The 243,793-nt window shown below is 41.9% G+C and overlaps 4 protein-coding genes across 17 annotated transcripts; 1 reads left to right on the forward strand and 3 right to left on the reverse strand.

Moving 5' to 3' along the window:
* Positions 1 to 46,555: 46,555 nt before the first annotated feature.
* Positions 46,556 to 57,750, reverse strand: TLR10 (toll like receptor 10). 2 transcript variants are annotated; one of them, XM_010338189.3, is made up of 3 exons: positions 57,692 to 57,750; positions 50,880 to 50,978; positions 46,556 to 50,001 (listed from the first exon to the last, which is right to left on the reverse strand). In XM_010338189.3, the coding sequence occupies exon 3, from the start codon at positions 49,937 to 49,939 to the stop codon at positions 47,504 to 47,506; it is 2,436 nt and encodes an 811-aa protein (XP_010336491.3). In that variant the 5' UTR covers positions 49,940 to 50,001; positions 50,880 to 50,978; positions 57,692 to 57,750; the 3' UTR covers positions 46,556 to 47,503. The 2 variants fall into 2 exon arrangements, with proteins under 2 accessions (XP_010336491.3, XP_074252106.1); XM_074396005.1 differs by lacking the exon at positions 50,880 to 50,978 and having other exon boundaries at positions 57,692 to 57,742.
* A 22,295-nt stretch (positions 57,751 to 80,045) lies between these two features.
* TLR1 (toll like receptor 1) lies at positions 80,046 to 93,622 on the reverse strand. Of its 5 annotated transcripts, none has more exons than XM_074396006.1 (4): positions 89,329 to 91,279; positions 85,082 to 85,255; positions 83,109 to 83,214; positions 80,046 to 82,667 (listed from the first exon to the last, which is right to left on the reverse strand). In XM_074396006.1, the coding sequence occupies exon 4, from the start codon at positions 82,598 to 82,600 to the stop codon at positions 80,240 to 80,242; it is 2,361 nt and encodes a 786-aa protein (XP_074252107.1). In that variant the 5' UTR covers positions 82,601 to 82,667; positions 83,109 to 83,214; positions 85,082 to 85,255; positions 89,329 to 91,279; the 3' UTR covers positions 80,046 to 80,239. The 5 variants fall into 5 exon arrangements, with proteins under 5 accessions (XP_074252107.1, XP_074252108.1, XP_074252109.1 ...); XM_074396007.1 differs by lacking the exon at positions 83,109 to 83,214 and adding an exon at positions 88,907 to 89,054; XM_074396008.1 differs by lacking the exons at positions 83,109 to 83,214; positions 89,329 to 91,279 and adding an exon at positions 92,877 to 93,622.
* Positions 93,623 to 105,059: 11,437 nt separating this feature from the next.
* TLR6 (toll like receptor 6) lies at positions 105,060 to 147,937 on the reverse strand. Of its 7 annotated transcripts, XM_074396010.1 has the most exons (3): positions 147,682 to 147,937; positions 137,328 to 137,440; positions 105,060 to 117,172 (listed from the first exon to the last, which is right to left on the reverse strand). In XM_074396010.1, exon 3 carries the CDS (start codon positions 117,106 to 117,108, stop codon positions 114,739 to 114,741), a length of 2,370 nt encoding a protein of 789 aa, XP_074252111.1. In that variant the 5' UTR covers positions 117,109 to 117,172; positions 137,328 to 137,440; positions 147,682 to 147,937; the 3' UTR covers positions 105,060 to 114,738. The 7 variants fall into 7 exon arrangements, with proteins under 7 accessions (XP_074252111.1, XP_074252112.1, XP_010336494.2 ...); XM_074396011.1 differs by lacking the exon at positions 137,328 to 137,440; XM_010338192.3 differs by lacking the exons at positions 137,328 to 137,440; positions 147,682 to 147,937 and adding an exon at positions 137,015 to 137,321.
* Positions 147,938 to 148,039: 102 nt separating this feature from the next.
* Positions 148,040 to 242,598, forward strand: FAM114A1 (family with sequence similarity 114 member A1). 3 transcript variants are annotated; one of them, XM_039468524.2, is made up of 14 exons: positions 148,040 to 148,113; positions 158,279 to 158,634; positions 173,363 to 173,450; positions 193,990 to 194,103; positions 194,230 to 194,336; positions 197,332 to 197,466; positions 204,394 to 204,546; positions 212,295 to 212,418; positions 217,515 to 217,606; positions 219,993 to 220,154; positions 221,210 to 221,349; positions 224,939 to 225,011; positions 229,705 to 229,758; positions 231,887 to 234,496. In XM_039468524.2, the coding sequence occupies exons 2-14, from the start codon at positions 158,287 to 158,289 to the stop codon at positions 231,986 to 231,988; spliced, it is 1,692 nt and encodes a 563-aa protein (XP_039324458.1). In that variant the 5' UTR covers positions 148,040 to 148,113; positions 158,279 to 158,286; the 3' UTR covers positions 231,989 to 234,496. The 3 variants fall into 3 exon arrangements, with proteins under 3 accessions (XP_039324458.1, XP_074252116.1, XP_074252117.1); XM_074396015.1 differs by lacking the exons at positions 229,705 to 229,758; positions 231,887 to 234,496 and adding an exon at positions 240,254 to 242,598; XM_074396016.1 differs by lacking the exons at positions 229,705 to 229,758; positions 231,887 to 234,496 and adding an exon at positions 227,239 to 228,222.
* Positions 242,599 to 243,793: the final 1,195 nt, after the last annotated feature.

Here is a 243,793-nt window from a genome sequence, read left to right on the forward strand (position 1 = left end):
CAATAAGCGGAGGTATTTGTGGTTAAAGAGCAAGCCCAGAAAATGTGGGCTGTGGGCGCCCCCTGCTGGAGAGCGAGGCCCAAGCACGTGGGGCTTCTAGGGCTGGGACCCTCTGAGGGTTCTTCCAGCACCTCCTCGCGGCTCAGAGGGCTGTTCTTCCCGTCCTTCCAGGACTGCCTTGCATGAGAGCAGAGCTGCTAAGGGTAATGTGGCTTAGTCTTCAAGAGGGTGGACTCTAGAGCCAGATTACTAGGGCTCAAATCCTGCCCCTGCCACTGCTGTGTAACTTTCGGCAGGTCATTAAACCTCTCTGTACCCGACCATCCTCATCTGCAAAGCAGGGATGATCGTATTAGAGCCTACCTCACAGAGTACTTACGAGACATAAACAAGGTAACATCTCAAACACTGAGGCACAAATGAGGCAACGTAGCAAAACACTTAAAATAGTGTCTGGCATGGCCAGGCGCGGTGGCTCAAGCCTGTAATCCCAGCACTTTGGGAGGCCAAGGCCGGGGGATCAGGAGGTCAGGAGATGGAGACCATCCTGGCCAACATGGTGAAATCCTATCTCGACTAAAAATACAAAAATTAGCTAGGTGTGGTGACGTGTGCCTGTAGTCCCAGACACTGGGGAGGCTGAGGCAGGAGAATCGCTTGAACGTGGGAGGCGAAGGTTGCAGTGAGCCGAGATAGTGCCACTGCACTCCAGCCTGGCAGAGTGCAGTGATAAAGCTAGACTCCGTCTCAAAAAAAAAAAAAAAAAAAAAAAAAAAAAAAAAATCTTTCTCAAAGAAAAAATGTAGGCCAAGTACAGTGGCCATGTCTGTAATCCTGGCACTTTGAGAGGCTAAGATGGGAGATCACTTGAGGCCAGAAGTTTGAGACCAGCCTGAGCAACCTAGCAAGACCACCTCTCTGGAAAAAAAAAAAAAAGTAAAACTTGACACATGCCTGTGGTCCCAGCTACTTGGGAGGCTGAGGTGTGAAGATCACTTGAATTCAGGAGTTTGCAGCTACAAACTGTGATTGCACCACATCACTGCAGCTTGGGCAACAGAGCGAAACACTGTCAATAATGTTTCAATAAATAAATAAATAAATTTTAATTAAAAAGAAAAGAAAAATAGGTAGAATAACTTTCATATCAGCCAGGTACTTTCAAAGTTTGTTGGGCCTGTTGGTTGTCTCAGATAGCAAAATCATCTATAGACTGCCTTTTGTTTTTGCTTTTGGGAAAATTTAATAAACTTTGGTTTCTGAGGTGGCAAAATGTAACCTCAATTTAACAATTTGTTTTCTAGAAAATTTGGAGATTATACATATGTCTATTCACGTGTATGCATATATCGTATGTATATATACACATATGTGTATTTATGCAAACATGTATGCATCTATATTCCATTTTAGACATTTGGCATATACTTACAAAGATACATAAACATATATATTGTGAGGGTGTTTAAGACTATATAGGCCAGGCACAGTGTCTCCCACTTGTAACCTCACACTTTGGGAGGCCAAGGCAGGTAGATTACTTAAGATCAGGAGTTTGAGACCAGGCTGGCCAACATGGTGAAACACCATCTCTACTAAAAATGCAAAAAAAATTAGCAGGACATAATGGCACGCACCTGCAGTCCCAGGTATTTGGGAGGCTGAGGCACAAAACCTGCCTGAACCTGGGAGGCAGAGGTTACAGTGAGCTGAGATCACACTACTATACTCTAGACTGAGCGGCAGAGTGAGACTGTCTAAAAAACAAAAACAACGACAAAAGACTATAAATACACATACATACAGAATGCCTTACAAATGTTTATGCCCTTTGAGTGGAACACTGGTGGTTGTGGGGAGGAAGGCACACATGGAATAGGTATCAATAGCCATAGGGTTCCCTGGGGACAATATTCTCAAGAAATTTGGAATGTCAGCAGGGCACAGTTTAGAAAGGAGGTGGTGGTGATGGTGATGGTGGTGGAGGTGGAGGTGGTGGTGGTGATGGTGATGGTGATGGTGGTGGAGGTGATGGTGATGGTGATGGTGGTTAAGGTAGTGGAGGTGGTGGTGGTGATGGTGGTGGAGGTGGTAGTGGTGGTAGAGGTGGTGGTGGTGATGGTGATGGTAGTAGAGGTGGTGGTGGTGGTGATGGTGGTGGAGGTAGTGGTGGTGGTGGTGGTGGTGGTGGTGGTGTGATGGTGGTGGTGGAGGCGATAGTGGTGGTGGTGATGATGGTGGAGATGGTGGAGGTGGTTGTGGTGGTGGTGGTGGAGGTGGAGGTGGTGGTGGTGATGGTGGTGGAGGTGATGGTGATGGTGATGGTGGTTGAGGTGGTAGAGGTGGTAGTGGTGATGGTGGTGGAGGTGGTAGTGGTGGTAGAGGTGGTGGTGGTGATGGTGATGGTGGTAAAGGTGGTGGTGGTGGTGGAGGTAGTGGTGGTGGTGTGATGGTGGTGGTGGAGGTGGTGGTGGTGGTAGTGATGGTTGTGGAGATGGTGGAGGTGGTTGTGGTGGTGGTGGTGGTGAAGGTGGAGGTGGAGGTGGTGGTGGTGATGGTGATGGTGGTGGAGGTGACGGTGATGGTGGTAGAGGTGGTGGAGGTGGTGGTGGTGATGGTGGTGGTGGTAGAGGTGGCAGTGGTGATGGTGATGGTGGTGGAGGTAGAGGTGGAGGTGGTGGTGGTGATGGTGATGGTGGTGGAGGTGGTGGTGATGGTGATGGTGGTAGAGGTTGTGGTGGTAGTGGTGATGATGGTGGTGGAGGTACTGGTGGTGGTGGTGATGGTGATGGTGGTGGTGATGGTGGTAGAGGTGGTGGTGGTGGTGGTGATGGTGGTAGAAGTGGTGATGGTGGTGGAGGTGGTGATGATGGTGGTAGAGGTGGTGGTGATGGTGTTGGTGGTGCTGTTGATAATGGTAGAGGTTGTGGTGATGGTGGTGGAGGTGGAGGTGGTGGTGGTGATGGTGGTGGTGGTAGAGGTGGCAGTGGTGATGGTGGTGGAGGGGGAGGTGGTGGTGGTGATGGTGATGGTGGTGGAGGTGGAGGTTGTGGTGATGGTGGTGGTAGAGGTTGTGGTGGTGGTGGTGGTGATGGTGGTGGAGGTGGTGGTGATGGTGATAGAGGTGGTGGTGATGGTGGTGGTGGTGGTGATGGTGGTAAAAGTGGTGGTGACGGTGGTGTAGGTGGTGATGATAGTGGTAGAGGTGGTGGTGATGGTGGTGGTGGTGCTGTTGATAGTGGTAGAGGTTGTGGTGATGGTAGTGGAGGTGGAGGTGGTGGTGGTGATGGTGGTGGTGGTGGAGGTGGAAGTGGAGGTGGTGGTGGTGATGGTGGTGGTGGTGGAGGTGGTGATGGTGGTAGAGGTGGTAGTAATGGTGGTGGAGGTGGTGGTGATGGTGGTAGAGGTGGTGGTGGTGGTGGTGGTGTTGATAGTGGTAGAGGTTGTGGTGATGGAGGTGGAGGTTGTGGTGGTGATGGTGGTAGAGGTGGTGGTAATGGTGGTGGAGGTGGTGGTGATGGTGGTAGAGGTGGTGGTGATGGTGGTGGTGGTGGTGGTGGTGTTGATAGTGGTAGAGGTTGTGGTGATGGAGGAGGAGGTGGTGGTGGTAATGGTGGTTGTGATGGTTATGGAGGTAGTGGTGATGGTGATGGTCGTGGTGATGGTGGTAGAGGTAGTGGTGGTAGTGGTGATGGTGGTGATGGTGGTAGAGGTGGTGGAGGTGGTGGTGGTGGAGGTGGTGGAGGTGGCAGTGGTGGTGGTGCTGGTGGTGTTGGTAGAGGTGGTGGTAATGGTTGTGGAGGTGGTGGTGATGGTGGTAGAGGTGGTGGTGGTGGTGGTGTTGGTAGTGGTAGAGGTTGTGGTGATGGAGGTGGAAGTGGTGGTGGTGATGGTAGAGGTGGTGGTGGTAGTGGTGATGGTAGAGGTGGAAGTGGAGGTGGAGATGGTGGTGGTAATGGTGGTTGTGATGGTGATGGAGGTGGTGGTGATGGTGGTGGTGGTGGTGGTGTTGATAGTGGTAGAGGTTGTGGTGATAGAGGTGGAGGTGGTGGTGGTAATGGTGGTTGTGATGGTGATGGAGGTGGTGGTGATGGTGATGGTGGTGGTGATGGTGGTAGAGGTGGTGGAGGTGGTGGAGGTGGTGGTGGTGGAGGTGGCGGAGGTGGCAGTGGTGGTGGTGGTGGTGATGGTGGTAGAGGTGGTGGTAATGGTGGTGGAGGTGGTGGTGATGGTGGTAGAGGTGGTGGTGATGGTGGTGGTGGTGTTGATAGTGGTAGAGGTTGTAGTGATGGAGGTGGAGGTGGTGGTGGTGATGGTAGAGGTGGAGGTGGAGGTGGAGATGGTGGTGGTAATGGTGGTTGTGATGGTGATGGAGGTGGTGGTGATGGTGATGGTGGTGGTGATGGTGGTAGAGGTGGTGGTGGTAGTGGTGATGGTGGAGGTGGTGGTGGTGGAGGTGGTGGAGGTGGTGGTGGTGGTGGTGGTGATGGTGGTGGAGGTGGTGGTGGTGGTAGCGGTGGTGGTGGTGATGGTGGTGATGGTGGTGGTGGTAAAGGTGGTGGTAGAGGTAGTGGTAGTGGTGGTGGTAGTGATGGTGGTGGAGTTGGTGATGGTAGAGATGGTGGTGGAGGTGGTAGAGGTGGCGGTGGTGATGGTGGTGATGGTGGTGGTGGTAGAGGTGGTGGTGGTGATGGTGGTGATGGTGGTGGTGATGGTGGTGGTGGTGGAGGTGGTAGTGGTGGTGATGATGGTAGAGGTGGTGGTGGTGATAATGGTGGTAGAGGTGGAGGTGGTGGTGGTGATGGTGATGATGGTAGAGGTGGAGGTAGTGGTGGTCATGGTGGTAGAGGTGGAGGTGGTGGTGGTGATGGTCATGGTGGTAGAGGTGGTGGTGGTGCTGGTGGTGATGATGGTGATGGTGGTAGAGGTGGTGGCAGTGATGACGGTGGTAGGGGTGGAGGTGGTGATGGTGATGGTGGTGGAGGTGGAGGTGGTGATGGTGATAGTGATGGAGGTGGTGGTGGTGGTGGTGGTGATGATGATGGTGAAGGTGGTAGAGGTGGTAGTGGTGGTCATATATCTGTATGATGCAGCAGGCAGTAGAAGATCCCAAAAAGTTGATTTCAAGAGTAGCTGGTGGTTGTGGTAGAACTAGCTTTGCCATTCTTTTGCCAGAAAAATCTTGTGCTTGGCATCACTACTTGTGGCACGTCTCTTCCGAGGCCTGGACTACATGCCCTCTCTGAGCCTCCATAGCACTCTGTACCACTCACTCCTACCATAGGGTCTGTCACTCTCTTCTCCGATCTCTCAGTAGAATGGAAACTTGATGAGAGTGAGGAGAGCTTTTCCTTTTCACTCCTCCATCTTCGCCCTCAGCACATTGCCTGGCACAGAGTTGGCATGCTGTAAACATTTGTTGCATGGATGAATGGATAAGCAGACAGATGGACACATGCATGAAAGAACAAACAAATGAATAAGTGAGTAAACAAATAAAAGAGAATCAGAGGGTGCGAGCCTGGAACCAGGAACTATCCCTACCTGAGGAATTCCAGAGAGCAAGAGCAAGAGCAGGGAATTTACCATCTGCTGGGGTTTGCCTCCTGGTAGAATGATGGATCAGTGGCAACAGCATTTTACCATAGCCCAAGGACATAAACCTTCCTGAGTCAGGAAGCCTCTTTTCTGAGACTGAAGAACCTCCTAGCTGAGAAGATATTTCTCCAAGGCTGCCCTAGCCAGAGGGGAAGTCATCTTGGATGAAATGACGCTATGGTAGTTAAAGAACACAATGCTACCCACACCTACTCCCTGCAGTGACGGCATCCATCTTCCTCTAGAGTTCAATGCTTACTTTGGCCTTGCGGAGTAGGCATGAGTATTCTATAAAGAAGAAGACTGCACCCAAAGACAGAGTGGCTGGCTAGTAAGCAGCAGAGCCAGAATTCAAACCAGCTCTTTTGGCTCCAGTATTCCCTGTAGCTACCTGGGAAAGCAGCACTGATGAAAAAAGGAAGAAATTCTGTTGGTTAGAGTACCGCTCACTGCTGTAGCAAACTCTGGAATTTGTAATTGCTTCAACAATAGACGTGTATTTCTCTCTCACGTAAAGTCTCGAATGGGATTCCTGGTGAGTGATGGGCCTTCTCCAAGAAGAGATTCAGGATCCTGTGCTGCTTCTATCCTGAGGTCCCATCAACCTCAACCTGTGACTTCAAGCTGCCATGCCCAACTGCCTCAAGCTGGCAACAGGGAAGAGCGTGAGGGAATGGGAGGTTTTGTGGATCCGACGCAGAAGTGGCACACATCACTTCTAATCTCCCTTTGGCTGGAACTCAATTACATGGCCAGTGCTTACCAGTGATGTAACTTCAAGGTAGGCTGCAAAATATAGAGCAGCTCTGTGCCAGGAAAAAGGCGGCAGTGAATTTGGTGAAGCTAGGCAGTCTCCACCACAACCCATATCCAACAATCAGGGCCAGCAGTGAGATTCCAGAACAGCAAAAGCCCAGCTCAGCCCTCCACTAGGGTACAGTAACCCTGTAGGCAAGAAACTGAACTTTGAAGCCCTATCTGGGGCTGCACATGTACCCCAAACCTTGTTTATTTTATCCCCTTCTTTGGGGAACTGTTCCTCTCGAACTTCAATAATGCCAATCCGAGTATCCCTAGACCCCTAGCTAGAGGTAAGCATATGGCTCAGGTTTCAGGGTTGGCATTCAGGGGTTGGTTTAGGGAAGGTCATGTGATCCAAGAAGAGCCTGTTGGCATGCTTCCCTAACCTATCAAGAAGGCTTTGCTCTTAACTGTCTGGTTACAAGGCTGCAAGAATGGAAGTGGGGAATGGTCTGACATCAAGCCTGCACCTTCAATGGAGAAAGCCAGAAGAAAGAAGACAGCCTGCAGAAAAGAGCAGAGAAAGAGAGAGAGATAGAGAAATGACAGCATTCAAGTCCCTGGATCTTTAAGGCTAGTCTACTCCTCCTCTGCCCTTTTTATTTTTGTGAGACAGAATCTTGCTCTGTGCCCAGGTTGGAGTGCAGTGGCACAATCTCAGCTCACTGAAACCTCCGCCTCCTGAGTTCAAGCAATTCTTCTACCTCACCCTCCTGAGCAGCTGGGATAACAGGTGCACACCACCATGCCAGGCTAATTTTTGTACTTTTAATAGAAACAGGATTTCATCATGTTGGTCAGGCTGGCCTCGAACTCCTGACCTCAAGTGATCCTCCCACCTTGGCCTCCCAAAGTGCTGGGATTACTGGTGAGAACAACCACAGCTGGCCACCCCTGGATTTCTGTGGTTTGATTATATAACTCAATATATTCCCTCTTTGCTTAACCTAGTTCAAGTGGAGTTTCTGTCAGTTGCAATCCTAAGATTTATGAATTAACACATCCAACATGCCAGACAGACACCAAGGCACCGACAGAGATTCTAGCAGGTAGATGGGCTTCAACAACAAATCCGTCTCAACTCCCACAATGCTTTTGTCCAGTGTTAGCTCTGCTCACATGTATTCTCTCGCTCTCTTTCTCTCTCTCTCACAACACATACAAACCCTCTTGCACACTGGGTGTCCCCCTAAAATGATCCATTGAAGTTCTAACTCCCAGTAACTCAGAATGTCACCGTCTTTGGAAAAAAAGTCCATGACAGAGGTCCTCACGTTGAAATGAGGTCATTATGGTGGCCTTAATCTGGTATGACTTATGAAAGAGAGAAATTTAGACAGAAAGACACACACACACACAGGGAAGATGATGTGAAGAGACATCATGAGGGAAATGGACAATGCCACACGAAGACGAAGGCAGAGACTGGGATGACGTGTGTACAGGCAAGGAACACCAAAAATTGCCAACAAATCACTAGAAGCTAGGGGAGAGGGCTGGAACAGAGGCTCCCTCTTAGCCAACAGAAGGAAGGAACCAACCCCACTGACACCACGATCTCCGACTTCTCGGCCTCTGAACTTAAGATAATTAATGTTTATTTCTCACCCAATTCGTGGTTCTTCATTATGGCAGCCCTAAGAAACTAATACATACACTTAGTTTACTGTCAGATAACTGGGGGACTTTGCCAGTGTTATCGATTCTAAGAAGAAAAGCAGTAGCTATTGGTCTTTGTAAGCTCTCTGGAAAGGCCTTGAGAAATTTCACTTCTCTTGTCATACTGTATATGCACAGGTAAGTGTATGTATGTGTATATAAACGCTCTGTGTGGGAAAATGAATAGAGAAGAAGATTAAGGCAGTCCAGTATACAGATGGCGTGTGTGTGTGTGTGTGTTGGACATGGGGAAGAAGGTTTCCATAATACTGGTAATACTCATTTCCATTCATTATTATCTGCTTTATGTCATATATTATTCTTTGTAAATTATTTATTTTCTTTTTTCTTTTACAAGATCCTACAACCAGCATGTCAGATACTATTCTTGGACATAATAGAGACATGATTTCGTTTAGTTCCAGTAAGGAAGAGTGTGTCTTGATTTGAAGTCAGTTCATACCTGAATTTGAATCTCAGTTCTGCTGTTCATTAGCTATCTGCCCTTAGATTACTTAACTTCCATGAGCCCTATTTTCTCTATGGCATAATAATTTTCATTGCATGGAATTTCAGCAAAATCAATGCAATAATATATGTACGTTGGATGGCCTATTGGAAGCTCCCTAACAAATGTTTGATAGGTATCATTCATCTTCTGACTCCCCCTCTATGACAGGCACTTATAATTCCCATTTCACAAATGAGGAAACCAAGTCCCACCCAGCTAGTAAGTGACAAAGAACTCAATTAGATGCCAATCTCCCCGGTAGTTCCAAAGCCACGGTCTCTCTCCTACGCCATCCTCCTTGACAAGGAAAAGTTGGAAAGGGCAGTAACTTGTCAGTACAACGCACTCGTCTTAAGTGAATTTGAGTTCTGCATCTTTGAAATTGCTTAATACAGAACATTTATAAGGACTCATTTTGTACTCAAAATGAGAAATTGTGCCGATCTCCTGAATTACAATAAAATCAAGAATTGCTTGATGTCGAAGCTGCTCGGACAAGTGAATTGTAAACTGTGCCACTTCAGTTCTAAAACAGAAATTCTCCTTCCATTTGCGGCCATCTCATAAACTATGTATGCTGCTATGCTCAGAAGCTCCAGTGATGTTGGTGACAATTGAAATGTTATTATAATTTAAAATACTTTGTTCATATCTTATGGCCATGTCATGTGAGCATTCATAATGTGAGGGTGCAGAAAAGCCTCAGAAATGGTGCATTTATTCTGCACTTTAGATGTCATAAAAAGGCTCTGCAGAAGACCAGACAGCCATTATGATATGATACGCTTATAACTCAGCAGACCGATTTCTGCAAAATATAAGAGATCACGCCGAAGAAATGAAAAGCACCATTAAAAAGCAATTATGTACCAACTGGTGTAGATTTATGTGCACCAAAAATCTACTCTTCCATACTTTAAATGTATTAATGTGGGGAAAATTGCTTTGAGTTACATAAGTTTTGAATAATGCAGTCTTCAGGAATGTATCCATTGTATAAAATAAACTCATCCTGAAGATATTATCATTTACTCCTAGGGACTAAAATACCCAAAGCCTTTAGAAACTAAATTTCTCATGATAATTTGTAAATTGATAGTTTGACTTATACATCAGTCTCTAAGGAGCTTATCATGAGTTACCTCTGGGGTCATTGTGGAAAATCAATTATCCAGTTTGTAAGCCTAGGGCCTGCCTTTGTACTGTGGCAACTTAGCCTCTGGTATGCACTAGCATGTAGCATATCTGGGTGGACCTCAGTTTTCTCTTTCCATTTTGACCAACTTGGACAAAAGTCAAAGCTTTCTGAGAGGCAAGTAGATGTACAGTGGTATGCGATACAGTTAGTAGCTACCGGTTATTGGATTTTTTTTTTTTTTTTTTGGTGTATCAGACATGATTCTAAGTACTTTATGGACATTATTTTATCTCATTGACCTAAAAATCTAAGTGCATGAACAAATGAATAATTGAAGCCACAGGAATGTTGACTAACTTGTCCAGATTATTAATTAGGATGTGGCAGAGATGATTGTTCCAAAAGCTCTGATTTGCTTTTAAATATTTCCATACTTACAGTTTGATGTCATATATATTGCTTTAAGTCATAACACACCTGGTCAATTCTTTTTTTATTTTTTATATTTAGAGACAGGGCCTCACTATGTTGCCCAGACTGGCCTGGAGCTCCTGGGTGATCCTTCTGCCTCTGCCTCCCAAGTAGCTGGGATTATAGGCAAACATCCCTGCGCCAGGCCCAAGTGTTCAATTCTAAGCAAGAATTCTAACCCAGGGGGTCATGGGGCATTCTACCGTGCCCAGGCAGCAGCAGCTATACGTGCTTCAGTTATTTGTACCTTGACCAACAGCCACTGTGTCGCCAGTCAGCAAAGGGAATGTCAGACACGGGTTTTTATTTCTGATCCTAATGACCTGTTAAATAGCATGATGGATTTTTAGAAATAGGCTCTAATTGGGACATTAAAGATATTTAAAATATGTGGCTTGGCTAAAGTATTTTAGGAATACTTGCACAGATGGAACATAATGACTTTTAACTCCTGTAGTCTTCACTGTTAAGGGCATAGCTCTGGGCTAAAGCCCTAACTGGTTCCATGTAAAGCTATGACTTAGAGGATGGCAGCTCACTCTCCACTTGGTGCCCCCTGTCAAGGTAACAGCATGGGGTTCGGTGTGTCTGTTTTGGATGAACTTTCGTGCAATGTGGTAGGTGAAGCACCTACAGTGACAGAGAGTTGGGGCTTCTTTTAGCCTTAAAGAACCAGTTGCAGACATGGCTCTGGACCTGCTTGCTAATAAATGTTTGCTAAATAAACAAGCAAATAAATAAATAAATGTAGTGGAATTATAACCCGGAAGCATAATTGTGAGGAAGGGAGTCACCAATCCTCACTTACCTCATGCAACTCTCTTCTGAGATAATAGGAGAAACCAAGAGCTTTGTCTGACCAAAGTGACTCAGGTGAGTTTCAACATGAATATTTAACCCAGAACTGTTTGTCTGTCCCCAGAAGCAGACAGCTAGTCTGCTCTAGCCTTAACCTATAGCTTAGAGCAAGACCTATGCTGAAAAAGAAAAAAGCATCATGGTTTCAACTACAGGGTCTCATGCTGTTGTCCAGGCTGGAGTGCAGTGGTGCAAGCACAGCTCACTGCAGCCTTGACCTGCCAGGCTCAAGGGAGCCTCCCATCTCAGCCTCTGAGTAGCTGTGACTACAGGTGCATGCCACCATGCTTGGCTAATTTTCTTGTATTTTATAGAGACGGGGTTTCGCCGTGTTGTTTAGGCTGGTCCTGAACTCCTGGGCTCAAGTCCACTTGACTACATTTTCTTCTTTTTTTCTTTTTCTTTTTTTGAGACGGAGTCTTACTCTGTTGCCCAGGCTGGAGTGCAGTGGCATGATCTCCACTCACTGCAACCTCCACCCTCCATGTGCATGTGATTCTCCTGCCTCAGCCTCCTAAATGGCTGGGATTACAGACATATGCCATCATGCCTGGCTAATTTTTGTATATTTAGTAGAGGTGGGGTTTCACCATGTTAGCCAGCTGCTCTCAAACTCCTGACCTCAAGTTATCTGCCTGCCTTGGCCTCCTAAAGTGTTGGGATTACTGGTGTGAGCCACTGCATCTGGCCTTTTTTTTTTTTTTTTTTTGTATTTTATAGAGATGGGGGTTTGTCATGTGTCTCAGGCTGGTCTCCACCTACCAGGCTCAAGCCTGCCTCATCCTCCCACTGTGCTGGGATTACAGGCATAAGCCACCATGCCGGCAGCTGTCAAGTGTTGAAACAATGAGTAGGTCAAACAAAAGAGGAAAACGCAAAAGTTTGGGAAATAATGGATAGCAGACTCCAAATGGGACCATCACCCCATGATATTGATCTCTCTTGGAAACGACTGGCATCGTGAGGAGAGAAAAGACTGGTCAGCTCTCGGTGCTTTCCTGTAAGCCCCGATTGCACTCACCTATTTGGGTCAACAGGTTAGAGGTGACCAATACCTTTAACTCATAGAAGTAGGCCAGACCCAGCTGAGATGTTATCAAAAGGAAGTTGGACCAGGCATGAATCACAAAGCATGGGGTCATTCTTGGAGACCGCCGTCATAGTTTGAAAACCAGAAAGCCTGTTCTCTTCAGGAAGCCATCGTGTGTGTCTGCAGAGAGGGGCATGTGCTTCCCACGGCGGGCCTCACTTGCCGGGTGTCGTGGTCCGTCTCCCTGTCCTCTGCTCCTCGGCACCCAGGTTTAGTACGGGCCTCGGCACCGCCTGGCTTCTCATCACTCCAGCCACACCCTGTGAACTGGATTGTGATGAAATTTTGGACAGAATTTCTTTACTTCTGGTTTGATGAGTAAGTTACGGAGAAAGCAACCAAACTACCGCAAACTCTGCTGGACGTGGGGGGGGGTATCTTAAATAGTCACCGAGACACAAATGCTGCCTTCCTCTGCTGCGGTGGTATTTTATGCCGATTTTGAAAGGAAGTCAACCTTCGATTTCCACAATAAACTCTTGGAATAAATAATCATGGTCATAATGTTTTATACTTTTTATACATGGCTGAATTCAAGTTACCCATGTTTTACTTAGGACGTTTTCATGTATGTGGGATTGGCCTGTAATTTTTCTTTCTTACTTACAATGTTGCTGTCAGATTTTGGTACTAAGCGAATACTGACCTCTTAATGAACTTAAGAATTATTTCATCTTTTTCTATGCTCTGAAAGAGTTTGTGTAAAATTGGTTTTCTCTTTTTTTCTTTCTTTCTCTTTCTCTCTTTCTTTTACCTTTTTTTTTTTTTTTTTGGACAGGGTCTCACTCTGTCACCCAGGCTGGAGTGAAGGGGTAAGATCTTGGCTTTCTGCAACCTCTGCTTCCCGAGCTCAAGTGATCCTTCCACCTCAGCCTCCCAAGTAGCTGGGACTATAGGAGCATGCCACCACTCCCAGCTAATATTTTTATTTTTGTACAGATGGGGTTTCACCATGTTGTCCAGGCTGGTCTCAAATTCCTGGCCTCAGGCAATCTGCCCACCTCAGCCTCTGTATTAGTCCATTTGCACACTGCTGATAAAGGCATACCCAAGTCTGGGCAATTTACAAAAGAAAAAGGGTTAATTGGACTTACAGTTCCATGTGGCTGGGGAAGCCTCAGAATCATGGCAAAAGGCAAGGAGGAGCAGGTCGTGTCTTACATGGATGGCAGCAGGCAAAGAGAAAGAGCCTGTGCAGGGAAACTCCTCTTTTTAAAACCATCAGATCTCATGAGACTTACTCACTATCATGAAAACAGCATGGAAAGACTCGTCCCCATGATTCAATTACCTCCCACGAGGTCCCTCCCACAACACATGGGAATTCGAGATGAGATTTGGGTGGGGACACAGCCTAACCATATCAGCCTCCCAAAGTGCTGGAATTACAGGCAGCAGCCACCATACCAGCTCTACAATTGGTACTATTTCTTACTTAAAATCTTCATCAGATTCTCTGGTGAAGCCATTGGGGCCTAGAGTTTCCTTCATAGGAAGGATTAAACTACAGATTCAATTTTAAAATGTATTTATTAGACTAATGAGATTTCTCATGTCCACTTTGACCGGTTATTTTTCTTTTTTTCTTTCTTACTTTTTTATTTTTTTGAAGCAGAGTCTTGCCCTGTTGCCAGGCTGGAATGATCTCAACTGACTGCAACCTCCACCTCCTGGGTTCAAGCAATTCTCCTGCTTCAACCTCATGAGTAGCTGGGACTACAGGCATGTGCCAACATACCCAGCTAATTTTTGTATTTTTTAGTAGAGACAGGGTTTTACCATGTTGACCAAGATGGTCTTGATCTCTTAACCTCATGATATGCCTGCCTCAGCCTCCCAAACTGCTGGGATTACAAGCATGAGCCACTGTGCCCAGCCAGCCAGTTGTTTTTCTAAGAATTCATCTAATTTATCTTAAAAAGTTTGGCTGTATTATTACTTATAACACCACCTTGTGACCTATTAGCATCTAAGGTGAGATATTTCTTTTTTCATTTCTAGTATTGGCGATTAGCCTTCTCTGTTTTGTTTATATCACCCTCATCAAGGCGTTACTTTTCACTTGGCTGAATTGTATATTGTTTTCTAGTTCATTTGGCTTTTAAAAAAATCTTTGTTATTTTCTTCCTTCTATTATACCTTCTTTAAGTAAACTTTTCTGTTTGTTTTCTAATTCCTTCAGGTTTATTGATTTTTCAGCTTTCCTTTTATTCTTTCTTTTATGTATATATATTATTGCACTTTAGGTTCTGGGAGTACAGATCATGCAGGATTGTTGCATAGGTACATACATGGCAATGTGGGTTGCTGACTCCATTCCCCTGTCACCTATATCTGGCATTTCTCCCCATGTTATCCCTCCCCAACCTCCCTACCCTCTGCTGTCCCTCATCTATTCCCCCTCAACAGAACCCAGTGTGTGATGTTCCCCTCCCTGTGTCCATGTGTTCTTACTGTTCAACACCCACCTATGAGTGAGAACATGCAGTGTTTGATTTTCTGTTCTTGTGTCAGTTTGCTGAGAATGATGGTTTCCAAATTCATCCATGTCCCTACAAAGGACACGAACTCATCATTTTTTATGGCTGCATAGTATTTCATGGTGTATATGTGCCACATTTTCCCTGTCCAGTCTATCATCGATGGGCATTTGGGTTGGCTCCAGGTCTTTGCTATTGTAAACAGTGCTGCAATAATAGAATGATTTATAATCCTTTGGATATATACCCAGTAATGGGATTGCTGGGTCAAATGGAATTTCTATTTCTAGGTCCTTGAGGAATCGCCACACTGTCTTCCACAATGGTTGAACTAATTTACACTTCCACCAACAGTATAAAACTGTTCCTGTTTCTCCACATCCTCTCCAGCATCTGTTGTCTCCAGATTTTTTAATGATCACCATTAAAAACTGGCATCATGCCAGCTTTCCTTTTTTTTCTAATCTAAATACTTAACATAAATAGAACACTTATGGAAATTTAAAATCCTATAATAACAACCAAATTTTGCATCTTAAGAAAATTTTAAAAGTTAAGACTGTGTCCAGCTAGATTTATTTATTTGTTATTTATTTATCTATCTATCTTAGAAACAGGGTCTTGCTATGCTGCCTAGGCTGGAGTATGATAGATATTCACAGCAGTGATCAAGCACATTGCCACCTTGAACTCCTGGGCTCAAGCAACCCTCCTGCCCCAGCCTCCCGAGTAGCCGGGACTATAGGCGTGTGCTCTGTCACCGGGGTCTAATTAGGATTAAATTAGTGCAGCTCAGTTTATATGTTATCATTACATTATTTGAATTCCATCACTCAAAAAACCCATTAAATTTGGTAAATTAAAAACATTGGGATGGGCGCAGTGGCTCATGCCTGTAATACCTGCACTTCGGGAGGCTGAGGCAGGCAGATCTCTTGAGCTCAGGAGTTCAAGACCAGCCTGGGCAACATGGTGAAACCCTGTCTCCACTAAAAATGCAAAAAACTTGCTGGACATGGTGGTGCACGCCTGTAATCCCAGCTACTCAGGAGGCTGAAGCACAAGAATTGCTTGAACCTGGAGGGCAGTAAGCTGAGATGGCACCACTGTACTCCAGCCTGGGTGGCATAGCAAGGCTCTGACTGAAAATAAGTATATAAATACAAATAAATAATAAAATAAAGCATCATTTACAGTTTTGCCCCCAGCTTCACCAGTCCCATCAAAATAACAGTGAGTCGTTTAAAAAAAAGATATTAACTCACAAGGACAAAGAGAAAAGAAAGTAGAAAGGAACAGGAAATATTTTGGAAGCTGGAGAGCATACAGGACAAGTGATTACCAGCTTAGCTGACCAAAGGAAGCTGGAGCCAATTAGGGCAGCCTGCAGCAGGATGATTTGAGACACAGAACCTCAGAAAGACTCAGGAGTTGGTGGTCCCAGGAGTGCGAGTGAGACTGAGAGCAGAAGACTGATTACAAACCTGCACAGAGGTGCATAGAGGCCCCCGGATCTGCCAACTGCTATCTCCAGTCTCAGAAGTCCAGAGCTGACCCACCAAAGAGGGTTGGTTGGCCACAGAGACTCCAGCTTCAGTGGCATCAGGGCAGGGCACCATACAGAAAACTGGGGATCAACTGGAGTTCTACCTCCTGAACTCTGGGCGCTCATCCCCTTCCTTCCATTCCAGTCTCAGAATGCTGGCAGTCAGGTTTATAATTCTCAAATCAGAAAGGATTTGAGGAAATTGACTAGATTAAGAGAAAGGGCTAAAGAAACTACAAAATGGACATTTCCCAGTGAAACATCCCAGAAAGATCACTCTAAAGGAAAGTTCATCCATTGGCAAACTCCCTACAGCCCTCAACACCACCATGTATGTGCATGCACGTGCGCACACACACACACACACACATGTACACACACACACATACACACACACTACACAACATACAATCAGCTTTTTAGTGCTTCACTTTTAAATATGGGAAAAGAGTCAAAGATGAACAAACATTTGAGAAACTTTCTAATAAGAAAACAGAGATAAAAACAAATAAGATTTTAAAAAGAGCTGAGTAGAAGCAGAAATAATTTTTTAAAAAGCAGAAGAAAATTTCAAAAAGCTATAATTGATGTGTTCAGAGGGGAAAAAATGAAGGAAATTAGAAAGTTAGATGAAAGCTCATTGAAAGACCAACATTTGAGCTCTTTGAAATTAAAACTACAGCAGCAGACACACAAAATACGGTAAAAATGTCAGAAGATAAAGTTTGGGAAAGTAAAAAGAAAAATTCAGAAATGGAAAATGTACAAAAACACCCCGTAAGAAATAGTACCAATTTTACATAAACTCTTTTAGAGTTCGGGAAAGTAAAAAAAAAAAAAAAAAAAAAAAAAAAATCAAAATCAGAGACGGTAAATATAGAAAAAATTGAAGACCTGACGAAGAACTGTAATAATTAAATAAAATGAGAGTTCCAGAAAGAGAGAACAGAGAAAATAGAAGGGTTGAAACTATTCAAAAAATAATTCAAGAAAATTCTTCAGATTAGGCATGGTGGCTTATGCCTGTAATCCCAGCACTTCGGGGCCCAAGGCTGGTATATTGCCTGAGGTCAGGAGTTCGAAACCAGCCTGGCCAACATGATGAACCAACCCCCATTCCCACTAAAAATACAAAAATGAGCCGGGCATGGTGGTGTGCACCTGTAATCCTAGCTACTCAGGAGGCTGAAACAGGAGAATCACTTGAACCCAAGAGGCGGAGGTTGTAGCGAGCCGAGATCATGCCACTGCACTCCAGCCTGGGTGACAGAGGGAGACTGTCTCAAGAGAAAAAAAGAAAAGAAAACTCTTCAGAGCTGAAAGACATGAGTTTTCATATTGCGAGGCCTCACAGAGTCTCCTGCCTAATGAGTTTATAAAGTCCCACACCAAGATACATCATCATAAAACTGGAATTCCGAGGACAAAAAGAAGATTCTAAATGCATTCAGAAAGGAAGTGGTATGCCTCATTAAAAACATAAAATATCAGACTTCCCAACGGCTGCACTGGAAGCTAGAAGAACAACACCTTTAAATTTCTAAGGAAAAATATTTTAAATTTAGAGTTCTAAAGCTAGTCCAATATCCATCATGTATGAGATTGAAAGAATTGTGCAGATACTCATGATCTGGAAGCTGCAGGAGGATGTGCTCACCCAAAATGAAAGCGTGAAATGAGAAACAGGGTGTCATGGGACCAAAAAAAAAAAAAAAGAATGCAATACAGAGGAGAACTGAAAGGAATTTTGAGGTTAAGAAAAGGAAATCGCAGGGTGACAGCTGGGCAGCAGATTTTGAGAGCAGCCAGTCCAGATTGCAGCAGGAGGAGAGAGAGCTGCAGGAAGGATCTCTTCCAAAAAAAGATTTACACTGGCAGAACATATGGAGAGATTTACATTTCTGATGCAGGCTTTGGGATGATTTCAGTAGAGGTAAAGAGTCTCCTATCCATGGGGATATGTTCTAAGACCCCCAGTGGATGCCTGAAACCACAGATAGTCTGAGCCCTACATATACTGTTTTTTTCTATAGTACAGACCTATGATAAAATTTAATTAAGCATAGTACTCTTGGGGCCATTATTAAGTAAAATAAGGGTTACTTGAACACAAGCACTGTGATACCGCAATAGTTGATCTGATAACCATGATGGCTGCTAAGTAACCAATGAGCAGGGAGCACAGATCTTGTGGATAATCCTTCTTTTTTTTTTTTTTTGAGATGGAGTCTTGCTCTGTCGCCCAGGCTGGAGTGCAGTGGTGTGATCTCGGCTCACTGCAACCTCTGCCTCCTGGCTACAAGTGATTCTCCTGTCTCAGCCTCCCGGGACTACAGGTGTGTGCCACCACAACAGGCTAGTTTTTGTATTTTTAGTAGAGACAGGGTTTCACCAAGTTGGTCAGGCTGGTCTCAAACTCTTGACCTCAGGTGATCCACCCTCCTCAACCTCCCAAAGTGTTGGAATTACAGGTGTGAACCCCGGGCCTGGCCTAAATTTTTTATTTCTTAAATTTTCCACTTAATATTTTTGGAGTTGAACATGTAACTGAAACCACAGAAAGTGAAACCACAGATAAGGGGGATTGTTGTACATTGAAAACTAAGCAAACGAGAAAAAAATGAGATGATAAACTCCAGTGAAAACAAATAATTGAAAAAGAAAGAAAATATAATCATAATATTCTATGTGGCTCAGCTATAGATATTTTTAAAATCAGAGTTATGTAAACACTAAATATTAATCTTAAAAATTTATAATAGAGATATAGTGTCAGATGGCAGGAGAGATGTTTGGGGAAAGACATGTAAATGTTGTTTTGTAACAGAACAGAATCATAATTCTTTTATAATAGAAAGACAAGAAAGAGATAATAACAAAAACTGAAAAGTCAAGTAACAACAATAATGCCAGGCACTGTTAGAAGTACTTATTTTTAACAAATTAATTCCTTTTGTTTTATTTATTTATTTATTTATTTTATATTTTTTTTAAACAGAGTCTCACTCTGTCACCCAGGTTGGAATGAAGTGGTGCAATCTTGGCTCACTGCAAACTCAGCCTCCTGGGTTCAAGCAATTCTCTGCCTCAGCCTCCTGAGTAGCTGAGATTACAGGCACACACCACCATGCCCAGTTAAGTTTTGTATTTTTAATAGAAATGGGGTTTCACCATGTTGGCCATGCTGATTTCGAACTCCTGACCTTAGGTGATCCACCCGCCTTGGCCTCCCAAAATTCTGGGATTACAGGTGTGAGCCACCATGCCCAACCTGAATTAATTTCTTGTAATGCTCACACTAATCTTATGAAGTTTTAAAATGTTTTTACTGGATGAGAATATGTAAAATAGTGACATAAGCATATAATTTAGAAATACAGGGCAAACTCCAGAAGCAACAGCTATAAAAAAGAAAGTAATTGCCTCTGTGGAGAGGAAATCAGATGGAAAAGGGCATGTAGAGGTCTGCTAGTTTTCAGTAGACACCTTGGCTAGACGCAGTGGCTTTTACCTGCAATCCCAGCACTTTGGGAGGCTGAAGTGAATGAATTGCTTGAGCCTGAGAGTTAAAGACCAGCCTGGGTAATATAACGAGACCTCAACTCTACACAAAATACAAAAATTAACCAGCCTGGTGGTATGTACCTATAGTCTTAGCTACTTAGGAGACTGAGGTGGGAGGATCACTTGAGCCTGGGTGGTAGAGGCTGCGATGAACCATGTTCATACCACTGCCCTCCGGCCTGAGTGACACAGTGAGGCTCCCAAAAAAGAAAAAAAAAAAAAAAGACGAAACATTACAATTTTTTTGTTTTGTTTTGTTTTAAGACAGAGTCTTGCTCTGTTGCCCAGGCCAGAGAGCAGTGGCACAATCTCAGCTCACTGCAACCTCCACCCACCAAGTTCAAGCCATACTCCTGCCTCAGCCACCCAAGTAGTTAGTAGCTGGGACTACAGGCATATGCCACCATGCCTGGCTAATTTTTGTATTTTTAACAGAGACAGGGTTTCACTAAGTTGACCAGGCTGGTCTCAAACTGCTGACCTCAGGTGATCTACCCACTTCAACCTCCCAAAGTGCTGGGATTACAGGTATGAGTCACTATGCTTGGCCTGAAACCATTTGACTTGTTAAACTTTGTACATATAAAACTTTGATAAACTAAAAAAATCTATTAAAACACAATTCAATAATTTATTAATCAATCAGTGATATGGTTTGGCTCTGTGGCCCCACCTAAATCTCATGTTGAATTGTAATCCCTAGTGCTGGAGGTGGTGCCTGGTAGGAGGAGACTGGATTATGTGGGGGATTGGTTTCTAATGGCTTAGCACCATCTCCCAAGTGGTCTTTCACGATAGAGTTCTCATGAGATCTGGTTGTTTAAAAGTGTGAGGCACCTTCCCCTTCTCTTTCTCTCTCCTGCCACCATGTGAATACGTGCTTGCTTCACCTTAGCCCTTCCACCATGATTGTAAGTTTCCTAAGTCTCCCTAGTCATGCCTCCTGTACAGCCTGTGGAACTGTGAGTCAATTAAACTTCTTCTTTTCATAAGCTACCCAGTCTCAGGTAGTTCTTTATAGCAGTGTAAGAACAAACTAATACAGAAAATTGATATCAGAGAAATGGGGCATTGCTGTAAAGATACCTGAAAATGTAGAAATGACTTTGGAATTGGGTAATGTGCAGAGGTTGAAACAGTTTGGAGGGCTTTGGAAGAAGACAGGAAGATGAGGGAAAGTTTAGAACTTCCTAGAGACTTATTGAATGGTTTCAATCAAAATGCTGATAGTGATATGGACAGAGATGGCCAGGCTAATAAGGTCTCAGATGGAGATGAGGAACTTATTGGGAACTGCAGTAAAGGTCACTCTTGCTATACTTTAGCAAAGAGACTGGTGGCATTGCGTCCCTGTTCTAGGGACCTGTTGAATTTTGAACTTGAGAGAGAGGATTTAGGGTATCTGGCAGAAGAAATTTCTAAGCAGCAAAGCATTCAATGTGAACTGGCTGCTCGTAACAGCATATGCTCATATTTGTGAGCAAACAGATTAGCTACAATTGGAACTTATATTTAAAAGGGAAGTAGAGCATAAAAGTTTGGAAAATTTGCAGCCTGACCATATAGTAAAAAAGAAAAACCCATTTTCTGTGGAGGATTTCAAACCTGCTGCAGAAATTTGCGTAAGAGAAGCCAAATGTTAATAGTCAAGACAATATGAAAAATGCCTCCAAGGCATTTCAGAGACAAATGCCCAGAGGACTAAGAGAGGAAGATGGTTTTGTGGGACAGGGCCCCCCTCTGTTCTGTGCAGCCTTGGGACATGGCACTTTGAATCACAGCTGCTCCAGCTCCAGTCTTGGGTTAAAGGGCCCCAGATATGTCTTGGGCCTCTGCTTCAGAGGGCAAAAACCATAAGAAGCCTTGGCAGCTTTTACATACTGTTAAGCCTGTGGGTTGCAGAGTACAACAGCTGAGGCTTGGGAACCTCCACCTGGATTTCAGAGGATGTATGAAAATGCCTGGATGTCCAGGCAGAAGTCTGCTGCATGGGTGGAGCCCTTGTGGGGAGCCTCTACGAGGGAAATGTGGAAGGACAATGTGGAATTGGAGCCCCCACACAGAGTCCCCTCTGGAGCGCTGCCTGATGGAGCTGAGAGAAGAGGGCCACCATCTTCCAGACTCCAGAATGGTAGATCCACTGACCGCTTGCACCATGTACTCAGAAAAACTGCAGGCACTCAATGCCAACCTGTGAAAGCAGCCACAGGGGCTATACCCTTCATAGCCACAGGGGCAGAGCTGCTCAAGGCCATGAGAGGCCACCCTTTGCATCAGCATGTCCTGGATGTGAGACATGGAGTCAAAGGACATTATTTTGGAGCTTTAAGATTTAATGACTGCTAAGATCTCAGACTTCCGTGGGGCCGGTAGCCCCTTTGCTTTGGCCAATTTCTCCCTTTTGGAATGGGAACATTTACTCAATGCCTATACCCTCATTGCATCTTGAAAGTAACCAACTTGTTTTTTATTTTACAGGCTGATAGGCAGAAGTGAAGTGCCTTGTCAGATGAGACTTTGGACTTGGACTTTTGAGTTAACACTGGAATGAGTTAAGACTTTAGGGGACTGTTGGGAAGGGATAATTGTGTTTTAAAATGTGAGAAGGACATGAGATTTGGGAAGAGCCAGGGGTAGAACAATACAGTTTGGCTTTGTGTCCCCACCCAAATTTCACATTGAGTTGTAATGTCTAGTGTTGAAGGTAGGGCCTGGTTGGAAGTGATTGGATCATGGAGATGGTTTCTAGTGGGTTAACATAATTCCCCTAGTGCTGTCTCATGATAGAATTCTCACGAGATCTGGTTGTTTAAAAGTATGTGGCACCTTCTCCTTCTCTCTCTCTGTCTCTCTCTCTCTCTCTCTCTCTCTGTCTCTCCCTCTTTTTCTCTCTCCTGCCACCATGTGAAGACATGCTTTCTTCCCCTTTGCCCTTCTGCCATAATTGTAAGTTTCCTGAAGCCTCCCTGAGCCATGCCTCCTGTACAGCCTGTGGAACTGTGAATCAACTAATCCTCTTTTCTTCATACATTGCTCAGTCTCAGGTAGTTCTTTATAACAGTGTGAGAACAAGCTAATACAATCAATAAATACATACTCACAATAAATCATTTTTAATTAACAAAAAAGCATGCTTGTTGTAATCATTTCTATGTGAACAACTCACAGAAAGTAGATCTTGAACATTCCTCTAGTCAGCCTAGTCTTCTGGTGATGACTTTCCCTGGCCTGCAGGTTCCCAGTTCCACCAAACTGCCATCAGTTTCCCCCCACGGAGGCTGGAGGTGTTTTGTGGCAGAGTTTGACAACCACTCTTCTTCCAAGATGTTTAGCAAGTGTGTGCACATAAATCAGATTAAAGACTCAGCCTAAACAAAAATATGAAGAATCATCCTTACAAATGCTTTTAAAACTATAAAAGCCCTGAACAATCACCATCCATTCAAACACACACTGAGAACTATGTGGTCATTTGCTCACATTTTCTGAGAAGAAATTTAATAAATAAATAGGTACAATCATAAAACTGTGTTATAACATCTAGTTTCAATTAAAACACAAAATTAACTTAACATTTACTTTGGTCAGTTTTAAGAATGATAATTCCACTGATACTTTTTGGAAAACAGTTGCTAATTAATAAATGCTGGAGAGAGTAAAACCAAGAATAATGAATGCTCAGCTCATGATTCAAACTACCCCGAAATCCTTGTTTTCATCTCATCCTAAACCATTCATGTTTTCAGGCTGACAGTTTTTCCACTGTCACTCCAGGCAAAAGCAGAAGACTCGTTAAGTTATGTTCAAAATAAATTAGCTCTCAAATAACACACGCTCCGTGTAAGAAAGAAAGGAAAGAAAGACTATCCCGAGGTAAATTCACTCCTGGTGTACATAATGAAACTTTACTCTTGAGCTCCAATGAAGTGATACAAACACCAAAAATTCTGCCAATGACCGCACAATCTGTTTATTTGTGAGAAGGTTGAGGAGAGAAAAAGAAAAGCACCAGGCCCTTAGACAAATAAGACCATATTGAAATGACCCCTTTAAAAAATATACTTTTTTTTTTTTTTTTGAGACGGAGTTTCGCTCTTGTTACCCAGGCTGGAGTGCAATGGCGCCATCTCGGCTCACCGCAACCTCCGCCTCCTGGGTTCAGGCAATTCTCCTGCCTCAGCCTCCTGAGTAGCTGGGATTACAGTATACTTTATTTTTTAAAGCAGTTTTAGGTTCACAGCAAAATCGAGTAGAAAAAAATTGATGAGAAAGTACAGGGAGTTCCCACATTTCCCCTATCCCCACCCACCACACGCACAGCCTGTCCTGTCATCAACATCCCCCACCAGTGTGGGACATGCATTGCAGTCGATGAATCTGCATTAACACATCATTGTCAACCAAATAGTACAGGTTTTCACAAGTGTATGATAACATATATTCACGATTAGAGTGTCGTATAGAAAGTCTCACTGCCCTGAAAATCCCCTGTGTGCCAGCTATTCCTCTCCTCCCTGCCTAGCCCCTGGCAGCCACTGATATTTTCACTGCCTCCATAGTTTTGCTTTTTCCAGACTGTCATATAGTTGGAATCATACAGTGTGTAGCCTTTTTCACTCAGTAATATGCATTTAAGTTTCCTCCATGTCTTTTCATGGCTGAATAGAACCTGATTTTTTTTTTTTTTTTTTTTTTTTTTTTGAGATGGAGTTTCACTCTTGTCACCCAGGCTGGAGTGCAATTGTGCATTCTCGGCTCACTGCAACCTCTACCTCTCAGGTTCAAGCAATTCTCCTGCCTCGGCCACACGAGTAGCTGGGATTATAGACACCCGCCACCATGCCCAGCTAATTTCAACTGGGTGGTGGCGGGTGCCTATAATTTTTGTATTTTTAGTAGAAATGAGGTTTCATCACATCGGCCAGGCTGGTCTTGAACTCCTGGCCTCAGGTGATCTGCCTGCCTCAACCTCCCAAAGTGCTGGGATTACAGACCTGAGCCACTGCACCCAGCATAGGACTCTGATTTTTAAAATAATCTTTTCTACTGTAGTATTGGATATTTATAAGTATTTTTGGCTTAAAACTTTAGAAAAACACAATACCCTTCCATTTATACCACAGGATAACTCTTATCTTTTCTACCTCCAAGATGGTTTCAGGAATTTGAGGGAGCCCATGGCCAACCATTCATTAATGCATTCAGTGTCTGTCATCCACCATTGTGGCGGTTATTATGGATTCATAACAAATAACCCCAGTGCTTAGTAGTGTACTCCATTTATTATGCTCAGACTCCGTGGGTCAAGACTTGGCCGTGGCACACCAAGGATACCCCGTCTCTGCTCTACAATGTCTGAGGCTTCAGCTGGAAAACTTGAGAACTGGAGGGTGGGATCAACTGAAGGCTCATTCATTCACTCATCTATCTGGTGGGTGAAGCTGGCTGTTGGCTGGGGACATCTTTCACCCTCCACATGAGCTAGTTGAAGCTTCCTCATAACCCAGTGGCTGGTTTCAGGGTTGAACACCCCTAGAGAGAGAGCAGCAGGCAGAATCCTAATTGCTTTTTGTAATGTAGCCTTGGAAGTTAAGCATTCTGCAGCATTCCAATTATTGAGACAGTCACAGAGTCAGCCCTTCCCCAGTCCTGGGTCTCGGGAGAAGAAAAATAGATTCTGCCTCATGATGGAAAATGGAAAGTTTGTGGAAAAATATGTGAAACTGGAAATATTGGCTGTTTCTATTTTTGGGAAACATAGTCACTTCTGTAGGGCGAGGACTTTGCCAGGTCCAGGGATTCACAGTGAAAAGTTATGGTTTCTGACCTCAAGATGAGAGAGGACTCATAGAGGAAGTTAACGAGCAACAACACTAATGATTTTAAGTTCTACACTACTGAATAACTGAAGTGTTTTAGAAAACAGGAAAAGCCTCATTGATATGACAGGAGACAGGGAAATACTGGGTAGAAGAGGGCGGTTCCCTGGCAAAGGCCCCATCTGCAAAAGACCTGCAGCTCTAAACAGGGACAGGCATTTCTTTTTTTGCATGCAAAAAGTTGCCTTTTTGCCCCCCCATCTCCCCCTATCCTGTACCCATATAAACCCCAAACCCCAGGATCCAGAAGCAGATGAGCAGACAAGGAGACAAGCAGACAAATGGCAGAAGGGCTCGGCAGAGAAAGAGAAAAGAGGAGGAATGTCTAACGCGGAGAGTTTGGCTGGGGGCGGTTAGAGATTAGCTGCTGGATGGCCAAACTCCAGCGGAAGATCAGCTTCCTACTCCACCTCCCTTTGGGATCCCCCTCCATCCTGCTGAGAGTCACCTCCACCATTCAAGAAAACCCCTACATTTCTCCTGCAAGTCCATGTGTGACCTGATTCTTCTAGGATGCTGGACAAGAGCTTGGGATACAGAGGCTGTCACAGTGGCCCTCTGCCTTTGCTTGTTAACACTCAAGCCATTCACAGACGGCTAGGCTAAATGAGCACATTGTAGCACGTGCCCACCTGGGCTCCTTCGCCTGCCCATCTGCATGCTCCTGCTCCTGTAAGGGGTCTGAGTGGTGGCCGTGACCGAACAGACAAGTCACACCCCTGTTGCACGTCCTGCGACGGGGGTGAGGGAACTCTCCCATTTCATCATTACCCAATTTTGGGACTCAAGAAAGGTTTCACAGGGAAATTCTTGCATAATCTCATGGAAAATCTCAAGTATTTGTGAAAATACAGTGTGGATCTGTGGGTTTCAACACAGGTCACAGGGGCCTCTTTCTCAACCTACGTGGGTTGTCGTAAGTCTTCCTCGGTCTCCTTGAGAATGACATGATGCTATGTCATTTGGAAGGCAGGAAGCTTCCACACCTTCCAAAACATGCCAATATGAGCCAAGGCAGAGACTGTGGCTCCTGCTTTGGGAGTCACCTGGAACTGTTGAGAGTTAGCAATCCCAGAACCAGGTTTGTTAGAGTTAACTGCTCAACCAGGTTGTATTGAAAATGGTCTGAAGTCAAAGATGACAGACGCAAACATGGGCTCAATTGCTCAGTGAATTTTTCCATTTCTCTTCCTCCTACTTGTTCCAGCTTCAGGGGGAACTCAGGAGAGCACCGTTTGAAAACCACCGATCTAGTTTTACACTTTCATTTTACAGGAAGAAACTGAGAGCCACAGAGATTCAAGTGACTCATCCAAGGTGACCCAACTCCTGAATTTACTGGTTGTTGTTTTTTTACACTATACAAAGCACTAAAAAACATTCATTGGAAACAGGTGAACACAAATCTAATTTGTAGTGGGGTCTGGGGGGACTATTGTCCAGTCGATTCATGAAGGAGCATTTTGGACGCCACAGAGAAAGACACGCAGGTGTCCCGACACCATTCAGGAGCAGCAGTTCCCTCTCCAATGGACTGGTGTCCCAGGAGGGACACCCCTCTCCAATGCACTGAAGCAGATTCATTTCCCTCATGGCTGTGGGAGGCGATTGAGGCTGAGTGAATGATACAGCCTTTTAATTTGTTTTTAATTGTCGTGTCCTGGTAACCCTTCCAAAGACCCTTCACGGAGAGTAGTTTTTTCACTTATTAACCGCATTCACTAGACTGGAAAAAGAATTCCCCATCTCCCAAGAACTCTCTCTCTCATTCTTCTAATTCCTTCTTTTTTTTTTTTTTCCCCCAGCACTGGGAAAGTAATGTGTGTAAAACTAGAGCCAAGTATATTGTGGTTTCAAATACAAGCCTGTTTGGAGCCGAAGCCCGTGGGATTGCTGCATTTCAGCCTCAGGGGATGGGCTGCCGTTGGCCTTAGCCTGTGTAAGGGAGGGGCTTGAATGGCCCTTTGATTCAGCCCAAATCTGGGGGTGGAGAGTGGGAAGGGGCAGGTCTGTTATTTGACACTCTCTGTTGGGCTTGGCCCGGCCTCACTCCTTGTGCAAGCCTCCCTGGAGCCTGCAGGCCCTCTCTGAGGATGCACTGACAAGGCCCTGGCTGAAATGCATAACATTCCCTGCTGCTTAGAAAGGAGACCCGCAATCCCCAGGGCTCCCAAATTCCATGTGCTTTGAGAATGATGCTCTTCATAACATTCCCCATCCACACACACACAGACACACTACACACACACACAACCCAAACATACACACACAAGCACACACACTCCACATATACTCAAACATACACATACACACACACACACACACACCCAAATATTCACACACATGCACACACTACACACACACCCAACATACACACACATTCCACACACACATACCTAAATATAAACATGCATGAACTACACGCACACTACACACACACACCCAAACATACACACACATGCACACACACTCCACACACATCCCAAACACATACACAGTCTATATACACGCCCCCAACCATATACACACACTCCACACACACACCCCAAACATACACACACGTACCCACTCCACACACATACAACTCCCAAACATACGCACATTCTACACACACACTTCACACACACCCCAAACATACACATACACACACTTCACACACACACCCAAATATACACACATATGCACACACTACGCACACACCCAAACATATAAACACATGCACACACGCACTCCACACACACACCCCAGACATACACACATACACACACTACACACATACAATCCATACACACACCCCAAAACATACACACGCATTCTACACACACCCATACACACGTATGCACACACACTACACACACACTCTATACACATATTACATACGCAATCTACACACACACTCCATACACACACTTTATACATACACACCCCAAACATAGGCACACTCTACGTATACATCCCAAGCATACACACACACTCCACATACACACACAGTCTGCACACACCTACAAACATACACATGCACACATTCCATACACGCCAAACATACATACACACTCCACACACACCCAAACATACATACACATGCACACACTCCACACATACATACTCCACACACTCCACACACACACTCCCCACATGCTCCATATGCACACACCCCAAACATACACAACACACCCATATGCACACACTCCACACACAAACCTCCAGAAACATACACATACACACACACTCAACATGCACACACACCCAAACGTACACACACATGCACACATACACACACCCAAACATACACACACACACTCCACACACATACTCCATACACACACAACATGCACACACTCTACCCATACACACTCCATACACGCACACCCAAATATACATACGCACACACCAAACATATATACACACACTTCACACACATACTCTACACACACATTCACACACACATCTACATACACATCCCAAACATATACACACACCACATATACACACACACTCCACACACACCCCAAACACACACACATACACAGACCCTAAACATCCACATCCACACACATACATCCAAACAACCACAACCACACACATACACACACACAAACACATTCACATATACAAATCACACACACATACACACACTACATGCAGACATATCCCCACACCCATACACCCCCCACACACTCTACACACACACACACTCCACATACCTCACAATACACACCCCATACACACCCTCCACACAGACACATCCTACACACTACTATGGCATTGACCAGGTGTTTGTTCACTAGCTGATTTTTAAAGTATTTAGTATCACTTTTGTCTGCATGGAAAACCTGAGAATAGACAGGCATATTATCAGAATTAGTAACAGAGCTTACCAAGAGTAAGAAGTAAACGCAGTAGCGTGGGTATAGCCCTGGATGTTGGAGAACGAGTTGGAATCCTGACTTCACCACTCATGATGGAATCTACTTAAGCTCTCTGCACTTCTTTGGACTTCAGTTTCCTCATCTATAAATAGTTATAATAATAAGAGCTCCCTCACTGGGTCATTGTGAGGTTGAATGCATGTCATTTACAAAAAAATGCCTAGAACAGTGCCTGACACATAGTGAGAGTTATATAAATGTCTGCTACTATGATAAGGTAGTATGATATTCTGAAAGGCTTTGAGATCAATATGCAAAAATTGATAGTATTCTAAACACTGCAACAAACAGTGAAAAAATATAACTTTTAAAAGATCACACTTATATAACTTGTAATAGCATAAACATAAGGTATCTTGGAATAAATCTAAGAAATGACGTGCATGATCTTAAAAAGAAAAGTATAAAATGTTATTATCACTGTAATCCCAGCACTTTGGGAGGCCAAGGCGGGTGGATCATGAGGTCAAGAGATCGAGACCATCCTGGTCAACAAGGTGAAACCCCGTCTCTACTAAAAATACAAAAATTAGCTGGGCATGGTGGTGCACGCCTGTAGTCCCAGCTAATCGGGAGGCTGAGGCAGGAGAACTGCTTGAACCCAGGAGGCAGAGGTTGCGGTGAGCCGATATCTCACAACTGCACTCCAGCCTGGGTAACAAGAGTGAAACTCCATCTCAAAAAAAAAAAAAAAATGTTATCAAATGTAATTACAGAGACTGACATAAAGGGAGAACTATTCTATGTTCTTTATGAAAATTTGATTACCTGGAACACTTTTCTTCCTCACATGTAACTCTTTAATTCAAAGTAGCTCAAAACAAAATATTGATTGTTATTTTTAGTGTATGTTGTGGAACTGGATGAGTTTGGTTTTAAACCAAGACTGGTAAATAATTAAGAAGCATGGGATCAGCATGGGATCAGAGATTGACAAATAGAACCATGAAATGGAAACAGAATGTCCAGGAAGACTTTCCTTTATTTATAGAAACTTGATAGATGGCAAAGGTGATATTGCAGGTCAGTGGAAATAGGATGAATTATTCAAAAATAATACTGGGGCAATTAATCAACCATTAGCAAAAGCTCAAAATTAGATCATAGTTTCATACCCTGGACTAAAGAGTTCAGCGTGAAAAACAAAACAAAGCTGAATATCTTCCTGATGATCCTGGGTCACAGAAGCATTTCTTTCTTTCTTTTTTCTCAATTTTTTTGAGACAGAGTCTCGCTCTGTCTCCCAGGCAGGAGTGCAGTGGCATAATCCCGACTCACTGCAACCTCTGCCTCTCGGGTTCAAATGATTCTCCTGCCTCAGCCTCCCAAGTAGCTGGGACTACAGGTGCCCGCCACCACACTCAACTGATTTTTTTTTTATTTTTAGTAGGAACAGGGTTTCACCACATTGGCCAAGATGGTCTCGATCTCTTGACCTCATGATCTACCCACTCAAGATTGGAAAGCACACATCATACAGGAAAAGACAGATAAATGTGACTATGTTCACGTTAACTCTGTTACTGTTTTATTATTTTCTGGTTCACCAGGGTAGGTCATGGTCCCAGTTTTGCACTGTCTCCGCACAGTATCATCACACAGCTACGGCCTTTGCATGGTGACTTTGCATCACCTGCCTGTAGGGTGGGTAGCATGCATCTCCACACAATTGAGTTTGAGTCTCACTGGGTGATTTGCTTTGGCCAACAGAATGTACAACAACATGCATGATGCCCAACCGATTTTTTTTTTTTTTTGAGACAGAGTCTTGCTGTCACGCAGGTTGGAGAGCAGTGATGCAATCTCCACTCACTGAAGCCTCCGCCTCCCAGGGTCAAGCAATTATCATGCCTCAGCCTCCTGAGTAGCTGAGATGACAGGCATGCGCCACTACACCTGGCTAATTTTTGTATTTTTAGTAAAGATAGGATTTCAGACTGGTCTTAAACTCCTGATTTCAAGAGATCCACCTACCTCGGCCTCCCAAAGTGCTTGGATTACAGGCATGAGTCACTGCACCCGGCCCCAACCCGAGATTTTAAATGTGCTTGTGTGGTTTTCTTTGGCCTCTTCTGTTTATCATGAGATGAGCATGCCCTGAGTAACTGCTGTCTTTGAATGTGAAATATAGACCACAGACTTAAACCAGACCTGAAGTCTGAGGCAGACCCACCGTGGTTGAACAATAGAGCTGAGTTAGAAAAATACAATTTTTTTCTCTTAACTACTGAGATTTATCTGCAATATTATCCTAGTAATAACTGAGTAGTATGTCAACTTATTAAAAAATTTTTTTTTTGGAGGGGAAAGGACATCAGGGCTCATAGAATCAATAAGAGGGTAGAGGCTTCGAAATAGGCAGGAACCAGGATATTTCTCGGGGATGGATTCCAAGACTACTAGCAAGTGTAAAAAGCAGGGTCATAAGGCGAGGGCACAACTGCTAGGATGAAATAGAATTATTTTCTGCTTCTTTGATCCTCTGGTCAAGATTCAACTACTTAGAAAGAGAGTATGCAATTGTCCTAGTTTGTGCTACCTCCACCCGTGAAGAGTACAGGTATCTTGGTCACTGTCCCAGACCACAGCCCTGGGAAGAAAGAAGGCCTCAAAAGAAAATGATGAGCCAGGCATGGTGGCTCACACCTATAATCCCAACACTTTGGGAGGCCAAGGTGGGCGGATCACTTGAGATCAGGAGTTCGAGACTAGCCTGGCCAACATGGTGAAATCTGTCTCTACTAAAAATACAAAAAGTAGTTGGGTGTGGTGACCCACACCTGTAATCCCAGCACTTTGGGAGGACGAGGCAGGTGGATCACTTGAGGTCAGGAGTTTAGGACCAGCCTGGCCAACATGGTGAAACCCTGTACGTACTAAAAATACAAAACTTAGTGGGACATGGTGGCATGCACCTGTAATCCCAGCTATTCAGGAGCCCGAGACAAGAGAATCACTTGAACTCGGGAGACGGAGGCCGCAGTGAGCCGAGATCACGCCACTGCACTCCTGCCTGGGTGACAAAGTGAGACTCCAACCACCGCCCCCTGCAAAAAAAAAAAAAAAAAAAAAGGAAATGGAGTACTTTTCAGAAGAAGAGATTGACACTAGGCAGCCAGAAACCGGAAATGGCCAGGACACATGCTGACCAAGCAGCCTTCTGATGATGCCATTTTGTCCCATGAGGACCTGCAGGAGAGAATGCCGCCAGCGTGTGCACTGGCCTGGTCACCTCAATAGCCGTATTTCTCACAGTGAACTCGCGCTCGGTCTTGAGAGAAGGCCCTCCAACTCTGTGGCTCGCCAGAACTGCCTTCCTGTGCCTGGATAGGACTTAACCCCACACGCTAGTAACTTAACCCAGGTGCTACTTCCCAAGCACTAGGTGGCTTCCCTCCAAGTCTGCTCCAAGGCCGTCACTCTTCTTGTCACACACACAGTCTAGGCGGAGCATAACGGACGTCCACGGAGCAACAGCAAACAAGTTGGTCGGTATTCAATTTGGACACCAAATTGCTTTGGAGACGAAGGTGGCTTGATGTTACATAAGCAGCTACGCAGAGCTGGGGATCATTTTGAGGGAGAAAATCACCCAAAGTAGAACTGTGTTTTAGGAAAATTAACCTTCCTAGGTTGTATAGGTTGAAGAATGAAAAGGAGGCACTGCCCACGGACTCTTTTTCTCTATAGTGTAGCTTTTTCAAGCTAGAAGAACAACTATAATACTTTCTGAAGGCAGTTTCCTTATCGGCAACTTCCCCACAATCTCCCATCCAAGGCCAAGGTAGCCTGATCCCATCAGTCATCAGAGACCAGATGAAATCAGGTGTGTTCAGGATTGTATGGTGTGCCATCTACCAAGCACTCAGGGTGTGCTTCTACACAGGGGGTTCCCAGATTGTGGACTAAGAATACCTTGGAGAGCTTTGGAGCTGTTTCACGAGACCCCAAGTCTATCTACGCCACAACCATGGTCTGAGGCTCGGTAGATAACATAATTGATATCCCTCTACTACCCTTCCCTGAATATCTATAGATGTTATTGGATGTTACTGGATTTAATTCGATGCAAATTCATTTTCAAGAGTTACTAAATTCATGGTAATAGTTTCTCCTTAGTGTAGATTTTCCTAACCAACAAATACGACAAACAGAATGACTGCCACACAGGAGTCTGCAAAACAGAGATCACTATTTTGATCTCAGGTTGTTACAAGGTTCAAATGACTATGTATGTGGAGGTGCTTAGAACAGTGCTTGGGACACAGTAAATACGCAGGAAATGCCGGGCACGGTGGCTCATACCTGTAATCCCAGCAATTTGGGAGGCTGAGGTGAGCAGATTATGAGGTCAAGAGATCAAGACCATCCTGGTCAACATGATGAAACCCTGTCTCTACTAAAAAAAAAAAAAAAAAAAAAAAAAAAAAATACAAAAATTAGCTGGCCGTGGTGGCGCACCGGTAGCCCCAGGTACTCAGGAGGCTGAGGCAAAAGAATCACTTGAACTCGGGAGGTCGAGGTTGCAGTGGGCCAAGATCGCGCCACTGCAACTGCACTCCAGCCTGGGCGACAGAGCAGGATTCTGTCTCAGATATATATATGCAGTAAATGCCAGCCATTATCATAAAGCCATCCTCATTCTTGAAAGGTGGGGCTCACTCATCTAGGTGATCTTTGAAGCCATGCTTTGTGCCTCTGAGCTTTAATGGCTTTATAAATTCTGTGAACAATCTTGTGATGTTCTTTGAGATCTGTTCCTGTCGCTGATGCAGAGGGTGCCTTAGCCTATAAGCCATTCTTCTAAGCTTGGATAGAAGGCGTCCTTGGAAGAGGGTCTCTCCAATTGACAGTGTGGCCCAGAGAGGCCGCAGTCGGAGACCTCTGCGCACTGGCACAAGGGCGGTTTGCTTCCTCCAGGGAGGAAGGAACTGATTGCTGTTCTGATCACGCCCCTCGTCCGCTGCAAAGCTCAGCGAAAAATACTAAAGTGACCGCAAGGTGGCGCTGCGACCCAAAATTTCACGCAAGGGCTCACAGTCAAAAGCCTCAGTTCCATTTTTTTGTTGATTTTTGGTTTTTGATCATATCAATTATTTTGATTATCTTTAGACATAGAAACACAAAACTTAAGAATTTTGTAGAGAACTTGAGTGACATTAAGAGTGTGTCCTCAGAGTCCAGTTTAAGAAGCACTGCTTCCCACTGGGAAGTCCTGGAGTTGCAAGAAGCACCCTGCCTTCATTACCCAAACGTGTAATGCTCAAGGCAGGGCGAGGGTCTCGGAGGTGATTTATTCCTGAAATCGGGTATTTGCAAGCTTTTCAAAGCTTTCAGAGCTATCACAATCAAAGGGCCACAAGATGGAGAAGCCACTTCTTGAAAAAATATCCTTTATTTTAGCAAAGTAATTTTTTAAAAACTTGAATAGGTTTTCGGGGAACAGATGCTGTTTGGTTACACGCATACGTTCTTTAGTTTCTGAAATGTTGGCGTCCTCATCACCCAAGCAGGGTACACTGTACCCAATTTCTAGTCTATTATTCCTCACCCCCGTCCCGCCCTTTCCCCTGAGGCCCAAAAGTCTATTGTACTATTCTTATGCCTTTGCATCCTCATAGCTTAGCTCCCATTTATAAGTGAGAACTTATCATACTTGGTTTTCCATTCCTGAGTTGTTTCACCTGGAATAATGGTCTCCGGTTTCATGCAGGTTGCGGAAAATGCCGTTTTTCGGTTCCTTTTTAAGGCCCTCTGTTCATTCTTTTAGAAAAAGAATATATGATATTTTACATATTTATGGAGTGCATGTGCTATTTTGTTATATGAATCAAATGTGTAATGATCAAGTCAGGGCATTTGGGGTCTCCATCACCCTGAGTATCATTTCTATGTGCTGGGGAACGTTTCATGTTCTCTCTTCTAGCTACTTTGAAATACACAGTACATTGTTGTTAACTTTGGTCACTTTATCTGCTATTGAACTCCCCCCCCCCCCACCAACCTCAAAAAAAAGGTTGTATTGCTTAGTTTGCTTTGAAAGCCTTCTTTCTCAAGCTTTACTGTGCATAAGATCCAGCCGGGATCTTGCTAAAGTGCAGCTTTTGAATCGGTAGGCCTGGAAGGAGCCTGAAAGTCCGCATTTCTGATGTCGCTCAGGTGAAGTGAATGCTGAATGAAGCCTGGTTTTAGCTCAAGTAGAGCTTTCAGCAATTCTCTGTTGTTGTTTCTGATTAGGGACAGGAGTGAGAATTAAGTAGGCCAGAAAAATGGCCCCTTTCTGCACCTTTAGCAGGTGAAGAGCAAGAAGAAAGACAATTCAGAAACAACCAAAGAAAACCAGGGCGGCTTTCTCTTTGCATTTCAGTCCCATGAGACTTGCACTTCTGCCCTCAGAGGGGACTGACTCAAGGTAGCTGGTGCCCTGGTGAAGGTGAGTTGTGGAGGTCAGACCTTCTCAGCAGGTTCTTTCTCTGACAAAATGCCTCCTTCCAGAATTTGTTACAGAATTTACAACACAGAAAGTGACCCGGTGCTTCTGGCTTCCCCCCAACCCAAGTTGGGGTTCCTAAGAGAGTGCATAGAAAGTCGGGATGGTGGCTGGGCACAGTGGCTCACGCCTGTAATCCCAGCACTTTGGGAGGCTGAGGCGAGAGAATCACTATTCAGGAGATCGAGACCATCCTGGCCAACATGGTGAAACCCCATCTCTACTAAAATATAAAAAAATTAGGCAGGCACGGTGGCAGGTGCCCATAGTCCCAATTACTCAGGTGACTGAGGCAGGGGAATGGTTTGATCGTCGGAGGCAGAGATTGCAGTGAGCCAAGATCGCAAGATCGCACCACTGCTCTCCAGCCTGACAACAGAACAAGACTCTGTCTCAAACAAACAAACATGAAAACAAAAACAAAAAACCGGAAAGTCAGGGTGGAAGGGGCCAAGCTTAGAATTGAAGAAGTGGAGTAACAGGAAGAGGCGCTCGGCTGGCAGTGTTACTCTTGCATACACAATGAGATTTATTTTAATCCCATGAACTTCTGCTTTCCACAGCGAGAAGACCCTGTGGGGAGCAACCGACGAAGTGAAACTGCTTCTAACCCAATGCGGGGCATCTGTAAAGTATGGACAGGCTCTCGCTTTAAGGTAGATGCATGCTGCAAAATGGGAAGTTGCATTTTTATTTTATTATTTGGATTTGGTTTAGATCTTAGATCTATGTGATTTAACAAGTATAAATCATGACGGACTTAGTACAGTGGTTGGCACATTTGATATCTCAAGAAGGGCTGAGCATGGTGGCTCATGCCTATATTCCCAACACTTTGGGAGGCTGAGGTGGGAGGATCCCTTGAGCCCAGGAGTTCATGATCAGCCTGGGCAATACAGTGAGACAAAGGTTTTTCCTTTTTAATGATCTTCATATGTCATTTTTGTTCTTCAGCCCGAAGGTGAGTTTTGAGACAGTAAAAAATTCAAAGCAAAATTCAATCTATTCCGTTTTTAATCCGTGATAATAGTTCAAGTTAAAGTTTCTTCAGCTACCTGCTTGGAAGGGCTAAGGAGGATGCTGGCTCTATGTTTTCTCTGAGGCTCTGATGATGGAGTTAATTTCCCACCTCTCCCAGGCAGCTTTAGAAGACAAACTTTCCCATCCAATTTGCAGAAAACATGGATCTGGGTGTCCTGGCTGCACCCAAACCAAGAATAACAGTTTGGCCTTTATCTGGGTGATGTTTACTCCTCTGCATCTGTGTGCATGAATTGATATGCGTAGGTGGGTGGAAGGAGGAATATTTGGGGGTCGGAAAGGAGGGATGGGATGCAATCAGGACAGTGGAAAGGATGGGGTGCTGTCTCCCTCCTTGCCCCCTTGGCCTGGTTTGGAAACCCCATGAAGGAGGAGTGAGAGCTGAAGAAATGGATTTCATGAGAAACTCGGTGAGATGGCGGATCCCAGCATCAAAGCGCTGGGATGCTGAGAGGTTGACACACAATTTTGAGGAGAGAATTACCGAACCTACTGCTAGCTCTGTGGAACCCGACATGGCTCCTGTCTCGAGGATAGTTGCATTTGGGATTACTGGGAGAAAGCACCCTTAGCATGGTCGTAACCATCATTGGGAAAGCACCTTCGTTCAGCAAGGTCAACAGTGAGAGACTCTTGCAAGGACATGCAAAGGGCCCAGGGGTAGCTGCTGCAAGCTGGAGGGGAGTAGACTACAGCAGCATGGTGAGAGGAGCTGACGGTCAGCTGTTGGCACCTGCGAGAATCTCAGGTTTGAATGGAAATACTCGTGTGCACGTTTGCAGAAGGGCAAGAGGTCCCGCCCCAGCAGGTGGGAGCAGGAATAAGAACTGGGCTTACTGATGTTGTCATGCCTTCTTTGTAGCCACAGGCTGGTGAGGACTGGCAGCATTTGGGTTACACGCATCATGATAAGAATTGCTTTTCCACAATGAGATACCGCCATCCAAGAATAGGGTCTAGTAGGAACCAGTCTGTCCATGTTACTATACATAGGAAAGAAATGAATTCTTCACGTCACAAGCTCTTGCTCTACCAGTATTGCAGAGCATCTGTGAAAGCAGGCTCTGGGCAGGGACGGTGGCTTATGCCTGTAATCCATTACTTGGGAGGCCAAGGTGGGTGGATCACCTGAGGTCAGGAGTTCAAGACCAGCCTGGCCAACATGGTGAAACCCCATCGCTACAAAAAATATAAAATGTAGCCGGGTGTGGTGGTACACACCTGTAATCCCAGTTGCTCGGGAGGCTGAGGCAGGAAAATCACTTGAACCTGGGAGGTGGATGTTGCAGTGAGTGAGACAGCATCATTGTACTCCAGCCCTGGGTGAGAGTGAGACTCTGTCACACACACACACACACACACACACACACACACACACACACACACAGAGCAGGCTCTGTCATCACAGTCTTGCATCTCTGTCACTAGCCATGAAACCTTGACTTCTGGTTGGGGACTTTATCTGTTAATAGGAATAATTATAATATTTAACCCTTATACCTACGCAATTTAAGAAGTATAACTCGTGACAGACTTAAAACAGTGGCTGGCACATTTGAAATCTCAAGAAGGGCTGCGCATGGTGGCTCATGCCTGTATTCCCAACACTTTGGGAGGCTCAGGTGGGAGGATCACTTGAGCCCAGGAGTTCAAGATCAGCCTGGACAATATAGTGAGACCCTGTCTCTACAAAAAAAATTAAGATGTGAGCAGAACATGGTGGCACGTGCACATGCCTATAGTCCCGGCTACATGGGAGGCTGAGGTGGGAGGATCATTTGAGCTGGGAGGGGTGGAGCTTGAAGTGAACTGTGGTCATGTCACTGCACCCCAGCTTCGGCAACAGAGTGAGAACTTGTCTCTAAATAAATAAATAAAGCCTTAAGAAAGGTTAGCGCCTTATATCGGTAAGTACAAGGTCAGGATGCTAACGACAGCATGATGGAAACATTTTTCCAGAAATAAAAGAGCCAGAAAGACATTGAGGGTGCAGGGGTAGTGAGTCCAGGAATCAAAGATACCGACTGCAGTGGAATATCAGAGCTAGCAAAGATTCTTTCAGCAGCTTTCTTTGGCCTGTTTTTGTTTGTTTGGTTTTGGTTTTTTTGTTTGTTTGTTTGCTTTTCCCCGGGCCAAAGTCACTGCTGTGAGGAAAGACACTTAAAGTCCTCAGGTCTAGAAGTTTCCTGGGCATGACTAAGGATCTAACTCTCTTCACAGGGAGAACACAGTCTAATAATGTGGTGCCTTAACCCATCATGACCTAAAATAAGAAAGACCTCGTCTCTTTTCCATTTTTAATAAACGTCACAGGAAGAACATTCAATAAGCTTAATATTGTGGTCTTAGCATCTGCCTGTTCCAATCTGCCAGAGCAATCCACCTTACCACTGAATTTCAACACATCATCCATTAGCACTCAAGACAAAAACTGTCCTAGGGCCAATGACTTCCTCTGAAATTGAAACAAATCATTGTACAGCTAAGAAATCAGAAGCAATACACATTCTTGCTGCATAAGCCAAGATATACTCCTTCTCAGGACTGCAGGGCCCCTATCTATAAAATAATTTGATTAAAAAATATGTTTTGGCCAGGAGCAGTGGCTCACGCCTGTGATCCCAGCACTTTGGGAGGCTGAGATGGGAAGATCATCGGAGGTCAGGAGTTCGAGACCAGCCTGGCCAACATGGCGAAACCCCATCTCTACTAAAAATACAGAAATTGTCCAGGCATGGTGGTGCACACCTGTAATCCCAGCTACTTGGGAGGCTGAGGCAGGAGAATTGCTTGAACCTGGGAGGCAGAGGTTGCAGTGAGCCAAGATTGTGCCACAGTACTCCAGCCTGGGTAATAGTGCAAGACTCCATCTCAAAAAAAAAAAAAATGTTTTGAGGCTAGGCACAGTGGCTCACATCTGTAATCTCAGCACTTTGAGAGGCCAAGGCAGGCAGATTGCTAGAGCCCAGGAGTTCAAGACCAGCCTGGGTAACATGGCAAAACCCTGTCTCTACCAAAAAATATACAAAAATTAGCTAGGAGCTGTAGTATATGCCTGTAGTCCCAGCTACTCAGGAGGCCAAGATAGGAGGATCACTGGAGCCCTGGAGGTGGAAGTTACAGAGAGCTGTGATCGCACTGCTATACCTCTGCACTGCAGGTGAGAATGAGCTCCTGTCTCAAAAGAAAAAAAAAAGGTTTTTGAAATGAATGGACTCATTTGAGGTCCAGAGTTATTAATGAGGATAGGTACAAAAGAGTCATTTGCCTATTGTTTATTTTCCAGCTGGTACCTGTGAGGATTCTTTGTAGCATCTAAGCAACATCTCTTTCTGTTCAAACCCAGGAGCCGTCTCTTCATGCATTTTATTGTCCAGTGCGCCGTTCCTGGTTAATTGTGTCTCTCACCGAGAAGAACACAGCAGCTGTGTTGTACTTAACCACAAGGCAGCTCTTCAGAGCCTGCTCGCATTACGTGGTATAGGTCTTCTTGCCTCTGCAGTTCCCTGACAGTATGTTTGTAACGCTGGTTGAATTATTCCTCGTGCCGCCACATCGTCCATCCACCCTGGCTTCCTGTGACTCTCAAAGGTTGTTACTGTGCCTCATGGATGCAAGCATTCCCCAGAGGATGCAGGGAAATGTGAGCTGGTACAGTATTCGTTTGCTGATTCTGTTGTTTACCATTCAGAATTTTATAGTATAAACATCGAACCACCCACCATCCAGCCGCATTTTCTCTTGGCCTCTTGAGCTGGTAACCACTGCATTCCTACAATGGAAGCACTTTTGATTTTGACTGAAGCCCTGCCTTCCACACACCGCCAATAGCAGGGAGGGTAGGCAAGGGGTCTGTGCACAAGGAAAGAAGAGCAGTCTCACTCCTGCAAGAAACATTCCTCCCTCATCAGGCACAGCTTAATACTGACTGGCAGGGCACCAAGTCACCACGGGAGACAAGAGAGGACGTTGATTGGAAGGCCCATTGGTGTTCAGTTTTGAAAGCCATCCTTGAAGGACTGCCTGGCACATGGCTCAGAGCATGCAGCAATGGCAACTATTGCCCTGGATGCCAGAGGCTGGGGCACAGGGAGGCACAGGGTAAAGGACACCTGCTAGCACACCTGCCACCCTCAAGACAAGAGGTGGCACCACAGTCAAAACACAGATGGACACAGGTCCACACTTGTGGCTCAGGGCCAAGGGTCAGTTCAAACCCAGGAGCTGCTGGTAGCCAAACCCTTGAAGTCATTTTGTGTTCAATGTGAGAGTCGCCCCATTCAACAAGCCAGCACCATTCTCAGGCCCAATCCTGGGGGGCCTATACTGCTTGCCAGGGCACCCACCTCAAGTGTGGACCCAATACCAGTCTCTGGCAGGACCCCATAGATGCGAATTCCAGAGTGTCTTGGGATATCCGGTTTACTCCATGTTTGGGGTAGAGGATCAGAGGTCATCTCGAAGGGGAGAAATGAAGACTGGGGACTACATGGTTCTGGGTCTGGGCTGGGGCATCCCACTTGGGGATCACTGACAGTCCAAGCTGTACCAGGCCCTCAGAAGGACTTAGAAAGTTCAAGGGAGGCCTTCTGAAGCACTGGGGCAAAGGGAGATCAGGGCTTCGTTGGTCCAGTACTAACCCATCTCCTCTAAAAAGGCTGAGACAGCAAAAGAACAGGGGCAGTGGTTGGGGTGAGGGAGCCAGGAACCCCATTAGCAGTAATTCATATAATCTGCAGACTCCAAAATAGTTAAAGGGCTGCCCACAGCAAGCCCCTGAGATCTGGCAGTTTCTAATAGGAAGAGGCAGAGAGAAGATCCATGAAGTGTGTGGGGGTGGGGATAAGAAAGAGGCCAGTGATGGCAGGTCCCAGAAAGTGTCCGCAAAAACACAGATCTGCCTCGGATGTGGTTTGGTTGTATCCCCACCCAAATCGCATCTTGAATTGTAGCTCTCAATTCCCACATGTTATGGGAAGGACTCGGTAGGAGATAATGGAATCATGGGGTGGTTTTTCCCAATGCTGTTCTCATGGTAGTGAATAACTCTCATGAGATCTGATGGTTTTATAAAGGGTTTTCCTTTTTGCTTGGCTCTCATGCCCTCTTGTCTGCCACCATGTACAACATGCCTTTCACCTCCTGCCATGATTGTGAGGCCTCTCCAGGCACATGGAACTGTGAGTCCATGAAACCTCTTTATCTTTATAAATTAACCAGTCTCAGGCATGTCTTTATCAGCAGCGTGAAAACAGACAAAATCTCTACTCTAAAAGAGTTTGCCTTCTAGTGGGGGAAGACAGGGCATCAGCAGGATAAAGAGAAAGACGTCTAGTAACTTAGAAGATGGCAAATGCTATGGAGAAATAAAAAGCAAGGAAGGTGGACAATGAGTGCCGCCATTTCCAACTGGGTCATCCAGGAAGGCTTCAATGGAAAAGGGATTAGAGCAAAGATGTGAAGGGCAGAAAGAATACTGAAATAAATGTCTTGGGGAAAATGTGAATGGATTTAGAGTCCACTCTCCTGGCTTTTCATTAGTATTTCAAAATAATTATGAGAATGTGCATGTGTTGTTAGAGTATTAACCGTTACCCTTGAGGCTGCTGGGGCACCACTAACAAGACAGATTCTGAAGACAAGCATCTCTCATCGTGAAGAGGCAGACATGGGGCCGTGTGGAGTTGTGCTGGCCAGGAGCCCCCGCCCAGCCTCCCTGATCCTAACCCTGAACACCCCTACTGGTGGCTGCATCTTTGTCCTTGGACACCTGGAACACAGTGTCGTCCGGCAGCTCAGAGCCTCCATCGGTGAAGGAGGGCAGTGTCTCAGCAGCTGGCTGTCGAATAGATGTACAGGTGTAGGCCACTTCCAGATCCAGAGCCAGGAGTTTTTCATTGTGCGTGCACCCTGGGGGGACTTCAGGATGTACCACCAGACCCACTCCCTCCCTCAAGTGGGTCCTGAAGGATCTTGTCCAGGGTTAAAAGGACCAATACCAGTAGCACGTCATGGGTCACAGCACACCAGGTGGAATCCTGAGCTCAGGGACCAGGGGATGTATCCCCAGCAGGATGCCAGTGATTAAGTTGCCTTTGAAACCTCCAGGGACTAACAGACTCCCCATTGTTCTACATCCGTTACACAGAGAACATTTTTCTGGCTCCTAGACCAGGGGTGGCTGATCGAGGAGCAGCCTCCATTGCAAGTTACTGACGGCAAAAGGATGCTTTTTTTCAGTGAGGGAATCAGATGGCAAATACAGAATGCTCTGGCCATGGAGGAAGACTGCAGAGAGCTCTGTGATTGAGAATTACAATAGAAGGAATGAGAGAATAAAAATCAAATGCAAAGCGTAAAGGCCACTTTGTTGCGGACTGGCAGGAAAAACATTAAGAGTTAAAAGACTATGACCTTGGGCTTGGATGGGTCATTTAAAATTCTAAAACCTCAATTTCCCCATTTGAAAGTGAGAATTATACTTGACAATCTCCAAATTCTCACTCACTTTAAATATGCCTAGTCTATGCTTCTCTTGAATGGTTCGTCATCATAGAAAAAGGAGTGAATTTGGAGCAACATTTGCCAAAAATTAGATGTACAATTCATTTTCCCACTAATCCGTCCGGAATTCAAGGATTGCAATTCCATTTCTGTACAGCCCTCTTTGCCACATCTACTGAGAGAATACAGACCATTCTCAACACCTCAACTGTTGATGTCCAGAAAGGACTGCCATTTACTTGTAGAGATGCTGAGAGATTGTGAAGGCCCCCTGAGGAATGCACAGACAGACTTCAGTTAAGAGTTCAGTTTCCTTGGGGTAAAAATGAAAAAAAAAAAAAAAAAAAAAAAAAAAAGCTCCAAGTTGAGAAATGGCAAGGAAATAAAAAGGAACTTGAAAGTTTGCAAGCTCCAGAGGCATTTTAAAAACATGATCGGCGTTCACGACACCAGCAGCTGTTACAGCATTCAGTCTGGGTATGCTCCCTTCTCCATCAGTGTCATGCGTCAGAACAGTGGGTCTTCATTGAAATCTGAAATTTCTTGGGTAAAAGCATATCATCAGGTTTGTAGGAGGCTCAGCGTTACTTGTATTTCAAGCCTCAAAAGCAAATAACATTCAACTCATGCAAAATTCTTTTTTTCTGATTGTAAATCATAAGAGTCAAAACCAAGCATATTAGGAAATTTTGGATAGTATCTAAGTTTCTGAGACAGAAACAGTACAATGACTTGATAGGCAAGATTTAAGGATTATCCAGCTGTGAAGTTGCTGAGAGCTCAGCTTAATGTGTTATTTTTAAAAATGTAATAGAACATATCTATTTTTTAAATGGTTTTGCTAAACCGAGGGTTCTATCATGAAATAACTAAATCCTGGTGACTTTAGGGCTAATCTTAAATTCTTTGCATGTTCCCAATTAATTAAAGGTGAATTAATTAATCAAAGGCGAGTTCATTAAATAATTAAAGGTGAGTTGATTAATTAAAGGTGAAAGTCTCATTCTGAATAATTTACTCAAAATTTACAAACCCTTATGCAGAATCAGTCTCACTCCTCCAGAAGCCAAGAATCACACTCGTAACAGTGTCCCTCCAGGAAAGGCACCCTCCCCATGCCCTGTCCCCACTCCACTCTGGTTTCCTTGGGTTTCCCCTTCTGCCAGACAGACCATGGGCTCACCAGGGAGGAGAAAGGGAGATGCTTAACACTCAGGCTGCTGGACTCTAGCTCCTCAATCCAGCTACTGGCCAAATGGTAGCACAACCTGCCTTCTAGATCGACACCCCGTCCCCTCCCTGTATTCTCAGCTTGGTCTTCTTGAGTACAATTTTTTAAATAGCCACTAGCATGAGGAATTCACAAGCTCACAAACTATAAGAAAATAAATTAGATGCAGAATCCAGTTTTAACTTGTTAGATTAGTCTCAGTAGATGGTGTGATGGCTAATACTGAGTGTCAACTTGATTGGATTGAAGGATGCAAAGTATTGTTCCTGAGTGTGTCTGTGAAGGTGTTGCCAAGGACATTAACCTGTGAGTCAGTAGAATGGGAAAGGCAGACCCACCCTCAGTCTGGGTAGGCACCATCTAATCAGCTGCCAGTGTGGCTAGAATAAAGCAGGCAGAGGAACATGACAAAACTAGACGGGCTTAGCCTCCCAGCCTACACCTTTCTCCCATGCAGCGTGCTCCCTGCCCTCAACATCACACTCCAAGTTCTTCAGCTTTAGGACTCAGACTGGCTTCCTTGCTCCTCAGCTTGCAGACAGCCTATTGTGGGACCTTGTAATTGTGTGAGCCAATACTCCTTAATAAACATAAAATAAAAATAAAATAGAGACATAAAGAGGAGTAAATATATATTTATATAAAGGGGAGCTTACATATAAAGGGGAGTTTATATAAGGGATATATATATATATCCTATTAGTTCTGTCCCACTAGAGAACCCTGAATAATACAGATGGAATGAAATTTTTAAAAGTAGATATTTTTTTCTAGGTCAAGAGCAACCAAATTTTGGCGATTTCACATGACTTGAGCTCTACTTAGGAATCCTTCAATTCTGGATTCTCTGTCTTTTTATGTGAGTTTAACCTATTCCTGCTCTTCCTGCCCAGCTTCTCAGAGTATTCCTTTAAATTCCACTACCTATCCTTAAGCCAGCTGAGTTCCCACTGAGCTCCTCTAGCCAATTCAATGTCCATTCCCTAAATGTTCATTGAGCACCTGTTCTGAACCAGGGACTGCTGCAGACACAGGGCAGGGGTAAGTCTGTCTTAGCCTTTGAGGAGTTCATAGTCTAGTGAGAAACAGAAACTTTAAAAATGGACATAATTAGGTTGATGATAGAAATATGTCCAAAGTGTGGAAGAGAATCAAGAAGCATCACGCTTAGGGGAAAGACTGAGGAAGATTTCAAAGAAGAGTCGACATGTGGATTGTGTCCTGAGGGAACTACAAGATTTCCTGAACAAACCCAAGTGGGGAAGGCATCACAGTAGGCACAGTGCAAAATCTAGGCTCTGGAACCATTGAAGAACACTGAAAGTTTTGGGGAAGGGCCAGTAGCTCCATAGGGCCCAATGATAGGATGCAAGGAGGGGCTGGGTGTGGTGGCTCACACCTGTGATCCTAGCAGTTTGGGAGTCCAAGACAGGAGGATGGTTTGAGGCCAGGAGTGCAATGCTGCAGTGAGCTATGATTATACCACTGCATTCCAGCCTGGGTGACAGAGCAAGAGCTAGTCTCTAGAAATAAAAAATAAAGAAGATGCAAGGAGATAAAAGGAGATTGGTGTCAGATCTTAAAGGAGCATGACATTCTCCTCCTGAACCATGTGTTTAAGCCATACATTATTTTTCTAACCAGGAAAGTGACATGGTGTTTGTTTCTGAAATATAATTTTGCAAAAATTATATTTCAGGAGTGCTTGTTTTCTTACTGTGACCTGTGAGACCAGAAAGAAGAATCAAGCCAAATGAGTAGGATGTGTAGTCTTTAAAAATTATCTTTATTGTTTTTTCTACTTATAAAAGAAATACAGACTCATTTTAAACAATTCAAACATTTTGGAAATATACAACATAGAAATCAAATGCTTCCTGTAATCTAACCTCCCAGACCCAAACCACTGTTACTACATCTGGTATAGATTTCTTTCTTTTTTCTTTCTTTCTTTCTTTTTCTCTCTCTTTTTTTTTTTAGACAGAGTCTCACTCTGTTGCCAGGCTAGAGCACAGTGGTGCAATCTCAGCTCACTGCAACCTCTGCCTCCTGGGTTCAAGCAATTCTCCTGCCTCAGCCTTCTGAGTAGCTGGAACTACAGGTGTGTGCCACCACGCCCGGCTAATTTTTGTAGTTTCAGTAGAGATGGGGTTTCACCATGTTGGCCAGAATGGTCTCGATCTCTTCACCTTGTGATCCGCCCACCTCAGCCTCCCAGTGTGCTGGGATTACAGGCGTGAACCACTGCACCTGGCTGGTATAGATTTCTTTACACTTTTATTTCAATGCCATTTCAATGACAAAAAAAACCACAATTATTTTCGCACCAACCTAGTAGTTTATAACACATTAATATAATTTTTCCATACCAGTAAATATAGAGCTACCTCATTCTTTGTAGTGTGATGTAATATTGTATTACATTAACATACTATAATTGATTGAATTAGACCTTATTTTGTGGACGTGAGTATGTTTTCTATTTTTCATGAATATACACAATGCTGGGATGAACACCTTTTTACATAAGCCCTTATAAACTTGTAAAGATGTTTCTATAGGATACATTCTTAGAAATCCTTCCAGAAACTGATATAAAGGTTATAGCCATTTTCTATTTTAACAAATATTGCCAAATTCCCACCATAAAGGTTGTATCAATTTATATCCCAACAATGTATGTGTTCCCCAACTTCCCCAGGGCTGTGGCATTTTATAGGCAGTCTGTTCTCATCAGAGAGACTGTAGAACCTCGAGACTCTTCATTGAACTCCGTGAATGCCTGTAGTTCACACATTTCTCTGGTGGCTGATACACGAATATTAAGAGCGGCTCGAAGGTTTGCCCAGAAAAGCCCACATTTACGCCTATCCTTGGGCCATTCCAAATATGCTTTTTTTTCCAGGAGAGCTTTCAGTTTAGGATACCTGGTGGGAATGCAGTAGAATGGAATGGGTTCCAGTAAGATAAGAATTAGACAATCAGAATTTTCATGGAAGAGATTGTGGTGGGCAAAGTAGAGTTCATAATGGCACCACTCACTCTGGACAAAGTTGGGAGACAGAACAAAGATGCTCTTGTAACTCTTCTCCATGAAGCTCACAATATTTTCACTAACACTCTTTCCAGGGTCAAAGTTTCTTTCATAAAGGCAAATCAAGATAGAACCGTCTTCTTTCTCTAGATTGGGGATCAATTCATTCTTCACCCATAGAGAATCATGTTCACCATATGCAATAAATGTATGGAATTGGACATTTCTCTTGAGTTGTTCTTGGGCTGTCTTCCTAACCCTGTGCCACGTTTGTGTGCATTGACCTAGCATCCTGAGATACCAGGGCAGATCAAAGTGGAGACAACAGAAGCCCACAACCAACCCCAGAACTAGCATGATAAGCACAATGGTGACAATCAACAGAGCTGTGTTGCAAGATAATTCAGGAAGATGAACATCTTTTAGCCGAGTCCCCCTTAGGTTTAAAGGGTATTCACAGATGTATGAATCTGACCATCCAACCATCATGCCTTCTGAATATGTTTCAAGCTGAATGAAACGTTTTAATTCACAGGTACACCAGAACGGATTTCTTCCTGCATTTAGAGTCTTAACTTTCTGACAGCTCTGAAAAAAATCCAGAGATGGGCTGAGAATTAAGTTCATTTCAATGTTCAGAATTGAGAGTCTACTGAAATGACTACACCCAGGGAGATCGGTTAGAAAATTAAATGCAATATTTAGCTCTTGTAAGGCCATTAGATGAATAGTCTCTTTAGGTACAGCTTGGATTTGGTTATTATTTAGGTCAAGTATTTGAATACTTTTGGGTAAGCACCTGAAAACAGAATCAGACAATTTATTGTATGACAGGTTCATGGTGACCACAGTTTCTGGCCATGAGCAATTTTCATCATTTTTATGTTGTAATAGATTTTGACTCAGATCCACGTGTTCCAAGGGTGTGTTGCTAGAAAAGCGACTCACTAAAGAAAGTGTCTCCAGCTTATTGCCCTTCAAAATGAGAGTTTTCAAGTGAGGCAATTGGATAGTTCTTTTAAACAACTCGTCTGTTAAGATATTATTGGCAAAATTTAAATATTGGAATTTTGTAGGATAATTAGGGAATAGCATATGTGGAATTTGTGCATTTGATATTGTCAGGTTTTCTATGTCCATTTTGGTCAAAAGCAAATAGATTTTATCCTGCTGAATGTAAGGCATTCTGTAATGCACATGCTCCAGTTTTATAGTTCTCATTACAGTATTTGAGTAGTCAAATGAATTGTGGTCAAGATAAACCTTACCACTAAAAGTCACATTTCGGATCTGAAAGTATTCCACTGATGTATGCCAAACAAATTGGAAAATAGAGAAAAGGTGGTCCCAGAGCAAATCAACTTTATTAAGTAATAGAACCGATGTCTTAGCATTTTCTAAACTCAGATTTCGTTGCATTTCATAACTTGCAAATTGGCTTTTGCCATCTATATTTGTCATTTCTAATATTTTTGAAGTCTTGATTCCATCACGCAAAAGAACCCAGAAATTTGTATTCATTGGTAAAACAATGTGCAGTTTTGTTGTGTTTAAGACGGGCAGGCTACCTTCTTCATAATGAGAAAGAGTTCTGAATCCTAAGAAGACAGTATTTAGATACAGATGAGCAATTTTCTGGAAATCTGATTTTTGTATTTTTGCCCCACTCAAACCTAGGATTTCCAGGTGTGACATGTTGCCAGCTTCCTCACAGATAGGCATGCTGTCAAAGTCATTAAAAGAAAGATCTAAATACCTGAGACCTGCCAGTGAATACCAACTTACACTCTTCAGTCTGTTATTAGACAAATCTAAATATCTTAACTCCTTGTTGAATTCAAAGATTTTGAGATTCAGTTGCTGGATTCTGTTATGGCATAGAATCAAAACTTTCAGTTTGGAGAGAGAATGAAAATCTGAACTCTGGAGTTGAAAAAGGAGGTTATAGGATAAATCCAGTGTGCTTGTGGCTGGGGTCAAGTCCGCAGGAACCTTTCTTAAAGACATGTTGGAGCAGTTGGTCATCAGCTCCCTTTCTCCTGGCAGCTCTGGAACCTCGCCCTCTGCTGTCATAACAATACTACAAAATATGTAAATGTTTTCGATGAGTCTCATTGTATTTCCAAGGATTTTACCACTGATTTCCTCCTATGGATGATGAAGATGAGCTCAAAACCCTAAAAAGACAGTATATAATGTTAGGTTTTTATTTTGTTTGTTAAATCCTGTAGGATTTTTATTTGTGAAAAAAAAAAAAAAAGCCAACAGCTGACTATATTCACGAAGAGGTTGGAATAGGGTCCTGAACTGTATGTTGTGTCTTCGACTTGATCTTAGAGCATTGGCTGATATGTCTCCAAGCTGGTTACTGTGCAATGTCTCCAATGTTGAGGCAAGCCAGGATTCTCAGAGAGAAGCAGCATAATTAAATGCAATAGAAAATTAAATGCGGCCGGGCGCGGTGGCTCACGCCTGTAACCCCAGCACTTTGGGAGGCTGAGGCGGGTGGATCACAAGGTCAGGAGATCGAGACCATCCTGGTCAACATGGTGAAACCCCGTGTCTACTAAAAATACAAAAAAATTAGCTGGGCTTGGTGGTGCGTGCTGTAATCCCAGCTACTCAGGAGGCTGAGGCAGGAGAATTGCCTGAACCCAGGAGGTGGAGGTTGCGGTGAGCTAAGATCGCACCATTGCACTCCAGCCTGGGTAACAAGAGTGAAATTCTGTCTCAAAAAAAAAAAAAAAAGAAAGAAAATTAAATGCAATATTTAGCTCTCATAAGGCCATCAAATGAATAGTATCTTTTCACTAGTAGTCTCTTTTCTCAATGAAGCTTACATTACATCTGTTTAAGAACTGCATTTTCAGGTCAGACTCAACACCCTCCCTCACATCGTTGATAACCTGAAGATTTCAAGACAACAGAAAGTAATTTGTTTTATTATACAGACGTTGTGAGCCTTTGACTTGATATCATGGAGTTATCCCTCAATTTTTGTATTTGTGGATATAGAAAGTCCCTGGAGCTAATATCTGACTTTCAACACACTTACCTATATACATGGAAGTTCCAAAACATGAAACAAACAGAATGATTCCTGTCCTTCTGCCTCTATATGTCTTCAGGTTGGTGGCAAAAGCAATCTGGATCACTGCCAAATAATAGTAATAATGTCAAAAAACAATTTTCAGATGGGACGTTTCTAGTTTCCTCACAGATAGGCATGGTTTCAAAGTCATTAAAAGAAAGATCTAGGCTGGGCGTGGTGGCTGACATCTGTAATCCCAGCACTTTGGGAGGCCAAGGCAGGCAGATCACCTGAGGTAGGGAGTTTAAGACCAGCCTGACCAACACAGAGAAACCCCATCTCTACTAAAAAATACAAAATTAGCTGGGCGTGGTGGCGTATGCTTGTTATCCCAGCTACTCAGGAGGCTGAGGCAGGAGAATCGCTTGGATCCAGGAGGCAGAAGTTCTGGGGAGTGGAGATCGCACCATTGTGAACTTCAGCCTGGGCAAAAAGAGTGAAACTCTGTCTCAAAAAAAAAAAAAAAAAAAAAAAAAGAAAGAAAAAGAGAAAGATCTAAAAGTCTGAGATCTGCCAGTGAATACCAAGCTACAGTCTTCAGTCTGTTCTTAGACAACTATAAATATCTTAACTTCCTGTTGAATTCAAAGCTCTTGATATTCAGCTGTTGAATTCTGTTATGGCATAGAATCAAAACTTTCAGGTTAGACTTCAATGTGCCAAGATGCACACTAATTGCTTCATGTATATTATCTCATTTATTTATCACTATACTCTGTGAGGGAAATACTATTACTCCCATTTGATAGATGAGGAAACCATGGATATAGAATTCTGAGGACATTGGGAAACATGTCAGGCTTCACCTGATTTGATTAGACATAACACAGAGGTAGCTGGAGAACTAAGATTTTTACAATATTCATTATTCAAGATATTTATTAAGTACCTACTCTGCCAGAAACTTTTCTAGGTACTGGGGAACAGATTTCTGTTTCTACACAGCTCACATTCTAGAGAGAGGGTAAAAAAACGGGAGACTGGAAACAAAACAATACATTTATGTGTTATGACTCACAGTTCCACATGCCTGGGGAGACCTCACAATCATGGCAGAAGGCGAATGAGGAGCAAAGTCATGTCTTATGTGGCAGCAGGCAAGAGAGCATGTGCAGGGAAATCCCCCGTTATAAAACCACCAGATCTTGTGAGACTTATTTGCTATCATGACAACAGCACGGGAAAGACCCATCTCTATGATTCAATTACTTCCCACCAGGTCCCTCCCACAACATAATCAAACCGGAAATAAAAGAGAAATCCAGATGAGAGAGAGGTAACATTCTAAGTGGCCTTATGTTTTGATTCTCCCACAACATAAATAAAAGCACTTGGCAGTTTTCCTCTGACTGAAATGAGAAAGCAGCGGATTTAGAGTCCAGGAGGGGCAAGTTCTGACATCCATTTTAAAGTGTGCTGGGGGGGAAGGACTGGGACCCAGGAGGCTGGCAGGGAAGACTCCTTGGCTTGGAACACTGCAGAGTAACTTGTGCCAGAATGTTTCCGTGGAAGTGGAGAGAAGTGGCTAGGTTCTAACTTCAAATTAGTAAACAATTCAACTCTACGTCTCCCCACACCGGGCACTCTGAAGGCACTGAGGGCAGGTGACAAGTTAGTGTGGGAGTTTTTCTGCTTCCATTTGTATGTGTCTGTTATACATTGACTCTCCACCTCCACTCCCATAGACAGACAGAGGGAGCAAAAGACACTCTCAGCAGAAAGAGGATGGGGTGGAGAGACGTCTGATGTCTCTGTGCTTGCCATGCTCCGATCATTCTCAGAGGCTGGTCAGGAACCAGGGGAGGCGATGGGCGCACCCACCCACAGGCATGCACGCAAACATGGTGGGTAACAAAGCTGGGCCAGAATCAAAACATAAGGCCACTTAGAATGTTACCTGTCTCTCATCTGGATTTCTCTTTCTCTAGAAACTTCCCAAGCAGTTTTTTTTCTTGAAGTGAAGAAGTTCCAGAAAACCTATGGAGAGTAAGGAGTGAGAGGGCCACTTCTGAGTTTTCCATTAGCTGCTCATACCAGTAAAAGAGAGAGAGCATCTTATATCGGATCTTGAGAACACATATGAGCATAGATTATTTGTGGGAACTCCCTTAACTGTACACACTTGGAGAATTCTTTTGTGAAAATGTTAATTACCCACATTGATTATATAATTTTTATATTTTGTAAACTATTGTTTCTGGTAAGTGCTCTCAAACATCTTGGAAAAAAGCAATAATTTTGGTAAGGTCACCACAATTAGATGACTTCTCAAAACACCAACTTTTAAAAACATGGTCGAATAAGATGCCTCTGGCCATATTTTTCTTTGCTCACATTTTAGTGACTCCCATAGTGTAATGTATACTAAAATATTATACTGCATTAATATGTAAATATAACACGGAGTAATTATCAGAAAAAAACAGGTGAATGTTCTGTTTAATTAACTTAGTTTCTGCTAGATTTTTGAACTGTTGCATATTTAAGAGTAAGTTTTCTACATTACCTTTAAATATTTCTAATAGAAAATCAGTTTACATGTGGCATGGAAGTGTAATTACTACTCAAATTATTGTGTTCAAAGTATCTAATGTATAATGATAAACCTTATATTTTCTTTCTGTTTTCTTAAAACTATATGTTAAATTTTAGAATATCTTAATTTCCAAGCCACTAGATGCAGAAAATAATTTTCCATGCATTCATGATCTCTTCTGAATGACCTCTTAGTAGATAGATAAACTTCATTCATTTGTTTATCAACTGTCTCCTCTCCACTCATTCCCGGGATCGCTGTCTGTCTTGTTCACTTCAGTATCCTCAGAACATAGAACAGTGCTTGACACATGGTGCATGCTCATTAACTACTTGTTGAATGCACATATGAATGAATGAATGCCTATAGGTATGAATGTCAACATTTTAATAATTAGCACAACATGATGCATAATATGCTCTCATAAGTATGCATTGAATGAAAGCATTTATGTTGTGAATTCCTGATACATGATGGTTAAAGAACCAGACGTCATGAGCCTTTGACTTGATTATCTAGATAGAGAAGAGGTGGTCCCAGAGCAAATCAACTTTATTAAGTAATAGAACCGATGTCTTAGCATTTTCTAAACTCAGATTTCGTTGCATTTCATAACTTACACATTGGCTTTTGCCATCTATATTTGTCATTTCTAATATTTTTGAAGTCTTGATTCCATCACGCAAAAGAACCCAGAAATTTGTATTCATTGGTAAAACAATGTGCAGTTTTGTTGTGTTTAAGACGGGCAGGCTACCTTCTTCATAATGAGAAAGAGTTCTGAATCCTAAGAAGACAGTATTTAGATGCAGATAAGCAATTTTCTGGAAATCTGATTTTTGTATTTTTGCCCCACTCAAACCTAGGATTTCCAGGTGTGACATGTTGCCAGCTTCCTCACAGATAGGCATGCTGTCAAAGTCATTAGAAGAAAGATCTAAATACCTGAGACCTGCCAGTGAATACCAACTTACACTCTTCAGTCCATTATTAGACAAATCTAAATATCTTAACTGCTTGTTGATTTCAAAGATTTTGAGATTCAGCTGCTGGGTTCTGTTATGGCATAGAATCAAAATTTTTGAGCAATTTTTGCTCAAATCACTTTTTGGTTTTAGGGATTGATGGGTCTGCGTTCAAGTCCAGTGTTAACCATTCATTAGCTATGTAACTTGGACCATTTATTTAACTTCTGGAAGGTTTGGTTTTGTCAACTGTAAAATGAAGCTTGTGAATAGGCATACGACAATGTATATAAATCACTTTGTACCATGCCTAGCATATCACGCTTAATAAACGGTGGCAGTGATCAGGTCAAGACTCAGGTGAGTCAAGGAAAGCATAAATGTTAAGAGGATGCCAAGGAGCTCAGTAATCAAGAAAATGTTTACATGAAATACTTTTTAAAATGAAAATTAGGCTGGGTGCGGTGGCTCCTTGTAATCCCAGCACTTTGGGAGGCCAAGGCGGGCAGATCAAGAGGTCAGGATTTCAAGACCAGCCTGACCAACCCAGTGAAACCCTGTCTCTACTGAAAATACAAAAATTAGCCAGGCATGGTGGTGTGCACCTGTAATGCCAGCTACTCAGGAGGCCAAGGCAGGAGAATTGCGTGAACCCAGGAGGTGGAGGTTGTGGTGAGCCTAGATCATGCCACTACACTCCAGCCTGGGCAACAGAGCAAGACTCCATCTCCAAAAAAAAAAAAAAAAAAAAAGAAAAAAAGAAAGGAAATTAATGCAAAAATCTATGTTGAACAAAATATCAAAATTTTTCATAAAGACAGGATCAGCGTTACTGATTCTTTCTTTTGCTTCAGGCTCCATTATGGCTTGGCAGGACCCTGGTGGTTATAATCATTAGGTTGACAAAGGTGCTTTTAATGTTATCATCTCACAGACTGCTTAATTTGTAGCAATTGACTTTAAGCTTTTAGGTCTTAGAGCCATGGCCCCTTAAGAATGTAGCAGAATCTAACCCAGCTGCTTTATCTGGAATTCTCTGGGCTGAGATGTCAGAGTTTCTGCCTCTTAACCACCTCTTCCCCCTGCCCAATACCAGAGTCTTATCTGGGACTGCAATGGAAGAGGAACTAAGTCTTTCTGAACTTCTCTTAATATGATAATTATAAAGGTCCTATCTCTCAGGCAGTACTTCCGCATTCTGACATTTTATCAGAATAACTTTTATGTAGAGACACGGCCTCACTATGTTGCCAAGGCTGGTCTTAAACTCCTGGCCTCAAGCAATCCTCCCACCTCAGTCTCTCAAACGGGTGGGATTAGAAGTGTGAGCCACTGTGCCTGGCCTCATTAAAGCAATTTTAAAAGTAGGACATAAACCCTTTTTTTTTTGAGGTTGAGTCCCACTTTGTTGCCCAGGCAGGAGTAAAGTGGCATGATCTTGGCTCACTGCAAGCTCCAGCTCCCAGGTTCAATCAACTCTCCTGCCCCAGCCTCCCGAATAGCTGGGATTACAGGCACCTCCGATCGTGCCCAGCTAATTTCTGTATTTTTAGTAGAGATGGGGTTTCATCATCTTGGCCAGGCTGGTCTTGAACTCCTGACCTCAAGTGATCCACCCGCCTCAGCCTCCCAAAGTGCTGGGATTACAGACATGAGCCACTGTGCCCAACCTAAAAGTAGGACATAAACTTTTGATGAAAGATGTCTTCTATAAATACTATGTATATATATTAATATCATATTCCTACTACTATGCTAAAAGCAGGTAAAAAACAGAATGACATTCCTTAATAAATCTTTAATAGCTTATAATTTAAAAGTCAAGTCAAAAGACATCATCAAATGACAACTAGTGTTTTGCCAAAGAATATTTAATCATCTAATTTCTCTTTTCCCAGTGATATAAAGAAATAGAAAAGAGATTAAGAACCTATTGAATGTTTAATGATCTTTGGAACCTCAGAGTAAAAATGACTTCTTTTTAGTATTTCCTATGTGTATGGAGGAGTTAAAGCCCAGAGGTAAAATAACTTGCCCAAGATGATCCAGTGAATAAGCAGAGATTTGAACCCTGACTTGTTTGGTCCCTTCTGGCTGGTAGCTAAACCCAAATGGAAGGCACCTGAAACCTTGAAATGAGGCAGCTTAGGATGTAATCACATCCTAAGGACAGAATCACCGAAGTTGAATCCATTGACCTGATCACCTGCCGTGGCGGCCACTTCTTCCCTTCCCATCCCTGCACCTCTCTCAGCAGCTTCATGCAGCTGCTATGGGACACTCTGCTAAGTGCCACGAAATTCAAGAGACTTTGCCTACATGTATATATATTCTTAGGAAATTTGTAAGTTCACAAAAATTACAAAGAATTAAAACTCAAAGTGCATGCATTCCTTTTTTTTTTTTTTTTTTTTTTTGAGACGGAGTTTCGCTCTCATTGCCCAGGCTGGAGTGCAATGGCACGATCTCGGCTCACCGCAACCTCCGCCTCCTGGGTTCAGGCAGTTCTCCTGCCTCAGCCTCCTGAGTAGCTGGAATTGCAGGCACGCACCACCACGCCCAGCTAATTTTTTGTATTTTTAGTAGACACGGGGTTTCACCATGTTGACCAGGATAGTCTCGATCTTTTGACCTCGTGATCCACCAGCCTCAGCCTCCCAAAGTGCTGGGATTACAGGCTTGAGCCACCGCGCCCGGCATGCATTCCTAATTAATAGCTCAATGTAGGTGGTCTGGGAGAAAGCGCTTCAAGAAATCAAATGCCCACAGGTGGTTAACCGTACTCTTCTTTACAGCAACCCATGGCCCTCTTTGTCCATTTCTGAAGGAAACTGAACAAGAACTGCGTTCTACAAGATCCCTCAGATCTGCCCCTACTTTTAGACAGGCAACGCAAAGGCAGAACTTTTCAACGGGATAAAGGAGCAAGAAATGCGCCTTAACTAGCCAAAGGTTTTATCCAGCAGAGGCAACATACACCATGGAGAAAAAAAGAGAGAAAACTTGCCGCAATGCCTGGGACCGTTCAATCTGGATAGAAGGACTGACCAGGTTTGATCCACAATCAGCGAAAAGAAACCCACACCCTCAAGCAGCTGCAAGAAATTTCTCAGATCCACCAATCATTAATTTAGATAAAATAATAAATACCACAAATCCAAATAACTCTACTTTCCTTTCCTCTATATTAGCTCGAATTATCTCTTTAGAAAAGACCCATGCAGCCCTTTTATCTTTTTCATGAGAGTTACAACCAACAAAGCTAAGGTTCTTACCCCGGGCGTGCACTGTCGCAGCAGAGCTGCAGGTGTGTGAATGATTCGTTGACAGGGTCAGAATTGGCTGCAGGAGCTGAACGAATCAAGTTTTTCTGCAAAGCTTAAACCCCATCCGCCCTCTACTGCATGCTAGTGGTATTGTGTGTTATGTATATTCATTATAATCTTAACACTTTTTAAAATTGCGGTAAAATACACATAACATTAAACTTACCATTTTAACCATCTTTTTATTTTTTATTTTTTTCAGACAGTGTCCCACTTTGTCACCCAGGCTGGAGTGCAGTGGTGTGATCACTGCTCACTGCAACCTCGACCTCCTGCACTCAAGCCATCCTCCCCCCTCAGCCCCACAAGTAGCTGAGACTGCAGGTGCATTCCAACTGGCCTGGCTAATTTTTTTGTATTTTTTGTAGAGACAGGGTTTCGCCATGTTGCCCAGGCTGGTCTCGAACTCCTGAGCTCACATGATCTGCCCGCTTCGGCCTCCCAAAGTGCTAGGATTACAGTGTGAGCCACTGCACCCAACGTTAACCATTTTTAAATGTAAAATTTAGTGGCGTTAAGTACATTCACACCATTGTGCAGCTACCATCACTGTCGATCTCCAGAGCTTTTTCATTACCCCAAACTGAAATTCTATGCCCATTAAACAGTAATTGCACATTTTCTCCTCCCCTCACACCCTGGAAACTACAATTCTACTTTCTGTCTCTATGAATTTGACTACTCTAGGTACCTCATGTCTGTGGAATTATACCGTATTTTTTTTTTTTGAGACTGGCTTATTTCATTGAGCATAATGTCTTCAAGGTTCATCCATATCATTCTATTATTATTACGGAGAATCAGAATCCTTCCTTTTTAAAGCTGAGCACTATTCTGTTGTGTGTACGTCTCACATCGTGTTCGTTCATTCATCCATCAATGGACATTGGGGTTGTTTTCACCTTTTGGCTTTTGTGACTAATGCTGCTATGAACATGGTGTACAAACATCTGTTTAAGTTGGTGCTTAACATCTTTTGAGTCTATACCTAGAAGTGGAATTTGTGGATCATATGACCATTCTGTTTAATTTCTTGCAGAACCACCATACTGGTTTTCTACAGCATCTTAGAGCACTTTGATGATGCCTTTCTTCAAGGTGCAGGTCAGTTATCCCTTTCATCAGTTGGAGGGGCAGTCATGTGATGATTAGCAGGAATAGGAATGGTGGCTCCATAATTTCAGCAATCTAGCAGAAAGAGGGTAGAAAGGAGTTATCTAGAGCAGGGGTCCCCAACCCCTGGGCCACAGACAGGAACTAGTTCATGGCCTATGAGGAACTGAGCCACACAGCAAGAGGTGAGTGGTGGGTAAGCAAGTGATGCTTCATCTGTATTTACGGTCACTCCCCATCGCTCAAATTACCACCTGAGCTCCACCTCCTGTCAAATGAACAGCAGCATTAGATTCTCATAGGAGCGCAAACCCTACTGTGAGCTGCATATGTGAGGGATCTAGGTTACATGCTCCTTATGAGAATCTAATGTCTGGTGATTTCTCACCATCTCCCATTACCCCAGATGGGACCATCTAGCTGCAGGAAAACAGGCTCAGGGCTTCCACTGATTCTGCATTATAGTTAGTTGTATAATTATTTTATTGTATATTATATTACAATGTAATAATAATAGAAATAAAGTAAATGTGATATGCTTGAATCATCTTGAAACCATCTCACCTCCATCTCCAAACCTGGATAAACGGTCTTCCATGAAACTGGTCTTTGGTGCCAAAAAGATTGAAGACCACTGATCTAGAGGCCTTGTCTTGAAGTGAAATGGTAAAACAAACATCGTATTTTTAAAAATGTAGATTGCAAAGTACAAATCAATTTTTAAAGCAACATTTTTGAGGTTTTTTTCATACTCGACTTAAGATTTAGGTGACTGCTGGAGATCACAAGTAAAGAAGAAAATTTCCAAATAGATTTGTCCACAGGAGGAACGATCAATTTAAACATGAATGATTATAATAGATTTCTGTCGTGCAAAATGGGGGAGTGCGTGGGTTCTTAAAATACATTTTTTTAAACTGTCATATTGGGGTTTTTTAATTAAAATGTAGTGTATATATTTCCACATACATTTTAGGGGAAAATCACAGAATAAGTAGCTGTATAAAGAAAAACAACAGCAAAACAAAACCAGCTCTGCTGCTCACCTAAACATATACAAACGTGTACATTACACAGACACGGGAAGACAGGTGTCGGGAATGTTGAAGAGGGTATTCCTAGCTTGTTGGATGAACTAAGTTCTGACATCTTTTTCAGTTCAGAAATTCTCAAACTACTCTGATCAGCACACAAACATTGTCTATTGCAGTCTCAAGGAAAAATAATCACTTGGGATTTTTGTCGTCCAAAGACATACTCTTCCTTTTCCCAGAGACCAGCATGTTTAAATACTTTATTGTCAGTAAATGGAGTTTTCTTTACGTGTTTTTACATTTGTCTACCAAAAACAAGTTGAGCCAAGTAAGGAGTTGTTGTCTGTGCCATCTAATCATTATCATTAAGCTTGCATTTACTTCCTAAGTGCAGAAAGTATTGCACACAAGATATTGGCTAATCATCACCACAAACTACTTAGAATGTATACTTTATTCCCATTCGACGGCTGAAGAAACTGCCTGAGAGAGAACAAGAAACTGGCCCAAAGTCATCATCCAGTAGAGGATGGAGCCAAGATTCAAAACTAACAGTCTGCTTCCAAAGCCTACAATTTTTTCACGACTCCGGATGCCCAAGAGATGATGTAATACTCTCTGCCTTCACCTGAGATTTCTAAAACATTTAAATCCTTATTCACAACTAGCAACTGAGAATAGTATGCTCAGAACCGTATGTGCTAATAACTTTAAGATGTAATACTTTTATTCCTTTCAAACAAACATCCCTCCCGCCCTCTACACACCTGCATGCATGTGGGCACACACACACACACACACTCACACACTCACTTCCCCTGTAATGCCTTCCTCTGATTGCAGACATGGGCCTGCTCTGATTCTGCCTTCATATGTAAGTTGCGATGAACAGAAAACCCTGGGTTACCACAAGGGGATGGAGGTTTATTTTAAAGACACTAGAAGTGGTGAGGAAACACAGCAGCCCAGCCAGACCCTGTAAAGACCTGGAGCAGTGGCTTCTGGGGACTCCCAGAGCAGCCATGGTGGTCAGACTGTCTTGTTGGGCTGCTCTCCACTTTATCTATGACTTGACTTTTCTTTGATTCTTCCTCAATCTGCTTCTCTTTCTATTACCCACTTCTCTTAATTGCTGCCTTTGCTTCTACATGTGTCTTCCTACAGCCTTTTCCCACGCTCATGGCTTATAGTCAGGGCTGAGGCTCACTCTGAGAATACTTGCCCCAAGACGGGAAATCTGATCAGATCTTTGCCTCACTATGTAAGACGGAACATCTCTATTGGGCAGAGGATTCATGACCACCTTATAGTCTGCTAGCCTATTTTATTTTTATTTTTATTTTGAGACAGTCTCACACTGTCACCCCGGCAGGAGTGTAGTGGCATGATCGCACCTCACTGCAACCTCTGCCTCCTGGGTTCAAGTGATTCTCCTGCCTCATCCTCCCAAGTAGCTGGGATTACAGGTATGTGCCATTATACTCAACTAATTCTGTATTTTTGGTAGAGATGGGGTTTGACCATGTTGGCCAGGCTGGTCTTGAACTCCTCACTTCAGGTGATCCACCAACCTTGGCCTCCCAAAGTGCTGGGATTTTAGGCATAAGCCACCGTGCCTGGCCTATTTTTGTAGTTCTTGCCTTTAAGAGGGCTGGTAAGATAGTCACATGATGTAGAGCTACTCCCGGGTGGAGGGAAGGGCCTGGCTTGCATTCTCCCTAGGGCCCTGCAGGTGGCTCAGAGTCTAGTGTGGAGCATGTGTTAGTTGGGGAAATCTCCTTTACTTTAATTACTGGTATCAGCAAGTGAAAATAGCGACAAAGGTTTTATTTTGTTTGTTTTGTTTTGTTTTTTTCCTGAATCCTATTTCTGAAAAATAAATGAAAAGTAACAAAATTCTCACATGGTTAGGAAATTTAAATAATTTGTCGTTCATTTATTACATTTGAGTATAGGGAGGGGAGAACATTTTTGTTCAAACAAATAAAACGATCCTGGCTGGATGTGGTAGCTCACGCCTATAATCCCAACACTTTGGGAGGCCAAGGCAGGTGGATCACCCGAGGTGAGACCAGCCTGGCTAACATGGTGAAACCCTGTCTCTACTAAAAATACAAAAATTAGCCAGCGTGGTGGCAAGTGCCTGTAATCCCACAGGAGGCTGAGGCAGCAGAATTGCTTGACACTAAGAGGCAGACAGAGGTTGCAGTGAGCCGAGATCATGCCATTGCACCCTGGCCTGGACAACAAGAGCAAAACTCTCTCTCTAAATAAATAAATAGAAGAAAAATAAAATAATCCTAGATATGTACTAGGAACCTAAAATATTTTGAAGAGATTTGATAACATTAAAAAGACCAAAAAAGGGTGAAATTAATCATATATTTTATATAATTCACCACATTAAAATATTATTTCACAAGTATTCAATATAAAAAATAACTAGCAAAGACATTTGACATTCTCTCTCTCTCTCTTTTTTTTAATTGTACTTTAGGTTCTGGGGTACACGTGCAGATCATGCAGGATTGTTGCATAGGTACACACATGGCAATGCAGTTTGCTGCCTCCATTCCCCCCATCACCTACATCTGGCATTGCTCCCCATGTTGTCCCTCCCCGACCTCCCCACCCACCCCCGCTGTCTCACCCTTGCCCCCCCCTCAACAGACCCCAGTGTGTGATGCTTCCCTTCCTGTGTCCATGTGTTCTCATTGTTCAACACCCACCTATGAGTGAGAACACACAGTGTTTGATTTTCTGTTCTTGTGTCAGTTTGCTGAGAACGATGGTTTCCAGATTCATCCATGTCCCTACAGAGGACACAAACTCATCACTTCTTATGGCTGCATAGTATTCCATGGTGTATATGTACCACATTTTTCTTGTCCAGTCTATTGTCGATGGGTATTTGGGTTGGTTCCAGGTCTTTGCTATTGTAAACAGTGCCACTATGTACATACATGTGCATGTATCCTTATAATAGAATGATTTATAATCCTTTGGGTATATACCTAGTAATGGGATTGCTGGGTCAAATGGAATTTCTATTTCTAGGTCCTTGAGGAATCGCCACACTGTCTTTTGCAATGGTTGAACTAATTTACGCTCCCACCAACAGTGTAAAAGTGTTCCTATTTCTCCACATCCTCTCCAGCATCTGTTGTCTCTAGATGTTTTAATGATTGCCATTCTTTTTTTTTTTTTTTTTTTTTGAGACGGAGTTTTGCTCTTGTTACCCAGACTGGAGTGCAATGGCACAATCTCGGCTCACCGCAACCTCCACCTCCTGGGTTCAAGCAATTCTCCTGCCTCAACCTCCTAAGTACCTGGGATTACAGGCATGCACCAACATGCCCAGCTAGTTTTTTGTTTTTTGTTTTTTTTTGTATTTTTAGTAGAGATGGGGTTTCACCATGTTGACCGGGATAGTCTCGATCTCTTGACCTTGTGATCCACCCACCTCAGCCTCCCAAAGTGCTGCGATTACAGGAGTGAGCCACTGCACCCGGCTTAATGATCGCCATTCTAACTGGCATGAGGTGGTATCTCAGTGTGGTTTTTATTTGCATTTCTCTAATAATCAGTGATGATAAGCACTTTTTCATATGTTTGTTGGCCTCATATATGTCTTCTTTTGAAAAATGTCTGTTCATATCCTTTGCCCACTTTTGGATGGGTTTGTTTGTTTTTCTTGTAAATATGTTTTAGTTCTTTGTAGATTCTGGATATTAGCCCTTTGTCAGATGGGTAGATTGCAAAAAATTTTTCCCATTCTGCTGGTTGCTGGTTCACTCTAATGATTGTTTCTTTTGCTGTACAGAAGCTCTGGAGTTTAATTAGGTCCCATTTGTCTATTTTGGCTTTTGTTGCCAATGCTTTTGGTGTTTTAGTCATGAAGTCCTTTCCTATGCCTATGTCCTGAATAACCATTCAGGTTTTCTTCTAGGGTTTTTAGGGTGTTAGATCTTACATTTAAGTCTTTAATCCATCTGGGGTTAATTTTAGTGTAAGGTGTCAGGAAGGGGTCCAGTTTCTGCTTTCTACACACTGCTAGCCAGTTTTCCCAACATTTATTAAACAGGGAATCATGTCCCCATTGCTTGTTTTTGTCAGGTTTGTCAAAGGTCAGATGGTTGTAGATGTGTGGCATTGCCTCCAAGGCCACCGTTCTGTTCCATTGGTCTATATCTCTGTTTTGGTACCAGTATCATGCTGTTTTGATTACTGTAGATTTGTAGTATAGTTGGAAGTCCGGTAGTGTGATGCCTCCAGCTTTGTTCTTTTTGCTTAGAATTGACTTGGCTATGTGGGCTCTCTTTTGGTTCCATATGAAGTTTAAGGCGTGTTTTTTTTTTTTTTTTCAGTTCTGTGAAGGTCAATGGTAGCTTGATGTGGATAGCGTTGAATCTATAGATTACTTTGGGCAGTATGGCCATTTTCACAGTATTGATTCTTCCTAACCATGAGCATGGAATGTTTCTCCATTTGTTTGTGTCCTCTCTTATTTCATTGAGCAGTGGTTTGTAGTTCTCCTTGAAGAGGTCCTTTATGTCCTTTGTTAGTTGTATTCCTAGGTATTTTATTCTCTTTGTAGTATTTGTGAATGGGAGTTCACTCATGATTTGGCTCTCTGTTAGTCTGTTATTGGTGTATAGAAATGCTTGTGGTTTCTGCACATTGATTTTGCATGCTGAGACTTTGCTGAAGTTGCTTATCAGTTTAAAGAGACTTTGAGCTGAGATGATAAGGTCTTCTAAATATACAATCATGTCATCTGCAAGTAGAGATGATTTGACTTCCTCTTTTCCTAATTGAATACCCTTGATTTCTTTTTCTTGCCTTATTGCTCTGGCCAGAACTTCCAATACTATATTGAATAGGAGTGGTGAGAGAGGGCATCATTATCTAATGCCAGATTTCAAAGGGAATGCTTCCAGTTTTTGCCCATTCAGTATGATGTTGGCTGTTGGTTTGTCGTACATAGCTTTTGTTCTTTTGAGATATGTTCCTTCAATACCTAGTTTATTGAGAGTTTTTAGCATAAAGGGCTGTTGAATTTTGTCAAAGGCCTTCTCTGTATCTATTGAGATAATCATGTGGTTTTTGTCTTTGGTTCAGTTTATGTGGTTGATTACACTTATAGATTTGCATGTGTTGAACCAGCCTTGCATCCCCAGAATGAAGCCTACCTGATCGTGATGATAAGCTTTTTGATGTGCTGTTGCAATCGGTTTGCCAGTATTTTATTGAAGATTTTTGCATCTATATTCATCATGGATATTGGCCTGAAGTTTTCTTTTTTTGTTGAGTCTCTGCCAGGTTTTGATATCAGGATGATGTTGGTCTCATAAAATGATTTGGGATGTATTCCCTCTTTTGGGATTGTTTTGAATAGTTTCAGAAGGAATGGTGCCAGCTCCTCTTTGTACATCTGGTAGAATTCAGCTGTGAACCTGTCTGGACCTGGACTTTTTTTGGTTAGTAGGCTGTTAATTGCTGCATCAACTTCAGCCCTTGTTATTGGTCTGTTCAAGGTTTCAACTTCTTCCTGGTTTAGGCTTGGGTAGGTGCAAGTGTCCAGAAATTTATCCATTTCTTCCAGGTTTACTAGTTTATGTGCATAGATTTGTTTGTAGTAGTCTCTGATTGTAATTTGTATTTCTGTGGAGTCAGTGGTGATATCACCTTTATCATTTTTTATTGCATCTATTTGATTCTTCACCCTTTTCTTTTTTATTAATCTGGCTAGTGGTCTGTCCATTTTGTTGATCTTTTCAAAAAACCAGCTACTGGATTTATTGATTTTTTGAAGGATTTTTGTGTGTGTGTCTATCTCCTTCAGTTCTGCTCTGTTCTTGGTTATTTCTTGTCTTCTGCTAGCTTTTGAGTTTTTTTTTTTTTTTTTTTTTTAAATCTTGCTCCTCTAGTTTTTTCAATTTTGATGATACAGTGTCAATTTTTTATCTTTCTTCACTTCTCTGATGGGTATTTATTGCTATAAATTTCTCTCTAGACATTGCTTTAAATGTGTCCCAGAGATTCTGGTATGTTGTATCTTCATTCTCATTGGTTTCAAAGAACATCTTTATTTCTGCCTTCATTTCATTGTTTATCCAGTTGACATTCAGGAGCCAGTTGTTCAGTTTCCATGAAGTTGTGTGGTTCTGAGATAGTTTCTTAATTCTGATTTCTAATTTGATTGCACTGTGGTCTGAGAGACTGTTTGCTATGATTTCCATTCTTTTGCATTTGCTGAGGAGTGATTTACTTCAAATTATGTGGTCGACTTTAGAGTAGGTAACATGTGGTGCTGAGAAAAAGGTATGTTCTGTGGGTTTGGGGGTGGAGATTTCTGTAGATGTCTATTAGGTCCACTTGGTCCAGATCTGAGTTCAAGTCCTGGATATCTTTGTTAATTTTCTGTCTCGTTGATCTTTCCAATATTGACAGTGGAGTGTTAAAAATCTCCTGCTATTACTGTGTGGTATTCTAAGTCTCTTTGCAGGTTGTTAAGAACTTGCTTTATGAATCTGGGTGCTCCTGTATTGGGTGCATATATATTTAGGATCGTTAGCTCTTCTTGTTGCATTGATCCTTTTACCCTTATGTAATGTCCTTCTTTGTCTCCTTTAATCTTTGCTGGTTTAAAGTCCATTTTATCAGAGACTTGGATTGCAACTCCTGCTTTTTTTTTTTTTTTGCTCTCCATTTGCTTGATAAATCTTCCCCCATCCATTTATTTTTAGCCTATGTGTGTCCTTGCATGTGAGATGGGTTTCCTGAATACAGCACATCAATGGGTTTTGATTTTTTATCCAATTTGCCAGTCTGTGTCTTTTGATTGGGGCCTTTAGCCCATTTACATTTAAGGTTAATTTATGTGTGAATTTGATCCTGCCATTTTGATGCTAGCTGGTTGTTTTGCCTGTTAGTTGACACATTTTCTTCATTGTGTCAATGGTCTTTACCATTTGGTACATTTTTGGAGGGGCTGGTACTGATTGTTCCTTTTCTTGATTAGTGCTTCTTTCAGGAGCTCTTGTAAGGCAGGCCTGGTGGTGATGAAATCTCTCAGCAATTGCTTGTCCATAAAGGATTTTCTTTCTCCTTCACTTATGAAGCTTAGTTTGGCTGGATATGAAATTCTAGGTTGAAAGTTCTTTTCTTTAAGGATGTTGAATATTGGTCCCCACTCTCTTCTGGCTTGTAGGGTTTCTGCTGAGTCATCTGCTGTGAGTCTGATGGGCTTCCCTTTGTGGGTAGCCTGACCTTTCTCTCTTGCTGCCCTTAGTGTTTCTTCCTTCATTTCAACCTGGTGAATCTGATGATTATGTGCCTTGGGGTTGCTCTTCTTGAGGAATATCTTTGTGGTGTTCTCTGTATTTCCTGTACTTGAATGGTGGCCTGCCTTGCTAGATTGGGGAAGTTCTCCTGGATAATATCCTGAAGAGTGTTTTCCAGCTTGGATTCATTCTCTCTGTCACATTTGGGTACACCTATCAAACATAGATTTCGTCTTTTCACATAGTCCCATATTTCTTGGAGGCTTTTTCATTTCTTTTCACTCTTTTTTCTCTATTCTTGCCTTCTTGTTTTATTTCATTGAGTTGATCTTCAGTCTCTGATATCCTTTCTTCTACTTGATCAATTCAGCTATTGAAACTTGTGTATGTTTCACGAAGTTCTCGTGCTGTGTTTTTCAGCCCCATCAAGTCATTTATATTCTTCTCTAAGCTGTTTATCCTAGTTAACATCTCATCTAACCTTTTTTCAAGGTTCTTAGTTTATTTGCATTGGGTTAGATCATGTTCTTTTAGCTATGAGAAGTTTGTTATTACCGACCTTCTGAAGCCTGTTTCTGTCAATTCATCCAATTCATTCTCCATCCGTCTTTGATCCCTAGCTGGTGAGGGGTTTTGATCCCTTGGAGGAGGAGAGGTGTCCTGGTTTTTGGTGTTTTCCTCCCTTTTGTGCTGGTTTCTTCCCATTTTAGTGGTTTTATCTACCTGTGGTCTTTGTAGTTGGTGACTTTCAGATGGGGTCTCTCACTGGATGTCCTTTTTGTTGATGTTGAAGCTATTTCTTTCTGCTTCTTAGTTTTCCTTCTAACAGTCAGGCTCCTCTGCTGCAGGACCACTGGAGGTCCACTCCAGACCCTGTTCACCTGGGGATCACCCGCAGGGGCTGCAGAACAGCAAGGGTTGCTGCAGGTTTCTTCCTCTGCTGTCCTAATCCCAGAAGGGTACCTGCCTGATGTCGGCCTGAGCTCCCCTTTATGAGGTGTCTCTTTGTGTATATGGGGGGTTGGGGAGCTTCTTAAAAAGACAGTCTGTCCCTTATAAGAGCTCAAGTGCTGTGCTGGGAGCTCCGCTGTTCCGTGCAGAGCTGCTGGGCAGGTACCTTTAAATCTGCTGCAGCTGAACTCATAACCGCCTCTTTTCCCAGGTGCTGTGTCCTAGGAAGGTCAGCTCTATTTATAAGTCCTTGTTGTGCTGCTGCCTTTTTTTATAGAGTAGTCTAGTCACAGTCTGCCAGCAGAGGCATTGCTAAGCTGCTGCAGACTCTGCCCTGTTGATGTGTGAACTGCCTCGGTCATGGCTCCTGGCAGACTGCCTTGGTAGTGTGGGATGCCCTTCCCCCCACTGAGCTGGATACTCCTGGGTCCAGCTGCGCTTGCTGTGAAACTCTCAATCCAGAGCATTTCAGATTGCTCGTTTTGTTCCCCTGGCTCCCTATCTTAGCCCCATCCCTTTCAGTTGAATGAGTGGCTCTATTTCCCAGGTTTTCTCGGTGCCAGCTGAAAAGGCAGCCCAGACTTGTGTGAATTTCTGTGCGCTGACAGGGCACCAGCTGAAACTGCAGTGCTGAAAACTCGTAGCACTTTTCAGCCAGAGAATCTCCTGGTCTATGGGCAGTGAAAACTTGTTTGGAAATGCAGTGAGCACTCACCCTCTGTGCCACTGTCGCTGGGAACAGCACTCCGGAGCTGTTCTTATTCAGCCATCTTGGATCAGTCTCCTGACATTCTCTTTTTATATTCATGTCTCTGAATCCTGGTGTATATTTTACACTTACAGCACATTTCAATTCAGGCTTGTCACATTTCAAGCATCCAATAGCCATACATGCCTAGTGGCTACCATATTGGGCAAATAGAACTAGAGCTTCAGGTGAATAAATGACAGTCCTACAATTAGCCAACAAACTTGAACTCTAATGTACCCACAAAACTTCCCCTAATGATGCCAAATATTGATATTTCTCATCTCTCATTTCGCCGTGTGCTACCCCCTGACTCCAGCCCTCACTTCCCTTTTCAACTGACCCTGCTCACTCTGGAAATGGTCCTCTTGTAAGAGCGATCACTCAGGACCTGCATCCTCAGAAATTATCTCAGAGGCTTTAAGGACAGGAAAGGAATTGTGTATATATTAGAGATGTGACGGGGAGAAAAGGAGGACAAATAAATATTAAAGAAAAATTAAAGAGAAAAAGAGAGAAATGGAAGAGAAAAGCACCAGAAAGAGACGATCAAAAGAAGAAAGCAAAAAAGAGAAAGAACGGGAAAAACAAACAGAGGAAATTCGGATGGAAAGCAAAGAACAAGAAAGAAATGGAGAGAAAAAGAAGGGATAAAATAAAATACAGGGCCAAACAAGGGAGTGGTAAAGAGAAAAGAGTACAGATGAAAAGAGGAAAGTCTGGATTTCTCATCCAGGTCTAGATACCTTTATAACTTTATTAATTAGTTGCTTAGCATTGCTCTTAGACAGAGTTTCAGGGCTTAATCATTTACCAAATATCCAAAAAGACATGTCAGCATGAGGAATTCCCCCTGGACTTCCTTGTTTGTACCACACCACATGCCACTGTTTCTTCCACTGAATATGAAAAATTATATACTGAATTATGCTTACTAAAATATATTTCAGTACATCCAGGGCTCCCCTAGAGCCAGCTTACACCAGTTCATAAAAGCCCCTTTTTAATTTTCAAGAATTTTGTGAGCCAGTTGTTAAAAAACAGTCATTATTAAAAATGAAATTATATATACCTGCATTTAAATAAACTAAATTTGGGGCCAAGTGCAGTGGCTTATGCATGTAATCCCACACTTTGGAAGGCCAAGGCAGGAGGATCCTTTGAGGCCAGGTGTTCAAGGCCAGTCTGGGCAACATAGCAAGAGCCCATCTCTACAAAAAAATTTTAAAGATGGATGAGCTAGGTGGAGTGGCATGCCCATATTCCTAGCTACTTGGGAGGCTGAGGCAAGAGGATTTCTGCAGCCCAGGAGTTCAAGGTTACAGTGAGCTATGATTGTGCCACTGCACTCCAGCATGTTATTTATGTCTACTGTATCTGTACGGTGGAAACACTTTACAACGAATGGTATACTTGCACATCTCTTTCCAACTCCACCTTCAGTGATGTCACATTGGTACCTTGAAATCAACCACAGTAGGAGTATTTACACCATAAAATTGGCAAACACTATAAATTAGTTTCGCCTAATTTTCTAGACTTATAAAAGTAATGAAGAAAACGTTAATAATTTGTCAAAGCTTTTTCTTTATTGTTTTGCCTAATTTTCTAGACTTATAAAAGTAATGAAGAAAACGTTAATAATTTGTCAAAGCTTTTTTTTTATCTGCGAATCTGTTGTTAAACATTTACCAGCACACCACTGCAGCTGGTATCATTTATATCTAATTTAAAAAAGAAAGCATTTATCCAACTCAATGGTTTATGGGTTTGTTTTGTTTTTTGAGATGGAGTCTTGCTCTGTCACTCAGGCTGGAGTGCAATGATGTGATCTTGGCTCACTACAACCTCCGCCTCCCAGGTTCAAGTGATTCTTGTGCCTTGGCCTCCCAAGTTGCTGGGATTACAGGCACATGCCACCATGCTTGGCTACTTTTTGTATTTTTAGTAGAGCTAAGATTTCACCATGTCGCCCAGCCTGGTCTTGAACCCCTGACCTCAGGTGATCCACCTGCCTCAGCCTCCCAAAGTGCTGTAATTACAGGCATGAGCCACTGCGCCTGGCCTCAATGGTTTACTTTTTAAAAGAGCAATATTTTGGCAGAGATTTAGATATGAACTCTGAGTTTTGGTTAAATCAATGTTCAGTATTTACATTATTGTGACCTATGCAATATTGGGCTTCACTAAAATCTACATTATACACTATGATTACTATCTATGATTAAACCTTTTGGTTTTCTTCTAGTTAATAATTGCCTTGCATTTTGTTTTGTTAGTTTTCAATGTTTCTATGATAATTTTCCTCATATTCCCAAATAGCTCTCAAGTAAAAAATGTAATTTAATGAAATCTATCAAATAAACAATCACCTCTCTCAAATTACCTTCTGTCATTTTGTCCCAGTATGCACCGGATTTCTGCAGAGCTGACATCCTCTCACTTCGAGTTGCTGCTACCCTGGAAAGCCATTGCTCCTCTCTCTTGTATTAGATCTCTTACTTCTTGGAATGCACAGCATCACCTTTCTTGGTTTTTATCCATTATAGTGGAACTCATCATCCAGCAGTCTCCTGAAAGAATGCATTGATAGTTTAATTTGGAGGGAGAACTTGAATGTCATGCCTCATATTTGACTGATTGCTTGGCTGGATATAAAGTTATAAGTTGCAAATAATTTTCCCACACAATTTTTGAAGGTATTGTTCTATTATCTTCTAGCTTCTAGCATTGTATTGAGAGATGTATGACCATTCTGATTTCTGATGCTTTGTATGTAACCTGGTTTCTTTTTTCTTTCTCTCTCTCTCTGGGAGCTTTTAGTATTGTTGTCCCTGGTGATCTCAAATTTCAAGAGAAAGTTCCTCGGTTTGGGTCTTTGTACTGTTCATTTTGCTGGGTACTTTTAGGAGATTCATGTCCTTCGGTGGGATTTCTCTTGTCTTATTTTTTTATAATGTCTTCACCTCATCTCTTTTTCTGATTATGGAACACCTATTAGATGGATGTGGACTTCCCAGACTCAGGCTCTTATTTCTTATTTTTTCTCTTGCGTTGGCAATTAGTCATTTTGTTCTAATTTCACAGAAATTCCTTAATACATTTTCCAATGTTTCTATTTCTTCAGGTAAGGGACTATCAAACTTTTTAAGTTCTAAGAGGTATCTGTAACTTCAAGTTGTCTTAGAGGAAAGACAAATGTTCTCATAGGTGTGCCTATATCATTACAGATGGCACTTCTGTTCCCTGGCTCTCAAGCTTGTTTGGGACCTTGTTGACTAACTTTGACAATGAATTTTTATTAAGGCTTGTCATCCACACGGGTGCATGTTTACTTGGGGAATTCAAGAAGCAACTCTGTCCTAGTAGGATGCAGTCCATCTCTCAGTTCCAGGACAGCCAAGGAGAGCAGTGCCAGCTCTAGTCCAAAGTGACAGGGAGCTACTAGAAGAAGCAGTTCAGGAGAGAATGTGAGTCAGCCAGGCAGTCCAGCTCTTTTCTGAAATCACAAGGAGGAACTGTTTTCCTGTAACCATAGGGTTGGGGACCTGAGTCATTTTACTTAAAATGAAAAGGAAGTGGTAACCCATAAAATGAGAAACCCAGGGGACACTTAGGCTGCATTAATGAAGCTGACATTTTTTTATGTTTGTTTTCTAACTGGATCCTGTTTTGAACTGGCCATGCTTATTGCCCACATATCAATGGAGACCTTAGTGCTTTTCTATTTTATTCTATTAGTTCTTGATATATATGAATTTCATCTATGATATTTGCTAGCACTTTCCTTTCAATTTCTTATTTCCCCATTTGCCATTTTCAGTTGTTTTGTCTGCCTCATTTGTTCATTTGCTTCTTTAACATGGAGCTGTTCTCAGTTTGTAAGTTTTGTCTCTTTTCTGATTTTATTTCATCTTAGAAAGCCCAGGATAATCTAGATGAAACATGACCAGCATTTCAGCTCCAGCTTCATATTTGGTGGTATAAGATAATAAGGATAAGACGAATGATGATAATGACATAATAATAACTCTAACATTTATTGAGCTTTTGCTTCATGCCAGGAACTGTTCTTTGCCATTATATGTATTAACTCATTTAATCCTCCTAGCAATAGTATGAGACAGGTATTTTCATTACTCTCATTTTACTTTTCCACAATAATAAAGCAGAGAAGGAGTACATAACCACCCAAAGTCACTGGAAGAAGGTGGAAGAAGCAAAATTCAGGCTGAGGTCTGAAATGCTCCTTTTCCCCACTGTGTCTGCCACCTCTAGAGTGAATAGCCGGGACCCTGATATAGGTCAGTTACACACACTCTACCACTGATTGCTAAAACAACTGGATGAGAGAGGTACCAGTATTATACTCATTTTGTAGATGAGAAACAGGAAGCTAGGAAAGGTTAAGGAATTCATCCATGGACAGAGGATTTGCGCCCTCTCTTTTCTCTTCTACAGAGAAATTGAGCCAGGATTTAACCCCAGCATGTCTGTTTACAAAGCCCAGCTTTAGAACCTTTATTCTCTTTTTTTTTTTTTTTTTTTTTTTTTGAGAAAAAGAATAATAAGAAAAAGAATAAAGAAGAGGAAGAAAGAGAAAGAGGAAGAGGGAGAGAGAATGGGGGTATTGCTTTGCTGCCCGGGCTAGAATGTAGTCTAAATATGGGTATGCCTATAATTGTCCCTAATAATGGAGACATGAAAGAAAATGAGGGAAGAGAGTAACAAACAAGGAGCCAACCAACATTTCGTTTAAACTTCTAAGTTGATATGATGTGGTACTGATAAGAGTGTATATTTTGTGTAAAGTGGAGAGTTCTATAAATGTTAATTACGTTTACTTGTTCCAGATCTGAGTTCAAGTCCTGGATATCGTTATTAATTTTCTGTCTCATTGATCTGTCTAATATTAATGTTGAAGTCTCCCACTATTATTGTGTGGGAGTCTAAGTCTCTTTATAAGTCTTGTGTGTCTGGGTATTCCTGTATTGGGTGCGTGTATATTTAGGACCTTTAACTCTTCTTGTTGTTGCATTAATTCTTTTATCATTATATAATGTCCTTCTTTGCTTCTTTTGATCTTTGTTGCTTTAAATACTATTTTATCAGAGGCAAAAATTGTAACTTCTGCTTTTTATTTATTTATTTTTGCTCTCTGGTTGGTTGGTAAGTCTCTCTCCATCCTTTGTTTTGAGTCTTTGTGTATCCTTGAATGTGAGATGGGTCTGGATGCAGCATACAGTTTTAGTTTTTTGTCCAAATTGCCTGTCTTTGAATTGAGGAATTTAGTCAATTTAAATTTAGAATTGATAATGATATATGTGAGTTTAATACTGTCATTTAATATTAGCTGGCTCTTTTGCCCATTAGTTGATGTAAATTCTTCATTATATTGGTGTTTTTTACTTTTTGGTATTTTTTAGAAAGGCTGATACTGTTTGTTCCTTTCTATGTGTAGTGGTTCTTTCAGAAGCTCTTGTAAAGCAGGCCTGGTGGTGATGAATTCTCTGAGTGCTTGCTTGTTCACAAAAGACTTTATTTTTCCTTCACTTATGAAGCTTAGTTTGGCTGGATGTAAAATTCTTGGTTGAAAGTTCTTTTCTTTAAGGATGTTGAATATTGGTCCCCACTCTCTTCTGGCTTGTAGGGTTTCTGCTGAGAGATCTGCTGTGAGTCTGATAGGCTTCCCTTTGTGGGTAACCTGACCTTTCTCTCTGGCTGCCCTTAGTATTTTCTCCTTCATTTCAACCCTGGTGAATCTGACGATTATGTGCCTTGGAGTTGCTCTTCTTGAGGAATATCTTTGTGGTATTCTCTGCATTACCTGGAGCTGAATATTATCCTGCCTTACTAAGTTGGGAAAATTTTCCTGAATAATGTCCTGAAGCATATTTTCCAGCTTGGATTCATTCTCTTCGTCACATTCAGGTACACCTATCAAGCGTAGATTAGGTCTTTTCACATAGTCCCATATTTCTTGGAGACTTTGCTCGTTCCTTTTTATCCTTTTTTCTCTAATCTTGTCTTCTAGTTTTATTTCATTGAGTTGGTCTTCGACCTCTGATATCCTTTCTTCTGCTTGATCAATTCGGCTGTTAAAACTCGTGCATACTTCACGTAGTTCTCGTATTGTGTTTTTCAGTTCCATCAATTCACTTATTTTCCTCTCTAAATTTTGTATTCTTGTTGACATTTCGTCAAACCTTTTTTCAAAGTTCTTAGTTTCTTTAGATTGTGTTAACATAAGTTCTTTTAATTCACAGGAGTTTCTTATTATCCACGTTTTGAAGCCTGCTTCTGTAATTGGAACACACTCGTTCTCCATCAAGCCTTGTTTCGTTGCTGATGAGGAACTGGGATCCCCTGCTGAGGGAGAGGCATTCTGATCTTGGGTATTCTCAGCCTTTTTTGGCTGTTTTCTTCCCTTCGTTGTAGATTTATCCATCTGTGGTCTTTATAATTACCGTCTTTGTAATTGGGTTTCTGAGTGGACATCCAACTTATTGATTCTCAGTGCCGAAATCTGAGCAACCCACTGCGCCGACCAAATCAGCGGCGTTAAGATGGATGGTGCCTTTCTGACTCTGCACCAAGAACCGACGCTCCGAGGCGCCGGCAAAACCGCCTCCCCGGTCACAAGAGTCGCGCTGGCGACCCGTGGGGCTCCTCCGCTGGGAATCTCCTGGTGCGTGAGCAACAAGAATTCATGTGAAGGTATGGCGTCCTCTCGTTCTTTGTGTTTTCAGTGGGAGCTGCAGTCCCGAGCTGCTAGTGATCAGCCATCTTGGATCTAGAACCTTTATTCTCTACCTTTCCACTGGAAGAGACCTATTTTTGGTCTCCTAAGCCCCATTTCCTTATTTGTTGGTTTTAAGTTTTTCAAGTACAGAAAAGTATAAAAACAAGAACAAACAGCAGTTGCAGGCAAGCAGTGATAATATTTTAATATTTCATCTAGACCATTTTTATGCATATTTTAACCTCGTTGAAATCATACTGTACATATAATTTTGTAGTATGCTTTTTATTTACGTCATAATATAAGCATAGCTCATTGTAGCCTCAAACTCTTGGGCTCAAGCGATCCTCCTGCATCAGTCTCCTGAGTTGCTAAGATTACAGAAACTGAGCCACCACACCAGGCCCAGTACATTTTTTAATTGTAGTAGAAAAACACGTAATATAAAATTTACCATCTTAATCCTATACATTATTTGAAATGGTTGTACAATATGTCACTGAACACACTTCTTCATTGTTAGAAATTTGGAGTGCTTCAAATTTTCCATGGTTGCTAATGACCCTACAGTTAATACACTTATAAATAAATATTTGTTCACATTTCAACTTATTTCCTTAAGACACATTCCTAAAAGTGGAACTGACAGATCAAAGAGTATTTTCAAATGTTACATATATATACATATATATATATGTATATATATATCTCCAAATTACTTTGCCCTCCTATTATTGCCATGTGAAATGTACATCCCACTGTAGTTTTACTAGTATCACAGGCTGATAAAATGGAACCAGGTTAGTCTCAACTTTGGTGGAGGTCCCCCAAGTGAAGTGTGAGACTAGGTAACCGGCTTTGTGACCTTTGCTAACTACTCATCTCTAGCCAATAAAGGGGCGAGACTGAGAGGAGGCATACATCAGAAGAGGATTTTGGAGACAGGTTTTGGTATATTATGAGTTTTATTTACCCTCAAGAAGGCTGGGTGGGGTGTGCTCCCTCTGACCTCGGTTCTAGGGAAAGGGCTTCAACGGTACTGCTTGGAAAGCTCGCTGTGTGAAACGTGTACCAGTCTTTAATTTATACCTGGAAATCTAAAGGTCTTGGCTAGCTACTCTAAGACTGTACTTTACAAATAATGAATCTATGTTTAGAAAGTTTAAGTAACTTGTCCAAGTTCATCCACAAATAAATGACTGAGCTGGAATTGAAACCCAGACCTAATTCAGGGCTTGTGTGTTTACCCATTCTGTAATACTTCCTCGCATTTATCTGTGAAATCTTTCTTATTTTCATTGATATTTATCCATACTTTGACCTGAATTCTTCATCTTCCAACTTTGAATTCTTTGGCAGGAGACTCCACCAAAACAATTTCAACCTCCTGCCAGCTTCCTTAAAACCACTTATGAGATCAGCTATTTATATATAGGACTAGTCTAACATCTAAACATTTTGCGTTTGTTAAATAAACTCTAAGTGACTTTATGCTCCTTTCAGAGAATTCTTTTTCAGATTTACAGGGTGTGACAAGTTGAATTGTGTCTCCAGAAATTCATATGTTGAAGTCTTGAACCCCAGAACCTTAGAATTAGACTTTCTTTGGAAATAATGTTGTCAGGAGACATACTTAGTTAAAATGAGGTCAACAGAGTGGGCCCTAATCCAATATAGTTGGTGTCTTTGTTAAAAAAAGAAAAAAAAAAAGAAAGAAAATTTCGACACAGAGACAGACAGGCATAGAGGGAAGACGATGTGAAGAGACAGAGTGAAGACAGTCATTTATGAGTTAAGAAAAGAGGCTGGGTTGTCCACAGTTGAAATGGATCATTCCTTCTCTCCTCTCAAAAAAAGCCAACCCTGCCAACACCTTGACTTTGGACTTTCAGCCTCCAGAACTATGGGAATAAATTTCAGCTGTTTGTTTAGGCCACCCAGTTTGTTAAAATAGACTTTGTTAAAAAGAACTTGAAAATGAATACACAGCTGCTTGCTGAGCAGTTGAAACTTGGTTATGAAATCTTGAAGTTCAATACAGAAAGTGCAATCATCCTAAAGAAAATGGGAAAATCCAGTTCTTACAATTTTTGCAATTTCATTACATAACAACAGTTCTCCTATTTTTAGCATACACTTAATGGTTTGAATTTCCATCCCACTATTATGCTTCAAAGACGTTTAAATAATGACTTTCCTGTAACCCCAAGCTCTAACTCCATGGTTTGACTTTCAAGATCCTTGACAATGTGATCTTAAATATAACTTTCCACACTCCTAACCTACTGTTGTTTTCATGAACCTCATGATCCAGTCCAACTGAGACACCAGTCCAAGAATAGGCCCAGGTATTCCTGCCTTTGCTGTCTTTATCATTCTGTTTAGAATGGCCTTTCCATTCTTCATCATTACACATTGAAAAATCCAAAGTTAAAGTCTTCCTTCATTGGCCGGGCGCGGTGGCTCAAGCCTGTAATCCCAGCACTTTGGGAGGCCGAGGCGGGTGGATCACAAGGTCAAGAGATCGAGACCATCCTGGTCAACATGGTGAAACCCCGTCTCTACTAAAATACAAAAAAAAAAAAAAAAGTAGCTGGGCATGGTGGCGTGTGCCTGTAATCTGAGCTACTCAGGAGGCTGAGGCAGGAGAATTGCCTGAACCCAGGAGGCGGAGGTTGCAGTGAGCCGAGATCGCGCCATTGCACTCCAGCCTGGGTAACAAGAGCGAAACTCCGTCTCAAAAAAAAAAAAAAAAAAAAAAAAAAAGTCTTCCTTCAAGACCTAATGGCAAAAAAAAAAAACCACATCATTTCCAAGAAGATTTTTTTTCACTCAGTTTAAGCAACCTCTAAACTTCCATTTTATAGCTTTGTTTCATTGATTTTTATTTTAGTTATTTGGATAGCTGTAGTGTTCTCTGATTGACTGTAAGTTTGTTAAGGCAAGAAGCTAGTAATATATGTATGTGTTATCTGGGTTCTTTCCCACTCAGAAAAGTAAAGACTGAGACGAAAGCTTTGTGTGTGCATCATTTGTAGGTTTTTTGTTGTTTGTTGCTTTTTATTTTATTTTTTTTCTAGACTCCTTGAGTTAAGGCAAGTTTATTTGTTTGGAGAGGTGATCTCAGGGCTCAAGAGTGAGGGGAATGAGAAGAGTGACCAAGGAAGGTAAAGTCAGTTCAAAAGCAAGTTGCTGAGCTGGTTACCCCTGTGGGTAAGTAAAGCTCAATGCCAACGGGGATTGTTTGAGAAAAGGTATAGATTATATCTATCTCATTTTAAAACTAAAGAATAGAAGAAAGAAGCCTTTGTATAATGCCTCCCATCCCATAGTGGTATCCCTGGCACTTTCAGGTTTGTGCATGTATTAGAATGATTGAACAGGCTTCTATAAGCATCTCGTGCAGTGGTATCAGTGAAGTCATGGGACATAAAGTGAAAGATACATGGTGTAGTTATAACAAGGTTCTCGTCAGACTACACCTGCCCAGAGCTGGCTGCCAGAGTAAAAAGGTCTACTGACAGGATGGTTGATGGGTATAAAAAGCTTCAGATATATCCATTCCTTACACTGCCCCGTCTGCTCATGCTCTACTTACATAGTTTCCCAAAGACACAGAAACTATATATAGAAGCACTAAGTATCAACTATATTCCTCCTTCTAATCAAGAGAGCAAAGATTCTTGTGCATGTTAGTTCATACAACCAGAATCTCAGCAAGATCTCCAGCCATAGAAACCAGACTCCGATTTTCCATTTGGACTGAGGTGGAACACTCTCTCGGTCTGGGCTCCCTCTGAAGCAGACCCTGAGACAAATATTCAGTGACAAGTAGTTTATCACAGATGTGATCCCATGGAATACTCATAGAGGAATAAGTAAATCAGAAAAAAATAGGAAGGAAGCCAATCAAGAATACTTTATCAAGCCATTTCTACTGTGGACAACCAGAATTTTATCCTACTAGGGAACTCAGGGAGAATGTAAAGTATACCCCAGATTTATCTCAAAAAATGAATAAGAAAGTTGGGGTATTTATCCACCAACTCTCTTTATGACATTAGTTGAAGGCTGTTTCCAAGGACAGCTTCCAGCATTTCTGAATTGCCCTTTGTGTGGGCATCATGGTAGCAGGTTCAGGGAGAACCTTCAGGCATAGAGTCTCCAGCATTATCAATGAGCAGCCATCAATAAGTTGAGTGGAATCCACCATGGAAATGAGGAAAGCATCAACAGCTGTGGAAATATGCTATATAATCCTGGCTGTACTCATAAAAGTCATGGAATTTTCCAGTATTGACCACAGCACACCAAAACACACACCACTGAAGAGAAACAGGTACTTCTCTTGACTTCACGATAAATTCAGAACTCAGTTATAGCAAAGAAACGAGTGTATCCCTTATGTGTCAGAAATTAACTGTTTAAATCAAAGTTATATCATTTTATTAATTTTTAACACCACATATAACTGGTGAACTGGGGCCTGAAAGTATGTATTTTTACCTACATCATACACTCACAATTGTGTTTACATTTGTGTTGATGCAGAATAAAGTCCTTGTTGGAACTTCCAAAAGCAGCAATATCAACAAGAGGAACATTTTTTGCTTGATGTGTAATCTATTTTTTTGCTTGCTCTGTCAGCTTAATATTAATAGCTGCCCTTAGGTTAGCCCAGAAAAGCCCATGTTTGCTCTTTTCCTTGGGCCATTCCAAGTAAGTCCTCCTGGCCATGAGCGATTTGAGCTTGTGATAGCTGGTAGGAATGGAGTACTGCGGAATGGGTTCCAGCAAGATGAGGATTAAGTTATTAGATCCTTCATGGAAGAGATTGTGATGGGCAAAATAGAGTTCATAATGGCACCACTCACTCTGCACAAAGTTGGGAGACAAGACAAAGATGGACTTGTAACTCTTCTCAATGCAGTTGATGATGTTTTCCACAATGCTCTTGCCAGGAACAAAGTTTCTCTCATGAAGGCAAATCTGCATACCTTCTTTCTCTAGGTTTGGTAATAATTCACGCTTCACCCAGAAAGAATCGTGCCCACTATATGAAATAAAAGCATGAAACTGGAGATTTCTTTGGAGTTCTTCTAAGGGTACGTTCCTGGCCCTGTGCCGGGTCTGGGTCCACTGACACACCATCCTGAGATACCAGGGCAGATCCAAGTAGATGCAGAGGGAGGTCACAGTCACAGCCAGCACCAGCATGGTGGCCCCAATAGTGACGATCAGCAGAGTTATGTTGCAGGATAATTCAGACATGTGAAAGTCCTTCAGTGGGATTCCTCTATAACTATCTGGGTAGTCACATTTATAAGAATCAGGCCAGCCCTCTACCACTTCACTTGATACCTGGCCTATATTTTTGACAAATTCTCTTAGATCACAGGTACAGTGGAATGGATTGTTACCTGCATTTACTGACCTCACCTTCTGGCAGCTCTGGAAGAAATCAGCTGATGGGTGGGAAACTGAATTGTGATCAATGATCAATACAGAAAGGCTGCTAAAGCTGCCACATCCAGGAAGGTCGGTTAAAGAATTGAAAGCAACATTGAGTTCCTGCAAAGCTTCCAGTTTTATGACTTGTTTAGGAATGCTCTTTATTTTATTGCTGTGAAGATCAAGTGCCTTGATCCTGGGAGGTAAACATCTGAAAACAGAGTCAGTAAGTATATTTGAAGACATATTTAAACTTAGTAAACTTTTAGTCCAAGAGCAATCTCCTTCATTTTCATCATAGCTTAGAGAATTCTGGCTAATATCCAATTGTTGCAGAGACTTCATCTGTTTAGTCATATGAGCTATTTTTGAAAGTTCTTTTAATTGATTCATTTGTAAAATAAGTGTCTCCAACTCAGTAAGGTGACCACAATTTTCAAAAACCGTGTCTGTTAACAGATTATTGGAAAAATCCAAATACAGGAACGGGCTAATTTTGAATGGGCAAAGCATGTGGACCATGTGTGTACCAGACACTGTTAAATTTTTGATGTTCATATTTGAAAAGATGTTGTAGATATAACTTTGTGGAAAACTGAACACATCGGTGACAACTTGATGTATTGACAAGGCCTTCAGGGAAGTGCCAGAATAATTAAAATCTCTGAAGTCCAACTGACCCTGTAGTTTCACGTTTGAAACTGAGAAATACTGTATGGCTGCATGCCAAACCAGCTGGACGATCCTAATGAAAGAATTCCAAGTTGTTTCAATGTTGTTTAAAGTAAGACTTGCTAACTTTGGATTTGTTTGAAGTTTTGCCAGAATATTTAGGAAGTAAGAACATTCGTTATCTTCCAGCACACACTTGATATTAGATAGTTCTAGATTTGCTACAGTCCTGACTGACACATCCAAAATAAAATGGAATTTTTTATTTGCGGGGAAAACAATGTGCAGGCTCTCAGTGTTAAAGTCTTGAAGGCCTTCGGGGTCTTCTTTTTCCCCATAGGGCTCTCCTAAGACCAGCAAGACCTTACTGATATTCAAATGAGCAATTGGCAGCACACTAGACTTTTCTAAGTGCGTAGCACTCAACCCCAGAAATTTCAGTTGAGACATACTGCCAAACTCTTTGCATATGGGCAGGGCCTCAAACGCATTAAATGACAGGTCCAGGTGCTTGAGGTTCACGGTAGGGTGGCAAGAAATCTCAACCAACTTGTTGTGGGACAAATCCAAGTATTCCAATTCCTGGTTGAATTTGAAAACACTGACATCAAGATACTGGATCCTATTATGAGAAATTATCAAAATCCTCAGCTTCACCAGTGATAAGATGTCAGAAGTCTGAAGCTCAGATATATAATTTTGCGATATATTTAAGACTGTTGTTTTCTGGGATAAGTCTTTGGGAATGTGGATGAGACCTTTATTTGACCTATCAACTAAAAATTCACTTTCTTCAGATAATTGTGTTCTGATATTAAGTATTAACATGAAGATAATGGCAAAATGGAAGATGCTAGTCATTTTGTAACACTAGACATTTCTAAAGGTAGAAGCTGTTCTTCAGAGCATCTTGATACAGATACAGATTCTAGAAAAAAAAATACATAAAATGATGAAATACATTACATACATTTTAAATATACATGAAATTAATCGTGGCTGACATTAAACATTTCTTTATTAGAGACTCAAAATGAAGTCTACATTCTTTTGGGTTATACAGTCTAAAATTAGGGAAGTTTTATATATATATATACACTTATTTTTTATTTAATTTTATTTATATATTATATATATACTTCCCTAGTTTTACAGTCTAAAACTAGGGAAGTATATATATATATATATATATATATATATATATATATATATACACTTATAATTATTTACATATATATATGTAAATAATTAGGCCATCTCTAATCAAATGAATTTTAATACGGATAGGGTAATAGGTTGAATGGTGGCCCACCAAAAGATATGTTTACATCTTAACCATGTCCTAATCCCCAGAAGCCAGGAACGTTACCTTCCTTGGGAAAGGGGTCTTTGCAGAGATAATAAAGTTAAGGATCTTGACATGAGGAGATCATCCCAAATTATCCAGGCGGGCCATAAATCCAATGACAAGTGTCCTTATAAGAGAAAGGCAGAGGGATATTTGACAGAGAGACAAGAGAAGAGACAACCGAGACACAGAGGAGAAGGCCACATGACAGTGGACGGAGGCAGAGACGAGTGCAGCAGCTGCAAGGCAAGGGACAGCAATAACTACCACCAGCTAGAGGAGGCTCTGGAGTGAGGGCAGCCCTGCTGACACCTTGAGTTTTGACTTCTGCTTTCCAGATCAATAAAGGAAAAGCCACCATGTTTACGGTAATTTGTTACAGCAGCCTCAGGAAACTAATACAGATGGGTTCATGGCAAGTTCTGTGGCCCCAGGTTTCCCAAAATAATTTAGAACTCCAGCTAAAGCTCAAGTGGTGTACTTTCATTCTTTGACATGCATCTCCATATGACTTTCTCGAGAGGTGTCCCAAATGCTGGAATTGGGACTGCTCTTCTATTACCCTTTCCGACCTATACACAGCTTGGGCTAACTTTGGTCTTATTCAAAAAATAATTAGATCGTGATAAAAGGTCTCTCAGGAGATCCATGTATTCATCCATTTAATTATTCAACCAATATTTATTGATCACCTCCTGGCCATGTTTTAGAAACTGGAGATAGACCCGTGAACAAGATAAAGTCCAAATTCCCAAGGAGCTTTTTACCTAGTGGGGAGACAGAAAAAAAATGAATGACCAAACTCAAGTTCCTGTAGTGATAGGTTTTATGGAGAAAAATAAAGCAGAGTAAATTGTAGTAGGTATGAGACAGTGCTTGAGGGTGTCTTTTTTTTTTTTTTTTTTTTTTTTTGAGACAGAGTCTCATTCTGTCACCCAGCCTGGAGTGCAGTGGCACAATCTCTGTTCACTGCAACCTCCGCCTCCCATGGTCAAGCAATTCTCTGCCTCAGCCTCCCCAGTAGCTGGGATTATAGGCACCCACCACCATGCCTGGCTAATTTTTGTATTTTTAGTAGAGATACTGGACCAGTATTCAAACTGCTCTAGCTCAGACACCATCTGGCCAGGCTGGACTTGAATTCCCGACCATGTGATCCACCTGCCTTGGCCTCCCAAAGTGCTGGGATTAGAAGGCATAAGCCACCAGGCCTGGCCTGGCGTGGCTATTTTGAGTGATGAATTAGAGAAGGCCTTTTTGAGATGATGACACTAGAGTAGAAATCAGAACGAACTGAATGAGTAACCTATAGGGAGATCTGGGGGAAGAGCATTTCTGGCAAAAGGCAAGTATGAAGGTCCTGAGACGAAATTGAGCTTGGCTTGTCTGAGAAGGAGTGGGAAGGTCAATGTTAGCATGGAATGAGGGAAGATGAGAGGAGTTAGAGCCAAGATCACTCAGGCTTTGACGATCATTGCGAGGAGTTGGGATCCTACTCCAAGAATGATGAGAGGGTGGCGAACACTGGAAGGTTTCGAGAAAGGGAGCTGTTTCCTCCTCTCTCTTGTTCAGAATACTTTTTTACTCATTCATCAAATATGTATGTATTCTCTATGCAGTGGTAGGCATTGTTCTAGGTTATGCCTATTGTACCAGTATTCAAACTGCTCTAGCTCAGACATAATTTTGGGGCCAGCATTCCAGTGGCATGTGAGAACAGAGGGAGCTGTGTTAGGATTAACTCTAGAGTGTGCACGCCTCACCTTCAAAGACCTTTCAGCTGGGATTACACAGCTACACAGTTCTCACAGGGAATTTACTCAAAATCCCCTAGAACTGTCAGACAAGCAAGCCATCAGTATCAGCAAAGCACCAAATTCCTCTTCACATATCCCCTCCCATATCTCAATGAGCACAGAGAACCTAAATAATTCAAAATCCCCCAATTTAGACATACAAACTTATCTGGGTTTTGGAGACTTCCTTGGACTTACCCTTTTGTAGAGGTGCCCGATATGCCTTCGTTATCCTGATTTCTTTTGCAAAGGAGCCCGATATGCCTTCGTTATCCTGATTTCTTTTGCAGAGGAGCCCGATATGCTTTCGTTATCCTGATTTCTTCTAACATGGAAGAGGGCCTGGCACCCTGACTAGTGTTCATGAAGACCCTGAGCAAGGAAGATGATGCAGACATGAAAGTTCATATTAAAAGTCAGGGTGGTGTTTTTATGACATTGATTGTATTTGACTGAAAGACCCAGAATTTCCCAACTCTTCGTCTCCAGCTTCCTGAAAGAGCTACTCACTCAAGAAGCAATACTTCAATAGATAGTATAGCTTGAATGTTTGTGCCCCATGAAATTCTTATGTTGAAATCCTAACCCCCAATGTGATGATATAGGCAGGAAAGAATTGGGAAGTAATTAGGTCATAAGGATAGAGCCTTTATGAGTCGGATTAGTACCCTTATGAAAAGGACTCCAGAGAGCTCTCTGGCTGTCTTTCTGCCATGTGAAAACACCAGAAGGTGGCATCTGCAAACCAGAAGAGGGCCCTCGCCAGAACCCAACCACATTACCACCCTGATCTCAGACTTCTCACCTCCAGAACTGTGAGAAATAAATGTCTGTTGTTTATAGGCACCCAGTCCATGGCACTTTGTTTTGGCAATCCAAATGGACTAAAATAATAGGAATAAAAAAATACCCTGGTGGAGTGCCTAATATCTCAAAACAGAGCAATCTGTTACAGGTCGAAACAAAAGTGGTCTGGCCTTATGGTCCAAGCAGGGTCCCCTGCTTATTCCTATGCCTGAATCTAGATCAGGGCTCTTTCCAACTCCCAGCCAACACCAGAGTTCATGGAAGCAGTGATCAGCATTGTCAGGCACAGTATGCAAAAGTGATCAGAGAGGTCAGGCACAGTGGCTCATGTCTGTAATCGCAGCACTTTTGGAGGCCGAGATGGGTGGATCACAAGGTCAGGAGTTTGAGACCAGCCTGGCCAACACAGTGAAACCCGTCTCTACTAAAAAAAATACAAAAAAGTAGCTGGGGGTGTTGACACACTCCAGTAATCCCAGCTACTCGAGAGGCTGAGGCAGGAGAATCACTTGAACCTGGGAGGTGGAGGTTGCAGTGAGCCAAGATTGCACCACTGCACTCCAGACTGGGCAACAGTGCAAAAAAAAAAAAAAAAAAAAAAGTGATCATAGAGACAGGGCAGACAGGACCCCCTGCACGGGTGTGAGTGCTTGCCTCACAGAACCTACCGCAAGCAAGATGAAATTGTCCTTTTTCTCTTAACAACAGCCATCGTCACAAAAAGATATAAATTTCTAAAACTGCCTGTCCCCAAGTGTTAGAGTAGGTACTTAGGCAGACATGAGCAGGGCAGGAGAAGGGCCCCCACCCAACCAGGAATACCAGGTGACCATCCGTTGATGGTCAGGCAGTTGTTAAACAGTCTCTCTAGAATAATCGTTGGTTGCAGCCGGCACCAAGGAAAGTCAGTCTCCTAATCGATAGAAAACACACCTGAAGCTGGTGGTTAGCAGCCTCCTGATAAACTCTCAGGTGTTGGGCAAGCAGGCTCGAGCACGGACACTAAGAGGCAAAATGGCGGACTTTAACTGGCATGTGACCTTCCTCTAGGAATGCTTGTCTGGGAAGGGGAAAATGTCTCCAGTGAGCATGTGCACAGCTTCAGTAAACACAGTGTGCATGCGGCCCCCTCAAGTGCTGGCAGGCCACTGCACATGCAGACAGCCCACCCCAAGGGAAGAATCAGTGGAGAAGAGACGCAAGACCCCACAAGCCTGCCAACAAATAAGCCCTAAGTCAAAGGTTAAACTAGGCACTTGGATCTCTCAAGTTGCCCGCTCAGCCCTCTTCAAAGTATACTTTACTTCCTTTCATTCCTGATATAAAACTTTTGTTTTGTCTCTTGCTCTGTCATCCAGGCTGGAAGGCATTGGCATGATCTGGAAGGAGCTGGAAGGAGCTCACTGCAACCTCCACCTTCTGGCTTTGAGTGATTCCCTTGCCTCAGCCTCCTGCATAACTGGGATTATAGGCACGTATCTACCACCATGCCCAGCTAATTTTTGTATTTTTAGTAGAGATGGGGTTTTGCCATGTTGGTCAGGCTGGTCTTGAACTCCTGACCTCATGATCTGCCCGCCTCGGCCTCCCAAAGTGCTGGGATTACAGGCATAAGCCACCATGCCCGGCCCTAAAACGTTTTAATAAACTCTCTGTAAGGAACGTAGCTATGCTTTGGTCAAGGATAGGCCAAGGTAAACATTCAGAGTAACTCAGCAAGTTTAAAGTGCAGGTGTATAACTCCACGTTATCATAGTCACGTAGATGTAACATAGAGAAGCTCACCACCATAGGCAGAACATAGGTAAGCCTCATCACTTGGCTCTAAGCCACTATTGTCTGTAAAAGGTGTAATTGCCCTACCGACACTGTACAGGCATGCTGGAGCCCAGAGAAAGAGAGAGAGACAACGCTGTCTGTCTTTGCAGATGGACAGAGGGGAGCCAGGATACAGCTCAGCTCACTCGTGCCCAGAGAGAGAAAGAGGTAAGCTGCTGATCCTGAAGGATCAGCAAGGGAGAGCCAGACGCACAGCTGTATGCGGAAGCCGCTGGACTAAGCAGCTGGGACAAGGCAGACAGTCGGAGAGAACCAGTGTAAGGAAGGTGCTGATGCAAGCTGCTGCTGAATAAAATCACCTTTCACCTGCCTACGGCCCCCTGAGTGTTCTTTCAGCTGTCTGCTCATCACCCACTCCCCTCAGACCTCAGTAAGCGCTGGAACCTGTCCCGGGCATGACACTGTCACTCTTCCTCTACAACTTGCCTCGGTCTGTCACTCTGCCTTATGCCCCTCAGACAAGTTCTTTCCACCGAGGGGGCAAGAATCAAGTTGCTACAGACCCATATGGATTGACTGCCGCTAACGCTTTCTAGTGAAAGCAGGGCTTCAGTTTTGTGTTGAGCTAAGTTAATTGAATCAAATATCTTCTGTTTGCCCAATCTCCATTTTGCCCTTTCATTTAAAGTCATTAATTTCAGGTACTCAGTTTATGAAACCATTATTATTTCTATAATTAAGAAATCAAAATGTTATACACAGGGATAACTGATTTTCTAGGATCTTAGAGTTTTATATACCAAACTTGCTAAATCAATGAAAATTAATGTCTCAGCTTCCTAGACCAAAGTATTTTTTGATCAAAATACTATATTACTACCAAAAAAAAAAAGCTGAGCAGAAAAGGATGCTTTAATTTGAAAGTATAAAATGCCTCTAGGTATGTTCCTGTCAATTTTCATTATTATGATAGGTTTAGCCTCACATTCTGTGATACAATGAATCAATACATTTAGTTTGTCTTAGTTTGGAGACTTTGGAGACATCAAATGAAGGCTTAGACTGGTCTTAATGGACAATACCCATACAATTTATCTGGCTGATTAAGTTTCGTCCCCATAAATATTTACTAAAGACCTTCTCTGCACAAGACCAGCTAGCTATTAACCACAGATTAAAAGAATCTGAGCCAGTTCAAGAACTGTTCTGCTTTGTTTCCTACGTGGTCTTGTGACCTTTTGCTTTTTTTTTTTTTTGTTATAAAAACACATATAAAACACATTTACTTTAAAGTCTTTTGACCAAATCAGGCGTAGCCTGGGAAACATCTTTAAAACCTGCAATTCTACCTGGCTAGCTCCCCACAACAGTGTTAGCGGCCTGAGAAGCAGAAGGACTAGCTAGTGGGAAGGCCCAGAGGAAAAAACTGAAACAAACCTGCCCGTAAAAGTAGAAGAGTTGAACAGCAGCATTGCGTCTGGGAGGAACTGACTTATATCTTATTTTCCTTAACATTGCAAAGAGAATATGAAAGCAGGATGGGGTGAAGAGAAATGCCGGCTGAAATCAATAACTAGCAGCTCCTCTGGAAGAAAACCAGAAGACGTTTGTGACCCAAATATTTATTTCCCAACTCAAAAATATTTCCCAACTCAAAAATATTTCTGGTAAACAAATCACATACAAGGTGTTATTGATACACAAATGCCAGTACAAACTACAGGGTAACTATGTACATATCAGAAATATAACCCACTTAGAAAAACACCCAGGACTTACACAGACTTTTGAAATTTCTGTACTTAATAACTAGCTATACAATTATTTTGTTTCACAGAATAAAATAAAATGTCGCTTACCAAGACAACCTGCTTGTCTGTTCCGTTTGGCAGTCTGTAGAAACTCAAGCACTTCCTTGGAGATTTATTTCACTGTTAACCACATTTAGTGTTCAAAACAAAATAAAACAAAAAAGCTCTTCTATGCCACCTACCGAATTCCACTGGAATTACATTACATAGTTTATTCTTAACTTATTTTCTCTTATTCATATGTAGCATAGCCTGTGGGTTAACTGATGGGCCTGTATTAAAATAGAATCATGTTTCTATGGTTCTGTATTTCGCTACAGTCAGTTTACTATTTTTTACACTGATGAAGTAAACGAGGTAGAGTTAATAATCCGCAGATCATAAGTAACTGAATTCAAAATGCCTTGGTGGCCATGCTGGCGGAAGTGTGCATCTGGGTGTGTTTTGGCTTTGTTTTTCCTCTTGCCTTTTCTTCCATCCACTATTAAAAGTGGAAGCAGCGGGGGTCAAGATTAAAGTTTTGCTGAAGCACATTCGTAAAGAGGGAAGATCACTCATGCGCTGGTTACAGTATGGATGTTAGTTATGTCTTTTTTGTCAAGTTGATTTTCAGAGAAAATTTGGTGCTGAATTTTTTTCCACTGATCTTTTCAAACTTTCTTCAAACCCTATTTTTATAAACACTAAGTGAAAAACGTGCTAAGAAGAAAAGAGATTCTTAGCAAGGGCAAATAGAGCTAAAGGATTCCAGCTGACTGCCTCTGAACTTGATCTCAACCTGTATGGTGTCCAGTCACAAACCAGACGTGGGAATGGCAAAACTACCTCCATTCCCACCCTCCAAAATCCTCACCCGTCATCAGCTTTTCTACCACACAGCCAGCAAGGCCAACTTCCCTAAACTGAGAACACTGAGATCCTTTTGGACGTGAAATGTTCTTACTGTCTCTCTCTGTTTCCCCTTACTTCAGAATTTGTTTAATAGGGGAAATGTGTTATGTCCGAAAATATTTTCTGAAACTGAAAGAATGAAACCCCCTACCTGCCATTTCCTCCCTGAAACCCATAAGTGGACAGGAGGGAGGTGTCTTTGACTAAGAATTTAGTTCCTGGCTCCCAAAGGCATTGGCTTTGTAAATCCAGACTAAGGGAGCAACGCCCAGGGGCAAGAAGTTGGCAGGGCAGTTAGGGAACTGCCTCAGCACTCTGAATTCGGTCGAAATTTCCCCGCTGACTCATCCCACCACTTGCAGCTGTGTACGTGATTACAGGTGTGTGTGTGTGTCTCTGCCCCTACTTGCCCATACCCGGGCATTTCTTTTTTAGATTCAGGGCAGTAAAAATATGCTGTCGGTGAGAAGTGATCTGTAGTTAGTCGTGTTTTCTTGTTTTTAACAAAACTTTCTTGAGATATAATTCACAAACCATAAAAAATTTCACTTGTTTAAAGTGTATAAATCAGGCCCAGGCACGGTGGTTCATCTATCTAATTCCAGCAGTTTGGGAGGCTGAGGCAGGTGGAACACCTGAGATCAGGAGTTCGAGACCAGCCTGGTCAACATGGTGAAACCCCATCTCTACTAAAAAACACAAAAATCAGCCAGGTATGGTGGCGGGCACCTGTAATCCCAGATACTCAGGAGGCTGAGGCAGGAGAATCACTTGAACCCAAGAGGTGGAGGTTGCAATGAGCCAAGACCACGCCACTGCAGTCCAGCCTGGGTGACAGAGCAAGACTCCATCTTAAAAAATAAATAAAATAAAGTGTATAATTCAGAGGCATCCACCTATCTCTTTTTCCCCCTGTTGTCCAGCAGGTCACCGCTGAACAAACACACACTCGTAATCATGTACACCCATGCCTTGGCACAGCTGAGTCTCCCAGGGAAAACGGCCATTCTCAGAGAATACAGCTTCGTTTTAAATTTTTAAAAAATGTTTTATTTAACCTAATACATTCAAAATATTATTTTACATGCAATGAATATAAAACATTATTAACGAGATATTTCATTTGTTTTCATTCTAAGTCTTCAAAATTAAGGTGCGTTTTCGACAACCGTGTCCACTAAAGCTAAGGTCCCTGGCTTGTTTCTGGACTCCAACAGATTGTGAGCTCCATCCACATGGGGGCTTCGTCGCCCCCATTGCTCTTGCATGGAGGCAACCTTGGCCCCACCGCTAGTCACTACACTGGGGAAAAGCCCACCCTGGAACACAGAGACTGGAGTTCTCTTACAGAGGCCTTTTTCTTCTCCTTCTTCTGGTAGGACAGTAGAAAGGGTCTAAGCTGTTGATCAAAATTCAAGTATTTCAAAGGCCCACTCATCTGGCACTGGGTTGCTGATCTACTTTTTCTTTGCCTGCTCCAGCTGAGATCAGATCATACCGCAGTTTGTTTCCCGGTCATTCTAACTGGGCCTTTTAGGCCTCCCATTTTTAGTTCAGCAGAATTGGCTTCTCCCTTTTCCCCTTTTCCTTTAATAACCAGTCAGACTTTATCTCTAACCTTTCCAGTTTTTCCAAAATCACCTGTAGCTTCTCCCTTATCATATACATCTCTTACCACAAAGGGGGATCAACAGGGACAGGAGAGGGCCATTCCACTCCCACAGGCCAGCTTGCAGCAACTTAATTTTCATGCCCGTTGTAAACATAGCTTTATCAAGTTTTGTAAACTGTTGGGTATAATGACCTGATACATGCTCATCAACTCCCTTAAATTGCTCTGTGTTTCCTCCAGAGAGTTCCATGCCAGGGTCTGACCTGGGAAATCTCCTTCATTTGGTCAGGCCTCTTTCACAGCCAGGGTAATCCAGTCCATAAGACTATGATTGTCCTCAACTGTTCTAGTGTTGTGCAAATACTGTCTCCGAGCAGGATGGATAGGTAATGTCACTCATTTTTCCAGCTTCACTCCCCACTAAGGAAATACTATCCCCACGTGTCCCACAGCTGCATCATCCATGAGGCTAAGCTTTCTCTTTGCAGCTATTTAAGTGTTTGCTATGCCCACTCATTCTGCCAAGGTGTACTCTGGACAGTTAAGGTTGCCTGGGAAGGCTGTCAGTTATGGCCCGGCTGCGTGTGTTGGGCTTTTGCATTCTTCTGCATGAGTGGTCTTGCTCTCAAAAGGGAAGAACAGTTATCCTTGTCCTCCAAAATAACCTCTACATCTTTATCTGACTCGCTAGTTGGTTGCCAAAGATTAGCATCCCAGTCCAGTTTGGCAAGGACAGCTCACACTTTCAGCCATCACAACTTCCTCCCTATCAGCCAAATAAAGTGGCAGGCTAGGGTTTCCCTTAGTCCTTAAGCTCTTATTCTTAGAGTTTCCGTCTCATCAAGCTCATCCGCCAAGCTGGATGCTAACACAAATGTGGAGGTTCTCATATGCTTTCCTATCACTCTTCCTCTAGCTTTTATAACGTCACCTCAACTACTACCTGTGGTCTGCGGCCACTCACACAGCTCGTAACAGTGGCAAGCTCACGTTGTCACCACTCAGTGACCCTTCTTACCACAGTGGGTCATAGAGCTTTGTACTAACAAGCCTTTGAGACCCTCTGGCATTTTCAGGGCACCCCAGTACTCACCTGGCAGTCCACAGGCATCTAGCAAACAGGCAATGTCACCCTACGTAGATGAGAAGAGCCCCCTGGCATCTCCCCTGAGGATACTTCCTTCTTCTCACCCATACATTGGTTTCCTGGCTCCTCCTGGCTGGCCAGACAGCTAACTGTTCATGAAAGGGTCATTGCTGAGTCTGTCCTGCAGACTCTGGCCGAACAACAGATGAAGAGAGTACACAGACACAGGCTTGCCTGTCAGTGCAGCTAGGGGACCCCTGCCAGAGTGAGCAGCAGACTCGATAAGCCAGCGACACTCGCATTTATTTAGTACAGAATTTAATCACACAGGCCTAGAGCAAGCACAGTGTGTGGGTAATAAACATTGTCAACCCACTAAATAGAAAGTAGTCCTGCCTGTGAATGATCAAAGGTTGGTTTTAGGACGTTTAGGATGACGTAAGTAAGCAAACTATTTAGATAAACTCCTCTGCCTTTTGCCCCAGGGTAAGAACAGCTGCCTTAAGCTCATTCTTTCCCAAAGCTTTTGCAAACCTCCTGGCATTCCAAGAACTTTTGTGTCTTTCTTATGATTCACCCTAACTGATCTCCTCCATCTCCCCCTTTTCTGTTTTTTTTGCATCAGGTATTGTTGATTGAAGAGCACAGATGTGTGCAGCAAGAGGTGTGTCAGACGCAGTGGTTGTAAGTAGTGTTCCGGCTTGGCATCCTAGAATTAGTAAATAACATGAAACAAACATGAGTATGATTGGAAACATTTTTTTCCAATCAAGGAGTGACCTGTAGTGTTACTTGCCATTAATGAAATGACCCCACTGGGGGATGTTAATCCTTTCTAGCCAAGCAGTTGAATTTATTAGAGGCTGGGAAGGGAGTGTCTGCCTAAATAACAGTCAGAAAAAAGGCAGATTTAGAAGATGGGCTTTCTAGAGTGTAGCAGGTACAGGTAGCAGGCAAAGTGAGAGAATAAAAAAGGGACAAATCATCTGGAGTGAATGGTGTTTGTGTTTGGAGCAGGATTTGCTCGGCCTCCTGAGTCATCTTCTTCAGCATCCCCCAGGTAATGTTTGGGGCTTGTGTCATCCAAGGGAGCCACATTGTCTGGGGCTGTGGGTCCTGCGGGGTCATCTCCTTCATTTCTGGTACCGGGTTGGGTCTTAGCCACGCCATGGTATGGTTTGATGTGTCATGCTGGAATCTAAAGAGGGTCTGAGGAGGTGTGAGCACAATCATATCCTCTTCCCCACGTTAGCACATCGTTTGGACCACACCATACATTACTATTCACATCTTCGCATAAAACTGCAGGTTTTATGTCTTGTTAGCAAAGTGCTTTTCTATAGCTGATTGAACTTTGTTATTTAAATTTAGGAAATTAAAGGTAAATAAGGCTTGAGCTAGTAGGATTGCAGGGTCTTTACTAATATTCCCCTTCTTTTGTTTTCTGAGCATATTTTTAAGGGTGGGGTGGGCTTGAGAGTGGACTTAATGAGGGCTATTTTAAGGTACTGCAATGAATAAATGGAGTAAGCAGAGTCATTAAATGGCATTAAAATATTAGGTATTGGGGAGTGAACTACTTTTGTAGGCATAACTACAGGAGATAAGAACTGAAGTAGTTTGTCAGCAGGAAGGGCATGCTCCATATGGCCTGCATAATCAGAGTGTGCTATCTAAAGATCTAGCAATAGAGGCAATGCTGCTTTGAATTGCTTTTTACTCAAAGGAATTCTTATGACATCAGGGTCATAACCTAGCAACAGATTGCATCATCTGTGGCCAATAGAGATGACTTTACTAACTAGCTGAATATAGGGATAGAGTGTTTTAGTTCCAGTATGTGAGCAAAAGACCCATTCTAGGAAGCGTAGCTCTGGGGTCATCTGTCCTAGTAATCCTGTTGGGGAATGTTTAGTAGGAAAAACAAACAATTGAACTGAATATTTTGGGTCTATGTGATCTAGTTGCCTCTGACAAATAGCTTGTTCTATTTCCTCAATTTCCTTTTGTGCTGCAGGGGTTAAATATCTGGCAGAACGCAGGGCTGTATTGCCCTTTAGGATAGAAAACAGGTTTTGCAACTTATCAGTAGTTATGCCCAAGGTAGGGTGAAGCCAGTTAATATTATCCAGTAATTTTTTTTTTAAGACAGAGTTTCACTCTTGTTGCCCAGGCTGGAGTGCAGTGGCACAATCTCGGCTCACCACAACCTCTGCCTCCCAGGTTCAAGCGATTGTCCTGCCTCAGCCTCCAAAGAAGCTGAGATTACAGGAGCCTGAAGTGACACCTGGCTAATTTTGTTTTTGTTTTTGTTTTTGAGACAGAATCTTGCTCTATCACCAGGCTGGAGTGCAGTGGCGCAATCTTGGCTCACTGCAAGCTCCACCTCCTGGGTTCAAGTGATTCTTCCACCTCAGCATCCTGAGTAGCTGGGACCAGAGGCACGTGCCACCATGTCCAGCTAATTTTTGTATTTTTAGTAGAGACAGGGTTTCACCATGTTGGCCAGGATGGCTTTGATCTCTTGACCTTGTGATCCACCCTCCTTGACCTCCCAAAGTGCTGGGATTACAGGTGTGAGCCACCACGCCCAGCCTAATTTTGTATTTTTTAGTAGAGACAGGGTTTTTCCATGTTGGCCAGGCTGGTCTCTAACTCCCAACCTCAGTTGATCCACCCACCTCAGCCTCCCAAAGTGCTGGGATTATAGGGATGAGCCACCGTGCCTGGCCCACCCAGTAGTTTTTGATAATAATTTAAAGCATGTAAGTTGCTAGAATTTAATTTTATCCTCTGGGGTCTTACTGACCAGGAAGTTAGTATGTATCCAAGATATTTGCAAGGAGAGGACATTTGTACTTTTTCAGGTGCTATGATTAAACCTCGTAACTGTGTATTCCTTTGGACAGAGGCATCTAAACTTAAAAGTACTGGCTCCATTGGGGCTGCTAATAAAATATCATCCATAAAAATGAATGATCTTGAAGTTAGGAAATTCTTTTCTACTGGGGAGCAAAGCCTGATTTACATGATACTGACACTTGGTAGGACCGTTCAGCATTCCTTGAGGAAGCACTTTCTAATGTAATCAGCGAGCTGGCCTTTCATTATTGATAGTTGGTATTGTAAATGCGGATTTTTATCTGTCCTGTTCTGCAAGGGGAATAGTATAAAAGCAGTCTTGGCCGGGCACGGTGGCTCAAGCCTGTAATCCCAGCACTTTGGGAGGCCTAGGCGGGTGGATCACGAGGTCAAGAGATCGAAACCATCCTGGTCAACACGGTGAAACCCCATCTCTACTAAAAATACAAAAAATTAGCTGGGCATGGTGGCGCATGCCTGTAATCCCAGCTACTGAGGAGGCTGAGGCAGGAGAATTGCCTGAACCCAGGAGGCGGAGGTTGCGGTGAGCCGAGATCGCGCCATTGCACTCCAGTCTGGGTAGCAAGAGCGAAACTCTGTCTCAAAAAAAAAAAAAAACAGTCTTTTCAGTCAATAATGACTATAGGCCAATTTTGGGGAATTGCCATAGGGGAAGGGAGCCCCTGTTGAAGGGGCCCCATAGGTTGCTGATTAGCACTAGTAGCCTGTAAGTCATGCAAAAGCCTCCATTTGCCACACTTTTGGGGAACAATGAAAATGGGCAAATTCCAAAGGCTGCTAAATGGTTCTATATGGCCAGCTTTTAATTGCTCCTCAACTAATTCATATTAGTAATTTCTCTTCCTTTAAGGTCACTGTTCTACCCAAATAGGATTTTGAGAGAGCCACGTCAGGAGTAGGAGAGGAATAACAGTGGTCATTATTAGAAAAGGGTTTGCTGTTCATATAATTCATCAAATTCTGCCCTCCCCAGGAGGTATTGACTGGCGTCTAGAGTTGTTTTAGCTAGCACTGACCAGTCCCAGGGGCTCATATGGAAGTTGTCTGCTATGGCTTCAATTAATCCTTTCGTAAATGGGCTAACAGCTTCATTTTCTCTAATGCTTTTTCTTATCTCTTTATTAGCATCAAAAGAAATGTGTTCATATACCTGATTGCCTTGTTGATCTTGCATTACCGGGCAGGTCAAGAGCTCCCCTTCTAATGCCTTTTGCCTAAGGCAGCGTCCCATAGATGTAGTGTCTCCCTTGTTGTTTTTCCAATTTGTTGTAGGAGGGGGCTTAGGGGAAACCTCTGTTTCCTCTGTGGAACTTTTACTCGGTAATGGTGGGGCTGAGGGAGGAAGACAAGGTGGTAAGGTAGGTGATGGTTCCTCTTCCTTTCCATTTTTGGGCTCTTCTGTGTAGAGCGGGACCAAAGCAACCATGACTAAGGCCCATAATGTTAGAGATGTTACTGGGACCCATTGCCTTGTGCATGATTGCATTTAAGATTTCTTCCCAGAGCTCTACATCTAGCATGCCTTCTTCTGGGAACCATGGGTTATGGGAGACAACAGTGTGCATTAGGTCCTTTAATTGAATCTGTGAAACTGAGGCTCTGCTAGCTTTAAGCAGCTGTTTCAATAATTTTATATACTGTTTCTGTTATGCTGATAACTGTTGTCCCGTGCTGATAACTGTTTTCCCATGATGAAACCCTAGCTTGAATAATTCCCTCAAACTTGGAAATTCGGAATGGGCGCCAAAGACTTACTAACTTATTGACTGCATACTCTCTTCAGCTTCATTTCTGAGGGTTCTGTCACAATCTGTTACAGCATTCCTCACACAGGGGCACCAGCTGACAACTCTGTCCTGAAGACTTGCTGAACAACAGATAAACGGAGTATGCAGACACAGGCTTGCCTGTCAGCACAGCTAGGGGACCCCTGCAAGAGTCAGCAGCAACCTTGATAAGCTGGCGATGCTCACATTTATTTAGTACAGATTCAATGACAAAGGCCTAAAGCAAACACAATTTATGGGTAATAAACATTGTCATCCCCCTGAGAAGAAAGAAATCCTACACATGAATGATCAAAGGTCAGGTCAGTTTTAGGACATGAGTAAACAAGCTATTTAGATAAACTCCTCTACATTCCCTTGTCAGCTGCCTTTTGCCCCAGGGTAAGATCAGCTGCCTTCAGCTCACTCTTTCCCAAAACTTTTGGAAAATCTCCTGGCCTTGCAAGAAGGTTTGCATCTTTCCTATAATTTTTCCCACCACCTTGACTAATCTCCTACAGGTCAGGTATGCAAAGCAGCCCCAAGTGCTGAAGGAGCCAAAAAAACTGAAGAATGAGAAACACAATTCCAGTTTGTTGGTGAAGGGTAACTTATTAAGGGAACTTACAGAAATGTGGTCTTGGGCAGCAACAAGGCTGGTAAATCGCTAAACCACTACAGGGCTTACATACCATCTGGGAAAGGGGATTCTATATCAAGGGTCCCCAACTCCTGGGCTGTGAACTGGTACTAGTCAGTGATCTGTTAGGAACCAGGCTGCACAAGTGGAGGTGAGCAGTGAGCAAGCAAGCATGACCACCTGAGCTCTGCCTCCTGTCAGATCAGCCACAGCATTAGATTCTCCTAGGAGTGCAAACCCTATTGTGAACTGCACATGCCAGAGATCTAGGTTGTGCCCTCCTTATGAGAATCTAACTAATGCCTGATGATCTGAGATGGAACAGGTTCATCCCAAAACCACCTCCCAAACCCCCATTCATGGATGGCCTATATGTGTGATAAAGTCAAGGTTGCTTGAACTAAAGTCAGGATCTATAATGAGAACACTAAGGATAGTAAATAAAGTAGGAATCAGGAGGCATTCATGGGACTGAAGCTAATCAGAAGTCAACATGGTGGATTAGCACCCAAGATGGAGCCACTTTTGTCTTGATATTATTTTACATTCCCATCAGCAAAATTTAAGAGTTTTAATTTCTTTACATCCTTGCTAACTTGGGAGGTGGAGGCAGGAGAATCACTTGAACCTGGGAGGCAGTGATTGCAGTGAGCCAAGCTCAAACCATTGCACTCCAGCCTGGGCAACAGAGTGAGACTCTGTCTCAAAAAAAAGAAAAAGTCTTCTGATTCATCAGCATGGGATATCTTTTACTGACTTTGGCCTTTAATTTTTTTTCAATGGTCTTTTATGGTTTCAGGTATATGTTTTTGTTTTTGTTTTTGTTTTTGTTTTTTGAGATGGAGTTTCACTCTTGTTACCCAGGCTGGAGTGCAATGGCGCGATCTCGGCTCACCGCAACCTCCGCCTCCTGGGTTCAGGCAATTCTCCTGCCTCAGCCTCCTGAGTAGCTGGGATTACAGGCACGTGCCACCATGCCCAGCTAATTTTTTGTATTTTTAGTAGAGATGGGGTTTCACCATGTTGACCAGGTTGGTCTCGATCTCTTGACCTTGTGATCCACCCGCCTCGGCCTCCCAAAGTGCTGGGATTACAGGCTTGAGCCACCGCACCCGGCCTTCAGGTATATGTTTTATATTTCCTTTGTTCAATTTATTTCTAAGTATATTTTGATGCATTGTTCTTCAAATTTTCAGTTTGTTCATTGCTGCTACATAGAAATATCATTGATTTTTATGTAGTGATGTGTATCTTGCCACCTTGCTGAACTTGTTTATTAATTCTAGGTTTTTTAATGGTATTATAGACTAAATGTGTGTGCTCCCCCAAAATTTATATGTTGAAATCCTAACCCTCAATGTGATAATATCAGGAAGTGGTACATTTGGGAGATAATCAAGTCTTAAGAATGAAGCCCTCATGAGTGGGACTGGTGCCCTTATAAAAAAGACCACAAAGAGCTCTTTAGTCCTTTTTCTGCTACGTGAGGCTACAACAAAAGATAGCAGTCTACAACCCAGAAAAGGGCCCTCACCAGAAGCCAACCATGCTGACACTCTGATCTCAGACCTCCAGGCTCCAGAACTATGAGAAATAAATTTATGTTGTTTATAAGCCACCCAGTTTCTAGCACTTTTTTATAACAGCCCAAATTGACTAAGACAAGTAGATTTCTAAGTATTTTCTATAAAGAAAATTATGTCATCTGCAAATAGAGGCAGTTTTACTTCTTTCCTTTCTGATATGAATTCTTAACTCCTAATTGCCCTGGCTAGTACCTCCAGTTCAATGTTGAATAGAAGTGGTGAGGGCAGGGCCAGGCACAGTGGGTCACACCTGTAATCCCAGCACTTCAGGAGGCTGAGGCTGGAGGATCACTTGAGGCCAGGAGTTCAAGATCAGCATATGCAAAATAGGGAGACTCTGTCTCTACAAAAAAATACAAAAATTAGCCAGGTATGGTGATGTGTGTCTAAACTCCCAGCTACTCAGGAGGCTGAGGTCAGGGGATTGCTTGAGTCTGGAGGTCAAGGCTTCAGTGAGCTGTAATCACTCCACTACTCTCTAGCCCAGGCGTCCCCAAACTATGGCCCGCAGGCCGCATGCGGCCCCCTGAGGCCATTTATCCAGCCCCCCCGCCGCACTTCAGGAAGGGGCACCTCTTTCATTGGTGGTCAGTGAGAGGAGCACAGTATGTGGCGGCCCTCCAATGGTCTAAGGGACAGTGAACTGACCCCCTGTGTAAAAAGTTTGGGGACGCCTGCTCTAGCCTGAGTAACAGAATGAGATCTTGTCTCAAAAACAAGTAATGAGAGCAGATATCCTTATCTTGTTTCTGATGTTAGGAGGAAAGCTTTAAGTATATGTTTTACCATTAAGTATAATGCCGTGAGTTTTTCCATAGATGCTTTTTATCAGTTGAGAAAGTCTTTTATTCCTAGCTTCCTATGTATTTTTATCATGAAGGAGTAGAGAGTATGGTTTCTTAATCAATAAGGAAGGAAACAAATGCTATGGGCACAGTCTCATAACTTGTGAGGTGCTTCTCACAGTGAGGTTAGCATCAATGTGCAGAGCAGTGATCTTCTTTTTTCTTTTTTCTCTTTTCCTCCCTACTGCCCCTACACAATCCTATAGCTTTTCTTACCCACCTGATCCTAGAACTTCAAAACTGCATCCTGTAAACTTCTTGGGAATGAGAAGTGTCATCACTTGGACATTTACCTTTTAATAAATTCTTCCTTAACAACCTTAATTTCCCAACCAAATTTTTGAAATTGCCACTGATGTATCGGTACCGGCGTAAATCTTAGGTCATGACCAGCCATCCTCAGCTCTGTCTGAGGGGAGATTTGCCCTTTCCATTTGACAAAATGTTATAAGCACCTTTGTACACAATCTTGGTCTGAATCTTTTACTGTTGCTTTAAGATCAATTTCTGGAAAAGAATGACTAGATTGAAGAATATGAGCATTGTTATGTTACAAACCACCAAATCCTCTCCATAAAGTTTGTTCCAACTTACCTGCCCTCCAAGAGTGTGCTAGAGTGGGCATTCTACACATCCTCCACAAAAATAACATTATAGCGATCTGTCAATTTGATTGATACAGAGTGATATCTCATTATTGTTTTATTTTTATTTTCTTTCATTATAAATGTCATTGGATGTTTTTTCATGTTTATTGGCAATATATATCTAGTGAATTACCTGTTCATGTCATTTACCTATTTTTCTATCAGGGTTCTGTTTGTTATGATTTAATTGTGTAATAGTCCATTCTTGCACTGCTGGAAAAAAAAAAAACCTGAGACAAGGTAATTTATAAAGCAATGAGGTTTAATTGGTTCACAGTTCTGCAGGCTATACAGGAAACACAGTGGCTTCTGATTCTGGCGAGGTCTCAGAAAACTTACAATCATGGCAAAAAGTGAACAAGAGAGCAAGAACGTGGCCAGAGCAGGAATGGGGGTGGGGGTGCTACACACTTTTAAACAACCAGATCTCATGATATGATAACTCACTTACCAGTATGAGAACAGCACCAAGGGGATGATACTAACCTATTCATGAGAACTCTACCCCCATCCAATCACCTCCCACCTGGCCCCACCTCCAACATGGGGGATTATAATTGGACATGAGATTTAGTGGGGACATAGATTCAAATCATATCATTCCACCCCTTGCCCTTCCAAATTTCATGTCCTCTCATATTGCAAAATACAATCATCCCTTCTCAGCAGTCCCCCAAAGCCTTATCTCATTCCAGCATTAATTCAAAAGAAGTCCAAAGTTTTGTCTGAGACAAAGCAAGTCCCTTCCACTTACGAGTCTGTAAAACCAGAAGCAAGTTATTTGCTCTCAAACAGTGAAGGTACAGACATTCAGGAAATACTACTGCTCCAAAAGGGAGAAATCAGCCAAAAGAATGGGGCTACAGGCCCCATGCTAGTCTGAAACCCAGCTGCCACACCACATTTTGAACACTTTACTTCTTAGAAATTTATTCTGCTAGATACCCTAAATGAGCTCTCTCAAGTTCAAAGTTCCACAGATCCCTAGGGTAGGGACACGATGTTTCCAAGTTCTTCGCTAACACTTAACAAAAGTGACCTTTGCTCCAGTTCCCAATAAGTTCCTCATTTCTATCTGAGACCTCTTCAGCCTGGACTTCATTGTTGATATCACTATCAGCATTTTGGTCACAACAATTTAACAAGTGTCCTGGAATTTCCAAATTTTCCCTCATCTTCCTGTCTTTCTGAGCTCTCCACACTCTTCCAACCTCTGCCTGTTATCCAATTCCAAAGCTGATTCCACATTTTCAGGCATTTTTATAGCAATGTTCCCCCTCCCCCAACTCCGCCTTGATGCCAATTTTCTGTGTTAGTCCATTCTTGCAATGCTGTAAAGAAACGCCTGAGACTAGCTAATTTGTAGAAAAGGAATTTAATTGTGAGACCTCAGTCACGGTGGGGTCACCATCTGAGACCTTGATTACGTTGGGGTGACCACCTGAGACACTGATCACCACCTGCAGAGGTCTGTCCTGCAGACCCTAACTTAATGACCAGATGAATGAGTGCACTCACACACACCAGAATACAGTGAATCTGAGTGGGCTAGGGATGGTTGTCAGCTGCTTTCAGAAGGCGATTGCAGCTAAACAACCACAACTCCCTGTACCTTCTCACATTTATTCAGCATAGATTTAATAACAGTTGTTCTAAGTCAACACACTTGTGGATAATTAACATAGTTAAAAGAGTGGTTTTGCCAATGATAAAAGCTTTTGGTTCCAGGGCCCAGATTAAACACCATTAACAGGTAATTTCCCTTTGACCTCACCCTGAGAGGACTATCCAACACAAAGTTTACATGAGCAAATTAGAGTAGGAACAAAGGGATGTGGGGTAAACAGGCTTAACTAGGGAAGCTTTTATTATCCGAATATTTTACCCTATAACTTAAAATTCTAACATAATGAACTGACTGCCTTCAGCTGGTTCCATTAAAACCTTTTGGCCTTCCAAAAGGTTTGAGATTATAATCTTCTAACTTTCCCCATATTTCCCTGATATTTGCCACCCATCCCAAGTGAATCATAATTGGCTCGAAGTTCCACAGACTGTACAGGAAGCATAGCGGCTTCTGTTTCTGGGGAGGCCTTGAAAAGCTTTCAATCATGGTGGAAGGCAAAGGGGGAGCAGGGTGTCTTCCACAGCAAAAACAGGAGCAAGAGAGAGAGAGTGGGGAGGTGCTACATACTTTTAAACAACCAGATCTTACAATAACTCACTCACTCAGTATCATGAGAACAGCACAAGGAAATGGTGCCAACTCATTCATGAGAACTCCGCCCCCATGATCTAATCACCTCCAACCAGGCCCCACCTCCAACACAGAGGATTGCAATTTGACATGAGATTTGGTGAGGACACAGAACCAAACCATATCAAACTGTATATTCTCTTTTATGTTACTGACATGACTTTCTGTCAGACTTTTTGAAAACATCTTCCCCTATCATTTTCCTTTGAATTTTGAGATTCTTTGAACCAATAAACACATTCATGTTTATATAAACAAATAAGTTTGGCCAGGTGCAGTCGTTCACGCCTGTAATCCCAGCACTTTAGGAGGCTGAGACGGGTGGATCACAGGTTCAGGAGTTCAAGACCAGCCTGGCCAAAATGTTGAAACCCTGTCTCTACTAAAAATACAAAAATTAGCTGGGTGTGGTGGCACACACCTGTAATCCCAGCTACTCAGGAGGCTGAGGCAGGAGAATCACTTGAACCTGGGAGGCAGGTGTTGCAGTGAGCCGAGATCGTGCCATTGCACTCCAGCCTGCGTGACAGAGTGAGACTACGTCTCAAAAAAAAAAAAAAAAAAAAAAAACAAGTAAGTTGCCCTTTTCTTTGCTATTACTGTCATTCAGCTGTGTGCTGGTAAAGCAGGTTCAAAAGAAAAGTCTGATCTATAGCATTTGCTGATATCTGCAGTGTCAATATTCCCACTATAGCTAAGGGCTAGCTACCAACTAATTTTCTTGCAAAATTTTTGAATATTTTATTTTTATGTATGTATTTATTTATTTTATTTTTTGAGAAGGAGTTACACTCTTGTTGCCCAGGCTGGAGTGCAATGTCATGATCTCGGTACACTACAACCTCCGCCTCCTGGGTTCAAGTGATTCTCCTGCCCCAGTCTCCCAAGTATCTGGGATTACAGGCATGCACCATCACACCTAGCTAATTTTGTATTTTTGGTAGAGATGGGGTTTCACTATGTTGGTCAGGCTAGTTGCAAACTCCTGACCTCAAGTGATCCACCTGCCTCAGCCTCCCGAAGTGCTGGGATAACAAGCGTGAGCCACCATGCCTGGCCCCTGAATATTTTAGAATCAGATTTTACAAATATGTACAAGCAAGCTCCAGCACACCATGGCTAGCCTGCTTTTAGATTTAGAAAGCTTTTTTTCATAACAAGATAAGATATATGTGTATGTGTCCTTCTCAAATGTATTTTTAAGTTATTTTAATTTTCAATTATCTAAGTAACAAATGTTTACTGAAGAAAAATCAAGAAATATAAATAAATTTTAAAATATTTCAATCAACAATAATCTTGCAAAATAGAGGTACACCAATGACATCTTTAAAGCAACCATGCAGTCATTTTTCTAGATATATAAACATTCTTTAGGGTCTTCGCTCCTACTGCAAATAGTGATTCAGAAAGTTTGTAACAGTTTATCTACTTACACATGCTCAAGGGCATGCACACACATATAGGTAATCTGCTTTTCCTAATTCATAATCCATCATAGATATCTTTTCATGTCAGTAATTATCCATCTATAATTTCGTCATTAATGGCTAGATAATATTCCATTTTATTTATAGGGTACTTTTTAATATTTTAGTTTATAATGTATTTTACCAGTCTTCTGTTGTTGGATATTTAAATTGCTTCCAATTTTTGCAATTAGAAACAATTCTGCAATAAGCAGCAATATTTCCTTGGGATGTGTATGAACAATTATTTTCTTAATATATATTCTACAAAGTGGACTTTTTGAACCAATAGACATAAACCCATACCATTATTCTTTGCCTTTTTTCCTATTACTATACATGAATTATCTTTTTTATTGATTATTTTACCCAAATTTAGGATACTTTTTTTTTAGATTGCTCCTCTGCCATATAATTCAATATCTTACCAACAATTTTGGTTTCTCTTCTCATCTGTTGGTTGTACTGATTACACAATAAATAAAGATGTTGACTGGAACTTTTCTTGTGACTTGGGTCCAAAACTGAAGACAAAGAAGTATTATGTACCACATTCTGTAGAAATCTGCTAACAATTGGAGCATGTCCCCCAGGACATTCTAAGAAGCAGTTAAATCAGATAGTACCATCTATAGCATCACCCTACCCTACCTTCCTCTGTCCACCTGAGAATGCTGGGGAGGGTGGCAAGAGAGTCAGCAGCACCAGGAGATGAATGTTTATGATATAAGCCTGCGAGCTCTTCTCCCTATACAAGAGATGACCTCTTTCTCAAGCCAAGTGAAAGGGGAATAACAGTAACATAACTCATAGACACTGGACAGGGAGGTCAGCCATCTCTTTCCCCAAGAGGATGCTTGTTTTGATGCAGCAATATGCAGGATCACCCTCTGAGGTTGATTCCCCTACCCCTCTGAGCAGTCTTAGAGAACGTTACATGTGACTCCTGGAGTTCAGGAGTGTAAGTTAGTAGAGGGACTGGTGTCTACTCTGTTGGAGATTTCCATTGGACCAACCCTTGCCAACTGGCAATTAGAGACTGTGGGATCAGGTATCTGGGAAAGGGGGTGTATAATTCCCTCAAACTTGGAAATTCGGAATGGGGGCAAAGGAGGGCTTCATCAGTTCCTGTGGTTCCATGTAATGGAGGCCATAGGAGAAGACCAGAGCAATAGTAAACAGCCATCTGGCCATCCTGAGCCCTTGAATGACTTTGTGGAGTAGAGATAAGTTACCTCTTGTAGACCTCTTAGCACTACTTTTTTCTATTATTTGAGAAAGAAATAAACCTGATTCTTATTTAAGCCTCTGTGTTTGAGGTCTCCGTGTTCTGCAGGTTAGCTTGTACCTTAATCAACACAACTATAGAAAAGGATATCCACCTTCTTACCACTCAACCCTGATCTCCACATCAGAAAAGCTAGATCTGGGAGAGGAATGGGCAAGAAGAGTGTATCTCAGATAAACCATGCCTACCTCCAAAATATATGCCAACGTTGAGCTACAAGCCTAGCCTGTGATATGCAGAAAGAAGTGGACTTTAGATGGAGATGGAGATTTAGAGTTTTAAACTAGATCGTAGTATCAACATCTCAAAAGAACTGAGAAGTATTAAACCTGCTCAAGATATCATTAATAAGTGATAAGGGGAGAATTTCAGAATCCAGTAGATGGAATGACTGGAGAAAAATTAAAACTACTGCACATTTGGACTAGATGAGGTTGAGATTCCTCATAACTAACTGTAATTGAAACTCTCAGAAAGTACCTGTGGTTTCAGAAATCCCCTCAGGTCTTTTACTCCCTGTAGTTTAGTCTCATTCCTTTCCAATCAAAACAGTCTCCAGAAACCTAGACAAAAATACTTCCTCTTTTCCCCATAGTTGTGGTCTCATTGTCTTTAAAACTCACTCTTCCCATTTATATCCCAGGTCTCCATCCACTCTCCTATGCTCTTACATCCATCCATTCTTTTCTCTTTGCCTATTACTCCTTTCTTTGTACCTCTGACTTTCCAACCAACTTCTTTCAGAGTCTTCACTCTTTCCAGGATAGTATTTCTTTTCTGCTGCCACACTCAACTGAGTCTCCAGGGCATCAGAGACGATCATAACAACCCCAGAGGACTGGGTTCAACAGTGTCCACCCTCCCTCCAAACATTTATGTCCATTTATTTCAGATTTATTCTGAAATATCAGTAGATGATCTCATTGGAAAAAGAGTTTTTGTAGATCTAATTAAGTTAAGGACCAAAATGTGATGCCATTGGATTAAGGAGGCCGCTAAATCCAACTAGAGTGTCCTTGTAAGAGACAGGGAAAAAAAAGAGACTCAGAGGAGAACACCACGTGAAGACACAGGCACAGATTACTGATTATTTAACCCAAATTTAGGACAGTTATTTTAGATTGCTCCTCTGCCATGTAATTCAATAGCCTACCAATAATCTTGGTTTCTCTTCTCATCTATTGGTTCTACTGATTACATATTAGAGTGTTGACTGGAACTTTTCCTATCACTTGGGTCCAAAACTAAAAACAAAGAAATATTATGTACCACATTCTATAGAAAGCTGCTAACAATTGGAGCATGTCCCCCAGGTCATTTTAAGAAGCAGTTGATGCATCTGCAAACCAAGGGACACCAAGGTTTGCCAGCAACTGCCAGAAGCTAGGAGACAGGAAAGGGATGACTTCTCCCTGAGAGCCTCTGGAAGGAACCAACCTGCCAACCTTGATTTCTGACTTGTGCCTTCCTGAACTGGAAGAAATAACTTTCTGATGTTTTAAGCCAGCCAGTTCCTGGTCATTTGTCATGGCAGCCACAGGAAACGAACACATCCAGCAACACTGCCAACTTGACACTTTCTTTGCTCACGGGGTTCTTTCACTTCCAACTTTGCACCCACCATGCCCTCCCCTTTGAAGGGTTCTCCCAGCCACATGCCCAGGACCCTCCTGATGAAGGACCTTTTAGCAAGGCTCATCCTAGCAGCCCTCCCTGGTCAATAACCTAGGTTTCTCATCCCTTTTGCTATGGTCTGAATGTTTGTGTCCCCCCAAAATTCATATGGTGAAATCCTAACCCCCAAAGGGATAATATAGTTAGCCCTTCATATCCATGGGTTCCACATCCACAGATTCAAACAACCATGGATTGAAAATATTCAATAAGTGAATAAATAAATAACAACAATACAATAATACAAAACAATAAAAATAAAAGACCATATAGTATAACAAATATTTACATAACATTTAAATTGTATTAGGTATTGTAAGAAATTTAGAGATGATTTAAGTATATGGGAGGATGTACATAGGTTATATGTAAATAGTACACTTTTTTTTTTTCCGGAGTCAGTGTCTTCCTCTATTGCCCAGGCTAGAATGCAATGGCATGATCATAGCTCACAGCAGCCTGGAATTCCTAGACTCAAGCTATCCTCCCACCTCAGCCTCCCAAGTAGCTGGAATTACAGGCATGTGCCACCATGTCCATCTAATTTTTGTATTTTTTTAATACAGAGATGGGGTTTCACTGTGATGTTGAGGCTGGAAATATGCCATTTTATATAAGGGACTTGAGCATTCACAGACTTTTGGATCCACAGGGCTCCTGGAACCAGTGTCCTGTGGATATGGAGGAACAGCTGTATTAAGAATTGGGGCTACTGGGAGACAATTAGATCATGAATGTGGAGTCTTCATGAATAGGATTAGTGCCCTCTCACATGTAAGGATACAGTGAAAAGACAAACCATCTATAAACCAGGAAATAGGCCCTCACCAGGCACCAAATCTGTCAGCTTGACCTTGGACTTTGCAGCCTCCAGAACTATAAGCAATAAATTTCCATTGTTTATAAGCTACTCAGTTTGTGGTATAGTCATGCACTTTTTCAATCAACAGCCATGGCCCTGTAAGATTATAATGGAGCTGAAAAATTCCTATGGCCTAGTAACATTGTAGTGCAATGTATTACACACATTTGTGGTGATGCTGGTGTAAACAAACATACTACACTGACAGTCATATAAAAGCATAGCACTGTAAAATTATGCACAGTTCATAATAATTGATAATGATAATAAGCAACCGTGTTACTGGTTTCCGTATCTACTGGACGGTAACTTGAATCATTAATTTAGAGTGTATTCCTACTTACTTTTTTAAATCGAACTATAAAAAGCAGGTCCTTTAGGAGGTTTTCCAGAAGAAAGCATTGTTGCCACAGGAGATGATGGCTCTACGCGTGTTATTGCCCCTGAAGATCTTCCAATGGAACAAGAGATAGAGGTAGAAGATGATGATATTGATACAGACCCTAAGTAGCCCTAGGATAATGTGTGTGTGTGTTTCAGTTTTTAATAGAAAAGTTTAAAAAGTAAAAAATAAAAATAAAAAAAATAAATAAAAAAACATAAAGATATAAAGAAGGAAAATATTTTTGTATAGCTGTAGAATGTGTTTGTGTTTTAAGCCAAGTGTTATTACTAAAGAGCCAAAAAAGTGTTGTTTTTTTTTTGTTTTTGTTTTTTTTTTGAGACAGAGTTTCGCTCTTGTTACCCAGGCTGGAGTGCAATGGCGCGATCTCAGCTCACCGCAACCTCCGCCTCCTGGGTTCAGGCAATTCTCCTGCCTCAGCCTCCTGAGTAGCTGGGATTACAGGCACGCACCACCATGCCCAGCTAATTTTTTTGTATTTTTTAGTAGAGACGGGGTTTCACCATGTTGACCAGGATGGTCTCGATCTCTTGACCTCATGATCCACCCGCCTCAGCCTCCCAAAGCGCTGGGATTACAGGCTTGAGCCACCGCGCCCAGCCTGCCAAAAAAGTTTTAAAGCAAAATGTTGATAAAGTAAAAACATTACAATAAGCTAAAAGTTAACTTATTACTAAAGAAAGAAAAATTTTTAATAAATTTTGTGTGGCCTAAATGTACAGTGTTTATAAAGTCCATAGTAGGATATAGCCATGTCCTAAGTCTACACATTCACTCACCACTCTCACTGACTCACCCAGAACAACTTCCAGTCCTGCAAGCTCCATTCATGGTAAGTGCCTGTAGTAGTCTGTTTTCACACTGCTGGGGAAGCCTCACAATCATGGAGAAGTCTCACAATCACGGTAGAAGGCAAGGAGGAGCAAGTCACATCTTAAGTGGTGGCAGGGAAGAGAGAGAACTTGTGCAGGGAAACTCCCCCTTACAAAACCATCAGATCTCATGAGACCAATTCACTATCAAGAAAAGAGCATGGGAAAGATCCACCCCCACGATTCAATCACCTCCCGCTGGGTCCCTCCCACAACACATGAGAATTTAAGATGTGATTTAGGTGGGGACACAGCCAAACCACATCAGTGCCCCATATAAAGGTATACGGTTTTTTATATTTTTTTACCATATTTTTACTGTACCCTTGATATGTTTAGATATGTTTGGATACACAAATACTTAGCATTGTGTTATAATCACCTAAAAGCAACAGGCTATAGCATAAGCCTAGGTGGGTAGTAAGCTATGTCATCTATGTCTGTGTGAGTGCACTCCATGATGTTCAACCAAAGGCTAAATCACCTAAGAACTCACATCTCAGAACTTAGTCATCTTTGCCATGCTCCATTCCTTTTAGCCTGACATCTTACTACAGGATCTATTGGTTAGTCTCATCACAGTGTTAAGAACTGAAAACGTGTTGAGGCAAACTTACCAAATTGTGGCATTGGATCAGGGCATGAGAAGGAATAGTTCAAACACGGGATGGAGGAGACACTTTATTTGCACGGATTTTTGTTTTGTTTTTTGCTTTTTTGTTTGTTTCTTTCTTTTTTGTCTTTCTGGACCCATTTTTCAACCTCCCAAAAAAGGACGACACAGAAGATGCATAACTCTCAAAACAGAAGCATCTGTTCTATCAGGCAATGGGACCCGTGGGATGAGCTGCAGGGCCACTGTGGGGCGGGCAGGTGAGGCACAGAGAAGGGCTCACCAAACCTCCAAAAAAAGCCTTTCCCTTCTCTCAATGTCCTGCTAAACCTGGAGCTGAGTTGCCCCAGCTATGTAGGGAATCCATGAGCCTCACATCACCCATGGGTACCCCGAATTCAGTGGTGACAAAGGAATGAGAGAAAGACAGATTAAGAGAAAAAGTGGGACCAGGGAGCCATCACTTTATTACTCTGGAGGAAACAGTGAAGGCCCTGAGCTCTGATCATCCACACTGTTTACTGATTACAATCACTTTGATCTATAGGGTAGGGGTGGAGTGATGGTGGAATGAATGAGTGAGCAGAAAGTGAATCAGTGGCTGGAACTGGTGTATCATTCTAACAATTGATAACATTGGTAGTTTGGGAGTTTCACAAAACAAGAACATGTGGTTATCTTTAGCTTATTATCTATGTGCAGCTGATGGAACATGGGCCTTACAAGGAGCCTACAAGCCTGGCTACGTCATAGTGATACGAAGGGGTTTTACATCCTTGAGCACAATTGTTTATGATAACAGAGCCGAGGTCACCCTGCACCGGAACATGAGGCATGGAGTGGCCTTCCTCCTCAGAGGCTTCCTGTGGCCTTCTACAGTTTGTTGTTCCTTGTTTGTGTTACTCATAACCAATTTACGTAGGCACTCCGTAAGCCCTTTCTCCTTTGCTGCTTTTCCCAACAGTCCTCCAGTGGCGGATGGGGAGGAGCAGTGTGCAAGGCGAAGATGTCCACTGCCAAGGGCAGTCGCTGCCCAGGGGGCAGATCAGGGTGGAACTGTGGCCCTGTGGACCCCCCACCCCTGCCTGCCTGGGCTTTGTAGATAAAATCCAGGACTTCACAGACATGTCCTACATGGGACCACTTCAGAGCCATTTGCTCATCCCACGAGTTTTTACTGCGCATCTACAATGTGGTGAGCAGGGTCCCCTTGGTGCTGGGAGAGGCAGGGCACAGGTGGAGAAGGCTCCCTTTCTCCTGGAGCTTATACTTTAGGGGAGAGAAAGAGAAAACAGGTAAACAACTAAGCAAGCAAGACAATTTCGGACAGTGATGTGTGCTGTGAAGAAAAGAAATGGGAAGAATGTGGAGGAATGTGACAGAGGGCGGCTGAGGGGACTCTACTTTCAGCTGCAGGGAGGCACCTCCACCAAGGGGATGTAGGTTTGAAAAAAAAAATTTAATGCTAAAATTCTATATTTTCAATATCAACAATAGCTTGTAGGAAACATTGATACCATTTAAAAAGATTTGATCATTTAGAATCTGTGGCAGTTTTTGTTGTTTGTTGTTTTTATTGTTTTTAGATTAGGCAACTGTTCATCAAATCTGTTCAATAGAGGTTGTGGAAGGATATGCTGTTTTGGGATAGAGCCTAGGGAGGAAAATGAGTGTTCTCCTGAAGAGCAAGGAAGGGCTGATGCAGACAGAAGATGACACTGATAAAATATCATTAAGGCTTATTTTGTTACAGGTATTATGAAGCCTGTTTATTTATTCATTTCTTTTAATTTTTTTGAGATGGAGTCTTGCTCTGTTGCTCAAGCTGGAATGCAGTGGCACTATCTCAGCTCACTACAGCCTCCGTCTCCCAAGTTCAAGTGATTCTCCTGCCTCAGCCTCCCGAGTAGCTGAGACTACAGGTGCATACCATCACACCCAGCTAATTTTTGTATTTTTAGTAGAGATGGAGTTTCACCATGTTCGCTGGGCTGGTCTCAAACTCCTGACCTCAAGTGATCCGCCTGCCTCAGCTTCCCACAGGGCTGGGATTACAGGTGTGATCCACTGTGCCTGGCCAAAATCAGTTTATGGAATGAGCTAAGTCCAGAAAGCAAGGGCTTCGTTATTCTCTAACCACTGCCTTACAACAAAGTTCTGTTGGCTCTCCTTCCATCATCACTCCAAGATTATGGAATCTTGGGCAGATACCATAAATTTTAGTGACAAATCTCATTTTACTCATTGCACCTCTATTTAAGGGATTAAAATGTCCAGTCCAGTCCAATTTAACAGCAGTGCCACACCTCATTCAAAATTCAGCTTGGCCTTTCTTACAGTGAATGAAGAAGGGATGTAATCGGTTTCTTTATTCTTTCTCCACTGTCTCTGTCTTCTCTATATTCTAGGTTCCCATGTCATTGCAAGGGAAGAGTGTATTACACAAAGAGGAGCGGATCTTCCTGGAGTTAACTATTGAATAAGGCAGACAGGCTAACATGTTCCTGCCTGCTAACATGGCAGAGTCCATATGCTGGCTTTTTCACAGGGCGCATCTGTGAGTTATTGGAAGGCCTTGAGCGTACCCCACATTGCACAGTTCCATGACACAGTGGCACATTATCTAGCTGACCTCTTGCAGCAGCCTCCACCCTGAACCCCTCTTCTGCCCAACCCCATGTCCTCTTACTGCTATAGTCTCCTTGCACAACATGCTGCCCTATTGGCTGATGGGATTGTCATGATGGGATCATCATGACAATGCAAGCCCAGCTACTCTTCCATAGTCAAAGCCATATGAAGAAATTCACATACTCTTACCATGCCAATATTGGAAGGGCAGGTTGCTATCACTGCTTCTCTTCTCTCATGCTGCCATTTTGGTTTGCCCAAGCCAAACTTTCACCTTCTGAATTTCCCAGGTGGGAAGCACTCATATTCATTCAACAAATATTTACCAAGCCCTTGTATTTGCCAAGCACCGTTTTTTGTGTTGCCAGTGCCCACCCCCATCCCAAACTCCAGCATTCATCAAGCTCTTCCCCCATCTGCTGCACTGAAGCTGCGTGTTCCTGTTAATCAGCAAGCTTTCAGTCTTGAAGTGGGATTCCAGGCTACCTTCTACATGCTTAGAGCCCCTCACACTTGTCTTTGCAAGAAATTCAAAGCAATCTCCCTCTTAATCTAGAACCTCCACTTAATGACTCTTTAATCACTCTTTTGACTCTAGTCTTCTAGAGATGGATAGTATGGACTGGGAGTCATTGGTCTCTTTCTGATCTTTTCATAAGCCTAGGCCAGCTGCGTCTAGTATCACGTGGGTGCATTTACTGTCTTTTGTCAGCTTTGAGGCTTTAGCCAGAATTCTGGGACAACCAGAAAAGTCCCATTCAATATCTAATTACAAATAAATTTGGCCCTGAGTTTTCTTGGGAAGTATCTAAATCCCGTCTTTCACCTCAGCAGCTTATGACTAAGTCCATATTTTCCTTTACATACCTGCACTAGTACATCATGAGAGCTCATTGGTTAATTATATATTTGTGTAGCAGGATAAAAGATTAAATAAGCTATTACACATACATGAAACAAAAGACTTTTTTATATGTCATAGGTGATCTCATTTTTCCCCCAAACCCCAAAGTTGAACAAAATAATGACGCTGACCCAGAGACCAATAGGATTCATGGGGCACTCTAAGGGCCAGAGCATATGATGCTGAAGTTGACTGTTTTCTTGCAGCCATGAAGCCAGATAAACCGTTGCTCACACAGAATCCATTTGGAAAAGGAACTGAAAAACATTTACTCAAAAGAGACTGTTTCAATTTGAAACATAATCATTAAACCAAAAGAGACTGGGCTGTCTGTCACTGGCAAGTTGAGTACCACCTCACCCCCTAGCCTAATTCCCCAGATGAAACATTATTTTTTTGTTAAGTCTTTCCTGAAGGCATGAGGATAATGGAGACGCCTCCAGACAGTTACTCAGAACTGCACTGTTCACATAATCCAAGTAAATAATGGTTTCTTAAATTGGATTTCCTTAATTTTTTTTTAAGGTTTCACCTATTGTTTTCAGTGACTAGTGTTAATTTTATGTGAAAAGCGGCTCTAATGTTAGCCCAAAAAAGCCCACGTTTACTTTTCTCCTTGGGCCATTCCAAATAAGTCCGCTGTGTCATGAGAGCCCTCAGCTTGTGGTACTTGTTGGGAATGCTGTTCTGTGGAATGGGTTCCAATAAGATGAGGATTAAGTTATTAGATCCTTCATGGAAGAGATTGTGATGGGCAAAATAGAGTTCATAATGACACCACTCGCTCTGGACAAAGTTGGGCGACAAGACAAAGATGGACTTGTAACTCTTCTCAATGCAGTTGATGATGTTTTCCACAATGCTCTTGCCAGGAACAAAGTTTCTCTCATGGAGACAAATCTGTAGACCTTCTTTCTCTAGGCAAGGTACCAATTCATTTTTCACCCAGATAGAATCGTGCCCACTATATGAAATAAAAGCATGAAACTGGAGATTTCTTTGGAGTTCTTCTAAGGGTACGTTCCTGGCCCTGCGCCGGGTCTGGGTCCACTGGCACACCATCCTGAGATACCAGGGCAGATCCAAGTAGATGCAGAGGGAGGTCATAGTCACAGCCAGCACCAGCATGGTGGCCCCAATGGTGATAATCAGCAGAGTTACGTTGCAGGATAATTCAGACATGTGAAAGTCCTTCAGTGGAATTCCTCTATAACTATCTGGGTAGTCACACTTATAAGAATCAGGCCAGCCCTCTATCACTTCACTTGATACCTGGCCTATATTTTTGACAAATTCTCTTAGATCACAGGTACAGTGGAATGGATTGTTCCCTGCATTTATTGACTTCATCTTCTGGCAGCTCTGGAAGAAATCAGCTGATGGGTGGGAAACTGAATTGTGATCAATGATCAATACAGAAAGGCTGCTAAAGCTGCCACATCCAGGAAGGTTGGTTAAAGAATTGAAAGCAACATTGAGTTCCTGCAAAGCTTCCAGTTTTACGACTTGTTTAGGAATGCTCTTTATTTTATTGCTGTGAAGATCAAGTACCTTGATCCTGGGAGGTAAACATCTGAAAACAGAGTCAGTAAGTATATTTGAAGACAAATTTAACACCACTATACTTGCAACCCAAGTGCAGTTTTCCTCATGTCTACCAGATTCCAAAGAATTCCAGCTAACATCCAATATTTCCAAAGATGGCATATCCTTAGTCATGAGACCTACTTTGAAAAGGTCTTTTAATCCATTCTTTTGTAAGATAAGTGTCTCCAATTTAACTAACGTGGAACATTTTTCAAAAATACTATCTGTGAAAACATTCTGAGTAAAGTTCAAAAACTTGAATGTGCTTGGTGCATGAGGACACAGCATGTGTATAAATGGTGTATCCGAAATGGTTAACATCATAATGTTCATCTCGGAAAACACTGTGTACAACGCTGTCTGTGAATAAAGAAAAACTTGGTTTGTGATATGTTCTATTTTCAGTGCTTTCAATGTCGTTTCAGAATAAGTAAAATATTCTTTGTGAATGCTTTCAATTATTGTTAAATTGTAAATACTGAGGTATTCCACAGGTTTGGGCCAAAGGTATTGAAAGACTCTAACCAGGCATTTCCAAGTTGTTTCCATGTGGTTGAGGGTAAAATTCAGTAAGTTTGGACCTCTGGTGAGTTCTGATAAAAAATTAATGAAAACTTGACAGTTGTCATCATTCAATTTAATATTAGTCAGTTGTAGGCACCCTAGAGTATTAGCTGATATGCTCACTTGGATAGAGAATAAACTATTTGGGTGAAAAACAAGGTGAAGTGTTTTTGCATTCAGAATTTTTAGACTTTCTGTCTCATTTTCTTTCACATAATAATTTCTTAAATCCAGAAGAATATAACTTAGATGCAAGTGAGCAACTGGCAGCAAATCTAATCTTTGTAACTTCATAGCACTCAATCCCAAGAAATTCAGTTGCGACAAGTTGCCAAATTCCTTACAGATGGGCAGGGCCTTGAAGTCATTGAATGAGAGATCTAAATGCCTGAAACTCACAATAGGATGGCAAGAGATCTTTTGCAACTGATTATGAGACAAATCCAAGTATTCCAAATCCTGATTGAACTTGAAGACACTTAAATCAAGTAGCTGGATTCTGTTATGGGAAAGTCTCAAAACTTTCAACTCTGACAGAAAGCTCATGTCAGAAACCTGAAGCTCAGATATGTAGTTCTGAGACATGTCTAAGACTCTGGTTTTCAGTGGTAGGTCTTTTGGAACATGAGTAAGGCCTCTTTTTGACTTGTCTACTGCAAATTCATTTTCGTCGGAAAACTGGATAATTATGATCATAAGGCAAACAAAACGGGAGCTTTTCACAATAGGTTCGTTGTCTTTGGTCATGATGTTGCAGTGGCTATCCTAAAGGGTTGTTATTCTTCAGAGCATCTTGATATGAGTCCAAATTCTAGAAATATAATATACACTAAGATTAACAAAGATCAGATGGCTATATTCAAACTTCCACTTACTAACCATGAAATCCAAATGATTTATTCATTCGCTAGTAGAGTCATTTCTGTCCATATAATTTTTTTTTTTTTTGAGACAGAGTCTCACTTTTGTCACCCACACTGGAGTGCAGTGGCCCAGTCTCAGCTCACTGCAACCTTTGCCTCTTGGGTTCAAGCGATTCTCCTGCCTCAGCTTTTCAATTAGCTGGGACTACAGGCATGTGTCATCACGCCGGCTATTTTTTTTTTTTTGGTATGTTTAGTGGAGACAGAGTTTCACTGTGTTAACCAGGATGGTCTCAATCTCCTCACCTCGTGATCCACCCACCTCAGCCTCCCAAAGTGCTGGGATTACAGGTGTGAGCCACCACTCCTGGCCATCCCCATAATTTAATGATATTTTTTATGACCAGCTATATAGCTTGCTCATACCAGAAGGAGCAATACAGGCCTTGTTATCAAAGAACTGCGGTTGTGTGTTTTGACCTGTCTGGTTGCTGCCTGAGGGAGTCACACTCAGGAGCTTGCCTTTGTTTTGTACCTCTTAGAATTTTCTTAGGGCTGGAGCAGCCTCCTGGGTGGTGTTTGCTGTAAACATTTAAAGGCAAATATACACCTGAGCAAGGGCTAACAGTGGGGGCAAGCAGTGGACACGCCAAAAACCCTGGGAAATATGCAAAGATATATGGGAGAAAAAAGGCTTTGGAAATCTCTGTATATACCAGGGAGTCTAGAATTTCACCAACGTGCCCAAGCCTGGATATATGCTCAGAAGAGACCTGAGAAAATCCTCAACTTTCACCCCGGGCTGATCTCTAGCTTCCATGCATGCAGAAAGTAAAGGCTAAGGTGGAGTTGTGAATCGCCTGGCTAAGCATTGAGAAAGTGCTCCAACACAGCCAATCTGCAAAGATCAGGGGAGGTTTTGGTTTTGCTTTTGGTATTTTGTTTTGTTTTTGTTTTTGCTCCAGATGTTTAAAGAAATCTCAAGTCACTAGCTGACCACTAAGCTAACTGGACAGAGAATTTAATAGCCACACATGACAGAGAATGGTCTTTATAAAAAATATTTAGAAAAGTAATTAAACAAGCAACAACAAGCCACAAGAAGCAACAATACACTCTGGGAAAGGGAAGCCAGGCACGCCTGTAATTCTGGAACTTGGGGAAGGCAAGACAGGTGGATCACTTGGGCCAGGAGTTCAAAGCCAGTCTGGGCAACATGGAGAAAACCCATCTCTACAAAAAAAAAAAAACAAAAATTAGCTGGACATGGTGGCATGTGCCTATAGTTCCAGCTACTCGGGAGACTGAGTTGGAAGGATTCTTTGGGCCTGGGGAAGTTGAGGCTGCAATGAGCCAAGATCACACCATGGTACTTCAACCTGGGTGACAGAATGAGACCCTGTCAAAAAAAAAAAAAAAAAAAAAAAAAAAAAAAAAAAAAAAAAAAACACCTTCTGGGGAAGGGGGACAGAATTTGATTTCTAGAGCTACCTCATTCTAGTGTTTAAAATGGGGGGAAAAAAAAGAATCACTAGCCCTCACATTTGCCAGTGGACTTGCTCTGGATTTTGCCCTAAAGTTACACAAACAATGCAAAAAGCAAATGGAAAGAGATTGCTGTCTTTTTGATTGTGTAACTTGGCAGTAAAGGAATCTCTAATTAATTTGCTTTAAAAAAATTAGCCATGCAAAGAAACAAGAAAGTACTATTCTTTCACAGGGAGGAAAAAATTAAAAGAACAAAGTCAGATAACTGACATTACCTGACATTAAGACTTACTACAAAGCTACAGTAATCAAGGCACTGTGGTTTTGGTGAAAGAATGTACAAATAGATCAAATGACCAGAATACAGAGTTTAGAAATAGACCCTCACAAAAATAATCAACTGCTGTTTGACAAAGGAGCAAAGGCAACTTAGTGGAGAATGGATAGTGTTTTCAAAAAATGGTGCTAGAGAAAGTAGAGCCCCACATGAAGAAGAAGGAGAAGGAGAAGAAGAAGAAGAGGAAGAGGAAAAATGAGGAGGAAGAGGAGGAGGAGGAGGAGGAGGAGGAGGAGGAAGTTAGACAAAGACCTTACAGTTTTCACAAAAATTAGCTCAAAATTAACCACAGACATAAATGTATAATGCAAACTATGAAAATTCTAGAAGATAGCATAGGGAAAAATCTAGGTGACTTTGGATTTGGTGATGACTTTTTAGATACCACATCAAAAACATAATCCAAGAAAGAAAACACTGTTAAGTTGGACTTCATTAAAGTTAAAATGTTTGCTTTGCAAAAGAAACTGCAAGAGAGTGAAAAGACAAACCACAGCCTGAGAGAAGATATTTGCAAAATACATATATGATAGGGACTTGTATCCAAAATATGCAAAGAACTTTTGAGCTCCACAGTAATAAAACAAACAACCTAATTTTTAAATGGGCACAAAAATCAAAACAGACACCTCACCAAAGAAGATCTACAAAGAGCAAATACACATACAGATAGTTATTCAACATCCTATGTCATCAGGGTATTGCAGATTAAAACAGCAATGAAATTACACTGCACTTATGAGAATGGGTAAAATCCAAAACCAACATCAATTGTTGGTAAGGATGTGGAGCAACAAGAACTCTCTTTCACTGTTGGTAGGGATGTAAAATTGTGCAGCCACTATGGAAGGCAGTTAGATAGTTCCTTATAAAACTAAGCATAGTCTTACCATATGATCCAGCAAATCACATTCCTGGGTATTTAACCAAAATAACTGAAAATTTATGTCCACATAAAAGCCTATACATAGATGTTTATAGAAGCTTTATTCTTAACTGCCAAACATTGGCAGCAACAAGATACCCCTCAATAGGTAAAAAGATGAACAAACTGGTACATTCACACAATAAAAATATTGTTCAACAATTAAAAAATGAGCTGGAGAAGCTATAAAATGGCTGAATAGAGGCACCTAGCACTCACCCCCTCTGCAAAAAACTAAAACAGTGAGCAGATAATCACATATTAAATGAGCATCTAAGAGAAAACACTGGAATTCAGCAGGGAAGTGACAGTGAACCTCTGAGGCATGGAAGAAAAGGGAAGGGAAGCAGCCAGCCTAGCTGGGACTAGTTCTGAACCAGGAGGAAGTCTCCATTCCAGGGAAAGGATAACCGAGAAATCTTCAGAGGTCCCCATTTCCACTATAGACTCCTGTAATCCTAGCCATGAGCTAGCCCCTTGGCCCTCACAGGCCCTGAAACTGTCTGGAATCTATGCAATGACATTTGTTTCACAATGGGACTTTGAATTGGGTTCCATATCACCCATGCCCTGAGATCCAAACAGCTTCAGCATAGTGTTATTTCAAGAGTCCAGCCCTCACCATACACATCCTGTTCTGGGGCCCAACAATCCTTAATCTCCATACCCCTGAAGCCCCACTGATGCTCTCCTACATCCACCTAGAGGGCTACAGTATTGTAATGCCAGCTAAACCCAGCAGTGCAGCTAGGTCCCCAGCACTCTAGCCCATGCAATGCCCTACATCCCAGGAAACAGGAAGCACAGTGCACCTCGTGGCTCTCCCTGGGACAAAGGGAGTCAAAGTATGAATTCCCCAGGGCCTAAGAGCTACCTGCCCAGGGCCACTGACAATTACAGCAACCCCACCTTCCCTAGCAGCAGGACCACCACACACCTACACATGCCTTCAAGGGGCCTGAGGACAGGTCCACCATGCGCTCCACTGCTAGTGCCTGCCTGCCACTGCCATGGCCAACACTCATCCACACATGCCACGTGGGGTCCTGCAGACTGGCTTGCCCAGCCTGCTGCTGCCACTGCTACTGCCTGTGTATGCCACTTGGGGGCCAGAGGGTTGGCCCACTTTTTCTATTGCTACAGTTGATGGCCCACAGATTGTGCAAGGGCCCAACAACCTGCCTTCCCATTTGGTCCATTACTGCCACTGCAAGTATCCAAATACATCTCCTGGAGGCTGAAGGACCTCCTTCCTGGACCCATCACCACCAGTGCCCACATACATCCCTCAGGGGCCTGAGGACCAGCAAGCCCAGTCCACTGCTGCCATCACTGGTGCTTGAATACAGGCCTGCCTGGTGTCCCCATCTGAATTCCACAAAACTTTTAACAAACAATTAATACCAATTTTTCTCAAACTATTCAAAAAAATTGAAGGAATTCCTCCTAACTCATTCTACAAAGCCAGCATTTTTCTGATACAAAAACCAGACAAGGACTGGGTGTGGTGGCTCACACCTGTAATCCCAGCACTTTGAGAGGCTGAGGCAGGCAGATCACCTAGGTTCAGGAGTTTGAGACCAGCCTGGGCAATTGAGCGAGACTCAGTCTCAAAAAAGAAAAGAAAAGAATAAAGAAAAAGAAAAGAAGTCAATAAAGCAATCCTATCTGCATAGCTACAAGACAATTACAATACCTGGGAATAAACTTAATCAAGAAGGCAAGAGGTCCCTACAACAAGAACTACAAAATACTGATGAAAGAAATTGAGAACACTAAAAAATGGAAAGACATCCCATGTTCATGGATTGGAAGAATTAATATTGTTAAAATGACTTCACTACTCAAAGCAATCTACAGATCCAATGCAATCCCTATCAAAATACCAATGATATTATTTACAGAAATATAAAAAACAATCTCAGCATTTGTATGGAAACACAAAACACCCCAAATAGCCAAATCAATACTGAGGAAAAAGGACAAAGCTGAAGACATCACACTACTTGACTTCAAAAGATACTACAAAGAAAAAGTAGCAAGGTTTTGGTAGAGAAACAGATACATAGACTAAGAAAACAGAATACAGAACTCAGAAATTAATCCACATGTTTACAGTCAATCGATTTTCAACAAAGGTGCCAACAACATATAATTGCGGAAAGGCTACTCTCTTCAATAAATGGTGCTGGCTTCACATTTGTTCATATGTATAAGAATGAAACTAGACCCCTATTTCTCACCATATACAAAAATCAACTCAAAATGGATTAAAGACTTAAATGTAAGACTTAAAAGTATAAAACTACTAGGAGAAAACAAAAGAAATGCTTTAGGATATTGGTCTAGGTAAAGATTTTATGGCTAGATTTCAAAACTACAGGCAATGAAAACATAAATAGACAAATGGGACTATATTAAACTGAAGAACTTCCACACAGCAAAAGAAACAATCAACAGAGTGAAGAGATAACAGGGTTAAATGGGTGAAAATGTTTGCAAACTAATCATTCAATAGAGACTGATAACTACAATATACAAGGAACTCAAAACAAGTCAACAGGAAAAAAAATAACCCTATGAAAAAGTAGACAAAGGATTTGAATAGACACTACTCAAAGGAAGATATACAAATGGCCAACAGGTATATGAAAAAAATTGGTCACCACAAATCATCAGGGAAGAGCAAATCAAAATCCCAATGAGATATCATCTCATTCCAGTTTAAATGGCTATCATCAAAAAGACAATAAATAACAAATCCTGGTGAGAATGAAGAGAAAAAGGAACTCATATATGCTGTTGGTGGGAATGTAAATTAGTACAGCCCTTATGGAGAACAGCATGGAGGTGTTTCAAAAAACTAAAAATAGAACAAACATACAATCCAGCAACCCCACTTTTGGATGTTTATCATAAAAAATGGAAATCAGTATATCAAAGGGATACCTGCACCTCCATGTTGATTGCAGCACTATCCACAATAGCCAAAATATGGAATCCACCTAAGTGTCCATCAACAGATGAATGAATAAAGAAAATGTGATATATATGCACAATGGACTACCATTCAGCCATTAAAAATAATTAAATCCTGTCGTTTGCAGCAATATGGACAAACGTGGAGGTCATTACATTCACAAAACAAGCCAGGGACAGAAAGACAAATATTGCATGTTCTCACTCATCTGTGGGAGCTAAAATATTCATCTCAGAAAGTTAGAGAGTAGAACAATAGTTACCAGAGACTAAGAGGTGAGTGAGGGAATGAAGAAAGGTTGATCAATGGATAAAAACATACAGTTAGATAAAAAGAATAAGTTCTGGTGTTCCATAACACAGTAGGGTGACTATAGCTAACAATAATTTATTGTATATTTCAAAACAGCTAGAAGAGAAGATCTGAAATGTTCCCCCCTCCATGCACGAAAAAAGATAAATGTTTGAGATGGTGGATATCCTAAATACCCTGCTTTGACACACTGTATGCATGTATCAAAATATTATAGTTACCCCCATAAATATGTACAATTAGTTTATGGGGAAGGAAAGATAAGAGAGAGAGAGAGAAAGAAAGAAAGCAGAAAAGAAAGAAAGAAACAAAGGAAGAAAGAAAGAAAGAAACAAAGAAACAAAGAAGGAAGGAAGAGAGGGGGGAGGGAGGGAGGAAGGGTAGGAAGGAAAGAACAGAGGAAAGAAAGGAGGGAGGGAGGGAAGGAGGGAAACAGAGAGAGAAAGAAAGAAGGAAAGACGCAGGAAGGGAGGGAAGGAGGGAGAGAGGGAGGGAGGGGAAGAAAGGAAGGAAGGGAGGGAAGGAATGAAGGAGAGAAAGAAAGAGAGGAAAGAGAGAAGAAAGAAAAAAGAAAGAGAGAGAAAGGAAAGAAGGAAGGGAAGGAAAGGAAAGGAAGGAGACATGGAAGATCCTTAAATCCATTTTGCTAGGTGAAAGAAGTCAGTCTGAAAAAGCTAAACAGTATTTTATTTCTACCATATGCTATTTTGGGAAAGGCAAAACTAAATAGACAATTTTAAAAACTGCTCTAAAACATAAAGTTTATTAATTAAAAAAAAATTAATAGAAATGGGTATTCTGCCAAAATAGCCAAATAGGAACAGCTCCAGAGCATAGTTCCCAGTGAGAGAGACACAGAAGGTGCATGATCTCTGTATTTCCAACCGAGGTACCAGGTTCACTTCAATGGGACTGGTTGGACCATGGGTGTAGCACAAGGAGGGCAAACCGAGGCAGGGAGGGGCACTGCCTCACCCGGGAAATGCAACTGATCAGAGGATCCGGGACTTACCCCTATCCTGGCACTCGGGTTTAGATATTGCACTTCTCCCATGGCCTCTGCAACTCACAGAGCAGGAGATCCCTGCTGGGCTGAAAAGTGCCACGAGTTACCTGCACGGACCTGAGCAGCAGCTCTGGAGAGCACCTCGGGTTTTCAGCACAGATCTGGGTGGACGTTTTGACTAGCACCAAGAGCACCTGCAGGACAGAGACACCCGCTCCCCAGAAAGAGGGGGAGCTGAAAGCAGGGAGGCAGGTGATATGGCTGGGCAGGTCCCACTCCCACAAAGACCAGCAAACTGAAACCCTCTCTCTTGAGTTTCCCAGCCAGCACATCAGTTCAAGCTTCACCCTGGACAATGGAGCTCAGTGGAGGGAAGGGTGTCCACCATTGCTGAGGTGGGTCTAAACCTACCTGTGTAAACAAAAGCTAGAGGAAGCCCACACAGCAGCTGGACTGAGTCCCTGACAGCCCAGCAGTGCCTCTGCAGGTAGACAAGGGACAGACTGCCTCCTTAAGTGGCTCCCTGACCCCTGTATAACTAAAAAGATGCCTCATACAGGAGAGCTCTGGCTGACACCTGGAAGGTACCCTTCTGGGACAAAGCTACCAGAGGAAAGTTCAGACAGCCATCATTGCTGTTCTGCAACCCCCACGGGTGATTCCCAGGCAAGCAAGATCTGAAGTGCACCACCAGCAGTCCTACAGCAGAGGGACCTGACTGTTAGAAGTAAAACTAAAAAACAAAAAAATAGTTTCAACATCAACAGAAAGGATGTCCACTCAGATCCCACCTGAAATCACCAACTTCAAAGATCAAAGGTAGATAAATCCACGAAGATGGGAAGAAACCAGCGCAAAAAGAATGAAACCATCAAAGACCAGAACGTCTCTCCTCCTCCAAGGGATCACAACACCTCACCAGCAAGGGAACAAAATAGAATGGAGAATGAGTTTCACTAATTGACAGAAGCAGGCTTCAGAAGGTGGGTAATAACAAACTTCTCTGAACTAAAGGAACATGTTCTAACCCAATGCAAAGAAACTAAAAACCTTGAAAAAAAGTTAGGCGAAATGCTAACTAGAATAACCAGCTTAGAGAAGAACATAAATGACTTGATGAGCTGAAAAACAGAGCAGGAGAACTTCACAAAGCATACACAAATCTCAATAGCCAAATCAATCAAGCAGAAGAAAGGATAACAAAGATTGAAGATCAACTCAATCAAATAAAATGAGAAGGCAAGATTAGAGAAAAAGCATGAAAAGAAACAAACAAAGCCTCCAAGAAATATGAGATTATGTGAAAAGACCTAATCTACGCTTGATTGGTATACCTATATGTGATGGGGAGAATGAATCCAAGTGGGAAAACACTCTTCAGGATATTATACAGGAGAACTTCCACAACTTAGCAAAGCAGGCCAACATTCAAATCCAGGAAATGCAGAGGACGCCACAAAGATATTCCTCAAAAAGAGCAACCCCAAGGCACACAATCATCAGATTCACCAGGGCTGAAATGAAGGAAAAATGCTAAGGGCAGGCAGAGCGAAAGGACAGGTCACCCACAAATTGAAGCCCATCAGACTCACAGTGGATCTCTCAGCAGAACCCCTCTAAGCCAGAAGAGAGTGGGAGCCAGTATTCAACATCCATAAAGAAAAGAACTTTCAGCCCAGAATTTCATATCCAGCCAAACTAAGCTTCATAAGTGAAGGAGAAATAAAATCATTTATGGACAAGCAATTGCTGAGAGATTTCATCACCACTAGACCTGCCTTATAAGAGCTACTGAAGGACGCACTAATCAAGGAAAGGAACAACCAGTACCATCCACTTCAAAAACGTACCAAATGGTAAAGACCAATGATGCAATCAAGAAACTGTGTCAACAAAATGGCAGGATCAAATCCACACATAACAACATTAACATTAAATATAAATGGCCTAAATACCCCAATCAAAAGACACAGACTGGCAAACTGGATTAAAAAGTCAATACCCGGCAGTGTGCTGTATTCAGGAGACCCATCTCACAAGCAAAGACACACATAGACTCAAAATAAAGGGATGGAAGAAGATTTACCAAGCAAATGGAGAGAAAAAAAAAAGCAGGGGTTGCAATCCCAGTCTCTGACAAAATGGACTTTAAACCAGCAAAGATCAAAAGAGACAAAAAGGATATTACATAATGGTAAAAGGATCAATGCAATAAAAAGAACTCATGCTCTGTAATCCCAGCACTTTGGGAGGCCAAGGCGGGCAGATGGCCTGTGATTAGATTGCTTGAGCTCTGGAGTTTGAGAACAGCCTGGGCAACATAGTGAGATCCTGTCTCTGCAAAAAAAATACAAAAATTAGCCAGGCATGATGATGCCTGCCTGTAGTCCCAGCTACTCGGGAGGCTGAAGTGGAGGATGGCTTGAGCCCAGGAGGCAGAGGTGGTTGCAGTGAGCAGGAATTAAAAAGAAAGAGAAAGAGAGAAACCATTGAAACTTTTTCGATAAATAAAGAGAAGTTCTTTTTGTCCATCTGCATTTGTGACAGATAAAATTTCTCGAGCTCTCAGCCCTCTGGGCTACTATATATGTGGTGATGACCCATCACAGTTTTTGATCAATTGTATCAAAAGACTTAGGTTGTCCATCATGGTTTGATGGTGTGGGTGGCAGCAGTTACATAAGTCATTTATTTGTGAGTATGGTTCATCTGTTCATGAGTGTTTACCATGCCACTGTCCTTAGCATATCTAAGTGTTCATACTTGCAAAAATACTTATGTCATTATTGTCTATTTTATTGCATAAAGTGACTTATAAACTATTGTCATGTTTTCGTATGTTTCATTTCAAAAATGTAAATGAATGTCTTTAAATTTATTTTTTTCAGAATCGTATTTTTAGGATTTCAATCTTCCAGGATTTCAACATTCAGGATTATGGCACTTGGGATTATGTCTTTCAGGATTCTGACCCAAACCCAACTTTCAGGATTCTGTCCCCAACCCAATTTGGCCAAGGTGACATCAAAAGAAAAGGAAGGGGAGGAAGGTGGTTGGCAGGACATTGAGGCCTGGCCAGAAGGTGGATCTGCCTACAGCGTGATGGCCAAAGCCTTGTGGAAGTTGAGGGGATCAATCCTTTTGGGAGGGCAAATTAGGATTGGAATGAGGCTACATTTATATCTTAAGGAGGAACTACCTACTCACTCCACCTTCATGGATTGGACCTGACCAAAACTAGCTATAAGTGGCCTGGCAGAAATGATATCACCATTCATGGAGGCACTGAGAAAATATAATTAACACAGGCCAAACTAGGCATTTGTGTCTTGCTGGGGTCTGATAGCAGGCACACAAGCCCACAGATCCCATGTTGGTGACTGGGAAAAGGGGTGGGACTAAAATTATTCTAAAGGGAAAGCAAGGAGACAGTCTAAGAAACTCAGACATATGCTCAGGAGTTTACTCCCTCCAGTCTCTGATCTGCACAGAAAAGCATCTGTGAGCCCCCACAGGGGGCAAAAGCCAGCATGCCTCTGTGTACCAGCATACGAGGCCACACAAATCTCCATGGCCACCCAGTTCCCACAGTGGAATGAATCCTGACCACCCATCCTCAGGACTCAATTGCCTTCCAAAGGCCCCCATCTCCTAATACCATCATGTTGGTAATTAGGTTTCAGCATATGAATTTCAGAGAGACACAAACATTCAGGCCATAGCAATGACTCATACACTGTGCTCTTTTTAATCCCAGGAATGTTTTCAGTCATAGGATCTCATTGTTGACACAATTCCTCTTACAATGGGTGAGTATTTTTCCAACCCACATTAGACCACAAGCAACAAATTTAGAGAGACAGGATTCAGCACATGATCATCTGAAAACATCAAGTTCCAACAGCTAACACACTGACAAAATGAAATAAAGTTTGTCAGGCTAAAGCTGCTGTATGGAAGAGACAACTACTTCCTCAGGGCCCAGAAGGCATCACTGCATTACAACAGATTATAAACATTGATGTTCATGACCATGATGCTGAGCAAACAAGAAAAGATTACCTGGCTAAGGCATAGAGGCAGGTGCGCAAGCCCACAGACCCCATGATCATGACTGAGACAAAGGATTGGAACTGCTAGGTGGGCTCAGAACCTTTTCAGGCTCTATTCTGCACAGGAGAGCATCTATGAGTTCCTGGGGGACAAAAGCAGGCACCAACATTTTTAAAGTAGGCCTCCGAGCTGCAGGAATAATTGAGAGTAGATTACCAAAATAAGCACTGCACATCGCTCAGTTCTATTTACAAAGGACCCACTTTTCACCATCAGGAGATATATTGGAAATAGTAAAACAGTCAAGAGATGAGTCCTTTATTTACAAAGGATCCACTTTTCATCATCAGAGGATATATTGGAAATTGTAAAACAGGCAAGAGATGAGTAGAGTTTCAATCAACCATTCTTTGGAAGAGGGAAAACTCTGAGTTGGGGAACTTTTATTACAGAACAGCATATGCTTAAAAGCTCTTTACTGACCCATATAACTTTTCCCAACTGCCCTTCAGAACACCCACTGAGACCCACATACATTTGAAAATCCACTTTGCCACTGAAAACGAAGAAACACAGAAACATAACGGCAGGATCCAGGAGCAGCTTCACTTACGAAAAAGTAACCGGAGCTGTGTTAGGGCAAACCTGCCATACTCAAGCTTTGTCTCAGGAAAACAGACTCCCTGATGAAACACTGGAAGAAATTTTTACCCTCTCTCTGTTTGTCTCTGATTCAAACACTAAGTATGAGCTTCAACTGGTACTTAATGAGTAAGTAGGCAGTACCCTTTTACCCCAATGGTACTGATATGAGTGGATCAACATACTGAGTTTTCCTTTTGTGGACTGCCATGCTCCATTCTCCCCAGACTTTACATTTAGTGATGGACACTACCAGGTAAGAGCTGGACATGGGGCAGGGAACCACTTTAGGGAGCACACTGCCTTCTGAGATGTGTAACTCAGATAATGATACTTACAGATATGGGCAGCAAGTGGAATACTGGTAGCTGTGTTCATTGGGAATTGCAATTTGTATACACAATACTCCACTAGGTCAAAGTACTAGAGAATTGGGCAATGACAGAAGAAGCTACTAATTTATACTGGTTATATGGTCAAAACAAATAGCTTACAATGAAGATATAACAGATAAGAACACTTAGGCAGCAAATAATATTGCATCAAAATTTACAAAGTAAAAAACATTACAAAACACATGGAGACATTGTGAATATAAGTATTTAGCATATTTCTCTGGGTCATTGTTAGATCAAGTAGCAAAAAATAAACATGTGGAAATTTGAATGAGTTAATTATTAAAGGATTTAATGGAGACATAAACGGTACCCTACAAAAAGAGAATATCATGTATCTAATTCTCTAGAGTTCATGGAGCATTTACTAAAATCGATAGTTTTTTAGGTCAAATACATACATCTTAAATTAAATATCCCAGAACAGAAATTGTAAAAGTCATATTTCTGACTATAAAAGAAACTTTAAAATCACACTTAAAAGTGTTCTAAGAGGCTGGGATTGGTGACTCACACCTGTAATCCCAGCACTTTGGGAGGCTGAGGTAGGTGGATCTCCTGAGGTAAGGAGTTGGCCAGCCTGGCAAACATGGTGAAACCCCATCTCTACTAAACATACAAAAAAATTTAGCGAGGCATGGTGGTACACACCAATAGTCCCAGCTACTTGGGAAGCTAAGGCAGGAGAATCACTTGAACCCGGGAGGCGGAGGTTGCAGTGAGCCAAGATTGTGCTATTGCACTCCAGCCTGGGTGACAAAACCACATTTTCAAATAAAAAAGTTAAAAATTATGATAGACAAAAGGGTGGTTTGTGTATGTTCCAGCTTTCTCTTCTTGCCTTAAATTCCTGAAATGACCAAATATTGTTAAAAATATTAATTGTTATATCTATATCTATTACAGTTGTATCTATATCAATGGATCGATCAACAGACAGATAGATCCATAACACAATATAAGGAAAGGGGACCCTTAGGGGACTGAAACTGAGAAGTCTCTGAAATCCAGAATCAGATTCACCTATGATAGAATACTGGCCTCCCAAAGATGTCTACTTTCTAATCCCCAGACTTAGTGAATATGGTATGTTACATGGCAAAGGAAAGTTAATGTTGCAGATGAAATTATAGTTGCTAATCAGCTGATCTTAAAATAGGAAGATTATCCTGAATTATTTGGATGGCCCCAGTGTAATCACAAGCATCCTTTAAAGTGGAAGAGGAAGGCAGAAGAGGATGCCAGGGTGATGTGATATGAGAAGAGCTTGGCCCACCCTTGCTGGCTCTGAAGATAAAGGAGGCGGAACATGAGTCAAGAAATGGGAGCAGCCTCTAGAAGTCTGAAAAAGCAAGTACCTGGATTTCTCTTAGAGTCTCCAGAAAGAATGCAGGCTTGCCAATCCTTGGATTTTAGCCCAACAAGATCTGTGTCAGACTCCTACCCTACAGAACTGTAAGATAATAAATGTATATTGCTTTAAGCCACGAAGTTTGTGGTAATTTGTTACAGCATCAATAGAAAATTAGTAGAGACTGGGGCCGGGTGCAGTGATTCACCTCTGTAATCCCAGCACTTTGGGAGGCCAAGGTGAGTGGATCAGCTGAGGTCAGGAGTTCAAGACCAGCCTGGCCCACATGGTGAAACCCTCTCTCCACTAAAAATTTAAAAATTAGCCAGGCGTGGTGCTGGGCACCTGTAGTCCCAGCTACTCAGGAGGAGAATCACTTGAACCCAGAAGGTGGAGGTTGCAGTGCACTGAGATTGTGCCGCTGCACTTCAGCCTGGGCCACAGAGCAAGAGTCTGTTGCAAAAAAAAAAAAAAAAAGAAGAAGAAGAAGAAGAAAGAAAAAAGGAAATTAGTAGAGACTGGTTTGATCCACAATCGCAACAAGCAGACTATGAAAATAGATCAACAGCACGTTCACAGGAAGCCTTAAACAGAGTTTGGGTTGCACAAGCAAGAAGCATGACACTGCAGAAAGCAAATGCCATAACAGAAAGGAACCAAACTCAAGATATGAAAGAAGCTAACACCCAACAAACAGAAATGAAAGAGCAGAATAGGCATTTATCATAGATTTAGAAAGAGGCAAGATTCTTCTAAAAATAGAGTAAGAATCATGGAAATTAAAGACAATGATCGAAACGGTAAACTCACTGGATGAGTTGAGTTGCAAATAGCACCACTAATGAGAAAATTAATGATAGAGGTGACCAAGAAGAATTTTCCAAAACTCAGCACAAGAGGCCAAAGAGATAGAAAACATACTAAAAGACATGGAAGACAGATCCATATCTGAATTCCCAGAGGATGGAGAGTTAAAAAAGAAATTGACTCCAAAAATCATAAGATACAAGGAGGATTATTTAGCAAAAGAAAGTAGTAAAATTTAGTGCTAAGTACCAAAAAAGTATTGATGACAAAAATCTTAATAAAAATCTTGAGCTAAAAACTGCCAATGATAACAAGTGAATTGGCTGAACGTGGACTAAGGAGGGAGAGAGTGTGCTAAAACCATGTAAGACACTTGCCTGATTGAAAGGAAGCTATAGCTGCCAATTAACTCCTGATATTGTTAGAAAAATATTCATAAGTATATATATTATACAATTAAGAGTAATTATGAGAAAATACAAATGAAAGGAATAAATTTCAGTCATTTGTAGGGAAGGGATAGAGCTCAGGATAAAGAAACTCCAATCAATCTAGCTGTGTCCTGAAGAAATAACACAATGAGTAATTAGGATGTTTCTGGAATTGTAGAAATTGTCTGTAATTAACAAGTCTGTAACAATAATTCACATGAGTAGGTAAAACAAGAAAAATAGATAAGCATCTCAAAAAGGTGAGAAATTCACTTGATAAAATTCAGTCCTCATCTTTGAATAAAAATACAACTTTAAACTAGATATTTAAAAGATACTTTGAAAACTTGATAAAGAATACCTCAGGCCAGGAGTGGTGGTTTACGCCTGTGATCCCAACACTTTGGGAGGCCAAGGCAGGTGAACAAGAGGCCAAGACCATCCTGGCTAACACAGTGAAACCCCATCTCTACTAAGAATACAAAAATTACCTGGGCATGGTGGCACACACCTGCAGTCCCAGCTACTCAGGAGGCTGAGGCAGGAGAATGGCTTGAACCCAGGAGGCCAAAGTTGCAGTAAGCCAAGATTCTACCACTACACTCCAGCCTGGTGACAGGGTGAGCCTCTGTTTCCAAAATAAAGAATACCTCAAATACCTAACTTTGATCAATATCCCACCCAAGGCATTCTTGCTAAAGTCAACATCAAGCGTGCACACATGGCTATTTCTAGAAGTTCTAGCCACTGCAATAAAGAATAAAAAATAACAGGAAGAAACGTTTAAATGAAGAAAGAGAATCATCATTATTTTCAGAAGATAAGACTGTCAATGTGGAAAACCAAACAGAAGTCACTGAAAAAGTGTTAGCACAAGTAAAAGAATATAATAAAGTGGCTGGCACAAAACAAACTATTATCATTATTATTTTCTTAAACACTTTTTTTTAAAGAGATGGGGTTTTGTTCCACTGGCCAGGCTGGAGTGCAGTGGCACAATCATAGCTTAAGGTCCTGGGCTCGTGCCATCCTCTCACCTCAGCCTCTTACGGAGCTGGGATTACAGGTACAAGCCACTGCTCCTGGTAAAAATAAATTCTATTTTGAAAAAAATCCCTCAATTATCCAAAAGTAGCAGATTATCTAATAAATTTTAGATTTACTGTATAATTAAATAGTACTATGTAGCCTTTAAAAATAACAAAAATCGAATTGCATGAAAAAATTTTCACTTCACGTAAGTGACATAAAGCAGTTTATTTAAAAAGTACCAAAGTAAATATGTACCTATGGGTGTAGAAAAATTAATAAGATACATGCCAAGATACAAACAGTGATTATCCTTGCACAGTAAGATCACAATGGAATTTTGTTTTCCTCTTAGTTTTTATCTAGATTTTTCAAACTTTCAACATTCAAAATTAAGTTGACTATATTATTTACTGAATAATTTACCAAAAAATAAATTGCCAATAAAATGAATAGTGTCCAATCTCACAAAAAATAAAACTGCATATGAAAACAAAAAAGCACATAACATCTAGATGAAACTCATGATCTTGGACTAGATCTCAGTTAGACAGACTTGCTAAAAAACATATTTATTAACGGGAGGAGGGGCAGGTTCCATGACAGCCCAGCCATTAGATGCTATTAAGAAATACATTTTAATGTTTGATAATGTTATTTGGCTATTTTAGGAAAATGTAATTTTTTTAGAGATAGAGAATAAAGCATTTAGAAATAGGTTTCCAGAATGCCTGTAATTTTTACTGTAAGATATTTAAGTATAAAAAGATAAAGGGAGTCAAAGGAGGATTCTCGTTTCTTCAAAGATTTTATAAAAGGCAAGATTTTATTTTCACCTATCAAACAGAAAAATTAAAAAATATAATATCCAGGTTGGTAGGTGGAAACTAAAATAAGAACCCTCACTTACTACTTAGGCAGAAATGAAAAATTAGTACAACCTTTCTAAAGGACAATTTGGTAATTTCTATAAAATCTTAAATATATACCTCCCTTTATTTTAGCAATTCCACTACAAGGAATTTTCCAAAGAAATAGTCAAAAATGCACACAAAAGATATGACTATAAGAATACTCATGACATAATAAAATATTGAAACAATCAGAATCTCTACTGTAGAAAATGGTTAAATCAGTTATACATAATTAAATAATATGCAGCCTCAAATATTATACTTTGAAAAAATGATAATGTTAAATGAATACAGTAATACATAATTATATATGTAGTAGGACTCTAATTTTGCAAAATATGATTAAAACATTACATACCTAAAGTCTAGAGGACAAAAAATGTGATGAAATATATCAAATGTAGTAGTTTTCTGAATCTCTGAATTACAGATGAATTTAATTTTTTTATACTTTCAAATCCTTAAAATGTCTCATTATGAACATATTTTATAATCCATAAAAGTTATCTTAAGACAATCTAAGCGTTGTCTTTATAGCTGTGTAAAAGTATTTTATATTTTATCTTTACAGAAACATGCGGGCTGGCCACAATGACTCACGCCTGTAATTCCAGCACTTTGGGAGGCCAAGGCAGGCTCACAAAGTCAAGACATTGAGACCATCCTGGCCAACGTGGTGAAATCCGGTCTCTAATAAAAATACAAAAATTAATAGGGCATGGCAGCACATGTCTGTAAATCCCAGCTACTCGGGAGCCTGAGGCAGGAGAATCACTTGAACTTCACAGGAGGCGAAGGTTGCAGTGAGCGGAGATCGCACCACTGCACTCCAGTCTCAACAGAGAGACTCAAAAAAAAAAAAAAGAAAGAAAAAAAAGAAAGAAAAAGAAAGTAAAAGAAACATGGTTGTTTTATTCGGAATATTAAAATATAAAGACAGAGAACTTTCAGATAATAGTAGATAACTGACATTCACAGATGAGGACCGACCCTGCAGGTCCGTGGCACCCAGACCCACGGTGTCTGGGTTCATGGGACTGAAATTCAGCCACCAGGTGGAAAAGCTGATCAGCTGTCCTTACAGCACCCTGCTCCAAAGACACAATATTCCTCCAGGGGCGTTCATATTCTGAGGCACTTCCTAGTGTATACACGAAATGAACAAAACAGTAACTTTTATATTTATGGGTGATAAACAGAGGAAACATGGGAAGATGAGAGTGGAAGATTAGAGAGTTCATAGTTTTTTTTTAAGAAAGTAAAAAAGATATAAACAGGTAAAAGCCGTTTATTTTTTAATTGCATCAAATGAAAAGGGTGAGGTAAAAGATGAAAAAAACTGTATTTCAGAAAAAAAAAAAGGTAGACAAGACCTAGGAAAATTAAAACTACAAAAGAAGAAGCCATCAGAAAACAGAATTAAGTGAGATAAGTAAAGGAAAGATCACATAATCAACAAATAGACAAGAGAAACATTGTTGCATTTGTCAAACTTAAGGTGAGGGACCTGGAGGAAGGCAATTGCTAGACTGTGCCAGATTCAAGGTCGGGAAGGGCTTGGTTGCGGCCACTTCCTCCATTTAATAAATGTCTATTCAGAGCCTATTTTTCTGCCAGAGTCATGCTAGGCATTAGGCACTGGGGATATAAATATGAATAGGACTGACATAATTCCTACTTTCGAAAAGCTTATGAATTAGTGACAGACAGACCAGCAAACTATCGCAGTACCAAGCGACAAGGCGGATCAAACACATGACTGCTATAAAAACATATCATATATAGGTACCATTTCAGTGGTATATATAAAATACTATTAAATGTTTCTGAAAACAATAAACTAGAGAAAGAAGAAAAGAGCACATTGACTACACCAAAGCAGAAGAAATAAATAACATGAGTTAGTTTTTTTTCTTAATTATCACGAGTGCTAGTTGTTTTCTACCTTTTCAAGACAGCTGTAAAGACACGCTTTATCTGCTTGTGAAATTCAAAGGACATTTGCAACATCTGCGAAAAGAAACCACTTCAAACCATTTTGCAAAAGGACCGGCAAAAAGGAAACATTACCTATCTCCTACACAATAGTTAGCAAACTTGCTAACTATTAGCAAGTTTGCTAACTATTTGGAAGCACCTGTGCCATAATGTGAAAAAACCACAGAAGTCTTTTTACTTACCAAGATCTCTTTTTCAGAAGAAGAGAAATAACTTGTAAATGCACGGAAACACAATGGTAAATGCTTGACAAATACAAGTCCTTAGTTTGAAATTAAGTAAAGCGATACCTTAGAAGCAGATTGGTGCCATCTGTTGGCCCATACTGGAATTACTCCTACCTATATATTTCCCTTTCACAGGTCAGGAGGTTTGTGACTTAGCAGGTTTTTCTGGGCTACAGACTAAACCAGCAATCGACTTTTCTAATTCATGTGAGTAAACAACTTACAAACATTTCAATGTGAAGACAAATATTTTTCTAAGGTAATATTTCTCTGTAAGAGTTTGCAGCCTGGATATTACATTTGTTACCCGAGTGGAAAGTTGTTTTAAACAGCCTGTTTTCTAATATCACCATATTTAACATTTCAAGAACAATTGCTATTACCATTATCAAGTGATTTTGAGCATTATTTTAGCTGGATGGGGTACTTTAAAATAAAACAAGTATAGCTCCACAATTTGGGTTTTTTTTTTTTTAATCAACTTCTAAGGAAAGTTTACTGATTGATACATATTTATGGCTACATATTTAGCCATATCTAGGAGGAATAACACCCATATTCTGATCAACATTTGGTGTTGTTAAATGCTTTAGATTTTAATTTACGAATAATAAATAACACTGATATACTGCAGGACCAATTTAAAAATCAATTTTCTAAAGACCATTTAGAAGAATTTCAGAATGACATCAACAAAGAGTGATTACCAGAAGTGTCTGGTTAAGCAGAGACTTCTGGTGGCTAGTAAAACCTTTTCCCCAGACTTCTCACCGAACTGAAGTTCTGCAAAGAACAGACGGCATCAGCGAAACAATCATTCTATAATTAATCTCACTGTCTGGCACGATCTCGTCATTATTAAAAATTAAAAATAAAAAACAAGTTAAAATCTTACAATTTGGCTAATGACAAAGTTGGACATCTCAGTAAGAATCACTTCTGCTTTCAGGAGGAAGAGAAAGGCCAGCTTCTTATGATTCATCCTTACTCATCAAACATAACAGGAAGTCTCCTCAGGCCTGGAGAGGCTCAGTGACGAGTGGATAGGTCTCTGCTCCACTGGCAAAAGGAGACAGACAGCTAGAAAACAGCAGGTATCTGTGACCCTGGGAAACCAGATTTGCGAAACAAGCCAAGGAAAGGGGCTGGGTGTGGCTTTGAGGGAATTTCAAGTAACCGTAGACTAAAATCTTAAGAAAACACACAACCTTCACTGCAGATCTGGGCACACTGACGTGTCTCTCTAGGAGACTGCATCACAACACCGACGTTCGTGAACCAGGAGACTATTCTTGTCGAGGCTGTCATAACTCAGAAATGTCTGCAAGGGGATGACAAAAACACAAAAATCAAGTAATAGGGAGGACAGCAATGACAGTTAAGCAATCAAAGAAACAGACAGTACTGGGCCGAACTCTCTACTCGGCCACTTACTGTGAGGCTTGGGACAAGTTCCTTAACCTCCATTGTTCATCCACAAAATGGGAGTACTTTTAGGAAAGATGATGAATGTAAAGGGGCTGGAGTAGTGACTGATACAGAAGAGAAGTCCTAATAGTAAGGAGTTTGGAATTCTATGTAAATCATATGCTTTTTTGTATACTGAGGCATAAAGATTTCAGGACACACTATGAAGTGAAGAAAATCAAGGTGCAGACCAGGCATGGTAGCTCATGCCTGCAATCTTAGCACTTGGGAGGCTGAGGCAGGAGGATCACCAAAGGTCAGGAGTTTCAGACCAGCCTGGCCAACATGATGAAACCCTGTCTCTACTAAAAGTAGAAAAATTAGCTGAGCATCATGGTGGGCACCTGTAATCCCAGCTACTCGAGAGGCTGAGGCAGGACAATCGGGAGGCAAAGTTTGCAGTGAGTCGACAGTGTGCCACTGCACTGCAGCCTGGGCAACAGAGCAAGACTCTGGCAAAAAAGGAAAAAGAGAAGAAAAGAGAAGGAAAGAAAGAAAATCAAGGTGCAGAACCTTAAGGCGACTATGACATCTACTGTATAAAATCTAGTCTACTACAGATTTACATAAATTATCTTCTTGCAGAAAGGAAGGAAGTAAGGAAGGAAAGAAAGAGAAAGAAAGAAAGAGGGCCGGGTGCAGTGGCTTACGCCTGTAATCCAAGCACTTTGGGAGGCTGAGGCGGGTGGATCACGAGGTCAAGAGATCGAGACCATCCTGGCCAACATGGCGAAACCCCGTCTCTACTAAAAGTAGAAAAATTAGCTGAGCATCATGGTGGGCACCTGTAATCCCAGCTACTCGAGAGGCTGAGGCAGGACAATCGGGAGGCAAAGTTTGCAGTGAGTCGACAGTGTGCCACTGCACTGCAGCCTGGGCAACAGAGCAAGACTCTGGCAAAAAAGAAAAAAGAGAAGGAAAGAAAGAAAATCAAGGTGCAGAACCTTAAGGAGAATATGACATCAATCGTATAAAATCTAGTCTACTACAGATTTACATAAATTATCTTCTTGCAGAAAGGAAGGAAGGAAGGAAAGAAAGAAAGAGAAAGAAAAGAGAAAGAAAGAAAGAAATAGGGCCGGGCGCAGTGGCTCAAGCCTGTAATCCCAGCACTTTGGGAGGCCGAGGCGGGTGGATCACGAGGTCAAGAGATCGAGACCATCCTGGCCAACATGGTGAAACCCCGTCTCTACTAAAAATACAAAAAAGTTAGCTGGGCATGGTGGCGCGTGCCTGTAATCCCAGCTACTCAGGAGCCTGAGGCAGGAGAATTGCCTGAACCCGGGAGGCGGAGGTTGTGGTGAGCTGAGATGGCGCCATTGCACTCCAGCCTGGGTAACAAGAGCGAAACTCCATCTCAAAAAAAAAAAAAAAGAAAGAAAGAAAGAAGGAAGGAAGGAAGAAAATCAAGGTGCTGAACCATAAGGAGAGTATGACATCAATTGTATAAACTCTAGTCTCTCACACATTGACATAGGTTATCTTCTTGCCAGGCATTGCCATGACTACTTTCCAAGCATTCCCTCATTAAAGTGCTATGAGATAAGTACTGTCACACCGTCTCCACTTAGCACCGAGGCAGGAGCAGCTGGGTAATGGTTCAAGCTTGCACTGCTGGTCAGTGGTGGGGCTGGGGTTCGAACCGAGGCAGTTTGGCCCCAGTGCCCATGCACTTAATCATCACACCATGCTGCCTTATAAGACACTCCGTGTCCTCCTAACATACACAGAGAGACACAGAGAGAAGCGGAGCATTTGCAAACACAGGCAGAGATTGGGGTGCTGCAGCCACAAGGCAAGGCCAGGGATGCCTGGAGCCACCAGAGGCTGGAGAGAGCATCACCGTATGAACACCCTGATTTTGAACTTCTGGCCTTCAGAACTTTGAGAGAACAAATTTCTGTTGTTATAAGCTACAAAGACTGTGATGACTTGTCATGGTAGCTACAGGAAACTTAATACAAGGGTCTACAAAGTTATGTTGATACAGGCATATGAATCTTTTTTCTCAAAGGATACATAAGAAATGTTTACCTTGGAGCAGGAGAACTAAGAGAAAGAAATTATTCGCCTTTGTGTGTGTGTGTGTGTGTGTGTGTGTGTGTGTGTGTGTGTGAGACATGGTCTTGCTCTGTTGCCCAGGCTGGAGTACAGTGGCACAGTCACAACTCACTGCAGCCTTGACTTCCCCGGCTCAGGTGATCCCTCCACCTCAGCTTCCCAAGTATCTGAGACCACAGGCACGCACCACCATGTACAGATAATTTTTATATATGTTTTTTTTACAGAGACAAGATTTTGCCATGTTGCCCAGGCTGGTCTGGAATTCCTGGGCTCAAGCAATCCTCCCACCTCAGCCTCCCAAAGAGCTGGAATTACAGGCTTGAGCCACCCTGCCCAGCCTCTTCGCCATTTTATGCTTTTTTTTCCTGTTTAAATTTTTTTTTACTATATATATTATTTTTATATGTATAACACATATATTACTTTTTTTACTATACATATTAATTTTTTAAAAATAGTGTCACAGTGGGATAAGTATCATAAACATAATCAAAGGCCAGCAAATATACTGTCCCAATACAGACACAGACAACACATTATTTTGATGATTTTTACTTTTTAAAAAATGTTATTTGTCTTTCCCCAGACAATTAATAAATAAATATTTGTGCCCACCAACAGCTTTAAAATAAGTTCTGTGATAATTATCAATATCATAAGCTACACATTCGACAGAGATAAGACTGAGATTACACACCTGTAATCTCAGCACTTTGGGAGGCTGAGGCAGGCAGATCACCTGAGGTCAAGAGTTCAAAACCAGCCTGGCCCACACGGTGAAACCATGTCTCTACTAAAAACACAAAAATTAGCTGGGCCTGGTGGTGGGTGCCTGTAGTCCCAGCTACTCAGGAGGCTGAGGCACAAGAGTCGCTTGAACCCAGGAGACAGAGGTTGCAGTGAGCTGAGATCCCACTGCACTACATCTAGCCTGGGCAACGGAGTGAGACTCATCTCAAAACAATTCTGATAATTTATATATTAAGTATTGACAGTAAACCTAAACTTCTCTGCTGAATTAAAAAAAGACAAACCATAGACTGGGAGAAGGTATCTGCAACATGTATAATCATAAAAGGGTTAATGTACAAAATACATAAAGGTTTCCTACCAATCAATTTTAAAATGACTAACAACCCCCATGGGGGAAAGTGAGCAAAGGATATCAACAGACGGATAACAGAAAAGGCAACAAAACTAACTCTAACACATGGAAAGGTATGCATCCTCATTAGAACATAGGAAAATGCAAATTAAGACAGCCAGGAGGCACTACTATACACCCCTAAAGTGGACAAAATTTAAAACATCTCATCATATCAAATGGTGGCTAGAACATGAAGAAATAGGAGCGCACATACATGTCTGGAGATTCGGATCTAAGTGATCTGGGAGGGGCTGGGCATACGTTTTACTTCGAAAGCTCTTCAGGTGAGTCCCTTCCGTTCTCATCTCATGAAGATCAGGGGACTGAGACCTACACTCTGGCCTGAGCACAGCACCCTCTAGTGGTCTACATGTTCTTGGCTGCACCCTTCACACCCCAGGGCCTGGGAGTTGGTGCAGGTGTTCTTGACTCTCATTGCTACTTCCAGATATCACTGTTCCTTCTGGCAAACCTGCTCCTTCTGGTTGAAGTCATCTTCTGAGCCCCATTGCTTCATCAAGTATTTTAGCACTACTCACTATCGAAGCCCGATACCACCCCTTTCATAATTCTAGTGATTTCAATAGCTACATAGAGACTCTTCAGTTCTCTCTTCTAATGATCTTGTCCTGCACCCCACCTCAGTCATGCATTCCCTTATTATATCCTAGTTATCGTTATTAGCAATGGCTGTACCCCCTTCATAATCTCAGTGGCCTGGATCCCACTTTCCGTCTCTTACCTCCAACTCTTTCTCTGATGTCAGTGATTCCCCAGCTTCACTGCACTGGACTGAAAGATCATGCTCCATCCTCTTAAACATTCTTCTGCAGCCACCGACTCCTCTTTCCTTGACCCAGTTTAAATCCAACTCTCCACTGGACTACACTGAGCCTGAGCGGCTGAACATAGTTGGAGAAAATACACACCCATGCTGACTGGCTTGCTTGAAATTTATGACTGGGTCCCAGCCTCAAGAGAGAACAGCAGTCCTGCTACCCTCCTCACCACGCTCCCCTAACCCCTTCGCTCTCCTGCTTTCCTCTCTCATGCCTCCTCTTGTTGCTTACCCTTCCAAAATGTCCTTCTCCTGTCTGGGTCCTCTTTATCTCTCTGACAGAATACCCAAGACTCAGTCTTAGACCACTTCTCTTCTACATCCATGCATTCTCATCTGGGTCTATAGCTTCAAAACTATCTGCTTGCTGATGTCTCCTCAATTACTAGCTCCACCCCAGACTTCCCTGAACTCCAGACTGTCATAGTCAACAGCCTATTAAATATTTGCTGAAGCATTCTTGCTGAAAACCAACATTCTCTGGTGATAATGCTTCAGTTGAACAAGGAAAATAGATGCTACCAGAAGAACATTTCCACATCTTCCCCTAAAATTCTACGAGCCTCCCCTGCACACGTTCTACCTGCACTTTCCTTGTGCTTTGGAATGAACTCTCTGTGCCAAGAGCCAGCCCCTTCCCACTGAGTACTGGATCCCCTTTCTGCTCACCTACTCAAGGAAGGCACTCTTGCAATTATCCTCCCTCTACTGCATCAATATTTTTCTGCTCCGATGTATTATTCCAATCACCTTTCTTCCCCACCCCACTCCCACCCACACCTTTTGGACAGGGTTTCACTCCTATAACCCAGGCTGGAGTGCAGTGGCACGATCTTGACTCACTGTAACTTCTGCCTCCCAGGTTCAAGGGGTTCTCATGCCTCAGCCTCCTTAGTAGCTGGGATTACAGGTGTGCACCCCCACTGCCAGCTAATTTCTGTATTTTTAGTAGAGATGAGGTTTCACCATGTTGGCCAGGCTGATCTTGAACTCCTGGCCTCAAGTGATCTGCCTGCCTCTGTCTCCCAAAGTGCTGGGATTACAGGCATGAGCGACCACACCTGGGCCCCAATCACCTTTTAAAGCAATAAATTATCCCATCTTAAAAAAAAAGAAATCCCTCCCTTTGAATCCACAACATTCCCCTCCTTGCCCCTCTATATACTAGAACTGGCAAGAGCTGTTTCCTGCCCATCTCTAATCGTTCTCCTCTCACTCTCTCAAATCCACTCCAATCAGGTTTCCTCCCTCACTAGTCAGAAGAAATAGCTCTATTCAAGGTCACTGATGACCACCTCATTGCTAAATCCATGATCAATTCTCAGTGTTTAGCTTATTCAAACTACTAGCAGCATTTAACGTAGTTGAAAGATCTCGAAAAGTTTTCTGACCTGGCTTCTTAGACCCCATACTCCCACTTCCCATTCTCCCTTCCCTGAATTTCTTGCTAACTCACTGGCATTCCTTCCCAGTCTCCTGCTGGGTCATCTTTACATCTCTGGCATGGAATGCCCACAACAGTCTTGGACCACTTTCCTAGCTCCATGCACTCTCATCCTGGTCCTTCAAAACCATCTGTTTGCTGATATCTCCTCACTTATGATCTCCAGCCCAGACTTCCTTGAACTTCAGACTCTCACATTCAATAGCCTGCTAAATACTTGCTAAACCATTATTGTTGCAAACCAAATGCTTGAATCTTTACTGTCTCTAACTCCAAACCTGCCCTTTTTGCTTCCTTCCTCATATCAATATATAATATTTCTTCTCTTCCTGTGACTCCGATTAAAATCCTTGGAGTAATTAATGACTACTTTCTCTTTTGCTCAAACTCTACATCCAACCCATGGGCCAAATTCATTAGATTTTTTTTTTTTTTTTGAAATATGTCCATAAGCGAACACTTCTCATGTCCTCCACCACTCCCAAGGTGGTCAAAGGCATCTTTGTCTATCACATGGATAACTGCAACAGCCTCCTAACTGGTATCCCAGGCTCCATCTTTTCCCCTCCCACCTTCATGTGATCCCAGTATGACTAGAGTCAGATACTAGAATCATACTCAAAAGCCGTGAGAATGCCCATGTCACTCAAAAAATAAACCAAAATGCCTACTGTGGTTTGCAAGGCACTGCTTGGTCTGCCCAGCTCTCAGGCTCCACGACGTCTGTGACCTCATGCCCTGCTCTCCCCTATTCTCGCTCTGCTCCAGCCACAGCGGCTGCCTTGCCTCTCTGTGAATGCATCATCCTTGTTCCCAAACTGCTCATGTAGTGCCCTCTGCCTGAGACTGTCTACAGATATGGTCACTGTTCATCTCTTCCTTCAAGTCTGCATTGCAATGTCGCTTTATCAGTAAGGACTTCCCTGACCACAGTTGGTCCCACCCATCATTCCCTAGACTAGACCCTAGATTCTACAGCCTGCTTTACTCTACCACCTCATATGTGATCTAGTTAGGGTCTATCTCCCTTTCTATGGAGTGTAAGTTTTTGAAGACCAGGAGTTTGCTTTGCTCTTTTTGTATTCTGAACACTACAGCAGTATTTGGTACATAGTGTATGCTTTCAGAAAAGTTGTGTTGAATAAATGGTAGACCCATAATGAAGGCCAATTCAGCAATGTCTAGTAAAGGGAAATCAGCTATTCCATTTCTAGCCTGGGATACTAGAAAATATATTGAAAATGGTAATTGTAGCATTACATGTAATTGAGTGAAACATGAAATGCATTAAAGTATATCAATGAGGGTCCCAGGTATAGTGGCTCACGCCTGTAATCCCAGCACTTTGGGAGGCCGAGGTAGGCAGATCACCTGAGGTCAGGAGTTTCAGACCAGCCTGGCCAACATGGTGAAACCCCTCCTCTATTAAAAATACAAAAATTAGCCAGGCATGGTAACAGGCGCCTGTAATCCCAACAACTTGGGAGGCTACAGCAGGAGAATTGCTTGAACCTGGGAGGTAGTGGTTGCAGTGAGCCAAGATCACACCATTGCACTCCAACCTGGGCAACAGAGCCAGACTCTGTCTCAAAAAAAAAAAAAAAAAAAAGTATCTCAATAAGGAAAATAAATTGTGGCACATTTATACAATCCTATGAAGACTTTGACATCATATGCTAGAACTACATGTATGAATATGAATGACTCTCAAAAATATAATGCAAGTTAACAAGTGAACAGGATGTTCTTAATATTCTAAAATGTTGAAAAACAACTATATATGCAATTATAGGTGAGGACACATGCAGTAAATGTGCAGAAATATGAGTGGAACGGGGCTGTGCATGCTGGCTTACACCTGGAATCCCAGCACTTTGTGAGGACTGCTTGAAGCCAGGAGTTTGAGACCAGCCTGGTCAACACAGCAAGACCATGACTCTACAAAAAATTAAAAAATCAGCTGGGTGCAGTGGCACCCTGTGGTTATAGCTCCATGTGAGACTAAGGCATGAGGATTGCTTGAGTCCAGGCGTTTGGGGCTGCACTGAGCCATGACCACACCACTGCACTCCAGCCTGGGTGGCAGAATAAGATCTTATCCCTAAAAAAAGAAAGAAAGAAATATGGGTGGGAGGGATATACAACAGCCTCAAGACAATGGCTGCCTGCAGAGATGGTGGAGAATGGAAGGGACAGGGTTTCAGACATATCTGTAACAGTGTTTTCTTTGAAAAGGAAGCTCTAAAATAAATACTGCAAAAAAGTTTTGTTAAATCTAGGTATCATCACAATATTTGCTGTATTTTTTACACAAATAAGTACTTGTCATATTATTCTTTACTTTTCTATATGTTTTAAATACTCCAGAGTTTTTTAAATGAACTGAAAATTTTTACAATGCAGAAAAGTAAAATGTCTGAAATAAAATCTGGTAGGCCTGGAAGCAGGTACACGAATAAAGGGCAAAATTTGCAGCTGGCAAAACTAAAAACAAACTTGTTGCCAGGATAGCTTGGTTTATTTTCTTTATTGGGTATGGTTTGGGTCAAAGGACAAAAGGGACTCAGCCCTTTAAAAAGGGAATGTCTGATTGGGCTGTTACTGCTCAGCAGGGCAGGGAAGGCAGGTTAGCAAAGGTGCTTGCTATCTCTGGGCGGGCAGAAGTCCGAGACACAGACGTTTGTGTATACGCTACACCAGAACACACCTGCTGCATCTGGAACGTAATTTGATAACACTCACAAAGCGAGAACTGGAAGGGATGGCGCGGAGCAATGCTCTCTATTTTACAGGTGGAAAAACTGAGGTACAGAAGCCAAGTGTTAGTTGAGGTTCAAAGTCTTGCTCAATTCAAAAAGGCTGTTGATCTCAATTTAAAGCAGTTTCTATCCACTCTCACATTAAGATAACTTTCCAGTTTTTCTATGACTTTAAAAATAACAGGCTGGGTGTGATGTAATCCGACATGTAATGTAATCCCAACACTTTGGGAGGCCGAGGTGGGCAGATCACTTGAGGTCAGGAGTTCGAGAACAGCCTGGCCAACATGGCTAAACCCCATCTCTGCTAAGAACACAAAAATTAGCCAGGCGTGGTGGCAGGTGCCTGTAATCCCAGCTACTTGGGAGGCTGAGGCAGGAGAATCGCTTGAACCCGGGAGATGGAGATGGCATCACTGCACTGCAGCCTGTGCCACAGAGCAAGACTCTGTCCCCCTAAAAAAATAAATAACAAATATTTGGTAGCTTAAAATTTATTATAAAAATTTATATTGAATATTTATAAAAATACTTAACAAAAATATTAAATAAAAAATATGGCCAGGTGTGGTGGCTCATGCCTGTAATCCCCGCACTTTGGGAGGCCAAGGTGGGTGTATCACCTGAGGTCGGGAGTTCGAGACCAGCTTGGCTAACATGGAGAAATCCTGTCTCTACTAAAAAATACAAACATTAGCCAAGCGTGGCTGTGCGTACCTGTAATCCCAGCTACTCGGAAGGCTAAGGCAGGCGAATTGCTTGAACCCAGGAGGGGGAGGTTTCAGTGAGCTGAGATCAGGCCACTGCACTCCAGCCTGTGCGACCAAGTGAGACTTCAGAAGAAGAAAGAAGAAGGAGGAGGAGGAGGAAGAGGAGGAAGAGGAGGAGGAGGAGGAGGAGGAGGAGGAAGGGGAGGAGGGAGGGGAGGGAGGAGAAGGAGGAGAAGGAGAAGGAGGAGAAATATAAGGAACGACCTAATCACCTGTCAATAGGAGAATGATTGAATGATATATAATTACGTATTACAATATCTAAGACAAGTCTTAGAAGAATGGTTGTGGTTGATATGTATTGACTAAGAAAGATGATTATAATATATAATAAATAGGGGTACATTTACAAAGTATGCCAACATCTTGCCATTTTTATAAAAAAGCAAACAAAAAGCTGTTTATGCGTACATGTATTTATATAAGCTTAGGAAAACTACAGTAGATCCACATACTATAAAAAATGGTAGTGATATTGAAGGGGAGAGGATGAGGCTATTTTTTAGTTAACTTTGAGTTTACAATTTTTTATAAAGAAGAGGAAGTAGAGTGGGAGAAAGAGGAGCAAATGTGCCTTAAATACATCGCTCAGAAAGAATCACTTTTTAAATTGTATTTCTCCGACCTTTATATGAAATACATGTACACATGTATGTTTACAACACTAGTTCATATTATACACGGCTGTGCTTCCTCCTCTCCTGAGTTCATATTAAGCCGTATTTGAGGAAGGCTTTCATATGTGGCCTTCCTTCCATGCCAACGAATTCTCATTTTTAAGGGCTACAACATATTCCATGTCTGAAAGTACTGTAGCTTACTTCACCAGTCTTACTGGGGGGACATTTAGATTGTCTCTGGCTCCCCTCCCCGCCCCGCCCCGCAGAAACAACTGCAGCAAACATCCTGTACATCCATATTTGCACATTTGACTGCCTACTTAGGACAAATGAGCAAATGTGGACTTCCTAGGCCAAAGCTAATGCATCGGAGTTTTGACCCACAGTTCCAAACTGGCCTTCTGGAAAGTGGGTTTTCGTTGTTTGTCTTAAATCTATCACACTCCCACTCACCGGGCCAGGGACTGCTGCTTAACGCAGAATCAGGAGCTCAAATTCTGGCTGAACTTGAGAGACCTCTTTGCAATGAAGCGGCGGGGGTTTTCTGAGCGCTTTTAAGAAAAGGAAAGGGATCTGGCGAACCCCGAGACCCGCCCTGGGGTGGGCAGGGGGCGAGCTCTGGCTCTCCGCGCTGGCACAGGGGTGGGACAAGCCAAGTTCCCAGGAGGCTCGCCCAGCGCGTCCCGGGTCCCCTCAGAGTGGGGGCGACCGGGCGTGCCCAACGCGGTCCCCGCGGGGCGGGGCGGGGCGGGGCGGGGCCCCCTCTCCAACCGCCCGCCCCCTGCCTGATCCCCGCCCGCCCTCCGGCCGCGTCCCCACCGGCCCTGCCGACGTGGCGGGGCGGGACCCGCCGGGCACTCCCGCGCGCACTCTGCGGCCTGAGCGGTAAGAGCCCTGGGCACCCGATCCCCATCCCCTTCTCGGCGGGCGGGCGAGCGCCGGGACCGCCACCCCGGGGGTTGGGAACACCTTACTGTGGTGCCTAGTCCGGGACCCACGAATCATGCCCTCTGCGTTAGTGAGAAACCGTGGTCAGGGAGGACCGGGCTCCGGGGTGAGGGTCCGGGGCGGCGCGGCCGAGGGCCCTGCGTGGGTGCGGGCGTGTGAGTGTGTGTGTGTGAGTGTGTGTCGCTCTGGGTCCACGCTCATGCACACACCCACACGCCCGCACTCAGGGTCTGCCCCCTCGGCCGGCGCAAACCTCCGCGGAGCCTGCCTCGATCTCCCCAAGTATCCAGTCCGGGCACCAAGCAAGTCTGGAAAAGTGCCCCCAGGGGCCCGGAGCCAAGTTAGAGGCGGGCTGCAGGGTCCCCCAGCCCGAGCACGGAGGGAGCAGGTCCCTGTAAGACAGAAGCCTCGTCCCAGGGTGCGCCTGCCCTCGGCCTGGGCTCAGGGAAGCTCAGGCCTTGACCTCCCCGCTCCCGTGGCCTCACTCCTCCCCCAGCAACCGACCGGTGCCCGGCCTGCTCTTCCAGTCCCGCCAACACTCTAAGCAGGCACCGCCTCCATTCGCAGCCCCTGGGTTGGGTCCCACTCCCTATCCCAGCTCCCCAGACGCCCTCCACCCAGTCGGCTAGCCCTCGCCCCTGCCAGCCGGTGAGTATTTCCAGGCACCTCGGACCAGGCGCCTGAAAGTCACTGCCTTTTCCTAAGTAGGAAGACATCTCTCTATGGGCTGTGAGATCATTAGCTGTGCCCTGCTGATCCCATCAGTTTCCACCCTAGACATGTTGAAGGACACAGGCAGGTGGTTTTTTAAATCAATGTCTCCTGTGACCTCCGCCAACCTGTGATAACTGAGAATGAGACGGGCTGTATCCTCAGACCCTCTTTTTGCCGTCTCTGCAGCCTAGGGGCTCCTTTCCGACCCCACCCGTGTGCCTGCGGCTCCTCCCCGCTTTCTTCCATCTAGCCTGAGCTTGGGAGAGAATCTGATCAACTTCTTACTTTGTAACCTTTAAGTGAAGGAAGGAGACGTTAGGGGTGGCTCTGAGGCACAAGTGAGGCAGTGCAGAAGGAATTTGAGGGTGGGAGGGGGCCTTCTTGAATCTGAGCGATTCAGACCGTATAAATAACCTTTTCGTTCTTTATTTGACTGGGCTTATACCGAACACTGTTTCTCTTTTATTAATCTCAAACATGATACCTTTCAATTCACTAAATATCTGAGGGACAGAAACCAAGCTAGGTGCTGTTGGTCACAGCCCTGGAGGACAGAATGGCAGAAGTAAATATTCCATAAATACAGGCAATAGAAATCTGTGCAAAATGTCAAAAACGGAGAAGAGGGAGCAGTTCATTTATTGGAAGGAGTGGAGCAGATTAAGGAAAACATCCTAATGAAAGGTAACATTAGACATTGGGTGTCTAGAGGAATAGGATCTTGCCAGGCAGCTGGAGGAAAGACAGCCCAAACAGGAACCAGCGTAAGCAAAGGCAGGGTGGTGGGAAGAGTTATGGGAAAGGGAGAAAAGACTGGTGAGGCAGGAGTGCAGGGTACTGAGAGTTACGAAGGGTGGACAGAGATTGCAGCTGGCTTACCAAGGGCTGTATGAAGGTATTCACACCTAGCGGTTTTTAAAGAGGGGAGCAAATAGGTCCAAAATGCCTGGCAGCCCACAAACACTAGACTGGATCCTGGGCACGTAGACTTGCCAAGCCTCATACAAAGTGTTACAACCTGATTAAGAGTCTCTCATCCAGAGTTTTTATGCCTGGTCCTTCGCTGACTGGCACTTTTAAAAACAAAACAAAAACGGGAGATAAGATCTCACACAGGATGTCATCAAATATTTATTCTGCCAAGTGAGGCCAGTTTTTATAAAAAACCATCCACTGTCACCACTATTTCATAAAATGAAAGGCATTTTAATACCAAGGAGAAGCACAAAGACTACACTTGCGAGATGAAGGCAGGCCTTTACATTTAATAAATTTAGATTTATGAAAAACTTGCGATCTTGTCCTCATTTTTCTCTGTCATCACAACTTGCCCCTGGTCCTGCAGGTGGGGTTTGGAAAAAAAGCATCTAGGTCAGTTTGTCCATCCCTGCTTTATAGAGGAGCAGGCGAGGAGGTGCAGCAAGAATGAGTGAGTTGTGTGCCCACAAAGAGATACGGGGACCAGAGGCCACACTTCTTGACCCCTGTGAGGCACGACTCTTTCCACCTCAGAATACCATCCCTCCCACCTCTCATTAATCCTCCACGCAGCCTCTTGTCTTGGCCTCTCAGACGCCTGTTCTGAATCACTAGAATCCATCCCTGATGCTTGGACATTTGCACATGCTCTCGTCCCACCAGGCCTGAACCACCACATCAAAGCCACTTTCAAGGTTCTCCCTTACACAGGGTCAGTCTAGTTCAGGCACATCTGTCCTTGATTTACTGTGCCGCTTTGCATCACTTTTTAACTCTTTTGGGTTGGCTCCTCAAACACATGATTCATTTCTGAAGGATAGTGCTGCTTCAATACCTTGCATAGTTCTGGGAGCATTTTAGGTGATGAATGAATTTACTCATGAAATACTAAGTTATTCCCAGCCCACAAAGGCTTCTTTATACGCCACCCTTCAGAGTTCCCTGAAGCAGCCTCCTTGTTTCTGTAGGTCGGGTCTCCCTAGCCTCCAGGCCACGAGGCATGGCTACAGTGATCAGTGTTCCTAACCATAAATCAGGAAAGGTTTCTAAGTCTGGCTTATGGGACACCCAGACAGAGATGGAAACCGTCCCAGGAAACAGTGCTTGTCATGACTGTAATCCTGGTGGACTCCAGCAGTCCTTGCTCAGAAACAGCTGTGCATTTCAAACACAGTTTCTAGTGATTTCATACAAAAGGGTACAGTCTAAAAATTAGTTACGTTTCCCCCATCATAATAGCAACCACAGTCGATAAGGTCTACCAGAACAACCAACCAAATCCCCCACCTAAAAAAAAAGATTTTTTTTTTGTTTGTTTGTTTTGATTTGGGGAAAATTAGACCTGTAAGAGGTAAGAGATAGAGATAAATTTAGATTAGAGATACACGAGATACACACACAATTAGAAACTGAATTAGGGCTGATCTTGCATTACTTTTTTTTTTTTTTTTTTTTTTTTTTTTTGAGACAGGGTCTCACTGTGTCATTCAGGCTGAGTGCAGTGGCATGATCTTGGCTCACTGCAACCTCTGCCTTCAGGTTCAAGCAATTCTCATGCATCAGCCTTCAGAGTAGCTGGGATTACAGGCACCCACCACCATGCCCAGCTAAGTTTTGTATTTTTAATAGAGACAGGGTTTCACTACACAGGCCAGGCTGATCTTGAACTCCTGACCTTGTGATCCGCCTGCCTTGGCCCCCCAAAGTGCTGGGATGTGAGCCACTGTGCCTGACCAGTGACCATTTTTTAAATTTAGCAGATGCAAAGATCTACTATTTCTAAAATTTATAAATTATACATAAATGTTTTAAACAATAATCCATAAATATTTTTTAACAATGCTCATTTAACATCTTACAGCTGAATTTCTGGGGTAGTTCTGAAGGGATAGTTCATGTTGGTTGAATGCAGAGCAGCCACAGGGAAGTTTTATTGCAGCACTTTTTGTACATTTGGGATAAACTGACCTAAGGCAATTTGGCCATCAGAGATAGGTAAGGGCTATAGGTTTCCTCCTCTGCAACTTCCCTACCAAGAGCTAAATTACCATGAATCCAAGTTCACTGACGGAATTCTGCCATAAACCCACACATGCATTAGCAACCAGGCTTAGTTAACCAGCCTGTTTTTATACGCTCAGGGAAGTCCTAGCTCACTGTCCTTTTAGGCCTGTGTTCTATAGGCAGGACACAGCTAGGCTTCTAGTCCCCTTCAGGCTTTGAAGTCCTGCACTCAGCTAAAGGCCCTAGAAAAACTCTATTCCCAAGGGTAGTCAGCTGCTGGATTCAATGCAATCTCATGTCTTGGGTATAGAAGCAGAGAAGGCACCTGTACCTTATTTCTTGCTGATACATATATCTGAGGCACCTTTCAAGTCACCAGTGAAAAATTATTTCTCATATCCCTTATGCTAATTAGCATACCCTGGAGTGCCCATCAGAGAAGACAGTAGTTGAACCCTCTAAAAAGAACTGGACACCTCATTACAGATTTTTAAATGCTTTCTAAATACTCCTGGATAATATATTCCTGAATAAGGCACTTCAGATGTTATCCAACCACCCTTAGGGTGTAAATTAAAACTAAGGGACATGCCCCTGGCAAATAGTATATGCTGAACTATTTTAGGATACTTTATGAACAAGATAACACATTGAGGACAAGGCTTGTACATTCGATTATCCATAAAGGTTTTTATTTGTCCTTGAGTGTTTACCACAGACAGGTTTATTCTGATGTTCCTGCTTATAGAAACGTGAAATAGTTTGGGGCTTCTTAATCTCCAGATTAATAAGGATTTTCAAATTATCTTACAAAGAAATAAAAAGATCAGACAACGTCTACGAGCTACTGATTTAAAAAATGAGAATAGGCCAGGCACGGTAGCTCATGCCTGTAATCCCAGCACTTTGAGAGGCCGAGGCAGGCGGATCACCTGAGGTCAGGAGTTCGAGACCAGCCTGGCCAACATGGTGAAATCCCATGTCTACTAAAAATGCAAAAATTAGCCAGGCATGGTGGCAGGCGCCTGTAATCCCAGCCACTCAGGAGGCTGAGGCAGGAGAATCGCTTGAACCCGGGAGGTAGAGGCTGCAGTGAGCCATTATCAGGCCATTGCACTCCAGCCTGGAGGACAAGAGTGAGACTTTGTCTCAAAAAAAAAAAAAAAAAGGAAAAAGAAAAAGAGAATAAAAGTGATGGTGAAGTGTCATTTATTCATGAACTCATTCTCCTCACTGTTGTGCCCCTAGGGCTCATGCAAGGATAATAAATTAAGACAGGGAAATCTTTAGGCCGTGGCAATCAAGCAGAGTCCTAGACCATGGGTAAGCAAACATTTTCAAAAACAGGCCAGATAGTAAATATTTTAGGCTTTGTGACTTTGCAGGTCACATGGTCTGTATTGCCTCGACGCAGCTCTACGAACTCTACTATTGTAGTGCCAGAGAGCCTTGACAGTTCTGTATGTAAACAAAGGGTGTGTCTCTCGTCCAATAAAATTGTATTTACCAAAACAGGCAGAGGACAAGATTTGGCCAGACTGGTTTGCCAGCCCCCTGCCCTAGGCCAGCCCTGATTCAGAGAGAGGTTTTCACAAAGATTTTGTAGACTTCCAAATGACAACAGCCTTTTTAGCAGCCCCCATCAATTTACTCACCTCCCATAAACCACCTCCCACAAACTACCCATAAGGGGTAGTTATTGTACTACCCCTTCTCTGTACAGTGGGTTTCTATCATTCTTTACGCTTTCAGCTAGGCTCGGACCCAGCTCCTCGACAGCCACAGGCAACCTTGAATAGCCTAAACTTTGTATTATCAGCTTGAGGGAAGTTTGCATTTGTTGCCATTATTACACGTTTGCATTTGTTGCCATTATTACATGTAGACTTGTTTACAGGAGTGTTATCACTGAATTCAAGGTCTGGCAGATACTTTCGTTTATACAAATATATTTTAACTCAATTAACTGGGAGGTGAAGGCAAAAAAGAAAGACAATAAGGAAATGTCAAGTCATTTGGAACCACCTGTGTAAGAGAGCTCCTGAGTGTCTCTATACAACTATTAATATAACTCAACAGGCGTATTTGTTGAGCTTCCTGCTATGTGCAAGAAACCATGTTAAGTACTATATTATGAATACAAAACAAGGCCTTTGTCTTTATAGAATTTACAAATCATAGAAAAATTGAAGCAACTCTAATCAAAGAGGAATTTAACTATTTAAGGTGAGATAAACACAAAGTGCCCTCAGGGGTTCAGAAGGAAAATGTTCAATCCAGAGGAACAAAGAATGGAGGAGGTGGTTATTTTAATTGGGCCTTCAGTGTGCAAAAGAACAACATATGGAAACCAACAGCCCCCTGAGGGTCTCTTGCGGATGTGCCAGGCAGTACACAGATCCTGACGTCTCATTTAAGGTTTTGTAGGAAACCGTGGGAGGTAAGCCTGGTGGGATCAGAGCACAGAGGTCCCTGGATACCAGGTGAAATATGTGGCCACATCTCAGGAGGGAGAGGAAGAGGGAGCTCCTGAGGATGTGTGAGCAGGAGAGCCATGTGATTAGAGCCATGAGGTGAAGGATGGGAAGTAAGGGGAAGAGCTCCAGTGAGCAGGAGAACCCAATACTGAAATAGTCAACATGAACCATAGTGAGAACCTTGCAGTGAGAACAGGGGTAAAAGAAAGCATATGGATTCTCAATAAAGAGCCTCTAGGATTTGGCCACTGGCTGAATGTAAGAAAAGAAGCAGATGGCATTGCTGACAGGGCTCTGATGTGGTTCAGTCTCAAAGTCAGACATGGATTCAATTTTCAAATGTACCGTTTACCAAAAATGTGAATTCTGAGCTTCAGTTTCCTCATCTGTAAAATGGAGCTGATAACATTGAACTCACAGGAGATAGTACATTTAAAAAGCATGGATACAGTAAGCACTCAATAAATGATAACTTGATATTATATATTGTTGAGAAGGTAAAAGTGTGGTCAATGACAGCTCTGAGTTATTGGGAAAATCTATGTGTGACATGGTATCTCACGGTTTTTATTTGCATTTCTCTAATGATTAGTGGTGTTATGCATTTTTTCATATGCTTCTTGGCCACATATGTGTTTTCTTTTGAGAAGTGTCTGTTCATGTCCTTTGCCCATTTTTTAATGGTTTTTGTTTTGTTTTGTTTTTTGTTTTTTGATTTAAGTTCCTGACAGATTCTGGATATTTGACCTTTGTCACATGCATAGTTGCAAATATTTTCTGTCATTATGTATGCTGTCCATTTACTCTGTTGATAGTTGCTTTTGCTGTGTAGAAGCTCTTTTTTTAAATTAGGTCCCACTTGTCAATTTTTGTTTTTGTTGTAATTGCTTTTGGAGTCTTCGTCATGAAATCTTTGCCAGTGCCGGCATCCAGGATAGTATTTCCTAGGTTCCTAGGTTTTCTTCTAGCTTTTTCATAGTTTTTGGTTTTACATTTAAGTCTTTAGTCCATCTTGAGTTGATTTTTGTATATGGTGTAAGGAAGGGGTCCAGTGTCAATCTTCTGCATATGGCTGGCCAGTTATCCCAGTACTACCTAATGAATAGGAGGTCCCTTCCCCATTGTTTGTTATTGTTGGCTTTGTCAAAGATCAGAGGGTTTAAGTGTGTGGCTTTATTTCAGAGTTCTCTATTCTGTTCTGTTGGCATATGTGTTTTATTTTCATGCCAATACCATGATGTTTTGGTTACTATAACCTTGTAGTATAGTTTGAAGTTGAGTAGTATGATGCAGCTAGCTTTGTTCTTTTTGCTTAGGATTGCTTTGGCTGTTTGGGCTCTTTTTTGATTCCACATGAATTTTAGAATTTTTTTTTCTAATTCTGTGAAAAACATCATTGCTAGTTTGATAGGAATAACATTGAATCTGTACATTGCTTTGGGTAGTATGGCTATTTTAACAATATCGATTCTTCCTATCCATGAGCATGGAAAGTTTTTCCACTTGTGTCATCTCTGATTTCTTTGAGCAGTGTTTCATAATTCTCGTTGTGGAGCTCTTTTATCTCCCTGGTTAGCTGTATTCCTTTTATTCTTTTTGTGGCTATTGTGAATGGAATTGCATTCTTGATTTGGTTCTCAGCTTGGACATTGTTGGTGTATAGAAATACCACTGCTTTGTGTTCATTGATTTTGTATCTTGAAACTTTGTTGAAGTTGTTGATCAGATCTAGGAGCCTTTGAGCAGAGACTATGGGATTGTCTAACTGTAGAATCATATCATCTTCAAAGATAATTTGACTTCCTCTCTTCCTATTTTATTTCTTTCTCTTGCCTGATTGCTCTGGCTAGGACTTCCAACTACTGTGTTGAATAGAAGTGGTGAGAGTGGGTATCCTCATCTTGCTCTGGTTCCTAAGGGGAATGCTTCCAGCTTTTGCCCCTTCAGTATGTTGTTAGCTGTGGATTTGTCATAAAAGACTCTTACTACTTTGAGATATGTTCCGTCAATGCTTAGTTTGTTGAGACAGGACATTTTTATCACCACCAGAAGTTCCATTGAATAGTGCTGCTCTACATGATATCAATAATTTATAAGCTTTAAAGAGTTTTGTGCTCTAACTTGGTTTCTACCTCACTTCTTACCCTTCAAGTTAATCCTTGACTAAACTAGTGTCTGGGACTTCATCAACTGGTCCCCAACAAAGCATACTGTGTGTATATAAGTCTCTTTCTCACTGTGAATTTCTGACAAAGACATTGCAAAGCTAAATACCAAGTATTTTTTTTTGATAGGCGCTCAGGTATTTTCTAGACTTATTCTTTATTTCTTTATTTATTTTTTGGAGACAGAGTCTCGCTGTGTCACCTAGGCTGGAGTACAGTGAGACAGTCTCAGCTCACTGCAACCCCCACCCTCCAGGTTCAAGTGATTCTTGTGCCTCAGCCTCCCAAGTAGCTGGGACTACAGGTGCATGCCATCATGCCAAGCTAATTTTTGTATTTTTATTAGAGATGGGGTTTCGCCATGTTGGCCTTGGCTGATCCTGGCCTCATGTGATCCGCCCACTTCAGCATCCCAAAGTGCTGGAATTCTAGATGTGAGCCACTGCACCCTCCCTTCCTGTGCTTATTCTCATTATTGCTACAAATATAATTAATAAAGCCAGATTCAATAATTTTAAAGATACAGCTAATGCTCTTAGTTCCCATAGGCACAGTCCTTCATGCCAAGTAAGAGCTCCAGGAAAGTTTAAAGATAGCCCTGTAGGTTTGTTAGCTTCCTATTGCTGCTGTGGAAATTACAACTAACTTTGTGGCTTTTGCCAACACAGACCTATTCTCTTGCAGTTCTGGAGGTCAGACGTCTGAAATCAGCGTCCATGGGCTAAAGTTAAGTTGCTGGCAGGCTGGCTCCTTCTAGAGTCTCTGAGCGGAGGATGGTTTCCTTTCCCTTTTCAGCTTCTGGTGGCCACCCATACTCCTTGGCTGTGGGCCCCTTCCTTCACCTTTGAAGTGCATCACTCCAGCCTCTGCTTCTGTCATCACATCACCTTTTCCTCTTTGTAGTCGTATCTCCCTCTGCCTCTGCCTGATAAGGACACTTGTGATTACATTTAAGGACAACTCAGATGATCTAAAATAATCCCCTCATCTCAAGATCCTTAACTTAAATCTGTAAAATCCCTTTTGTTATGTAAGATAACACTCACAGGTTCCAGGAATTGGATTATGGTTATATTGGGAACCATTCGTTATTCCAGCAGTCTGCGACCTTTTTGGCATCAGGAACTGGTTTTATGGAAGACAGTTTTTCCACAGATCAGTGAAAAGGGGTGTGAGGGAAATGGTTTGGGGATGATTCAATCACATTACATTTACTGTGCACTTTATTTCTATTATTACATTGTAATATATAATGAAATAATTATACAACTCACCATAATGTGGAATCAGTGGAAGCCCTGAGCTTGTTTCCCTGCAACTAGATGCTCCCATCTGGGGGTGATGGGACACAGTGACAGATCATCAGGCATTAGATTGTCATAAGGAGCGGGCAAGCTAGATCCCTCACATGCGCAGTTCACAATAGGGTTCACTCTCCTATGAGAATCTAGTGCCATCACTGATCTGGCAGGAGGCAGAGCTCAGGTGGTCACGCGCGTGATGGGGAGCAACTGTAAATACAGATGAAGCTGTGCTCGCTCACCCGCCACTCACCCACTGCTGTGCAGCTCAGTTCCTAACAGCCAGGGACTGATACAGGGAATAATACAGGGTTGGGGGCCCCTGCATTATTCAGTCTCCCTCAGAGTTACGTAGAGTACTGGTTAAAAAAAGTTTACTCCTACCAGATTTCTCTATCCAGGGCTTTGAAATGAAGCTTTACAATTCGATGAAAGCGTGAGATGTTTGTAATTGTGTTGACAGATATTAAAATGTCTGATGATGCTGGTGACACCTTAGCCGCTGGAGACAAAGCGGAAGTTACTGAGATGCCCAACAGTGATTCTTTACCTGAAGATGCAGAAGTGCACTGTGATTCAGCTGCAGTTTCACATGAGCCAACACCAGCTGACCCCAGAGGGGACGGTCATGAAAATGCAGCTATGCAGGCGGCAGGGGCTGATGCTGCTGGACCTTCTGTGCAGCCTCAAGATGCCAGCGCCATGGAGCCCCCTCTCAATGGAGAAGTGAGTAAGGATACACTTGCTGAGTGTATTGATTCCGTCAGCCTTGAGGCAGAAGCCGGATCCGAAATACCCCTGCAAGAACAGAATCACCCGGTAAGAATGGGTCACTTCGACCTAAGTTCATGCTTATACTGAGTGCAGAGCTAGCACCAAGCTCTGTGGGTGGGAATTGGGAGTTCAAAATGTACCGTGACACACCTCTGTCCTCAGAAATGTGTTGTATAGTGAGATTAGACGTACATGAAAATAATTTGTCATAATATTTTCATTCTGATAAATGCATTATTAACAATAACAGCCACCAATTACTGGACACAAGCTGTGTGCCAGACACTCTGCTAGCCTCTTTATATATTATGTAATTCACTTCATTAACAGTATAAAGCTGAGTGTTACTAACTCTAGCTTATAGCTGTGGCAGCCAGGCTCCAAGATGGTAGCTTGTTCTGGGCTACTTGGTTGTAAATGGAAGATATTGTAATATCAGACATCATGACTCCAGATAATTAACAAGCCTGATTCCACCCTAAACAAGTTAATGTTTCTTTAAGATCACTTTAAATCTGGTATATATTTACAAATCCGTGGTGGAGACCTTCAGCCTTCAGATCACTGTTTTATTATCATCACACACCACCTTCCAGGGGAACAGAGGTGGAACGCACTCATCACCCCTTCCCTTCAGTGCCTGCACCTATCTCTCAGGGTATGAGATAAGCCAGATCTCCCTGTTGGCACCTAGGCCACCAAGAAGACTCCCAGCAGGGTTTTCCTGGAGCCTTCACCTCCAGTCATGTGGGGCCGGGCAGGGGTGGGAGCCACCCCACATGAAAGGAGGAGACGGGCTGCTCTCCCCTTTCTGTCCGGGATGGCCTGCCTTCGAGAAGGATGGTGCAGGAGGGAGAAATTGGGATCTTACTCAGCCATGCCCACCCCTGTTTATCCTGAAGTGTGCCATCACAGATCGCACCGTTGAAGTAACTCTGCAGCATGACGTGAGGGACAGGAACTAAACAGGAAACCAGGAGCCTGGGCTTTCACCCTCCAATCTATCATAAGCTCCATTAGTTTGGGCCAGACACCCTAATGTCTCTGTGCTTCAGCTTTTTCCTCTATGAAGTGACTAATGTTTTATGACACTTGTATTCAAGATTGGGCTTCCCTTCCACCCACTTCCCTCAAGGGGTTTGACCCTCAGAACTGTCTGAGATAGGCTTCCTCAGGGGAAAGGTGCTTCCCTTCACTGGAAATGTTTTAACAAAAGCCCAACAGTCATTTTACTGGGATGTTATGGAAGAGATTTGAGGACCAGCTGGGAGTTTGGATCAGATAGGGTAAACATACACCAAATTTTGTTTATGAGTTTCAAGAAGTCACTGGTCCTTTGAAGCCATCTACAGATGCCCTAAATAATTAAGAGCCCCTACCTAGACCAGTTCTCAACTTTAGCTGAATGTTACAACCACTGGAGGAGATTTAAAATATATTGAATCCTGGGCAACGTGGCGAAACCCTGTCTCCATGAAAAATACAAAAAAATTAGCCAGGCATGCACCTGTAGTCCCTGCTACTCAGGAAGAGGCAGAAGGATCACCTAAACACAGGTGGTCAAGGCTGCAGTGAGCCAAGATCACATCATTGCACTCGAGCCTGGGCGACAAGAGCAAAAATCCGTCTCAAAAAAATAAATAATAATAGAATAGAATGGAGTGGAATGGAATATGGAATATGGAATATGGAATTGAATGGAATGAAATAAGGAATGGAATGGAATGGAATGAATGGAATATGGAATGGAATGGAATATGGAAAGGAATATGAAACAAAATGGAATGGAATGTGGAATTGAATGGAATATGGAATGAAATGGAATAGGATGGAATATGGAATGGAATATAGAACGGAATATGGAATGGAATGGAATATGAAATGGAATGGAATGTGGAATGGAATATGGAATGGAATAAAATATGGAAAGGAATATGAAATGGAATTGAATGGATTATGAAATGGAATAGTATGTGGAATGGAATGGAATATAGAATTGAATATGGGATGGAATGGAATATGGAATGAAATTTGGAATGGAATGGAATAGGGAATGGAATATGGAATAGTATGGAATATGAAATTGAATGGAATGTAGAATGAAATGGAATATAAAACACTGAATAGAATATGGAATATGGAATGGACTGGAATATGGGAGGGAATGGAATATGGAATGGAATATAGAAAGGAATAGAATATTGAATGGAGTAGGGAATGGAATGAAATGGAAAGAAATATGGGATGGAATATAGAATTGAATGGAATATGGAATGGGACGGAATATGGAATGGAACAGAATGGAATAAAGAATAGAATATGGAATGGAATGAAATGGAACGTGGAGTGGAATAAGATATGGAAAGAAATATGGAATGGAATTGAATAGGTTATGAAATGGAATGGAATATGGAATGGAATATAGAATGGAATATGGAAGGAAATGGAATATGGAATGAAATAGAATATGAAATGGAATGGAATGTGGAATGGAATATGGAATGCAATGCAATAAGGAAAGGAATCAAATATTGAATGGATATGGAATGGAATGGAATATGGAATGGAATATGGAATGGAATGGAAAATGGAATGTGTAATGGAATATGGAATGGAATTGAATGGAAAATGGAATGGAATGTGGAATGAAATATGGAAGATAATGGAATATGGAATGGAATGGAGTGGAATATGGAATGAAGTGGAATGTGGAATGGAATTGAATGGAATATGGAATAGAATAGAATATGAAATGGAATGTGGAATGAAATTGAATACTGAATTTAATGGAATGGAATACGGAAGGGAATATGGAATTGAATGGAATATGGAAAGGAATAGATATGGAATGGAATGGAATGGAATATAGAATGGTATGGAATATAGAACTTAATGGAATGGATTATAGAATGGAATGGAATATGGAATGCAATATGGAACAGAATGGAATGGAATATGGAATAGAATGGAATATGAAAGAAAATGGAATGGCATGGAATGTGGAATGAAATGGAATGGAATATGGAATGGATATGGAATAGAATGGAATATGGAAAGGAAAAGTATATTGAATGGAATATGGAAGAGAATGGAATGGAACATGCAATGGAATGGAATGGAATATGTAGTGGAATAGAGTATAAAATGGAATATGAAATGGAATGGAATGTGGAAGGGAATTGAATGGAATGTAGAATTGAATATGGAATGGAATGAAATATGGAATGGAATGTAGAATGGAATATGAAAAGGAATGGAATGGAATGGAATACTAAATGGAATAGAATGTGGAATATGGGAGGAATGGAATATGGAATAAAATTGAATATACAATGGAATATGGAATGGAATAGAACATGGAATGGAATGGAATATACAGTGGAGTATGGAATGAAATGGAAGGTGAAATGGAATGGAATGTGGAATGGAATATGGAATGTAATAAAATAGAAAATGGAATATAGAATAGAATATTGAGTGGAATGTGGAATGGAATATGCAATGTAATAAAATATGGAATGGAATATGGAATGGATTATGGAAAGACATATGTAGTAGAATAGAATACAATATGGAATAGAGTGGAATGTGGAATGGAATGATATGTGGAATGGAATGGAATATGGAATATGGAATGGAATGGTATATAGGAGGAAATGGAATATACAAAGGAATATAGAATGTAATAAAATATGAAATGGAATATGGAATGGAATCGAATGGAAAATGGAATGGAATATGCAATAGAATGGAATATGAAATGGAGTGGATATGGAATGGAATAGAATATATAGACTGGGATGGAATATGCAATGGAATGGAATACACAATGGAATATGAAATGGAAAATAGAAAGGAATATAGAATGAAAGGATATGGAATAGAATGGAATATAGAATGGAATGGATTATAGAATGGAATATGGAATGGAATGGAATGTAAAATGGAATAGAATGGAATGGAAGATGGAATAGATTATAGATTGGAATATGGAATTGAATGAAATATGGAATGGAATGAAATGGAATATGGAATGGAATATAGAATGGAATATGAAATGGAATAGATTATGGAATGGGATTAAATATGGAATGGAATGGAATATGGAATGGGATGAACTGTGGAATCGAATATGGAATAGAACGGAATGTGGAATAGAAGAGAATGGGATGGATTATAGAATGGAATATAGAATTGAATGGAACATGGAATGGAATATATTCTGAAACAGAATGGAATGGAATATGGAATAGAATGGAATGTGGAATGGGATGGAATGGACTGTGGAATGGAATGAAATATGGAATATGAAATGGAATGGAATATGGGAGGAAATGGAATATAGAATGGAAGATGAAATGGAAGGTAATATGGAAAGGAATAGAATATTGAATGGAATATGGAATGCAATGGAATATGAAATGAAATGAAATAGAATATGGAATGGAATATTCAATGGAATGGAATATGGAATTGAATGGAATATGAAAAGGAATGGAATGGAATCTGGAATGGAATGGAATATGGAAAGGAATGGAATATTGAATGGAATATGGAATGGAGTGTAATGGAATGAAATAGGGAAGGGAATGGAATATGGAATGGAATGGAATATGGAATGATGTAGAATATGGAATGGAATGGAATATGGAATGGAATGGAATATAGAATGGAATATGGAATGGAATATAGAATAGAACATGGAATGGAATGGAATATTGAAAGGAATGGAATATGGAATGGATTGGAATAGAATAAAATATGAAAGAGAATGGAACATGGCATGGCATGGAATGGAATATAGAATGAAATGGAATATGAAATTCAATGGAATATGGAATGGAATGGAATATGAAATGGAATGGAATGTGTAATTAAATATGGAATGGAATATGGAATACAATGGAATGTGGAATGGAATATGGAATGGAATGGAATTGGAATGGAATCAAGTATGGAATGGAATGGAATACTGAATTAAATGGAATATAAAATGGAATTGAATGGAATGGAATATGAAATGGCTGGAATGGAATGGCATATAGAATGGAATATGGCATGGAATGAAATGGAATCACAAATGGAATGGAATGAAATGGAATATGGAATCGAATATGGAATGGATTGGGATGGATTGGAATATGGAAAGAATGGAATATGGAATGGAGTGTAATGGAAAGGAATATGCAATGGAATGGAATATGGAATCAATGAAATTCAGAATGGAATGGAATATGGAATGGAATCGAATATGGAATGGAATGGAATGGAATGGAATTGGAATCAAATATGGAATGGAATGTGCAATGGAATAGAACGCGGAATGGAATGGAATGTGGAATGGAATACGGAATGGAATGGAATGGAGCATAATGGAAAGGAATATGCAATGGAATGGAATGGAATATGGAATGAAATGCAGTATGGAATGAGACAGAATGGTATATGAAATGAAATGGAATATGGAATGGTATGGAATATGGAATGGAATATAGAATGCAGTGCAATATGGAATGGAATAGAATGAAATAGAATATTGAATGGAATGGAATGTGGAATGGAATGGAATGTGGAATGGAATGGAATGTACAATGAATGGAATGTAGAATGGAATGGAAGATGGAACGGAAAGGAATATGGAATGGAATGGAATGAAAAATGCAATGGAATGGAATGGAATATGGGATGGAACTGAATATGGAATGGGGCGGAACCGGGCAAAGCGGAACCGAGCAAAGCGGAACCAAGAGGATCGGAACTCCACTTTCCCCACCCCCTACAACAGTGGCAGCATTTCAAGCACCTTGAAAAAGGGAGACTTTCCTAATAACGGAGCACTACAGATTTTCTGAATGCAAGTGCAAACACTGGCCACAGAGTTGGGTTGGGCCTGTGGCTCTGGATGTGTTGTGTTGGATCAGAAGCTCAGAGCGCACCAAGGCTTGGGAACAGTACCTGTGAATTTGTTCCAAGAAGGGCAAGAAAGCCAATAGGCTGGCTGAAAGGGCCTGGGGGAGAGGCTATCACTCTCACCCAGGTCATAGTTAAACCCTTCTGTGTAGGTGCAAATTTAGTCTCTTTTTAAAGATTACCAGAAAAAGGGATTCTACTATTTCTCTTAGTAATGTATCTTTTTATTAGAAGTCAACTTTATGCCAGTTTTTTATTATTGTTCACTTTTTTCTATTTTATTTACCTCCAGTTGCATACTCATAAGAAGTCATTTTGTATTAATGAAAACGACTCTTTCCCTGTTTCTCCAGAGCAGAGTGAATTCTACAAAACAAATTCTTGAATCTAAAGTTCATTACAAGGTTGTTGTTTGGATCTTGAACACAGGCCACCTCTAAGGAATGGCAGGTTCTGCAGGAAAACAGCCAAGTACAAAAGCCTATTTAATTCCGTGTACATCTATGTCTGATAAATCTTCATCACCCCTTTTAAAAAGGCTAATTTTTGTATTTTTAGTAGAGATGGGGTTTCACCATATTGGCCAGGCTGGTCTTGAACTCCTGACCTTGAGATCTGCCTGCCTTGGCCTCCCAAAGTGCTGGGATTACAGGTGTGAGCCACTGCTCCCGGCCTGTTTTGTTTTTTAAATAAATAGCTAGCAAAGAAGTTGAAGTACAATCTCACCACTACCACATTCCATAAGTGAAATCAAGTCTCAGATCACATTGCGCCACACTGACATTTTTTTAATGAAATGGTACTTAGGAGAGCTGAAAATGGTTTATGAGAACTCTTTCTCATGTAGGCTTGAGAACATCCCATTGTTTAGGTGCTTTGACGTCCACTGTGAGTGAAAGATTTACTCAAGGCAACCGCCTGGATTTCAGAGCTAAGATTTCTTCACTCATAGCTGGCATTGAGTTACCAGAATTCCCCAAAGTTGAAAGTTGGATGGAAGACCATTTACACAGTGCAAAATCCTTTGTAACACCCTCTTCATGTAAAACTAGGGGGAGTCTAAAATATACTTAGCCATCTACAAATCTTGAATACTTTTTAAATTTTTTATTTTTTATGTATTTATTTGAGATAGGGTCTCCCTCTATCGCCCAGGCTGGAATGCAGTGGTGTGATCTCGGCTCACTGCAACCTCTGCCTCCCAGATTCAAGCGATTCTCCTGCTTCAGCCACCAGAGTAGCTGGAACTATAGGCATCTACCACCATGCCATGCTAATTTTTGTATTTTAAGTAGAGATAGGGTTTTACCATGTTAGCCAGGCTGGTCTCGAACTCCTGACCTCAGGCGATACACCTGCCACAGCCTCCCAAAGTGCTGGGATTACAGATATGAACCACAGCCCCACATCCCTGCCCACCCTTCTTTTTTAAAATAGAGTCTCTCTCTGTTGCCTAGGCTGGAGTGAAGTAGCAAGATCATAGCTCACTGCAGTCTTGAACTACTGGATCCAGGTGATCCTCTTGCCTCACCCTACCAAGTAGATAGGACTACATGTGCACACCACCATACCTTGCTAATTTTTTAAATTTTTCTGTAGATATCAGGTCTTGCCATGTTGCCCAGACTGGTCTTGAACTCCTGGCCTCAAGTGATCCCCCTGCCTTGGCCTCCCAAAGTGCTGGGATTACCTGAGTGAGCCACCACGGCCAGCTCCTTGAATACCTTTGTTTTTGCCATCTAGAACCCCTTTCAGATATTCAGAATGCTAGTAAATGGTCCACCATGTTTACCAATTAAAATCCATTTTTGCAATTCAGTACGGTAATTGGCAAAGCATCAGATGTTACTAGAGATACAGATAATAGGATCTCTATAAATAGCTGCCTCCAGAGTATGGCTTTCGTGATTGCAATGCTGGCTGACCACCTGAACTGTGCATATTTTATTGGCATGCTGACAGCACTTGGATTGTAGGTTAATCTAAGAAGCACCCATAATGTCACAATATGCTTGTAGAAGCATTCTGATGTAAATAACTGAAATCGTCATACTAAAAGATGATTAAAAAAAAAAGTGAGAGTCAGAAGATAGGTCTGGACACCATCAGAATAGGACACTCTAAGGCAGATGTAAAAGTAGGTGAGTTTTGGATGCTATGGAGAGGTCAGGTAAGGAATAAAAAGACTGCAATGAGTCCATGGCTTTGACTACAGAAAGCCACTTGACCTTGAGAAGAACGATTTCGTGAGCTAGTGGACACAGGAGACTTACTGCGGAGGGAGGAGGGACAAGGGAGGTAAATACAGAAGATAAGCACACCAGGCACCAGGCTGGAGAGCAGCGGCACAATCTCAGCTCTGCCTCCTGGGTTCAAGCGATTCTCCTGCCTCCGCCTCCGGAGTAGCTGGAACTACAGGTATGTACCACCACACCCGGCTAAGTTTTGTATTTTTAGTCGAGACGAGGTTTCACCGCCTCGGCCTCCCAAAATGCTGGGATTACAGGTGTGAGCCACTGTGCCTGGCCAGGATAAGCACCTTTTTTTTTTTTTTTTTTTTTTTTGAGACGGAGTTTAGCTCTTGTTACCCAGGCTGGAGTGTGCAATGGCGCGATCTCGGCTCACCGCAACCTCTGCCTCCTGGGTTCAGGCAATTCTCCTGCCTCAGCCTCCTGAGTAGCTGGGATTACAGGCACGCGCCACCATGCCCAGCTGAATAAGCACCTTTTTTAAGAGACAAAGAAGAAAGATGTAGAGCAGACACCAGATAAGTTTGAAAGAAACATTTTGTCCATGTTGTGATTTTCATTTGTTGGCTTTAAGATAGAGAAATCATGTGCATGGTTAAATGTAATCTATCTAGAAAGCATGGATAGAAATGCAGCCTGGGTTGGGCACCAGCAATCCCTGCTACTCGGGAGGTGAAGGCAAGACAATCATGTGAACCTGAGAGGCAGAGGCTGCAGTCAGCAGAGATGATGCCATCATACTCCAGCGTGGGTGACAGAGCGAGATTCCATTTCAAAAGAAAGAAAAGAAAAGTATCCTGTACAGGGAAGCAGTCTGTAGAGAAAAAGGCTGAAAAGCCAGGAGAGAGGATAACCAACCTACCCAAACCAGCAGACGTGCCAGGGGGAAGTACTGTGGTACCTAAGAGGAAGGGAGGAAATAATTGTGAGTCGCAGAGTAGTTACTTAGCTTTGTTTTTAGATGGGTTTCTGGTGTAGGCCACTGTGTATTTTGTGCATAAAAAGAATTACTCAAATGTTTTATTGGGTTTAAAGAATTTGTGTTCCATCTGTGAGGATGACAAACTCAAAAACCCAATCCTTAGGCTTTACATGACTCTCACAAATCTCTGTTTAGAAGTCTAGCAAAATTGAACAGCCACTTTCAAGGTACTTTTGATTAATACTTGGTTTGGTCCCTTTTACCAACTTACACACCTTAAATATTTTAAACTGCATATATAATATATTCTACTTCCTTTTTAAGTACCTTATTTATTCACTTAGACAAAACCTTGCTGCATACTTAATAATTTTTATAAAGTGGCCAGGTGCTCATGCCTGTAATCCCAGCACTTTGGGAGGCCAGGCCAAGGCAGGTGGATTGCCTGAGCTCAGGAGTTTCCAAACAGCCTGGGAAATACAGTGAAACCCTGTCTCCACTAGAATACAAAACATTAGCTGGGCGTGGTGGGGTGCACCTGTAGTCCTAGCTACTTAGGAGGCTGAGGCAGGAGAATTGCTCAAACCTGGGAGGCAGAGGTTGCAGTGAGCAGAGGCAGAGGTTGCAGTGCAGTGAGCACGCCACTGCACTCCAGTCTGGGCAACAGAGAGAGACTCCGTCTCAAATAATAATAATTATTATTATGGTTATAAAGCTATTAAAATAAATTTATAGAGTTGACTTAAAGTCCTCTTAATATGCAGAAACTTGGGACGATTTCAGCTTAAAATCAGAAGTCTAATAATTCAATTATTCATTTTTAATTGATTTTCAAAAACTGTTACTCTAATGGGTTAGATTCCTTCAATATTAATAGTACAGAAAAGACCAAATATGCACAAAAATATGAAGAACGTGTCTTCAATACTTTAAACCTTTCTATATTTAATTTTTAAATCCTCCCAGAGTTGAATGACACATATTTACCAAGGAAGAAAATTAGCTGGAAAGGGCCAGGCGCGGTGGCTCAGGCCTGTAATCCCAGCACTTTGGGAGGCTGAGGTGGGCAGATCGTGAGATCAAGAGATCTAAACCATCCTGGCCAACGTGGTCAAACCGCATCTCTACTAAAAAATACAAAAATTAGCTAGGCGTCGTGGCGCATGCCGGTAGTCCCAGCTACTCGGGAGGCTGAGGCAGGAGAATTGCTTGAACCCAGGAGGTGGAGGTTGCAGTGAGCCGAGATCGCACCATTGCACTCCAGCCTGGGGCCTGGCAATAGAGCAAGACTCTGTCTCAAGAAAAAAAAGAAAAAGAAAGAAAATTAGCTGGAAATAACTGAGGCCATTTTCAATCAGATATTTTGACAGTTTCGGGCTCCAGAGCAATTTTCATCCTCCCAGATGTCATACTGACCCCCTTTTTCGAGTAGCTATGTTATGAGTTACAAAAATTAAAAAGGGTAGATCACCCTATGAGTTACAAAACTCATAGGTTTCATTGCCTGTATCCCTGGATGCAAGTTATACACAGTACCTGATTCTTGATCTGCTCAAGGAAATAGATCAACCAAGTTGCTTCTCTTCTTCACCGTTAAGATAGGTTTTCCATCTAAATGTTAAAGACCTTTGAATTTGATGGAGTTCTGAGATACTGTTTTTCTATCTAATACCTTTAAACTTGATAGCCTAAAATAAATGCATTTTCTGTTTAATGATAAAGATCTTTAAATGGGATACTAGATATGAACATCTCTTTCCTATTTCTAAACAACATTAACTTAGGCTAGGTGCAGTCACCTGTAATCCTAGCATTTCAGGAGGCCAAGATGGAAGGATCACTTGAGACCATGAGTTCAAGACCAGCCTGGGCAACATAGTGAGAGCCTGTCTCTATAAAAAACAATTTTTCAACATTAACTAGTTATGGTGGTGCAGGCCTGTAATCTCAGCTACTGAGGAGGCTGAGGCAGGAAGATTACTTGAGCCCAGGAGTTGGAGGATGCAGTGAGGTATCATCACACCACACACTCCAGCTTGGGCAACAGAGCGAGACCCTTTTCCAAAAAAATAAAAGAACTGTGAACTTGATAGAATCCTACATTCTTCTCAGGACCACACAAAGGTTTAGATGTTTAAATGATCTCCAGTTGAGTTTTGAATATCCTTCTTGATCAAGCTAAGTCTGAGTTGCTGTTATAATATAAGGTCATTTTTCTGCGAGTTTTGGGGAGTGGGAAGGCAGTTGAGATAGTTCTCATCTGATGGCTTTATTTTTTCTCTATGAATTAGGATGTGAAGTTGTCTGTTGAAGGAGGTGGGACTTACAGGGCAGGGAGAGTGAGAAAAAAGTTTTAAAATTCCTCTATTGGTAATAGGCAATCTGAGTAGCTCTATGCTGCCTGTTGTAGAGTCTCCTGATTGTGTGACATTAGGTCCATTTAAAATGGAATAAGTATTCATGCTGAGATATAATAATTCATCTTTAACATTTAGTCTATATGTTTTACATTAAATATGTGTACTTACTCATTTATTTTCCATTTGATAACAACTTTTTTTTTTTTTTTTTTTTTTTTAGACAGAGTCTCGCTCTGTCACCTAGGCTGGAGTGCAATGGCGTGATCTTGGCTCACTGCAACCTCCACCTCCCGAGTTCTTTCAATTCTCCTGCATCAGCCTCCCAAGTAGCTGGGACTACAGGCACAAGCCACCATGCCCAGCTAACTTTTTATATTTTAGTAGAGACGGGGTTTCACCATGTTTCTCAGGCTGGTCTCGAACTCCTGAGCTCAGGCAATCCACCGGCCTCAGCCTCTCAAAGTGCTGGGATTACAAACATGAGCCACTGCACCCAGCCAACAAATATTCTTTATAGCTGATCAAGAAGTCACAGTTCAATGTCAAAGGACTTTATTAATAAAGCAATTGAAGTAGTCACTTATACAGCAAAAAGCTCTAGACTCGTTTAACATTTATTTCCATTTGCTAGTCAATTACAAGCTGTCAGAGCATAATAAATATTATAAATTTGAGTCAGAAGCTGTCATCTCTAATTGTATTAACTCTTCCTAATCATAGGTAGTGATTTGTCCTGTGAAAGAATGATATTAATCACTGACTTCCATCTGTCTTCATAACAGTGTAAAATTGCCACTGGATTCCATTGCTGAAGTGAAGAAAATCAATGTAGACACCAAAAATGAAAGCAGGCAGTGATGACTCATGAATATTTCCATTCATGTTAACAAGATTCTCATTGTTTCCAGACAGAAAGAAAAAAAATGACAGCTAACTTTCAAAGCTTTCTGCTTCTTAGTCCTAAAAGTATAGTTTTTTCTTATCATTATTTCTAGCTCTCACTTACGGAGTGCTTCTTATATGCCAGGCACTATGCTCACAACTTTATGTAAATTACCTCTTTTAATCTTCACAACCACCCAGTGAGGTTCTTGGTTCTTACACTCATGGCACTTACACTACTATACTTTGCATTTTATAATAAAGAAATGAAGGTGTAAAATAACTTGAGTAATTTGTTGTCCAATACGGCAGAGCCTGGAGTCAAATCCAAGCAATTTAACTTCCATAACTTAATCTCAACTAGTACTCTACACTGATGGGTAGTATTTGAATCAGGTAGGAATGCTTTTGAGTCGAAGTAACTAAAATCCAACTTACAGTAGTTTACAAAATAGTGATTTTCTTTTCTCTCACTTCATAGAAAGAATGGAAACAGGCAGCTACTGTTGGTTTAGGAGGTCAGCAGAGCCAGGACCAGTGACTGTGATTTCTTGACCGTTCCCTTGTGGCAGCAAAAATGACTGCTTCAATTTTAAACTTCATATTTGAAAAAGAGAAGGGGAAAGAGTGGGGCCTCGCTGTAACTATTATGAAAGCAAAAACTTTTCCATTTATATATCTCATGTTTCACATGATCATCCTTATCTGCAAGGGTAGAAAACAGCAAGGAGTAGGGAGTTGGAGATGACTGACGGACCAGCTGCGGGTCAGAAGTTACGGAATCTACAGGCACTGTAGGAATTTTTTTTTTTTTTTTTTTTTTTTGAGACAGAGTTTCACTCATGTTGCCCAGGGTGGAGTGCAATGGTGTGATCTCAGCTCACTGCAACCTCTGCCTCCCGGGCTCAAGTGATTCTCCTGCTTCAGCCTCTTTTTTTTTTTTTTTTTTTTTTTTAGAAGAAAACCTAGGCAATACCATTCAGGACATAGGCATGGCAGCCTCTTGAGTAGGTGGGATTAATTCTGTATTTTTAGTAGAGAGGGGGTTTCTGCATGTTGATCAGGCTGGTCTTCAACTCCTGACCTCAGTGATCCGCCTACCTTGACCTTCCAAAGTGCTGGGATTACAGGCGTGAGCCACTGCGTCTGGCCTTATGCTGTAGGAATTTTTCACTGACTCCTACATTCTCTACCCTTCCTTCCTTCCTTCCTTCTTTCTTTCCTTCCTTCCTTCCTTCTTTCCTTCCTTTGTTCCTTCCTTGCTTTTGAGTAAAAAAGAGCTATAATTCTCCATATATGTAACTAATAGTATATCTATTCTTGCCTTGTTTTCTAGGATGTGTTCCCAGATAGAAAGAGAAAACTGGGTTCCACTACTTGGGTCAGGACTTACTGGTTGCAAGTAACAGAAACTCATGCACACCTAACTGAGAAAACGGATGCATTTCAGCCATTTATGCAATAAATATTTATTAAGCACTTACTATATTCCAAGAATTCTTCTAGGCTCTACGGGTATATCAGTGAACAAAACATTGTTTAAAAAAAGAATGAACAAGAAGATGAGCGAATCTCATAGAATCCAAAGATCGGCAAGCAGCAGGGCTGTGGGGAGGGACAGAAACCGGGGACTAAGAGGCTGTCAGGAATCCAAACAGCAGCTCTAAGCCAATCTCCATTCTGCTCACTCTGCCTTCTCTTAATTCTTAGTCTGCATGGTGGGTAGAACATGTTCACCCACACAGCCTGAGTTTTCTTCTGCTACTTATGCACACAGTTCACACTGAACCACAGTCTCAGTTCTAATTCCAAAAACCCAGGCAAAAGAATTGGAATTCACTGAAGTCAGGGACACTCTTATCCCTGTGTTATGGGGGCCATTGTGAGTGAAGCAGGCACCTCGATTCAAAGGTTTCTACCTTGCAAGCCTTCCTGTCACTGCTGCCCATCCATCTTAGGCTTATTGATGCTTTTTAGACACATTGCCTCTCATCCATGCCAAAGCACCTGCCCACTGCCCCAGAGCCTTAAAAGTTACCTCCACCTTGAAGAGCACATTTTTTAAAGCCCTGTAAAAATTGCCTGGGTTCAGGTCATTTTGAAGTTTTTCAAAGCACTCTTGTACCCTCATGAGTATCTATTTCCCATACAACCCTTTTCCTTGTCTTCTAGATAATGGGAGAGAATCAAGGCTCAGTTAACATTGAGCTCCCTTCTCCCTTCAAGCCAAGCCTTCAGAAGCCAACACCAGCACTAATAAATTTGGTTCCAAAGTACACATTGCAGTGTAGGTCAGGATATTCTTTTATGACCCTTATAAACTAATAGCCAATGAGATACGGTTGTTCATGATTCTTTTCCAAACCTCCTCTTTGTTTCAAACCAATAGATGTTTTTTCATTCAGAGATATACTGAATTGCTGACCTGTGGCTAATCTGTTTTTCTCCAGGCTGTGGATTCCCCTCCAAGTGGAGGAGGATGGGCAAGCTGGGGATCCTGGGGCAAATCCCTGCTGTCATCAGCATCTGCCACAGTAGGTAAGCATTGTATGTTGCACTGGAATAGACAAAGTCCCGAAGCCTAATAGGATAGGACGTTTTGATCCTACCATATACTAATAGAGTTTAACATTAGCCCGTGAGCAAACCATGTTTACTGCTTACTATTCTAAGTGCTTCATTTATTCCTCCAATACATTTGTTCCTCAAAATAACCCTATATGAAGGAACTGTTGTTCGCTGCACTTTACAGATAAGGAAGCTGACTTAGAGAGACTAAGACCTTGACCAAAGTCAGGGATGTCTGGGTTGCAATTCAAAAACCAAGTAGTATGGCTTTTAGCCACTGTATTTTACTGTCTTTTAAAATGCAATATATTCTTAAAGCTTTGTGTTTATCATCCCACTTGAAGTTTTTTTAATGTACAACTCATCTACTCCCAAAAAGGATTTGAAGTATCTTGAAAAAGGCATTTCATTAGCAGGATATTGAAATATAAGTAGAAAACAACGTGCTGGTGGGAGGATGTATATATTTTATATATCCCAAGGCTGATAAAGTTTTTGCAGTTGAATATTGACCTCAACTCTGAGCTTCTTGGCTGCCAGTACATTATTTATTTCTCTTTGAAAACAAAATTTTAATTTAAATAAATATATTTTTCTGGTTTAAAATTTTTAAAGGCATTTCCCGTATTTCTTCTTATATAAAGAGAAACTATGATGGACAGTGTAGTGTCTTACTGAGTGCAAATTTGTCAGGATATTTTTCATGTTACCATTTCTTATATTCTCTCTTCATGAAAACTGAAGGTATAACATCAATACGTCTAAGATAATTTAGCAAAGACATTTCATCTTGAAGGTAGAAGGTAAGGAGAAGGCAGGGGAAGCCGCAGTGAACAGAGTTTTCACATCATCCACTTCAGGTATTCCAAGGTACAGCCCATGGCCATGAGGATCTTGCCATGGGCCATGAATTGGTCGCTTAAGGCCTTCTCAGTGGACCATGACCACAGTGTTAAGGGCCAGATAGCTAACTTGATAGAGCTTAGGCTGCCTAGAAGAATGGATAGATTGCCTTCCTCTAATTCCATCTCTGTCAATGATCAGTTTTCTTAGGAAGCCTCTGGGAAGAAGTAGCAGAGGCCAAATAAATGTTGACCTCTCTGGTAAGAGCCTGGCGAGCATATTTTCTCTATTGCCTATTGAAGGGGATGGGTATGCCTTGAGTACTACATATGCAGATGACAAAATTAACCAAATTCAAGCAGAAGTGCCTGTTTTGTTTTTCTGAACAAGGCAGTATCTCTTCACAGGGGTGAGGATAAGCATCTGCAGGCATGCTCTGTCCTTGGAAAAATGTTTGAACTTTTAGTGGCTATTGAAAGGGTCTTGCCACCAGTGGCACTTAGAAGTGGCATGCTTTCTGAGCCAAAATCTAAAAAGGGGGTTCTAAAAGATTGTTTTCATGGGAATAAGTCATGGAAAAGTAAATAATATGGTCACTAAAACTATACAGCTCTTCTCGTGGCTTATATCATAAAACAGTTAAGTGTCCAGGGTGTTTCCCGTTTTAACGGTATCCAAAAACACTCTGGCTTATAATGAATTTGGTGCTTCGAGGGTTCTACTATAGATGGAGGACTTACTCTTTCACTAAACTTTTAAATATAAGCTTCTGCCACAGTAAATACAGAACTCATCTGCCCTGTCGGTAGCAGTTGCAGGTGCTCTTTGCACACACGTGCATCTGCCTGTAACTGCTCTATCCCTGGTTGGTCAGACAGTTTGCTATTGTTTCTCATTCTGTGGCTGTACCTCATTTGTTTTGGGGCTCTGTTGGATGCTCCCAAGGTTTTCTGTCCAGGGACTGACAGCTCAGCCCTTGAATTTACTGTCCAGCATCTTCTTTGGTGTCCTGTTGTAATGTGACCTTTGCACACATGCAGCTTTGGTTCCAGTGGACTGTGGGTTTTGTTACCTGGCTCACATGTAACCAGTAGGTGATGCTGACGTTACTCTTTAACAAGCAGAATGTGGCCAGGCTTGGTGGCTCACACCTGTAATCCTGGCACTTTGGGAGGCTGAGGTGGGTGGATCATTTGAGGTCAGGAGTTCAAGACCAGCCTGGCCAACATGATGAAACCCTGTCTCTACTAAAAATACAAAAGTTACTGGGCATGGTGGTGGGAGCCTGTAGTCCCAGCTACACAGGAGGCTTAGGCAGGAGAATCACGTCACTTCAACCCAGGAGGTGGAGGTTGCAGCGAGCCAAGATTGTGCCACTGCACTCCAGCCTGGGCAACAGAACAAGACTCTCTCTCAAACAAACAACAACAAAAAAGCAGGATGTGATTTTTTCATGGCAGGTTCCTTTTGACTTGATCTCATCTCATTGTCTTAATCTGCGGCCTGAGCTTATGTTTGGGGTTGCTCTCTAAGTTTCTCTGTGTCTAAGCCACCATGCAGATGATAAATACTGCATCTTGTTACCCTCACAACAGTTTATAAATTCTAGTGGTTCTCATCCGGCTCTGAGTAGTCATTGATCCAGAAGAGCCTAGAGGGATAACTTCCTGTCGGCCATCGTGATCATATTTTTCTTGGCACATGATCATTGTGCCAAGAAAAATCACATCCTGCTTTTTAAGCAGTAGAGTCAGCACCATCTACTGGTTATATTTGAGCCAAGTAGGAAAACCTGTAGTCCTTGGAGCACAGTCCACTGGAACCAAGGCTGCATATGTGCAAAAGTCAGATTACAACAGGACATCTAAGAAGACTGGATAGTAAACTCAATTGCTCCTAGGCTGCTGGATAGTAAATTCAAAGGGCAAGCTGTCAGTTCATGGACAGAAAAACTTGCCAGTTTTCCTCTAAGGTGAGTGAACTCGTGGTTTCTCTGGGAGTGTATGACATTTGCACATTCCTCATGCAATATCAGAATGAAGTTTAGTATACCCTCTTGTATCAGTTTCTATTGCTGTATAAGGAATTACCATGAAGTTAGAGGCTTAAAACAACATGCATTCATCATTTTACAATTTCCATGAGTCAAGAGTTCAGGTATGGGACAGCTGCTCAGTGTCTTACCAGGCTGAAATCAGCATGGCAGCCAGCTGTATTCTCACCTGAGGCTCACATTTGCCTGAGGCAGTCTAGCCCTGGGATTGACACCATGTTTGTACATAATGGAAGTTGTGCCTCTCTTGCCTCTCTCAATCCTAAGATAGTGGCTCAACATAGACCACAGATCAGGAAGGCACTCATAACTTTAATGTATCTGGAGGACATGTTGGTGCAGCTAGGAGGGAGCCCAGAGACGAGGCTGAGGCCAAAGCTCTGCCGGCTGCTCAGCTGGCACCTCTGCTTTGAAGACATCATCTTTTGGGGTCATTCACATTGTTGGCAGATTCAGTTTTTGAAGTTGTAGGACTGAGGTCCCTGTTTTCCTACTGGTTATTGACCAGGGGTCACTTTCAGCTCCTAGATGCTGCCCTCAGGTCCTCCTTCAAAGCTAGCAGGAAAATCTCTCTCACACTTTAAATCACTACCTTCAGGAAGGGCCCCTTCATGTTAAAGATAATCCTGATTAGTTCAGGCTCCCTAAGATGATCTCTCTTTGGAGTCACTGAAATTCAACTAATCAAGGACTTTAATTACATCTGAAAATTCCCTCATCTTTGCTGGATAGAGTAACCTAATCACAGGAGTGAAATCCCATCCTGTTTATACTCCTGCTCACACTCCAAAGGGAGTGTGTATACATCACATAGGGTATATACATCTGGGACAAGAATCTTGAGGGCCGTCTCTCAATACAGTCATGCTTTACTTAACAGTGGAAATACCTTCTGAGAAATGGGTTATTAGGTCATTTAGTCATTGTGCAAACCTCACAGGGTATACACAAGCCCACACAGCTAGGCTATGCAGTAGAGCCTATTGCTCCTAGGCTGCAAACATAGGACAGCCTATTACTGTATGAATACTGTAGGCAATTGTAACACCATGATAAGTATTTGTGTATTTAATATATCTAAACATAGAAAAGGTGCAGTAAAAATACAGCATTATATAATCTTATGGGACCACTGTCATAGATGTGACCCCGTCGTTGACCAATAGTTTGTCATGTGGTGCTTTCCACCTACCTTAATTCTCTTCTTTTCTCTGTTTGAGATCTTCGTCAGTTACACTATCAATTCCAGACTTAGTATTTTTATGGCTCTGGCTACATGCTGGAATTTTGAAAAGCAAGTGAATCTTGGCATTTTTCTATTGTTTACCTACAAAATGGCAAAGGGTACATGAGGAAGGTCATTAAAATTTTGAAATACTGATGCTCATTCTAAAAATCTCTTTGGAGAAATTTTAGAGCTATCTTTAGAAAAGCCAGTACTGAAATTGTTCATCACCATGATGAAAACCAGCAGTGGTGGTTGGGAGTTTGATGCCTGAAAGGTAACAGGGGTCATACATAGCCCACACATGGAACCAGGTTCACAGCCTAAAACAGGTTGGAATGGGGCTCAAGGATCTGCAACAGGCGGGGCGCGGTGGCTCAAGCCTGTAATCCCAGCACTTTGGGAGGCCGAGGCAGGTGGATCACAAGGTCAAGAGATCGAGACCATCCTGGTCAACATAGTGAAACCCTGTCTCTACTAAAAATACAAAAAATTAGCTGGGCATGGTGGCGCATGCCTGTAATCCCAGCTACTCCGGAGGCTGAGGCAGGAGAATTGCCTGAACCCAGGAGGCGGAGGTTGTGGTGAGCCGAGATCGCGCCATTGCACTCCAGCCTGGATAACAAGAGTGAAACTCCGTCTCAAAAAAAAAAAAAAAGAAAAAGATCTGTGACAGAGACTTTAAAGTTATGGGTGCCTTCCTGATCTGTGGTCTACATTAAGCCAATATGGCCTTACAGCATTAGCAGTTTCTTATCACCAGGCAAAGAAACTTATTAGAAAACAGATCACTCACAGTAGTAGACAAGCTCTTGAAGATTTATAAATTGCCTGTGGAAAGTAAAGAAAGAAAATAACCACATGTTCAATTGCAATTGATTTCCACTGAGAAATCTCATGTATACCCCCAGGGTAATTCCAGTTGCAGACAGGGGTACAAAACACATAGTCCTTACTAAAACACAGCTGTCAATTGAGCACTAGAAATGGAAACCTTTACTTCTTACAGTTGTTGAAAAACTGCAGTTAGAATAGTTAGAACTGTTTAGAGTTGGCAGGAGAGTAATAGGAGAATAGAAACAACTGAAAAATGCTACTCTCTTGGAATGAGCACTGTACCATGAGTCATAAGACCTGAGACCTGGTCCTGAATGCTACTAACCTGTGATCACAAGGGACTGTGACTAACTGGCTACACCCATGCCCTTAACCTCTCTAAGACTCAGGTTCTTTGTATGGAAAAGTGTGGGTGGAAAAACTTGAGAAATTCTAAGATCTTTTCCAACTTTTTTTACTCGTTATTTTTATATTTCATCTTTTGCCTCAATACTATGACTGTAAGGTTAAGGGAAAGTGAGAAAAAGTGACCTTCCCAATGCATATCCAAAATCAAACATTTTTTGGCCAACAATTATTTTTGGAGAGGCCTTAACTCTTGCATTAGGCTCATCTACAGCTTCACTGTCATCACATTCTAAGAAGATTTGGCCGGGCGCGGTGGCTCAAGCCTGTAATCCCAGCACTTTGGGAGGCTGAGGCGGGTGGATCACAAGGTCAAGAGATCGAGACCATCCTGGTCAACATGGTGAAACCCCGTCTCTACTAAAAGTACAAAAAATTAGCTGGGCATGGTGGCGCGTGCCTGTAATCCCAGCTACTCAGGAGGCTGAGGCAGGAGAATTGCCTGAATCCAGGAGGCGGAGGTTGCGGTGAGCCGAGATCGTGCCATTGCACTCCAGCCTGGGTAACAAGAGTGAAACTCCGTCTCAAAAAAAAAAAAAAAAAAGATTTGATCACCTGTCACCCATGCCTTTGGACAAGTTTGTGAAATGAAATAAGCATGGTTATTATTTCCAGGCAGAAAGCAGAGTAGAAAACATTTTAGAAAGGATTTTTTGGGAGGCCAAGGTGGGCGAATCACTTGAGGTCAGGAGTTCAAGACCAGCCTGGCCAACATGGCAAAACTCCATCTCTACTAAGAAAAATACAAAAATTAGCTGGGTGTGGTGACATGCCTCTTTAGTCCCAGCTACTCGGAGGCTGCAGCAGAACACTTGCTTGAACCCAGGAGGCAGAGGGTGCAGCGAGCCAAGATCGCACCACCACACTGCAGGCTGGGCGACAGAGCAAGATTCCATCTCAGAAAAAAGAAAAGAGGGTTTTGATTGTAGTTCCAAATCCCACAGCATCTTATAGACATGGCTTGTTTCTAAAATATATTACTAGGCTAAGAGTGATAGGCCAGTCATCAAAATGAAAGTCAACAATGCTAAAACATATGTAAGTATACAAAAGGAAGAGCTCTATAGTAAAATAGAGTAATTTATTTCTACATACTCCCAAAGGCCTAAATGTTTATTTGGAATTCTAATTTTGACAGTTTTATGAGTTTAAATGTCTTATGCAAGAGTACCTGAGGTTGGGGGTTGGTGCGTATGGAATGTACCTGATCTGTATATTTATTTTTTCAAAATTACCATTGTTCCCCTACCTCATCCTCTCCCAAGGTACATAGTTTTTTCTCTCTGCACATTTTAATGAAACTCTTCTACCAGTCCTGTCAGAAATGACAGTGTTTATTACAGAGAATGACAAACTTGTCAAAATGGTACTACAATGAGAAATCATCGCTGTATAAATCACTGTTGATAACACATGGATTCATTTCTGAAGGTGACATTGCTGATGTTGTGAAAATTCTCAAGGATCATTGAGACAAAGAGAATAGGATAAATGCTTAGAGTTTGCCCACCGTCCTTTAGATTCTATGAGTAAGACACAGGGGTTAATGAGTTTCTGTTGAACTTCTGGGGAAATATCATCAGTTCAATAACACTTCTTATCTATTTTGAGCCAAAAGGAAAGTAAGCATCTGATTACAGAGTGGACTTCAACCGTCATATGGAGAGGAAAGGCTATTCCAAAGAAGGCTCATTGGCTCCCTTTTTGCTGCGCTATAATTCACTTCGGTTGAGCATGGCAATATCAGCTTGTGTTTTTCTGAACAATTGCTCTTCACAACTTTTTGTAATATCTTGAATTGATTGATAGAAGAGTCTGCAACACAGTCAACACTTTTTTTAGATATATATATATTTATATATTCATAAATATATATCATTTATAAATCATTTATAAATATATATGATATAGATTTAGATATGTGTATATATATATATATATATATATTTACACACACACACACACACACATACGTAGACAGATGTAAATATATCTATCTCCATTCAGCAAGACACTATGAAACCATTAAAAGGACCAAGGTACATCAGTGTTCTAGGTTGGATGTCTAGCAGAAGGATGAGGCAGAAATTGTGTACTGGAGTTTTTCTGTGAAGTGCTTTTAGGAACAAGCTTTTCAGGAGAGCAAAGGATTGGGAAGCCAAACTGAGCAAAGGGAGAAGTTGCACTGCAATGTCGTTACAGGAGAGGTCTCAGCCTATCCCATAGGAAGCTTGGGGTTTGGGATGACTCTTCAGAGATGTCTTCCATTCATCCCCAGGGCAGAGCCTTTGTATCAACAGCTCCCCCATTGACCAGTCACTGTAATCTAGTCTTGATGGAACCAACTCCCTTTGGTCAAGGGCAGTTCAAAAGCAGGCATTTATTTAGTTGAGATCTGTCCATAGACAACACTCCCAGCATCAGGGAGAAGGAGCTGTGATTCCAACAGCACACAGCACCCACCACTATCTCTATGTGCTGAGACTTCCACTGTATACTGCCAAATGGGAAAAGCCAGGTCCAGAAGACTTAAATGGAGGTAAATATGCTTTTGCATTCCTGAAAGGAATTACAAAAAACAATTAGAACTGTTATTTTTAGAAGGAAGGGGTTGAGGGGAGAGAAAGGGGTACCTTAAGTCTTTTAAAAGCTTCAAGCGCTTTTAGACTTTTAGAAGTCACTCCCATATCAGAGCAAATGCATTAGGATGTACCCACATTTCTCATTAAATTTACTATACACGCACATGCATATATATAACTATGTAGGAATTGAATTTATTTGAATAATAATTGACCAGCTGGTCCAATATTACATTTTGAATACATTTAAGTTAATATTAATGATCTAATTTGCAATTTTATTTTTTTTCTTTTAAAGCTAACAGTTTCTGCAGGCCTCAATTATTTCTATAGGCCTTTATAAGCTCATACACTCTATTGCTTATTATGTCACTGGAAACTGTCTAAACAGAAAGAGGCAGGTCCACCTTCCCTTATCTATGTTTCTATACTCTTTGGACTTGCTAGTATTATAAATGTTTTTGTTTTTTAAATCTTCACTTGAAAACATTCTCAACACCACTAATCATTAGAGAAATGCTAATCAAAACCACAATGAGATACTATCTCACATCAATTAGAATGACTTAAAAAAATTTTTTACCACTAAATATTTCAGTGTAAGAATGACTATTATTAAAAAAAAAAAAAGTGTTGTTGAGGATGTGGAGAAGTTGGAATCCTTGTGTGCTCTTGGTGTTGTTATAAAATGGTACAGCTGCTGTGAAAGACAGTATGACAGTTTCTCAGAAAACTAAATTACCATATGATCCAGCAATTCCACTTCTGACTATATTTCCAAAAGAATTGAAGACAGGGTCCCAGGGAGATATTTGTACACCTATGATCATAGCAGCATTACTCACAAATATCTAAAACAGAAGCAACCCAAGTATCTGCTAACAGATGAATGGAAAAGCCAAATGTGGTCTCTGCATACCAGGGAATATTATTCAGATTTTTAAAGGAAGGAAATTCTGACATATGTTTCAACATGGATGAACATTGAGGACATTATGCCATGGGAAATGAGCCAGTCACAAAAAGACAAATACTGTGTGATTCCACTTCTGTGAGCACTTGGAAATAGTCAAAATCACAGGGAGCTGAGAACGTTCTGACTATCAGAACATAGAATGATGATTGCCAGGGGCTGGTAAAAGAAGGGAGTGGAGAATTATTGTTTAATGAGTATTGAGTTTCAGTTTACACAAAGAAGAGTTCTGGAGATGGATGGTGGTGATGGCCGCACAGTATTGTAAATGTATTTGGTACCTCTGAACTACTCAGACAGCAAAGATTCAGATGGTAAAATGTGGCCAGGCGCAGTGGCTCACACCTGTAATCCCAGCACTTTGGGAGGCTGAGGTGGGCAGATCACCTGAGGTCGGGAGTTTGAGACCAGCCTGACCAACATGGGGAAACCCCATCTCTACTAAAAATACAAAATTAGCCAGGTGTGTTGGCTCATGCCAGCTACTTGGGAGGCTGAGATGGGAGAATCTCTTGAAACCAGGAGGAAGAGGTTGCAGTGAGCCAAGATCGTGACATTGCACTCCAGCCTGGGCAACAAGAGCAAAACTGTGTCGCAATTAAAAAAAAAAAAAAAAAAAAAAAAAAGATGGTAAAATGTATGTCATGTGCATTTTACCACACACACACACAAAAAATCTGGAGTAAACATTCAACCAGATATATCAGGGACATGATACAATGGGATTTTTAAAAGTTTCTTCTTAATATATTCATTATTTAAAAAGAAGAAAAAAGAGAAAGTTAGAAAAAGGAGGATTATTGTATTTTAAAAATAAAACAAGCTGAAGGAGACAACCCTTCCTAATGAGTCAACGTGTGCCCCTCTTGAGATCCTTTAACATATGGGACTGAGAGAAAGTACCCATTGAGGTACCCAGTCATCCAGGTTGCTGCTTGGAACTGCTGTTGCTTCCCTGAGTTACCACTTGGTCAGAAAGAACTTCCCAGCATATTCTTTTTTCTTTTTTTTTGAGATGGAGTTAGAGTCTGGCTCTGTCGCCTAGGCTGGAGTGCAGTGGTGCAGTCTCAGCTCACTGCAACTTCTGCCTCCTGGGTTCAAGGGATTCTCCTGCCTCAGTCTTCCAAGTAGCTGGGATTACAGGCACCTGCCACCATGCCTGGCTAATTTTTGTATTTTTAGTAGAGATGAGGTTTCACCATGTTGCCAGGCTGGCCTTGAACTTCCTGACATCAGGTGAGCTGCCTACTTTGGCCTCCCAAAGAACTGGATTACAGGCGTGAGCCACCATGCCTGGCCGAGCATATTCTTTTTTCAAATTATTTCATCTTGAATTATTTCAAATAACTAGCTAATTATTTCATCTTTCCTGAAAGAGGAGATACTTCCCTTGAATGGCTTTTTGATCTTGGTGAGATTCAAAAGAAGATGGCTTCATAAAAAAATCACAGTGCTTTGGAGGAAGAAAAAAATCAAAGTGGATGTGTAAGATAGCCCTACATGGTGTCTTGAGAACGCAGCCTTTGCAGCACAGGGATGACCCTAAAATCACTAAGCTATGTCATCACTAGACACAGTTGGCAGGGAGAGGGTTAGAGTCAGGGTTAGAGTCAGGTGACCTTCACCTTGTTCTTTGGTCAAGGTGAGGTAAGTCATTAGAAAACAACAGTGTTTTAAAAAGTAGGAAGCTCCAAACCAAGGATCTGAATTCCAAGGAATTATAGGAATGGGATTAAAATGACATTTAATCAATGATAAATGGCACATCAAACTTTCTTAACATTATAGTGATTATACATGTGGGTTCTAGAATCAGAAGGACTGAGTTGGAATCCTGCCTTTGTCATTTATTGGCTTTAGGACCTTGGGAAAATGATTTCACCTCACCAGGTGTCCATTTTCTCAGTTGTGAAATGAGTATACTGATATCCCCTTACCTCATAAGGTCGTTGAGAAGATTAAATGAGATAATGTACATACTAAAAATATTTAGTACAGTGGTAGGACATAGGAAGTGCTCAATACATGTTGGCTGTAGCAGAGCTTTCACATCTTTCTTCTCAATAATCTCACAAAACTCTGAGAGGTAGGTAATTCTTTCAGAGAAAGCACAGCAGCGGAGACTCAGAGAGGTTAAGTAGCTCACCAGCATCACACAGCTAATAAGATAGGAGCAGAAATCCCCCACAAGTCTCCTAACTTCTAAGTTTAAGGTCTTTTCCATTCGAGCACAGGTAGTAAATTAAACAGCAGCCCATCATTTGGCATTTATTTTGAAATGATACATTATCACAGCATTTGTAAGACATTCTCATCTTTGTAGCAGTCACCTTCTTTTATTGCAATGAGCCAAACAGTAGAGGATATTCCATCTTTAGAACCATGGAATTTAGAGGGGCTTCAGATTTTGAGGAGATTTGGGGTTTGGGATGACATGCGAAGAAATTAATCTGTGAACTCTACCCTATAGTATTACCCATATTTGTTGTTTTTCTCTTATTGGTAGGTCCTAGTCAGTGTGTCTGGAGATGAATCACTCAAAAGGCAACAGTGACTTTATATTATTGTTTTCTTGTTCTGGGCACTAGATGTCACACTAAGTAAAGTTTTAGAGGTTACTCTTTGGAGTAAGGTGTGGCACCGTGTCTAAACCCTAGCTATGAAAAATTGTAGCTCATACATAAATATAAAGCTAAACTTTATATTACTTTTTTTTGTTTCTTTTTTGTCTTAAGCCGAATTTTACATTTCTAGTAGAAGGCAGTAAAAGAGTACTTTCCCTAATAAAAAATTCAGAAAAAGAATTGTTAATAAGAAAATGTAGATGGAATAGCAGCCCATTTTCATGTCTGTTAAACTGATAGATCCCATTTATATTCACATAAAATCATATTTCCTTCCAGAAACAAAGTGATTTTTCTAGAGGCAGCTTATGCATGCATACCTGTGATGGTTTATGTTCTGAGATGGTGAGAAGCCGTTCTTCCTGCAGAAAGAACCAGACATTGTCCTAACCTGCAAGGGACAGAGAAGGCAAAAGAAGAGATAATGAATATAAGGTTCATTATTTCCTGAGACAGTCTCAGGGAAGGATGTGTGATCATCTTTCTTGCGTGGCTTAAGCAAAGAAGACGGAGACGGAGACGATGGTGCCTCCCAGCCTTCTTGGCGTCATTTTTTTCCCTTGATTTTGGCTTTCAGAAATCTACATGAGAATCATAGGTTGAGATTTGGAGGCACGTTATTTCCTTTTGGAATATATATATGTATTTCCCCACTGAGTTATTGGGAGGTGCAAATAACTCTGCTCTGCCCACAATAACTCTGTCTCCAGGCTGGAATGCAGTGGCCCCATCTTGGCTCACCGCAACCTCTGCCTCCCAGGTTCAGGCAATTCTCCTGTCTCAGCCTCCGTAGTAGCTGGGACTACAGGTATGCGCCACCATGCCCAGCTGATTTTTGTATTTTTAGTAGTGACGGGGTTTCACCATGTTGATCAGGATGGTCTTGATCTCTTGACCTCGTGATCCCCCCGCCTCGGCCTCCCAAAGTGCTAGGATTACAGGTGTGAGCCACCGCACCTAGCCTTTGAAAAATGTGTGTGTGTGTGTATGTATATATATATATATATATATATGGATGGATATATTAATGGCAAGGAAGATGGACTCAGTATGTAAAAGAGTTAGATATTCTATCTTCTAACTTAAATGTGTTACTGAAACTTCAGTTTCCTTTGAAATACTTGAAATTCATTGGAAGCTAGAGATAATTAATTCAAGCCTTAGCAGTCACAGTACACCTTTATTTTTTCAAGTAATTAATTTGAACTGTGTCTAATGATCTGCCCATGAATATAAACACATACTTCTATATGTAATTACAGTTGTCAGTAATGTTTAAGTTTCAGGGTTTTCTAGGTAGTGTATAAAGATAGGTGATTTCTATTGGACATAATTCCTTCTGTATTTGTTAAATATCAGTGCCTTGTTAAGATATTATATCTTAACAAGATAGAATGTTAAATATGTTAAATATCAGAGAGAGATCCAAGATGGCTGATTACTAGCAGCTCGGGATTGTAGCTCCCAGTGAAAGCACAGAGAACAAGAGGACGTCACACTTTCAGATGAATTTTTGTTGCTCACGGACCAGGAGATTCCCAGCAGAGGAGCCCCACAGGTCACCAGCGCAACACTTGTGGCCGGCGTGATGATTTTGCCGGCGCCCCAGTGCAGCAGTTCTTGGTGCAGAGTAAAGGGGACTGGGTCCCCTTTTGGTCGATGTTTGGAGCTCCAGGAAGGCAGAGTCACCTATTCAGCCGATTGAAAAAGGCACTCAAGAAGGAAGCCAGACAGGAGATTCCTGGGCAGAAAAGCACCACGAATCTTAAGGCCACAGTTTTGGCCGGCACAGTGGGTTGCTCAGATTCCGGCACTGGGAATTAACAAGTTGGACGTCCACTCAGAAACTTAATTAGAAAGTCGGTAATTACAAAGACGACAGGTGGATAAATTTACAATGATGGGAAGAAACCAGCGAAAAAGGCTGAGAAGACCCAAAATCAGAATGCCTCTCCCTCTACAGGGGATCACAGTTCCTCATCAACAAGGGAACAAGGCCTGATGGAGAACGAGTGTGTTCCATTAACAGAATTAGGCTTCAGAAAGTGGATAATAAGAAACTTCTGTGAGTTAAAAGAACATGTTCTAGCCCAATGTAAAGAAATTAAGAACCTTGAAAAAAGGTTTGATGAAATCCTAATGAGAATAGACAATCTAGAGAGGAATATAAGTGAATTAATGGAACTGAAGAATACAATACAAGAACTCCGCGAAGTATGCACAGGTTTTAACAGTCAAATTGATCAAGCAGACGAAAGGATGTCAGAGGTTGAAGACCAACTTAATGAAATGAAACGAGAAGACAAGATTAGAGAAGAAAGAGTAAAAAGGAATGAGCAAAGTCTCCAAGAAATATGAGACTATGTGAAAAGATCTAATTGACGTTTGATAGGTGTACCTGAATGTCATGAAGAGAATGAATCCAAGTTGGAAAATATTCTTCAGGATATTATTCAGGAAAACTTTCCTAACCTACTAAGGCAGGACAATACTCAACTCCAGGTAATACAGAGAACACCACAAAGATATTCCTCAAGTTGAGCAACCCCAAGACACATAATCGCTAGGTTGACCAGGGTTGAAATGAAGGAGAAAATTCTAAGGGCAGCTAGAGAGAAAGGTCAGGTACCCGTGAAGGGAAGCCTATCAGACTCATAGCAGATATCTAAGCTGAAACCCTACAAACTAGAAGAGAGTGGGGGTCAATATTCAATATCCTCAAAGAAAAGATTTTTCAACCCAGAATCTCATGTCCAGCCAAATTAAGCTTCATAAATGAAGGAAAAATAAAATTTTTCACAAACAAGCAAGCACTCAGAGATTTCATCACCACCAGGCCTGCTTTACAAGAGCTTCTGAAAGAAGCACTATACACAGAAAGGAACGACCAGTATCAGTCATCCCAAAAACTTACCAAAAGTTAAAGAGTATCTCGATAATGAAGAATCTATATCAACTAATGGGCAAAATAGCCAGCTAGCATTAAACGACAATATTAAACTCACAAATATCAATATTAATCCTAAATTTAAATGGATTAAATGCCCCAATCAAAGACACGGACAGGCAAATTGAATAAAAAGTCAAAACCAATCTGAATGCTGTATCCAGATCCATCTCATAAGCAAGGACACACAAAGACTCAAAACAAAGGGTTGGTGGAAGACTTACCAATCAAATGGAAAGAGATAGAAAAAAAAAACAGGACTTGTAACTTTCATCTCTGACAAAATAGACTTTAATAGTAACAAAGACTAAAAGAAACAAAGAAGGACATCACATAATGGTAAAAGGATCAATGCAACAACAGGAGTCAATGATCATCAATATATATGCACCCAATATAGGAACACCCAGATACATAAGACAAGTTCTTAATGACTTATAAAGAGACTTGGACTCCCGCACAATAATAGCAGGAGACTTTGACACCACATTGTTAATATTTGACGGATCAAAGAGATAGAAAATTAACAGGGACATCTATGATTTGAACTCAGACCTGGAACAAGTAAACGCAGTGAATATTTATAGAATTCTTCACCCCAGGTCCACAGAACATACATTTTGCTCAGTATCACATTACACCTATTTTGAAAGTGACCACATAATTGGAAGTAAATCACTCTTCAGCATTTGCATAGCATTTTACAGACTTAAATGAAATATTGGTTGGCTGTTTTTTGTTTTCTTCCCTTATTCCTTCCTGTCTCTGCTGTTAAGCACAACTATTGGCATAAAAGAGGTTTTTAATACCTATTTTTAGATTGCATTCCAGCCTGGGCAATAATAGAGCAAGACTCCTGTTCTCTCTCCCCCTTTCTCTTTCTTTCGTAAAAAAAAAAAAAAAAAAAAAAAAATACCAGCCTTGTTTACATTAAGGTCACTCAGATGAATAAGGTTACAGTTGCTAAAATACTACTCTTTAGGTCTGGGAGTCATCCATGTGTTCCCCTTTCTTATTCAGGAAATGGACAACTGGTTGTTTAACAGTGCCTTCTAAGACTAGGTGGTTCTGGTTAGCTCTCAAATTCTGTTGGGACTTGGGATGTTTTTCCTCATATTACTGCCGTGTGTTTTAGCAACCTGAGGTTGCCCAGGTACCTAGAGAAATTTTTCATTTTCTCTGTGAGTGCTCAGCAGGTGGGGAGTACTGTGATGATGGCAGCCTATGCTGTTTCTCCTTCAAGAAGTCAAACAGCCACTTAGGACCATCAGTAGGCTATTCATTTCTTCAGTGGGTTTGACAACTCAGAAAAGGTATAGCTCATCATGGAGGCCTCAAAGAGAGGAAAAGCTCTTCAGAATAAAATGTAGACCAGACTATGTCTCTATCAGGTCAAAGCTTGGGGTTTTTCCATGTGGGTAGGAAGATCAGCTCTGTATTTACCAAATAGTTATTGTGTAACCACTGTGGCAGGCTCTGGGGCACATGGGTATTGTCCCTGCTCAGATGGAGTAAAACCTGTGCCTTTCACCTGCCTGACTACTGTTAAAGCTGGTTTATATCACTATCGTTTAAGACAACTATCAGGGCTATTGGGTGGCCTCCCTGGTTTCTCCACTGACTTGCCTTTGATTTGGGGATGTCGGCTCCAGAACCTTCACTCTCCATGCCTAAAGGAATGCCTAATGCTTTTAAGAAACATTCTGCACAAGATGTAGGAAAAAGCATAGACTTATTTTAATGTGCAGTAATTGGTTGGTAAATATTCTCTTACTTTTCCATTTAATCTTTTTAAACAATGGATCATGGCTAACCAGAAGCTCTACTTATCAAAAGCACTTGTATCCACAACTTTTTCATTCAAAGCTTTCATAAGACCATTGAAACTTGTGGTCCAGAGGAGACCCTTAATCACCCTTAAACATCTAATACCAGAGAGATCCAAGATGGCTGATCACTAGCAGCTCGGGATTGTAGCTCCCAGTGAAAGTGCAAAGAACGAGAGGACGCCACACCTTCACATGAATTCTTGTTGCTCACGCACCAGGAGATTCCCAGCGGAGGAGCCCCACGGGTCGCCAGCGCGACTCTTGTGACCGGCGAGGCGGTTTTGCCAGCGCCTCGGAGCGTCGGTTCTTGGTGCAGAATCAGAAAAGCACCATCAATCTTAACGCCGCTGATTTAGTCGGCGCAGTGGATTGCTCAGATTTCGGCACTGAGAATCAATAAGTTGGACGTCCACTCAGAAACCCAATTACAAAGATGGTAATTATAAAGACCACAGATGGATAAATCTACAACGAAGGGAAGAAAACAGCCAAAAAAGGCTGAGAATACCCAAGATCAGAATGCCTCTCCCTCAGCGGGGGATCACAGTTACTCATCAGCAAAGGAACAAGGCTTGATGGAGAACGAGTGTGTTCCAATTACAGAAGCAGGCTTCAAAATGTGGATAATAAGAAATTTCTGTGAATTAAAAGAACGTGTTTTAACCCAATCCAAAGAAACTAAGAACTTTGAAAAAAGATTTGACAAAATGTTAACAAGAATACACAATTTAGAGAGGAATATAAGTGAATTGATGGAGCTGAAAAATACAATACGAGAACTACGTGAAGTATGCACAAGTTTTAACAGCCGAATTGATCAAGCAGAAGAAAGGATATCAGAGGTCGAAGACCAACTCAATGAAATAAAACAAGAAGACAAGATTAGAGAAAAAAGGATAAAAAGGAACGAGCAAAGTCTCCAAGAAATATGGGACTATGTGAAAAGACCTAATCTATGCTTGATAGGTGTACCTGAATGTGACGAAGAGAATGAATCCAAGCTGGAAAATACGCTTCAGGATATTATTCAGGAAAATTTTCCCAACCTAGTAAGGCAGGATAATATTCAACTCCAGGTAATACAGAGAACACCACAAAGATATTCCTCAAGAAGAGCAACTCCAAGGCACATAATTCATCAGATTTACCAGGGTTGAAATGAAGGAGAAAATACTAAGGGCAGCCAAAGAGAAAGGTCAGCTTACCCACAAAGGGAAGCCTATCAGACTTACAGCAGATCTCTCAGCAGAAACCCTACAAGCCAGAAGAGAGTGGGGACCAATATTCAACATCCTTAAAGAAAAGAACTTTCAACCCAGAATTTCACATCCAGCCAAACTAAGCTTCATAAGTGAAGGAAAAGTAAAGTTTTTTGTGAACAAGCAAGCACTCAGAGATTTCATCACCACCAGGCCTGCTTTACAAGTGCTTCTGAAAGAACCACTACACATAGAAAGGAATAAACAGTATCAGCCTTTCTAAAAAATACCAAAGAGTAAAGAGCATCAATATAATGAAGAATTTACATCAACTAATGGACAAAATAGCCAGCTAATATTAAATGGCAGTATTAAACTCACATATATCATTGTTAATTCTAAATTTAAATTGACTAAATCCCCCAATCCAAAGACAGACAGACAATTTGTATAAAAAACTAAAACCCCATCAGTATGCTGCATCCAGACCCATCTCACATTCAAGGATACACAAAGACTCAAAACAAGGGATGGAGAAAGATTTACCAACCAAACAGAGAGCTAAAATAAATAAATAAAAAGCAGAAGTTACAATTTTTGCCTCTGATAAAATAGTCGTTAGAGCAACAAAGATCAAAAGAAGCAAAGAAGGACATTATATAATGATAAAAGGATCAATGCAGCAACAAGAAGACCTAAAGATCCTAAATATATACGCACCCAATACAGGAATACCCAGACATACAAGACTAATAAAGAGACTTAGACTCCCACACAATAATAGTCAGAGACTTCAACATTAATATTAGACAGATCAATGAGACAGAAAATTAACAACGACATCCAGGACTTGAACTCAGATTTGGAACAAGTAAACGTAATTAACATTTATAGAACTCTCCACTTTAAATATACAAAATATACACTCTTATCAGTACCACATCATATCAACTTAGAAGTGTAAACGAAATGTTGGTTGGCTCCTTGTTTGTTATTCTCTTCCCTCATTTTATTTCATGTCTCCATTATTAAGGACAATTATAGGCATACCCATATTTACACTGCATTCTAGCCCGGGCAATAAAGCAATACCCCCATTCTCTCTCCCTCTTCCTCTTTCTCTTTCTTCCTCTTCTTTATTCTTTTTCTTATTATTCTTTTTTTCTTTCTCAAAAAAAAAAATAATGCTTAATACACACACACACACACACACACACACACACACACACACACACACACAAGAAACTTGTGGTCCATAGTTTCAAACCATCAACTTTTTTTTGGCCTATTTCCTTTTATTATTATTTTTTATTGTACTTTAAGTTCTGGGGTACAGGTGCAGATCTTGCAGGATTGCTGCATAGGTATACACATGCCATGGTGGTTTACTTGTCTCTGTCTCTCCCCACCCGCCTCACCTACATCAGGCATTTCTCCCAGTGTTCTCCCTCCCAACTTCCCCACCCCTTGCCGTCCCTCCCCTAGCCCCCATGCAAATGAAGCTAATTTTCTGTCAAAATCAGTTTACTAAAAAGAGTCAAAAGCTTTCCTAATAAGTAAAGGTTTGTTTTCACAGTTATCTGATGTGACTGTTGACCTATAATTTTGAGACCATGTATGTTTGTTATTGGAAACTGCACATATGCCTGTTTTAAAGGATTGCTTTTGTTCTCTTGAAAACTGTGTTTGCATAAGAGATTTAACAGCCCATCAACCTGGATACACTTAATCACAAAATATGACCTCATGGGTCTTGTAATAATAAACAAGGCCACATGAAACCTGTGACATTTTTCTTGGGGTTAAAAATGGTTCTTCATTTTGACTTTCTCTTTTTATTGGTTTATGTAAATAAAATAATCTTTAAATAAAAAAAAAATTCTGAAGCTCAGCTGATTTCAATCCAACCAATGTTAATTGATCATCTGCAATGTGCTAAGCCTGCAAGGAATCAAAACACATGAATGAAGAATATCTTTCATAAGCAGCTAACAAAAGACTAAAGAGGATGAGACAGGTACACTATATGAAGACGGTGTGTTGAGCTTAAAATCTAAGGTTGACGGCCAGGTTGTGTGAGAAGCAACAGCAAACAGTGAAGCATCTGGGAGCACTCTACCTGCGTGTATCTCATTTGAGCTTCACAATAACTCAATGGGAAAACTGAGTCACAGAGCAGCTAGGTAACTTCTCCAAGGTCATTCAACAAGGTAGGGGTGAAACTGAGCTCATATTGGTACCCACATCTCAGGGAGCAAGGATTCCTCTTTCTTTCAATCAGGATGTACTTCTTTTTTTTTGAGACGGAGTGTCACTCTATCGCCAAAGCTGGAGTGCAGTGGTGAGATCTCTGCTCACTGCAACCTCTGCCGCCTGGCTTCAGGCAATTCTCCTGCCTCAGCCTCTCGAGTAGCTGGGATTACAGGCACATGCCACCACGCCCAGCTAATTTTTGTATTTTAAATAGAGACGAGGTTTCACCATTTTGGCTAGACTGGTCTTCAACTTCTGACCTCATGATCCACCCACCTCCACCTTCCAAAGTGCTGGGATTACAGGCATCCTTGCCCAGCCCAGGATGTACTACTATAGGCCAAGCATGGTGGCTCACGCCTGTAATCCCAGCACTTTGGGAAGCCGAGGCAGGCTGATCACCTGAGGTCAGGAGTTCAAGACCAGCCTGGCCAACATTTAGAGAAACCCCGTCTCTACTAAAAGTACAAAAATTGGCCGGGCATGCTGGCGCTAATCTGTAATCCCGGCTGCTTGAGAGGCTGAGGCAAGAGAATCACTTGAACCTGGGAGGCAAAGGTTGCAGTGAGCCGAGACTGTGCCACTGACCTCCATCCTGGGTGATAGAGCCAGGCTCCATCTCAAGAGAAAAAAAAGGATATACGTCTACAACTTAAAACAGCTTTGTGAGATTAGCTGGAGGATTTGCAGACTGTGGATTTCTAATGTATCCATAAACCATATTTTTATTTCCCAATAGGTCATGGACTGACAGCAGTCAAGGAAAAAGCAGGGGCCACTCTACGGATTCACAGTGTAAATTCTGGGTCTTCCGAAGGGGCCCAACCAGATACTGAAAACGGGGTCCCTGAAAGTGAGTGATGTGTCTCCTCAGGGTGGTTCTTGGACTTGGGCTTTATTACACCGTGTGCATAATCAGAGGGTTTCCAAGTTCAGATCAGCAACATGAACTCTCAAAGGATTTCTTTCCTCCCTTTAGTAACAGGTGCGGCCACAGATCAGGGCTCTGCAGAAAGCCCACCCACTTCCCCTTCATCAGCCTCTCGGGGGATGCTGTCCGCCATCACCAACGTGGTTCAAAACACAGTGAGTCGCTGGCTGCTGCCTCCCTTTCCCCCCTGTGTTTCCCAGGGCCTTCTTTTGATATTTCCATTTACCAGTGACCTAGATACATCAGAGAAAAGATGCCTTGCTCAGAACTTTGGATTATGTTTTTTTATGTTTTCTGCTACAAAGTAGATGTAACCTTGGATCCAAAATAATAAGGGCAAAATGAAATATATTTTATGTTTAAAAGAGCTGTTTGGAAGGAACATTTTTCAGTCTGATTTAACAGTGTCCTTTCCAGCTGCGGCAAGGACAGCCTCTGGTTGCAGGGAGAGAGAACTCTTTGTCAGAGCTGGAACAGCCGTTTTTCCTAAATGCTCTATTTATTTTATCCCTACATTTGAAAAATCATTAAACCGTTTCAATAAAAAGTACTAGTTACAAGACAAGAAAAACAGGCCAAATATGTTTCTGAAGTGTTTCCAGAGACCAGCGTTCTTCCCTCGTCCCTACCTCTCCATTCCCACCCTTCCTCTGCCTCATATCACCCTAAGGGTATCCCCCACACTTCCCCCCACATCCCTGCCTGCCTCTTAAAAGAAGCTCAATATTAGCAGCAAAACACTGGTGAGTAATGAAAAAAGGGATCCCCCTCAACTGAGATAAGGCAGCTAGCTGGTCCTCAGGGTCAGGGAGCAAAGGTTTGTTTTTGTTTGTTTGTTTGTTTTTGTTTTGTTTTGTTTTGTTTTTGAGATGGAGTCTCACTCTGTCAGCCAGGCTGGTGTGCAGTGGCACGATCTCAGCTTCCTGCAACCTTTCCCTTCCTGGTTCAAGCACTTCTCCCACCTCAGCCTCCTGAGTAGCTGGGCTTACAGGTGCTCACCACCACAGCCAGCTAATTTTTGTATTTTTAGTAGAGATGGGGATTCCCCATGTTGGTCAGGCTGGTCTTGAACTCCTGCCCTCAGGATATCGGCCTGCCTTGGCCTCCGAAAGTGCTGGGATTATAGACGTGAAGGTTTATTTCTTACTACATAGAACGAACTAGTTTTTCTAAAAATACGGCTTGTGTCCCATTTGTTCCTTCATTCATTCATTAAAAGAAAAACTACAAGACAAATAGGATTAGCCTTAAGAGGGCACATTATCCCAGAGGACTGAGGTGACTGAGCAGATAAACACAATGTAATTCGGAAAGAGAAGAAGGCTGTGGACAAACATGAGGGTATCTCACGCAGACTTTGGGGTCAGGACATAACAGAAATATAGAAAATAACTGCTCTTCTCCTTGCTGTTTGAAGACCTCTAGACTGGGATGGGGTGAAGGAGGAGCAGCAAATCTGTCTTAGGAGTCAAGCAGCAATACAAGTCAATCATCCCTGTGGGGGGCGGGTTGTAGGATGGGAGATGAATGGAGCTCTTTCAGTGTCTCCAGCATAAGGAATGAATCCACCACCTGTCTGAGCGACCAAGAAGGCACTCTGCGTTTGTCTTCAGCAGCCTCACATTCCCTTCCATGTTCTCTCCAACCTTCTTGACCCCTTTTTCCCAAGTTCCAGACACTGCCTCTCCAGGCCTATCTTTACAGAAATCCCTGTGTCCTAACTTCCACCATTTTATTCTCAATAAAATAATCTCTTGTAGGACGTTAGCAGGCACTAAATCAAATTATGCAGGAGTGTGAATTGCTGCGATCGCATTATCCCCCAGAAGTATGCGCACTGAAAAATCTGATTTATAGTGTGATTACTGATTGGATCCCAAATCTAAAAACAAAGTCTACATGCCCAAGATGAAGTAACATATATTAATTCTATGAAACAAACTGTTTTTATTTAAATGATAATCATGAAGCTTGGAAAATGCAAATTGATAATAATATCATAATAAAATACAATTTATATCATTTGTATGTATGGTGGGAAAAAAACACAGATGTATGCATATTATAATTGCAGTTATACAGTTGGAGTATATGTATGAAGAGTTGCAAAGAAATGTATACAGTTCTGTTCACTTGAATAGTTTATGTGAATAAGTCTGGGTTATTTTAATTTTTTAAAAAAGGAAACAATGGGCCAGGCACAGTGGCTCACGCCTTTAATCCCAGCACTTTGGGAGGCCAAGGCAGGTGAATCACGAGGTCAAGAGATCGAGACCATGCTGGCCAACATAGTGAAACCCCATCTCTACTAAAAATACAAAAGAATTAGCTGGGCATGGTGGCGCGCACCTGTAGTCCCAGCTACTCGGGAGACTGAGGCAGGAGAATCGCTTGAACCCAGGAGGCGGAGGTTGCAGTGAGCCAAGAGTATGCCACTGCACTCCAGCCTGGCAACAGAGACTGTCTCAAAAAAAAAAAAGGCAACAATGACTGTTAAAGATATTTGTGGGAGGATAACTATATAATAGACCAGTTTCTAAATTCAGAAGTACAAGGAAATCAACCTGTCTTATTTCATGAAGATATGAATTTCAAGAATTGGACTAGGTTAGTTTCCCAGATTAAAAATAGGTGGTTATTGTTAGTTTCTGAAAGTATGCAAGAACTATCTGAAACAGCCTGAGGGTCTTACCCTCCAGGGCCCTAAATTAAAGAATTCCCTAAATTAGCAGGACTATTTGACATTTTAATAGACTGCTCCAAGCAACTCTGTGACTTGGGTTAAAAAAATTTTAAACAGAAACAGCAATTGGGTCACCTGTTAATTGTATGTCTTAGATGCACATCTACTCATACACAGAGAACCAGTAAAATTAATCCCTTTGTGGGATTAATTTTATTTTATGTGCTTTGGTTTTTTTCAAAGCATCATTTTTTAATAACATTGTATGTCCTACAAATTATATAATATATGCTTTTCCAGGGAAAAGAAAATAGGATTAAATGGATGATAAATCTCCTGATGAGAAAAAATTGTGACTTTATATTGATTTTAATATTTGAAGATAGCACCAGTTACCTAGGAGTTGCTGACTGCTGCGAAACAGCAAAACCTAAAAATCTAATCTCATGCAATTATCTCATCTGCAGGGTAAAAGCGTCTTAACTGGAGGTCTTGATGCGTTGGAATTCATCGGCAAGAAAACCATGAATGTCCTTGCAGAAAGTGACCCAGGCTTTAAGCGGACCAAGACGCTCATGGAGAGAACCGTTTCCTTGTCTCAGGTTGGATTATATACTTTTGCAATTTTTTCTTTCAGTCAATAAAGTAAACAAATTTTTCTTTATCTTTTTGAGAACCGTTTCCTTGTCTCAGGTTGGATTATATACTTTTGCAATTTTTTCTTTCAGTCAATAAAGTAAACAAATTTTTCTTTATCTTTTTGAATAGCTAATTTAAAGCACATGATTCAAAGCAAATGGAATCAAAAAGCAGAGAGTGAAAATGGAGCTTCTAATATCCCCGTTTTCCCAGCCAATTAATTCCTCAGATGAGACAACCCCTGTTAACAGTTTCTTAAGGATTCTATCAGAGACAGCATAAAGATACAGATATAGATATATAGATGCAGCTATACATAAATATACAGATATGTAAGTGTATATGTATGCATGTGGATAGACGTATACATAAATACACACATGCTTTTTCAACCCAGTGGTAGCATGCTAAATACATTCTTTTACCTTTTAATTCACTTAATATTAGAATTTCTTGAAGATGATCCACTTATGCTATTGTATGCATCTCATCTCTACCAGTTACTAGCTTCGTGACCCTAAGTGAGTTACTTATACAAATAGTATTTGTCTTATTTTCCACATTGGACTCTAATATTAAACTTGCTCTTCCAGTGAACATGCCCAGGTTACCCCACAGTGCAGGCATGCCTCAGTCTGCCTCCTCCCTGAGACTGATACACAAGGTCTCTGTGCTTTCCTGAAATCAGAGGCAGCTGATGCAGCGATGGATTTTGTAAATGGCACAGGCCGTACTGGGTACTAGGAGCCCATGAAGGTTGCCTTCTGAATAACTATCACTGAGAATATGTTCATGGCAACCCTCAGAAGCTTTTGCTTTAGGCTATTTTTTCTTGTCTCTTTTGGAATAACCCAAGTAGGACCACTCTGATGTTATAGTCCAGGTAGGGACTTTGCAAGATCATCTAGACGTCACCCTCCTGTTCCTTAATAAAGAAAATAGGTTAATATTAGATCGTTAACGCTAGATGCCATAAAAGAACAGTCACTCCCAAGTATCAGTGTGACTTAGAACAAAAAGGTTTACCTTTCACTCCCACAAAGTGCAGCATGAACATTCCTGCTCACACAGGAGGCTGTGTCCCAGGGGGCTCTCATGGGGAGCTCACTTCTGACCCCACATCTTCTAGCTCCATCATCTTGAAATCCTTACTTCCAGCTTCACAGAGAGCGGATGTGGAAGGCAATATGGGCCAATTGAGGACTAGGCCGGGAAATGGCACACATCACTTTCACCCTCATATCATTGGCCAAGACTTATCACATAGACCACCCAACTCAACTGAAGGGGGCTGAGACATAGAGGTAGGTTAGCTGTGTGTCTAAAAGGAAAAGGATATTTGATGAGTGTATAGGAATATGTTTGCTGTAAGATTTATATATATATATATATATATATATATATATATATATATATATATATATATATATTTCAGCTCACTGCAACCTCTGCCTCCCGGGTTCAAGCAATTCTCCTGCCTCAGCCTCTCAAGTAGCTGGGACTACAGGCACATGCCACCATGCCCAGCTAATTTTTGTATTTTTAGTAGAGACGGAGTTTCACCATGCTGACCTCATTCTCCCAAAGTGCTCTGATTATAGGTGTGAGTCACCATGCCCAACCTAATCTGTATATGTATTTTTATACACACATACATACACGCAAACATATGTGTATGTGAGTGTATACACATACATATTTAATTCAAGCTAAGATAGTGATAAGGTGGAAAAAACGAGACTGGGTCCAAAAACTGGCTAATTCTATGGCTTCTTTGGCTATAAAATGAAGAATTGGATTAGGGTAGTTTCCCAGACTTTTGTGCCACTGTCACAATTTTTATCACATCTGCATGCAATCTGTTAAAAAGTAGCACTGCCCATAAATTGTCAGTAGCAATGCTCTTAGAAATGTGTCACCCAAGAACCACACTAGCCATCTGCAGCGTGTTTTTTTTAATCACACATCTGAACTATATGGCAGGGAGTATGATACGGAACATTCTGGGGCACACCTGAACTTGCACCTATAATTCACATGGCCTGTGTAAACTGGATCATCACAACACTACTGACATTAACCTCCCTCGAAACAGGGATTTTTCATCCATCCATTCATCCACAAATGCATTTTGCATGTCAACTCTGTTCCAGGTACTGTTTCAAGCACTTGGGATACATTAGTAGCCAAAATGGATAAGAACTCTTACCCTTAAAGAGCTTTTGTTTTAATGAGAAGAGACAAACAGACATTATCCAGTTTTTGAGAAAGAGACGAGTGCCATGGGCAAAAGCCAGAGTAGAAAAGGAAGAGGTGATCAGGAATGTGGGTGTGAGGGGCAGGCCGAGTGCTAAGTAGGATAGTGAGGGGGCCTTGGGCAGATGATGACATGTGAGCGAATACTTGAAGCTGATGAAAGGGTTGGCCGTGCAGGAATCTGAGTAAAGCTCGTTCCGGGTGAGTGGGAACTCATGCAAAGGCCCTGAGGCAGGAGCGTCTGGTATGAACACAGAACAGCAGGATGCCAGTGATGGGGAGGCGTGAGCTCTGGGTGAGAGTTGTTGAAGAGGACACCAGAGTGGTGACAGGGAGTGGCGATGGCAGATCACGGCAGACATTTGTAAGGACCTTGGGTTTTAGTGTTTGTGAAATGGGGAAACCATTGCAGCATTTTGAGAAAAGAAGTGACAAAATCTGCTCTGTGCTTTTTTAGCAAGATCACTCTAGTTCCTGTGTATAAAATTGGGAGGACCATGGTTAGAATGTGTATCTGTCTAGGGACTCCCAGAAACAGACACCAAGATGGGCTTAAACATGCAAGGATTTCATTAGGGGAAGTGCTTGTGTGAGAGAAAATGGGGAGGGAGCCCAGGAAGGCTGAGAGAACCATTAGACCAAGATGCCGGTCCCACCCCAGCGAAGGAAAGAGGGAGAGAAGAATGGGTGGAAGTGTCCTAAAGGAAAGGCTGGACGAAACCAGGGGAAAGCCCATCCGCCAAACACTGCTGACAAAGGAGACCTCATCTTTCAGTAAAGGTCTGCCTTAGTGACCCTACTGCACCTGTGATTGGCAGAGAGGAGCTGTCGGGGGCTGAAGGCTGGATTTTGAAATCCAGCATTTATGCCCTGGGGGTAGGCGAGGCGGGAGGTTGCACTCTCACTGGAGAATTGCTCTGTCAATTGCTGTTATCTAAACAAGCTATGACGGTGGCCCCAGGCACCATGGAGGCCTTGTAGACAGTGAGGAATGGCTGATTCCGGGTATAATTGGAAGATAGTTCCCGATACCCTGTTGGAGTGAATGTGAGCTACGAGATAAAAGGAGTTGTCAGGGATGGCTCCAAGGTCTTTCCGACAACTGGAAGGACACACAGCGGAAACAGGGAAGTCTGTTATATTTTTTCCTTTACACACTAAAGAAATACAGAACTCTAGAAACGAGGAGCTTGCATGCATGCACTACCTAAATTACTCGTGTTTTTATCCCAGTAGCCCAGCCCAGGGAATACTCTTTTTCTTTCTTTCTTTTCTTTTCTTTTTTTTTTTTTTTTTTTTTTTTTTTTTTTTTTTGAGACAGAGCCTCATTCTGTCACCCAGTTCGGTTCGGTAGCACAATCTCAGCTCACTGCAACCTCCGCCTCCTGGGTTCAAGTGATTCTCCTGCCTCAGCCTCCTGAGTAGCTTTTTTACAGGTGTGCAGCACCATGCCTGGCTAATTTTTGTATTTTTAGTAGAGATGGGGTTTCACCATGTTGGCCAGGCTGGTCCTGGACTCCTGGCCTCAGGTGAACTGCCCACCTCGGCCACCCCAAGTGCTGGGATTACAGGCGTGAGCCACCACGCCCAGCCAAGCACAGGGAATACTGTTTAAATAACACGGTGACAGGGAGTTCCATAGCTCCCCTGAGTCAGGAATTTTTCCTGGCCAGGATCACTCCCTGCTATTGAAATCCACTTTCTTTTCTTTTCCAGAGGGAAAATAGAACCAGTATCCCTTGTCAAGCTGCTTATCCCTTAGGCATCTTTAATTTTACTCCCCAGTTTTGTTGTTTTTGTTTTTGAGACAGAGTCTTACTTACTCTGTTGCCCAGGCGGAAGTGCAGTGGCACGATCTCTGCTCCCTGCAACCTCCACTTCCCAGGTTCAAGCAATTCTCCTGCCTCAGCCTCCTGAGTAGCTGGGATTATGGCCGCCTGCCACCATGCCTGGCTAATTTTTTGTATTTTTAGTAGAGTCAGGGTTTCACCATATTGGCCAGGCTGGTCTCAAACGCCTGACCTAGTGATCTGCCCACCTTTGCCTCCCGAAGTGCAGAACTGCAGGTGTGAGCCACCTCACCTGGCCTACTCCCCAGTTTGGAGTGAATCCGCATCATTCCAGAGTGACCCTTTCCCTTTCTCTTCAACTTTATCCCTTCTTTCCTCTCTCCCAAAGCCCAGATTCAGAGGTGGAAGCTGGTGTAGAGAAAGGAAGTGATGACCAGGCACAGTGGCTCACACCTATAATCCCAGCACTTTGGGAGGCCGAGGCGGGTGGATCACTACGTCAAGAGTTCAAGACCAGCCTGGCTAAGATGTTGAAACCATGTCTCTACTAAAAAAAAAAAAAAAAAAAAAAAAAATTCCTGGCACAGTGACAGGCACCTGTCATCCCAGCTACTCGGGAGGCTGAGGCAAGAGAATTGCTGGAACCCAGTGGGGGGGTGTGGGTTGCAGTGAGCCAAGATGGCACCACTGCACTGCAGTCTGGGTGACAGAGTAAGACTCTGTCTCAAAAAAAAAAAAAAAAAAAAAGAGAGAGAAAGGAAGTTATTTTAGTGTTACTGTGTTATTTTATTTTACCACCACCAAGCCCTGAGATTAGTGGGGGTAGTTAGTTTTTATTGCCAGTGTTAAAATTTTCCAGTGATGGTTTCATTGGGTTGTTTGAAAAACTTTAAAATTCAGAGTCTGTACTAATTTCATCTTAAAGACAGACAGGAGAGAGAATTCTCTCTGCAGCACAGTGGGTTCTTGGCAGACAACCTTGAGAACCCAAAAGGAGATGAGGCTGATTGTTTTACTGGCACACGATAAAAACCACAATCTTTTCTTCAGGTCTCTTCCTCTGTGACCTTGTGGTGGTGGCCAGTGTCTTTACAGTGCTCTCCACAGAAATTAAAAAACCCCATAAATGTAATGCCTCAGTAAACTTAATGAGGAATCACATAAAAGATACTTAGAATCAAAGAACGCAAGTGCAGAAAATTGGGAGTAACTGATGGAACTTGTGCTTATGTGTTGTCATTTTATTGAACCAACAAAAAATAATGGGGAGAGGAAATGTTGTTCACAGTTATATTTCTGGAAACCAGCCTAAGAATCTATCAGCTAATATACTTTTTTGTTTTATTGTTTTGAGATGGAGTCTTGCTCAGTTACCCAGTGGCACCATCTCAGCTCACTGCAACCTCCGTCTCCCAGATTCAAGCGATTCTCCTGCCTCAGCCTCCTAAGTAGCTGGGATTACAGACGTGTACCAACAGGCCCAGCTAATTTTTATATTTTTAGTAGAGATGAGGTTTCACCATTAGCCAGGCTGGTCTTAAACTCCTGACCTCAAGTGATCTGCCCACCTTGGCCTCCCAAAGTACTGGAATTACAGGTGTGAGCCACCACACCTAGCCCTAAGCTAATAAGCTAATATTCTTAATCGCAGTAAGTATCTCATGACAAATACATTATGAGTTTGTATTTATTAATTTTTAAATTGAGGAAATGTAATAACCACACACACAAAAATTTTTTTAAATATAATAATTTGGCTGGGCACAGTGGCTCATGCCTGTAATCTTAGCGCTTTGGGAGGCCAAGGCAGGCAGATCACCTGAGGTCAGGAGTTCCAGGCCAGCCTGGCCAACATGGTGAAACCTGTCTCTACTAAAAACACAAAAAATTAGCTGGGCATGGTGGCGGGCACCTGTAATCTCAGCTACTCAAGATGCTGAGGCAGGAGAATCACTTGAACCCAGGAGGCAGAGATGGCAGTGAGCCAAGATTGCACCATTGCACTCCAGCCTGGACAACAAGAGCGAAATTCCGTCTCAAAAAATATATAATAACTTAGAACAAATCAGACCAGCTTATTTCTGCTTTGAAGCCTGTATAGGTACAGGAGTTAACGCTGTCATAAGAGATTCAACTTTCCAAGAACACATAAACTTGCTCATAATAGAAAATTTGGGGACTTTAGAAAATAAGAAAATTAGCCAGGTACAGTGGCTCACACCTATAATCTTAGCATATTGAGAGGCCGAGGCAGGCAGATCACTTGAGGTCAGGAGTTTAGGACCAGTCTGGCCAACTGGTGAAACCCTGTCTCTACCAAAAAAAATACAAAAATTTGCTGGGCATGGTGGCAAGGGTCTGTAGTCCCAGCTCCTCGGGAGGCTGAGGCACAAGAATCACTTGAATCCGGAGGCAGAGGTTGCAGGGAGCCGAGGTCGTACCACTGTACTCCAGCCTGAGCAACAGAGCGAGGCTCCACCTCAAAAAAATAAAATAAAATTTAAAAAATAAATAAAATAAGAAAGTGAATGACGCACGTGGGAAACACTTTAGTGGAAGCCACTGTTAAAGCTTTCGATGCGTTCCTTTCCAGTTTATTTCCAGTCATAGAATTTTTGCTTTGTTTTCCTTTCCACATAATCAACATGTAAAATGCAAAGTAGGATATGATGTAAAAGTTATCAGTAGCATCAATCAAAAATATCATTTTGTAGGAATTCCAAAGTGACCAGAATCTCCCCTTCTCTAATACAGAGTCAGTCCCCCCCACCTCCCCGATGTCTTACACAGGAAATGATGCTTTTAAATATATATCCAGAGTACAAACATTGTGTATTTCTGCAGATGTTAAGGGAAGCTAAGGAGAAAGAGAAGCAGAGACTGGCACAGCAGCTCACAGTGGAGAGAACTGCGCACTATGGAATGCTGTTTGATGAATACCAAGGTTTATCACACCTGGAAGCCCTGGAAATTCTGTCCAATGAAAGTGAAAGCAAGGTACCTCTGCACTACTCATTTGAAATAGCATGTTTAGTAGTGTGTTTGCTTAAGCATGAAAGAAACTGGAAAATCAGCCATTAAAAGATCTCATTTTGGCCAGGCACAGTGGCTCATGCTTGTAATCCCAGCACTTTGGGAGGCTGAGGCAGGCAGATCACAAGGTCAGGAGTTCAAAACCAGCCTGGCCAATATTGCGCAATTCCATCTTTACTAAAAATACAAAAATTAGCCAGGCGTGGTGGCAGGCACCTGTAGTCCCAGCTACTCGGGAGGCTGAAGCAGGAGAATCGCTTGAACCTGGGAGGCAAGGGTTGCAGTGAGCGGAGAGTTGCAGTGAGCCGAGAGTTGCAGTGAGCCGAAATCAGGACACTGCACTCCAGCCTGGGCGACAGAGGGAGGCTCTGTATCAAAAAAAAAAAAAAAAAAAAAAAAAAAGAAAGAAAGAAAAAGAAAAGAAAAGAAAAGAAAAATCTCATTTTTAGAGCCTCATTGTTATGCTAAGGTCACAAATAGTGTACAATGTGATGATACTCAAGCTCCGTTTAATCTCTTCTCTGTCCTATGCCAAGCTATTACCCCACCCCAGCCCCAAGAAGGCCAGCACAGTAAGAGCCACCACTAGCCTCCCACCTCATGATGCAAAAGACTGCTCAGAAGTGTGGCTGTCAGGCTTCTGGCCCTCTGCCTCCCTTTGGTGACGAAGTACCCAGGTCTGAGATGCCCTGCCAGCCCACATCTTCATTCCTACCCAATGAAAACAAAGCACTTGATGTTCCTTTTAGACTGCAGGGTTTTAATATATTTTGTCCTATGGGTTATATAGTTATTTATTCAGCCATCTTGTTAGGACACCCAGGCCACAAAGGGCAGACTTATCCTACTGAAGGGTAAGTTCTATTAGGGACTGCTCTGTGCAGACACCTGGGAAACCCACCCTACCCAATGGCCCTGCACATTCACATTTCCCCACTTGATCCCAGGAAAACAAAAGATGACTAGCAAAAGTCAGCAAGGGCTGTGATTTTTTTCCCTTAAAGTATCTACAATGGAGTGTGTGTGTGTGTGTGTGTGTGTGTGTGTGTGTGTGTTTGTTTAGCAAGCACTTACATGACACTTATATAGCCACTATTCTAAATACCATAAAACAGTTAACTTATTTAACTATTTATGTAGCTGTTTTTTTGTGGATGTCAGGCTGACTGTGCTCTGGGGTGGTTTTCTTCTTTTCTTCTTTTTTTTTGAGATGGAGTCCTGCTCTGTTACCCAGGCTGGAGTGCAGTGGTGCAATCTCTGCAACCTCCGACTCCCGAGTTTAAGCAATTCTCTTGCCTCAGCCTCTGGAGCAGCTGGGATTACAGACGACTGCCACAATGCCCAGCTAATTTTTTTTTTTTTTTTTTTTTTTTTTTTTTTTTGTATTTTTAGTAGAGATGGGGTTTCTCCATGTCGGCCAGGCTGGTCTCGAAATCCTGACCTCAGGTGATCCACCCGCCTTGGCCTCCCAAAGTGCTGGGATTACAGGCATGAGCCACCACAACCAGTGACTCTGGGGTGGTTTTCTAGTGGAGGCCAAGTACCCTCCGGACCTCTGGAGAGGGAGGGGCCATAGTGATGTTCGCTGAGGAGGGGCAGATCCCCAGACAGGAAGCTCACTTTGGCAGTGAGCCTTAGAATGGAGAAGTCGTTTTTTAAATCTCTATAGACCTTATCTTCTTATGTTTAGACTTGGAGCCATTCTTGATGCCTGTCTAATCAGAAAAAGGCACCATCTGCTACATAACAGGCAACCAAGAACCAAATAGGATGGAGATATTGTCCCCTGCATCTTGTGGTTAAAACTGTTTAAGAATAATTTTCAAAAAAAAGGCAAAATTGGGACTCTCGTACAAATACAAAATGACCCATGTTAAATAATTTATTTAGCTCATTAATTAATTCAGGGAACCAGGCAGATGTTATAAATGAGTCAAAGGAAAAGCCAAAGAAGCGCAAATGTGTATGGAGTAAAGGATGTAGAAATAGGAATGTGGCTATACACCATAGAATACTATGCAGCCATGAAAAAGAATGAGCTCATGTCCTTTGCAGGGACATGAATGAAGCCGGAAACTATCATTCTTCAGCAAAGTAACACAGGAACAGAAAACCAAACACTGCATGTTCTCACTCATAAGTGAAGTCAAACAATTAGAACACATGAGCACAGGAGGGAACATCACACTCTAGGCCCTGTCAGTGGGTGGGGGGCAAGGGGAGGGACAGCATTAGGAGAAATACCTAATGTGGATGACAGGTTGATGGGTGCAGCGCACCACCATGGCACATGTATACCTGTGTAACAAACCTGCATGTCCTGCACATGTACCCCAGAACTTAAGTAAAATTAAAAAAAAAAAGAAAGAAATATGAATGTGCTAGCAGACATAAACCTGCTTTTCTGCATCGGGGAGGTTATCCTCCCACTGCACAGAATTCATTCACATGACTATTGACAAGGATGACTTTGCATTGTTAGTAGCCCTTTAAAGTTTACAGACGTAAAATTGCTCCCATAAATTCAGAATCCTATAGTCCAGTAAGATGTGCCCTAAAAAATGCAGTTCACAGTCGGGCATGGTGGCTCATGCCTTAATCCCAACACTTAGGGAGGCCAAGGTGGGCAGATCACCTGAGGTCAAGAGTTCAAGACGAGCCTGGCCAACATGATGAAAATCTGTCTCTACTAAAAATACAAAAAAAAAAAAAAAAAAAAAAAAAAAAAGCTGGACATGGTGGCAAAAGCCTGTAATCCCAGCTACTACTCAGGAAGCTGAGGCAGGAGAATCATTTGAACCCAGAAGGCAGAGGTTGCAGTGAGCCAAGGTCATGCCACTGCACTCCAGCCTGGGCAACAGAGAAAGACTCCATCTCAAAAAAAAAAAAAAAAAAAAAAAGAAAGAAAGAAAGAAAAGAAAAGAAAATGCAGTTCTCCATGAAAGAACACATTTTTTCTTACAAAAGCAAAGTCTGGAGTAAGACATTATTTAATTAAACACCACGCAAAAGCTGTATGATTTTGGAGACCTCTTACCTCAATCTCCTTATCTATGAAATGGGAATAATAAAACCTACCTCACAGAATTATTAACAGAATTAAGTGAGATGATCCACGGAAAGCTAGTAGTAGCAGCATGACTAACACGCATGTAAGTAAGCCCTCGATGTACACATGTTATGACATTTGATTTTTATATGCCTTCTTATGTCATATATATTTGCTGTTATTATTAAAAATATCACAGGGGAGCATGGCCCTGCTGTAAAAAAAAAAGAAAAAAGAAAAAAAAAAAACTTACAGGATATCATGGCGGAGAATGATTCCATTGTGGTGGCTTCCATCACAGCTCTCAGCCGTGAAACAGCCCCAGGCCCATGGAAAAGAGCCCCAGAGGACTTAGTTTCTGGGACAAAGGTTTGGCCCTTATTGCCTCCATAAGCTCTGGGTTCTTTCCCTAGCTGGAGGTTTTTGTGATATTCACAGTAAGGAACATAAATGTTTGCCTTGACTTAGTAATGATAGTTATGGGGTACTGTAATAAATAGTCCTACAAATGTATGGGTCAAAAACAGTAAGAGTTAATTCTTCACTACTGTAATAGTCCAAGATAGGAGTGTCTGGTCAGGGGGCAGCATTCCTGCGATTAGGGATTCAGGAACCAGGCTGTGTCCATCTTGTGACTCCGCCAGACCCATTCCAATGTACACAGGTCTCCAGCAAGAAAACAAATGGAGGCTTAGACTGGGGTTGTCAGATGTAGTGAATAAAAATACAAGATGACTGTTAAATTTTAACTTTAGATGAACAATGAATACTTTTTCAGTGTAAATATGTCTCATGCAATATTTGGGACACACAATTATATGACGAAAATATTCACTGTTTATCTGAAATTCAAGCTTAGCTAGGCGTCCTGTATTTTATCTGGCAACCCTACACATCCCAAATATTTAAAAGTTAAAGAACTTTTGGGCCAGGCATAGTGGCTTACACCTGTAATCCCAGCACTTTGGGAGGCTGAGGTGGGCGGATCACTTGAGACCAGGGTTTCAAGACCAGCCTGATCAACATGGCAAAACCCTATCTCAACTGACAATACAAAAACTAGCCAGGCATGGTGGTACCTGCCTGGGTCTAAGGTAGATACAAAACTGGGTGAGCTGGCTGGGCTCAGTGGCTCATACCTGTAATCCCAGCACTTTGGGAAGCCAAGGCAGGTAGATCACCTAAGGCCAGAAGTTCAAGACCAGCCTGGCCATCATGGCGAAACCCCATCTCTACTGAAAATACAAAAATTAGCCAGGTGTGATGGCACATGCTTGTAATCCCAGCTACTTGGGAGGCTGAGGCACAAGAATCACTTGAACCTGGGAGGCAGGGGTTGTAATGAGCTGAGATCGCACCACTGCACTCCAGTGGGGGCAACAGAATGAGACTGTCTCAAAAACAATAAAAATTAAAAAGCTAAGGAACTTTAGAAACAGACTTAAAGCAAATGTATTCTGTATTCTTACCTTGACAAATATACTTGCGTAACGACCTGGAAGGCCAAGTTCCCATTCAAATTCCCAGACTCCTCAAATTTCAACACTCCCCTTCAGCCTGCCCACCTCCTATCTGCAGCTCCATCTCTCACCTCAGGGAACGTTATGTGCCTGTGGGAGGATGCCTTAGTTCAAGCTCCACCCACACCCCCTGTAAGCAGCCTCCTCTCAGCCATCCATCCCTTGGGCCGAGGGATACACAGCCAATGGCACCATCTCACCTTCAAGAGCACAGCCTAGGGAAGAGTTCTTTGCAGGCTGGGAGAGGGAACCTTTGGTGACCTGGAGAGTGTTCTAGAAGGGAGATATGGGCTCTGGTGGGGCCATTTCTTGGGCCTGGGGACCCCCCTGTGTCGAAGCCTAAAGGCAGTGTTGGAATTCCCCATCCTCTGAGGCCTTTCTGTCTTCTGAACCGCATCAGCCTAAGTAGCGAGAGGGCAGAGAGGGCACTGCCAGGTTTTAAACACCTCGGCCCAGAAGGGATGCACATCATCTCTGCTGACAGTTCCTTGGCTGAAACTCACACCCCTTCATGGAAATATAAGGAATTATTACCATTACTGTTTTACTAGCTTGATTCTAGGGTGACAACAGGCGCGGTGATGTGGTATTTGGTAAAGGTTAAAGATAAACTAAGCATTTTAGGCCAGGCGCGATGGCTCACACCTGTATTCCTAACACTTTGGGAGGCCAATGTGGGCGGATCACTTGAGATCAGGAATTTGAGACCAGCCTGCAACACAGAGAAATCCTGTCTCTATTTAAAAAAACACAAAAATTAGCCAAGTGTGATGGTGTGTACCTGTAGTCCCAGCTACTCAGATGGCTAGGCAGGAGAATCACTTGAACCCGGGACATGGAGGTTCCAGTAAGCCAAGATTGCACCACTGCACTCCAGCCTGGGGGACAGAGTGAGACCCTGTCTCAAAAAAAAAAAAAAAGAAAAGAAAAGAAAAGAAAAACTAATCATTTTCATCTCCATTATGCTGCATATTTAGACATAGTAAACAAAAATCTTTACAATGCCAGCACACACCTCCTTTCAAGGAAAAGATTTATAAGAATCTGTCTACTCTGTGTCCTGGACAACACTTAGCATGGTACCAAGCATATAGTCAGCATTCCACAAGTTTTATGGAGGAGCGTGTGATTATGTCTTATTTATTATTGGATTGAACTAAAGATCCAATGCACATGGCCTTGGCATAATGCAGTGAACCAGGAGAAAGCAGAAGAGATGCTGTAGCACAAAGACGCGACAAAAGAGTGCTTTGCTAAAGAGAACCCTTCCCAGGGTGCCCCAAATGGAAAACCCCAGTGCTTTCCCTTCTGGATGATTGCCATCTACCAGAAGACATGGGCAAACCAAAATGTCCCACGAGTCTGCATACCTCTTCACTAAGCATGGTATTCAAACACATTTCCTCAATAATGAATGCTAGAAAACGGCTGTTTAGACAATAGATCTGAAGCCTAAGAATACACTGATGCACATCTGGGACCCTGACACCCAAACATGAGTGTGCGAGCTGAAATGAAGAGTCTGAGAAGGTCAGGGCAGAAAGCAGTGGCATGCAGCCATCAGGCTGGGCATGTTGACTTCCACCTGCTGAACTCCACACTAATGGGTTTTGTGTTGATGACTTCCTGCAGAGCTTCCTCCCAGGGCCTCAGCGCTGGCTGCTTTAGGCCCTGGCAATGGGCTTTAGCAACCTTTAGGAAAATGGTGCCCTGCTATTTCAGATGCTCTCTCTACCTCTCTCACTTATGCTGATGTGCTCATCTAGTACCATAATGAATATTAAAACGTATTCCAAAGAGGACTGTGGCTCCACTGCTGGCTTTCTCTCCAGAGCAAGAGTTTGACCTGCAGAATGAAAAAATAAAACTTTATTACTACTTTATACTTATAATTAATCTTTTATATGGTGCCTTTCCCATGCTTACCATTTTGGAAGTGCAAATAAATCTTCCGAGAATGAATGGCCATCTGTATAAATATATGTACATATTGGAGGCAGGACCTTGCTGGAATGCAGTGGCACAATCATGCACTGAAGCCTCAAATTCCTGGGCTCAGGCAGTCCTCTCACCTCAGCCTCTTGAACAACTGGGACCACAGGCATGCACCACCATGCCTGGCTAACTTTCTTAATATTTTTTATAGGGATGGGGGTCTCACTATGTTGCCTAAGCTGGCCTCAAACTCCTGGGCTCAAGTGATCCTCCCACCTCAGCCTCCCAAAGTGCTGGGGATTACAAGGGTGAGCCACCACACCTGGCCTGTACAAATAATTTTTAACCATGCACAGAGGATAGTTTCAAAAGAGAGGCTCTGAGAACAGTGAGCAGGGATAACATCAGTCCCAGCGTCACCTCCTCTGTGAAGTCCTCCCAGTGTGTGTCCTCTCAGTTCCCCAAGGGGGAAGGACAGCGCCTTTCCTCCCTCCACTGCACCCTCCTCTCATGACTGTCAGGGTTGTTCTTGGTTGACACAGCCTCACCCTTTAGACTGCAAGATGGTGGAGAAGAAAAATGTGTCTTATGCATTTTTGTAACCCCAGTATGATAACTGGCATCTAGCAAGTAAACATGTGCATCTATAGAATGCTTATTTATGTTCACATGGGTATCCATGTATATTTATAAGTATTGAGCATCACTGTAAGTATTTTAAGTAGATTACTTCATTTCACCCTCGAAACAACCTTCTAAGTTAAATGCAATTAGTTTCCACTTTACAGATAAGGAAGCTGATCTTCCGTAACATCTTAACATAAGTTAACGAAGGTCATAGTAAGTGAGGAACTGATATTTGACTTCAAGGTTGATGTCGAACTGCATTTTCAACCACTGTGGTAGAAGAGCTACCACCACCATTTACATAGCACCTACTGTGTGCAGTTGCACAGTGTACTTCACATTTTCTATCTCATTTACTCCACAAAGAATCTCACCTTAAACATGAGAAAACTGAGACCCAGAGAGCTTATCTAACGTGCCCCAAGTTGCACAGTTAATAGGCATCAAGCCAACATTCAACCCAGTGATGCCTCCTACACCATGAATCACTTCGGTCCTGGGAAAACCGGGGACCACTGAATGTAAACGTTATTAATGAGAAGGAAAGATGACAGTTGTGCTGACCTATTTCTTTTTTTCAGATTCAGTCATTTTTAGCATCACTTGATGGAGAGATGCTGGAACTCTTAAAAAATGACCTAATTTCCATTAAAGACGTCTTTGCAGCCAAAGAATTAGAGAATGAAGAAAATCAAGAAGAACAAGGTAAAGGAAAACAAGTTAAATAGCAAGACAGACTGCTGGCATAATCCTTATGAAACTGCTGTTAATGAGCACAGCCCTTTGAATTACATAACTCCGGTGCTCCTCCTCCATGCTTCCAAAATACACTGCGCATCTGCTCTTGTTACAGGAGCTGCTCACACTGATTTAGATGACTCTGTCACTGGGGGGAACTCTTGTGCCTCTGGTGTTCAGTACAATCCCTGGCATACCACAGGCGTACAATAAATGCATATGCCTATGGTCAGATGAACAAAGACTGCAACGTGCTAAATGGCCCTGATGACCGGAGTTTATGCTGCTGCTTATCATTTTTATCCACATGGAAAGTTAGTGTGATTAATGTTGATGGTGGGCAAATCTTTCCCTGAATTTTTTCTCATATTTTTCTTATTCTTTTTAGTTTATAGGTGTAAGAGTTAGGGTATATTGGCAAAGGTCCTATGCTTTACCTAAAAAGTTCAGTTCTGACAAAGGCTGTACCATTTTCTGCCCAGGCACCAGGGCGTGATACATCAGTTTGGCAGTCACACTGCCCGGTAATCTTCCAGCCAGATAATAACTTGACCCAAGGAGACTAGAACTTATTTTATGAGGAGCAAGGCTTCCTTAGGAGGGGAAAACTTATTCTCAAGGTTGGGCATGATTAATGATTCCTTTAGGTTTGTCCATTTGGGAGCAGAAGAGAGTAAAACACTTGCTATGTACATGAAGAGTGATTTCTTATTGATGTCATAACCAACCACCGCCCCACAGCTGTTTCGTGTTAGTTATGCTAAAAGGCCAGACAACCTCAGAGACAGGGCTGGCTTCTCCTAGGACCATTGGAAGGGTCCCATTTGAAACCTTTTTACCACTTTCTTGTTATATGGCCTTAAACAAATTATATAACCTTTCTGAAATGCAATGCTGTATCTTCACTTGTAAAATGGAGAGAGTGATATGTGTGTGTGTGTGTGTGTGTGTGTGTGTGTGTGTGTGTATTTCAAAGAAATCCCAATATATCCCAAGAAATATATATATATTTGCTGTTGTAAGGGTCATATTAGGTAGCATATGTAAAAACATATATTACAGTGCCTGGCACACAGAACTGCTCAAAAATGTTAGCTGTGCTTATTACTTAAAGTGCTAACACAGTGCCAGGAAAAAGTAAAGGTGCAATAAAGTATGGCTTTCATGTATTATTATGCTTGTTTTTATTACCTGGCATGCACAGTAATGATAATGCACATTCTTAAATCGCTGGCAGTGTTTTGTGCCCAGACATGTTACATTCCTTTAATCAAAGCTCAAACACAAAAGCTCAAATGCTTGAGCCTTGATGTTCAGGGCAAAATTATTCTAAGCATTCAGAAACTATCATTTAGACACCACTTCCCTCTTTAATCCCACACACTGACCTTATATGCCTTCAGCTTAATGAGATTTATGCTCATTGCATCAAAATAAAAGAATCAATTATACTGAAGCATAGAAAGAGGCCAGTATCAGAGACAGTTGGGAATCGTGCTTTTGAGCATTGGTATCTTCCTCCCAGAGTCACAAAGGATGACAGCCTCGTCTTTGTCTTTCTAATGAAGAAACTAAAACACTAGCTGTCAAAGGTCATGTGGCTCACCTTGTGGACCCAGGATGAACTAATAGATGGCCGTTTCCCAGACTAGCAATCACCAAAAAGAAATCAAGTTCTTTCTCTTCAAGAATCATGATGTCTGAGGTAGACGTTGGTTCTATTAAGGGTGTCATTTAGAAAGGGACAAAAAGAGAATCCCACATTTCCCTAACATCAAGGAGACATTCTTGCCAATGCAGTTAAAAAAGTATTGCATCCCCAACTGGTGCTATTCCTTGGAGGGGAAACTTAATTCCATACTGTTAAATAGAAAATGTCACTGTACGTGATGTATTCTAGTCTTAATGTTGACCTTCAGTAAATTCAGCTTCTTTAAATACCACACATGCACATATACACATGCAAAAACCTGAAGTGCTGAACAGCACGCTTCAGCAATGGTGGGTTCGCCTCTCCTTAATTTGCAAAACCCTGTTATCTCCCATAATGTATCAGTTTTCCCAAGAGGGCATCTCCAGATTATCAAAACACTATTAATTTTAATTAACTTAATTTAATAAGTAAATGGCATTCAGAAACTTAATGAAAAACTGGGAGAAAAGAAGAGAGACGTTGTCATGAAATCAAAAGTGTCACACCTCCAGAAAGTTTCAGGGATTACGCAAAAGCTATAGGGAGGAATCTTTGCGGTGGGGGTGAGTAGGAAATCCAGGAGCAAAATTCTGGAAGAAAACAGCATTTTCATCCATTTGTTTTTTTCCCCTTATGAGCATTGCATTCCTAAAAGCCTCCTAACTAAATAATGCATTTGGTCCTCTCAGAAAATGTAATAAGCTATCATCTTTTAGATGAATTTAATATTGGTCTCCTCTGCATTTAATAATGTTAGCTAATGATTTGCATGTTTGTTTTTCCAGCAGAGTGTAATTTTATCACACTGCCATGGATCTCTTAATTTGATTTACCATGGCTGAGAAGAGATTTTAAAAGGCCATTTTCTATTTCTATTGCTCCAGTGAAGATCCTCTTGGCCACGTGTACAGACCAAGAGTTGCAGTAATAGGTATTGTTTGTTGCAACATTCATTATTATCTGTTTTTATCAACCTCCATTTTTCTCTATGATTTTTTTTCTAAAATATTTCCCAAAAGTTGTTGGTTTATGTTTTGCAGAATTAATACACCTTTAAAAGCTGGAGCTCTACAAAGTGCTTGTATCTGAATTTAGTGTTGAATCTGAATTTAGTGTTGATTCCTCCCAAATACTTTTACTCTCCCTATGTTTGTATCAGTGTAGCACACAATTTGTTTACATAAAACTTTCATGTTTACAAAGCACTTTCACGTTTGTTGTAGTATTTGCTCCTTATAACAACTATAAAGAGGAGATGGGTGGGTTTTATTGTCCTCAATTTTCAGAGGAGGCAGTGGAAGCTGAAAAAGCTCTGTGCCTGGCTCCAGGCCACAAAACTACCAGAGGCAGGAGCTGGATAGAACCCATGCCTTCCAGTTCCTGGCCCAGAACTCTCCTTGCTCTGCAACACGACCTCATGCAGAATGAGGAGCAGGCAGTTTGGGAAGGAGACCTTGTCGATGCTGCCCAGGAGTGCCCGGCCCCTCTCACTTTCCCTCCCTGAGGAAGATTAGACCAAGACCTCTGCCCAGCAGAGAGAATCTCAGCTTCGGATGGAATCAATCTCTATCTCTGTCTTTCTCTCTGTCTTTTTTTTCTTTTTTCTTTTTTTTTTTTTTTTTTAGCCAGTCTCACTCTGTCGCCCAGGCTGGAGTAGAGTGGTACAATCTCAGCTCACTGCAACCTCCACCTCCCGGGTTCAAGCAATTCTCCTGCCCAAGCCTCCTGAGTAGCTGGGATAACAGGCACATGCCGCCATGCCTGACTAATTTTTGTTCTTTTACTGAAATGGTTTTCACCATGTAGGCCAGGCTGGTCTCCATCTCCTGACCTCAAGTGATCCAACCACGTCGGCCTCCCAAAGTGCTGGAATTACAGGTGTGAGCCACGGTGCCCAGCTCTTTCTCTATCTCTATCTCTATCTCTGTCTCCATCTCCATCTCCATCTCTATCTCTGTCTCTACCTCTGTTCTCTATCTCTGAGACTGTCTAGCCCTAATGCATTCTCATTCTTGAAGGTTCTGTTCAGGCATTACCTCCTCCAGGAAGCCTACTTCATACCCCTCTGAGAACTGGATGCTCAGAGAATGCTTTTATTATCCCCCAAACGGGTAATAAACCCATGTGGAATCAATGCTTCAGCACCTTTCAGAAATGTCAAAAATGGCACGGCCTTGCAGATATCTTAAAAGAGAAAAATAAGATTGTAACCTTTAACAATCTCTTTATTGCCCACAAGGATCCTAATTTTTTTATTTTATGATCTATATGATATTTTAATATGTAAACTATGTTATATATATTAATAGGTCATATTATTAAATGTTATACAATGTATTCATAAATTATGCTGTAAATATTTATTTTAGCACCTATTATATATGAGGTATTGTGTTAGATGTTCTGGATTCAAGAGTGAGCAGAATAAATACTGTGTCTGTCCCTCAGTAGCTTCCAGGGTGAAAGGAAGACGGATCATTTAGCAATATTGTAGGACCAGCCAGGTATCCTAGGGAACGTTGGGAAATTTCTCCAGAGAGATGGTTGAGACTAATTAGGCTCGTTCAGCACTTTGGCTCTGCGGACATAAGAGGGCACCTGGGTATCATTAGGGTTGCAATGCTAAGCATCACAATATCAAAGTCACAAATATGATGTTGTCCCGGGTCCCTTAGGCCTGAGAAAGGTCATACATTTCTCCATCCAGTCCTCCTTTCAGCAAATAGCTGCTGACCACCTATAGCTGTGAGCAAGACCTGCGAGGTCCCTCCTTGCCCTCTGTTGCCTTTGGATTGGCCTGGGGGTGTCCCCGCAGAAGCTGCCAGTAGCAGGGGCCCGGTGATGAAGCTAAAAATTCTGAGATGAGGAGATTATTCTAGATTGTCCAGGAAGCAGCAGGACAAGATGTGAATGATCTAAAGGACAGTGATGGATGCAAACCCTTTCCCAGCCCCCCCTACACTGGAGTCACTGACATGCTTTATCTACAAACTTGTCAAGACCCTAAAAATCCTTAGTGTACTCATGACCTTTGTACCACCCAGGTGAAAGGATGTGGCATAAATCCAATAAGTTGTGGACAATCTCTTATTTGCTTTGTATCTTTAGTACCTAGGTTGGAAAGCCCAATAAACGTTTGTTGGATGAATGAAAAAAAAAAAAAAAATTCAGGGGCCACACCCGGATGCCTCTGCTGCCTCACTGCCAGGCTCATGAATGGAAAACATTCATCTTTGCCCGGCGGCTGGCGGGCAGGCTGCTACAACCTCTGCTTAGTCTACCCCAACTGCAGGCTGGAACGCTGGGGGAGCTGCCACATCCTGAAGGAGGAAAAATAAATCACGCTTCTTCTGTCATGTTCTATTTCTAGGCTTAGAAGAAAAGGGAGAAGAATTTGCTCGCATGCTTACAGAGCTTCTCTTTGAATTACATGTGGCGGCCACACCTGACAAACTCAATAAGGTCAGCACCTTCTGATTTATAGTTTTTGGTTAAAAAAAAAAAAAAGAGAGAGTGCATGGGAGACTTTCTGTTGTAAAGTTCCAGAGATGTACCTGAAACAGAAAACCCCCAAATCTTATATGGCGTAGTGCCAGGAGAGAAGTTCGAGGTCAGTAATTAAGATTTGAGGTGGGGGTGGGCGGGGGGCTGGGTTTGGTGGCTCACACCTGTAATACCAGCACTTCAGGAGGCCGAGGTGGGCAGATCACTTGAGGTCAGGAGTTTGAGACCAGCCCGGCCCCGTCTCTACTAAAATACAAAAATTAGCTGGGTGTGGTGGCACATGCCTGTAATCCCAACTACTTGGGGACTGAAGCAGGAGAATCGCTTGAATCCAGGAGGCGGAGGTTTCAGTGAGCTGAGACTCCATCTCAAATTTTAAAAGAGAAAATCAGATTTGAGGAGGCAACACAAGGAATGTGGTGGTGGAGAACATGTAGACTGTGTCATGAAATCTGCATTTTAGTTGTAATTTTACTGGTAATTATCTTGCGACCTTGAACAAGTCACTTACCTTTTCATGGCAAAATAGAATGTTATGTCAGAGCAGTAGTTATCATCAGGTTAGAGGAGGGGAAAAGGGTGCAGAACCATTAAAAGGCTTTTTCAAATTTCATCCCCCACCCCCATTCTAAGGAAACGTGCCAGAACTAAGCAGAGAGAGGCATGTCAGCCAGGTAAACCCCACAGTCCCTCCTATCTGGAGCGCAGGGGCTTTATCATGTCTAAGACCATTCCAGCTTTAACAGTCTGGGTTCCTCTAGAAATACCACAGTATGTTTTGCAAATTAGTACAAGGTCTTGCTGTGAAGTTTCTTTAGGGGACATGATCACTAATTACTTAAAACCTCGTGTTTTTCCATTCTCTCTCTCTCTCTCTCTCTCTCTCTCTCTCTCTCTCTCTCTCTCTCTCTCTCTTCTTTTTAGCAAGCAGTGGTTTACACAGGCACTCCCTTATCCAGGTAGGTGAGGAAAAGGGCAGAATGAGGTAGTGAGATGAATAATTTCTTTATCTCTGATGGGGTCACTGGTTCTGGCAGGTCAGTGACTTGAACACAGTGGGAAATTGCCTCATTCATCTCCCTGTGGCACTGCCACTGCTCAGAGCGGGCACGTGGTGGCTCTGAGATTCCACCGGCTCATTTGCATAGGTTTAAATCTTTGTCTCTGAAAGAGGACACACGGAGCACAGTTTTGTTGGGTTTTCTCTGCCCAGATCTTCTTACTGCTAACTTACCATTCAACACTCATATTTTTAACTTTGATGTATAAGATTTAAGGTGGGAAGTTTAGCCTGTGCCCCAAAACAACTTTTACTTAAGCAAACAGCTTAAACGATGATAACACAATTGGAATGAGTCTGCGCTTTCTTTCTAAATTCAGGGAATAGCAGACAGGGGAGGAGGTTTCTGACTGTTTAACTTAGCCGTGATTTTTTAGGGCACATGGTGCATAAACCACACTCGTGTGAAATTAGACACAGAGCAGCACCAGGCCTTTCCCACAGCCCTTCTCTTCTCCCACTAGAGGTTGGCAGACCTGTCATGAATCAAGAAACGCAGAGCCCTCCTTCACCTTCCCAGCACATTAGGTTCACGAAACATTAAGAGCTTCCTGAGATATGTCAGATGAGGACATTTGCTGTAGCCACGGCCCTGGCTCAATTTCTAACCCGTATTTTTAAAACTACTGTTATTCTTTTATAGATGATCATGAAAAGTGAAAAATATGCTATAGATTTTTCAATGTGACTGTCATTTTTATTCTTATCGGGATATCACTTTTAAATGCTTTTTAAAGAGTCCTCAGGCTTGCAATGTTCTTTCCATACTTTCTATTCTGTCCCTTTTTTCTACTTTATATTTACCAGAAAGCAACAACAAGGCTATCTTTTTAGGGGGTTGAGAAATTGCCCTGTCACCCTCTAAACATACAGAGATCCATTTGAGACGGAGTCTCGCACTGTCACCCAGGCTGGAGTGCAGTGGCACAGTCTTGGCTCACAGCAGTCTCTCTGCCTCCTGGGTTCAAGCAATTCTCCTGCCTCAGCCTCCCAAGTAGCTGGGACTACAGGCGTGCACCACCACGCCCGGCTATTTTTTTTTTTTCTTTCGTATTTTTAGTAGAGACAGAGTTTCACCATGTTGGCCAGGATTGTCTCGATCTCCTGACCTCGTGATCTACCTGCCTCAGCCTCCCGAAGTGCTGGGATTACAGGCACGAGCCAATGCAGCAAGCCAGGCCATTCTTGAAGATTTAGAGCCACTTGATTCTAGTCTTGGGGTTGGAATGACTTGGTTTCCATATTTGCAGCATAAAAGAATTGTTTGGTTGGGGACCTTTGCAGGCCATGAGGAAGGCTCATGACTGGGTGGAAAAGGATCAGACTGTGGTGTCGGTAGATGTGGCAAAAGAGTCAGAGGAGGAAACAAAGAAGGAAGAAAAGGAAGAGAAACCTCACGACCCTCAAGAAGACAAAAAGGAAGAAAAGAGAACTAAGACCATAGAGGTAAATTTATCCTAGAGTGTCCACCTACAAGGTAATAATAGAATGTTCATTTTATTAGCAACTTAGTTTTAAGTGAGGAGAGGGCATTTCTTTTTCATTTGTTCCATATTATAGAAATATAAGTAGAAATGCAATAAACACTGAAATTTCTGTCTGCCAAGATAATGCATGGTTTAGCACAAAGTTTGTCACTTTTCTCCATAGCTTTACAATTATAATTTAAAGGGAAAAAAGATCTTTAGGAACGTAGTTGATTTATCTTTAGGGTAGAATTTCATCTTATATGCAAATATGTTACTATAAAATGTCCTTATGTCCCATAACTAATGAGGTAATTGAAGCCTTAAAAAAAATGCATTGCCACAGCTTTTATTCTGTAATTTAATAAATTTATGTGTGCATAGTTTATAGCCTGCCTATGTTTAATAGAGGAGTTTGTAGTAACTTCATCTGAGTTTTAATTTTAAAGAAAGTAACTTTTTGGCCAAGCACAATGACTCACACCTGTAATCCCAGCACTTTAGGAGGCCAAGGCAGGTGGATCACCTGAGCTCAGGAGTTCAAGACCAGCCTGGCCAACATGGTGAAACCCCGTGTTAACTAAAAATACAACAAAAAAAAATTAGCTGGCCATGGTGGCACAAGCCTGTATCCCCAGCTACTTGGGAGGCTGAGATACAAGAATCACTTAAATCCAGGAGGCGGGTTGCAGTGATTAGATCACTGTAAGGAAAAATATCCATTGACCTCTGCGCATTCAGCCAGCCTTCCACACGCCTTCTTTAGTGCCTGCCTGTTTTGTGCCCAGCATTGCTGTAAGCACTGGGGACGCAGCTGTGAACAGCCTCTCCACATCCCTGGGTGCCTGACAATACTTCATTTTTCTGGCAGCATTGCACTTTAAAAAGTCTTCAATATGCTCATAATCTTCAGGTTAACTATTTCGTGTTATATTTAGTGTATTTTTAAAAGAATTATATCACTTCTATTGTCACAGCATTTTTTAATAAAAGCATCTGCTCGATAAATTTCTTCCTCATATTTATTCATTTCAGGAAGTATACATGTTGTCCATCGAAAGTCTGGCAGAGGTAACAGCGCGCTGTATCGAGCAGCTTCATAAAGTAGCAGAATTAATTCTTCATGGACAAGAAGAGGAAAAACCAGCTCTGGACCAAGCAAAAGTTCTAATAAAGTAAATAAATGTCACTTTAAATTCTTATTTTCCAATTTTATATATAGGTACCATTCAGATACATACATATACACCAGTACTCTCAAAGCCACTGAAATATTAAGGTTTCTTTTTGTTTGTTTGTTTTTGTTTTTTGGTTTGTTGAAGTGGGATCTTGCTCTGTCACCCAGACTGGAGTGCTGTGGCATGGTCATGACTCACCGCAGCCTCAAACTCCCTCAAGGCTCAAGCGACCCTCCCGCCTCAGCCTCCCCAGTAGTTGGGACCACAGGTGCACATCACCACATCCAGCTTATTTTTTAATTAATTGCAGAGACAAGGCCTGGCTATGTTGCCCAGGCTGGTGTCAAACTCCTGGGCTCAAGCGATCCTCCTGCCTCAGCTTCCTGAAGTACTGTGATTACAGGCATGAGCCACCATACCTGGCCAGAGATTCAGATTTCAAGTCAACCAATTCTATTGTTCTATGGTCACCTTAAGAAATAAGGATTTCTCTGTTAGTTAGTTAGTTAGTTAGTTTGTTTGTTTGTTTGTTTGTTGTCGTTGTGGTTTTTGAGGCAGAGTCTTGCTCTGTAGCCAGGCTGGAGTGCAGCGGTGCGATCTCGTCTCACTGCAACCTCTCCCTTCTGGGTTTAAACGATTCCCCTGCCTTAGCCTCCCAAGTAGCTGGGACTATAGGCCCACACCACCATGCCCAGCTAAGTTTTGTATTTTTAGTAGAGATGAGGTTTCACCATGTTGGTCAGGATGGCCTCAATCTCTTGATCTCGTGATCTGCCTTCCTTGGCCCCCTTAAAAATAAGCCATTAAAGTGCTGGGATTACAGGTGTGAGCTACCTTATTTCTGGCCAGAAATAAGGATTTCCTTAACAAATGCATTATGTTAGCAAAGAGAAGACGACTTCACTAGCCATTCTAGGAATTATTCATGAAGAGATTTAAGGGAAGACACATTAAATCATTCAGAGGCATGAAAGTGTTTATTTAATAGATCATAGTCTTAGGAGTAAAAACTTTTGAGGGTAATTACATTTTCAGCATACACACGAATAGAGAAAGGACACTTTAATAACTTCTAGCTAGATTCACAAAAATAGGCAAATACACTCCACTGTTCCTGGGGACTTATACCATCTCTGCATATTCTAAACTCGGGTGATGATGGTAGCTAATATTAAACAGTTCACCTGGGTTGTATGTGTGTACATATGTGGTGTCCTCTATTATGTTCTTCAACAAATAATTGCTATTATCATTACTTTATTAAGTAAAATGAAAATATTTAGGTATGTAACAGATATGAATATGCAATCTAGTGAATATACATGAAAACAGTTGATATAGTGTTCATGAAAATAATTGGTATGAAGCTGAAAAATAAGCCATTACTGTGATATAGAAAATTAACATAGGCCTAAGTACCCTCGTGTTATTATACAGACACAGGGGTCAAAATAGAGCCCCTGAAAATATTCAGGAACAGACACACACAGGTCTCAACACAGCCACTTCGCTAGCTAACTAGTCTTTGCTTATTACTGCTTTGGTGTTGTAGGTTGGGGAGTAAGCTTTTCGTGGAAAGATCTTCCAAAAATTCAGCATTAGTGTCTTTCTACTGGTGGCATTTTTCCTCACTTGTAGAGATCTTTCATCTAGCCTAGATTTCCATATCTAAGAATGTAAAAATCAAAGTTATTTTGAGAACCACATAATCCCCACCTTAATATTCCCAGAAAGAATACACACTTGTCTCAATATTTAGAAAGAAGAGGAATGCACAAAGTAAGAGAGGTTGAAAATGCTGAGGGCAATCCGTAGGTACTAGTTTATCTTTGCAGTACTAATTGGAAAGTGGAGAACTAAAGTTCAGAAGCCCTAGGTGTGGGTAACAGGACCTTACTCTTTGCTCCCTTCTGATTCCCAGCCCTGATTGTCCTAGCCTTACCAAGCTGCGCTTAGTCCCTGACTTGTCTGTTAAATAAGTGCCTCCCCACCCACCTGCCCAAGAACACAGACCGAATGGCTCTGGGACAGCTCCTGGCTTTACTCTTGATGCTTTCTGCAGACAAGTTTTGGATGGATGGGTGGGTGGATGGATGGATGGATGGGTGGGTGCATGGATGGATGGATGGGTGGGTGCGTGGGTGGGTGGATGGATGGATGGGTGGGTGGGTGGGTGGATGGATGGGTGGGTGGGTGGATGGATGGATGGATGGGTGGGTGGGTGGATGGATGGATGGGTGGGTAGGTGGGTGGGTGTGTGGATGTATGGATGGATGGATGGGTAGGTGGATGGGTGGATGGATGGGTGGATGGATATAGCTCATAAAACCTAAATATATGTTAGATAAGGCCTCTTTTATTAAAGCAAAACTTACCTCTGCTGACTTTACTAGATCTTTTAACATATAAGATTCTTGACTTGGGGTTATTGTTTTTCCCATAGCATTTCAATCACTATTCATGAGAGCTGTGTGCACTAATTGATAGAAAAATAGCAGACCATAACTACATTGTTAGGTAATTAAATTGTTTTCAGTTTTTGTCATCATCTATACTGTTAGGATAAATGTTACTTTCATTAAATATTTGTGTGTATCTTGTGTTATTTTCTTAGAATAAAGTCCCAGAAGTGGAATGCCTAGAATAAACTTGGAATTTTAATATAAGTATTAAAAACATATTCTATAGGATCTTTATTTTTGAAGCAAATAGTTTTAAAAAATCAAAATATCCAGAGACACCTGAATTTGAATCCACCTTTCCTGCATGTTCTAAGCACCTAAACAGTTTACCTAACTTTCTTTCTTTCTTTCTTTTGAGACGGAGTTTTGCACTTGTCACCCAGGCTAGAGTGCAATGGTTCAATCTCAGCTCACTGCACTCCTGGGTTTAAGTGATTCTCCTGCCTCAGCCTCCCGAGAAGCTGGGACTATAGGCGCGTGCCACCACACCTGGCTAATTTTTTGTATTTTTAGTAGAGACAGGTTTTCACCATGTTGGTCAGGCTGGTCTTGAACTCCTGACCTGTGATCCACCTGCCTTGGCCTCCCAAAGTGCTGGAATTATAGGCATGAGACACCATGCTTGGCCACCTAACTTTCTTAAATGTCTGATTTTCCATCTATATAAAATGGAAATAATTATGTAACCCATAAGGTCACTCTGAGAATTAAATATGATTAGGCATATGAAAGTGCTTAACATAGTGCCTCAGTGAATGTTCATGATTATTTTGAAATGACCAAAAAACTGCAAACCAGCCATGTGGCAAGAGTTTATACCTTGACACATGTGAAGCTGAAGCCTGATATTTTCCTACACAAAGTTTTGATTTTAAAGGAGGTCAGGTGAGTTGGATGATTATTCTTTAAGCCTGGAAAGAAAACCAGGATTAGATTAAACCACGATTGCAAATCATGGAAGATTATTGAGGGAACCGTCAGATTGCACATTTCTGTAGAGCATCTTCAAGCGTGTGCGGTATTCTTTTAAATGTCATACTGAATTAGTATCAGAAACTGTCATGACACTTCAATTATTTTACCTTATTGAAAACATCCAAAGCTCTCTTGTTTTCTTATTTCAGATTAACTACTGCAATGTGCAATGAAGTGGCCTCCTTATCAAAGAAGTTTACGAGTTCTTTAACCACTGTTGGGGTAAGATTACAGTCTGGATTTTTTTTTTTCCACCTTTTTTAAGGGAAGTAGTTCTGTGAGGGGCTGTGAGGAAATACGGAGATGCAGCACTTTCTTTAATCGCTCCATAAAACTAAAGCTGTGTCGTGATGTAAGCTAAAGTCAGGCCAAGAGCAACTTCTCTAAGGACAGGCAGCATAGGACTCTCCTGACTGGGTTCTAGCCTTGAATCTGCCATCTCAGACATACAAGATGTTGGGTGAGTGAGTTGTCGAACCTCTGTTTTTTGTTTGTTTGTTTTTTTAGGTGTCAGATGAAGATTCCATTAATTACTTAATATCTGTGATATATGTAATTCAGAATCTCTGTTAAAATGATTAATTTTGAATATTTTCATTGACTGTTGCCCTCAGAGCCTACTTTACAAGCCATGCAAGATAAAGTTCTCTTTGTTTCATTGTCACATTTGACTTTAACCAAAAGAAAAATGTTACTGATTGGCTCAACTGTTTCTGTTCTCAAGGTAACAAGTTTGAAAGACTCAGCATTCACTTGGAGGTGTGACCTCTCATTATTTTCTTTGGCCATAAGTCATATTATATAGCTTCACCTTAGTGGGCTCACAGAAAATTGGAAAATACTTCTTTTTTGTTTTGAGCCAGAGTCTCGCCAGGCTGGAATACAGTGGCTCAATTTCGGCTCACTGCAACCTCCGCCTCCCAGGTTCAAGCAATTCTCTGCCTCAACCTCCCGAGTAGCTGGGATTACAGGTGCCCACCCGCACACCTGACTAATTTTTGTATTTTTAGTACACACAGCATTTCACCATCTTGGCCAGGCTTGTCTTGAACTCCTGGAAAATATTCCCTTTAACGTTCCTGTTTTTTCTTTTAAAACCCTGGATGCAAAGCCTGATGATGTTCTCCGTGAGAAACAGCAGGTTACTTCCTATTCTAATTAGATTGGTTTTGGGTTTTGAATGCATTAGTTTCCTAGGGCTGCTCTAACAAAGTACCATAAACCGGGTTATTTTCTTGTGGTTCTGGAGGCTAGACATCTGAATACAAGGTGGTATTGGGGCCTTGCTCTCTCCAGCGCCTCTAGGATCCTTCCTTACTTCTTCCAGCTTCTGGTAGCCCCAGGTATTCCCTGGCTTGTGGCTGCAGAACTCCAGTCTCTTTCTGTGCGTCTTGACATGGCTGCTTTCTCCCTGTGTGTCTTCACATCATCTTCCTTCCACGCGTGTCTGTGCCCAGATTTCCCTCCTTATAAGGACACCGGGCCTATTGGGTTAGAGCATGACCAATATGACTTCATCCTAACTTATCACACCAGCAACAACTCTATCTCCAAATAAGGTCACAGTCTGAGGTGCTGGAGGTTAGGACTTCAGTATGTCTTTTTGCAGGGGACACAATTCAACCCATACCAAGAAGCAACAGAAACACGTTCGAAAAAATTCAGACAAAAAGGAGGCTTTACAATAGGCCGTGGGGGAAGTGAACGGCTGTGGGGATCCAACCCCAGAGCTCATGCACACTCTCTCTCTTTTGTTTTTGAAACTGAGTCTCGCTCTGTTGTCCAGGCTGGAGTGCAATGGTGTGATCTCGGCTCACTGCAGCCTCCGCCTCCTGAGTTCAAGTGATGCTCATACCTCAACCTCCTGAGTAGCTGGGATTACAGGTGTGGGCCACCACTCCCAGCTAATTTTGTATTTTTAGTAGAGACAGGGTTTCATGATGTTGGCCAGGCTGGTCTCAAACTCCTGACCTCAGGTGATCCAGCTGCCTTGGACTTACAGGCATGAGCCACTGTGCCTGGCCTACATATACTCTCTCTAAAGTGCTGCTGTTGATGTGACTCAGTGACAGCAGTTCCTAACCCTGTGTCTTTCCATTCAAATTCCTGGTTCCTGGGTAAGAAGGTTTGAATAGCTCATTGGTGTGGGTCATACGTCCACCTTGGCTTCACTCAGCAGCAATTGGGGACAGCGTCTCATTGTGCAGACCTACCTGGCTCCTGGGGCACTCCCCCTCCTCCTCCCCAGGCCAAAAGCATTTCTCAAAAGAAGTGAGAAATGACTATAGACCTGGCTGTCACCCAAAAAGATGCCTGTCCCCCACCCTTCTGTAAGTGACTCTGTGAATAAGGGGTGAGCTACACACCACCTATTCATTCTGCTGTCAAGAAAGCCGGTCTGCTTCTCCTATTTTGTAGAACAGCACCTTTTAGGTTTGTCTAATTTCAGGTCCTCAGCAATAGAGCTTCACTGTGTACAAGCAGCATGACAAGAGAGGTAGAAGCTCATTGATAACATAGACTGGATAAAATGCATTTGCGCCCTCAGCGTGGTCCAAGTTACCTGATGTCCATGGACTTTGATATAAACACTAGGCTTGCAGAGAGGTGCGAGGTCTTAAGATGGAATAGCCTTGGTGACTCCAGTTCCTAAGGCTCTAGTGCACCCTCTTGTCACCCTTCTCACAGTTTACCAGGTGAGGAAACTGAGGCCCAGAAGGGTGAATTGAGTCCCCCAAGCCTCTTAGAAGAGCTCTTAATTCCCAGTTGGTTATTCAACAGATTCATCAGACAGAGACCAACGCTTTGGTTCTCTGGGTTTGTTTAGGCTTGAGAACGTAACTGTGTGCATGTTTGTGTGTATTATATTTTGCATAATATTGTTAAATATTAATGTATCTACATGAGTGGGTAGTATTCATGGTATTGTTTTCCATTCCTTTTCGCATGGTTTATCCCAGCACAGCATCTCAAACCTCAAGGTGCACATGGATCACCTGGAGATGTTGTTAAAATGAAGATCTTTATTCAGTAGAGGCTGAGATTCTGTATTTCTAGTAAGCAGTCAGGTGATGACAGTGGTCTTGATCCATGGTCCATATTTTATGTAGTAAGGTGCTAGCAGGTGGCCATGCACTTGACCTTATATATATTTATGTATACACGCACACGTACAAGTGTTTGCAAGAACAAAATTAGGAGCACACAGGTTATTTTGGGGAAGAAAAATCTGAATCTAAAACAGAATTTAGAAATGCCCTCTCACCACAACAATACCTCTGATCTTGTGCTGTGATGAATCATTTATATCAATTCAGTGTTTCTGTTCTCTGAAACAGCCATTATTCATAACTTGAAGTTAATGAGTGTTTATTGCTCTCTAGACTCTATTTAAATTGCTTGCATACCTCATTGATTCTGAAAACCAATGTCATCTTATTGCCCTCATTTGATTATATTTTAGAGGTTTATTGATAATCAAATAAACATGAAAGCAAATACCATAATGGATTTTCTGGTTACTTACTAAAATGACTGGGTTTTTAAAGAGGTTTCTCCCAAGACTCCATTATGGTTTCCCCAGTAAGACATTACTTCACCCTCAGTAAAGTAATGTCAATGAAAGTGGGCTGCTCTGAGAAGATACATTTAATTTATATATTTTTCTTTATAATGAACTCTTCCAGGTACTTTAAAAGAAGCTAACTTATTAAGATTGCCCTTTTTCTCACCAATCCTTTTAATGGTTTATGGTCTAAGAGTAGATTGAACTCTTAGACAGAGAAGACTATTGATTGATAGACCGACAGCATAAGCAAAGATAATGACTCCAACTCTGCCTTTCACTTTCTCTTTTTTTTAGACAGAGTCTCACTCTGTCACCCAGGCTGGAGTGCAGTGGCATGATCTTGGCTCACTGCAACCTCTGCCTCCCAGGTTCAAGCAATTCTCCTGCTTCAGCTTCCCAAGTAGCTGGGATTACAGGTGCCCACCACCACACCCAGCTAATTGTTTTTGTATTTTTAGTAGAGACAGGATTTCGCCATGTTGGCCAGGCTGGTCCCAAACTCCTGACCTCAGGTGATCCACCCACTTTGGCCTCTCAAAGTGAAGGGATTATAGGCTTGAGCCACCATGCCTGGCCTGCCTTTCACTTTTCGAGTCCCTACTTTATACCAGGCACTGTACTCTATGCTTTCCATAGATTTGTGTTTTTCAAATATGGATCTGTTGACCTGTGTTCAAGTTATATTCAAGAATGTCTTAATTTTGCTGCTCTTCTGGAAGATGCCCTACAATCATGTTCCTATGTTTGCATTTAAAAGAGAAAGAAAAGAAGACTAGACCAACGCTTAGACTAGATTAGGTGAGTGAGGGACTTAACTCACCTGCAAAGTGAAAGGGGCCCAAAAAAGGAACAGAAAACAAAACTCAGGAATCTAGATCGCGATTTTAATGAAATATTTCTTAAAATAAAATGCCAAAATATTATGGTCATCAAACTATCAAAACTTTAAGGAAAGACAGCATCGAATCCTCTGCCTACACAACTCAGCCTCCCTCACTTCACTCTTATCCCAGATCTGCTACAAAATTTACATAATGAAAAAGGTTTCAGCTTAAATTTCTAGCCATGTGATCTTAAACAAGTTACTCAACCTCTCTGATCCCTGTTTTCTCCTCTTTAAATTGGGGTTATCATGATACCTGCCTACCTCCTAGGATTTCTGTTGCAATTAAATGAGACTAAAAAGGTGCCGCAGCAGGTCTGAAGCCTGGTCTGTAGGAAGCATTCTGCTTCTCCTCCTCTTCCTCTGTAAGAAATCCCTCAACAAATCCAGTGCATCACATTTTACATGGCAAGCCTTGTAGTATGAGCACCTAAACTGTCAATTTCGTACTTCTGATTCCACAGAGCAACAAGAAGGCCGAGGTCCTTAACCCCATGATCAGTAGTGTATTGTTAGAGGTAAGTGGCCCCTGGAGAGAAAGTGCTTCTGAATCAAAGCAAATGTTAGAACTTCTTTTCCTTGTTGTTGTTTTTTGTCTTTCTCCCCCACAGCAAATGTTACTGCAATTCTAAATCTCATCATCAAGTCTTTTTTGAGTATATTTGTGTAACTCAACCAGCTGTAAACCCTCTGATGAAGCAACAATACCTAATTTTCAAGAATTCCTGATTATAAAAAGAAACGCTAAGCTTGCACATTATTTCTGTCGCTGTTTCCTCCAGCAGAAGCAGCTTTCTGCTGCCAAATTTGACACTAGATTTAACACTATGATTATTGGCTGCAATGACGGGTTATTGCTCAACGGTGATTTTCATAAAAATGGGCACTTCCTTCGATTTAGAATAACCTTTGGTTTAACTGTGTCTAAGCTCCAAGCCAGCAACAGTGGCAAGGAGAATCTATGCCCAGTCAACGACAAGGGCACCATCCTCTGTGACTTCACACTCTGTGGCCTGCCCGCTCAGTAGGACTTCGCAGCATCAGTTGTGTTGATATAAAGCTGCCCCAACCAACATTGCTGTGTCTTTGCCAGTAACAGTAACCTAAGAGAGAAGAAAAGAGGTCCAGGAAGGATTCTCATTCTTGGATCGTAGGCACTGCATTCTACCCTTAGAGGAAAGGTAGAAGATTGGTAGAGGAACATCTTCTGTTAGTGGATAAACTATAAGTAACAGCCCCAGGGTACCCAGCTGAAGACACAAGGTGTTAACAAGCTCAATTTGATTATGGGCAATGCATGTATCATAGGGTTTTGCTTTCTGAAGTGGCTGTCCATTGCAAAATTTGGAAATTACAAAAGTTCAGGAGGGCTGCTCTATTAGTCCATTTTCACCCTCCTGATAAAGATCTACCCAAGACTGGGCAATTTACAAAAGAAAGAGGTTTAATGGACTCACAGTTTCGCATAACTGGGGAAGCCTCACAGTCATGGTGGAAGGTGAAAGGCACGTCTCACATGGCAGCAGACAAGAGAAGAGAGGTTGTGCAGAGAAACTCACCTTTCTAAAACCATCAGATCTCATGAGACTTATGAGAATAGCATGGGAAAGACCTGCCCCCATGATTCAATGACCTCCCACCAGGTTCTCCAACGACTTGTGGGAATTGTGGGAGTTACAATTCAAGATGAGATTTGGGTGGTGACACAACCGAACCACAGTAGCTACCTATATATTTATAGCATTGTTTTGGGGACTTGTCCCTTACTGTTAAGGAAAATGACTAAGGTACAGAAATAACAAAGTGATGTCACTGAATATGATTGTTTCGGATGTAGCCCCACAGTGGGATGCCATCAGCGAGAAGGAATAGGAGCTATAGGGAAAGGTCTTGGAGGGACAGACACAGCTAAGAGGAAACCCAGGCAGTCAGAGGCAGAATTTGGTACAAGAAAAATCTCTCCCCTGGCCACCCAGAAGGCATAAAATTAACTTACCATGTCAAGTATGAGCAATATGAGGTCAAACGTTTTTTCCATTTCCCCAATAGATGTTTTCCCGTGTTTTAGTTACTCTAACCTTTAAATAGCCTCTCCATCCAATACTATGTATTAGTGCATCACAAAACAGGAATACTAATGTCAGCTATCTCAACCAAGCAGAAAGTACCACGCATAGGAGGATAACGGGGTTCAAGTTTGCCATGAGTGACTCGCCAATAATATCTCCAGTTAGCTTTATGTTGACCATTCTTGATTATCTATCTGTAGCGTAGGACAAAATGACCTCCTTCATACTGTGTTTTTGTGTTATTTCAGGGGAGTAGGGTTGATCTGGGAAAGGGATAAATAAGATAGGACATACCCTGGGTCAAGAATGTACACACACTGATGGATCTTAAAAGTCCATGGTAATGATTTGCCTCATTTTGAATAAATTCTTCTGTTTGTTAGTATAGATAATTAAGAGCTGGTCATGCTCCATCCAAAAGCATGTGTTTACACTTGCTTTTAAGCATCAGCATTGCAAGATGAATGTAATCCAGTATTGATGGGGGTGTTGAAGACTGGGGACATTATCCAATAGGAAGAATTGTTAAGCTGAACTATGAAAATAGCCCTTCAACCTCATTCTTCTCCTGTCTCAGGGCTGCAACAGCACGACGTACATACAGGATGCCTTCCAGCTGCTGCTGCCTGTTCTGCAGGTCTCACATATCCAGACCAGTTGTTTGAAAGCACAGCTGTGACCTGGCCAGCCTCCGTCTAGTTTAAGGAGACAGCTGGCCACGTTGCCTCAATATATGCCATTTAAGGGGATATTCTCGGTGCATCTGGCCACAGACACCCATTTGAGGACACTACAAGCAATTTTGCACAGACAATATTGAGAATGCAAGTTTATAGAGAGTTATCATTTCTCTCAATGTATATGATTGTTTTTATAAACAATTGTGTTTTCTTTATGTTAATTTAAACTTACACGGCTTATATTGAAAATTTTCTTTTATCTAAAATTTATTTACAAATATATTTAGAAATTCATGGCAGACCTTAGACTTCTTTTATAATCCTTTAAATTTCAACTTCTAAATGTTCCATTCTTGTAGTATTACTTTAAATCAATTCTAAAACTGAACTTTGTTTTGTTACATAAATGTCGCAGGCAAAAATAACACTACTTATAGATTTTACCTATTATGGTAAAAAAAAAAAAGAGGGACATATGGTTATTCATTCTTTTTTTCTCTTTGAGTCTTGCTCTGTTGCCAGGCTGGAGTGCAGTGGCACAATCTGTACTCATTGCACAGTCTCCTAAGTAGCTGGGACTACAGGCACGCACCACCATGCCCAGCTATTTGTGTGTGTGTATGTGTGTGTGTGTGTGTGTGTGTGTGTGTGTGTGTGTGTGTGTATTTTTAGTAGAGACAGAGTTTCACCATATTGGCCAGGATGGTCTTGATCTCCTGACCTCATAATCTGACCATCTCGACCTCCCAAAGTGCTGGGATTACAGTCATGAGCCACTGCACCTGGCCAGTCATTCATTCTTGCAACAAGCATTTATTGAGCACCTACTATGTGCTCAAAGTAAAGAAACATGGTGTCATCCCAGTACAGGTAGATCTTCTGAAAGAGAATAATTCTTAAGCTGCTTAACACAAGGTCCCCCATCCCCAGGCCACAGACCAGTACCAGTCCATGGCCTGTTAAGAACCAGGCCACACAGCAGGGGGTGAGCAGTGTGGGAGAGCGAGCACAGCTTCATCTGTATTTACAGTCACTCTCATAACTTGCATTACAGCTTGAGCTCCACCTTCTATCAGATCAGCAGCAGCCGCATAAGAGTCTCACAGGAGTGTAAATCCTATTGTGAACTGCACATGCAAGGGATCTAGGTTGTGCGCTCTTTGTGAGAATCTAATGCCTGATGAATCTAATGCCTGATGATCTGAGATCAGTTTCATCCTGAAACCGTCCCCTACTCTTCATCCCCCTACCCCCAATCCGTGAAAAAATTGTCTGCCACCAAACTGGTCCCTGGTACCAAAAGGTTGGGGATCACTGGTTTAAAATGCCAGTAAATTTGGCCAGGTGAGGTAGCTCACACCTGTAATCCCAGCATTTTAGGAGCCTGAGGTGGGCGGATCATGAGGTAAGGAGTTTGAGACCAGCCTGACCAACGAGATGAAACCTTATCTCTACTAAAAATACAAAAAAAATTAGCCGGGTGTGGTGGCACACGCCTGTAATCCCAGCTACTCAGGAGGCTGAGGCAGGAGAATCACTTGAACCTGGGAGGCAGAGGTTGTGGTAAGCTGAGATTGCACCACCGCAATCTCGCCTGGGTGACAGAGCGAAATTCTGAGACTCCATCTCAAAACAAATGACAACAACAACAACAACAAAAAAAAACAATAAATTTTTAAAGCTTAAAAACTCTGAAGAACAAAGTAAATTGGTGGTTTTTAAAATGTCTTACCCTTTAATCTGTTATATTTTCCTATACTCCTTATACTGTTTTACCCCAAACTTTATATATGAAGTGAAAATATATATGAAAATGGATATTGAAGAGTAGTTTAAAATTAATTTCTTATGATTATGAGTGCATGATGACATACTTACAAAGCTGGAGGTATTCAAATAGAAAATCAAAGGCGTTTCAGTATAATAGAATCCCAGGACTGCATTTTAAAATCTGCTTCACAGATCACACTCGCTGGTGGCAAATACCATCATTGTTGCTAAAGGACAGAAAATACTGATGTGCATTTTAACTAACTGGTATATTGATCTGCGAGAGGCTGCACAGAAGACCGTGCAGCCAGGAGGGGCATTATCAGCGGATTCTTCTCCTGAGCTCCACACCTTCATTGCAGGTGCGTGTTCTGTAGAATACTCCTGCTTCACAGCCCCATGGACGTCCCTACAGGCACTGTCACGAGAAGCCTTGCCTAGTAGCTCTCTCCAGGGCAAATGAAGCTCATAGTTTTGCAAGGTGAAAACCTCTTGTTCACATTTGCTTTGATTCCCGCAATGCAGTAGACTGCCTTTGTTCCATACAGGCAAAGTCAGGCTATTTTAATATCTTCCTACTTCATGTTAGCATTTAATTTGTCTATGTACTGTATTCCATTTGTATGTCTCCTGAAACATCCAAATAGAAAACATTAGACCACTTTATTTACAATCTGGAAAAAAAAATCATCTGAGAAATCAATTAAAAATTTTTCCCCTACTTTGATGGCCAGAAATGTTTCTGTTATTAAGTCTACAGATTGATTAATTGATAAAAATGTTGCATTTACCCATTCATCTAATTTTAGACTTTTTATTTGTAGAGCAGAAGAAATCATTTAGATTTACAATTTCTTCACATCGGTTTTTCTTTCTTATTTTCTTTTTTATCAGATGAGTTTAGACATTAACTGGAAATAAAGAGAAACAAGTGTCAGAGCACGGTGGCTCGTGCCTATAATCTCAACATTTGGGTGGCTGAGGTGGGTGGATCACCTGAGGTCAGGAGTTGAAGACCAGCCTGGCCAACATAGTGAAACCCCATCTCTACTAAAAATACAAGAAAATTAGCTGGAAGTGGTGGTGTGCACCTGTAGTTCCAGCTACTCGGGAGGCTGAGGCATGAGAATTGCTTGAACCTGGCAGTAGAGGTAGCAATGAGCCAAGATCACACCCCTGCACTCCAGTCTGGGAGACATAGGGAGATTCCGTCTCAATTTAAAAAAAGAGAGAGAAAAAGAGAGAGAAAGAAACAAGTATTTTCCAAGGAGCTAGAATCCTAGACTTAGACTTTAAGCCTAACTGCACCTGTGTAATGCATGCATAGCAAAAACTTAAATGATAAAATAAAATATAAATGTTTAAAAGAATAAGACATAATTATTCCAAAAGAAGTGGTTGACATCATTGGCATTGCACTTATCTTCTAATGCTGGAATGTCTAAGGTTGCCAGGTGAAGACAGGCTAGAAATGATTCCCTGGGCCTAGTTCCATAGTCTGCGAATTACATTATTTAAGAGAGAATAATCACTTAAAATAGATCCACCTTCCAGGATTTCTTTCAATATTGTTTTTCACCATCACTTTAAAATAATTGCTTCTTTGCTTTGCTTTAAAACCTGGCAAAGAGCAGGATACAGATCTGTGCAAATGTCAGTCAGTTACTAAATGAATGATTTAACAGGCTTACCTTGGAAGTTTTTTATTCCTTCAATAATCCTTTACATAAATTGGGTTCATTTCATTCTGTGCAATTACTCTGAACAAGCATGCCAGATTTTTCTTAACATCAAGTGCAAAATAAGTTCTAGTCTAAATAATGAATGTAGTCCTGTGCCTGTACCTTATTAAATAAGAAGCATCAAAAGTAGATCTCAAATTCAAAGTAAAATGCGTTCAAGAAAAACTGCTTTCAAGTACTGATACAGACAGATTGGAAGGGCAAAATTGAGTCCCAAATCTTAAAGCATAGGCCTTAGCTGAAATATTGTAACCCACCGAGAAGAGAAGGCTCTGTTTTCTCTGGGTGTCACCCTGGGGTGCACATCAAGCTTGTAGCTGAATAAGCATTGTGATGAGCTGAGGCCCTGATGGGGTGAACGAGAATGTGTTACAGCCTCAGCAACACCAGCTAAGGAACTTTGGACCTCATCTGAGGGCCCAAAGAGGACAAAGGAAGTTTCAGCCCTGGGCAGGCTGAAGGATCGTGCTGAATACAAGGTAGGGACCTGAATACGGAAGCGAGTTTCTTTGTGGTTTGTAGAAATCAGCTTCCCCAAGATGCTCAGATACCTGGAAAGTCACCTTCCACACAGGAAGGCCATGCTGTGTTCATGTTAGAAATAAAGGCAGACGGGGAGCATCACACACTGAGGTCTGTTGGGGGGATCTAGGGGAGGGACAGTGGGGGGTGGGGAGTTGGGGAGGGATAACATGGGGAGAAATGCCAGATATAGTTGATGGAGAGAAGGCAGCAAACCACATTGCCATGTATGTACCTATGCAATAATCCTGCACATTCTTCACATGTACCCCCAAACCTAAAACACAATAAAATACAAAAGAAAGAAAGAAAGAAAGGCAGACACATTCCAATCATAGCCATCCCGGAGGTTCTAGATGTAACATCTCAGGGAAGCAACTTAGCAAAAATTTGACATGAACATTTAATTTATAGTCTTTCCTAAAAATGTGTGTGTGTGTGTGTGTGTGTGTGTGTGTGTGTGTGTGTGTGTTGAACAGATGGGATTGATCATAATACATGACTTCAAATGATATTTCATTTTATTTAGGAGCAATGATTTTTCAGGGTCAAGCTGAAAAATAATGTGAAAACTGCCCTTTGATCTTCTTCCTAAGTAAGCGTGCCCTACATTTTGATATGCAGATCCAGGCTTCAATTTAGTATCTTAAATTACTGTGTTTGTAAAGGCGCATCAGAAGAGATCATACTGAAAATCCATCTTAGAACTTCAATTTCGCTCTGGTTTTGTAGGTAATTAGAATTCCTAACACCATAGAAGTGTATTCAGACCAGCCGTTCTTCCCGTAAAAGAAAAAAATGATATAGTTACCGATGAGTTTTATTTTTCTAGATTATCTCATTACTTATGCAAGTTTATGTCCATTTTCTGTAAGTCCATCCATACTGGATGCTACACTAGAATATCTACTGTTACGCAATTCTAAGGAAAGACACCATTCTATTTATTTATTTATTTATTGAGACAGAGTGTCACTCTGACCCCAGGCTGGAGTGCAGTGGTGTGATCTCTGCTCACTGCAACCTCCGTTTCCTGGGTTCTAGGAATTCTCCTGCCTCAGCCTCCCAAGTAGCTGGGATTACAGGTGCACGCCATCATACCTGGCTAATTTTTGTATATTTTTTAGTAGAGACGGGGTTTTGCCATGTTGGCCAGGCTAGTCTCGAACTCTTGACCTCATGTGATCTGCCTGCTTCAGCCTCCCAAAGTGCTGGGATTACAAGTGCGAGCCACCGCACCCGGCCTATTTTTTTTCTTCTTAGACCCTGAAAATAATCTGAATTATTCTACCCTTTGAACATTTCACCTTTAGCAATGATTAAATTATTACATTCCAAACAGTAAGAAATGTAATGGTGTTTCTGCTATTTCTGGGTTCTAGGGTCATCACAGACTGGGAATAGAAGCTAATTATGGAGGGTCAGAATTTTGTATTGGGATTTAAACTACATTTACCTTTGGATCAGAGTGAATTTTTCTCTGCCTGAGGTGTCAGCCAAAAAGCAATAGGATTATGTCAGCCTGTGGTCACTGCAGACTCACTTGACAGGCTTGTCTCTTGTATTAGTCTCAAAGGAATTCTATATTGCAAAAGAAGAATATGTATATTTCTTAAATGCCTTCACTGAGTGCCGAAGTTTAGAGTGATCCAGAGATGTTCTATCTCCCTGCCCTGGGTTTCACCACCAGGCTTGGAAGCTGCCATTTGGAAGGAAAAGCAAGCACAGAAGCCAAGGCCAGATGGATGAAACCTTGGCAAAAAACAAGGCTGAGCTTCTGCCTCTGAGTCCCTGCCATCTTCATCCTTTTTCTCTCTCCAGCGTTTTCTTTTTTACAGTCACCAAGTACCTGTCTTCCAGGATCAGCTTTTAACATCCTGCCCCCTCTTTTCCATAACTCTTATTTCCCTTCTCTTTTTTGTTTTTGTCCTCTGTCCTCATTAACCCAAAAACAATTTGTACAAAAGATTTGGTCATAATCACTAACATGCATTTACTGCATGCTGGGCACTGTGCTGAGTATTTTATTTGCATTATCCCGCTTCATCTCCATAATCACCCTATTAGATAGGTATTATTGCCCTCTCCCTGCACAAATGAGAACATTGAGACCCAGAGACATTATCTACCTTGTCCAGAATTACACACTAGCAAAAAAAAAAAAAAAAAAAGGATTCAAACCCAGGTCAGTTCGGTCTGACTAGTGTTTTTAACTATTAGACAGAGCCTCCCAACAAAACGGAAATGTAACATGGTTATTTTTCGAGACACCTGAATGCTTAGATTGGCTCTCTTTGAGCTGTGAGGTAGATTTGTAGCTGAAAGATTGGGTTGTCAGCTTTGGTCGTTTCCATGCATGTGAGAACAACTGGGACTAAAGAGACACAGAATGAAGCCACGTGAGGTTATTTGGCCTCTGGGTGGTTCTCGCCACAGGCCTCCTCATCATTTCACAGACATTTACATCAAGCAGTTTCCTGGTCATCATCAACACAGCATCCTGTCTCACAGGCGCCTTTGATATCACAAAAACGTCTCCATTTCCTTCTCCCTTCCCCTTCTCTGGTGCCAAGGAAGCCCGTTTGTACATCACCCACTTCCTGAAAATCCTTAACCCTCTACTAACTTCCCAAAGACTGAGTTTTTTTTTTTTTTTTTTAACTTATCTAGACAGACTTGAAGCTGAATCTTCAGTACCAAGCTCTGTGAGATACTGACTGATGTTTAAAGAAATACTGAATAGCCAAGTGCAGTGGCTCATGCCTGTAATCACAGCACTTTGGGAGGCTGAGGCAGGTGGATCACGCAGTCAGGAGTTTGAGACCAGCCTGGCCAATATGGTGAAACCCCATCTCTACTAAAAGAAAAAAAAAAAAAAAAAATTTTTTTTTTTAAAGAGTACTGAATAATGCCTTTCTACCCAGGAACTTCCCTATTAAGCCCAGGAACTGATGCTCATGGTGGTGGTGATAGTGATGTGATGATGACATCATACCTACTGATTATTTGCTATGTTTCAGACACAAAGTACAAGGTCATTACCTCTACAGTCTCATTGAGTCCTCCATATCCACCTTAGGAGATACCTACTATTATTATCATTTCCATTTCGCAGATGAAAAATGAAGCTCAGAGAGATTGAGTGATCTGCCTGTAATTATCCGACTACGAATTATATCCAAGCAGTATATAGAATGGGATTTATATCCAAGCAGTATATAGAATTCTAGACATAGCCATGGAGAAGCAGCTACCTTATCATAAAGAAGAAAATTTGCTCCTTTTTCCTGGGGCTGAGTTCCCCTCTTTCAGCTAATATCTAGGCTCCCTCCTTCTCTCTATCCTTTGGCCTGAAGCAGAGACAAATTGCTCCACAAATCTCTCTGTCAGAGAGCCAGCCACTGTTCTCCTGCCAGCACCCCTAATCCCAGAAGAAAATGAGTACCCTATATGCCCTGGTCTCCCTCATGTTATAAACCTTGTATGTTGAGTGATTCATTTCTCACTGAAAAATATGATTGCCTTTTGACATTTCTGCAGGAAAGTTCTAGTCAACTCTCCTGGGGAAAATAATTCCACTGGTAAGAAGTGATAAAGGACAAGAACCCAAATGATGAACTACAGGACAGAACATCTCTGGCCCTTTCTCTGTCAGAAAAGAATCATTTGTTCCCAAAGGGTATCTTGCTCAGGGAGGCCTTTCCCCCAGACATCTGCACGGCTTCCTCCCTTGTTTCTTAACAGTGTTTATTCAAAAACCACCTTTTGAATAAAGCACTTTTCCCATCTTCATTTTTTTCCCTTTAGGACGTACCACTGCCTAACATCCTTCATATCTTGCTGATTTGTCTATTCTCCGCCTTGCACGAGAATGTAGATTCCAGAAGAGGAGGGATTTCTCTGTGTTTTGTTTGTTACCACATTCCTAGCACTGACAGCAGTGCTTGGCAAATAGTCGGCGCTCAATAATTATTTGTTGAATTGACAAATAGGTCAAAGTCTTCTGTGTATAATCTGTAAATGCTGGATGAGAGAATGGAAGCAGCTGTAGTGTAGGGTAATTCATGGGAAAAGACCTAGTTGAGTTACGTTAGGAAAGGTTAACTATGAAGTCATTGTGCTCATTTTAATGGTATTTGGTGGTATAGAATAAGTATGATTGGGGAGCTTAGAAATGTGAAAGCTTTTTCCTGATAAAATTAATAAAATGTCCTCTTTTTTGCTTTGAAGAGTTCACTGTTTGAGGGGTCTTTCAAGATTCTTCAAGATAAGGTAGACTGCAATGAAAATTTAGAAGCCCTAAAGAAGTTAACTGTGGTGCACCAATACTCTGGAATATTATGCAAAAGTAAACACCAATAAAAAGAATGGAATAGATCCCTGTAGTGACAGCTCCAAGATGTGTAACTGAGTGAAAAAAGGAAGCTGTAGTATGATGTCTATCTACAATAACATGTTTGTACATGCACGCACAAATACTATACACCACACACACACACCCTTCTAGAAGATCGGGAAGGATACACATGAAGCCGTTATCACTGCTGCTAACAGTTAATAACCAGAAGTGAAAGGGGGTACCATTGGTGAGGGAAAACATCAGAATTTCACAATCATCAAAAAGGACTGCAATGTTATTTGCAATAATTATGTTCACATAATGAAATGTATCACTGGATGACTTATGTAACTAAATGTATAGAAAGCAAAACAGGAAGCATAAGAAGTTGCTTCTGATCAGGGAGGTAAGAAGATGGGGCCTTGCCAGAGACAGAAAGTGTAAAAATATACAGATTGTTTTTCACTAGAAGAGCCAGAAGTGTCTGTGAGAGTGTCTAAATGATTTGAATTTGTCATCAATGTGCCTCTAAGTTTCTAAGACAAAGTTGATGACTATACAAATCTCTCAGAAAAGCCCAAACCAAGTATTCCAAATGCATAATTTGTAAAGATTTTGATGATGTACACAGAAAAATTTGTCATTTCCATCTCATTGGAAAAGCACTCCAACTTCCTTAGTCAGATAGTCTCTCTAATCCTCAGACTAAACCTGAACAGCTCTGGGATACATAATGACTATAGAAGCAATTTCAGACACTTCTGGAGTGAAGCATCACACAAACGAATGATTCTGTGGTTCAGAATTATTAGCTTGATGCCCAGATGCATATCATATTTGCAAGAGGCAGTTTACAATCTGCTCATCTTGACAAATGCAGCACGAGGGGATTTAAATCCCTGCATTTGCCATTTCTGTCTCTCCCTTTCCAAATTTATGGTGAAATTGTAGACACCAGTAATGTGTCAGGGTTGAGTGAACTGAGGTCTCTGCTCTGCTCTCACAGCTCCATTTCACTCAAAGGGGAGTAATAAATGGAAAGCAACAAAAAAGTCTCAGCAGATAATGAATCTGCATCCTAATGACCTTCCCAAACTACAAAATGGATTTGTAATTTACGTGGCATTGCCCAAACCGTTTGATGCCTGTAGTGAGGCGTTAAAGCATTTTGGACAGTTTAGACCACAAATGTGCATTTTAAGCCTTTCCTCGATGATTCAAGAAGGCCCAGAACTTTCCCTGTCAAGGTAAAACTTTCCATCAATGGCAGTGGAAGACACGTTTCCACCCTTCCCTGTTTCTTGCCTTCATAATGATGTGACTGATGACTAAGGAGTCTCATTCTGTTCTGCAGACCCTGGGACTACAGTGTGGCCATTTATATAAGATATGGGTGTTACAAGCCAATGTGTAGTATCACACATCTCTCTTTATTTTAAAACCACTTGGTCTCTGGCAAGGATTACAGAGTGAAGACTCACATTTATTCAAGGGAAGTCATGTGCAAAATAACATGTTTGCTGAACAGGTCCCAGTCTGTCACTTGCTGGTCATCTCCATCTGGGTTTGCAGCAAAGGAAGTCATTGATCAGTCACTACAAGGTCATCAATACCAAATAGGAATAATACATACGAAATGGTCTGAAATAGTAGGCTTTAAAAATGAAAGGCAGCTAGGCACAGTGGCTCATGCCTATAATCCCAACACTGTGGGAGACTAAGGTGAGCGGATTGCTTGAACCCAGCATTTCGAGGCTGCAGTAACTATGATTGTGCCACTGAACTCCAGCCAGGGGAACAGAGGGAAACTCTGTTTCTAACATTTAAAAAAAAAAAAAAAGGCTATTTATGTTTAAATATCTCTATGTATTGCATCCAAATGTTGCCTTTTTTATTCATACCATAGCTAAAATGGAAATAAATCATGAAAATAAAAGAGAACGTCTATTGATTTTCATGAACTTATACTCTTCATTTATTTAATCACCTCTCTATCCATATGTTCATCCAGTCAGTCCACAAACATTTATTGCAACTGTTGTACAATTTCCCAAGTAAAATAAGTTTCAATTTGCAATTCACTCTGCACTTATTTCATCCAAAATTATATATTAGCTTGAGCAAAGCAATCCACTGGATATATCTGTGGTTTCTGCAACCACCCACTATGTGCTGATGACATTCAAATTTCTACATGGAGCCCAGACATCACTCTTGAATTCCATCTTTATCATCAACTTTCTACCAGATCCCTGTACACCAGTATTTAAGATTTAATTGAATCCATTCTCTTTCCCCCTCCTCTTATTCTCTGTCTGAGCTAAATGTATAGTGTGACCTCTGCCAGAAGCCCTGCTATGGCCCTAGATTGTCGCTTTTCCTCACTCTCAACACACAATCAGTTTCCAAGTGCTATTAATTACTCCTTTGTATGTCTTCCTCCATCCCACTGCCTCGGTTTTGCTTCATTTCCTTCTCATCCTTACTGCAAACTAGTGTGATAAATACCAGCCTGGTCTCAGCACAGGTCTCAGTTCCCTTCTGAACCATCCATGACAGTAGCGTCATCATAGTCTCTCAGAAGGTGAAAATCTGGTTATTCGTCTGTTTAAAACCTTCACTGGCTCACCACAACATTCAGGAAAATGCCCAAACAAGGCCCTTTACATCCCGGTCCCTGCCTATCTTTTCAGGCACCTTCATCAATTTCTCCCACAAGACTCAAGTGGAAAATCCTCAGAAATCCTTATGAGTTATCCCTTGCACTATGAGCCCTCTCACCTCTATATAATGGCAACTTAACTCATGCAGCTACTACCATGCATTGATTACAGACCACGAGAGACTCATAGGCATCAAAAGATTCAATAATATTGATGTCATAGACCGATGCATTTCTAAAATCAGCATAGCATCATTAGCACAAATGAAACTGTGCTTTAATGAAATTTATTTTTGACTGGATTATTTTTTTAAAATCTGGTTGTAGTATCACCCCAAATGAGTAAATGCAATTCCGCATGTCCTCCTTGTGTCTCAGGATTCTTACTGTGGTGATTCAAGAACTGGTTTTTAGGAAAAACCGGAAAGAAAACACAAAGGATTTTTCTAGAAAATGTGTTTGCTTAGCCCTTAATAAACTTGTTTTTCCTTAACCTTCAGGACTTAGTTTGTTATTATGCATTGGATCTCTCCAAAGCGGGGTTTAAGGAGCAGCTTTTCTCCGGGTTGAACAGGTAAGCCTGGTTCCAGAGCACTGATGAATAGCTACCCATAGTGATTTTCTTTGAATGCGGTCTGGCTTCTCTGTATTCCAGTATAATAAATCATTCTTTCAGCTATGCAGCAACACTTAAGGACTACCTGCTTAATCTTTAATTGGTTAAGCAGTTACAAGCTCAAATTATATAGTATAAAAATATTGCAATAGA

This window comes from Saimiri boliviensis, chromosome 3 (assembly GCF_048565385.1).
Source record: "Saimiri boliviensis isolate mSaiBol1 chromosome 3, mSaiBol1.pri, whole genome shotgun sequence".
In the NCBI taxonomy this organism is placed as follows: Eukaryota; Metazoa; Chordata; class Mammalia; order Primates; family Cebidae; genus Saimiri; species Saimiri boliviensis.

Bases quoted from the DNA above. Each gene is read 5' to 3' on its own strand.
- FAM114A1 (XM_039468524.2), top strand. From the start codon at position 158,287: ATGTCTGATGATGCTGGTGACACCTTAGCCGCTGGAGACAAAGCGGAA. The intron at 194,104-194,229 runs GTGAGTGATGTG...TCCTCCCTTTAG, and splicing joins TGAAAACGGGGTCCCTGAAA to TAACAGGTGCGGCCACAGAT. The intron at 220,155-221,209 runs GTAAATTTATCC...TATTCATTTCAG, and splicing joins AGAGAACTAAGACCATAGAG to GAAGTATACATGTTGTCCAT.
- TLR6 (XM_074396011.1), bottom strand. From the start codon at position 117,108: ATGACCAAAGACAACGAACCTATTGTGAAAAGCTCCCGTTTTGTTTGC.
- TLR10 (XM_010338189.3), bottom strand. From the start codon at position 49,939: ATGAGACTCATCGAAAACATTTACATATTTTGTAGTATTGTTATGACA.
- TLR1 (XM_074396008.1), bottom strand. From the start codon at position 82,600: ATGACTAGCATCTTCCATTTTGCCATTATCTTCATGTTAATACTTAAT.